General features: G+C 39.6%; 4 protein-coding genes across 9 annotated transcripts; 1 reads left to right on the top strand and 3 right to left on the bottom strand.

Moving 5' to 3' along the window:
- Positions 1-13573: 13573 nt before the first annotated feature.
- On the bottom strand, positions 13574-53169 carry rac3a (Rac family small GTPase 3a). Its single transcript, XM_060844946.1, has 6 exons — positions 52912-53169; positions 25398-25469; positions 25193-25310; positions 21135-21197; positions 20430-20589; positions 13574-15140 (listed from the first exon to the last, which is right to left on the bottom strand). Exons 1-6 carry the CDS (start codon positions 52944-52946, stop codon positions 15010-15012), a joined length of 579 nt encoding a protein of 192 aa, XP_060700929.1. The 5' UTR covers positions 52947-53169; the 3' UTR covers positions 13574-15009.
- A 25623-nt stretch (positions 53170-78792) lies between these two features.
- Positions 78793-153633, bottom strand: lrrc45 (leucine rich repeat containing 45). The gene is made up of 18 exons (XM_060844515.1): positions 153315-153633; positions 147080-147366; positions 143625-143686; positions 142589-142659; positions 137980-138158; positions 137197-137325; positions 134476-134588; positions 122885-122943; positions 121874-121951; positions 119989-120124; positions 118333-118410; positions 116246-116357; positions 109617-109687; positions 97691-97783; positions 94361-94453; positions 92240-92413; positions 80085-80232; positions 78793-79607 (listed from the first exon to the last, which is right to left on the bottom strand). Exons 2-18 carry the CDS (start codon positions 147309-147311, stop codon positions 79411-79413), a joined length of 2025 nt encoding a protein of 674 aa, XP_060700498.1. The 5' UTR covers positions 147312-147366; positions 153315-153633; the 3' UTR covers positions 78793-79410.
- A 164-nt stretch (positions 153634-153797) lies between these two features.
- LOC132828035 (uncharacterized) lies at positions 153798-158457 on the top strand. Its single transcript, XM_060844944.1, has 3 exons — positions 153798-154414; positions 155176-155338; positions 156198-158457. Exons 1-3 carry the CDS (start codon positions 154175-154177, stop codon positions 156917-156919), a joined length of 1125 nt encoding a protein of 374 aa, XP_060700927.1. The 5' UTR covers positions 153798-154174; the 3' UTR covers positions 156920-158457.
- Positions 158458-162738: 4281 nt separating this feature from the next.
- On the bottom strand, positions 162739-266485 carry abca5 (ATP-binding cassette, sub-family A (ABC1), member 5). 6 transcript variants are annotated; one of them, XM_060844939.1, is made up of 38 exons: positions 265731-266485; positions 254601-254796; positions 250257-250430; positions 246716-246831; positions 242840-243066; positions 240584-240725; positions 238534-238722; positions 236969-237116; positions 235667-235844; positions 230900-230958; positions 229907-230017; positions 222841-223016; positions 220187-220306; positions 216512-216650; positions 215984-216074; positions 213112-213251; positions 212792-212911; positions 209433-209643; positions 205130-205299; positions 204434-204561; positions 203262-203402; positions 193902-194015; positions 192524-192694; positions 189145-189258; positions 188782-188919; positions 186459-186545; positions 185537-185628; positions 184904-185024; positions 181136-181265; positions 180376-180467; positions 178155-178330; positions 177878-177953; positions 176224-176318; positions 175081-175200; positions 169321-169473; positions 167878-167957; positions 164948-165003; positions 162739-164523 (listed from the first exon to the last, which is right to left on the bottom strand). In XM_060844939.1, the coding sequence occupies exons 1-38, from the start codon at positions 265833-265835 to the stop codon at positions 164422-164424; spliced, it is 4998 nt and encodes a 1665-aa protein (XP_060700922.1). In that variant the 5' UTR covers positions 265836-266485; the 3' UTR covers positions 162739-164421. The 6 variants fall into 6 exon arrangements, 5 of the variants coding, with proteins under 5 accessions (XP_060700922.1, XP_060700923.1, XP_060700925.1 ...); XM_060844940.1 differs by having other exon boundaries at positions 203262-203396; XM_060844942.1 differs by having other exon boundaries at positions 254601-254749; positions 265731-265762.
- Between the last annotated feature and the right edge of the window lie 299 nt (positions 266486-266784).

Below are 266784 nucleotides of genomic sequence, written 5' to 3'. Positions count from 1 at the left end.
CCCATTGACTTGGGTGACCTACTCAAACAACAGGTTTCTTTTGGTTGTTCCATTGGCGGAGTAAAAACTATACTCAACCAGCCCATCCTTGCAAAAACTCAAAACAAACCATCTATTGTTGATGTTCTGAAATTGTTGAATTTGCTGAACAACAGTTCATCTCATCATATGATTCATCTGCGCTCACAAGAAGTTTATATATTTAATACATTAGCAGCTATTTGTTGCAAACCAAATGAGTATGTTTCAAGCTTTGTCATTTTCATTTACCAGTAAGTTTGGGCTCTGTATAGTTCCCTGTTGGCTGGATTATTTCTCCATGCCAGTACAGTCAACTTGCCAACCAGTCAGCACCCTTTCCTCCTGTAGTAAACGTCATTGCTTTTTTTTTTGTATTTCATTTGCTGTCATGTATAAGGTAAAATACTTAAAAGAGACCATCATAAATAGGAAATTTGAAAGCTCCTATCAAATTCCAGGTTTGGCATGGAGTAGTAGCTGTATGTGCTTTCTGGCCAAAACCAAGATGTTTTTTAAAGTTAAAATGTTCTACAAACCTACCAAATCAAATCTGAAAGTCACTGCTCTCTACATGGTATTTAAAGTTGCAGTAATGTTGTGTGCATGACATGATTTCTAAGGTTCCTAAATGTCAGGAGTAAGTAAATTCTGCACAGTTTTTTTTATATAAAAGGTTGAATTGCAGATGCTGAAATTACCTGACAATTTGAATAATCAACCTACCTGGCACACTGAATTTACAGCAAATTGAATAAAAGTCCATTTCATCTTTCATTAAAAATTAACACACATACTGTGGTTGCCAGAAATCTGAAGCAAATGGAATATGAGAGAAACTCAGCAGGTCTGACAGCATTTGTGCAGCAAGAAAATTGGAAGAGGTGAGGGCAGTAGTGCCAGAAATAGGCTGGACAAGGCTGAGGGTCATGTCAACCACTAATGGGGGAGAGGTGAGTGGCAAGGAAGATAATCTTTGATTTTTAGAAGGGTGGGTTATGTTGGAGGCAGTCACTGGAAGGTGGCATCATTGGAACAAATATGACTGACTGAGAAACTGGGAGAAAGTGAGGACTGCAGATGCTGGAGACCAGCGTTGAAAAATGATGCTGGAAAAACCGCAGGTCAGGCAGCATCCGAGGAGCAGGAGAATCGATGTTTTGGGCATATTCCCTCCTTCAGGAATGAAGCTGGTGTGCCAGGCGGGCTGAGATAAGAGGTAGGGGGAGGGGCACTGGGAATACGATAGGTGGAAGGAGGTGAGGGCGATAGTGTGGGGAGAGGTCAGTAAGAAGATTGCAGGTCAAGAGGGTGGTGCTGAATCCAGGGGTTGGGACTGAGAAAAGGTGGGGGGAGAGGAATGAGGAAGCTGGAGAAATCTACATTCATCCTGTGTGGTTGGAGGGTTCCTAGGCAGAAGATGAGGTGCTCTTCCTTCAGGTGTCGTGTGGAGAAACTGGGAGAATGGAACAGAATCCTTGCAGCAACTAGTGTGACATAGTGTAGTCAAGGTAACTGCAGGAGTCTCAATGGGTTTATATTGAATGTTGGTGGACAGTATAGAAGTGGACACCAGTCCAAGAAATGTCTGAGATGGACCAGTTAAAGTGGCAGAAGGATGGAAATTTGAAGTAAAAGTGATGAATTTTTCTAGTTCCAAGTGAGGATGGGAAGCTACATCAATGTTAATGCATTGGAAAAAGAACTGTGAGTGGGATATATGCAAATACCCATAGCTGCATATTTGACTTGGAGGAAGTGAGATGAGCTAAAAGAGAAATTGTTCAGTGAGGAAAGAGCTCAGAGCTCAGCCACTGATAGTGAATAGTGTTGGTTGAGACGATTCAGGCCTTTTTTTCTTTTGCCCCCATGAAGTGCAGAGCTTTCAGACCAGCCTGACTGGACATACAGAAGGATTATGCATCCATGGTGAAGGGGAGGAGACTAGGGCCAGAAGACTGAAAATTGTGGAACTGACATAATGCATCAGACACCTTTTGATTCTTCTGACAATGCGTTTCTTTGTTTCCATTTTGACAGGCAGTCAACCAGCATCCATTACAAGCCTGCCAACTGTCGCAATTACCTTTTAACTACAATTCTTCCTGAACTATGGCCTGTAAGGATTCTACTTCATTCTCCCAGTTTTTCTCTCTTTTACATCTTGTTCTGATATCTCCTTCCACTAGGATGCCTCTGGCATAACTTCCTTTTCCTCAGCCAAAAATTTACCCCCACCCCTTGCTGTGGTTGATATGGCCTTTTAACTGTATCCATCCTATTTCAAACACTTCTGCTTTCATCCATTCTCCTCCTTTCCAGAACAATAGTAGGGATTCCTCGTGTCCTCACTTTTCACCCCACTGGTCTCTGCATTCTCCGGATCATCGTCTGCCATTTCCACCACTTCCAGCAGAATACCACCACCAAACGTATATCTTCCCCATCTCTATTGTCAACATTAAATAGTTCTGAAAATGAGACATTATGGGACTCTGTTAACTCTCTCTGTGCAGATGTTGCCAGACTTGTTGAGTTTCTCTTTTGCTCATTCAGTTTGGTAAAGTTCAGTTGTGAAGACTGGAGATATATCATATACTTAAATCTCCACCAATAAATACTGGCATTTGTATATGCCAATGTGCTTTACAATAACAAAATTTGAAGTATTAATTGTGTAATGTAAGAAACCTGACAGCTAATTTATCAATAATAAGCTCTTGTAAACAATGATGTGGTGATAACTGGATAATGTTTTGTAGTGTTGATTCAAGGAATAAATATTGGCCAGACAGGACCTTTTGTTTAATGTTTCACCCAAAGAAACAGCAGCTGCGAATGCAACAGTTCTTCAGTGCATTGGAGTGTCAGTCTTGTTTACTGCAATAGGATTTGTAACTTTCTGATTCAGATGTTGATGTGATGTTATGAACTGAACTACATCTGACATAATTATGGTTTGTACTTGCTATCTACTGTGCATATTATCATTATGCCCTCTCTTTTCCAGTAGACGTGAAAGATTGACTGCTGCATTTTGATCAATTCCATTTGATTCAGTAGATTTGCTTGGGACGTCACCAGGTGGTAGTGTCTGACCTTAGGAGGAGAACTGCATAAGAAATTGGAAATGAATTGGCTTTACAAAACCATGATTAAAATATTTGGCACTCTAGGTAATCATCAAGGGAATAATCTGCATTGATTTGGAATACACTTAGCTTGTATCTTGCTGTATAGTTTAGTAAAAATAATGCTAAAATGTGTTGCTGGAAAAGCGCAGCAAGTCAGGCAGCATCCAAGAAGCAGGAGAATTGACGTTTCAGGCATGAGTCCTTCTTCAGGAATAATAAAAATAATGCTAGCCAGAGAATTTAAAAGAAATACAGACGTCCTGGGCTTACAAATGCTTGTACTCACAAACTGACCTCTATAAAGCCTATTATTTTAACAATCTGAGTTGCATACATGGTTTGTACTAACGAATGGGCGGGCCACCTTACTGAGTGCAATGCTCAAATCACTGCAAGTTTTCAGTGGTTCGTCAGCCTGTGGGAGAACAGTGCCACACCATTGCTATTTTAAGTTGGATCATGTAAATGTTGTGCGTGTTGTGTTTTGACTTAAATTTATCCTCAACCATAGCTTCAAAGCATAAATCTGACACAAGTGATGGTGATGCATCAAAGACAAAGAAAACTATCACAATGGAAGGAAAAGTGGAAATAATAAAGCAATCAGAGAAGTGAAATGCCAACAAACATTGGAGAAGTGTTCGGCTACAGTTGGTCAACGATCAGGACGATTATAAAGGACAAGGGGAGTGTAATGGAGCATGTAAAAGACTCTGTTCCAATGAAAGTGATAATTATCACTAAGCAATGCAGTGCTTTATTTATTGAAATGGAAAGGTTATTGGTAATTTGGTTTGAGGATCTAAATCATCACGGTAGTAAAAACAATGACTGCAGATGCTGGAAATCAGATTCTGGAGTAGAATAGTGCTGGAAAAGCACAGCAGTTCAGGCAGCATCCGAGGAGCAGGAAAATCGACGTTTTGGGCAAAAGCCCTTCAGCAGGAATACAGGCAGAGTGCCTGAAGGGTGGAGAGATAAATGAGGGGAGAAAGTAGCATAGAGTACAGTGAGTGGATAGGGGTGGGATGAAGGTGATAGGTCAGAGAGGAGAGTGGAGTGGCTAGGTGGAAAAGAAGATAAGCCTGTAGGACAGGTCATGGGGACGATGTTGAGCTGGAAGTTTGGAACTGGGGTGAGGTGGGGGAAGGGAAAATGAGGAAACTGGTGAAGTCCATATTGATACCCTGGGTTGAAGTGTTCCGAGGCGGCAGATGAGGCATTCTTCATCCAGGCATCTGGTGGTGAGGGAGCGGCGGTGAAGGAGGCCTAGGACCTCCATGTCCTCGGCTGAGTGGGAGGGGGAGTTGAAATGTTGGGCCACAGGGCGGTGTGGTTGATTGGTGCAGGTGTCCCAGAGATGTTCCCTAAAGTGCTCTGCTTGGAGGCATCTAGTCTCCCCAATGTAGAGGAGACTGCATCGGGAGCAACGGATACAATAAATGATATTGGTGAATATGCCGGTAAAACTTTGGATGTGGAAGGCTCCTTTAGGGTCTTGGATGGAGGTGAGGGAGGTGTGGGCGCAGATTTTGCAAATGTTGCAGTGGCAGGGGAAGGTGCCAGGAGGGTGGGTTGTTAGGGGGCGTGGACCTGATCAGGTAGTCACGGAGGAAATGGTCTTTGCAGAAGGCGGAAAGGGGTGGGGAGGGAAATACATCCCTAGGGGTGGGGTCCGATTGAAGGTGACTGAAATGTCGGCAGATGATTTGGTTTATGCGAAGTTTGGTAGGGTGGAAGGTGAGCACCAGGGGGGTTGTGTCCTTGTTATGGTTGGAGGGGTGGGGTCAGAGGGCGGAGGTATGGGATGTGGACGAGATGTGTTGGAGGGGCAGCTTTAACCACGTGGGAAGGGAACACACCTGGTGTGTTCTGTGGTGGAACTGGTCCCCTGGGAGCAGATACGGCAGAAGTGGAGGAATTGGGACTATGGGATACCATTTTTGAAGGCGGTAGAGTGGGAAGAGGTGTAATCCAGGTAGCTGTGGGAGTCGGTAGGTTCGTAAAAAATGTCAGTGTCAAGTTGGTCGTCAGTAATGGAGATGGAGAGGTCCAGGAAGGAGAGGGAGGTGTCAGAGATGGTCCGGGTAAATTTAAGGTCAGGGTATTGGTGAAGTTGATGATTTGCTCAACCTCTTCACAGGAGCACAAGGTGGTGCCAATGCAGTCATCAATGTAGCGGAGGAAGAGGTGGGGAGTGGTGCTGGTGTAACTACGGAAGATGGACTGTTCTACGTAGCCACCAAAGAGACAGGCATAGCTGGGGCCCATTCGGGTGCCCATGGCTACCCCTTTGGTCTGGTGAAAGTGGGAGGACTCGAAGGAGAAATTAAGGGTGAGGACCAGTTCGGTTAAACGAATGAGAGCGTCGGTGGAAGGGTACTGTTGGGAACATCAGGAGAGGAAGAAACGGAGAGATTGGAGGCCCTGGTCATGGCGGATGGAGGTGTAGAGGGAATGGAATGCGTGGTGAAGATGAGGCATTGGGGGCCAGGGAAACGGAAGACTTGGAGGAGGTGGAGGGCATGGGTGGTGTCTTGAATGTATGTGGGGAGTTCCTAGACTGGGGGGATAGGACAGTGTCGAGGTAGGTAGAGATGAGTTCAGTGGGCAGGAGCATGCTGAGACAATGGGTCAGCCAGGGTGATCAGGCTTGTGGATCCTGGGAAGGAAGTAGAACCGGGCAGTGCGGGGTTCCCGGACTGAGCTGTGGGTGGGAGATCGCCTGGTGATGGGGGTGGGGTCATGGTCAAGGGGGCAGTAGGAGGAGGTGTCCTCGAGTTGGCATCTGGCTTCAGCGGGGTAGAGGTCAGTGCGCCAGACTACTATGCACTCCCTCCTTTTATCTGCTGGCTTGATGTCAGCAGGGGTGAGGTCAGGATTGGAGCAGTGGGAGTGGAGGGCTGCGTGTTGTGAGGGTGAGAGGTTGGAGTGGGGGAGGGGGTAGACAGGTTGAGGCGGTTCGTGTCTCTGCGGCAGTTGGAAATGAAGAGGTCGAGGGCGGGTAATAGGCCAGCACGGGGTGTCCAGGTGGATGGAGTGTGGTAGAGGCAGGCAAAGGGGTCCTTTGAAAGTGGGCGGGAGTCCTGACTGTGAAAGTTAGCTTGAAGGCGGAGGTGGCGGCGGCAGATGAAGTGTTCGACGTCACAGTGTGTATTAAATTCATTGATGTGTGGGCGGAGGGGCTTAGTGCAAGAAAAGACTGAAAGTCTTTTTAGTGATTTAAAAGCTGCACATGCAGCAGCTGAAGGTGCTTGTAATGAATTTGTTGTGAACAGGGGTTGGTTCAAGTAAGTTCAAGGGGGGGGTAAATTTACACAATATTAAAGTGCAAAGTGAAGCAGTGATTGCCAATGTTAGTGCTGGAGTTTCCTGAAATATTGAATAAAATTATTGAGGAGGGAGTTTATGTGCCTGAGCAAACATTTAATGTAAACGAGACTGGCTTTGGAGAAAAATGCCTGGAAGGACATATATTTCAAAAGAGGAAAAAAACTGCTCCAGGGCATAAGGCATCCAAGGATAAGCTAACACTACAACTCGGTGGTAACACATTTGGGGATTGCAAGCTTGTGTATTCCTCCCTAAATCCTTTTTATCTGGAAGGCAAACACAAAGGCTTGGGTAACAAAAGCTCTCTTCAAGATTTGGTTCCTGATGCTGAATGTTATTGAAAGGAATCTGCTTAGCCAAGCAAAGTTCTCCTTCTGCTTGACAACGCCCCTAGACGTGCAAGCACTTTAGATGTCCTTCACCCCAATGTAAAGGTCATCTTCTTACCACCCAACACCACATCAGGGAATTATAGCCTCCTTTAGGGCTTACTGTTTACATAGGACCTCACAAGCAGTCAGGGCTACCCAAGATGATGTAATGACCTTAGAGGAGTTCTGGAGGAATTGCAACATCTACAATGGCACCAAAAACATTGCAGGTTCATGAGAGGAAGTAAAGAATACCAACATGGAAGAAGTCTGAAACAAATTGTACCCCCAATTCACAGATGTTTTTGAAGAGTTTGCAGCTGAGGACCTTGCTGAAGCCAGGCCAGCTGTGATTGATATTGATAGCAATTAACTGCAGTTAGACATCAATGAAGATGATGTCTTGGACTTGAATCTCATGCTGAAGAACTGATAAATGAGGACCTTAAGGAGCTTCAGATGATAACACTTGAGGAAGAAGATTGGGACGTAGAACCCAAGACGTTTTTGACGAAGGAGTTAGCTGAGGCCTTTAGTCTCATTGTAACAGAGATGGCAAAGTTAGACGAGCAAGATCCTAATGCAGAAAGGTTAGCCAAAGTTTACCAGATAGTTACTGATGGACTCAGCTGCTACGAGGCCATTTATAATGAGAAAAAGAAAAGCTCTGTTCAAGCCATCCTTGATGTTTAAGAAATTGACTTCAGACATACACCCTCCAAACTCTCCAGTCGCAGAAACAGACCCTGACTCTCCAGTAGCAGGTCCATTCTCTCCAGCACCAGGCCCATAATCCAATTAATTAAGTCATCTTAATTATTAATTAAGGCTCCTTCCAGTATGCAAGACATTGACTGGAACAAGAGTAAGTGTTAAATTGTTTAGATAGAAAAGATAATGATTAAAAAGTTAAGTAATGTTTCTTTAATGTTTTTTATACCTATACTGTACACACGCACACATTCTCTCCATTATAAATACTGTACTGTAGTTACTGTTATTACATTTAAGATGTTTTCAGTAAAATATATACTAAGACTGACATTTAACTAATTGACGCTAGAGGTGAACTGTGTGTAACTGTTCCGACTTAATATACAAATTTGACTTATTAACAGCCTTAAAAATGGAACTCATTCATTGGCCAGGGACTTCCTGTAATGGTAAATGAAGCAGCTGGACTTCAGATTTTGCTCATACATTTTCAAAATGTGTAATTCAATTTATTACTAAGTATAGACTTCCTAACAACTGGCTAAATATGTTTTAAGAGTTCAGTGCTGACATCTAGTCACAAGATCTATATCAAACTTACTGTCAGCGTAAATAAAGAAACCAAAACATCAACTAATATAAAGTGGCATATACTACAGAATTATTTCATTCCACCGGTAGATTATGTAGGTTGCTTTAATGCTATTTTTAAGTGCTTGTATCCAAGTCCAATTAATTTGTCAACTTCCTTTGAATGTTTTGTCTACCTTTTAACTACCTACCTCTCCCTGCCCATCCAGTCTAAAAACTGCCCTCCTTTCAATCAGTACAAGTTTGCCTGCTTTTATCTTTCAGTTTTTCAGCTACCTTTTACTAATCCATGTTACTCCTGTGTCCAGCTGTTTTATTGCCCATCACTAATTTTCTTGGTCCCTTTTAAGTTCTGAGTTCTTGCTATAGATTTCCTATACACTTGTTATATTTCCTGCATTTATTCTCTCATCTGCTTTCTTCAGTAGTCAACTATGCAATGCAAAATTGTAGCACGTTTCCTCTTTGACGTGTGCTTGAATTAGACATATTTAAATACTTACTACTGCTGATCAAGTATTTGCCACATTTTCCTTCCAGTCAATCTCAATAATGTTGTCATTTTGATGCAATTATAGCTTAGTTATTTATCCTCTTTTTGGCTTTTTTTAAAAAAGGTGCTTAATTTGACCTTGTATTATGCTTATCAACATCACTACTTTCTCAAATACATCTCCCAATCAATTTTTAGGTTACCTACTTGATTCAGTTTGTTAAATAGAACCAGGTTAAACAAACAGTACTACAATTTTTTTTTATCAATCATGAACACCGAGCAAAAGATGAGTCTCCAATTTCATCACAAATATCCCAATATACTGTTTGCTAATTTAAATCTTGCCTAATTTAAATAATGCCTGTTGTTGGTATGTGATGAAATTTGCAAACAAATTAAGCTTTAATTTCCTTTCCATTGGTCAGTAGATAATTATATGTTCCCAGTGAAGCAATTCCTATGCTGGATTGATTTGAAAAATAGCCAAAGTTTTCTATTACTTCGACCACTTTCTAATTTTGAAGTCTTACATCTAAAGGTATCTTAAACATTGATATTCCTCTTCATTTTTCTACCCTTTTTCCCCATTAACTCATCTTGGGTATAAAATGATCCATTCCAGTCTAGGTGTCATCAGAAATGTTCAACTTTCAATAAACTTTTCACGTTTTGTTTTTACTGTAGATGACAGGTGGCGCCTCTAAAACTGATCCACTTACTCTGAGCATAACATGAACTGTTGGGTGTGAGTGGTTGCCATTTTTAAGTGTGCGACCAAGGAACAATAATTCAATCAAATATGGCACAGTTTATTTCACGAATCAATTGTACAAAGATAACCTTTAATTACAATTAAACCATTTTAAAATAAGCCAATACATTATCTTCAGCATCCAGTGCAGTGTTCAAATTTTATTGAGTTATTTTGCCTATGGCACCATAGTAAGGATCCCACTATTGTTTTCAGAATCAACCTTCTGTAACAAATTATCTCCCTCTCCATCCATTGAATTGATATTGGGGATTTTTTGAATGATCTGATGCCACTTTGTGCAGTGTCTCACAATGTCCTAATAAAATGATACAGAACACAAGTGGTGGTGGGGATGTTGATCACCATGATTATTCTCACATGTTATGAAGTCTATATTCTCCTCTTAACCATTAACCTATTTGATGCAAGTGTGATCCTTGAATGCCTTGAGGCATGTATCCAGTGGTTGAAATCCTGCTGTTGGAACTTCTGATCCAGCTGTGATATAGATGTTAATTCTGTGCAAACACCTCAATCTCCCCAGTTACAAAATGTAAACATGTTCCAGACTGACAGACCAGCAGGCTATCTATTACACACATTATCAATCCATAATTTCACTCCAATCTTCTCAATTCCCAATTGACATTTGTTGGATTGAGAAGATGTATGCACTCCTGGGAACCTTGAACTAGGGGACATGCCTTTCAACTGAGTTACCAAGGTATTTCTTCTGAGGATAGTAAATGTCTGAAATTCTGTACCCTAGGGAATTGTGGAGGCTAGATCAACAAGTATTCTGAAGAGGAGGTAGATGAGTTTTGAAATAGGGAGTTCAAAGCTAGGAGAAGCTGAGCTCTGGAAGGGAAATCCAAGACTTTGACCTACCGCCAGTGGAAGACCAGCAATAAGATTTCAAGTCAGGACAATGTGTGGCTTGGTCAGGATCTCGCGGGTGGTGGTGTTCTCAGGTTTCTGCTACCCTTGTCCTTCCGTGGAAGCAGAAACCTGAGAACACCACCACCTGTGAGATCATTGTGAAGAAAGGTGCTGTCAAAGAACCCTCGCTCAGTTGTTGCAGTGCAGCCTGTGGAAGGTAGACACGGGCTGTCATTGTTTTGCTAGAGGAAGGAGAGTGAATGTTGAAGGGGTAGATCGGTTTCTAATTAATCAGGCTGCTTTGCCTTGGATGATGTCAAGCTGCGTGATTTTTGAACTGCACCTAATCAGACAAATGGAGGATATTCAAATCACAATCTTGCTCTATATCTTGTAAATGGTGAAATGGGGAAGCAGGATGTGAGTTAGTCAATAGAATTCCTACCCTCTACTTTGAATTCATTTTTGGGAAGTGGGTCAGCATTTATTACTGATCCCTAGATGTCCTTGAGAAGGCAGTGGTATTGCCTTTTTGAATCACTGCGGTCCATTTGGTGTTAGTAGATCCAGGGCTTTGACCCAGCAACACTAGGGATTGGCTCTATTTCCAAGTTAGAATACGGAGTACCTTTGAGTGGAGCTTGCAGGTGGTGGTATTCCCATTTATCTGCTTTTTGTCCTACTAGACAGTAATGGTCATGAGTTTGGAAGGCACGGTCTAAGAAGCCTTAGTGAATTTCTACAGTGCATCTTGTAAATGCTACACACCACTGCTATTGAGTGTTAATGGTGGATGTGGTCCCTAGCAAGCAGACTACCTTATCCTGAATGATGACCGGTGTCTTGAATGTTGTTGGAAATGCACTCATCAAGGCAGGTGAGAAGTATTCCATTCCTCCAGCCACTTTGCTTTCCTTTGACTCGAATTCTCCTTAGGCTCCTTGATGCCATTCTGGGTGAAATATTGTCTAGACTTTAAAGGGTAGACACACTTGCCTAACCCATTCAGCTTTTTTTGACCATGTTTGGACCAAGGCCATAAGATCAAGAACGAAGTGGCTCTGGCAGATCTCAAACTGAACATCTTTGAGCAAGTTATTCCTTTACAGGTGCCACTTGATAGCACTATTATTAGTCCTTCCATGACTGCTGATGTCTTGTGTAGTCTAATAGGATGATTATTGGCTAGGTTGGATTTTTCCTTCTTTTTGTCAATAAGACATATCTGGGCACATTTCTAAATTCCCAGGTAGATACCACTGTTGTAGCTGTGCTAGAACAGCTCAATTCAGGCTGCACCTAGTTGTGGAGTACATCTAGAGCAATATTACTGGCATACTGCAAAGGCTTTGGGTATCTTTAACCATTTTGTGATAATACATGGATTTAAATCAAACTGGCAGTGATGCTGGGCACTTCAGAATGAGGCAGAGAGAGATCACTTCTTAGCTTTTATTCTTCTCAAGAAGGATGCAAATACTTCAATCTGGCTTTTGACTGTGTTAGTCAAGGCTGGGGATATTTGTGGAACCTCCCGACTGTTAATTGTCCAACACTGTTCACGACTGAACACAATAGGATTGCAGAACTTAGACGGTGGGATCCATCTTCAACAGGTGAATTAGTGAGAATGAGGTCAACTATATCTTTCCCTCTTGTTGGTTCCCTCACTACCTGCTGCAAACTTGTAGCTGAGCTGGACAAGTCCTAAATGACTATCAGGTAGCATTGCTCACCAAGCCAAGGTTAGTGAAGAACATTAGAAACCCCTCATGCAGAGCACATTCTGCACCCTTTCCAGAATTCATGCACCCTCCAAGTAGTGCTCAACATGGAAGAGTAACAATTCATCAGGTGAAAAGAGCACAGTAAGCGGTAATCAGCACAGGTTTTCTCGGCTATGATCTGATTCTGTAAGATTTCACAAGGTCTAAGTTAATGCTGAGGACATTTTGCTGAAGGACATGATGGTCACTTGCCATAGTGTGTGTGGATGTTTCTTAAACTGCTGGGTATTTTCTTCCTAATACCTGTATTATCCTGTTTCATGAACAGACTTAAAATAAGACACGAGTCTAGTACCGCACTCTCGACTCTGATCTCCAGCATCAGCAGGCCTCACATTCTTCTCCTTAAAATAAAACATTTCTGGGGTGAAATATTGAGGCCAAAGACTAATACAACTAAAGCATTTTTGTTGCAAACAGCAAAGAGCAGCATAAACTTTATAGGCCAAGTAAATGAAAAAGCATGACTTTTGGCACTGAATAAATGAAGTGGTTTTACGTGTACATGTTCTACTCGTGCATTTAATTTCTATACACTCTTGTTCTTCCTATATATCTAAAGCTTACTTTCTTGTCCAAACTTTCCTCTTTACACAGGATATGGACATTACAGATAAAGCTAGCATTTGTTGCCCATTCCTTGAAATAACAAAGTGACTTGCTAGGTTAACCACATTTGGCCAGATCAAGTAAGGATGGTAAACCTTTTTCCCTAAAAGGTCAACAGATGGGTTTTTACTACAATCTGATACTTTGACGATTACCATTACTAAGACTAGCTTTCTGTTACTGATTTATTTAATTAATTTAATTTAAATTGTCCACTTCTTCTGCAATGAAGACAATTTCTCCTTTTTAAAAAGTCACTACAGAAAATACCAAACAAACTGATCCACTTCTAGTAAGAGTGTGATCCTTGGCCCTGCCTTCTTAAACTGCTCCAGTCTTTGCAATGACAGTGTACCTATGTGTTAGGCAACAATTTCACAATGAAGGAATAGTGGTATGCTGCTGCATAAGGTTAGTAAGTGATTTAGAAGGGAGGTATTCTGACAACATTACTACTAAAAAGCTGAGCAGCAGAGGTCAGGGAATTAAAGTGTTTCTCTTAGCTATAAACTTGGTGAGATACTACAATGCTTCTAGTAGCTATGATACATAGAACAACTATTGAAAATAGTATTAACATAAAATTGGACAAAAACAGCAGATATTTCTATTCAAGCTGCACTGCAGAATTTCCTCCTCCATTAATCATTTAGCAGCTTAATGACTGTGACAACACACCTGTAAAGATTACAGTCTGCAGCTCTTTATAAAGATTTATCAACCATGTCATGCACTTGATTATTTAATGCGCCAAATGATGTTACACAGAATGTTCTAGTGAGAATAACTGCATTGATTCCCTTTAGCATATTATGTCTAATGCAAGTGAGGGACTACTATACAGATTTTAAAAGAAGAAAACGATAACATTAAAGTAATGAGGATACTACAATATTTAATGAAATTCAATTCTTAAAACATAATTTGGTTCAGAAGTTGCACCTTGAGAATGTGCCAAGTTAGAAATCCTCAAAAACTTGTACGAATGCATTTTTAAGAAATCACAATCAATAGAACAAAAGTAACAATGAAATTACCAGAAGAGTCAGCTCTCTCCCAGGGTTAAGGCCAGGATGTCAATTAGAATAAAACATTGGGACTCAAATCATGCAGGCCAGTCCTATAAATGAAGGTGCCAAGTTGGCAAAACGTTTTTGTTAGTACCAGCTAGAACGTGCAAATCCTGCATTACTAGTTGGACACTGCATCTGGCAATTTCTACAATTTACTGTAATATTTAGAATGGAGAAACCCTGATCAATTATTTGTTGAAACACAAGTCTGCTAGTGCTGTAATAAAGTTAATGAACACAACAGTTAAACACTGACTTTACATAACCAGCAGAAAGCCTTTTTACACAAGTCTTTCACATACACAAGCCTCCCCCCCACTTTAAACTTGCACTTTTGCCCATGCTGCACTCAGTGATCCCATATTATCTAGCTGCTTATTGAAAGGTCAAAAAGTATTTCCACAATAATTAACACTGCAGTACCCCTCATTTTGATTTTCTGCATCAAGACATGGTTACAAAAAGGCCAAAATCCAAGTTCATGCAAAGAAAGGTCCATTTTAGACAAAAGTCTTTGGAATTTTCATATACCTAATTTTTAGTTGGAAAAAGAACATGCCAAATATATATGTTTATTCAAAATAATCCATTTAAGAAAAATTGCAAATTATTGCATGTTTTTTTGATTTCAATAATTGTCAACATAGACTGACTAGCACTAAAAACTACTGCTGGTTCAGAACAATAAATGAAACAAGTGAGCAAGTAGTGGATGCAAAAGAGTCCTGAAACAGGGCATGAACAGCAATTGTTCATTTCTTGGGTTTCACACTTTTCAGTTGTTGAAGTGATAAATAAAGAATAACAACATGGACAGCAAATTGCAGAATCAGAACACTTTCCAAACACTGTAGTGAATCAGTTATGTAACCAATTAAAATTAAAAGGAACAACTCCACAAAGATGAAAGGATCCATTAATACTGTTTCCACAATGGAAGTGTCATTGTGGACATCACTTGTCTTGAGCTGGATAGGAGCTACCAAAAGAGGGGATACTGCAGCTTAACAAAATATGATGGGGTCCACCCATGAAGACAGCCACATTGCCTCACATAAAATCCAACACACGCTAACAGAATAATTACTGACTTCAGGACTTAACTCTCAAGGCTAACTGCTCCAACTCAAGAGAGAGGCGACACATAGAAGAACACTCTCTTCTGCAGTCTCATACCACACAGGGTCATGATTTGGATAAAATACCAGCAGATTGTGTTATGAAGGTATGATTTCCTGCGTGGTGTCTTCCTAAAAAACAGTGCACTTCTTGCGACGTTTTTTCACAGGTGGTGGGCACAGCACAGCTCGAATCGCTTCATCAAAGACAGTTTTCAAACCTCGCTGAGTGAGAGCAGAGCACTCCAGGTACTTCACAGCGCCTGCACAGAAAAATACAGCTTTGAAAATACGAAGTCAGAGAAAATGTTCAAGATCACCATAGCATTGTTTTGTTGCTGAGCCTTCCTATTTTACCACTTCTTAGCTGTCAACTAAATATAGTCAAGAGTGTTCAAAATCTAAATCAACTGCTGTTGCTTTACTTGTAGTAACAATTTTATATATTTGCACATGTTTTGGAAGTTGTGTTTCCCATTCGTTTCTCCACGATTCTCTGTTGGGAGGCCACCAGAATTGAAACAAACATCACTGCCTCCATGTCAATGTAATTAAAAGCCTGCAGAAGGCAGCATCCCCTACATCCTGATTGAGGTCAACTAGTAGGTTTACTCTCACTAATACACCATGTGATCATGTAGACATGATTTTTAAAACAAAATTAGTTCAATCAATTCTATGTCAATTGTACGTGAAGCATGATTTGCAGCTCAAGTATCTGAGCTGAGAACCTGGCAGAGAGAAAAACAGTTTAGGAAGGATTGGGCACGGTGAGACTGGATGTTTGGAAGGTAGTGTTTTGGACAAGTTAAATATCGGAAATGGTAGTTAACATGGGTGGGGGGATGGGGGGAGGTATGGAGGGGATGTGGGTGGGGGGTGGTGGTGTCACCTTTTCACATAATCTATTCCATTATCCCAAACAATGTATGTGAAAAATGACATTTACTTTATTGCAGCAATCTCTCGAAAGTACTCAAAAACAAGTGGAATGTGAATTTTGTAGGCAGTTGGCATATGTGCTTACTCTGCATTTGTAAGATGTAACAAAACTAGCACCAAGAGGATACAGAAGCATACTTATTGGACAAGCCAATAAAATAACTTGCCATCACAGCCGAGAAAACTGTAAAACAAATATTAATAGGCTTGTGCTGAACTTGATAATTTACAGGCTAATGTTGAACCATTATTATTTTACTGAAACGCCTCACGTAGACGGATGTTAATAGTACTAAAGAGGTACTACAAATGGTCATAGCACTTTCAGCTTCATTTCTAACAGGGGAGGGGGTGCTTTAAAGAGGTTAATAGCCTACATAAACAAGGAAGCACAAAATAGTTCAAAATAGGCAGAGTTTCCCAGGGGATTGGAAATGGTGGATTCCTTCACTTTCTCACGAACTAACAATAAAAGTCAACAGTGCCCTCAGCACAGAATGGAGGATAAACTGTAATTCTCCCAGCTGCTAATACAAAGGCCCCTTTCAGTTTCTGCAGGGCCCTCCTCCAGCATCATGCAGAGCCTTTATTTTCACAACAGAAACCCAATACGAATAATTATAGGCATTCATAGATTACGCAAGTACAGTACTCTATATCTTCATTTCCCCACCCACATTACTCTTTGAGAATGAATACAAAATATTATTACACTTCATAGGGATTTAGAAATAACTGTATTAAAAAGTCTAAAGCTATGTATTAAATCAAATAAACATTCTTCCTGTAACACTGAGGTAAAACAATATATAACTTGTCCAAAGTTTTATTCTGTCCCACATACCAGTCATTGCTAACGTTCTTCTTTATGTAGCAGGTTTTACATGTCATAATTCAAGGAAGTGTTGATCATGAACCAGACAGACAGACTTCATCTGCAATGAAACCTGTGGGGAAGACAAACTACTGGGTGCTGGCATTATTCTCACCTAACTTGTGATAACTCTACAAACCACTGTCCTAATGAATAGCTTTGGCTAGAAAATTGAGAAACCCATCATTGGGGTGCATCTGTACACAAACAGAATGCACATATACAAGTTCTGTTCACTGATTTGTTAGCAATTTTTGTTTGGGAACACAAACCTGGTTATGAATTTTTATATTTATTAGTTGGCCATCATTAGCACAACCCCCCACCCCACCACTATCATCAAAACAAAAAAAGTATGTTTCCTCATAGGATCACTGCTTCAAATTTGTGTACAACTATTGCTCAGAGTCCATTATACCTGTTGATTACCATGTCAAGTCTGCAAAAAAAAGTCTGAAGTCCAGCAAAATAAATTACAAAGCATGATTTAGAAAGATCTTGTTGTTCCATATTAATGAATGAAATTTATTAGTTTATAGTACACACGTCTTATTCATTCAGGGATGTGGGCTTCACTGGTTGGGCCAGTATTTTTGCCCATGCCAAGTGCTCGAGAAGCTGGTAGTGAGCTGCTTTCTTGAACTGCTACAGTCTGTTTAGTTTAAGTGTAGGAAGTTTCAGCATTTTGACAGTGATGGATTGGCAATATAGGTGGCAAGTGGCTTGAAGGGAACTTGCAGGTGGTGATCCCATATATCTGCTGCTTTTGTTCTTCTCGATGGAAGGTGGCATCCAAGGAGGCTTGGTGAATTTCTGCAGTGCATCCTGTAGATAGTACACACTGCTGCTACAGTGTGTTGGTGGTGTAGGGAGAGAATGTTCATGAATGTAGCGTCAGTTAAGTGGGTTACTTTGTCCTTGATAGCATGGATTTTTTTTGAGTGTTGTTAGAACTTTGATCTAACCTGAAAATGGCTAGGTTTCAGAAAAGCATTCAAACTAATAAAAGAAGATGTGGGAAACAGACCAAAAAGTCCCAGATGGAATTCAGTGTCAGCAAGCAGGTGGGAATAAAATGATTACATTGTAAAGGCAGAAGGTTTGGTGTATGGAACAGTAGGAGGATGTGAGAATCCAATTGCTTGAAAGCAGCATTTTGCTTCAGAATGCTGTATATAATAAAATAATTCCAGGGATACCAGTACTTTTCTTAGCTTGTATGCTTCATAAACTGAAGATCTGACTTTTAAGATCTGACTTAGTACTGGGTGAAAAGGATTGGGAAAACACATTGAGGGGATGGAATTCAGGTCCAGGGTTGCTGGTCAAAATAAAAATTATAATAACATTAGAGATTAGATTGGTGGTGAATGAGAAATATAAGTATATAGTACAGGTACTAATTGTTTTGTTCATGTAAAGGGTAACTGGGATTTGAACTGGTTTGCACCAAATAGCCTATTTCTATGGTATAACTTCTGTTGAAGCCATTTACAGTAAAGCTTTACACATAGTTGTTTCACAGCAACCACACTGTAAGTAATCTAATCTAAAACTCTCACTGCAGCTGTACAGAGACTCACTTTCTGGTTTTGATTACAGCTCTTTTTTTTAGGAGGGAGCAATGAATATTGTATCTGATTCGTTAAGCTGGAGGATATTCATGCAACAAAAGAGCTGCAGACTTGCATCTAAGTACATTACACAAAAACAAAACTATGCACCACCCAAAAAAAAAGCAAGTTACATAACAGCTCAATGGAATGTCCCTCATTTACATTATGTACACAAGCACTTTTGTAGCAAAAGATTTTCTCATCAGCCACGTTTCAACAATAAAACAATTATTAACAAACAGCAACCTTTATTAAATTGTTCTCAAAAATTTATTTTGTTCACTTGGTAACTAAGTCCAGGTGAAAGAAAATAAGTTTTATTTGGAAATAAAACTGACTGTCATAATTGTGGAAATTTTGGTATTAAATTAATTCTTGGCACTGGATAAGCTGCCTTTACATATCCCTTGAATTTTAAATGCCAGGGACTAGATTGATTTCCTAATGAGTTAATATAGAACTTCATTCTAGATTTAATCACGGTACAAAATACCTCCTGGGGTTACTTGCACACTGGACTTCAGTGTCTGCCATTTAGGCTTCTTCTCCAACAACCCTCACCTTGATCAGCACCTTTTTAATACAAGCCATTATTTTTAAGTATTTTCTCTTAAAACTGAAGATGTGAAATGCTTAAATATTGAAGAAGCCTGCAGTAGTACGAGTTTAAAGACAAAAATAATACTGGGTATCCGAAATAAAAATAGAATGTGGTGAACCTACATGCCAGGCCAATGATCAGTTGAAAGAAAAAGTTGTATAATGTTAAGAAGTGACTCAGATGCAAACACTCAATATTTTAAGTACATTTAAGCCTATCTTTCTAACCAGCTTCCAAACTAAATGCTCACTAGATACATTATATTCTATAAAGTTAAAAATCACAACACCAGGTTATAGTCCAACAGGTTTAATTGGAAGCACACTAGCTTTCGGAGCGACGTTCCTTCATCAGGTGATTGTGGAGGGCTCGATCGTAACACAGAATTTATAGCAAAAATTTGACGTCAATTTTTCAATGTATAATTTCAGTTACATCACACTGCAAATTTTTGCTATAAATTCTGTGTTACGATCGAGCCCTCCCACAATCACCTGATGAAGGAGCGTCACTCCGAAAGCTAGTATGCTTCCAATTAAACCTGTTGGACTATAACCTGATGTTGTGTGATTTTTAACTTTGTACACCCCAGTCCAACACCGGCATCTCCAAATCATGACATATATTCTATAGTTAGTTCAGATTCTATTGAATCTCATTTCACATTAACATCCTCTAGCACCTAACATTTTGGCAATTAATTTTGATAACAGTTGATATTTCCACACATCCAACAAGAGTCTCGGAAAAGCTTTTTGACAGGTCATTGTTAGAAGAATACACTTAACATTTATTCACTAGCACAGGAAATTTTAGTATTAACTGAATTCTTGGTGCTGGATAAAAGTGTTGCAGCACAAGAAACTGTTGTTCTTGTTTTGCCCTCACCTGGAAACAAAATATAAACACAACTTCTATTTACAGTGAAAATCTAAAATTAGATTCAAGGATTAGGTTCCATGACGAAAATATTTATCAAACAAATTCAAATGAAAGTCCCCAGAAATCCTAAAAATTGCACCATTAACATAAAGGAAAGAAACAGGTTTAATTGATGGTGGAAGTACTAAAGGGCCAACACACTAAACTTTTAAAAAAGTGACTCAAGGATTAAATCAGGTATTTCATCCAGTGCAACCAGATTTTTAGCACTTCCCCAAGATTGTCCTAATATTAAGGCAAGGTCTCAGGTCGCTAAGGTTTCAGGATTATTTAGCATCAATTCTGTTATCCAATTCTGTAACTGCTACAATGTTGGATGCTCAGGGCATACCCAGAAAACTAGCCCTAATTTCCAATCGAGTGACAGACTAACTGTCAAATTAATGTTGCAGCAAGCCATATGCATCAATGCAAAATATCCAAGCAAAACAGAATGGCTCGCAGCACTCGGGAGCATGGCTTTTTGCATTATGTTTTGATACCAAACTTTCATTTTAACATGGGCGCTAGATTCTCTCCCATTGTGTATTCAAAATGGTGAATATTATAATTTCCCCTTGATCTTATCACCACTCACCTATCTCTCTGGCCATAGCCAGCCCCTGCGGATAGGTAATGGGAGCCAGCTTTTTATCTCTTAGCCTTTCAATGGTGTCCTTATCATCCCGCAAATCTAGCTTTGTTCCTACCAGGATTATTGGTGTGTTTGGACAATGATGCCGTACCTCTGGATACCACTGCATGGGGAAAAAAAAAGACAAGACATAGCATCAAATAAAACATCCTTCTGTATCAGACTTCTCATGAAACTCACTCAACTACAATTATATTTTAATGTAAAATCACCAGTATGATTTGGATTTGTCCATTTGTGACTACATGGAGAAATCTCAAATATATTTGGGTTCCAAATTTCAAATGTTCCAGACACTTCCCTTCCATCAATACTAAGAAAGTTGCACAGGAATGCACTTGGGAGAAGGTTACCTGCATACCATTTCAGCTGAGGAATGGTGGATAAGAACATAAAGATCACAGCAAAATTATGAACAGCTTCCATAAGCGTATATATTACACAAGTATCCTACGCCACTACAAAAGTGGGAGACAATAGAGATTAAACCATTTGTTTACTTCTCTGGAATTAGACCTCTGACCCCAGTGAACCTGGAATCTCAGACTATATACAATATGCCCAACAGATTGTTTAAAAATTCCTTACACATTTTGCAGGTGCCAGATTTATTTAGACCCTTCTCTGGTAAAATATAACAGGCATTACCTTTGCCCTGACGTTTTCAAAGGATGCTGGGCTCACAAGAGAAAAGCAGATCAAAAACACATCCTATCAAAAAGGAAGAAAATGAAAAAAAAACACTATTAAAGCTGATCCACATAAGTAAGGATTTACCAACATTACCTGTATTTTTAGGGAAAAATCATCAAAGTGATAGAGACAACAGAGAGAATAGAGAGACACGAAACATTTATGACACAAAAAGGAGAGATAATTCATAAGTTACTCAAACTTAGTGAGGTTAAATCCCCTAGTCTGAACTGTCTGTATCAGCACACATTAAAAGTTAGGGAAAAGGCACTATTGCATACATACCAAAGTTCATTTGAGAAAGGAATAGTGCTGGTGAGTAATGGGAGACAGCCAATGTGATTTCTCGAAATAGCAAGTTCAGGGAACCGTACACTAATTAGTTTAAAATCAATAACTGGAAAGATTATGGAATCCTAACTTAAGCATCTAGAAAATGAAAACATAATAGCACACAGTCTTCAAAATGGAAGGCCGTTTTTGACCAAGGTACTAAATTATTGGAAGCCACAGAAAGAATAGAAAAGGGTAATATAGCAGATGTAACATTTGAGAGAGAGAGAGAGAGAGAGAGAGAGAGAGAGAGAGAGAGAGAGATCCAAATGTAGTAATCTCATTAATAAAGGTCAGAGCACAAGAGTAAAAGTAGGAAGCTGATTACAAAACATCAAAACAGTAAAGGGTTAAAAGGTGTTTACTCAGATTATGCGAAGTGATACTGCATAAGGATTGATACTGGGACAACTGTTCTTCATTATTTACATGACTGATTTGAACTCAGGAAGCAAATTACAATTTCAAAAATTTCTAGATGACTCCAATTTGATGTAATTAATAAAAAGGAAGACCATGACCAAATATAGGAAAACATTACTTGCAGAATGGGCATGCAATTGGCTGAAGAATGCCAATAAATGACAAATGCCCTTTCGTAGAAAGAGTAAGGAGGTCACATATGCTTTAAAAAAAATAAATTTCCAATCGGGGATATGGATATATAAATTAGTAAAAGTAGCAATGTAGGTGGTGAAGAACAAAATAACAAGCCAAGGCAACTGAGCATTTGGGTATTTGTCAAGAGCAATAGAATTAAAATGAAACTAAACTAAACTTGTAACAGAACCATGATCAGATTATATTTGCATGTTTCCTTTTATTGAAACAACTAAAGCTCGGAGCCACAAGTATGTGTGTGATAATTACTAATACAGGAAATTCAGGATAATCTTCTTTACCCAGATAGTGGTTACATAGGAAACACTGTCAAAACGAGGACTTAAGGAAGCTCCATAAATGTGTTTGAAAGGAAAGCGAGAGGAAACGTGTAGACTTTTAAGCACTGTTGGAGGCTATTTGACCCATCATGTTTGTGCTGGTCAACCAAGATTAGACTACACTAATCCCATTTTCCAGCTTTTGATGCATTGCAGTGGAGACTATGCAAAGCAAGTGAACAGCTAAATAGTGCTCAAATGTTATGAAAATTTCTGACTCAACCACCCTTCCAGGCCATGAATTCGAAAATCCCACCACCCTCAGAGTTAAAATAGTTCTCACCGACGTTGACTCTTCTCTTATTCTTCTACCTGATCTTAAATCTATGCTCGATGGTTACTGCCATGTCTATTAAAGGAGAAATTGTCACCTTATCCACCCTATCAATGCTCCTCACAATCTTATAACCTCAATCAGGTCCCTACTTGACTTGCACTGCTCCAAGGACAACCCCAGACTGCGTGGGTTGGCACAGTGGTTAGCACTGCTGCCTCTCAATGCCAGAGACCCAGGTTCAATTTCGCCTCGGTTGACTGTCTGTGTGGAGTTTGCATGTTCTCCCCATTTCTGCGTGGGTTTCCTCCCGCAATCCAAAGATGCGCTGGTCAGGTGAATTGGCCATGCTAAATTGCCCAGTGTTAGGTGCATTAGTCAGGGGTAAATATGAGGGTAGAGAAATGAGTCTGGGAGGTGACTCTTCTGAGGGTTGGTGTGGACTTGTTGGGCCGAAGGGCCTGTTTCCAAACTGTAGGGAATCTAGTCTAATTCAAATCTTCCCTTGTACCGCAGATTCTCCAGCTGCACCTTGGGAAATCACCCAGAGACCTCAATCACATATTTTCTATAATGTGGTTATCACAGCTGCATGCAGTACTTCAGTTATGGCCTAACCAGCAGTTTATACAGATCCAGCATTACCTCCTTGCTCTTGTATTCTATGCCTCAGCAAGTATCCCATAATTCCTCATAACAATGTTTTCTACCCACCCTGCTATCTTTAGGGATCTATGCATGTGGTACACGGAGGTCCCTCTGATCTTCAGTACTTTCGAGGATTTTACTATTCATTGTGTAATCTCTTGCCTTGTTAGCCCTCTACAAGTGCATTGTCTCATTTTTTCCAGGTTGAATTCTATTTGCCACTGCTCTGCCCAGCCCATTAATATCCTATCAGAGTTTTCAGCTATTCTCTTCTCTACTTACCACCTTACCAAAGATCATATCATTCACAAACTTCCTGAACGTACAGAGTACATTTAAGACCAAGTTGTTAACACACTCTACAAATGACAAGGGCTCCCGCGCAGAGCCTGTGGAATCCCACTGGAAACACAGATTTCTAGTGCCTATCACCCTCTGCTTCCCAGTCAATTTTGGATCAAATGTGCCATTTTCCTTGGATCCCACAAGCTCTCTTTCTTGACCAGTCAGCAACAAGAGACCTTATCAAAAGCCTTGCTAAAATCCATGTAGACCATATCAAATGCATTATTTTCAACATTCCTGATTGCCACCTAAAAATATTTGATTAAAAAATAATGATAGCCTTTACAAAATCTATGTCAATCATTTCCTATCAAAGTGTAGATATATTTTGTCGCTCAGAATCTTACCTAATAACTTCCCCACCACCGAGGCGAGAATGACTGACAAAAAGACATGACCCACTCTCTAGTATCCCTACATATGGATGAGGAAGGACACCACTTCGACTGGAACAACACATCCATCCTAGAACAGGTCAATCAGAGACATGCACGAGATTTCCTAGAGGCATGGCATTCTAACCGGAACTCTATCAATAAACACATTTGACTTGGATCCCATTTACCACCCCTGAGAAAAAGAGCAGGTAATGACATCACCATAGGAAATGATGTCACCACAGGAAATGACAACACCAACCCAAGGAAACCCAAACATATAAAATAGAAAGTGGGCTACACCACCAATGCTTCATCTGGAGGCTCACTGAAGATGTTACCTAGTATGGTGAAGAAACGTCTGAAGACGAACCTTCCAGCTCAGCAAACAAACCTATATCCAGAACCTCAACCTTAGCGACAAATCTTCTCAAAACTCACTTTCATAAACATTCAAAGAAAAGCAATCATAATATACAAAATTATTTTTAAAAATTACAGATTTGATTACACTGCACCATGTAACTCAACAACAAGTCACGAAGGGACAGCTTATAGCTCCTAATGGCAAGACATGCATTAAAATCTGTTACCTTCATGACAAAAGTATTATCTTTCACTGATTAATACCAAACGCTGGTTAATTAACCTGGCTAAGTTCAGAAAATGCCAATGGCTTTGGGAAAAGATGTGCCGGACACTAAGAAGAAATGCCAAATGATCCAAGAGCTAATCCTTTAATGAGTCCAACTGCAAGCTGCAATACAGCTGATGCACACAATAAGTCAATGGAAGAGCAATCATGGACAGTATGAAAGCCAATATCAGGGTGCAGAGATCTGGAGGATATCCAGACTAATGATTCTGAGACTCTCTTCAATGTTTATTCTACATTGTTGTCAAATTGCAAAATTTGCAAAGACATCAGGCAAGGACAGGACAGTGTTTACCCCTTAAAACACAGATTGCTCAACGGTATCTTGGTTCACGAGAGTGACAATTACTTGGATGGGATATGGGAAGATTTGTGGCATCTAAACTCCAGCAAATCAAATCTCCAGAATAGGAAAGAAGGAAAATGCTAAGGTAACATACCGTCTGTGGATAAGAGAGAGGTCGGAGACGGTCATAATCTTCCTGACCTGCTGTATCCCAGAGTCCCAAGTTCACTGGTTTCCCATCCACCATAACATTAGCTGAATAGTTGTCAAATCTGCAAAATTAAAACATTAACATTCAATAAGCAAAAATATAAACAGTTTATGAACGCTTCATAATGCATGATACTGTCAATACTTACACTGTTGGAATGTACTCTCCAGGGAATGCATTGGTGGTGTAGCTGATCAGTAGGCATGTTTTACCTACAGCACTGTAAACACAAAGAAATTAATATTAATAACAAAAGTTTGTGTTAAGTCTTATACACCTCACCATAGAGAATCTTTGAATACAACTAAGTGCCTTCCAAATTTATTAATCCATTTAATTTATTGCAGGTTGCAGATTTTAACATTGAAATACAGAGCTCTGACCCACACACTTTACAGCTCTGAATTCAAAGTTGCAGCATTAAATTTCCTTTGGGAACCAATGGCAATACCATGAATAAAAATGTAGTGTAATTATAACTGTGTGGAACGTCAACATTTCGAACAAAAACTATAATAAACTGAACAACACAAATCTAATAAATACCAAAATACTGAATGAATTGTTAAGCAAATACAAGTCTGAAGTTTGGCTGCTTATCATCATTTTCTCTTTACCCTGAGAACCCCCACTTCCTCAACTCCACCCCACCTGTAGTCCAGACAATTGTTTTAATACACTGATACTCTGCTATTCAAATTCCTAACATACCGTCAATTCTGCCTGAATATTACAGGAGTATATCATTTTGAGAGCATTCTGACTTATTATTTACAACCTAAATACCAATATACAACAGTTTTTAAAGATGTCATGACTAAAGTCAGTTTTAGTTTCTATATGAAATACAGTACTTTCATACTGCAGCTATTTTTACAGTACACAAAACACCTATACCACCACAGCACCCAAAAGGTGATTGCTAGACTCAAAGCCAGAAATTCAACTGATTACAATAAATCCTTTGAATAAAGAATAGTTGCTTTTCTTTTTAAAACTCCCTGTCCTAGAGATATACAACTCATTTCAAATGTGGAGAAAGAGTCTGTGAAACATCTTGCATCATTATCCAGAGCCTTACTGTCATAATTTATACATTATATATGTACACTGGAGGTGGTTTCATGCAATATTGGATAGGGTTGAAATGGAGTCACTAGAAGAATGACACGCTTCAATTTCAGTTTTCATATCATGTTTAATCTGGTGCAAAACCATTTTGGTTTGATGCAATACCCAGTTCTTGTGACTGTCCAGCTGCTGTGAAAACAGGCTACAATCTTAAGTTGTGATCGGCATCTAACTCTTTCTCCGGCAATGAGACTGGCCGGAAAAACACTGTGAACCAAGACAGAAATTGCTGAAAAATCTCAGGTCTGGTGCATCTGTGGAGAGAAATGAGACGGGGTGGCATGGAGCTTCAGTGGTTAGCACTGCTACCTCGCAGTTCGATTCCAGAATTGGGCGATTGTGTGGAGTTTGTACATTCTCCCAGTGTTTGTGTGGGTTTCCTCCAGGTGCTCTGGTTTCCTCCCAAACGATTTGCAGGTTAGGTGAATTGGCCATGCTAAATTGTCCATAGTGTAAAAAGGAATGTAAATGGGTCCGAGTGCATTACTCTTCGGAGGGTCGGTGTGGACTCGTTGGGCCGAAGGGCCTGATTCCACGTTGTAGGGAATTTTATTCTGTAGAGTTAGTGTTTCAGGTCCAGTGACCCTTCTTCAAAACTGATGGTAGCTAGGAAAAGGATATCTTTTATACAGAAGATGGGGTGAGGAGAGAGGTTAGAGTAAATGATAGCTGAAAATGTGTTGCTGGAAAAGTGCAGCAGGTCAGGCAGCATACAAAGAACAGGAAATTCGATGTTTCAGGCATAAGCCCTTCATCAGGAATGCCCGAAACGTCGAATTTCTTGTTCCTTGGATGCTGCCTGACCTGCTGCACTTTTCCAGCAACACATTTTCAGCTCTGATCTCCAGCATCTGCAGACCTCACTTTCTCCTAGAGTAAATGATAGTTGGAAATAGAGCCCAAAGAGAGAGAAACAGTTGCACAGACAAAAGAATGGTTAAAGGTTGGTCTGAGGAATGAATAGCTGCTAATGAGGTATATTAGTAACTGAAAGTGTGCGGTAACAGCCCATATAATGCCAAGGCCTGGTGCATGGGGGTGGAGGAAATTATGGGAAAAGGTGCTCGAGCTTTAAAATCGTTGAACTAAATATGAAGTCTAGAAGGCTACAGGGATTTCAAGCAGGGGATTCTCCTGCTCCTTGGATGCTGCCTGACCTGCTGCGCTTTTTCAGCAACACATTATCAGCTCTGATCTCCAGCATCTGCAGTCCTCACTTTCTCCTACTAATGGAGAAGACCAATAAAGAGCACCTGGACATAATATTTAAACATTTTCGTGGGGGGGGGGGGGGTGTTGGGGAAAAAAATGTATGTTCCAGGCACCCTAAGTGACTTGGTTGGGTTAAGGAATCAACAAAATCAGGTTACACCCATTGGAAGAGAAAAGGTGAGGGTGACCAACGGAAGCCCGGCTCCCACATCTGTACCAGAACTTCGGTCTTTCTTTGGGTTAGTGAATTATTACCGAAAACTCACAGGTAACCCAGCCTCTATCTTGGCATCCTTACACCTGCTATTAAAAAGGGTCAGCCTTGGAAAAAGTCATGAAGCCAAGAAGCAGCCTTTAGGGAAGTGAAAAAGCAGCTATCCTGCAAGATGTTGGCCCACTACATTCTGAAGCCAGAAGGAGTGCTGACATGCGATGCCTTCCCATATGGTATCAGTGTAGTGTTGGCTCAGTTCATCGGTGGTCCAACAGAAAGGAATGCCCTATAGCATTTGCTTCCTAGACTTTGGCTGATACTGAACACAAATATGCCCAGGTACAGAAGAGTGGTTTGGTAGTCATATTTGACGTGGAGAAGTTCCACTAGTACTTTTACAGAGAAGAATTTGTCATAGTCACAGATCACACATTTCTGCTGGGACTACTGAGGAAGACAAGGCGGTGCCTTCCTTGGAAGAGTCCTTTTTGGTTTTATATTTTCTGGACACTCTTCCAGTCACCACAGACCATCTCTGACTGTGGACACAAAGATCTTGTCCAGCTAAACTGAAACAGCCGGTGGTAATGGGGGAAACAGAAGGGCCATTGCAACCAGGACTGAAACCTTCTTGGACCTGGCAAGAGCAGATCACTGTTGAGGATCAAGTGTGATTGACCAGAATAAATGTCACCACCAGATACTGGCCGCACTCCAGCAGGTTCCCAAGATAAAGATGCTGGCAAGAAGCTATGTCTGATGGCCAGGGTTGGATACAGAAATAGCTGTGCTGGTGCGATAGTATCTAGTGTGCCAACAAGGACAATAATTGCCATCAGCAGCATCCCCACGTTTGAGGGAATGACCAAGTAAACCCTGAACTTGGTTGCATGTTCCCCAAGATGGTTCCTTCATGAGCTCAATGTTCCTGGTTACTGTGGACACCCATTCAAAGTGATTGGATACACATAAAGTTCATTCAGCAAACTAGGACGATGATGGAGAAGCTGTGAATATTGTTCACAACACAGACTCCCAGAAGTATCTGTTATGGACAATGGGACATCATTTACCAACAGGGAATTTGAAGATTTCCTCAGATGCAATGGTATTCAGAAGATAAGTACAACTCCATACCACTTGTTGTCCAATGGTCTAGCAGAAAGAGCAGTCCAAAATGTTGAAGGCAGGCTTAAAGAAGTAGTCAAAATCATCAATTGAGACCAAAGTGTCCTTGTTCCTGTTTGATTACAGGACGCAACAACAGGAATAGCTCCAGTGGTGTTGTAAATCAGGACAAGACTCTGTACCACATTAAACCTAATACTTCCAGAATTGGAGGCTTGAGTGGTGAAACAGCAGCAGGAATGCCAATGACTGTCAAATGCCTCCTCGAATGAAAGAGACAATTTAATGCCGGGGGTGAAGTTTGGTTCCAGGACCATAGAAGTGGCCCTGTATGGGTATGAAGCGAGGTTGATATGAGGTCAGGTACCATGACTTACAAAGCTCAGATAAGTGATACGGTCCAGAAGAAACACATGGATCACATGAAAGCTGTTACTTCACAAACAGGGCAAGAGCAAAACCTCTATCCCCACGCCCCCACCCTCCGAACAACCCAAGGCCTAGCTGAAACCACAGGTGTTTCCCCTCTGCCTAGTATCAAGGAAATCTCAGAATCCAAAATGGATGCAGTCTTGATACTGTTGCTGCTGGAAGAGGAGGAGACTCTTCTGAGATGTTCCGGATACAAGAGACAGGCTGGTACACATCACCTGTATCTGAGTCTGAGTCAGAGAAACCAGAACTGATGGTGAAAGCGATGCAAGAGAAGCTGCAAGAGAAGCTACAAGCGAAGACCAGCACTACATTTGGATGTAGTGATTGGGACCAGATTGACCTGGTTAACTATGAGGCCCAGGTTAACAACCCCAATCAGGAAGGTCTTGGCTCAACAATATAACCAGGAGATCAGGATCTCCTCAGTTGAGGATGGACTCAGAGCTGGCTGACCATAGCCAGTGTACTATGCACTCGTAAATAAAGCATGAGTTGATGATGGGACCCAGTCTGTGTGCAGTTATTTGACACTCCAACATCCTTTTCTCGTAATGTTGCCCTAGATTCAGTTGAGTGAACCTTCTCACATTTACACGCCTTCTTAAATAAGGTGACCAAAACAGTGACAGTACTCCAGATGCGGTCTCACCAACATCCAGTACAAAACATCTCTAATTTTATATTTCATTCCCCTTGTAATAAAAAGCAATATTTCATTGATATTCCTAAATACTCGGTGTACCATATATAACTTCTTATGACTCATGCAGCAGGACACTCGGTACCTTCTGTACTGCAATCTCTCTCAATGTAAATAATATGCTGCTTTTCTATTCTTCCTGGCAAAGTGGACAAGTTCACATTTTTCCACATTATACTCCATCTGCCAAATATCTTTGGCCACTCAATTTATCTATATTCATTTGCAGGCACCTTAAATTTAGTCGCTGTACTTTTGGTCCCCTGAGGTAAATCATTAATATTAATTGTAAATAGTCAAGGCCCCTGTAGTGGTATCTGTGGAACTCCAATTGTCACATCTTGCCAACTTGAATAGGACACTTTTATTCCTACCATTTTTGTTAGCTCATCACTCCTTTATCTATTGTGATATTGTACCCTCTAGACCAGTGGTTCATACTGTGTAATAACCTTTAAACTTCCAGAGGGCATTTGAAAAAGACAGAACATCCAAAGGTTTTCCTTTATCCAATTTGACTGTTAGCTCCTTAAAAGAACTCCAATACGTTAGTCAAATATGAACTTCCTTTCACAAAACCAAACTAACTGCCAGATTGCAGAGATTTCCAAAGTGCCCTCACAGAACCGCCATAACAGATTGCAGCATTTCTCTAAGAAAAATGTTAAAGCTAAGCGACGTGTAGTTTCCTGCTTTGTGCCTTCTCCTTTTTTGATGAGAGGGGTAACAATCATTATTTCCCAATCTGATGGAAACTTGCCAGGAATTTTGGAAAATTAAAACAATGCAACTACTATCTCCCATTCTAAGACACTGGGATAAAGCCCATCAGTATTCAGATATGTGTCATCGTTTAGTTCAAATAATTTTCTCAGTATCCTTTCCCTGGTGATTGTAACGGTTTCAACTTTCTTCCCTCCTACCCCATTTTGTAATATTATTGTATGTATCTACAATCAGGCGAGTGTGTAACTTTGAGAGAGCAAGTTCGATACCATACCAAGTGACATCACTGCCATGTTGACACTGTTGTATGAAAAGGTGTTATAACCCATCTTAGATATGCACCGCTATGCTTTGGAATCATTCAAGAAAGTCATTAGTCAACCAACCTTTTAAGTGGTAGATCCCAGACCACACTTATGTTTGTGACACAGCTGTAATGTATTTCACAGGTTTGTGAATAAATCTCGTGATACACGTTTTTAGCAAGAACTGTGCATCTGTGTTCACGTTATAAGAGCTGACATAATAACTCAAGATCGTGTCATGCTGGCCACTGGAAACAACCATGGTACAGCATTGGAAGTATTTTCTAGAAGATAAGTGGATAAAGTTCTAAATTCTCTCTCGTTAACAAGAAAACCATCATTAATGTGAAAATCATTCTTAACAGCCACAACTCATCACCATGATAGCGATATCAGAGAACAGGACAGAAATCTACAAGCAAGCAACAATCAGTATAGAAGTGCTTCAATATATTCTTCAGCATAGCAACCTCCTCAGGAGGTGCCTACATTCTATTCAGTAGCAGTACAATCGATTTTAGCTTCCTCGCTTTGATGGAACAAATCCACTATTCAAGCACAATATTCAGTGGCAATCCAGATGTGTTGTGACCACAACGTCCAGGGGTTAAGAGTCCTGAAAAAGGCACTATATTTTCCAGGCTGCACACAATCATTGAGATTCTCCAGTCTGTGAGCAGATCTGTGAGGCAGGCTCAGTTTTCTCTCTATGGGTGCCAATGCTCAATGCACCTAGAGTCAGAGTTGAGCAACACAGAACAGACCCTTTCGTCCAACTCGTCCATGCCAACCAGATATCTTACATTTATTTAGTCCCATTTGCCAGCATTTGGCCCATATCCCCCTAAACCCTTCCCATTCATATATCTATCCAGATGCCTTTTAAAATGTTGTAATTGTACCCACCTCCAACACTTCGTGTGGCAGCTCATTCCAAATACACAGTATGTGAAAACATTATCCCTTAGATCCCTTTTAAAATCTCTCCCCTCTTATCTTAAAACTATGTCTCCTAGTTTAGGACTCTCCTAACCTGGGGAAACGACCTTAGTTTGTCACCCTATTCACGCACCACATGATTTTTATAAAATTCTACAAAAGGTCACCCGTCAGCCTATAAAGCTTAATGGGAAAATAGCCACAGCCTGTTCAGCCTCTCCCGATTGCTCAAACCGTCCAATCCTGGTAACATCTTTGTAAATTTTTTCTGAACCTTGTCAAGTTTCACAACATCTTTCCTATTGCAGGGGGATCAAAACTGAAGAGAGTATTCCAAAAGTGGCATTACTAATGTCTTGAAACATGACCTCCCAACAAATATACTCAATGCACTGATCAATAAAGGCAAGCCTTCTTCACTATCCTATCTATCTGTAACTCCACTTTTTTTAAACCACATTGGAATATATTTTTTCTGAGTTCTGAAATAGCTCCTTAAATGTTTGCCACTAGATCCCCACTGACCTACTTAACCTAATTTCCGGGTTCACTTTATCCCATTCTGTCTTCATGCCTCGAATGGCCCTGTTTAAGTTTAAAACATTACTCTTAGACGCACTCTTCTCTCCCTCAAGCACAAAGTGAAATTAAATCACTAAAATCACTACTATCCAGGAAACACCTCGGTTATGAGATCATCAATTAATCCTGTCTTATTAGACATTACCAGATCTAATAGTAGAGTGGTGCTGGAAAAGCACAGCAGTTCAGGCAGCATCCGAGGAGTAGGAAAATTGACGTTTCGGGCAAAAGCCCTTAATCAGGAATACAGGCAGAGTGTCTGAAGGGTGGAGAGATAAATGAGAGGAGGGTGGGGGTGGGGAGAAAGTAGCATAGAGTACAATAGGTGAGTGGAGGTGGGGATGAAGATGATAGGTCAGGGAGGAGGGTGGGGGGGGGGGGGGGAAGGTAGCAAAGAGTACAATGGATGGATGGGGGTGGGATGAAGGTGATAGGAGGGTGGAGTGGATAGGAGGAATATGAGATTGGCCGATAGGACAGGTCATGGGGATGGTGCTGAGCTGGAAGTTTGAAACTGGGGTGAGGTGGGGGAAGGGCAAATGAGGAAACTGGTGAAGTCCACATTGATGCCCTGGGGTTGAAGTGTTCTGAGGCAGAAGTTGAGGTGTTCTTCCTCCAGGCGTCGGGTGGTGAGGGAGCGGCGGTGAAGGAGGCCCAGGACCTCCATGTCCTCAGCAGAGTGGGAGGGGGAGTTGAAATGTTCGACCACAGGGTGGTGTGGTTGATTGGTGCGGGTGTCCTACAGATGTTCCCTAAAGCGCTCTGCTAGGAGGCATCCAGTCGCCCCAATGTAGAGGGGACCGCATCAGGAGCAACAGATACAATAAGTGATATTGGTGGATGTGGAGGTAAAACTTTGATGGATGTGGAAGGCTCCTTTAGGGCCTTGGATGGCGGCGAGGGAGGTGGTGTGGGCGCAGGTTTCGCAATTTCTGCGGTGACAGGGGAAGGTACCAGGAAGGGAGGGTGGGTTATTTTGTGGGGGGGGGGGGGGGGGCGGACCTGACCAGGTAGTCATGGAGGGAACAGTCTTTGCGGAAGGTGGAAAGGGGGGTGGGGGGGGGAAAAGAGGGAAATATATCCCTGGTGGTGGGATCTGTCTGGAGGTGGCCGAAATGTCAGTGGATGATTTAGTTTATGCGAAGGTTGGCAGGGTGGAAGGTGAGCACCAGGGGGGGGTTCTGTCCTTGTTACGGTTGGAGTGGTGGAGTCTGAGGGCAGAGATGCGGGGTACGGACGAGATGCGTTGGAGGGTCAGCTTTAACCACGTGGGAAGGGAAATTGCGGTCTTTAAAGAAGGAGGCCATCTGGTGTGTTCTGTGGTGGAACTGGTCCTCCTGGGATCAGATACGGCAAAGGTGGAGGAATTGGGAATATGGGATGGCATTTTTGAAGGCAGTAGGGTGGGAAGAGGTGTAATCCAGGGAGCTGTGGGAGTCGGTGGGTTTGTAAAAAATGTCGGTGTCAAGTCAGTCGCCATTAATGGAGATGGAGAGGTCCAGGAAGGGGAGGGAGATGTCAGAGATGGTCCAGGTAAATTTAAGGTCAGGGTGGAATCTGTTGGTGAAGTTGATGAATTGCTCAAATTCCTCGTGGGAGCACAAGGTGGCACCAATGCAGTCATCAATGTTGCGGAGGAAGAGGTGGGGAGTGATGCCGGTGTAATTACGCGAGATGGACTGTTCTACGTAGCCAACAAAGAGACAGGTATTGCTGGGGCCCATACGGGTGCCCATGGCTAACCCTTTGATCTGGAGAAAGTGGGAGGATTCGAAGGAGAAATTAAGTGTGAGGACAAGTTTGGCCAAACGAATGAATGAGTGTGCCGGTGGACGGGTACTGTTGGGGACGTCATGAGAGGAAGAAATGGAGGGCTTTTAGGCCCTGGTCATGGCGGAATGAGGTGTAGAGGGATTGGATATCCATGGTGAAGAAGAGGCGCTGAGGGCCGGGGAAAGGGACGTTTGAGGAGGTGGAGGGCATGGGTGGTGTCTTGAACGTATGTGGGGAGTTCCTGGATTAGGTGGGATAGGACAGTGTTGAGGTAGGTAGAGATGAGATCAGTGGGGCAGGAGCATGCTGAGACAATGGGTCGGCCAGGGTGGTCAGGCTTGTGGATCTTGGTAAGGAGGTACAACCGAGCAGTGCTGTATGGTCTGGAGATGATGGTTTGGTGAAGGGGGGTAATGGTCGAGGAGGCGGTCAGAGGAGGTGTCCTTGAGTTGGCATCTGGCCTCAACGGTGTAGAGGTCAGTGAGCCAGACTGCCACTGCCCTTTATCTGCTGGCTTGATGGTGAAGTCGGAATTGGAGTGTAGGGCTGCGCGTTGTGAGGGTGAGAGGTTGGAGTGGGGGGGGGGGGGGGGTGTAAAAAGGTTGAGGCGGTTAATGGCTCAGCGGCAGTTGGAAATGAAGAGGTCAAGGGCGGGTAATAGGCCAGCATGGTGTGTCCAGGTGGACGGAGTGTGTTGGAGGCAGACGAAGGGGTCCTCGGAAGGTGGGCGGAAGTCCTGATTGTGAAAGTAAGCTCGGAGGCAGAGGCAGCGGAAGTAGTTTCCGACTTCACGGCATGTATTAAATTCATTGATGCGTGGGCGGATGGGGATGAAGGGGAGTCCTTTGCTGAGGACTGATCATTTGTCCTCAGTGAGGGGGAGGCCTGGAGGGGTGGTGAACACTCGGCAGTGCTGGGATCTGGTGTGAGTATGGAGCTGGGAGTGGGGGAGGAGGTTGTAACTGGAGTTGGTGTGGTGGTGGGGGGAATGGGGTTAGAGTCACGAGCAGGGGTGGTGTTCCCCTCAGGATTCTGGGGGGGCGGGGATGGTGACAGTGGGATCTGTGGAGTGGGGGTCATGTCATTAGAGTGCAGGTGAGTGGCACTGGAGGTGGTGCAAGTGATGGCAAACATGGCAGTGGGGGGGGGGTGGAAGTCACTGAGTGTGTGACATCAGCGATGATGAGAGGGGCAGAAGTGGCTGTGGAAGCGGCTATGATGGGGGCAGAAGTGAAGTCATCAATCAACGTGGACATGGTGGCTGCACCAGCCACATGGATAATGGCGTCCGAGCAGGTCCAGAGGTGCATCTCGTCCACACCCCGCACCTCAGACCCCACCCCTCCAACCGTAACAAGGACAGAACCCCACCTGGTGCTCACCTTCCACCCTACCAACCTTCGCATAAACCAAATCCGCTGACATTTCTGCCATCTCCAGATGGATCCCACTACTAGGGATATATTTCCCTCTTCCCCCCCCACCCCACCCTTTCCACCTTCCGCAAAGACTGTTTCTCCATGACTACCTGGTCAGGTCCACGCCCCCCAACAACCCACCCTCCCTTCCTGGTACCTTCCTCTGTCACCGCAGGAATTGCGAAACCTTCACCCACACCACCTCCCTCGCCGCCAACCAAGGCCCTAAAGGAGCCTTCCACATCCAAAGTTTTACCTGCATATCCACCAATATCAATATCTGTTGCTCCTGATGCGGTCCCCTCTACATTGGGGCGACTGGATGCCTCCTAGCAGAGCGCTTTAGGGAACATCTGTAGGACACCCGCACCAAATCAACCACACCACCCTGTGGTCGAACATTTCAACTCCCCCTCCCACTCTGCTGAGGACATGGTGGTCCTGGGCCTCCTCCACCACCGCTCCCTCACCACCCAACGCCTGGAGGAAGAACGCCTCAACTTCTGCCTCAGAACACTTCAACCCCCGGGCATCAATGTGGACTTCACCAGTTTCCTCATTTGCCCTTCCCCCACCTCATCCCAGTTCCAAATTTCCAGCTCAGCACCATCCCCATGACCTGTCCTACCGGCCTATCTTCTTCTCCACCTATCCACTCCACCCTCCTCTCTGACCTATCACCTTTATCCCACTCCCATCCACCCCATGTACTCTTTGCTACCTTCCCCCAGACCTATCACCTTCATCCACACCCCCACTCACCTGTTGTACTCTTTGCTACTTTCTCCCTACCCTCACCCTCCCCTCATTTATCTCCACCCTTCAGGTACTCTGCCTGTATTCCTGATGAAGGGCTTTTGCCTGAAATGTCGATTTTCCTGCTCCTCGGATGCTGCCTGAATGGCTGTGCTTTTCCAGCACTACTCTACTCCAGAATCTGGTTTCCAGCATCTGCAGTCATTGTTTTTGTTTTTACAGTCTGCACCCTGGTTGGTTCTAGAAAGTTCGGCTCGAAGATGTCCCAAACACGCTCCATGAACTCATCATCCTGATTACCCCAGCCAATCTGATTCAATCAATCTATGCGTAGATTAAAAAAAAACCTGACTTTTTTTTAAAAAAGGCTCCATTATTTCTTTGTGTACCTCACCCTACAGTGTGATTATTGTTGTAGGATGTATAAAATTACTATAAAAGTGAATCCTTTCCTGTACTATTTATAATTTTTATCCAAACTTTCTATAGGTTTATCACCAGAATCAAGATCTCTCTTGACAGTATCAACATCATCCTTAATTAACATAGCAACCCCTCCATTCTTTCTTAGCTTTGTGCCCTACCCAAATTATATTCAAATAATAAACCAAGAATTAAAAGCTAGTCTCATTAATGGTGACTAAGAAACTTAGGTCAATTGTTGTAAAAGCCCATCTGATTCATTAATATCCTTTAAGAAAGGAAACCTGGGATACAAATAGCTGCAGACCAAAACAATATGGCTGACTTTAAACTGGTCTTTGAATTGAATAGCTTGCAGTCATTTAAACGGCAGATAGGAGATTGGATACTTGTTGTTTCCACTAAGTATGAAGGAATTAAAAAAGTGAATCCTTGAAGATTCAGGTCCCAATTGCAGCCATTTCAGAGACATGGCTGCAAGATATCAACCAGTTCATTCATGCTGTAAATCCATCCATTTTGTAACAAATGCCACAGACAGGTAGAAAGCATTTACAGTCAACATTTGTGAAGCTGGAAAAGCACAGCAGGTCAGACAGCATTCTAGGAGCAGGAAAAGTCAACATTTTGGGCTAAAACTCTTTGTCAAGACTGGGGAGGGGAAGGGGAGCCCAGAAGTAAATGGGGGTGTGGGGGGTGGTGACAGGATGGAGATAGGTTGATGCAGGTAGGGTGATTGGTCAGTGGGAATGGTAGAGCAGATAGACGGGTAGGAAGATGGGTAGTTCAGGTCAGGTCAGGGAGGCTAGGAGGATGGGGAGGGCTAGACATGGGATAAGGCTGGAGGGATTTAGAAGCTGGTGAAATTAATATGGAGGCCATTGGGCTGTAAACAATCCAGGTGAAATATCCAGGTGTTGTTCCTCCAGTTTACATGTGGCCTCACTCTGACAGTGGAAAAAGTGAGTATTGCAGATGCTGGAGTGTGAGAATCAAAAAGTATCGTGCTGAGAAAGCACAGCAGGTCAGGCATCATTCAAGGAGCAGGAAAGTCAACATTTCGGGAATAAGCCCTTTATCCTGAGAAGGGCTTAAGCCCGAAACGCAACTCTTCTGCTCCTCAGGTGTTGCCTGACCTGTTGTGCTTTTCCAGTGCCACACTTTTCAACTCTCACACTGACAGTGGGGGAGGCCAAGGATGGACATGTTGCCCAGGGTGTGGGAGAGGGAATTAAGATAGATGGCAACCAAAAAACTAGGTTGCTTGATGCGTGCAGAGTACAGATGCTTTGCAAACCAATCCCTGTCTGTATTTTTCTTTTGCTATTTTTGTAATATGTAGTCTTACCTGCTGGTGTACAGAGATTTGTACATTTTGTTCTTTGCTACCACACTAAGCACTTGACGTGGAGATGCATATGACCACATACACAACCTTGCGCACACATGTGCACACTATTTTGTATTGCCCAAGTAAAACCTTCAGTTAAGAAAAAGCTTTCATGCATGCTCTTACAGCAGTCCACATATAAAATATTTCAAAGAATCTCAAATTAGAACTGGGTTACATGAAGTTCCATTTGATCTTTGGAAATCTAGTGTTACAAATTTATTTCTTTTCCTCTCGCAAGTCATGGGCATTGTTGACTGGCCAGCATTTATTGACCATCCATGGCTGCCTTGAGAAGGTGGTGGTGAGCTGCTTTTTGAACAGCAGCAGTCCGTAAGCTGCAAAAAGACTCAGAACACTCCTAGGGAGGGAATGACAGGCTGCATTCCCATTATATGCTGCTCTTGTCCTTCTAGATATAAGGCTTGGAAGGTGTTGCATAAAAACCTTTGATGTATTTCAGCAGTGCATTTTACAGATAAACACACTGCTGCTAGTAGGTGTGAATGGGAGGGACTGGATACTTGGGAATGTGGTGTCAAACAGTGGTGGCTTTGTTCTTGATGGCGTCAAATTTAGAGTACTATTGGAGCTGTTTTCCAGTGGTTGGAGTCATACCGGACACACAAGAAGATGATTGTGGTTGTTGGAGTTCAGTCATCTCAGATCCAGGACATCGCTGCAGAAGTTGCTCAGGATAGTGTCCGAATCCCAACCACCTTCAGCAGGTTCATTAAAGACCTTCTCTCCATCATAAGGTCAGAAATGGGAACGTTCAGTGATAATTGCATAATGTTTAGCAGCAAGTGTGATATCTCAGGTATTGAAGAAGTCTATGTTCAAATGTAACAGGATTTGGACAATATCCAATATTGGGTTGACAAGTGCTAAGTGACATTCGCATCACACAAATGCTAGGTAATGACCATCTCATGACATTCAATGGTGTTATCACCACTGAATGTCTCACTATCAATATCTTCAGGGTTACCATTGACCAGAAACTCAAATGGACTCAGTGGCTACAAGCAAGTCAGAAGCTAGAAATACTGTGGCAAGTGCCTCACCGTTTTACTCGGCAAAAACTGTTTACGATCCACAAGGTACAAATCAGAAGTGTGATGTAATACTGTCCATTTGCCTGGATGAAAAGAAGCACTCATGAAGCTTGACACCATCCAGGTCAAAGCAACCCACTTGATTGGCATCATGTCAACAAGTATCCACTCCCTCCATGACCACTTCCACCTAGAAGGACAACGACAGCAGACTTATGGGAGTATCACCTGCAAGTTTCCCTCTAAGTTATACATCATCCTGTCTCAGAAAGAACAGCAAAATATTTCCACGTCACTGTGTTAACATCCTGAAATTCCCTCGGAGGGCATTGTGGATTTACTTTCAGCACATGGATGCACCAGTTCTAAATGCAACTCACCACCCTCTTCTCAATGACAACTCAGGATGGGCAATAAATTCTGGCCAGCCAGCAATGTCCATGTCCCACGTGTGAATAAAAGACTAAGTGGCCCAGACAAAACCAAGAAATCAGTTAGTGAACAAACTCCATCACCATATTGTTGGCAAACCCCTTTGACAAACATATGACACCCTGCAATGCTAAAGGACAAGTGTAGAAATCAGTATCAACTGCACTTCACTTTTCTTTCACTTTGAATCCCGAGAACCAATTCTTGAAAATAAAGGCTATTATAAATTGCCCCTCAAGCTGCATTGGCTAATCACACAGTGGTAATGATCCCAGATCTCAATCAACTGATGCATATTTAGCCCTTGAGTAGAAGGCACACAAGGAAAGAGACAATTCCAGTTCCAAACCACTGCTTTTGGGTCGGTTTTCCTGAAGCCATTTTTAATGATCTTTTATCTCGGTCTCAGTGGGCATACGTGCTGAAATGCCAACTGCATTTTAGATACAAGACTTCAAAATTTATTAAATCAGCTGCCAGCATAAAAACTGCAGTAGTGTCCTAATTCTGGGCCAGACGTCCCATGAACTCCATGCACATGTTCTAACATGTCTGAATAGATTGACTTTTGAATTCCAGATTAAGAATCTAGTATGAAAGACACAAAAAAGTGTGTGTAGAATGTGCTTGCATCATCTTGTTCTTATGCTTTCCTTCCCCATCCCTATGGAAGCAAATTGCTACTGGTCAGGGTTTTTTGTTCCTTTTTAAATAAGTGTCAGTGGATTATTCCTAAACGACAAATTTTGTGTAAATTATGTAATACTAGTGCAAGTTATTAAAATCAGGTGGGGGTGTGGTGGTCTAGAATGATGAGCAAAATCAATATTTTAGGAAGTAATAATACCAATTCCAATGTACAGGTGTATATTTCTTGTAAATTGAAAATATGACCAGAAAGGAAGAGGTGTTTACAAACCGGTTTAAAAAAAGTAATCATTTTAGCTCACACTATGGTTAAGCACATGAGCTGTTCAAGACAGGAAGGTCCTACACTTGACTGCTCATCTCTGTAGTTAGCTTCTATATATAAAATATGCATGCTGTTGCTAATCACTATCCAGAAAAATCTACATACATGGCCAATAGTAGGAAGACCAGATTGAACTTAACTTTGTCACCCAACAGCTGAATATCCTGCCATTAACAAAGCATTAACATTTACTTCAGTGACATCCATTATCAGAGCAGTTCTACTCCAGGATCAGACTGAGTCTGTACCTTTAAGTTAGAAGGATGCAAAATGTAAGGCTCAAGATTTTTTTTAAAAAAAATAATTGGGAACCAGTAATGATGTGGGAATGGAGAGAAAAACACTTCATTTACAGCTGTTTGCTGTATGTCTAAGAAACCTTTTTATCATTGTGACCTGTAAATTGACCATTAACAAAAAGCAGGAAAATCTCCAATTAGCATCAGGAGAAAAACAGCAAATTAAAATTACAGACATTATCTAAAATGGAACATAATATCTCATAGTATTCTTGATGATTGAAGCCTGGCAGTTGGGTAGCTATTTATACAGAATTTGCAGTGAATTTTCAATCTAAATCTCTCTAGACATTGAACCAGATTTTTTCAAACGAAAACATCCAGTCACTCTAATTTAGTTTAGACATGAAAACATTGTCATTGGTTATAGTAGCGAAGAGTGGAATACCATCCTGACTCTACAACCATGGCAGGTAGGCTAGATTACAAATGAACAAACTGTAGACATCCACTGAATCAAGTATTAAAATCAAAATATTCAAACAACAATTATTTGATTTATCGTGTACTGCAGTGAATACAGCTAATACATATCAACAGCAGGCAACCAGCCATTACTGAAATAATGCTTTGTACCTCCCAATCTGAGAAGACAGAGGAAAATAACAAATTACTCAAATCGTGCAATATACTGTACTTCATCCCCACTTCAAAGAAAGTGTATATTAAAATGTAAATTGATCCATATACCCTGTATATGATTTTCAGATACAATGAGTAAACCAACATCATCAATACTCAAAAAAGTTTAGGAGGTTGGGTTGCCAAATTGTTTCAACAAAAACTGCAACAGAAATATGATCAAAGTTACCAAAAATAAATCTACATATCAAAAATATTCCTCAATAGGAATGCAATACAGTACTTATCAAATTAAACATTTGGTAATGAAAATAATTTATTTCCTCTTTCTTCCTACATGCTGTCAATTCACCATCCTTTACTTTCTGACTCTCTCCCTCCATTTCCATTACCTTGAATCTGCTCTCTCAATATCCAATTATGTCAAATCTGATTATCAACTCCACTTAATGGGTGTGACTATGAAATTGATTGATTCACCTTAATTAAAGATCCTGAAACATCTCATACTATCAGCAGACATGGAATACCAGCAAATCTTCAGTTTTTTCGACTTTTGCTTTGGGATTAAAAAAGAATTTGGACATTAGGTGCTTTCTTCTGCTGTCCTTTTGCCAAAATTTCCCCTCTCAAGCAAAGCACACAGTTTTGAAGAAGAGTCTCTACACCAGAAATATTAATTCTGTTTCTCTCTTTGCAGATACTGTCAGATCTGCTCAGTTGTTCTAGCAATTTGTTTTTTCCCCCCAAGTATCTACAAGAATTCTGTTCACATGTATATGTTTCACTTCAGTGGCTTTTCACCTTCTGACCAGGAATGAACTCAAGTTTAATGCTTAGTATATCATGACTCACCTTTCATGTCTTGCTTTTGTCTTACTTTGCTGTTGGCCACAGGTTTAAACAAACTAAATCTTGTCCTAAAACCATTTGATACACAAAACTCAAGGTGAGCAATCTGTTTTAAACTGTGAGGTTACTCTGTTAAGAGATCAGAATATATTTTGGATTGTGTCAAACAGACACATAGAAATTGCAGCTTGGTTCCTTACCAAATAAAGATTTCTCCAAAGACTACTTCACAATTTGTACGTTTCTTTCCACAGCACCATTTATGATGGGTGAGATGACGCTATGACAGAGCATGTTTGACTCCATTATTACTCAGAAGTATTTTAAACTCTTCAGACAAACTGTGGATCATTATCTAATACTAATTTTTCTGGCAACCCAATGTCTTAAAATCTCAATAGCTTGGCATTTATCCACTTATTACAGCTATTAACTAAATCATGGTACTTTTGGTCTGCATTGGAATAAAAGAAACCTTTTTGTTTCATTTGATTTCTTATTGAGACTCATTTCACAACTTTTCACCAACTCTTCAACATCTTCATCTACCTTTGGATAACAAAAGTTATTGCTATTGCTTCGATATGCACGATCCTTCTGTGCTCTCGATGAAGTTCCTCTTAGAAATCTCTAAATCTTGGTGCAATAATGATTCTTAAACCCCAAATAAAATAAACACACAGTCTTAATCCACAAAGCTCATTTCTAAGTAGGAAATACTTCCCTAATCTTTAGGTCATTCATGACATAATTGGGCACTTTATTGAGCAGCACATACTTGAGAGTTATGTCACTAAAATGTCTAGCAGACACCAGAATATCATCTGTGTATGCAAAGCATCCACAGGTAACTCAGTGACTAGAAACTGATCAATCTTCAGGGGAAATACTGACACCACATTTGCATGGTCTGCAGAAGTGTAGTATTTAATGGCTAATTTTATCATTTGGTTCTCCTTGCTCAAAAGACCACATTTTGCTCTCATGACACTTTCTCAATATCAAACAATCTTAAATCTGTAAATAATCAAATATTCTTCAGCCAAATCCTTCCCACCAGTGAGTTTGTTTCTTCCTCCTATCAATGGCAAGTAATTGGATATACCATCATTTTTCACTCTAACATTAACTTCACCTGACACTGGAATACTATTTTGGGATAACTAACCAATTGCACATCAGTTTTACATAACAAAATGTGACTTGGGTAATTTAGGGATTCTTCTTCCAAGATAATTATCACTGTTATATGAAGAACTTAAAGTGAGTTGTGAATCAAGAGTTTTCATTTTTTACTATAGGCTTCAGCCCTTTTACTCATCTTCATGTGCTGTTTTTCTTACTCCCTGGTGAAGTCTTGCTCAATAGCAGTTTCTGTTTCTATATCTATCATACACATTATTTAAGAATTTTCAATCTCAACTAATTTTAATTCTACCATCATCTTAACCTGCATTATGGGTGCAACCTATAGCATTACTATTTCCTGTATGATCAATATTCTTATAGACAGATAGCATCTAAGCATCAAATTCACAGTCTGAATTAGAAATTATGTCCTGGATCTCACTGAAATCTAGTATCCCTCCCCACAGATTCATGACAATACTGAAACATGCTATCCCTTTTACATTCAGGAATAGCACAGAACAAAGGCAACATCAAGTTCTCCTGCAGTTTTCTGATTCACCTAATCTTAGAGGATTCTACATTCCCTTCCCTCAAAGACTTTATTTCTGGTTTCCAAAATCATTGCTTCAGGTCAAAAAGCGACTGTCAAATTTACAACAATCACTTTTATCTCATCCACTTGGGTTAATTCCAGACCCAGGTTACAGTTCTTAAAAAGGTAATTCAAACCATTGCTTTGCTCAACAGTTAAATCACAGATTATTAGAAAGTAATCTACACCCTAATGGTTTCCCTTCCTTGTTTCTGAAACAATACCTGGCAGTATATTGGCACTGAAATGGTGTACATGTGATAATACACATGCATACACCACCACTACAAAAGCTTGCTTGTGACTGACCACTATGGTTCTCATATTAGAATAAAGTGGTGACTGGAATGTTAAGTAGTGGTAATCATACTCATCTACTTCTGCCAATATAATCATTACCTTGCCTCCAGAGGCAGGGGCATAATCTCATGCTGTATCCAGGTCAAAGTATTGATGAGCGGATAGTCAGCCTAGCTGTAAACAAATTTTAGCAAGATGATCATGGAATTAGTGCATTGCAAAGGAGAAGTTTCTCAAAACCAAAGCCTACTATTTGTAGTTTCCGAGAGAAAAAGGGAGTAGCACTCTCAAATATACGCTTTCAACCACCATATCAAAGACCAGTGAAAATGCCCTCAAACAACAATGGGTACTGCACTTATTTAATCAGTATAATACAATTATCCTAGGTGCAAACAGATGGATTCATGGAACATAATCCCAAAACTCAAATTTTAAAAACTCTCAATTCTACTGGCTAAATATAGAACACATCCATTAGGCTAGATTGCTTGTGACCTTTGAAACACAAAGCAAACGAACATCTATTTTTATACAGAATTCTTCACTGAATATACCTTCTGACAGGTGTCACGTATTCATCAGAATGTTATAGTATTTTAAAAATATTAAAACAATTCATCTATCTTTATGAACTGCAACTACAAAAAGCAGCTCAAAACAGGTTAGTTTGATAGGGAGTGGCATTTACAACATTCAAATATTTAAGTTCATATCATGTGAAAATATGCACATCAGGTTTTGGAGCACAAAATCTGGAATGGGGAGAATAGGCAGAAATTACAGAAAGAAATGTTGTTGAAAGCAGAAAATAAATACTTGGGGGTAAACCTTTTTGTTTATCAAATATTCAGTACAAAACAATGCAATTCTCAAATTCCTATTAAAAGCCTCACTGACTCTGTTACTTTCATATTTTATAACCAAGACAACACTTCTTTGATTAATGACCTGAAATTAATTCTGCAGTGCTACACAATAAGGACTATAAATTATGCAGCACAACACAATATATGTTTAACATTAAAACATTTACTAAAGAGCTGTAGCATTTTAAGTAACCTGTCCGTTACATTGGAATTAAACCCCCCAACAAGTTCTCAAGGTGCAAACCAAGCAATTAATGTTGCTAAGTAACCAGACCCCTAATTCTTTGTCAGAAAGCTGCATCATCTGTCAGTCGAGATAGCACATTCCAAGCAGAGCTCACTATCTCACACTTCTCTCGAGACCCTCCTCATTGGTTAGTGATGATGTAATGATTAACAGGAAAGAAACATACGCACACACAGAAATCCAAAACGTAATTCACCAGCAAATGAGATCGGCTGAATGCAGCAGTTAGTAACAAAGCTTGTCTCGGATGCCCAATGTCATCTTTGTAGCTCACATACCATGACTCCACACCCTTCCCCATCCCTCCCCAAAATCACTTATTTAAAAGAAAAGCAAGAAAGCACACTAAATATTCTCCTTCTAATAAAGCAATAAATTAAAACATTTCCATTTTTGTCTTTTAAATTATCTCAAAAGATACTTGTAGCCTCCAGCACTTCAGGCAGTGACCCTTCCTCATTCAAACCTAGATACAGTGTCGGCAGGACGGTCAATGAGATTGGATATTAATACGGAGTTCATTTTTTTTCTACTGGCAACTGTGCTCAGGTCACTGGGAAGTGATTAGAGTGAAAATCTACTAAGGTTTTCCCCCTCCCTAACTGGGCGTGCTGAGGCCAGCAGAAAAATCTTTACTGCCATCCCAAGATCAATACCACAGTACAGACAATTATGTAATCTTTTCCTTCCAACTTGAATTAAATCTTAACATCGTTATTAACTAAAAGATTTCATTTAGAAACTTCTTAGCCATAATGAAGATCACAAAAACAATTAAATGATTTGCACTTCACATGTCAAGCTGACTTCCAATAAGACAGTCCCACTTTCCCATCACACACTTGTATAAAAACTGTAGGTTTCACAGATCACCAATGCCAGCCCCAGAGATTCGTCACAAAAACGCCAATGTAGTTCAGGTGGATGTCAAAATTCAGTATTAAAGAAGAGCAGGGTGCTTTCCGTTTATTCTAGCTGAAAATGTGTTGCTGGAAAAGCACAGCAGGTCAGGCAGCATCCAAGGAGCATCCTTCAAAGACCGCAATTTCCCCCCAGACATGATCAACGATGCCCTCCACCGCATCTCCTCCACTTCCCGCTCCTCCGCCCTTGAGCCCCGCCCCTCCAATCGCCACCAGGACAGAACCCCACTGGTCCTCACCTACCACCCCACCAACCTCCATATACATCGTATCATCCATCGTCATTTCCGCCACCTCCAAACGGACCCCACCACCAGGGATATATTTCCCTCCCCTATCAGGGTTTCGAAAAGACAACTCCCTCGGTGACTGCCTCATCAAGTCTACACCCACCACCGACCCAACCTCCACTCCCGGCACCTTCCCCTGCAACCGCAAGAAATGCAAAACTTGCGCCCACACCCTTGTTTCCCACCAAGGCTCCAAAGGATCCTTCCATATCCGTCACAAATTCACCTGCACCTCCACACACATCATTTACTGCATCCGCTGCACCCGATGTGGCCTCCTCTATATTGGGGAGACAGGCCGCCTACTTGTGGAATGTTTCAGGGAACACCTCTGGGACACCCGGACCAACCAACCCAACCACCCCGTGGCTCAACACTTCAACTCCCGCTCCCACTCCAACAAGGACATGCAGGTCCTTGGACTCCTCCACCGCCAGACCATAGCAACACGACGGCTGGAGGAAGAGCACTTCATCGTCCGCCTAGGAACCCTCCAACCACAAAGGATGAACTCAGATTTCTCCAGTTTCCCCATTTCCCCTCCCCCCACCCTGTCTTACTCAAATCCCTCGAACTCAGCACCACCTTCCTAACCTCTCCACCCCCACCCCCACTCCGGCCCATCACCCTCACCTTGACCTCCTCCCTACCTTTTGTCCTAGCCTGCTGGACACATTTTCCTCATTCCTGAAGGAGGGCTCGTGCCCGAAACATTGACTCTCCTGCTCCTTGGATGCTGCCTGACCTGCTGCGCTTTTCCAGCAACACATTTTCAGCTCTGATCTCCAGCATCTGCAGTCCTCACTTTCTCCTTTCTGTTTATTCTAGTCAACATTCATACTTCAAACAAAAGAAACTAAAAACACGGATTCACTATCCACTCAACTTGCTGAGCTTGGCTGGAGAACTGTTGAAGTATTCACCCAAATAAAGTAGCAGTCATAAAATAAATCACTTATTCTCGAAACACATCCAGCTGCCGATAGAAAAAAATTGAATCTATGCACCATCTTATGGTTAAACAATGAAAAAGTGATGCCACAAAAGGTGTACATGTAGAAATATTTCACAAGTTATGTCTAGAGCAGTTTCTCTAGTATACCTGCCTCAGACATGGCCATGTGAACACTAGCTAACACTAGCAGCCGTTCTGCTCTCCTGGCTTAAGCCAGGAAATATAGTAAAAGTGAAATACTCTTGAAATAGGAAAACAATGGTTTGAAGTTAAGCAAGAACATATGGTGTTAAGAAGGTAAGAACTTCAGTTAGAAAGTCATTCATTAAAGATGCTGCTGGAAGAATACAAAAATAAAATTCCACTTAGAAAAGAATCGGAAGGGAGAATACCTATACCATGCAATGATGACCAATCTCAGATGGTTCACTCAGCAGTGAATTGAATAAAATGAGGTAGCCATAAACCAATCTGATCAAAGTTCAATTTTTAACTAACTGGAATGACAAGTTGCAGAAGACAGCCCTTATCCAAGGCTCTGTAACCATTAACAAAAGTAAAGCTGCAATCATTAAGTATGGTTCTTTCCAGTGATTGCAGAAACAAATCTTTGAAGGATGTATTCTATCCCACCAGTTCAGGACATGTTAGATTTAGATTTAGTTGACACGTGTACTCCAGTATAGGAATACAGGAGCAGTGAAAAATGTGCAAAGTCGCCATTCTCTGGTGCCATCTTAGCATACAAAACATAGGATTAAAAGCTGAAGCAGAAATAAAAGAAACAACCAAAAGAAAAGGATACATCCAAATCATTCCCCGTTTCCTCCAGGTGCTCCGGTTTCCTGTCACAGTCCAAAGATGGGCATGCTAGGTGGATTGACCATGCTAAATTGACTGTAGTGATCAGAGGTGTCGAGGCTAGATGGATTAACAATGGGAAATGCAGAGTTACAGGGTAGGGGGATGCTCTTTGGAGTGTCAGAGTGGACTTGATGGGCCAATTGGCCAGCTTCCACACTGGAGGGATTCTATGTTTCTAGGGATGGGCAATAAATGCTGGATAACCAGCAACACCCATGTTCCATGGCATAACACAGAAAAAAGAAATCTGATGACATTTTTAAAAATATGATCATTAATGGCTTAAGTAGAATTACTAACAGCATACTAACTTGGTATGACTGATAAAACCATGACCGATGCAGTCAGTCCTCTGTTAGCATTACTCTTACCACCTTATGTTGGCATCAATAGGGCACTTGCATTGGTTTCCATGCAAGAAATGGAGGGATATGGACAAAGGACAGGCAGAATAGTTTAGTTTTGTGTGGCATCATGTTCGGACAACACTGAATTCATTGCCACAGAAGGCTGTGGAGGCCAGATCATTCAACACATTTAAGATGGAGATAGACAGCTTCTGGAGTATCAAGGTTTATGTGGAGAAGACGGGAGAATGGGGTTGAGAAACTTATCAGCCATGATCGAATGTGGAGCAGACTAGGTGGGCTGAATGACCTAATTTCTGCTCCTGTGTCTTATGGTCTAACATTGTCATTCTTGTACTGTACTGTTCGTTCTAATAGAGGACTCAGATGACATATGTTGCATAGTATATAAGTATAGAGATTTCAATTGATACACTATACAATATTCGCACATTTTCATTGACTTTTTTGTGGAATGAGAGTATTAGTTGCTGCCCATCCTAACTGCCCTTCAACTGAGTGACTCGTTAGGCCACTTCAAAAACCAGTTAACAGTGAACCACATAATTATAAATCGTGAGTCACAGGTCTGATCAGACGAGGATAGCATATTTTCTTCCCCAAGGAAAATCAGTAAAGCAGATGGGTATGGCATGCCAGTTTTTGAAAGTTTCATAGTCACCATTACTGACATTAGCTTTCAATTCTAGATTTTGGTTAGATACCTACAGAATAAGAGAAGGAGAAAGATTTGGAATGTAATACAAACCTCTTCCATCCTCCAAGAATTAGAATAATGCTTCCTGGTTTGCATGTAGTCTCACAAATCTTTCTATTTAAAGATGACTGGATATTAAAAATCAGATTATTCAATACCAGTCAGCATTTATGATAATATTAACTGGCATAAAAATAACTAATTAATTGATGAACACACTCCTGGTAATTTACTCATTCTTGCAAATTTTAAACAAAGGATTGAGGTAGCTCACTGAAATAGTGTTTGTTGGCAACCTCTTTATTGTTACCACAATGCACACTAAATTTCAAAAGGAGCAGAGATGCAGCAGCTATGCATATAACTGAGTAACTCACTCACCCAGTGGACTCTCAGGTTGAGATTTGCTAGCCTGTGTAGGGACCACAGTTGAAATCCTGTATGTGTGCCAATATACAGTGACACCTCACTGACTTTCTTAGTAAAATGTTGCTGATGACATAAAATTTATGGGTAATGGAACTGGAGTTACATCACAGGTTGCAGCCAACCTGTTGTAGGACCAATTAAAACAACTGCTGAAAACATCACATGACTGGATGATGCCAGGTATCACTTCATATTTACACAAGACAGTCATGGAAAAAATGTCAACTGTAAACTTTTAAAACTTAATTTGTATGGATATTTCTCAGCATTTTCATAAACTGATTTAAGTTTGCCACTTTCTCCTGGCTGACTGATCTGTACAATAAAAGCAAAGCATTATGGATGTTGGAGATGTGAAATTAAAACAAAAGTGCTAGAAAATCTCAACAGGTCTGGCAGCACCCGTGAAGAGAGAATCAAAGCTAATGTTTCAAGTCCAATATGACCATTCTTCATATTCTGATAAAGAGTCACATCAGATTCAAAACATTAGCTTTGTTTCTCTCTCCACAGATGCTACCAGCCCTGTGGAGTCTCTCTCTCACTTTATAATAGACCCATGATTGGTTGTGTAAAATGCTGCGTGAATACAAATATTAAATCAGTTGTGAAGCAATTATCCATATATAAATCATTGATCCCCAACTCAAAACTGATTTTAATACTGATATTTAGAACTAGGAATATTGGCTATTGTATAGTGTCCAAAACTCTAGGTATTATACAACATGAACTTGGTAGAGACATACCATCTTCTTCCCAACCACTGAAACCATCGCAGTGTTTTTTTTTCTTGTCCATTAAGAAACTTCCCTTCCAAAAATATGCAGTCAGCAGTAAGAAAGTTACTAATTTTCTTCAGCACAAAATATCACTCACAATTTAGATGTACACTTTTAAAGCAAAAATCCAACCCAACATCACACATTTAAAATTGTAATAGCTTTTGGATTACAAAAAGCCTTCACTACAGCACAGACCTCCAGCTGCAAAAGTTCAATGCCTGTAATTACATCCTTAATTTCAATGCCAAAATTCTGTATCAGCCGGCAAAGGCAGAACCACTGGAAAGCTTTGGGGAGAGGGGAATTAGGGAGACATGTCGTTCACAATCATCGGTTATTTCATCCTTCTCACTGACATTAATCTCTCATTCCCCAGTTCTTTTCATGGGGTTTTACTTCTGGTTTATTGGTAACACACTGTCTCCCTGTTGTGATGCTTCAAATGAATGTAGAGATCCCATGCCACTGTTCAGGAGCAAGCAGCTTCTCTGTTCAACTGGAAACATACATATAAAACTGACAACTTATCCCAGTGCTGATAACTTTTGCACAAAAAGACAGCTGACATATAGTAACTTAACTGTCCATTAAGTAATTTGAGGTGTACAAAGCTTATTCAAGAACAACATTCTTGTTCACTTCTCTACACATGAACTGTTCCACTTAATGGCTTGGTGAGTTGATGAGATCTGTATGGCAGTTATCCAACCCATGAAATGAATAGTTCAAGGAGGGGGAAATTAAATGAGACAATAAATCTGAAAACATGTACACACAATTTGAAATCTTTGAGCAGTAGTCTATTGAAAAGGGATCAAATGAGTGCTATAAGCAAATCTTCAGCTCAAATAAAAATCTGACAGTCACACATATAGTTTGTATACATACCAAGGTTTTATACAGTCGACTACCTCTCATAAAATATCTGGTGTGTTCGACATACCACCACCACTCCGACCATCAGTGTTACTAGACAGCAGCATGCATCAAGGCTCCGCATATGTACTGTACATATTCACAATGCCAATTTCTCAGATTGCACAACCAGATTCCACAGTCACATCTAGCAAAAAACCAAAATCAGCAGCTCGATTATAACCATCATCTAGTCCAGACAGGCTGGTTTTTACCAGAGTGCATACCCTGTGTTGAGCCACTGTCCCTCTCGCCAGCCATCTTGTAGCACAACTGTAGCTAGTTATTTACTCTATGAAGGGCTGTGCGAACCAAATCACAAATAGACACCAGCCATTGTGCTTCCATCACAGCCCGCAGAAACACATTCATTTACACACATTTCAGTTGTCGGGGCTGCGCTCATCTCTTCCACACACTTGGTACACGAAAACTTTGCGCTAATCTCTTTCACACTCTCCCTTTTCCCCAGGTCATTTAGATCTCAGAAATGACCGAGGGTCCCAGCCGCCTTTCACTCCAGCGGGGGTGGGAAAGGTGAATAAACAGCGAGCGGTTCAGGAGAAACGCTGGGGGTCTGTGAGGACAGGGAAGAAGCCAAGAATTGTCGCCTTTGAAAAGGAATGCTCCACACCAGGCTGGGGCTGGGGCTGGGGCAAGTGTCTCGATTGTTCCTCCACCAACACAATCTCGGAAACTCGGTGAGAGAATAACATCTATTTCACATATTTTTAAAAAAATATATATCGAAATAGGATGCAAAAAAAGTCGCCTAATGTAACGGATGACATAAAAACCCTAAATGCAATAAAAAAGAAATGCTCCGTTACAACGTGACTTAAATTTAAATAAAAGCAATGATTTTTCTTTATGCCTCGCAGACACAGCCCAGGGGCTTGCAGCAATGTTCATTTTCTTTTGTAATTCCCCCTCCTCTCTCTCTCAGGTGATGGAGATGAACGGACTTACCCGTCCCCAACAACCACACACTTGATGGCCTGCATCGGGAGAGATTCCTGCAAATATCCCTCAGCACAACAACTTCCACTTGTTTAAAAATACACGGAGGGGGGAGGGGGATGTGAGGGGAGGGAAGAGGAAGGGGTGGAGAGAAGGAAGGGAATGTGAGTGAAAGAGACAGAGAGAAAACACACACACAGCCGACTATTTCTCCCTCAGGCTCCGAGGCGGTGAATCTCCGCAAAGAGGAGCCGGTGCGGCTGCGCCCGAGCCCCAGCGCCGAGCGCCTTCGGTCATTTCCGTCAGCGACGGAAACAGTCGAAGGAAAGGAGGGGGCGTGGCCATCGCTTCAACCCGGGACGTCCTGGGCTCCTCCCACACTGCAGGCACGTGGGCTTCCCACTCACTTCACCCCGAGGTCGGCCAGTCAGTTGGTTTCCAATGTAGAATGGAATGTTCACACGGCTGAAGAACTCCCTTCTCAGCATCACCTGAGGCGTTAAATCACTGTCAGTCATTTACATTTTTACTTTTACACTTCCCCATTAATCCCCCCCCAAACAAACCTACACTGTATTTCGCTCTTGTTCATCTCCATCACCCTACATCCAGTCTGCTACACCATATCACCCACTTAGAGTCATAGAGATGTACAGCACGGAAACAGACCCTTTGGTACACTCGTCCATGTTGAACAGATATCCTAACCTGATCTATTCCCATATGCCAACACTTGGCCCATATCCCTCTAAAACCTTCTTATACCCATCCAGATGCCTTTTAAATGTTGTAATTGTACCAGCCTCCACCACTTCCTCTAGCTGCTCATTCCATACATGCATCACCCTCTGTGTGAAAACGTTGCGCCTTAGGTCCCTTTTAAATCTTTCCCCACTCAACCTAAACCTATGCCCTCTAGTCCTGGACTCCCCCACCTCAGGGAAAAGACGTTCTATTTATCCTATCCATGCCCCTGATTATTTTATAAACCTCTATAATGTCAGCCCACAGCCTCTGACATCCCAGGGAAAACAGCCCCAGTCTATTCAGCCTCTCCCTATAGCTCAAATCCTCCAACCATGACAACATCCATGTAAATCTGTTTTGAACTCTTTCAAGTTTCACAACATCCTTCTGAAAGGAAAGAGACCAGAATTGCATGCAACATTCCAAAAGTAGCCTAACCAATGTCCAGTACAGTAGCAACATGATGTCTCAACTCCTATACTCAGTGCCCTGACCAGTAAAGGAAAGCATACTAAACACCTTCTTCACTATCCAATCTACCTGTGACTCTACTTTCAAGGAATTATTACCTGCACTCTAAGATCTCTTTGTTCAGCAACACTCCCCAGTACACACAAATTCACCCCCGCATCCTAACCTATCCACATTCACACCACCAAATCACTCCCAACTTAATACCTCCAATCAATCCCACTATCTACTCACCATCATACTACATTCAACCCTCTCATTCACTCCCAACCCATCACATCTTCAGCCAGTGACAATAATCTACACAACCAATCCTCCACTTCATCTCCTTCCCAATAGGCACTGAACCCCATCAACCATTATCCATAGCCTAAACTCCCACCCAACTACATCCTCAAACCCCCAACACCTACATTCCCACTAACCCCATTCTTCACACCTCCAACCTGACCGAAACCTCGCCTCAATAACTCAAACTATTCTTTCATTAGCTAAATACAGGCCCATTCTCCCAACCTGTCAGGATCAGTTTGTAATAATTTACTTGCTTTCACAATAATAATATTTGTACAAATATTTATACAACCTGAAAACTTGTAGACATTCCCCCAACATATTGGTCATTGATAAATGTGGCAAAAGGTAAAAGGCCAACACTGATTACTGTGATACATTACTGAAAATTAGTCTACAAGCAGATCTATTGTGCAAGCCATTGCAAACACTGCCTATGGATGTTTAAGCAATTATTAATCTGTTTTATCAGGCGAATCTCACTCAGTTTTGGGCACTGCTATTTATGATATAATACAGATTCACCTGAATATCAGGGTTTAAAAGGCTAAATTATGTCGACAGGTGAATAAACTTATGGGAAATTTAAGAGGGAATTAACAGATGTGTAAAATTATAAAATGGTCAATACAAATAAGTTATTTCCTCTAGTGAGGAAAATCCTAATCTTAGTGGGACATTCAGGAATAAAATCAGAAGGCACATTTTCACATGTAGGGTTGTGGAAATCTGGATTAGCTGCCTCAAATGGAGCTAATGTTGGGTCAATCAAAATGTTCAAGGCAGATATCAATAGATTTTTATTGGATGACAGTGATGAGGAGGGTGGATCTGAGACACATTAATCGAGTTGAGGAACAGATTACCCAGATCTAATTTAATTGAAGAACACTCTGAAGAGGCTGAATAGCCTACTTATGTTCCTGTGTCCTCACAAATCATCATATCTAAATTATAAAACGTTCCTTGGGAAATAATATGGATATGCATGAATTGTGAATTTGGGGATGTCACACAGAGTCATAACATTGCAGCTGTTGGCTTTATGTCAGAGATACTCATTCCATGGAATGTTCCCAGGCATTTCAAATCTATTTTACACTTTATGCGCCTATAACACAAGGATTATCAAATCTATGCAGCCAAAGAGTTTGACATTTTGTGGCAAGCTCTCTCAACATTATGGAGATTTGAAATGAATCAAAATTGTGTGATGTCTCGCTACCAAAGCATGCTGCAATGAAGAATGCAAGAAAAGATAGTGAATTCTTCAGCTATTGTTTTGAATTACAATGCTCTGAGATGCTGCCTAACCTGCTGTGCTTTGACCAGCAACACATTTGCAGCTGTGATCTCCAGCATCTGCAGACCTCATTTTTTACTCTGTAGAATAAAGGAATAGGATAGTTGTCTGGTATTAGACGACTTGAGTTTTGCTGCAGGACAATGGTAAAACTGATCAGCCAACCTCGTTGTATATTGTGCTAAATCATGAATAACATTAAGGCTGTCACATTTGGTCCTGAAATGTGCACAGTCTATGTCAGATAACCCACAAAAAGTAAAGTGTCTTAAAGGTTTGGGCAACAGTGAACCAAACTGCCTCACCCTGCTACAATGCAGTAACAACTTGGATAATGATCACTACAAACAGAATGCTGCAGTAAGCCAAAAAGAACTTCTGTCTATCATACAAATGAATAATATATGAGTTTCAGTGCAGGTGTAGCTGTATGTCCAAAGGACTGATGGATCTTATCAAAGTGTGTATTCCTTCAGCAGTTCATAATAAGGAAAGTTTTGACAGCGAATACCTTGCAAAACCCAGAAGTGTCCAACATAGATGTGACTCCATGTCATCTGCTGTACAATTCTGACCATATGAGGAATTATGCTGACAACCAATTTAGAGTTTGGCAAACTTGTGCGTGTTCAAAACTACATAAACTAATATAAAGGGCTTTTTTTTCAGACAAAGAAAATAGACATACACACTGCCTATTTCAATGCAACAAAATAGGTGACAATTATTTTCTGGTTAATTTCTCAGGGCAATGTCTTGACCAGAGTCAACCTGCTGTTTAAAATTTAAATAAAGCTTGGCAGTTAACTGTAATTCATCCATTACTCGTGCATTATTCACAGCATCACCTCTAGCAATCAAAGTCCACTTGTCAATGATCAAGATTCCCCTATTACACAGTATAAGTGCTGTTTTCAAAAGTGTAAAGAATTTTTATCTTTCAGATAAAACAGGAATTCATTGTTTAATGTATTGGATTATATTCCTTTTCTTATACTTCAGTGGAAATATACTTAGTAATGAAAAGTTATACTTTTAAAAGATTATACCAAAGATTGAATATCCAATGGTGAACTTACATTTTCCTCAGTAATCCTACATTTTGTTGCCTGGCATCTGGGAGTCTAGACTTGAACGCTCACAAACTTGCTGATGCATTTGACAGCAATGACCTCTCAAACACACATACATGCCACATGGCACTAACACTGTCTATTTCCATCTCTCGTACATCACTCTAATTTGCTCCTGAATCAATTCAACTGTTTGTGAAACCCTCATCTATTCCTTTATTATCTCCAAGATAGTCCTGACTAAGCTCCTGTCATCCATAAAATTTAGCTTATACCAAAACTCTGTAACCTATTTCCTAACTATTCTTTTACTCATTCTTCCTCAATGCCCTGCATGAACTCCCAGGAAGCAATGCCTCAGTTTTAAAATTTTCATCCTGTTTTCAGTTCCCTCCATGACTTTACTCCCACTTTGTCCCTGTAATCTCCTGCAGCTCTCAACATTCAAGGACATCTGTACCTTTCCAATTCTGGTTCCTTGCATATTTCTAATTTTAACTGTTGCACCACTGAGAGGTCACACATTCAACTACCTAAACCTCTCCAATTTCCCATTTTAAGATTTTCAAAACATACTTTACTTGACCAAACACTTGATCATCATTTTCACTGTTAGATTGGCTGCCCATGTCTGTGCAGGGTCTAGATGTTTTGATGTGCCCTATGGCATCTGTCCCTGGTCCATAAAGATAGACTGTGGTGGTGGAGGAGGGAGGGTGTATATCTTGGGTGACAATGTCATTCCTGATGAAGGGCTTATGCCTGAAATGTGGACTCTGCTGCTTCTCAGATGCTGCCTAACTTGCTGTGCTTTTCCAGCACCACACTTTTTGACTGACACTTCAGCATTTGCAGTCCTCAATTTCTCCTTATATGGGAGTAGGTTAGAAATATAAGTAAATGTTATTAAATCTGATACCTTAGGCTGCCTGAACAACAACATTTTCTACATTTTGGCCAGCTGTGCGGTCAGGAGAGTTTATCTCAGGCAATGATGGTGTCATGAAGGTGCAACACATGAGGGTCAGTGTGCAGCACTGACCCTCATGTGTTGCACAATAGCATGGTGTACATAGTTGCAAGGCAGTGTTGTAAACATGACGTGTTTGACACCAATATTCTTCTCCTGTGAACACCCCATGACCAATTTTAGATGCAAACCCCTCTCAATGAGGGTTCATTTGCAGCCATCCTCCTGGACATTGTACTATGTCCACGTGCTTCATGATAGAACTAACAGCATGCAGTCCTCTGCCACTGGCTTTTAGCTTTAGTGTAAATGTGGCGCTGAGATGCCCACCATCACGGTCTCTCTCCAGGTTCCCATTCTGCCAATCACAAAAGCTTCATATTTCACCAACTCATCACCCAAGCCGAGTATTGGTTCAGCGTCTACAACCAACGCCATCATATCTATTACAGTTGTGACCCACTCCTTTGGGCACCGTGACTGGCCAGTTCCAGCCAATAGCTACACACATCCTGACTTTTGTCCCCAATCATGGCAGATCACTCCCCAATGGCCTAGCCCTTTTGGAGACTAAAGACTGACCATGACCCATTCCCTGAAGAACAAAGGCACAGAATCTTCTATAAAGCCATCCTCACTGGACACCTGTCTGTGGCTGATGCCAGAGATTGTATGGGAGGTTGCCTTAGGTTAACTGTTCTGATTACCCCAGAGAGGTGCCCCCAGGGAGTGGAGTATAGTCCACTCCCTAAAGAATGTCACACATGTCCCATTGCTTGCTACAGATGCAGAGTTTGCTGAGACATAGTACAGATGAAAGCTTGATGTTGTCCACTGATGTAAGAGAAGATGTAGATATCCTTGACAGAACCCTGCATAAAGGTGGCTATGCTGTGTAGGCTATTGAAATAACACCTCAGGGCCCGGTATCCCATCACCAAGTCACCCTTTATTTACATGTGATGAGTACTTGACAATGATCCATCTCTGTGAACAGGGCGTCTGATATTTCCGTTTTTGTTTGCTTTTTTTCCTTTTCCTTTTTTTCTTGTTTTGTCCCTCCACGCTACTGTCTAACTGCAGTAGTGCTTATTTTTCCCCAGCATCAATATCGTGTGTGTGCGCAAGTGTCAGATGCAGTGAAGAACAACAAGTGTGTAAATCTTTATTTATATTCCACCACCAGGAAGAATGGAAACTGCTGAATGGCCAGTGACAAGCAGTGCCCTTCTCGGCAAAGGGCAATGCTGCCTTATCAAAAAGTGAAAGGGAGGACAGAGATTAAATCAAATTTAGAGATGGAGGGGAAATAAAACACTCCACTCCTTGGGATGCCCACTTCTCCCTGAAAATCTCAAGAGTGTTGGTGGACATCACAAGCTCCTTCTCTAGGGACACCTGGGCTCTGACTAAGAGTTGCTTGATTAGACGCGATTAACAGCCTCAATCAGGGAACTGATATTATAAGATCCATCTGCCTGATCTCATTACAATCACTACAGTTATGCGACTGCACCAATTGTCAGTGCATCTCTCCATGTGACTACTGTGATTGCTGGTGTGCTCAGTTTCGTAAGTGTGAGATTTCAGGGTACAGTGTCACAGCATTACATAAATGTCAGGATGGGGTTGGCGATGACTCCCTCAAAGTCAAATGCCAATGCTCATGGCAAAAGAGTAGACATGTCTGGTGCTCATGGAATGTGCCATACTCTGCAGCGTTTGGCCATAGGAAATACAGGTCATTTCAATCAAGCAGTGAGCTTAATTTGCCAGGTACCTGCTGATTTCCATGCTGAGTTTTCCCGATGACTGACTAGTTTGTATGCAGAGTTTGGCAAGATTATAACCTATGACGTATTCTGCTAACAAGCTGTTTACAAGCAATTAAGAGCATCAATTGGAAACTCACCACTTGCTGGTGAGAATCTTGTCACACCGCTTTAAGAACGGGAAAGTTGCAGCCAGATGATCTCAACATCAAGGCTACCATCCTATCCGATTGCACCACAGATCTTGCCATAGCCCAGGTTCTCATAAGAGTTTGCCCAATGCGTGGAGTTCATCTTGACACGTTCAGTTATCCCAACAGAAACTTTATGAATTCAACTCAAATTGCTTGAACATCCAAGGCATTTAATTAACTATTAAATAATGAAAAAAGATTAACTGTTTGCCTTCTTCTCACCTACTTTGCAGCTCCTTTAGAGACCCATTGGGATTTATATCAATGCTGTTTATTTGAGCCTAATAAAAATCTGCAGCTGCTCAACATTATAAGCAAGTTAGTTCCACTCAATATGCACCACATACCGAATGATTTGACACTGGACTTAGCATAACGCTTGAGCCAACAGATTCAACTTGTGAGAATTTATGCCATTGTTTTCTGAAATCCTAGAAAAAAGCTACAACCTGAAATAGGCATACTTAAGCTCAATGATCAATTTTTGAATAAAAACTGGCACAAATGTGTTCAGCCACACAAGATTGCATTTGACATGAATAATTCAGATTAGATCATTAATTTTTTCAAAAAATGTGCAAGGCATTTTGCATTGATGTAAACGCAATTTTCAGGTTGAATGCTCATGTTGTGAATTGAAAAAAAATGACGCAAAGTACAAGAGTGCAGACTATTTGCTTTTTTATGCTGAATAATCACTGAGTGGGTTGTGGAGTCAACTTTGAGGAAGTAGATTTGTCTTAAGGCTATTATTGTGCAGCTGAAAACAGCAGTGATGAAGCAGGCTGTATGTTTGCCTTTATGTCTGCAGTCAGTATACTGTTGAGGTACATCAGTAGACAAAATAGTGTGATTTGATAAGGCATATGCGTACTGTGGCTCATCTGTACAACAACGTCTTCCCAATCTCTCTCTTAATATTAAAAAAATGTTTTTTGCTTGTGCTATAGCAGTGATCTTTAGAAAGACAGACAGTGCATACTGTACAACACTCAATATAGTGGTTGTTGTAATTAAAGGTTTAACTTGAAGAATTTGCATGTTGAAGTCTTCCACTATTATTTTTAAGAATTGGATGCCGGTTCTGCCCTAATCCCATTTTTCAACAAAAGACGATAATTTTCTCTCATGAGAAAATGAGAGCTCAGACATATTGTTCTAGATGAAACAAAAATAAAATTTTATTTTTTCAAAAAATTTACAAAATAGCTCAAACCATGTAGATACATTGCATAGACTCATAAATATTAAAATCATACAGAAGTCAATTTTATTTATATGTAAGAGATTTAAAAGTCATCACCACCATAAAAAGGGATCATTATATTGACAAGTGACTGCAACAATGAACTATGGAGGTCAAAATGACAGTTGTAGATCTTGTAACACTTTAGTGCTTGAATAAAAACCATCCCATTGAGAGCCATCAATACTAATTTTCCAACAGCAACCCCCCAGCACATTATATAGGTACAAAGTTTATTTTATTGTTGTAAACATTGCATTCTATTAATATTTTCTAATTAATTATCAGAAAAAATGATTAAGAGGAGAAAATCATTAGATCTTTATTATATGTGTTTTCTACCTTTGCCTTCAACAAAATGAAAATGCTATTCAGTCAAATTCTGGTTTAGAAAGCAGTTTTTAGCAGCTTCTGCTGATTCTGAATTAAGTATGAATCTCCCAGATGTTAATATAGTGAGTACTAGATTTGACAGAGTGACTGGGGACAAGGATAGAGCTTCTATTCCCTTGCCAGTGAATTTGCAGGCAGAAAGCCTGTAAAATACCTTAGTGGTCTTCCTACTTGCCTCCTGCCCAAACAGATTTCTGCATTATTTTATGGTGGGATGGCAAAGTCCAGGCTAGCCAGTCTGTCTTTCCCCAGTTGAGGTCCTTAAGTGGTCGCTTAACACTTCAAGGCCGTTTCCTGTCAATTTTCAGGCTGGTGGGAGATCAGGGTCAAGGTGGGAAACTCAGAAATCCCACACAGGTCTTGGGGAGGAAAGCAGGAGCTTGGATGCCCCCATAAACAGCCTCTTTTCAATATCTGTTTTGTCCCAACATGGTCTGCTTCTTGCAGAAGCTCCTTGCGGCTTCCCCATTCCTTATTTCAGAGGACAGCTCACTCCCTGTCCTGGGATCTCCGCACTTACCTGGTCCTGGACTTGGGAGACTAATGTAGTCCCAGTCCTGTCCACTGCGGCTCTGGCATGGCTGGGACAAGAGAGCTTCAGCCAATCAATGTTTCATGGGACATTAATACGACTACAGACGGCCAATATTGGTAGTGAGAAGTTCACCATCAACTCAAGTAGTGTGAAGGGAAACGCCGTCATCCTAAATGTTCTGGCTTAAATGTCCAAAGGTTTAGACAACCTGTCAAATGCAATACAGTATTTTCTTCTTGCAAAAGCCTTACACTTCTGTTCATTCACATTTGTTTTGAATTGTTAGTATGCTTTCAAACAGAAGTTACTATTTCCAAATAGCCTTGGACCTGTGGGAGATGTTTTTGATCATCAATAAACCACAAAAGGCACATTTTAAATAATGAATTACTTTACAGCCTGTTTTTAAACTTATGGGTAGGCTGCCTAAGAGAGATAGTAGCAATATCTCCACTGCTGAAGCTGATCGCAAACTCTTTTGTCATATCTCACTGCTAGCCATGACAAAGCTTCCGCAGAGCTGCTCAAGACAGCAGTGAAAGCAAGAAACAGAGCAAGATTAGAGAACAGAAAACAAAATATGCCCCTTACTGACATCAACTGTAATAAAAGGTTTTGGCAATGTTCCTGGATTTCCAATGTTTAATAGGTCAATAAATTCCGAGTAAAGGCATATTCTTAATCTTTATGCCCTATCAATCTCCTAGTGACTGCAGTGTGGGCAGACTGGAAAGTTATTTCTTTCTGGGCTTGTAGTGGTACATGCACTGATCAAATAGATATTTCTCCAAGAATGTACAAATTCTCTATCTGCGTGTCATCTCATTATCAGCAACACCCTCAATATCTCCGTTTCACTTCAGTGAACAGACTTTTTGATGAAAATATCTATAACATATGCAAAGAGCAAGAGAAAAGTATATAATTCACAAAATAAAAGTCAAAATTGCATTAATTTTTCAAAGTAAATCAGACATTACTATGTCTGTAATTGTATTGCTATGCTTTTTTTCTATTCTCTTGTGGGACATGGGTGTCACCCATTCCAAGCTGGCCATGAGAAGGGTGTGGGGGGCTGCTTTTTTAAACCATTCTCTCCACATACTACAGGTAAACCTACGATACTGTTATGGAGGGAATTCTCGGATTTTGACCAATGACAGTGAACAACTCAAGATAGCGAGTGGCTTGGAAAGGAATTTACAGGTGGTGGTGGCCCCATGTAACTGCTGCCCTTGTCCTTCTAGATGATGGTGGCCATGGGTTTGGAAGGTATTGTCTCAAGACCTTGGGTGAATTTATGCAGTGCTTCTTAGATCACACACTGCTGCTACGGAGCATCTGTGAGGGGTAAGAGAGTGAATGCTTGTGGTGCCAATCAAGTAGGCTGCTTTGTCTTTGATGGTGGTCAAGCTTCTTCAGTATTAGTGAAACTGCACCCAACCAGGTAAGTGGGGAGTGTTACATAACACTGCACACTTGTGCTTCTAACAGGTGGACAGGCTTTAGCGAATTAGGTGGTGAATGACTTGACGCAGTATTCCTAGAATGACCTGCTGTTGTAGCCACTGCAGCCTAGTTGTCAATGCTAATCCCCAGGATGTTTATAGAGGTAGATTTGATTTTGGTAATGCCATTGCGTCTCAAGGGTGGTGGTTGGATTCACTCTTTATTGAAGATGATCATTGCCTGGCATTTGTCTGGTGTGAATATTACTTCCCACTTGCCAGTCCAAGCCTGGATATCATCCACATCTTGGAGACTGCTTCAGTAATTAAGGAGTTTCAAATTATGTTGAATATTGTGAAATCATTGGTGAACATCCCCACTTCTGACCTTATGATGGAAAGAAGGTCATTGATGAAGCAGCTGAGGAACCCCTGCAGAAATATCCTGGAGCTGAAATGACTGACTTCTAATAACCACAACCATATTAAAATGTGCCAGGTATGACTCCAATCACCATTGTGTTTTCTCCTCAATTCTCATTGATCGCAGGGATGCTTGAAGCCACACTTGGTCAAACGTAGCCTTAATGTCAAGGGCTGTGACTCTCACCTCAATTTTGGAATTCAGCTCTTTTGTCCATGTTTGAACCAAAGCTGTAATGAGGTCAGGAGCTGTGTGGCTCTGACAGAACCCAACTGGGTATCACTGATTAGGTTGTCGCTTAGCAGATATTGCTCCTTCAGTGAGTTATTTAACTGTCCATCACCATTCACAACTGCATGTAGCAGCACTGCAGAGCTTGGATCTGATCTCTGTGTTGTGGGATCGCTTAGGTGTGGCTATCACTTGCTGCTTATGCTGTTTGACACACTAGTCCAGTTTGGTAACTTCACCAGGTTGACACTTCATTTTTAGGTCTGCCTGGTGTCGTTCCTGGCATGCCCTCCTGCACTCTCCATTGAACCAGTGTTGATCCCATGTCTTGATGGTAATGGTCGAGTCAGAGATATCCTAGATCATAAGGTTGCAGGTTGTACTCCAGCATAAATTGCTGGAGTACAATTTAGCTGCTATTGACAACCCACACCATTTCATGGATGCCCAGTCTTGAGTTGCTAGATCTGATTGAATTCTGTCACATACTACACAATATGAAGGAGGGTATTCTCAATGAGAAGGCAGGATTTCATTTCCACAAGGACTGAGCTGTGGTTACTCTTACCGATACGGTCATAGATTGATGCATCCACGGTAAGCAGATTCAGGTCAAGTATGTTTTTTTATCTCATGTTGATTCCTTCATTACTTGCTAGAGACCCAGTCCAGTTATATCCTTTAGCTGATCCTAATGATCAGCTCAATCACTAATTCTGCTGCCTAGCTACTCTTGGTGTTGGACATTAATGTCCATTAGTATAGTAAGTATATTTTGTGTCCTTGCCACAGTTAATGCTTCTTCCAAATGTTCAACAGGGAGGAGTACTGATTCATCAGCTGAGGGAGGATGGTAATGTGGTATTCATCAGGATGCTTCCTTGCCCAAGAAATGTCATCGGGTCCGGAGTTATTGAGGACTCCCAGGGCATCTCCCTCTTGACTGCATACTGCTGTGCTGCCACCTCTGCTGTGTCTGTCCTGCTAGTGGGACAGGACATATCCAGGGATGGTGAGATAGTGTCTGTATCATACTCAAACATTCATACATACCAGTCATATCAAGCTGTTGCTCGATCAGTCTGTGAGACAGCTCTAAGTTGTAGCACTAGACACCAGATGTTAGAAGGATGACTTGACAGGATTGACAGAGCTGTTTTTGCTGTTTCAGGGGCCAAGTGGTCCTTTCTCATTTCTTTAAGACTTTGTAGCAATCAATACAATTGAGTGGCTTGCTAGGCCATTTCCAGGGGTTGCTGAGAGCCAACTTCACTGTGGTTGTGGCAGATTTCCTTCCCTGGAAGACATTAGTGAACCAGATGCGTCTTTCCGACAATCGACAATGGTTTTGTGGTCTTCATTAGATTCTTTCAGATTTAAAAAAAAATTCCACCATCTGCCATTGTAGAGATTTGGACCTGTGTCCCTAGAACATTGGCTGAGTTTCTAGATTTAAGTCTAGCAAGAATACCACTAGGCCATTGCCTCCCTGAATTATTTATCTTCAATTGCATTGGTTGAAGATACTACTTTAAATGGTTACATAAAATTTTATTGCGAAAGGAAATTTGACAGGATTTAGGATATATTATGTACAGATTTCAATGTGCAACCTCAGCTGACTACACATGTAACACACTGCACTGCGAGTTCAAATGCTATGAAAACCAGGACTGAAGTTCAAATCAAGTTGCACCTTTGCCAAAGGCCACTGACATGGGGGTCAAAAGTGGGCCATAACTTTCCTCAGGATCACCATGCAGGTACCAGTGATTTGAGAGGTATTTTACTAAATTATTATGGTGTAGTAATAACAACAATTCAAACAGTAAACATTCACAACATTATCTGAGAAATGGTCCATGATTTGGTGGAAGCTTTGTTTATAATTTTGTGAATCTAAGACTCCAGATGAGAGGAGATGGAAGCTGACCACAGAATATTTTCCTACTGTGCATCCAGTAAAAGAATCTTGCCCTGCTTGATAATTTATCTGGTACAACACCCATATTGAATCTCTAAGCTGTTCGTGCTGTGTTGGCTAATTTTACAAGGATGGAGGAAAGGATGCTGCAACCCTAGTTTTACAAGTAGACAAATGTATCACTTAGTCAAATTATGTTCTAACCATGATGCAACTTCGTAAGATGAAAACCTTAAATAAAAAGCATTAAAATATAAATGAGGACAAGTACTGTAGCACAAAAAAAATTACCAAAGACAGCACTCTTATTGACTACACAAACCTCACATGAAAATTAGTTCTATTTTGATTCTTGAGATTTCAATTTAATGAGGTTCATAGAAACAGACTCATACACCACGGAAAGAGACCCTTCAGCCCAACTCGTCCACGCCGACCAGATATCCGAAACATTTGGTCCATATCCTCTTCCTATTCACGTACCCATCCAAATGTCTTTTAAATATTGTAATGGTGTCTGTCTCTACCACATTCTTTGGCAGTTCATTCCATACATACACCATCCTATGTATGAAAAAGTTCCCCATTAGGTCCCTTTTAAATCTTTCTCCACTCACCTTAAATCTATGCCCTCTAGTCTGGATCCTAACCCTGGGGGAAATGACCATGGCTATTCAACTTATCTACACCCCTCAATTTTATAAACCTCTATAAAAAAAGTCACCTTCAGCCTATGATGGTAGCGAGAAGAAAATCCCAGCCTATCCAGCCTTCATTTATAACTCAAACCTTCCAGTCCTGGAAACATCTTTATACAGGGGATCCTTGATTATCTGAATAATGAATTTCTGATTTTCGGATTATCCAAAGATGATTTCAAGGTCCCGCAAAAATGTTACACCAAAGAAGTAAGTGTATTTGACTTACCTGTACTGAAGAACATGTGAAAACATTGGTAACAGCAAGGAAACGCAAGCAGCTCAAACATCAGAGACTGGATTTTTTTTAGGTAAGGGTTGTTACACAGCCCCTAGCAAAAGTAAGTGTTTTACATTACTGTACAGGTATTCCTGTCACTTTATCAGGCTGTTCATTTAAAAACAAGGCCGAAAATGTAAACGAATGCACGAAGCGGTGTTTCCGTCCTTCTATCGTGAGACTGCATTCCCGGAAACTGACAAATGCTGTTGCAATCATAGAAGCTGTTTGGGACCTTGTTTAATGCTGTCTTCACCATTCCTTGCCAAATGGTAATTACTGCTGCATTTTAAAAAAGTTTTTTCATGTTATCATTGCTTTATTTTGTTCATCATGTGAAATCTGTGTCCTCTTGCGCTCAATTCATTAAAATCAAGACTTAAATAAATTCTCCGGTAGAGCAGTGTTAGATCAGCATGGCTTCCCTTGTTTACGGTAAAATCGATTATCTGAATAATCAATTATCCAAACAAAATAGTGCCTGCCCATAATAGAGGTTCCTCTGTAAAACCTTTTTTGCACTCTTTCCAGTTTAACAATAACCTTCCTATAGCAGGTCACCAGAATTGTATGCAATATTCTAAAAGTGGCTTTACCAATACCTTGTACAGTCATAACATGATGTCCCAACTCCTGTACTCAATACTCTGATTATGGCAAGCATTCCAAATGCCTCCTTCACTACCCTGTTTACCTGCTTTACCACTTTCAAAGAACTATGTACCTGCACCCTTAAGTCTCTCTGTTTGACAAAACTCACCAGGGCCCTACAATTAACTGTATAAGCCTTGCCCTGGTTTATCTTACCAAAATTACTGAGTTTGGGGAAATCTGGAGTTAAATAACGCTTCAGCAGTATGGAATTTCTTTCTATGTTTCTATATGATTTAGAGACTTTTGAGCTATATCTATCCCTTGTTTCTTCAGAACAGCTCCTATGAATAACTCAAATTGGTCTGGAACTTTTGTTTTTTTTTGTGTTATGTCATTTCTTTTCATTACCTGATCCCTGCTAACATTTATCTCCTTTAATCATAATTCTAGGTTAGGTTCTCAATTATATTAATAGTTCACAAGAAAAGTACTTTTCTTGTATTTGAATGTAGCTAGGACATTAAAATATAAACAGGAAATGATTACAGATACCAGATGGACCCAACACACCCCATTTCTACGGATTACCAAAGGTACACAAACAAGGGGCCTCCCTCAGACCCATAGACTCACTCCTGGCATTCAGACTAGCAAAGGAACTGCAACAAAAACTAAAATCTCCTGGTAGAAGTCTCAACTCACTCCATCCACTCTACACAGAAATTCCTTAACACCAAAGACAAAAAGATAGAGGACAACAAGATCGTGATTTCCTTTGACGTAACGGCCCTATTCACATCAATAAACATCATCCTTAGCCAAAGAAACACTTGCCTCACTGCTAGACAACACAGAGATTCAAACGCCTGACAGCAGGAACTCCATCAGCAAGAAAAGTATCCTCAAACTACTGGACCTGTGCCTCAATCCACTTAAGCTTCAACAAGATCCACAAACAAATCAACAGTACACCTATGAGATCGCCAGTATCATGACTTATAGCAGAAGCAGTTATGCAGAGGCTAGACCAAACTGCCCTTCCCATGATCCAGCTTAAGCTTTGAGTCTGCAATGTGAATGACAATTCTATCATCACGAAACGTGACAAGCTGGAAGAAACACACAAACCGATAAAACAACATCCTTACCGGTACAAAGTTGACCAAAGATGGAGAGAACAATAACTGACTCCCCTTCTTGGACGTCATGGTAGAATGAAAAGAAACGGAGAACTGCATACCAGAGTTTACAAGCAAGCCACACACACTGATCAGATACTCAAATACATAAGGAACCATCCCAACACCCACAAATGAAGCTGCATCAGGACACTATTTAAACGAGACACAATACACTGCTGCACCACAGAACTACAAGAAGCAGAAGAGAAACACCTACACAAGGTATTCAGGAACAACGGTTAACCAATAACCGCAGTCTACTGATTATTGCGCAATGGACCTAAGCAGGAAGATGCAACATGCCCTGATGCTCTAGTCACCCTACCATGCATCAAAGACATTTCAGAGATGACCACCAGACTACTCCAGCCCCAAGGCATCATGATAGCCCACAAACCTACTATCACACTAAAACAACTATGGATGAATTTAAGGGCCCTGTATCACAGCCAGCAGAATGAATATTATATACAAGGCTCTTGCAACACAGTGGTAGTGTCCCTGCTCTTGAACTGAGAGACCTTGGTTCAAGTGCCATAAGAGGTGTATAATAATATTTCTGAACAGGTTGATTAGGAAAAACAGATTAATCTATAAATAAAAACCCTTCAAGCAGACCTAGGGCTGGGAATGTAGATGCGTTCTTCCTGAACTGGGATTAGCCTATGTATTCCATGAGTAGTGGCTTTATTTAGGGTGGCATGGTGACTCAGTGGTCAGTACTGCTGCCTCACAGTGCCAGGGACCTGGGTTCAATTGCTACCTTGGGCAACTGTCTGTGTGGAGTTTGCACATTCTCCCCGTGTCTGTGTGGGTTTCCTCCCACAGTCCAAAAATGTGCAGGTTAGGTGAATTGACCATGCTAAATTGCCCATAGTGTTCGGTGCATTAGTCAGGGGGAGAATGGGTCTGGGTAGATTGCTCGTCGGAGGTTCAGTGTGGACTTGTTGGGCTGAAGGGCCTGTTTCTACACTGTAGGGAATCTAATCTAATCTAAAATAGGACTGCAACAAACATTACATTGGACAAACCATCAAGAAACTAGCCACTAGGATACACGAGCATCAAAAGGCATGACTGACTATCACTGGTATCCATACACACAGATGAACAGGGACACCACTTTGACTATGACAATGTATATGTCCTGGGACAGGCCAAACAGAGGCACACGTGGGAATTTCTAGGGGCCTGGCATTCAAACCAGAACTCCATTAACAATCATATAGATTTGGATCCTATTTACCAACCTCTCAGAAATAGAACTAGAAATGATACCACCCACCACAACAGACCAAGACACACAAATAGCAAGTGGGATAAAACACTAATGTTTCACCGGATGCTCACTAATGACGTTACTTAGCATGGTGACGAAACTTCTGAAAACAAACCCACCAGCTCAGCAAGCAAACCAACAACCTACAATAGTTACATTTGATGGTTATTGAACACCAATGATCTGGAGCTTGTTATTAATCTGCAACTATAACATCACCACTAGACTGCAAATGATAAACAATGAGCAACTCAGAGTAAAAAAGAATGATAAAAGTTGAAGGCAAATGGAAGGACAATAGAACAATTTGGTAGAAAATAGTGAGTGACATCACGTTTCTAACAAGAACCAAGCATAAGACAGAATGTAAGATATAATGTCATACGTAATTTTGTTTATACTTTTCAGGTCACATTGCTAGAACAGGCAAATGGTTCAGCAGAAGTAAATTATTAAAAACACAAGGCACATGGCTATGCTGCAAAAGTCAATGAAACCAAAATGCAGTTGAAGACCAAGAGCAGAGACCATACGACAATGAAACAAAATAATGCACTCCTCATCATCACTCCTCCAAAACAGTCAATGACTTCTGGAGTCCACATATGCACAGTTAAGCACATAAATCCAGAGATCACTGAAAAATGTTATGCTTCCCAAAGTGTGTACATTTCAGTTGGCTATATCTAGATTGACAGAAATTTCTACTTATACTCAACTGGTCTTCCTGGAAAACCCTCGCACAGGTTATTCTTTGTTGAATGAGGCATAACTGGGTTGCTTGTTTAAAGTCTATAATCAATGAAAAGCTTCACTGTCTCCAAAATGCTACAGACAATATTTGCTAAATTTCTCCATTATGATTTAAAAAAAGCTATTCCTAAAAATGTTTTCAAGAATTTGGTATTTCTGCCCCTGTCTTAATCTTATGCTGTCTGCTTAATAGCAGGACTTGGTAGATACCTGATGACCCACTCAACTTGATTTCTAATTCAGGCTATCATCAGGAGAGAGAAAACTCATGCCTCCAGATCTAGAATTTTGTGAGTGGCTTTCTTCAATGTCAGGAGCGAGTACCATTGCTTCACTGCTGACTGTAAAAGTTAGGCTGATATTATTTGCCTAATAATATGCTAAAGGTTGTAAAATCATGAAGATAGAATCACAACTCCAGCTCTCCTTCCTTTCACCCTCTTCTGCATTAAACATAAAGAAGCAGGCATCAGATCCACGACAGTACTTTAAGAAGGGATATTGTATCAGATCACTCTCTGTTTTATCCCATTTCCATTCTGCAGGTTTTATTCAATATATTTCTGGATTTATGCTAAAATCAACTGACAGTTAAAGATAATAACTATGCACCAGAATTCATCATTGCAGCAATTTTTAAAACAGTCCTCAACCACCTCTCACACTATAACTGAACTGCTATAAGCAAAACAAATGCTGAAACTTGATATACACTAAAATAAATTGAAACCTTCCTTCAATTTGGGAAGTGTTTATTCATGTTAAATATCTTAGTTGTTGCATACTGAATTCAAACTTAATGTTTTGAGTTGATGTCTTTTCAAAAAGAAAATGTAGTTCGATGAGGGCTTTTAAACTAGGAATCCATGAGAAAGTTTTGAATGATTCATCAAAAATAACTCCAGTATAAAGTGCATTTATTAGATGTCTAAAGTCTGTAAACTTACAAAATCCCAGGTTGCAAAACATATATTTCCCTTATGCAAGGTGTTATATCTCAATTAACACTAATATTGGTCCTAAGAAATGGTGTGTTAATAAACAGATGTTAAATAAAAATCACATTTCCCACAACAAACCATGTAATAACATGGGTTATTTAATGTAAAAATTTCAAGTCAAGAACATCTATTGGCTGCCAATGACTTAATTGGACTAAAAATGCTCTACAATATTATTTAGTCTTACTAACATACCTCTCCCTCATTGCTTCCCGTTATTGATTCCCTGTTTGATGCCCATCTCACTCCCTCCCCAACCCCCTCAGTCTGTTTCTCCCATTTGTCACCCTTTTGGTTACTCTATCTCTCAATCTTCTCACTGTGAGCAAGGAGCAGCAATAGGGAAGTAGTGAGGGCTTAGGAAGATGGATGTCAAATAGGAGATGTATGGCAAAAGGAAAAGAGGAACAAATGAAGTGGAGACAGAGTGAATGAACTAGGTACTGAGCAGGCAAGGGAAGCACTGAATGTGTTTTGGGAGACCTGTCATTGAGAAAGGTTGTTGGTGGGGGGGTTGCTCAGGCAAGTGGCAAGAAAAGCAGCAGTGTATTTCAAAACATAGGTTGAGCAGATGGAGTGAAAATGCAGATCAGATCAATGTAAGCGCATGCATAGTAACCACACCAAAAAATCTGCACTATTAGAAATTGCTTTCAACGGGGATAACTGTACAACTATTTCAATAGAAGCAAGATAAATTATAAAGTAGAACATTTGTTGCAAATTTACAAAAAGTGTCAACAATGTGTAATTTAAAAAAAAAAATCAGCACTTTAAAACAAGAATACTGACCGAGTAATGGTACAGAACTTTCTTCAAGTAAGGGCTGATGCAATCTGAGAAGGTAAAGATTAAACTTCTATCTATCTGGAAACAGGGTATATTTCAACCACAATGTGTAACGTGTCTTCAACTATTGTCAAAATGAATCTTAGAAACTCTTCAAGATAGAGCTATTTAATTATAAAGCATGAAATATACAACAATGGGCAACTCTGAATAATACTAAACAACTCGTAAGTATTAAAGCAGAAATAAAATCCACAACTATCACTGACAAAAGCTTGTAATCTCATCCTACATAGTGATGTAGAAAATTGCTAAAACAAAAATTATGTATAATTGCTGAGAGGATGATGATGCCATCTGCCATTAAAATTGTAGACTAAATGCTTGGATACAGAAAGGCCAAGGAACTGGTTAAACAAAACTGATATCAAATGAGACTGTCAAATGCTGGATTGATTTAATGCCAAAACATATTTCTGCAGTGCAGTGATTAGCTGCATGACAACTGCTTTGTGATCTAAATGAATTCAGACATTTTTAAAACATCCCATTTCTCAACTACATTTGGAATGTGTGTAGTAAGGAAATGGAACACGACTTTTTGATTTGCAAAGGGCTCAAGGTAAAGTCAGATAATACTTTCGCATAGTTATATTACATAACTTTAGCAAAAATCAGCTAAACCTATTGCATCATGGTTTGCATTTTTTGGAACAGCAGTAATAATCAAAAAGTATTCTGGCGCCATGCAAAATATAAAAGCAACTGCAATCCATTATATTTGAAATGGTTGGTGTTTATGCTGAGAAGCACATGCTCATTGTTAAGTGCAAAAATGCACTTTGGTAAGATATCATGCCCTAAACACAATTCTTTACGCAAGTATACAATTATGAGATTACTATCTTACATGCTTACCTGTATATTTTATCTCAGGGAAAGAGGTATGTACTTTCTTCATTGATAAGAAAGCAGAACTGGGTGACATATTAAAATAATATTATGTTTGGTTCATTCCACTTGGATACCTTGTGGACACATTGAATGAAACAAGTAAACTGAATAAAATTATGCAAGTTAAGAGGCCTATTTTGCCCAATGTGGATGAATGCATGCACTCAAAAGCATCACATATACATACCTACACACTTTTCAGCACAGATCATTTATGTCAGCTTAAAAAAAATCTGAATTTATGTTCAGCCCTTCCTAGCCTATATAGACTTGTTAAGCATATTTCTTATTTGTCTATCTGAATCAAAAAAAAAATTTAAAGTAGTCTTTCAGTTTAATTAGCTCAATTACACACTTTTTGCTCTTTGGTGTTAGAATATCTTAAAATTTGAACATTTCCTTTTTTCCCTTTTCCTAACCAAAAATCAACACTCCCACGATTTTACTGGAGCTGCTTGGTTGTCTGTGTTAAATTGGATAGCTTCTGTTCAACATCTCTTCCAGTCAGAACAAGAGATTGAAATGATGAGCATGGTAAATCACAAATACAATCTAATTCCAGCTATGTGCATTACAGTGACACTCCCATTTGCTGTGTTTGTGTAATTTTGTCAAAGAGACAACTCCATGGAGCTGATTGTGATATGCACCAAGTATTTAGGGCATCAAATCAACATGCTTTGTCTACTCATCAGAAACAAAATATTATAAATACTCAAATTTTAGTAAATACACAAAATGCATCATAGCTCGGAAGACAGGTTGTCATCCCTTCATAATTTAACATTCTCTTTATCTGGTCAATAAGGCATGGAAAGTTCCTAAGAAAGGTCCATCTGCTGCTGATGATTTGGAAACAATAACATTTTGAAGCATTAGCAAACACTATTAAAAAGTCCATAGAAAAGGAGTTTACACATTGATACATCAGGATATCATGTTCGTGTCACAATGTATACTTTAAGACTCCGATAGAGTACAGAAGGTAGGCTGATTTCTTTTCTTTCAAAATGTAGTCAACTTTATTTGAGGTGCCCCAATTAGCCCTGGCTAAAAGGGGAATGTGTGTCATAATGGAAATCAGCTACACCTCCTTTCCCTGTTTGAAGTACATGGCAACAAGATTAAATGGAGTGTGATCCCTTCTATAGGAAAATGACTCCTTGACAGACAGCATCCAAATTTTCAAACAAATGTATGTGGGTAAAGCACTGGAAGGCTCCAGCTACTTTTAACCCAGCAAAACTCAGAACCTTTTTCATAGAAGAAAAAGAGATGGAGGCAAACCGTGGCTGTTGAGATTGAGGAGGATTAAATATATTCCAGTTATATTTGCTGCATAATGAGTTTGCCAATTCTCATTTTTAAAGAAGCTCTCAAAGATAGATCTTAAATTACTTGTTCTTTGATCAGAAACAATTCACACTGATGTAAATATTGGTACAGATATTCCAAATAGGATTTTTAAACTGTTGCAATTGAATATACAGTTAATATTCTTCAATAGAAGGACATTGACGGTACCTTCACGGCACATTTACTGAACAATAACTTGTTAACCATTGTTCAGTTTGCCAGAGGAACCCAGTTCCAATCATTTTTACTGATATGTTCTAAACATGGATGAAAGTGCAGAGTTGACAGAGTCAGAACCTTTTTGTCATGTTAATTAGTCCCAGTGAAACTGAAGTCAGTGAACACCAAGAGCAATGTTTGAAGTAATATTTAGTACAAAGGAAGATAAATTTGGTCATTGGAGGTCAATTATTTCAGTCCCAGGACATTGCTGCAGGAGTCCCTCAGGGTGCTGTTCTCGAATTAACCACCTTTAGGAGTTCTATCAATAACTGTCCAATACTGTCTTAAAGTCAAAAGTGGAGACATTCGTTGATGATTGTGCAGTGGTTTAGTATTATTTGCAACTCTGCAGATACTGAAGCAGTTCATGCCCATATACTGCAAGACCTGAGTAACATTCAGGCTTGACTGATGAGTGGAAAGTAACAATCTCAAGACAAGTGCGAGACAGTGATCATTTCCAATAAATAATCTAACTTTAGGATTTCTTCAGAAACTAATAACTTTAAGAAAATAAATTCAATCTTCTAGCTGGTAGTTGAAAGGATGACTCAACAACAATTTATATTTTCAGACTTTTATAGTAACGACAGACTAAAAACTATTTTTGCAAGCAATCATGTGAAGAACTTCAGTTCATCCAAATTTATCCTATCCTCCCAAGTTCAGTTCACCAATCAGCAGCAGTTACTGACCTAGATTGCTAATCTTTTAACACCTTCAACTTTAAACTCTCATCCCTACTTTATCATCTTTTCATTGCCTCTTCCTCTAAGCCATACTCTGCCAGTAAAACAAAAGGGACCTGGAGATCCAGATCCTGTCAGCAATAATCCAAAGCGAGAGCACTTTGAGAGCTCTAACAATAGTTATCAAGCCATCATGTCAATACCAAAAGGAGAACAAAACTGATACCCCACAAGGCTCAGGATCTTGAAAGCAAACTTCTATCCAACAAAGGTATACCCTCTCACAAAACTGACCTTTAATTAAAAGAAGTAGGAAATGAAACATGCCAAATGAAAAGCTCTTATTAATACAGCTATCATCTACTCACCTGTCAAGAATGCTTGAATCAAGTGCAACAACAAAATCTAAGAAAATCTTTCACAATACATATCAAAATAAAGATGTACTTAGTACCAAATTATGAGCCAAAGATTAAAGCGTTTGGATGAAACACTAATGAAGCCTGACATACTAAATTGAGCAGGAGGAAAATGCCAGTAGTTAATATTAGGAGAAGACAACAACATGGCACTCAGAATAAAAAATTATAAGTATCAGCACCTAACACTAGAAATGGTGGAACTGACTGAAGGCATTACAGTCAAGTACTTTGACTTGTATAATTGGAGGCCAGAAGAAAATGGCTTAAAAAGAATCCAACCTTTTCAAACTTTGAGAATCAGGAAGTACAAGACTTTTCAACAAATCTTTGCAGCTCTTGCTAGTCAGGTTTACAATCATTTTCAATACAGAATTCACAATCTGATATAAAACTTACGATCTGATTATATCACCGGTGCTTTAGGGATATCTTGACTGAAACTCTGAAGACTGAGACAGTTGGTGATAGCTAGATCCACTATAGCAAACACCTAGAGAAACCTGGTGAGACACAATAGTCTGTACAGTTAAATTTCCTTGAGACAAAGTGGGGCAGTGCACTCACTTGGGACCATCCTGCCATGATCATTCTTCTCTTCCCTCAGGCAGTCATGGACTCTGCATCAACCGCTCCTATTTCCCCAGAATTTGATGTATGCAGGGAACAATAACACCATTACCTGGACTACATCTGGCTCCAGTCTCCATTCCCACTCTGTTTTCAGGCAGGAGATAGATGTCCCACCAGATTACCCAGGAGCTATTACACAATTATCAAGTAACAAACTTGAAGTGGGTAGAACTTGTCTATGACTGTTAACTTCAGGCAATTGCACACTCAAAACAGTGGGAACATTGTGCAGAATTTCAATATAACTATGGATTAAGAGTGTAATTGCACTATTTTCTCAAAGAAACTCAGGAGTAACTGATTCGTAGATACAGAAAAACTACTCCATGCTCGAAAAAAGTAACACAAGCAAGAGGGCATAGATTTAAAGTCATCTCCAAAAGAAGCAAGAGTGAAGTGAGAAAAAACCTTTTTCATTCAGTGAATACTTAGGATATGGAATGCCCGGAAATGTGGAGGAGGCAGATTCAATTGAGGCAGTCAATAGGGCATTGGATGATTGTTTGGATAAAAGTATTGTGTAAAGGTATAGGGAAAATGGAGGATATTAGCACCAGGTAATGATGCTCATTTAACAAGTCAATGCATGCACAATGGGCAAAATAACCCTGTTCTACCATCACATTTCTGTGGACACGACTTTTATGTGAAAATATCACTGCACAAATTTCCTCAATTGCATGAAACATCTGCTCAGACTTTGAGCACATTCACATTTGACTATCCTTTGCGAGGTGAATTTTTTATGCTAATGACGTGGTAGCATAAATTTCAGTATTTTAGATGCAGAATGGCCTAAAGTTAAATAATCTTGGCATAACTAAAATATTTGGATTTTTACAATTATTTTCTGTGCTATTTCTCTTACTGAGACTGGCACTTCAACAAAAGCAGTCAGTCAGTTCTAGTGTACCTGAAATGTTTCAAAATCCGCCACATTTTTCAATCATTCCACAGGATGATGCAACCAGAATGATCTTCCCAGTGGACATGTTCCTGTTCTGAATAATAATGGGAAAACTGTGACTTCAAGAGTGAGACAATATGCCAAAAGACAACAGAAAATCACTGGTTAAACCTACAGATGGTGGGGCTTTACTACTTGTTTTCTACAAGTTTCTAGATTTAGAAACGGGTATAGGAAGTCTGCAGGCAATCTTAGCATAAGATCTGTGCAGAAACAGGCATAAGTTTTCAATTAGGTTGGATGTTAGCTCAAGTGACCCACCCGCAGTTTGGAGTGGGAAGGAGTTTACTAGAGCACAAATTATCTCAGAGTGGGATTTTTCTACATGTACAATGTTAAAGATTTAAAAGGATATGATAGTGTAGAAAGTTGATGCTGAAATAGGAGATCAACCAGGATTCAGTTGATCAGGCTTTTAGTTGTTGAACAGTTTACTCCTCTTCTATAATTCCTATATGACATCACCAATTGATTCCCTCATGCAGAAGTCAGCCAGATTGACTAGACTGACTTCCTTTCTTGGAGGGTGCAGTCCAAAGGACCAGTGTAAGTGCACTACAGGGGTTCAGAAGAGTTTGGGGGGGGGGGGGGGGGGGGGGGGGGGGGCGGTATTGAAGGCCTTGTGTGGGAAATCTCAAGCTTTTTAGGGAAGGGTCTAGCAGAGGCAGATTGTTCAGGCAGGGATGATTGCTCTTACAGATGGGGAGAAAGACACAACTCCAATCTAAAAGTATTTGTTTGGGTTTAGCTGCTGAGTTACCTAGTCATTTGATGCCAAATTAAAGTAGTAAATGCAAATAAGGATCGTGCATTCAATAATATTTAAAGTGCCAAGCTATCTTCTTATAGTAGGCTCATCACTGGCCTAGATGCAGTTCTGTCAAGACTGGAAATGCAAGGGTTGGCAATTCAGATTTCGAACATTTTAGCTTCATGATCTCAAAGCTGGCCTTTTTTGAGACTGGAATCTAAAGTCTCACCACCATGTGAAAATCAATGAAAGTTATTAGGTACATTTCAAAAAGTTCAGATTTCTGTATCTGACTTTGGAACGCAAAAACAAATAATCCTCATTTTCTCAAATTGTATTTGGTTTAGCAAATGGAGGCAAAACTTAGCATCAGACCCAATTAAATGTGTAACTCACTTTAAAGGTTCAAAAGTACCCTAAAAAATTAACCAAATATAGTTTGCACATCACGTTAGTATTTGTTTCAGATTTCCAGCATCCATAGTGTTTTGCCTTTATTTTAGCCAGCCAGCTGTTTAAAATCCTTTTGAATTTAACTAATTTCAGACACACCACATATATAAAACCATACCAAAAATATTCACAATTATGATAATCACATTTTTAAAAATTACACTAAAACACAATTTTTCAGGCCTGTACCTTTTCTCAGACTTTATAACAGTGATTTCAAAACTTCAGTTCTGCTCATTCTGACCACTAATTTAGAAGGCCTTTTCTGGATCTGAACAGCACATCAGTATTTGCCAGTATCATTCCATTCCTGCAGCATGATATTACCTCGATCAAAGCTTAATTTTTTTTTTCCTTAAAACATATCATTTTCATTCCACCTCCAATTTTGCACCACTTTGTAATCTGAAATTTGGAAAAAAAAAGTCTGCCTCTTGTTGTTGACTTTTTTTTGCTGTAAAGTTTCATTTCTTTGAACACTGTGCACCAAGTGGAGAGCTATGTACATAGGAAAGGATCGCATTATGTAGGAAACTAGCTCGCTGCGCTTCATCTTCTTTCATTCGCACAATTTCATTCTCTTTCAATCGGACTTTTTCCAATAAAGAGCTAATTTCACTCTCTTTATCCAACATGGTATCACGGTGATTACTTGATTGTACTGAAATGAAAGAGGAGAATTTTATTTTCAATTCAGTTATGGGCTTGGAACTTATCAAACAAAATAGTATTCGGAGTGAACTAAAGTAAGCAATTATAGCTTACAGAAATTTCAGTCCCAAATTAGGCTTCTCTTTTTCGATACTGATAAGATTTTAATGATTTTTTTCATTTCTATTCTTGGTCCTACTTGGTAATAACAAAAGTATAATGTCACAGATGAACTGACTATCAGCAAGCTGCATCATTTCCGCTAACTGCAGTTTATTTTTGTTATCAGACATCAAGGATTTATTCATGTTAAAATTAACCCAATAAATTAAAATATTTGAAAAAAAACATATGCTCTACACAATCCTTTTGATTTGGGCAAGTAATCAATATACTCTTTTCGTATTTAAGAGTTTAAAATTAATAGCTGACAAGAAAATATTTTTGACAGGTTTCATAGTTAAGCAAGTACTTCCTGCTTGCATACCTTTCAGTTGTCTTTCTAAAGCTGAAATCTTCTCTTTGAGTCCTTCTTGTGCTATTCGTTCTGCTTGCAGATGACCAATTTGCTCCTGGAGTTCTACTCGTACACTATTCACCTCTGCAACTTTCTCTTGGTCCTTACCAGATAGTTCCTGAACATGGAATTTTCTGTGTTAGAATTTTATAACACTTGGACCGTATTTCAAACAAGTTTATTCTCAGTAATTTCACTAAAGTGAACATAAAATTTGCACAGCATATTCTCCAGACATCATTAGGGCCAGAAAATTCTATTAAGGCCATATTGATTTAGCATAAAAATGGTTAAATATTGGATAATAGACAGTGCAGATAACAAATTCCAGGTCAGATCACCAGGCATGCATAACTGCTTTCCTGCCAAAACTTCATAAAGATATGTAGTTAAGGCAGACATTTACAAAAAATATATTCTGTCATGAGATGTAGACACTGCTGGATTGGTCAGCATATTTTCCTACAGGGCACTTACGAGTCAACCACATTGCTATGCATCTGAAATCACAAGTGGGCCAGGTAAGCATGGCAGATTTCCTTCCCTAAAACAACATTGGTGAATCAACGGGGTTGCAACAATTGACAGTGGTTATGCGGCCACTGATAGACAAGCTTTTTATTCCAGATTTTATTGAATTATAATTTCACAATCTGGCATTGATGGGGTTAAACCCTACTGTCACAGAACATTAGCAAGGAGTCTGGATTACTAGGCCAATGACATTGACACTATGTTGCTGCCTCCGCTTGCAACCATTTCCATCCAATTCCTAAAGTCACAGAATTCCTATCGTATCTTATTTTATAAAGTCATAGACATATAGTATGGAAACAGTCCCTTCGGTCCATGACTGAATAGTTTCTTCTGTTAAAGAATTTTGCACTGCACACTTAAAATTTAAAAAGACGTGTGATTCACTACTTGTTTAAATAGGCTAGTCCCCATATCCATCACCCCTTAAGTGAGCCAAATTTTAAAACATGTCCCTTTTCCCAAAGCTTGAAATTGTCTACATCTCCCATAGTTTGGGTTTTGGGTTTATTTAAAGGTGTTCAAGGAGAAAGTGAGGACTGCAGATGCTGGAGATCAGAGCTGAAAATGTGTTGCTGGAACATCGAAGCAGGTCAGACAGCATCCAAGGAGCAGGAGAATCGATATTACGGGCATGAGCCCTTCTTTAGGACTGAGGAAAGTGTGCCAAGCAGGCTCAAATAAAAGGTAGGGAGGAGGGACTTGGGGAAGGGGCGTTGGAAATGCGATAGGTGGAAGGAGGTTAAGGTGAGGGTGATACGCTGGAGTGGTGGTGGGAGCGGAGAGGTCAGGAAGAAGATTGCAGGTTAGGAAGGTGGTGCTGAGTTCGAGGGTTGGGACTGAGACAAGGTGGGGGGAGGGAAATGAGGAAACTGAAGAAATCTGAATTCATCCCTTGTGGTTGGAGAGTTCCTAGGCGGAAGATGAGGCGCTCTTCCTCCAGCCGTCATGTTGCTATAGTCTGGCGATGGAGGAGTCCAAGGACCTGCATGTCCTTGGTGGAGTGGAAGGGGGAGTTGACGTGTTGAGTCACGGGGTGATTGGGTTGGTTGGTCCGGGTGTCCCAGAAGTGTTCTCTGAAAAGTTCTGCAATTAGGTGGCCTGTCTCCTCAATATAGAGGAGGCCACATCGGGTGCAGCGGATGCAGTAAATGATGTGTGTGGAGGTACAGGTGAATTTGTGGTGGATATGGAAGGATCCCTTGGGGCCTTGGAGGGAAGTAAGGGGGGAGATGTGGGCGCAAGTTTTGCATTTCTTGCGGTTGCAGGGGAAGGTACCGGGAGTGGAGGTTGGGTTGGTGGGGGGTGTGGACCTGTCAAGGGAGTCACAGAGGGAGTGGTCTTTTCGGAACACTGATAGGGGAGGGGAGGGAAATATATCCCTGGTGGTGGGGTCTGTTTGGGGATGGCGGAAATGACGACAGATGATACGATGTATACGGAGGTTGGTGGGGTGGTAGGTGAGGACAAGTGGGGTTCTGTCCTGGTGGCGAAGGGAGGGGCGGGGCTCATGGGCGGAGGAGCGGGAAGTGGAGGAGATGCGGTGGAGAGCATCATCGATCACGTCGATCCCAAAATCCACAAACCTGACTGCCCCGGCCGACCCACTGTCTCAGCCTGCTCCTGCCCCACCGAACTAATCTCTACATACCTCGACACGGCCCTGTTCCCCTTAGTCCAAGAACTCCCCACCTACGTTTGGGACATCACCCACGCCCTCCACCTCCAACATGATATTCGCTTCCCCAGTCCCCAACGCCTTATCTTCACCATGAACATCCATGAACATCCAGTCCCTGTACACCTCCATCCCCCATCTTCTTTACCAACACCTTCCACCCCATCCTCAAATTTACCTGGACCATCTCAGACTCCTGCCTCCCCTTCCTAGACCTCTCCATTTCTATCTCGGGCGAACGAATCAACACGGACATTAACTATAAACCAACTGACTCCCACAGCTACGTAGATTACACCTCCTCCCACCCCGCCCCCTGTAAAAACAACATCCCATATTCCCAATTCCTTCGTTTCCGCCGCATATGCTCCCAGGAGGACCAGTTCCAATACCGAACAACCCAGATGGCCTCCTTCTTCAAAGACCGCAATTTCCTCCCAGACATAATCGACGATGCTCTCACCACATCTCTTCCACTTCCCGCTCCTCCACCCTTGAGCCCCGCCCCTCCAATCGCCACCAGGACAGAACCCCACTGGTCCTCACCTACAACCCCACCAACCTCCACATACATCGTATCATCCATCATCATTTCCACCACTTCCAAACGGACCCCACCACCAGGGATATATTTCCCTTCCCTCCCCTATCAGCATTCCGAAAAGACCACTCCCTCCGTGACTCCCTCGTCAGGTCCACACGCCCCACCAACGCAACCTCCACTCCTGGCACCTTCCCCTGCAACCGCAAGAAATGCAAACTTGTGCCCACACCTCCCCCCTTACTTCCCTCCAAGGCCCCAAGGGATCCTTCCATATCCACCACAAATTCACCTGTAACTCCACACACATCATTTACTGCATCCGCTGCACCCGATGTGGCCTCCTCTATATTGAGGAGACATGCTGCCTACTTGCGGAACGTTTCAGAGAACATCTCTGGGACACCCGGACCAACCAACCTAACCACCCCGTGGCTCAACACTTCAACTGCCCCTCCCACTCCACCAAGGACATGCAGGTCCTTGGACTCCTCCATCGCCAGACCATAGCAACACGATGGCTGGAGGAATAGCGCCTCATCTTCCGCCTAGGAACCCTCCAACCACAAGGGATGAACTCAGATTTCTCCAGTTTCCTCATTTCCCCTCCCCCTACCTTGTCTCAGTCTCAACCCTCGAACTCCGCACCACCTTCCTAACCTGCAATCTTCTTCCTGACCTCTCCACACCCACCCCAACTCCGGCCTATCACCCTCACCTTGACCTCCTTCCACCTATCGCACTTCCAACTCCCCTCCCTCAAGTCCCTCCCCCCTATCTTTTATCTTAACCTGCTTGGCACACTTTCCTCATTCCTGAAGAAGGGCTCTTGCCCGAAACGTCGATTCTCCTGCTGCTTGGATGCTGCTTGACCTGCTGCGCTTTTCCAGCAACACATTTTCAGGTTTTATTTAAAGGTATACTGGAATTCAGCTTGTCAAATCCCTTGAGAATCTTAAATACCTAAATAAGATCACCTCTACATTATGCTAACTGTTCAATATGTTAGAACCATCACTGACTTTCCATTATTTTTATTTTATTCTTTCATCTATTTTGAATTATGAGCTGGAAATGACTGATGGATTTTGGGACAGCTTGAATTTCAAAACAGAACAATTTGTTTGAGAGTCTAGGCCTGGAGGCTAGTTGCAGGCTGAGCCTTGATTATAAGATTCTAACAGAAACAGCAATCCTTGGAAAGAGCTTGGTGTTTCAACAGATAGCAGAAGTTGGCTATTAACAAGGAATAGTACCTGGGAGTTTGCTCCAGCAAGTCTGAAGGGGACCCTATGTTCAAGCAGATGGCTGTTGTTGAATGGTGACTGAGGCCTCGGAGAGAGTCGGTTAGTCTATCAGGGCGGAACCAGAGTTAATGTTGTTTTCTTTGAACTACATTACCAGAGAGATAGTCCTGGAATGTTGCTGAGACAGCATGAAGATACGAAGGCTCTCTGCCCAACCTAACACATCTGCTTCTATAAACCCAAAGGGTAGAAAGCTGATTTGGAAGATTTGCTGCCTTTGCCTGGGTGAACTGAGGATGAGACACCCTGATCAATATTTCTGGAAAACAGTAAGGAGTCCACAGTTATGCCTGTGAAACAACACACATTGTGAAAGCCATTTTAAGTGATCTGGCCAGTCTTGTTATTTTCTTGTAGAAATCCCTTAAGTGTGTTTGTTGCCTGTCTGCCTTATGTGTGAATGGGGCTGAAAACAAATTTTTTGGGTTTAAAGCACAGACATTAATCCGCTTACTGTGCTGATTAGTTTTTTTCTCTGCTAATGTTAAAGGTTAATTTGTATTTAAGAAATTAAGTCTTTTGCTTCGGATACAAAACTAGTGTCTGAAAACGAATTATTCCCAAAGTCTGGGATTTAGTACCCAAAACTCCGGCTAGGAACCATAGAAATGACTATGTGAGGGTCTTTGATAGTTTAGTTTTACAGTGTTTTGCATAGAAGTAGAAAGGCAGCTTTGGTACAACTATCTGTCACTGTGCTGTAACAAATACAAGACTTTCCAATTTCAGTGTTTTCTTATCACAACACAGGTGTCAAAACCCATTCCTTATTGGAGTTATTCTGCTCTGTCTGTTCTTGAAGGATAACATGTGCTTTCTCAGTTTTTAATTGACGCATTACAGAGATAGTTTAAATGATTTTTTCCACTTTTTGTTTGCAGATTATTTCCTTTTTTTTAAATTTTGTATCTAGCTTCATGGCTAATTTGGTTCAATTTCTTGTATGCCTACCTTGGAGTCAAGAAGGTTGTAGCATTAATTGCCAACACCAATTAGCAAATGTTCGAGGATGACACCAAATACTGTACTGAAAGAATGCTGCATTGCTGGAGGGGCTTTCAGATCAGACACTAAACTTAAGCTGCATCTTCCTACTCTTTGAAGAACATGCAGCTTTCCCTACGTTCTCGACTGTAGTTAACCCAAACTAAAGCCACAAAAACCAAATTGTCTGACTAAGCATTCCTGCATTTATTTGCTGTTTGCTATGCATAAATTGGTTGCACCGGCTGTTCATTAAACAGGATATCTAAAACTTCAAAAACAAAAGTAGGCACTAGTTTATAAATCCCTTTGTAGTGATTTGTTCTATAATAACTTGCTACGTAAATGCAAATTCTTTACATGAAAACAATAATGGACCGAGAATTGTTCTCCAATATACTAATCATTTATTATTCTTCATGTGAATCAATCATTTATTCACAAATTTTGTTTCTCACTCAATCCACTCATACCTTGTAATCTACACATGGTGTTGCAATGAAACAGTCCACATTTTTATTATTCGTGGTCTCCACAGACAATTCTAGTATTACATACCTTCCAGTAATGGTAGAAAACAGATACTGCAGAATTTCAATGAGTATTCAATCCCTGCATACACTACAGTGAATATGAAAAGAAACTAGAGACAAAAATAGGATTTTTGACCAAAGGAAGCTCATCCCTCAATGCTAATAGTTCTCTCAAATGGTATGTCATGATATTTTGACTATCCGCAATATTTTTCTGATACCTAATTTGGTACATAATTTCAAGCTAAAGTACATTTTTGGCCAATACTGTTACATGCCTACTTTTCAGTAATTTTCATTTTACTGCTTCCTGGGCTTGTTTTGATGTGCCACCTTAAGAGGAAATCTAGTAAATTATACTAACTTGTATTGAAAAGGTAAAGTTAATTGTTTCTTCCTAAACTGCTTTTCTAAGCTTTCTTCGTAAATCAACAGGTAGTTGCAGAGTTACCACCTAAGTATTTAGTAGGACTAAAGCATCCTACAAATGGCTGATATAGTTAAAAATCTAACACTTGGAAAAAAAATTGAAACTTAAAACCAATTCAAGGTGGAGAATGGAAAAACATTGTGGCTGTGAAAGTTGCTTTTTTTTTGAGATATTTTAGGTGTTGGAGGTGATTTCCTTGAATTCCAAGAGAAATAATTACTGTTTTATAAACTATTACATTGTTTTGGAACTTTGGGGAAAAATATTCAAACCAACGATACTTTAAAAAAGGAGAAAGAGAACAAAGGCAGCGACCACATGGTCAGTGAGAGAAAGATAAGAAATCTACACTGCTGTCTGGCACAGCAATGAATCTGTACAGCTATTGCCTTTGCTGTTTGACTTCAAGTATTTCTGGACATGAGAGTACGTCTAAAAAAAATTAATTAACAGCAAAATTCACAGGTGACCTTGGAAAACTTGTTAATCACTGACCTTGTTAATTATTGACAAACATATAAATTTGGACCCATTTATCCCATTTACTCTTGGAAAAAGAATTGCAAGAGATATCACCTACCACAACAGACCAAGGCACATAAATAGCAAGCTGGACAGAACAACAGTGCTTCATTGGAGGCTCACTGATGATGTTACCTAACATGGTGATGAAATGTCTGAGAACAAATCTACCAGCTCAGCAAGCAAACTGACAATCTGATCCACAACCTGAGCTACAAATCTTCTGTAAGTTTGCATGCATTTATTTCAATGCAAGATGCCTAACAGAGAAGGCAGCTGAACTCACGGCATGGTTAGGAACGTGGATATCGTAGCTATTACAGAGAGGTGGCTCAGGGTGGACAGGACTTGCAGCTTAATGTTCCAGGATACAAATGCTTTAGGAAAGATAGAAGGGGATGCAAGAGAGGAAGGGAGAGTGATGCTTTTGTTAAAGGATAACATTACTGCTGTACTTAGGAGGGCATGCCTGGAAATATGTCCAGGGAAGTTATTTGGGTGGAACTAAGAAATAAGAAAGGGATGATTACCTTATCTGGATTGTGCTATTGACCACCTCTCCCCCGCAAATAGTCAGCAGGAAGTTGAGGAACAAACTTTTAAGGAGATCGCAGTTATCTGTGAGAGTAATAGGGTGGTAAAGATCAGGGATTTTAACTTTACAAACATATGGGACTGCCATAGTATTAAGGGTTTTTGATGGAGAGGAATTTTGTTAAGTTTGTACAAGAAAATTTTCTGATTCAGTATGTGGATGTATCAACTAGAGAAGATGTAAAACTTGACTGACTCTTGGGAAATAAGGCAGGGCAAATGACTGGAGGTGTCAGTGGGGGAGCACTTTGGGGCCAGCGACCATAATTCTGTTAGTTTTAAAAGAGTGATGGAAAAGAATTGACAGGATCTAAAAGTTAAATTTCTAAGTTGGAGGAAGACCAGCTTTGACGATACGAGGCAAGAACTTTCAGAAGTTGATTGGGTGTAGATGTTCGCAGGTTAAGGGACAGCTGGAAAATGGGAAGCTTTCAAAAATGAAATAATGAGTATCCAGAGACATTATATTCCACTTAGTGTGAAAGGCAAGGCTGGCAGGTGTACAAAGACAGTCGGAGTACACTTAAGAGAGAAATCAGGAGGGCAAAGAGGGGACATGAGATAGTTTTGGCAAATAGGGCCAAGGAGAACCCAAATGGTTTTTATAAATAAATGAAGGATAAAAGATTAACTAGGGCGATAATAGGACTCAAAGATCAGCAAGACAGCCTATGTGTGGAACCACAGGAAATGGAGGAAGATACTAAACACAAGTGTTTATTGTGGAGAAGGACATGGAAGATGTGAGGAAATAGATGGTGACATTTTGAAAAATATCCATGTTACAGAGGTAGTGGTGCTGGATGCCTTAAAACAAAAAGGTGGATAAATCCCCATGACCTGATCAGTGTGAGAAGCTAGGGAAGTGATTGCTGGACCCCTTGCTGAGATATTTGGGTTATCAATAGTCAAAGGTGAGGTGCCAGAAGACTGAAGGCTGGCGAATGTGGTGCCACTATTTAAGAAAGGCAGTAAGAAAAAGCCAGGGAACTATAGACCAGTGAGTTTGACATTGACGGTGAGCTAGTTGTTGGAGGGAATCCTGAAGGACAGGATTTACAAATATTTGGACAAGTGATTAGGGAAAGTCAACATGGCTTTGTGCGTGGGAAATCATATCTCATTAACTTGATTCAGTTTTTTGAAGAAGTAACAAAGAGAACTGATGAGAGCAGAGAACAAGGTAGCACTGATAAATTCAACTGTATTTATTTCAATGCAAGAGGCCTAACAGGGAAGGCAGATAGGGCATGGTTAGGAACACGGGACTGGGATATCATAGCAATTTTAGAAACGTGGCTCAGGGATGGACAGAATTGGCAGCTTAATGTTCCAGGATACAAATGCTACAGGAATAATAAAAAGGGAGGCAAGAGAGGAAGGCGAGTGGTGTTTTTGATAAGGGATAACATTACAGCTGTACTGAGGGAGATATTCCTGGAAATACATCCAGGGAAGTTACTTGGGTGGAACTGAGATAAAAAGAAAGGGATGATCACCTTATTAGAATTGTATTATAGATCCCCCTAATAGTCAGAGGGAAATTGAGAAACAAATTTATAAGGAGATCTCAGCTATCTGCAAGAATAATAGGGTGCTTATGGTAGGGGAATTTAACTTTGCAAACGTAGACTGGGACTGCCATAGTGTTAAGGGTTTAGATGGAGAGGACTTTATTAAGTGTGTAAAGAAAATTTTCTGATTCAATATATGGATGTACCTATTAGAGAAGGTGAAAAACTTGGACGTACTCTTGGGAAACAAGGCAGGGCAGGTGACTGACAAGTCAGTCTGGAAGCACTTTGGGGCCAGCGACCATAATACCATTAGTTTTAAAAGTGATGGAAAAAGATAGACCACATCGAAAAGTTGTAGTTCTAAATTGAAGGAAAGCTAATTTTGATGGTATTAGGCAAGAACTTTCAAAAGCTGACTGGGGGCAGATGTTTGTAGGTAAAGGGACAGCTGGAAAATCAGAAGCCTTCAGAAATGAGATATTGAGAGTCCAGAGAAAGTATGTTCCTGTTATGGTGAAAAGAAAGGCTGGTAGCTGTTGGGAATGCTGGCTGACAAAAGAAATTGATGGTTTGGTTAAGAAAAAGGAAGCATATGTCAGGTATACACAAGATAGATTGAATGAATCCTTAGAAGCCTATAAAGGCAGTAGGAGCATACTTAAGAGGGAAATCAGGAGGGCAAAATGGAGACTTGAGAGCTTTGGCAAATAGAGTTAAGGAGAATCCAAAGGGTTTTCCAAATACATTAAGGACAAAAGGGTAACTAGGGAGAGAATAGGGCCCCTCAAAGATCAGCAAGGCAGCCTTTGTGTAGTGCCAAAGGAGATGGGGGAAGATACTAAACAAGTATTTTGCATCAGTGTTTACTATGGAAAAGGACATGGTAGATATAGAATGGAGGTAAACAGAAGGTAACATCTTGAAAAATGTCTATGTTACAGAGGAGGAAGTGCTGGATGTCTTGAAACACATAAAAATGGATAAATCCCCAGGACCTGATCAAGTGTACCATAGAACTCTATGCGAAGCTAGGGAAGTGATTGCTGGGCCCTTTGCTGAGATATTTGTATCATCAATAGTTACAGCTGAGGTGCCGGAAGGCTGGACGTTGGCTAATGTGGTGCCACTGTTTAAGAAAGGTGGTAAGGACAAGACAGGGAATTATAGGCCAGTGAGACTGACCTCGGTGGTGAGCAAGTCGTTGGAGGGAATCCTGAGGGGCAGGATGTGCTTGTATCTGGAAAAGGCAAGGACTGATTATGGATAGTCAACATGGCTTTGTGCATGGGAAATCATGTCTCACAAACTTGATTGAGTTTTTTGAAGAAGTAACAAAGAGCATTGATGAGGGCAGAACGGTAGATGTGATCTATATGGACTTCAGTAAGGCATTCGACAAGGGTTCCCTATGGGAGACTGGTTAGCAAGGTTAGATCTCATGGAATACAGGGAGAATTAGCAATTTGGAAACAGAACTGGCACAAAGGTAGAAGACAGAGGGCGGTGAAGGGTTGTTTATCAGAGTGGAGGCCTGTGACCAGTGGAGTACTACAAGGATCGGTGCTGGGTTCTCTATTTTTCATCATTTATATAAATGATTTGGATGTGAGCATAAAAGGTATAGTTAGCAAGTTTGCAGATGACACCAAAATTGGAGGTGTAGGGGACAGCGAAGAAGGTTACCTCGGATTACAACAGGATCTTGATCAGGTGGGCCAATGGGCTGAGGAGTGGCAGATGGAGTTTAATTCAGACAAATGCGAGATGCTGCATTTTGGGAAAGCAAATCTTAGCAGGACTTATGCACTTAATGGTAAGGTCCGAGGGAGTGTTGCTGAACAAAGGGACTTTGGAGTGCAGGTTCATAGTTCGTTGAAAGTGGAGTCTCCTAGGACAGTGAAGATGTATGCTTTCATTAATTGGTCAGAGTATGGAGTATAGGAGTTGGGAGGTCATGTTGCAGCTGTACAGGACATTGGTTAGGCCTGTTTTGGAATATTGCATGCAATTCTGGTCTCCCTCCTATAGGAAGAATGTTGTGAAACTTGAAAGGGTTCAGAAAAGATTTACAAGGGTGTTGCCAGGGTTGGATGATTTGAGCTATAGGGAGAAGTTGAATAGGCTGGGGCGGTTTTCCCTGGAGCTTTATAGGCTGAGGGGTGACCTTACAGAGGTTTATAAAATCATGAGGGGCATGGATAGGGTAAATAGACAAAGTCTCTTCCTGTGGTGGGGGAGTCCAGAACTAGAGGGCATTGGTTTAGGGTGAGAGGGGAAGATATAAAAGAGATCTAAGGGGCAACGTTTTCACGCAGAATGGAATGAGTTGCAAGAGGAAGTAGTGGAGGCTGGTACAATTGCAACATTTAAGAGGCATTTGGATGGGTATATGAATAGGAAGGGTTTGGAGGGATATTGGCCAGGTGCTGGAAGGTGTGACTAGATAGGGTTGGGATATCTGCTCCTCATGAACGGGTTGGACCGAAGGGTCTGTTTCCGTGCTGTACATCTCTATGTACTATGAGATGGGACAAGGGACTGAGGAGTGGCAGATGGAGTTTCATTTAGATAAATGTGAGGTGATGCGTTTTGGAAATGCAAATTAGGGCAGGACTAACACACTTAATTGCGAGGTCATGGGGAGTGCTGCTGAACCAAGAGACCTTGGTGTGCAGGTTCATAGTTCCTTGAAAGTGGACTTTCAGGTAGATAGGACAGTGAAGAAGGCATTTAGTATGCTTTCCTTTATTGGTTGGAGTATTGAGTACAGGAGTTGGGAGGTCATGTTGAGGCTGTACAGGACACTGGTTCGGCCTCTTTTGGAATATTTTGTGTAATTCTGGTCTCTCTCCTATAGGAAGGATGTTGCAAAACTTAAATGGGTTCAGAAAAGATTTGCAAAGATGTTGCCAGGGTTGGATGGTTTGAGCTATAGGGTGAGACTGAATAGGCTGGGACTATTTTCCCTGGAGTGTTGGATGCTGAGGCATGACCTTACAGAGGATTATAAAATCATGAGAGGCATGGCTAGGGTAAACAGACAAGGTCTTTTCCCTGGGTTGGGAGAGTCCAGAACTAGAGGGCATAAGTTTACAGTGAGAGGGGAAAGATTTAAAAGGCATCTAAGAGGCAATTTTTTTCATGCAAAGGGTGATGCCTGTATGGAATAAGTTGCCAGAGGAAGTGGCAGAGGCTGGTACAATTACAACATTTAAAAGACACCTGGATGGGTACACGAAAGGAAGAGTTTAGAGGGATATAGGCCAAGTGCTGGCAAATGGGATGGGATTAATTTAGAATATCTGGTCAGCATGGACGAGTTGGAACGAAGGGTGTAAATCACTGTGTTATTAATTTTTTAAAAAATCTTCCATTTGTCTACATCACATAAATTGCTCTGGTATTAGTCACAAAAAGTAAAATCCAAAAATTACCATCAGATGCTAAGAGACAAACAAGTAAATAATTGCACAATTCTAATTCACCTGAGTGAGTTCTTCTATGCGGCGCTTTAAACCTTCAACTTCAAAAGTAAACTTGTTGTTCTTTGCTTGTAACTCATTGATGGTTTGTTTTTGCATCGTACATCGATTTTGGAATTCATCGCGTGACTGGCTAACAAGATGAAGTTTCTCCTCCAAGTGGACCAATCGCTCTTGCTAAAGTAGAGAAGAAAAGCAGGAATAATTGGAGAAATAATACTGAATCGTAGTGTTAAGCGCTTGAGTAACTTGCTCAAGAAAAGTGTGATCAGTCCAGAGTTTGTCAGGTTGACATGGTAATGCACTGCTCTTGAACTAATTTCAGTTTAATTCTAATGAAAAACAGTCAATCTTTGTACACTGGGCACCAAAGTGCTAGTCACTGTTTTGTTCAAGACAGTAATGTGGTATTGAAGGAAGAAAGTATTGTTCACATCCTGCCTAAACTTGCACACATGCTCAGAGATCTAAATCTGGGCAACTTTAATACTTATACAGTAGCAGTAGTTTAAAATCCGAAACACATGAAATCAAGTTTACATTGCAGTTGACTTTAACCTTCCACTCATCCAAAATCTAATCAATGAAAATCTTCAGTTTATATGTGCATGATGTAATGTATCAAAAAGTTCATGCAATCCATTTTTAAAAAGTGATCTGGAATAGCCAATTAAAAGGAAAATATTGGACTTTCATGACGACATCAAATGGGAAGATGGATATAAGAAATAACAAGAATGGTGAAAAACTGTAGAACAATAAAGAACAAGGTATGGAAAAAAGGATAGAAAGTTAGTTGATGCAATAGATGTTGCAAAATTTGAGATCATTAATTTTGAAAATAAGAAGCTAGAACTTTCTTGATCCTATTTGTTGTTGTTTTCATGCTGATTTTGCAGATGGAAGTTACTCAAATCTCCTTTGCTTATGCCCAGAAAATGGCTTTGGTGTGTTATAATGATTTCTATATTGACATCACAAAGGTCACTTGCTTTCTCTTCCTAGGAGTGGTGGCATGGGCTGTCTCACAATATCTAAGCAGGTGATAGATATGCCCTTTAACTTCTCATCTGAATCATCTAGTGTAGCATGCCCTCAAGAAGCAACGTAAATCTTGCACACAATTTTTGTCAGGCTGAAGTTGAAAGTATAAAACAAAATCTCTGTTTCCAAGCTGTATAAATCTATGACTCTATGAGGTGGGACAATGGGCTGAGGAGCTGGTGCTGCAGGAACTCAGTAAGTCTGGCAGCATCTGTACACAGAAACAGAGTTAATATTTCAAGTCAGTATTGCATACTCTATAGTAGGAAAATTGTAAAAATAATGATAAAAGGTGCAAATTTGGTTCATTTGATTGTGAACAATGATGGTTGGCTACAGTTACAAAAGGGCTGGATAAGTTGAGGATTTGAGAAATGAAATAACAAAGGTATGACTTGATTGTGAAAGGTTACGACCAAGTAAATGATGATTTTTCTCATTCGTTATTGGAACAGGGAGCAAATATTTATTGTAAAAACATGAATAATTAAATAAAAGTTGTGAAAGGTGACATGTAACTTGGAGTTCATGTTTTTGGAAAATAAATACTTCATTGAGAATTGTTAGATGCTATCACACGTTGTACGAGAGAAGCAAATAGGCACCCAAACAAAGATTAAGAACAAGCAGCTGATTAGGATGGGCTCTTACCACATTACTCTGCTCTGACTGCAGAAGCAGTTATATATAAAACAAAATCCTTCAATTCCAAAGCATGCTAATTCTGGTAATTTTGCCCATTTTAACATTGCAATGTTTGATTCATGTAAATGTATGAGTGTTAGGATTAAGGCTAGCCACCCAAAGAAAGTCTGCTTGAAAATTAAATTGAGGTAGATTCCATAATGATGTTTAAGGTGATTTGTGAAGCACTGAATGCAGTACATGGCTCACTAAACTAATATTCCCTTACTTTTGGGAGTCTATGCTAGTCTGTTGAGAAGCCCAAATTGAGAAATGGGAAGGGGAAAATAGGCAATAAGAATAGAAAAAACAGACAGAGCAAAATAGAAGAAAAAATATGAAATTTGAAGAAGTCTGTAAGTTATTGAATGCCCTATGTTTGTATTTTTTTGTTACCTCCTCCAATCGAATTTGGTTCTTCATTTTTATCAGCTCTTCCTCAGCTAGTGCTCGATGAGTTACAGCAGATGCCTTTAGATGACTCAGCTCCTGTCACAGAACACACTTTAGAATGTTAAGTATAATTTCATGATAGAATTTATAAAGTTACTAATTGTACTCATACAAATCTCTGTCTTGTACAACCCTCCTCACGATCCAACCCAAACTTTGGCTCTGCTATGTGGATTATACCTTTATCATCACAAAACAGAACAAATTAGAAGCAACCTACATCATCAACAACATCCTCACAGGCATAAATTTCACAAAAAAGGAGAGCAACAACAGACTCCCATTCCTAGATGTCACAGTGGAATGAACAGTTAATGGAGAACTGCAGACTAGCGTCTACAGGAAAGCAACACAGACCAGATACTTAACTACAGAAGCAATCATCCCAACACCCACAAATGGAGCTGCATCAATGTAATATTCAAGAGTTAACTTGCTCTGCTGACCTGCACGAAATTGGATGTCCCGAGGCTAGGGTGTGATGCCTGATTTACAGATAGATTGGAAGAAATTACGTTATCATCTCCTATTATTCAGAGCCATTTACATGGCCATTTCCTTGCCACTCAAAAGCCTATTTATATTTTCATCTCCTATTCAGAAATCAATAAGAACGTTACAGTTGGAATTTGACTATTCCCTGTAGTTTTAAAAAAAAATTCATACCAGATCTGACCATTAAGGAATGATTTGCTTTACATTGTTTCTGGAGACTGTTTGCTTTGTTCAGGGAGAGCTTCCCTGGACAGGCCTTGCAAGCATGATGAAGGATGTTCAGGGTTTCTCCAAAGCTTGTATTGTACTATGCTTAATAAAATTTTGCTTGCTCAAGGAAGTTGGTGTTGCATCAACTATCTAAGAATCTCAGGAAAAAAAACTTAACATTAGGACATTATTTGAATGGGCTACATCACATTGCAGGAACTATGGGCAGCAGAAGAAAAATACCTGTGCAGTGTATTCAAGAACAACAGGTATCCAATAAACACAGTCCACCAATTCTTAAACAACAAACCCAAGCAAGTAGACAGCATGCCCAGACGGTCTAGCCACACTCCATACAAAGACATCTCGGAGGTGACTACTCCAGCCCCTTGGCATCATGGTAGTCCACAAACCTACACTGAAACAGCTACTGATGAACCTGAAGAACCCTACACAAACAACAAGCAAAGCGAATGCCATTGACAAATTACCATACAAGGACTGTAACAAACACCACATCGGACAGACAGGCAGAAAACTAGCCACCAGGACACACAAACATCAACCAGCCACCAAAAGACATGACCCAATATCACTAGTATCCTTACATAAAGACAAAGAAGGGCACCACTACGACTGGGCCAGCATATTCATCCTAGGACAGGCTAAACAGAGACACGCATGGAGTTCCTAGAGACCTGGCATTCAACCATAACTCCATCAAGAAACACATTGATTTGGACCCCATTTACCAACCTCTGAGAAAGTACCAGAAATGATATCACCCACCTTAACAGACCAAGACACATAAATAAAATGGGGGACAGAACACCAGCGCTTCACTGGAGGCTCACTGATGATGTTCCCGAGCATGGTGACGAAACATCTGAAAACAAACCTGCCAGCTCAGTGAGCAAATTTACAACCTGAAAAGGTCTCTCTTCTCTAGCATAGTGCTTGTTCATCGCATATCAGAGGATTATTACTCTTAAAAACTGAGTTTGTAATTCATCAGAATGAAAATGAGAACTTTGTTGATCAATTAGTAAAATTAATAATGTGTAGTTATTTTGCAGACATTTCAAATATTGTTTGCGTGTATTAACAGGTGTTAATTAATTAGCTGAATGAGCTTGTAGATTTGGATCTAAAGTTGCTATCTTATGCATGAACATTGGTAATCAGATTCAGCCTACCTAGAAATCAGAGCCAGCAAGAGAAAATATCAGCCAGTGGCATATGACAAATGGTATAACATTAATACAGTGATAAATTTGACATCTGAGAATCATTAGCACAGTATTCATAGCAAGGAATTACGATTAATTGGAAAAGAAAATCTCTGAGCAGATTTTGTTTCGAGCTATTCAACTAAGTGGAAGAGCCTCTCCAAATTATAATGTGGTACTTACATTCTTAACCATTAGTCCAATGGTCTTCATTAACTATCATTCAACAGCACCTACAATCAGACCCCACCCCAACAGCATTCACAGAGACCATTCCCTCCTTGACTCCGCCAACAACCCACACCACCCACCAACCCACTCTCCACTCCCAGAACCTTCCCTTGCCATCACACTTACCCCCTCACTTTCATCCAAGGCCCCAAAGGATCCTTCCACATCTGGCAGAGATTTTCCTACACATCCGAACATTTCTTCTACCTTATCTATTGCTCTCAATGTGGTCTTCTCTACACTGGGGAGACAGTATGCCAATTCGCAGAACATTTCAGAGAATATTTCTGGGACATATGCACCTAACAATCCCACTGCCTTGTGGCTGACCACTTCAACTCCCCATCCCACTCTGCAAGGAACAAGCAAGACCTGGGCCACCTCCACCACCAAATCTTGGCCACCCAATGCCTGGACGAAGAACACCTCATCTTCCACCTTGGGACCCTCCAACTACATAGCATCAATGTCGATTTCACAAGTTTCCTTATCTTCCCTCCCCCCACATCATCCCAGATCCAACTCAGCACCACCCTCTTGAACTGTCCCACCTGTCCATCTTCCTTCCCACCCTATCACCATCACCTCCACCTACCTGCTGCCTTCCCAGCCTCCCTCCCACACCGCATGCACCCCCCCCACCCCAATATCTCTGATGAAGGGCTTATGCCAAAAACATAAATTCTCCTGCTCCTCAGATTCTGCCTGACCTGCTTGTTTTTCTAGTGCCACACTTTTCAACTTTGATCTCCAGCGTCCTGTCCCTCCACTCCTGACTTTCTCCTACCATTCAATGGCAGCTTTGTACTATCAACAGACCCTTTTGGAACTGGTTTGAGACTTTCAATCTCATTTCAATCATGATTCCTTATTTACTTTACAAATTATAATCTGTGCCTATATGTTCAATTTGGCAAATCAATACAAGATATTGCACCATTATGAATTATTGGGTAGAAATAAACGACAAGAAAGACTGATATGAATTTATATAGTAGCTTTCAGGACATTTCAATTAAATACATTTGAATGGTGCAATGTTTTAAAATAGAAGTTAGTATTTATTCTACTTGTTTCATATTTTACCATGTAATAGTTGCTCACTCACTGTTTCTAGTTGAATTCGAATGTTTTCAAGTTTCTGAATTCTGTCTTGTAAACACTGCTCATTCTCTTGTATCTGTAAATTCATGTGATCCACCTGAAAGAGAGGCAAGATATAAAATATATAGAATGTTGAATGTTCTCAAATTTCAAATATACTCATGTAGATTCTAACTGCCATATTTATCGTGAAGGAGCGACTGTATGTTACATTTTTGAATAAATTAATAACAAGTCTTGTCTCTGTAAAACACTGTAATCCAAAGCATTTTCATCCTTAGTGAGGTTGCAGAATGAAACATCAGGTTACAAGACTTAAGACTGCTTCAAAGCTTCAACTGGCTTTTGACAGCAGCAAAGTGCCTTCAAATGTGAACAAGGAGCAGTAGGCCTTTGACCTCCCAGAAGCCTGCTTTGCCAAACTATAAACTAGATTTCTGCCTATCGCAGATAACCATTTAACCCCTTGCTTTGCAAGAATCTATTCACCTCTGCTTTAAAGAAAACAAGCTTTTTCTTCTGTTGGTGAGTACAGCTTAATCATCTGAGGCCTTATTCTTGGTACAAGTGCAGCCAGTACAACCATCAGTCAACCACTCACCCCCACCTCCAGTTTTACTCAGAGGACACAAAGTCGGATTAAAGTCGGATCATATCTTGAAAAATTTTGGTAGCACCATTGCAACCACTTTAGTCTGGAATAATGGGACCAAACATTTAACAGATTTTTGAATTTTCAGGATTACAGAGTGATGCTGGAATGCCTGCTTACATATCTGAGAACTACAAAACACCACTGTTATGAATATTTACCCAAATCATAAAACAGTGGTAAAACATTATAACGCTGTTAGAAACTTTTCAAATTATTCTTCTACTCTTTCCTCCAGCTTTCTGCTTGTATTGTGCTAAAACAATGCCACCAATAGTTTGCTCAAAAATATTATGTACTTATGTACACGTGATTCACGTGTGGAATGAACTTTGAGGATGAGGTGGATATGGGTACAATTACAATGTTTAAAAGACGTTTATATAAATACATGAATAAGAGAAGTTTGGAGGGATATGGACCAGGAGCAAGCAAGTGAGACTAGCTTAGTTTGGCAGAAACTGGTTAGACCAACAGGTCTGTTTCCATGCTATATGACTCTATAACTGGTTCTGTAGATTTCTATAATCTATTTCCAATAGATTTCCATTTAAGAGACGGCACTACCATTTAGCTAAATAGAAGCTAAGAACAGATCTCAAAGCTGGGCATCTACACGCTGCTGCAATTCAGCATCAGAAGCAGAGTTGCATTCATCAACCTGTTTTTTATTTATTTAGGGGCCAAGGGCTTTGTCGGCTGGGCCAACATTTATTGCCCATCCATAGTTGTCCTTGAGATGGCAGTGGCGAGCTGCCTTCTTAAACTGCTGCAGTTCATTTTGTGCAGGTACACCCAGTGTCGAAGAGGGAGTTCCAAAATATCGATTCAGCAACAATTACAGAACAGCAATACATTTCAAAAAGTCAGAATGGTGATTGGGTTGGAGAGGAAATGCAGATCGTGGTGTTCCCATGTGTCTGCTGTCCTTCTAGATTGTAGTAGTAATGAGTTTGGAAGGTACTATTTAAACAGCCTTGATGAATTTCTGGTACGCTCTGTTCCTACTGTGTGTTACTGGAGGAGGGAGTGAATGTTTCGAGGATGTGATGCCAATCAAGCAGGCTGTTTTGTTCTGGGTGGGGTCAAGCTTCTTGAGAGTTGTTCATTCTGCAATCATCTGGACAAGTGAGGAGTATTCCACCACATTCCTTGATGTGGCACGTTGTAAATGGTGGACAGGCTTTGGGCAGTCAGGAGGTGAGTTACCCAGGTTTCTTCATCTTTGATCTTCTCAGTTCAGTTCCTGGTAAATGGCAACTCCAGGATACTGATAATGAAAGATTCAGTGATAGCAATGCCATTGAATGTCAAAGGTGATAATTAGATTCTTTCTTGTTGGAGATGGTCATTGCTTCGCACTTTGGCACAAATATTACTTGTCCCTTGTTAGCACAGGCCTAGACAATATCCAAGTCTTACTGCAACCTGTAACCTCTTAACCTGGGCATATTCCTCATTCTACAAATCACCATCAAACCAAGGGAGCAATCCTGCAGAATGCAGGAGGGCATGCCAACAGTAGCAAAAAGTCGTGCCAAAAAAGCTATAACCCAAAAGCAGAGTCAGCGTGCAATAAAAAAACTAAGCAATTTTGCACTATAAGGATCAGAGGAAAGCTGTTGTGACCTGGCAGAACTAATTATGAATCATGGAGGACAATTAACAGGAAGAGATAGTTCCACAAATATTTCCATTTTCAGTCAGGTGAGAACCCAGAACATTGGTGCAAAAGACCAGACTGGAGCATTTATAACCATCTTCAGCAGAAGTGCCGTTGGAAGTGCCCCCCTCACATCCTCCTAAGGTCCCCAGCATCCCAGTGCTGATAAATCTGACTCACTTTACATCATACAAAAAGGGCTAAAAGCACTACAAAAACAAAGGGCTCTGACAAATAGTGCCAAAAACATGCTCATGAATCTAATCAAGCTGTTGCAGTAAAGCTACTGCACTGGTGTCTTCCCATATGGAAAATTTTATGTCCTGTTCACAAAACAGAATAAATCCAACTTGGCCAGTGACACTCCATTGGTCTACTAATTATCATCAGTTAAGTGACAGAATATATCACCTACAGCGATATTAGGCAGCAATTAAACAACAAAAACCTGTTCATTTACTCGGTTTAATTCTAGCAGGTTCTAGCAGAACCACTTGGCTTCACACATCATTAGAAGCTTGCCCAGACAAGGGCCAAAAGAGATAAACTCAAGAAGGTATGAGAAAGTGACTGTCCTTGAAATCAAGACAGCATATGACTTGAGTGCCACATCAAGGAGTCCTAGCAAAATTGAAGGTTCTGTACTGGGAATCTATGTGAAACTTCTCCAATGCTTAGAGCCACAATAAGCACAACAGGAAGATGGTATGGTTGTGAAAGACCAATTATCTCAGTCTCGAGACAGTTTCATTAGAGTTTCTCAGGTTAGTGCCTTAGGTCCAAGCATTTTAAGTTGCTTCATCAATTATGTTCCCTTCAACATTCGGTCAGAAATGGGCATAATCGCTGATAATAGCCCTATGTTCAACACCATTTGTGATTCATCAAAAGTGAAACAGTCCACGTACATGCTGCCATTAAGTATTTGTGAAGGGACTGAACATTCAGTGTGAATGGAGTGCCAATCAGGTGGATTGCTTTTCCTCAGTGGTACTGAACTTCGTGAATACTGAAGTTGCATTCATCCAGGCAAGTTGAGAGCATTGCACATCTGACTTGTGCCTTGTACATGGTGGACTGGTTTTGGGGAGACAGGTGTTGAGTTGCTCATTCAGACTTCCCAGCCTCTGAACTGCTTGTGCAGCCATAGTATTCATTTTCTGATCAATGGTAATTGATAGTGGTGGTTTCAGCAATGGCGATGCAATGAATATCATGGGGGGGTAGCTAGATTCCCTTGTTTTGAGATGGTCATTGCTTAGCTTTGTGTGGCATTCGCACCACACAAATGCCAGGCAATGACCATCTCCAATAAGAAATAGACATCTATGAGGAGCATCCATGAGAAGCTGTGGACCATTAACAACAGCTGAGTCATCACAGAATAGAGTCATGGAATCCCTACAGCGTGGAAGCAGGCCATTCAGTCCATCGAGTCCACATCGATTCTCCAAAAAGCATTGCCCTCAGACTCACCCGTCCCCCTCTCCCCCCCCATCTCACACCCTATCCTTGCAGCACTGCATTTACCACAATTAACCCACCGAGGCTGCATAATCCTGGACACTATGGACAATTTAATATTGCCAATCCACCTGATCTGCACATCTTTGGACTGTGGGAAGAAACCAGAGCACCCCACGCAGTCAAAGAGAATACATGCAAACTCCACATAGACAGTTGACCGAGATTCAAGATGGCAGCGGCCCAGTAGATCTGAGTCTGCAGAGCCCAAGACTCAGGCAAAGTGGGGTGCCCACCTTCACCTCACCTGTTAAATCACTCAAAATAGCTTTTGCCCAGCACTCTTGGCCATTTTGCATCATACTTTAACAGTTTGTTTTTTTTTAAATGATTAAGGGCAAAAACTCTCGCAGTTCGCAACAGGCAGGGACCCCTCCCCCATCTTCTCCCGCAGCAGCAGGGATGTCCGTGACCGCCTCGGGTGACTTAGTTGCAGAGGCGAGCCTGATCTTGGAGATCGTCAAACTCCAGGAGAAGATCGATGCGTCCATCAAGGAGGCCCGGTTCAGGTGAGAGTCGATTTTGGTCATACTGCAGAAGCATGACCGAGAAACCGAAAAACTCGGACAGTGTGTCGGAGGGGCAGAGCAACGGGCCTCGGAGACTGCTGCTGAGTCATCCGTGGGTCAGGTCTGGGCTCTGAAGCGACGAGTCCGGACCCTGGAGGAGCGCATCGACGATCTCGAAAATAGAGATTGTCAGAAAAATATCCAGTTGCTGGATTTTCCTGAACAGGAGGAGGAGGAAGGCCAGCTCATGGATTTCTTGGAGCAATGGCCCCCACTACAATTGAAATCGGAGTCGGAGCTGGGCCGGGTGCGGGTGGAGTGGGCCCACCGGGTTGCTGTGTGTAGGCTTGGGTTGGACCAGCGTCCCCACCCAGTTCTAGTCCGACTTCAATGTTACAGGGAAAAAAACAAATGCTGCTAGAGGCTTCCAGAGTCTTAGGGAAGGATTCCCATGCTATGATGTACAAGGGCTCCAAAATAATGTTGTTTCAGGAATTTTCTCCGCTCGTGGTCCGCAAGAGGAGGGCATTTGACAAAGCGAAGAAGTATCTGAGAAACTTAAATATTCAATACTCTATGCAATATCTGGCAACGCTGTGCTTCAGTCATTTATATAACTTTGGATCACCGGAGAAAATAAAAGAATTCCCGGATGCTTTCAAACAGACTGCGGGACTTGAACTGTATGGATAACGACTTTATTTTGCCCCCGCTTTTGTTTATCCTTCTTTTTTTTTCCATCTCTTGCCCATCTTTCCTTTGGGGGGGGGGCTTGTTCTTTATTCTTTCTTTGATCTCCTATCTATAGCTCATGCGGCTTATTTGATTTTGCTTAGGAGGAGTTCTTAATTGTATTGATTTAACTGTTCTTTTATGTGTGAATTTTGTTTGGTCATTATTCAATGTCTTTTGGGTGAGGTTCTTCTTCCCGGGGCTCTCGGGCCTGCTTGGACGATCATGGCTAGCCATTCATTTAGGTGCTACACCTGGAATGTTAAGGGGAGTCATTCGCCAATCAAAAGGAAAAAGATATCAAGTCTTAAAAAATAAAGGGTTGATGTAGCTCTTTTACAGGAGACACATCTACTTGATAAGGAGCACTCGAAGCTGCAACACAGTGGGTTTGGCCAGGTGTTCTTTTCATCTTTCATCTCAAAACATAGGGGAGTAGCCATTCTTATTTGGAAGAATCTTCCCTTCCAAATGTTAAGCCAGATAAAAGATAAATCTGGACGGTATATATTGATCAAAGCCCTAATATACGGAGATGAATACGGGATTTTCAATTTTTATTGTTCCCCTGGCACACCTTTTTAAATGTGTAACGGAAGCGTTCTCTAAGTTGATGGCTTTCGGGGTCCCCCCCTTACAATTATAGGGGAAGATTTTAAATGTATTATTGACCCAGAGACGGGCAGGATACCTAGGAGCACTGCGGGCATATCTCGGAGATCTAGGCAACTGGTGGATCTGAACAAGGAGCTGGGGCTAGAAGATGTTGGAGGTGTCTCCATTCCCAGGATAGAGACTTTACTTTCTATTCTAACCCACACAAGTGCCATACCAGAATTGATATTTTTTTTGTCCTCTCAACCCTTTTGAATTTGATACTATCTTGTAAAATAGGTAATATAACTACTTCTGATCATGCCGCAGTATACATTAGACTAGTGATGATGGGATAGGTCCCTGACATTGGCGCATGGATCCTTTCTTATTTAAGGATAGCAAGTTTATAAAGTATTTTTCGCAGGAATTTAAAACCTTCTGGGATATCAACTCATGTACGGCCAGTAACCTTATGATGATGTGGGAGGCTTGGTCATCTCATATTCTGCGATCCGGAAAAGACAAAAGGGACAGCAACAGCGTCTGCTCGAGGCTTGCCTGAAAGCAGCTGAAACTGTGTATGCTGATGGGCCCCCCCATTACTAAGCTACACAGGATGACAGCCCTTAGGGCAGCCTTGAATACTGCACTTACCCAAACAGCACAGAGGGAAATACTATTTGCAAAGCAGAGATTATTTGAATATGGTGACAAGCCTGGCAGGTATCTAGCATACCTTGCCAGAAAGAAAACGGCTCTCCAAGCTATTATGTCCATTAGAGAGTGTGCTGGTACGCTGACTTGTGATTGCAAAAAGATCAATATCTTTAGAAAGCCTTTAGAAAGTTCTATTTTGAATTGTATAAGTCGCAGGACTGTGAGGATAGAACTAGGAAGATGGAATCTTTCTTTAAAAATTTGGCCCTTCTGGGCCTAACCTTGGAGCAAGTGTCGCTCTTGAATGCTCCCTTGACAACCCAGGAAGTACAGGACGCAGTAAGGCAGCTTCAGAGTGGCTGGGTCAGAAGGATTCCAGGCTGAGTTTTACAAAGAATTTATAGGAAACTGGCCGGGCCACTCATAAATATATACAACAGTCAGGGCTGCCTCCAGCCTTCGTTGAGAGAAGCAAATATTTCTCTCATTCTCAAGAAGGGGAACGCCCCAGGAGATTGCTCTTCATATAGACCCATATCCTTGTTAAATGTGGATTTTAAAATTCTCTCAAAAATGTTAGCATTAAGACTGGAGAGGGTTTTACCATTCATTATAAAAGAGGACCAGACAGGGTTTATAAAGGGTTGCAGGTCAATTAATAATATTAGAAGGGTCGTAAATATGATACAAGCCTGCCAGTAGGGAGCAATACTGTGGTTAGTTGTCTCTCTAGATGCAGAGAAGGCATTTGATTGGGTAGAATGGCCATATCTTTTTTATACGCTGGAATGGTTCAGTGTTGGAGAGATCTGTACTAAATGGGTTTCAGTATTATATAATGATCTGAAAGCAGCGGTGATCACTAACAGTCTAAGTTCGGATAGCTTTAGCGTTGGCAGAGGCTGTCGCCAGGGATGTCCTCTCTCACCATTATTATTCACGCTAGTGATTGAACCACTAGTGGAAGCTATATGAACTGACCCTAATATAACAGCTCCAAGGGTTGGATCGGGCAAGCACAAAATTACTCTGTGCGGATGGTGTCCTCCTTTTCTTAAGTGATCCTTTGACATCTGAGCCCCGCTTAATTCAAGAGGTCAATCTATTTGGTGTGTTTTCAGGTTATAAAATCAATTTTGTAAATTGGAGGCCATGCCGTTGGGAGGCATTGCCAGGATATCCAATTTTCTGGACAGATCTTGTTTTCCCTTTCAGTGGTCACTAGAAGGTACTTAAGTATTTTTATTACTCCAGTATTTGGTCAGCTGGAAAGATCTCCCAATATCCTGGCTAGGCAGAGTAGCTTTAGTTAAGATGAATATTCTACCTCGTCTTCTATATCCTAACAGAATGCTCCCCTTAATGTTGACGAGACAGGCGTTGCATAAGCTTTATGGGTGGCTCGGCTTTTTTATTTGGAATCATTGACGGTGCCTTATTTTTTAGATTAGATTAGATTCCCTATAGTGTAGAAATAGGCGCTTTGGCCCAACGAGTCCGCACTGATCCTCCGAAGAGTAACCCACCCAGACTTATTTCCCTCTGACTAATGCAGCTAGCACTCTGGGCAATTTAGCAAGGCCAATTCACCTGACCTGCACATCTTTGGACTGTGGGAGGAAACTGGAGCACCCAGAGGAAACCCATGCAGACACAGGGAGAATGTGCAAACTCCACACAGACAGTTGCCCGAGTCTGCAATCTAAGCTTGGACCCTGGTGCTGTGAGGCAGCAGTGCTAACCACTGAGCCACCATGCTGCCCAAATTAGAAAAGTTGCAGCTTCCACAAGTAAGGGGAAGACTGGACTTTCCAGATTTCAGGAGGTACCAATTGAGCTCCCTATTATCTTATGTAGCTGACTGGGTCTCTTGTGACCCACAATCAATCTGGTTAGATATTGGTGCCTCCCAAGCAAAATTTCCCACCATCATTGTATTTATGGACAAGATGAGAATTATTACGGACTATTGTAAAAACCCTATTGCATTAAATACAATCAAAGCCTTGAGGATAATGCGACAGAATGACAGGAAAAAATCTCCCCCATAGTGGGAACATCGGGATTCTGGCCAGGGCTGACCAATGCTACATTCAAAATTTGGGAGTCCAGAGGTATCTCCTGTTTGGGAGACCTGTTCGATGGGGAGGTCATGATGTCCTTTGAGCAGCTGCGCTAGAAGTTTGGACTGCCTAGCAAGGATCTCTTTTGATATTTTCAAATATGAGACTTTATACAAAAGAAGACCACACTGATAGTCAATCCTTATAAATTGGATAGGGAAAGGAGAGTGCTTTGCCCGATGGGGCCGCTCTCGGTCACTACTCTTTATCACTCATTATGCAATAAGGTATTGAAGAATATGGAACGGATATATAAAACCTGGAATTATGGTTGGAAATCTCTTTAGAAATGTGGGAGGATGTCTGGGAAAATGCCAGGAAGATCTCTATCTGTAACAGAACTCAGGCTACTCAATTAAAGATACTTCACAGGGCTCATATGGCACCTGAACAACTCGCAAAGTTCAAGGTAGGAGCATCCCCATTGTGTCCTAAATGCAAAATTGAAGTTGGCTCTTTCACGCATTGTCTATGGATATGTCATAAGATCCGTAGGTATTAGGACAGAGTAGCGAATGCCTTATTTTGGGTACGGAGATTGGATCAGTTCCAATGTCCCTACTTTTGGGCTCTCCAAATTTTCCCTCTCGGGTATACGGGAGGAAATTATTTACTATTCTTTTCTTTTGTGCGAGGAAAAATATTTTAGTGAATTGGTTATCCAAAGGTCCCCTAGGACTATTAAACTGGCACAGGATAGTCATGGAATATATCTCACTTGACATCCTTACGAATATGCGAATCAAAAAAACTGAATTATTTTATAAAATGTGGCAGCCCTTTTTGAACTACATCGACACATATTTCGGCTATATAGTCCAGGGCTTTTGCTTAGCCGTGGTAATGGTTCTGGCTGGTTCGGGGGCCCCCTGGGTGGAAGAATCCCGTATAAATACAGGTTTTATTATGACTTGATATAAATCTATTTTGAGCATATATCTAGTTATTTAATTGCTTTGTTGTTTACTGTTAGTAATATATGGTATCCTGTTTTATGTTTTAGTTGTTTGTAGAATAGATTAGTAGTTTTTTAAATTTAATTTATACTGGTGTTGTTATTATATTGTAAAGTGGAATACACTAGTTTGTATTATTTTTGTAATTTTGTAAAAAAGAAAATTTTAAAAGATTTTTTAATAAGAATATCTGTTAAAAAAAAAGACGATTGACCGAGACTGGAATCGAACCAGAGTCCCTGAAGCTGTGAGTCCACCGATCACTGAATCACAATGCTACTCTAATACTATAACACAATCTATAATCTCATGATACGGCACATCCCTCACTCAAACATTACCATCAAAGCAAGGGATCAGTACTGTTTCAATGTAGAGTCCAGGAGGGCATGTCAAGAGCAGTACCAGGCATACCTAACAATAAAGTGGCAACAGGATTACTTGTATACCAAACAAAAAAGCAACAAGAAATAGATAGAAATAAACTATGCCACAAACAACAGATCAGATCTAAATTCTCCATCCTGCCACATCCAATTGTGAAAGTTGGTGGACAATTAAATAATTCACCGAAGGAGGAGGCTGCACAAATATTCACATCCTTGCTGCAACAACAGTGTAAAAGATGAGGCTGAAGCATTCACAACAATTTTCAGCCAGATGTACCAAGGGGATTATCCACCTTGGCTTCCTCCAGGTGTCCCCCAACATCACAGATGCCAGTTTTCAGCCAATTCGTTCACTCCATGTGATATCAAGAAAGCTTTCGAGGCACTGGATAATGCAAAGGCTATGGGCCTTGACAACATTCCAGCAATTGTACCGAAGACTTGTGCCCGTAGTCAAGCTGTTCCAACACTGGCATCGATCCAACAATTTATAAAATTGCCTGGGTATGTCCTATATCAAAAGTACAGGACAGATTCAACCAAAGCTGTAATGAGGTCAGGAGCTGTGTGGGTCTGGCAGAACCCAAACTGGGTATCACTGAGTAGGTTGTTCCTAAGCAGATGCTGCTTGATAGCACTGTTAATGTCAGCTTCCATCACTTTACTGATGATTAACACCAATTAACACCCCACCAGTCTACTTTTTATCATCAGTAAAGTGATGGAAGGTGTCATTAACAGTGCTATCATGCAGCATCTGCTTAGCAACAACCTACTCAGCAATGCCCAGCTGGGTTCTGCCAGGGCCACACAGCTCCTGACCTAATCACAGCTTTTGATTTAAACACGGACAAAAGAGCTGAATTCATTGAGGTGAGAGTCACAGCCCTTGACAGCACGGCTGAATTCAACTGAGTGTAGTATCAAGGAGCCCCAGCAAAACTGGAATCAAAAGGCAATGCTCCATTAGTTGGACTCATATCTGGCATAGAGGAAGATGGTTGTGACTGTTGGAGGTCAGTCATCTCAGCTCCAGGTCATGTCTATAGGGGTTCTTCAGGGTACTGTCATCTTCAGATGCTTCATTAATAACTTTCCCTCCCATCATAAGGTGAGATGTAGGAATATTCGCCAATGATTGCACAATGTTCAGCACCATTTGTGATTCCTCAGATACTGAAGCAAACAATGTTCAAATGGAAGAAGACCTGGATAATATCCTGACTTCAGCTGGCAAGTGGGAAGCAATAATCACACCATACAAATGCCAGGCAACAATCATCTCCAATAAAACTCTCAACACTCAACATTTAATCGTGTTACAATAAAGATGGTCAGCCTTTCCTGAAGAAGGGCTCATGCCCGAAACATCGATTCTCCTGCTCCTTGGATGCTGCCTGACCTGCTGCGCTTTTCCAGCAACACATTTTCAGCTTACAATAAAGATCAGCCAAGATCCTTAGACAGCATCTTCCAAACCCAAGACCCCTCCCTATTGAAGGGCAAGGGAAGCAAATACCTGTGAACCCTACGAACTGCAAGATCCCCTCCAAGCCACTAACCATCCTGACTTGGAAATATATCATCGTTCGATCATTTCGCTGGGTCAAAATGCTGGACTTCCCTCCCCGAGGATATTGTTGGTCAACCTGCAGCACACGGATTACAGTGATTCAAGAAGGCAGCTCACCCCCATCTTCATAAGGGCAGTTAGGGATGGTCAACAAATACTGGCCAGCCAGCAATGCCCATGTCCCATGAGGGAATAGAAATGCTAAATGCCATTAAATGTTTCCAGCATTGTATTTAGAATTTTCTCCTGACCTCCATCTTATTTTTGATATAGTCTAATATTATCTTGTACACAGCAGAAGCCCCATAATCTACTTTCTCAAATCTAGCATTTAATTTTCTTGTTAATTGCTAATGTTGCAGCAGTATTTGACAGTGTATAACATCACTGTATAATACAGAAACTGATGTATTTGAACTTTTTAATCAGGCTGTAGAAAGAAAATGTTGGCTGCATCTGCTGTATGAGAAAAATCGTGCTGGAAATGTTGGGGTTTAATACAATTCATCAAGGTCTCCTAAGCACCATTAAACAGAAAAACAGAATTCAGGTTACCTCCTTCTTTCTTAATGCTTCTGAATCATCCAGTATTTGCTTAAATCTCTTCTTCTCAACTTCAAGACGCTCTGACAGTTCAAGGAAAGGAAAAGGTAATAATTAACTTGAAATACATGATAAAGATTTCAGTCTGTACAAATAAGCATATTTTAACAAAATTTAAGTCTGTGCATTGAAAATGTCTAATTTTGCTAGTCATTGCATTTCATGTCATTTTGTCTTCAATAAGGATTTCACATAGATTTCAATGGATTGGAGGTTAAACTGCTCATAAGAAACCTATTTGCCATTCTTTCACTAAACTATGTTTAATATATTTCAACTCGTTCTTCATCTTTAGCCAGCTTTGCTGCATTGCCATTTCTGGTTGAGAGATTTCATTTACCCTCACCATAAAAACTACAAATGAACAAACAATTGCACCCACAAGCGAATTGTCAGAACAGCTAATGACCAACTACATTATTGATAAATGCTGTATTGAATCTGTTAAATTTTAAGAATGTGAATATTTAAAGATTTTAATGAACATGTTTGAAAAGGTAGTCACAACATAAAATTGTAAATTGAGAAAAATCACTGGGAATTAGCTAGAAAAGCACTAAAAGCATCTGGCAACATGGCAGATTATGGTGATTATTCTTCCATTCAAAACGCACTTTGAGGTGCATTATACAAAACCTGAATGGCATACTAATATGAGTCGTGAAGAAAGGTTACTTCTGAAATGACCTCCTGATGCTGCCTTGCTTGCTGTGTTCTCCCAGCTCCCTGCTTGTGTACATTAATACTGATAAATTGTTCTTTACTGAATGCACTCTGAAGTTAGAATATACTAACTAGTCAGCTAATAGTCTCAGAATCATCCAGCACAGAAATAGACCTTTCAGTCCAACTAGTCGATGCCATCCAGTTTCCGAAACTAAACTAGTCCCACTTGCCTGCATTTGGCTCATGTCTTTCTAAACCTTTTCTACAGGTTGTTCTGTTTTAACGTGAGTTTCATTAATGCGAATTTGCTATGATACAATTGATGAATTGGGGATTCTATTTCAAAAGCATAAATATTTAAAGTATGTTTTGTTCATAACACAATTCTAGCCCATTTGTTTAAATAGTGCTGCTAATTTTACACAACTTTCTTATAACACAAGGTTGCACGAAAACTGAACTATCATGTTGTACTAGAACCAATTATATTTATGTACCTATCCAAATGTCTTTTAAATGTTCGAACTGTACCTGCATTGAGCACTTCCTCTGGCAGTTCATTCCACATGCGGACCCAACCATCAACTCCATTTCCAGCAACATCCTGGTCAATCTTTTCTGAAGCCTCTCCCATTTATTTTGTATCCCTCCTAGAGGCTGGCGATCAGAACTATACACTGTACTCCAAAAGTAGCCTCACCAACATTCTGTACAACCTCAATCTGACATCACAACTTCAATACTCAACGGTCTGAACAATGATAGCAAATAGGACAATAATGATTCCTGTAAATTCTTCAAGAACGTACCCAGATGAAAACGTTCTTAATAATCATTCCTTATTGGTTTTGTCAAAGGCTTCAATATCTCATCATTATTTCTCCTTAAAAAAATTCAAGTCCTTTTGTATTTTCAGTGTTGAGAACATTTTGGATCATTCATTGGTTTCAGAGGGTAAAAACAATGACTGCAGATGCTGGAAACCAGATTCTAGATCAGTGGTGCTGGAAGAGCACAGCAGTTCAGGCAGCATCCAACAAGCAGCGAAATCGACGTTTCGGACAAAAGCCCTTCATCAGGAATAAATGATAAAGTCACTGAGCAGCCATTTGTTTCACCTCTGAACTCCCAACTCTATAATATTTTCAAATTTTGAAGAAGATTTCTGCGAACTTAGAATTTATGCAAGAGAGGTTTTGAATTCAGATGATTCAAATTCTCCTGTAATCATCAGCATATTTAGTCTAGTCTTTTACTGTGGCTAACTGGCACATTCTAAGATGGTGATGGAATAAGGCTTCTCTGCTGAGTTCTTCTGCTCCATCTGTTTATTTTATTTTATTTTTGTATTTTTTTTCTCTTTCTTTATTTTTACTTCCCACCCTTGAGCCTCAAGTTAAGTCATCATGGACTCCCAGCCTTGAGATGACAGCAGAGCAGACTCCCAGCCTCAGCAAAAACTTCCAGCCTCGAGATGAAGCCTGGCATTGTCTGGAGGCTAAGTGCTAGTGCAGTCTGGTTGGAAGGACTGTTATTCTGAACTTTCTTTATTTTTCTAATTTATTCCTATGATTTTGTACTTTTATATCCAAGATGGCACGAAGGTTTGTAATGCTGTACTTTTTTTATTTTTCTAAATTGGTTTCCTAAGAATTTGTACTTAAGGATCTGTACCTAGGTAAAATGGTGCCATAAGTGGTGACCGTTAGACTTTTCACTGTACTCGTGCGAGTGCATGTGATAATAAAGCTAATTCTAATAGAATTATACTGCAATAATTTGTCTACCTTGCTTTTTATCCTACTGGTTACTTTCTTTTCTCTGGTCTAAATGTTTCATTTACCAATAGCCTTTCCAAATGGCAATAATTCCAAAACGACCAAATTTGTAATACCTACGAACCTGAGAGTTGGATAGGAATCATCCGCATGCTGCCACCATCTTAGAAACAAGTTTGGTTTCAACTCATTGACCTCATGCTCCCCAGACTCTTAGAACTCATTCTGACTCCAATCTGAATCACAACTTGATATTGTTACATCCATAGGGAAAAGTGAGGACAGCAGATGCTGGAGATCAAAGTCAAAAAGTGTGTTGCTGGAAAAGCACAGCAGGTCAGGCAGCATCTGAGGCAGCAAATCGAAATTTCCAGCATACATTCCTGATGAAGGGCTTATGCTCAAAACGTTGATTCTCCTGATCCTTGGATGCTGTCTGACCTGCTGTGCATTTCCAGTGCCACACTTTTTGACTTGTTACATCCATAGTCTGAACTGAATTCTGATGTACACACTTTACTCATTTCTCACAACTTCATATTAGCATGAGACTCTCACCTCCAAACTACCAATCCCTGACCCATCCAATTCCTAATCTGGAATCAGTATAATTGTAAATCTTGGAATTGGTCAGTGGCATCTATTTGGATGCTTCTTTCCAGACCCTCAATCCTGCAAGTGAATTTGTGGAGATACACATTGATAACCATGTTCCACTGAAGCCCACTGGATCACAAATAATTCACATGTCTTGGCACTCCAATCCTTTACATTTAGGCAGTTCTACTTAAAATTATTTTTTATTCACTGCTTCATCTGGTTTGAGTAGCTACTGATTAACATGCTGTTCTTCTAGGGAAAGAGTTTTGGGGAGTTTTGAAAGGGACCATCCTCATTACTGTGAAAACTGTTATACAGTCACTTCAATCTTATCAAGCTCATTAATTCAGAGGTACCTTCCACATTGTTTAACTGAGGTTTTCTTCTGGTGCTTCAGGCAGCTACTTAATCATAAGTTTTTTTCCAAACATACTCAACACTGTTAATCAATTCTGAAGCATCATATTTAATGAAGGAAATAAAGTCAATCTACTGTTTTATTTGCAATAACCTTTAACATAATTTTGTATCCCTTTTCATCAACTAAAATTATGACCATTTTTAATGAAGTAAAACTAAATTTCACTGTGCTAGGTATAACCTGTGGTACAGTGTTCATTAACAATCCAGCTGGGTTCATTTAAAATTATTACTCTAAGACACAGTTGCTTCATCATAAGGAGCCAAGTATGAATTCAAACTAGACTGCCCATATTTGTTCACTGATGGTTTTAAAAGGGTGTTATATTAAATAAATATTGCAGAGTCTCAACAGTTCTGTAACAGTTCAAAAGCCACTATTTACTATTTGGTAATTTCAAAGTAAAGAATGCTCTGTATCTAATCATGCCATATCTTTGAATGGGGGACTTGGTGGAGATTAATGGTAAAGGCTTCTTTCCCTAGAAGAACAGCATGTTAATCAGTAAGTACTCATAAGCTGAAACAATCCCAGAGTAAGAATCTACTAAGATGATAACTATCAGTCAAATGACTGTTAGGAAGTAATACATGGCATAATAAATGTTAGAGAATGGGAAAGGAATTTTAAAATCATCTCCTGATATGCTGATCCAAATAGCTTTACGCCATTGTTTCCTGCATTTTTAATCCAGGAAATTCAATAGCATGGATACCATCATTAAGACTGCTATATATCCATTGTTAGGTTGTTAAGCAATTGGACAAGTAGACCTTAGAAGTAGAAATTAGTAAACTTGAATAACTGTTGTTGTCATTTATATCATATTCTTTCAGTTTTAATCTAATCTACTCTTCTTGTTACTGGACTACTCAGGTATGAAAATTAGATTTTCTTTCATTGTTATTTTATGGCTACACTACATAAATACTTTTTTAAAAATCAGAACATATAAAATTACTGCAGAATCTGAATGAAGAAAATATAGTTGTCTGAAATATAGTGCATCATTTATACATATTTTTGTTTTGCACATTGAATAATATTTTCCAATAATTCACAGACTCTTAGAGCAAGGTAGAAGGATTGAATTGTGTCCATAATATGCTTGCTTCACTTGTGAACATGGGCAGTCTTATCTACATTGAAAAATGATTTTATGTAACGACTCTCAGTTTAAATTCTGAAAGTATACCAATCTATCAAAGCTGAGATGGTTTTATTCGTTGACCTAATATTTACAAGCTACTTGATGTCAGCCATTTCGCTGGACTTTTGTGTCACATCTTTCTTGTGAAAAATACGCAGGAGTAGAATATGTATATATATCTGATGAGTTGTTGGGCAACAGTTTGGGAAATGATTTGGATAAAAGTTCCTACAGGATTGACACATTTAGACTCAAATTAGAATAAAAATTGAGCATTGCATACTGCTGGTTTTCATTCTTCCACAAATTAGTTTTTAAAATGGGGACAAATTTAAAAAAGGATCATTAAATGCAAGATATTAAAGTGCATCCCAAGAATAGCAATTATTTCATGCGCAGATGCTGAACAGACTGATATTCATGTGTCGAATCAGGCAACAAAAGACTTCCAGAGATTTACAATGGTTTTATTGTAAACCTATAGTTTAACACAAACACCAGTTTTCACCTCCCTCTTTTTTTCCCCTTTCCAACCAAAGGCAATGCCGAATTTTTTTTTAAACATAAATAATCCACCACTAAATCACTCACTCTTTCAAAGAATCCAATTCTGGTTATTTTAATAAACCCGTTTAGATATATATTGACACGCCTCTGGTATAGGTGGGACTTCTGGCTCAGAGCTAGGGGCATAGCCATTGCATCACAAGAACTTCATTAAAACCAAGTTTTTTTTTGTCACACACCTTCAAATTACCTGTTTGATGAATTAAACTTACAAACACTGCCCATCTGGGCACTGCAACAAGAATAGGGACAGAGAAAGAGAGAGGGCTGAATGGAACTGGAAGGTGGAAATAATGCCAACCAGCCCCACAGTGTTCACTTTTCACTAAAAGCATAAAGGCTATTGGTGAACAACATATGCTCCTGAAGGACACCCGTACAAGAATACAGTCACAAAAGAGGAAGGCAGTTAAGAAGAACTAAGTTCTTCCGTTAAAAGTTAAACTGCCACCCAATCAGCCACACAACATAACTAATGGGATAGAATTCAAGTCCCACCTGCTCCAGAGATGTGTAATAAAAACTCTGAACAGGTCAGTCAGAAAATGAACAAGTGAATTGGAATTATTTCCCCTTCCAGTTCCATTTTGATTGAGCCATTCCCTCCTGGCTCTGAGAGAGTGTCACTACCACTGCATGAGGAGATATTTCTCATCAAACTGCTCACAGTTATTATTATATACCTCTGGAAAAAGAGGGATTTGAACACAGACCACATGGCTTAGAGGTAGGGACACTGTCACTCTACCACAATAAAATATTAGCATCACTTGTTCTCTAACGCTGAAGTGGTTAACCCTCTTGTGATGTAATAGTAGGGTCCCTACCTCTGATCCAGGAGGCCTGTGTTCAAGTCCCATCTGATCCACTTGTGTATAATAATACTTATGAACAGGTTGATTAGAAAACAATGACTCTGAAAGGAACTTGCATTTCTAACACTGACAGAGGATGTGACAATTACTAACATCAGAGAAGGTCTTAGAATGTTTCATATTAAGTTTAAAGCAAATTTAGATCACAGAAAATATTGAATTATATCAGATCAGTAATTGGTAAGTTTAGAGAACAAATAGCTGTCTGTATTATTTTAAATTCAGTTATGAAAGTTTCCTTTTACAAATAAAAAAAAGAGGAAAACATTGCTGGAAGCTTTAAGCTAGGTGCTGAGATAGATCTGTGCTTCATTGGATTCACTGAATTATTGATAGGCCCCAAAGGAATTTTCAATATGTGCCTATTTTTATCTTGTACCATGAAGATGTTTTCTTATACATTTGCCTTACAAACTTGAAACACAATATAAATTGTATACGATCATGGGTAACCATTATCTCTTTTATAATGACAATCAGAACTTCTCCAATTATTTAATCTGACAAAATTCAAGTTAGATTACCCTCAGTCTGGACTATTCTTTGCTTCATCTCAGCAGTCACATTGGCCAATTCTTGTTTCAGGTGGCAAATCTGATCATGCTGGACTTTACACCTTCGCTCTAGTTCATCGATCTGTTTGACAAAGATACAAAATAAGCATCTACTCTAAATTCAGGGAATTGGTGGAATGACATTGTAGGTGAAGACTATGCACCATCATTGCTCTGCTACATTGTGTAGAAGAAGGTTATAGTCCAACAGATTTATTTGGAAGCATTAGCTAGTACTTCCAAATAAACATGTTGCACCATAACCTGGTGTTGTGTGATTTTTTTTAACTTTGTTCACCCTAGTCCAACACCAGCATCTCCATATCTTGTTTAGAAGAATTAGTTTTGATAAGTATAAATTAGATGACTGAAGCAAAATAATAATTTAGTTTTACATACAGACAATTGGTGTATTTTTCTTCGTCAAAGATCTTTGTATACAATGCAATTGCTTTTGGAAAGTTTTATATCCTTAGTATGAAGTCACAACAAACATTATTTAGGAAATGCCAATCTCAAAAGATTAAAAGAGATTCCAAATCAATGAAGTTAAGGTAAAGCATTGACTTTTTGTTTATGGCATTTCAGATTAGAGGGTGAGAATGAAGGAAAAAAGTGAAAGAGATCCCGTGGATTACAGAAATGTAATTTATGGGGATAATTAGCATGTCCCAAAAGTTTCAAAATTAGCTTGTTAGATTAAATTCAATTAAAAAAGCATGAAATCAAGACAGAAAGCAAAAGTGTCCAGCAACTCATGGACACACACCAAAGAAACAAAATTCAGATAACACATATCGTTGTCTTTCCCTATCAACCATATACAGACATTTACCAAGTAGTTTAAAACACCTGGAGTTGTTTTTAAAACAGAGGAGACTGGAGGGGGCAGATAATGATTGAGAATTATAAAATTATGAGGGGCATAGATAGGGTAGACAAGAAGGAACTTTTCTGTATGGTGGAGAGATCAATGACCGAGGCACAGATTTAAGGTAAGATGTTTGGAGGGGTTGAAAGGAACTTTTATTTCATCCCGGAGGTGGGAATTTGGAATTCACTGTCTGTAATTGTGGTAGTGGCAAAAACCCTCATGTCATTTTAAAACTTAGAAATGAATATGCAATGCCAAGGCATACAAGGCTATGGGATAAGGGCTGGAAAATCGTTAGGTGCTTGTTTTTGACTGGCACAGAATCACAGGGCATAAGGGTCTTTTTCTGTGTTGGGGTCTTCTGTGACTCTGTAACTTGAAAACTTAATAGAAAACAAATAGATATACAAAAAGTATAATTACTTCCACATTGGCCATTTGTTCCAAATTAATATTTTGGTGTACTCACCAAGCAAACAAACAATCCTAAATCATATTTTTCCAGTTCTGATCCCATGTTGTTTCATCACCTATTCCATTACCCACTGAATCTAAATTGGAAAAAGTAACTACAGCTTGCAGTATCAATAACTAGCTCAAAATGTATTTGATTCCTTAGATACTCTGGGACACTTTCCAAAATCCACACTTTCCCTTTTGCAGTTAAAAATCACACTACACCAGGTTTTAGTCCACCAGGCTTAATTGGGAAGCACTAACTTTCAGAATACTCCACCCTTCATCAGGTGGTTGTCCAAATCATGATTCCCTTTTGAACATTGCAGGACAAGTTTGAGGGCCTGGAAAAGGTTTTATCTGAGTAAACATACATGTAATTTACGTAATAAAGTGCAAGCTTCAAAAATTCTAGATCCAATATAATTTAATGCAACCAAATATTTCAGGTGGAGGTACTTTAAAAATTTATTTGTTGATGACAACGTGGCCATTGCCAGCATTTACCGCTTGTGGTGGTAGTGGTGAGAAAAATGTTTATGGTTTTATATATTCCGCAGGTTTTGCACAGTAACAGTTGCTAATATGTCTCAAATTACGAAAACAGCATTTTGATTTGCCTACAAGAACATCCTAGCCAAACAGATCTATTTCATAACACAGCCAATATGCAAACTTAATTAATTTCTAATACCTGTAGATAATCTGATGGAGAAACGATATTTACCTTGTTTGTGAGTTCCATGTTTTTTCCATTTGCAGCATTTAACTCCCTAGTCAACTTTACCTCTCGACTACATGCATCCTGATGGGGAAAACAAATATCTTTATAGTACAAGTTTTGGTTAGGATGAAAGGTCAAGAATTAATTATGCCACTTTCTGATACATTTTTTGAGAGATTAGTAGTGGTTCCTTTAAAAAACACAGATTAGGCTTTTTAATGTTCAGTACACACTCAATACACACCGTGTACATCAAAGATGCCTCGGACCTGTTCAGTAAATTTAATGTACTCTGTAGCATGAAACAGACAAGTGTTCCAGCTGCATATTTTCAGTACAGTCGGTTCTGCTATAACACGATTGTTCCGTTCTTGTGCAATCTCGTGCTATACAAAAATCGCGCAATAGCAGCACCATTTAAACTAATGGGACTGGAATTGCATTATTACCAATACACATTTTAAAAGTCTGCACTTTAGAAACAGCGTCCCCAATTTTTCAAAAGTATGACAGTGAATTTGTGTTAATGAAACACACGTTATAGCACTTGAAAATGTCATCTGTAGCAGCAGCTGCAGGAACCACTGCCTACATCACAATCTTTGGGATGTTTTTGCCTGCTAGAAACCTTCAAATTTGCTCCCTCCAAATGATTTGAATTTACAGTTGTGCCAATTAATAGTGATCCAATGCATAAAAATGTTCAATTAAAAACACAAAATGAATCTAATGTACTGTTCAGGTGGAAAAGTTATAGTAAGCGATGCAGTGTCCATAATCTGATTTGAAATGCAAGCATTTAATTGATACACATACCATGTGCCAATATCACAATTTTTCCACTGCATTCTGTCTAAAGTTTTAGAACAATAAAACACCTATGCTCTCAAACATTAAAGTTTCAGGTCACTGTGATCAGGCTTATTTTGTGTTAGAAGTAGAGCATAAGAGGAGGCAATTCAGGCTATCATGCCAGTTTGTTCCTATGAAAGTGCTATCCAATTAATTCAACTTGTCTGTTCTTTCAGTATTTCCCTTAGAATGTTTCCTTTTCAATTACATGTCTTTTTTCCAACTGTTTCAATGCATTCGGGCACACCTCTGTCGCCATTACATCCCAAAGAGGGCTTTAAATTTACACCTTCTAGCCCAGAGGTAGGGACACTACCAGTGCAGAGCAAAACTCTGCGTCAGTGTTTAAGTAAAAAGGTGGAATGCCGCATTAAACATTTCACTGAAAGACAAATGTGGAATTGGAACTCATCCATTTTAAGAATTACTAGATAATAATGGCTGAAGTGGCCAATTGATCGATTTGAATATTCACACTTCAAAACCTGCAAGTTATTTCATACAAAAAATTGTATCGTATTGTTTAAAGTTTTACAGGACAATTAAACTAATTTCAATTTTTTTTCTAATAAATCAATTCAGAGGTGTTATTACAAGCCTCTAGAGCAGGTGGGACCTGAGCCCAGGTCTCCTGGCTCAGAGGTAGGGAGACCATCATTGCACCACAAGACTCCTGCCAATGAAACCAATTGCTCATCTTATTCCATGCATATCACCTGCTGGCCAATTACCTGAAGATAACCACATCCCCAAAGGCTCCAATCTTACAATTTCTCTCTGAATGTTTTCTATAGGCACCATTATTACCTCTTGCTCACTCTTAAGCTCCTTTGAATGTTTCTCTTTTAATGCAATTTTTTCTAATTTTGTCTTCTCTAGAAGCTCTTTCAGGTTATTTGACTTTTGTTCGGATAATGTTAAAGCAGCATCCGTCATTTGCACTCTAAAACAGAATAAAATGGAAAATCTGGTTAAGACAGTAATAAAACAAAACACGACAAATTGATTTATACTGGTTAAGCAACTAGAGATACAAAGCAAATTTTAAAAATTTGCACTGTTACACTTAAACATTACACACTTTAAAACTGTAACAGATATGTATACAATGAATGAAATCTAATTAACAATAGAAAGTCTTCTAGCTGCAGTAACAACATCTCAATTTCACTGCACTTATATTAGAACAAACCAAACTTTCCAGAAGAATCCTAGGATATGTAGGAAGAACATATTTAGGGTGCTATGCTTTGTCATATGTATATGAAAAAAATGAGTATAGAATACAGCAACAAAATTGATCACACGCTCAAAAGAATAAACTGTGAAGAAAGATTTAAACATTTTAACAATTGTAAAGCTGAAGTAAATGGGATAGACGAAGAAAAGGGGCTTTCAAGTGTAAAATCATATAAAATACTCCAGGATTACAACTTCATATAAACAGTATAGCTTTTGAATAGAAGGCACAAATGGAAATTAGTGAAAAAAGTCCTTTATGCTCAAATAATAAGTGAGACTGAAGCATAACAATTAAGTAATGCAAAATAAATTGTGCATGATAAAAATAATAAATGTAAAGAATGACATTTGATGGTCAGAATCAACTTTACTCATTCCAAATATTTTCTCAAAAGTCCAATCCACTACAGAAGCAAAGGCACAAGCTAGTTATATTTGGAGAGAAAAAGCAAAATCTTGCATTCAAGTAGATGGCTTACAAAGCCATGAAATCACACTGGCAAAATTATACATCTTGGTTCATTTACTGGAGAAAATAATTAGTCTAACCAAATTTCTGACAAATAACTAGGGAGTTATTTTTAATTTCTCAGCATGAATCACTCCAGAAGACAAACAACCTATGAGAGGAAGGATGTTGTTAACCAGAAGGGGTACAAATAATCATTAATGTCGCTGGGACTGGAAGGTTTGAGATATAAGGAGAGACTGGATAGGCTTGGGCTTTTTTTCCCTGCAGCGGCAGAGGAATAGGGGTGACCTTAAAGAGGTTTATAAAATCATGAAGGGTAAACACAGGGTGATTAGCCAATGTCATTTTCCAAGAGTAGAAGAGTCAAAACTAGGGGGTATAGGTTTAAGATGAGAGGGTAAAGATTTAAAAAGGATGGAGGGGCAACTTTTTTCACACAGAGGATGGTCTGTTATTGAATGAACTGTCAGGGTAAGTGGTAGAGGCAGTTATAATTACAACATTTAAGAGACATTTGGACAGGTACATGAACAGGAATGTTTCCATACTGTGTGATTATGACACTACTATTCTATAAATCAGGAATAGTAGAAGTTTTGTACTTCAAGTTATACAAAGCATGTTAAACATTAATCTTAAACAGGAGAACCATTGCAGTGATTCAAACAAATGGCCTGTTGTCAAAATAGACTGCAAAAGGAACAAAAAATTTAACTGAAAAACGGCAGTCTTTCCAAGGTCACACTGAGTCAAAATAGAGATATTCTGCAGTCACCTAATCTATACTTAGTCTTTCCAGTGTAGAAGTGAACAGAATATGAACAATGAATATAAGATAACTGCAAATGATTCTGTCCAATATCAACTGGATTGACACAAACTTATGCTGCATGCTTCAAGCAAATTTGGAAAACATGTCTGCAAGTGGACTGCAGTATATTCAAACACTAGAGCACTTATCGACAAAAGAAATCTTACTTTGCTCGCAAAGAATTGATGATAGAACTCTTCTCAGCTAGTGCTTCCTGTAGCTGTCCAACTTGCATTGCAGCAGTCCTAAAGTGAAAAGGTTATTAAAATTACATTAAAAATCATCAACCAAATATCAGCAGCAGATAGCAATTTCTCTTTAGAGGTAGCCAAATTATTGTAAATTTGTTGAAAGACAGGAATTAAAATTTTACTAAAATTGGACACAGAATGGCTGTTATTGACTTAGTTTAAAAGGCAAGACTATTTTACTCCTGCACTGTAAGTCAATTTCCTCCACAGAAAAACACAAACAATAAAATAAACTTTTCTTTAATTGTCATATGTGGGTATTGGCAATGCATTACGTTAGTCTACCTTTAGTTTTATTACATGATGAAAATCTTTTATTTAAAAACACACAGTGAGTGGTTAAGATCTGCAAGGCACTGCCTGAGACTATGACTGAGACTGATCCAACTTCAAAAGAGAGTATGATAAGCACCTGAAGAGAAAAAAAATTGCAGGGTTATGGAACAGATAGGGAAGTGGGACTATATGATCCGAGGATGGAAAGATCTGGCGCTAAATGGCCAGTGCTGTAACTATTCCATGAATGACTCTCCTTCTTAAACTCTCCCCTGTCCTGAGGAGTTGCGATCCTCAGGATTAAACAACCAACAGTCATTTGTCTCCAATGAGTGTGCAACTCGATTGTCCAGTAAGACTATGTTGATTTTACCTTTACTGTTGTTCTGAATACAGATTAACAGTCAACTGAAAAAGAACTGCAACCTGCCCCATCTCCCTCCCACCACCACCCCAAGCAAGTTCCTTAAAAAATCAGATATTTTTGACCATTTAAGAAAGTACAAAGCCATTTTATTTTCAGTTTTTCATTTTTCCCTCTTGTGCACAGAATGCTGACTAAGATCTATACAAGAATAGGAGAGTGAAGTTAAAGCCTAATTTGAATAAATCCTATGAAATAACATCACACATAGAAAAGAGTTCACTGACCTACAGCTTCGTGTCAATTCCTCCTTTTGTTGATCAATTACGCCCATCATATTCAGGAACTACAAACGAATTAGAGGTAGAATTGAGCAGCAATTACAATGCTAAAGAAGTAATTACTCAGAAAATGCTCAAGTTCATGAAAAACTGAAATGTTATAAAATGTTTAAGTTTACAAATATAAATACTTCAATGAATAAGTATTGATTGCAGCTTTAAAAATATTTTCACCTATGCAGTAATAGAAAATACAGGGCCTATTAGTAAATTTCAAAAAGAAATTTGAAAACAATAGGATATGAAATAATGTGAGCTTGTATTTCCATCAAATATTGATATTAGTCCATAAATATTATCAGAGCTCAAAAGGTTAAACTCTAAAATAAGGCATGGGCTTTTTTCTTGCTTTCCACTAGCTACGTAGGAATAGAAAAAAAGCAGCCTGCAAATATGGAATAGAGGCACATACAAAAAGTCTAAATCTTTACATGAGGAACTACAGAAGCCCTATGAAACAACAGGCCTTTACTTTCAGAAACCATTTAACAACCTTCCAAAGGAAAGGTCTGAAAGTGAAGACATTCACAGTGGAAAGATTGATGACCTTTGTAAAAGGACAGACACTTGAGAGCAGTTTATGCTGTAATAGGAGCAACAATTGAAAGGGGCAGTGAAGGGATAGATTTTGAATTCAGAAGCCCAAAGTAAAGTGCTCCAGTTCCAAAATGTAGCAAAGATGGTGGCAGGAAATGGTTGCAGAATCTGAGAGGGCACATTCAAATTGACAAAAGATAGAAAAATTATACTTTGTTGCATATTAATGCTTATTTAAGAGTGTAGTAGTATCCCCATTAATAAATGGGTGACAAGTACTCTATGAAAATGATTCAAATAACTGCAGACAAATCTCATAGGTTGTGGAAGACAAGATTTTCAATCATCAACAACTTGTATTCATACAGCCTTTGTTCACAGTGTTGTCAAACAATATTGAACATCAAGCCACATAAGATATTAGGTTAGAAAAACTTGCATCTTTGGCAAAGTTTAAAGGGGTTCTTTTTCGGAATGGCAGCCGGTGACAAGCGGTGTCCCGCAGGGTTCAATGTTAGGGCTGCAACTGTTCACATTATATACTAATGATCTGGATGAAGGGACTGGGGGCATTCTAGCGAAATTTGCCGATGATACGAAGTTAGTTGGACAGGCAGGTAGTACTGAGGAAGTGGGGAGGCTGCAGAAGGATCTAGACAGTTTGGGAGAGTGGTCCAGGAAATGGTTGATGGAATTCAACGTGAGCAAATGCGAGGTCTTGCACTTTGGAAAAAAGAATAAAAGCATAGACTACTTTCTAAACGGTGAGAAAATTCGTTCGGCCAAAGTACAAAGGGATCTGGGAGTGCAAGTCGAGGATTCTCTAAAGGTAAACATGCAGATTGAGTCCGTGATTAAGAAAGCGAATGCAATGTTGTCATTTATCTCAAGAGGGTTGGAATATAAAAGCACCGTTGTGCTACTGAGACTTTATAAAGCTTTGGTTATGCTCCATTTGGAGTACTGTGTCCAGTTTTGATCCCCACACCTCAGGAAGGACATACTGGCACTGGAACGTGTCCAGCGGAGATTCACACGGATGATCCCTGGAATGGTTGGTTTAACATACGAGGAACGGCTGAGGACCCTGGGATTGTATTCATTGGAGTTTAGAAGATTGAGGGGGGACTTAATAGAAACGTACAAGATAATACATGGCTTGGAAAGGGTGGACGCTAGGAAATTGTTTCTGTTAGGCGAGGAGACTAGGACCCATGGACACAGCCTAAAAATTAGAGGGGGTCAATTCAGAACAGAAATGCGGAGACATTTCTTCAGCCAAAGACTGGTGGGCCTGTGAAATTCATTGCCGCAAAGTGCAGTGGAGGCCGGGACGCTAAGTGTCTTCAAGGCAGAGATTGATAGATTCTTGATGTCATGAGGAATTAAGGGCTACGGGGAGAATGTTGGTAAGTGGAGTTGAAATGCCCATCAGCCATGATTGAATGGCGGAGTGGACTCGATGAGCCGAATGGCCTTACTTCCACTCCTATGTCTAATGGTCTTTCAAGACCAGAAGTCAAGAGAGAAAATTCCATTGGTCGTGGCCTAGCCAGCTGATGGCACAGTTGCTTGGCTCAAGATATGATGAAGAAGGCCAATCAATCTACTTTGTGATTTCTATTACCATTACATAATCTGCACATTATCAGCACTTGCAAAATAAAATTGTAAAGTGCAACTTATGAAATTGAGCCACCAATAAATTCAAACCATGCAATCCATTAATTAATTTCATTTATAGGTCATATCAAAGGCTGTTCCTGATTTTCAATGGAAACAAGAATTAAAATTATCCAAAGACAGCAATTTCAAGTTCTTGCAGAGTACAATTAATAAATTAAATTGTAGTTTCTAAACTATCCAAAAATTCTACAAACAAACCCATTTCTTTTCCTTGAACAGTTATTATTCAGCGCCAGATGTACTCTTAATGATCCCATCAGGAAAACCCAGAGCTCATTTTTCATGATCAATTTAATTTCTCAATAATTGACCATGTATAGAACGTTGACTCTGATATTTGAAAATCCAGATCCTAGAAACTGAATATTGCACAAATTAACATCCAAAAAACACAGTTTGTTTAAGGTGTAAACCAGATATGCTCAAAAGCTAAAAGAGAAAATGTTGGAAAATCTCAGCAGGTCTGGCAGCATCTGTAAGGAGAGAAAAGAGTCGAACTGACACTTTGTCAAAGTTAAAAAAAGGGGAGAAATAGGGAGGTATTTATACTCGGCTGAGAGAAGGTGAGTCATGGCTCCAGAAGCAAAAGTAGCAATAAGTAGGTGATAGTGACAGTGCATAGAGAGATAGGGAGATTAGGAGCTGTGAATGACCAAGGCTGCTATTTGACAAAATATGTGGGAGATTGAGGTGGGGGGGGGGGGGGGAGCAGCGAAGCAGATGCAAAATGGAACAGGGAAAAACCCCATTGTCAAGGATTGGACACAGGTAGTAATTATGTATCAACTAATAGTCATTGAAATCAAATGTCCAGGGTTGTGTAAACTAGGTGGATTAGACACGGTAAATACGGGGTATGGGGATGGGAAGGTTCTGGGCGGGATGCTCTTCGGGGAGTCAATGCAGAAACATTACAAAAAGTTTGTTCCACAGTCCCAAAAGAAGGAAAAATATTGTTCAATCTTCATTCTACCAACTACTTAAATAGTACATATTCAACAAAATGCAGGGTACATATATAACAAAAAAAAATCTTGCCACCCCAGTAAGGTTCAGAGGTAATCGCTCTGATATGCTAATAACAGGGGTTTGAATTTAAAAAAGGGAACTTGATACTTGGTTAGAATTATAATCATTACTCACACACAACCACAAATAATTAGTATGTACTTGACAGGAGATAATTATAGTCAAATATGCACTGGTATTGTGCAGATTGGAGTGATAGGATGTAATTTCAATCAGAGCACAATTTATAGTCCAATCAATAAGTTTTACAATTCTTTCAAATTGCACAATAGAGTTTTTAATAGGGTTTTAATTCCAAATGCCCTTTATACAAGTAACTTGAAAGAAGATTTTAATTTACAACAATTCAGGTTTGTTCATATTAACTGGATGCAGATTTTAAAATGTAAATGTTCAGACCAGGAGAAGGTTCAAATTAAAACACAAGAGATGCTTTTCCTATGATATACAAAATCATGGACAAGAGGGGTATCTGTACCTGTGATTTCAAACTGCTTTTTCTCCAAAACCTGCAGATTCCTCCTTTATGATTTGATATTAAATACCCCTTCAAAAATTATTATATATAGGTTCACCAACAATTCAGGCAATACATTTTAAATCATAACACTAAACATTTTGGATTTTTCTGATCATTTAAAATTGGTATGTTTTGGTTAGCAGTCTGCATGGGTTTCTGCCAGGTGCTCTGGTTTCCTCCCACAATCCAAAGATGTGCAGGTTAGATGGATTGGCCATGCTAAATTCCCCATCAGGTTTAGGGTTGTGTAAACTAGGTGGATTAGACATGGTAAATGCAGGGTACAGGGATGGGAATGTTCTGGGTGGGATGCTCTTAAGGGGGGTCAGTGCAGACTTAATGGGCTAAATGCCCCCTATATGCACCATAGTAATTACTTTAGATTACTTACAGTATGGAAACAGGCCCTTCGGCCCAACAAGTCCACACCGACCCGCCAAAGCGCAACGCACCCAGACGCATTCCCCTATATTTACCCCTTCACCTAACACTAGGGGCAATTTAGTGTGGCCAATTCACCTAACCTGCACATTTTTGGATTGTGGGAGGAAACCGGAGCACCCGGAGGAAACCCACGCAGACACGGGGAGAATGTGCAAACTCCACACAGAGTCGCCTGAGGCGGGAATTGAATCCTGGTCTCTGGCACTGTGATGCAGCAATACTAACCACAGTGCCACAATGCCGCCCATAAATAGTAGCTCACTCATGATGCTGGTAGATTCTATGAATCTATCTGCCAGTAGAAATAAACAGTTTCTTCACATCCATCAAAATCAGTTAGAAGTTTGAACATTTATTCGATAGACATATCTTCTGTTTGTTCCTCTCTCCTCCACAGTAGGGAATTTCCATTTGTAAGTCATAAAGAGTTCATCATTTAAACATAATAGATTATTCATATCACTTACAGTCATTATTATTCTCAAATTACAATTCCTTTTGCGTATTCCCAGAAGCAAATTCTTGTCTATTTGGAGATTAAATGGCTAACATCTAGTAATATAATTTGTCAAGTTTTGAACAGAATGCCCTAGATGTAATTTATTCATTGGAAGTAACAAACTCTCTAATGTCTTCCTAGTGTCCAAATAATTGAAGAATAATCAGTCAGTCAGTCAGTTTGTGTCAATTAGGCCAAATTCTATGACTAAAATTTGATAAAAGAAAAAAATTATAGTATCAAAGTTGAATCACCAAAAAATACGAATAGTTTACATCATTAAAGCTTATAAAATGTCAGTTCAAAAAGTATAAAGTATATTATCAACTAACCAGTTAACACCGAACTCATTCTATTGTCTGCAGCATAAAATTTGAGAATTTGAGTAAAAGGTAAAGGTAAAATTCCACTAGGCCATAGGGCTGCTCTCTCATTGGACAGAACTGGTGGTGGTTCAACTTTAAGGTCACCACATCTCAGACAAGAGGTTGAAAATGTGAGTTCATCATGTTGACTTCACCCAATGCAGAAATTGAACTTACATGGTTGGCGTCACGCTGCATTACAAACTAACCATCCAGCCAATTAAGCTTACCAACCCTTGAATTTGAACACATCCCAAAGAAATCTGTATATTCATCTTGATTAGGAACACAATAGGGTAGGACTAGCATTGTAGTATAAAGAAGAACAGGATGAAATGCTAATCTGTCTAATATTTAATTCAATTTCATGGCCTGAACATGCAGCTGCCAATGATACTAATTTCCTCTCTAATCCCAAAATAACTAAGATAATACATCCGACTCCATGAGATCAATGTTAATTAGGGTTTGGTTTCACAGATATTCAACATTGCTCCACCAAACCAATTTCTTGAATGCCAATGACCAGTCTCTGTAAACAAGTACTTAAACAATTTCAACTTTCCATCTGGAATATTATTGACCTTATCGGGTTGTTGCTGGATAAGTACAGCTGATATTCTTTTGATGCACCTTTCAGAACCACCTATTAGTGTAGTTTGATAGTTTAACAACTGTTCATAGACTAAAGAAAACAGCAAAAACTCTGAAATAATACTATGATGGAAAAGGACAAACCTATACAGGAATTGAAAGCAATTAGCCATGACTGGGAAAATAAGGAGTTGAGGCTACATAAACAGTTACATAAACAAAACTGTTTTGATACCTGCTTGATAACTGGATACCTCATGCCACAAACATAAATTCAGTCCAACACAGGCACCTCCACAAATTACTTCTGATAAGGAAGCAAGCTGCAGTCTCAAGGACTCCAAAAGAGTAATCAACATTTGGATGAAAGGAATCTAAAGAATCATAAATACTCTCGAATCATAGACCTGAAGGATGAAGAATCAAATACCAGAACAATTCAACAGCGGGACTTTGAAGAACAATACTGCTCAAGGATTGAAACCTGAACACTTCCAGAGGCAGACACTGTTAGTTGGAATCATAGCTAAATTCCACCATTGGTAATAGTCAAGTTGAGTTATGAGGCTTAACCTGCTTCTTTGAGGGATCTTATTTTGGTTGCTACATGAAATAAAGTTTAAATCATTTTCTCAGTACTTGATTTCTGTGTGATTTCTTAATAAGTAGCTGAATTCAAAGTAACTTTTGGTGATTTACTCACAATAATACTTTGAACCAGGCAGCTTAACCAAATAAGTGACAGACACCTGAAATAGTCAAAACATTTTTTCAACTATGTTAAGACTTGGGATGTTCCATCAGTCACAGTATTATAAATGTAATCTAGAATGAAAAGGGCAAAGTGAATAAACATATTTTTAATGGAATGAACTAAGAAATGAGACTGAATGAGTAGTTATTTGATAGTATAGCCTGATAAGCCAAATTGTCTTTGTCATTATCGTGAAATGTTATGGTTAGTAAAAACCTAGTATCATAAATAGGAATAAGGATTAGACTGTAATAGCTTTTTGAGCCATTTGTTGAGATCACATCCAAAAAGCTTACAAATGATCAACCCCAAAATCCATTTGCTTAGCCAATCCCATAATGTTTATTTTGAAAAATCTAACCAACTGCCTTCTGTGATAAAGAATTCCGAAGATTCGCAAATCCCAAAGTGAAGAAATTCCTTATCTTGTTCTTAATTTATCGGCGCTTAATCCTGAGACTATGCAGTGGGTTGTAGATTTTTCAGGCAGCAAAAATAGCCTTGCAGCAATTAGCCTTTCTGTTTTCTAAAACATTTACACCCTGAATTTTTCTTCTAAATTTTCTAACATCAGCGAGTATAGACTCAGTATAGTCAGCCTCTCATTGTAAGACAACACTGGTACATGAGCCCTGAGCACTGGAATGATGGTGGTGTTAAGCTCTCTTTCCCAGACCCATCAGGGCACTCCAAATCCTCCTTGCACCTAAGAAAGGTGAGGGGTGGGCAGACGTGGGGGATAGGTACCAAGCCAAAAATAAACCCACAATGGTCTATTAAAACATGAGCAGTGATCAGATAGATTATCCAACTGAGGTAGTTAGAGCTAAATGACATTGGCAAGGATGAGTGTAAGATGGTATTTTTGTCCCTCAACAGCAGCTGAGCCACTCTTTTCAGCTGTAGGCTGTTCTGGTCTGCTGAACTGTCAAATCACTGAAGGCAGGAGCTACTCCACTGTAGTCACAGGTTTGACAGTGGCACTTGTACATCTCAGGGTGCAGCTGCTGCTCTTATGTTTACTGGATTAGATGTGCTGGAAGAGCACAGCAGTTCAGGCAGCTTCCAAGGAGCAATAAAATCGACGTTTCGGGCAAAAGCCTTTCATCAGGAAATGTTTACTGTCTATTCTTTCCTTTTGCCTTATCCCCAACCATATTTATTTTAAATATATGCATTAACAATACAGGTGTTGTTACATGCAATACATTCATCTGCATCTCAGCTAAAAATCTATTTCTACCTCTTACCCTTCAGTTTCCAGCATAAAAAGAGCTTTTTGTTTTGAGAAACAAAATTAATGAAATATTCTTAATTAACTGGAGAATTTACCTGAGGGAATGATGTCCCAATTAATTGAACTTCTTTAAAAGCCCCACAGCCTCAAATCTTGACTGCAACATGCTTAGATTTCCTTAATTTTGCTCTCATTATCTGACAGCTCAATTTATAACCAAAAATATCCATATTAACATAGATATGAGTATGAAAATCATTTACCATTTGGTGTTGTAATGAAGTCTAATAATTGTGATTTAAGCAGAAGAGTGAAGCAAATTGCATTTTGAACTTTTTTTCTGTATTTTGACATGTTTGTAAAACACAAGGGAAATTTATTTGTGATAAATTAATAAAAGCAAATTAAAAGATTTATTTTAAAGAAATTCACACACAGTCTCTCTTTCTGGCAACTGTGCTACCATATCTATTTCAAAGAAGGAAACCTTTAAAATACCAACTCAAATACATAATGTCAAGTTATTTACTACATGACTGCCCCACCTAAAGTAAAAAAGCACTATCAGAATGAAAACACAACTTTAAAGCTTAAAAAAGTACTGTAAGAAAATCTCAAGAGCCCTCCAAAAAGTTTATTTCTTGGATTTATCCCTCCCATCACCCCAGAAATATTGATAGAAAATCATCAAATAATTAAAAGAAAAGCAATAAATGCACACTGTTGTAAATATCTATGTTGATATCTAATTAAAAATCCAGAGATTGCCTGCCAAGGTTAAATTATTCCAAATTTGGCAAGATGAATGTTGGGAGGGACAGTTGGCAAGACCATCAGAGAATCAAAGAACTGTTTCCATGCCATGGAACAAGTGAATTCTGCTTAAAATTGGAGAAGGAAAATCATTATATGCAAATGTGAATCCAGAATAAAGCAGTATGTGCAGCTTGTGCTGGAAGTAGCTATGTGGTTCATTTGATTACTTCCATCCTTCCCACTTAATTTTATGTCGACAATCAACAAAGAATAACCTTAGAGTAGGGGTACAGTGCCACAGCATTTCTTTTTATCATTATATCTTGGTTTCACAAATATTCTTAAAATCCGTTTGCATTTAATAATGGACCTATTCTTCACTGTACTTTGAAGTGAGATGTATTGAAATAATTTCAGATACTCCAATATTAATGCTTTTAGTTACCATGGAAACACTGCAATTTTGATGGGTTATAAATCAGCACAATTACTAACATATTAATGGCTATATTTGTGTCGGGTCTTAAGATATCACAGCACCAAATTCAGTCTGCCCAATCATGTGCAATTTTACATTATTTATACATTTTTATTCAGAGTAAACAGACAATAGCTTACAGAAGCATGGCACAGAATTTATTTTATATGAGCAACTTAGTCATGGAATTTTCTTCACTTAAAAATAAACTTAAAAATAGGTCTTTAAATCTATTTTATAATGGTGTTTAAAGAATCAGAGTAATACAACATGGAAATAGACTTTTCGTTCAATTTGTCAGCACTGACCAGACATTCCAATCTGACATAGTCCCATTTGCCAGCATTTGGCCCATATCCCACTAAATCTTTACTATTCATATACCTATTACAATATTTAGATGTTGTAATTGCACCAGCCTCCACCATTTCCTCTGGCAGCTCGTTTCATACACACATCACCTTCTGCATGAAAAAGTTACCCCTCAGGTCCTCTTTAAACATTTCCCCTCTCACCTTATGCCTGCTAGTTTTGGACTCCCCCACCCTAGGGAAAAGACTTTGGCTATTCACCCGATCCATGCCCCTTATGATTTTATAAATTCCTATAAGGCCACCTCTCAGCTTCCGATGCTCGAGAGGAAAAAAAACAGTCTATTCAAAGTTTCCCTAGAACTCAAACCCGCCAGTCCCGGCAACATTCTGGTAAATCCTTTCTGTACCCTCTTAAGTTTAACAATATCCTTCCTATAGAAGGCTGACCAGAATTGTATGCAGTATTCCAAAGTGGCATCATCAATGTCCTGTACAACCACAATGACATCCCAATTCCTGTACTCAATGTTCTGATCAATGAGGGCAAGCGTGCTAAACACCTTTTTCACCATCCTGTCTACCTGCGACTCCACTTTCAACAAACAATGCACCTGCACCCCTAGGTGGCTTTGTTTGGCTACCATGTCCCAGGCCCCATTTGTTTCTCTTTTATTTTGTCTCCTCGGAAGAGAGCGGCATAGTGGCTCAGTGGTTAGCACTGCACCAGGGACCTGGGTTCAATTCCAAACTCGGGCGAGATTCTGTGTGGAGTATACACATTCTCCCAGCATCTGTGTGGGTTTCTTCCAGGTGCTCCGGTTTCCTCCCACAATCCAAAGACATGCAGGTTAGGTGAACTGGCCATGGACCTTTGGTTAGGTGCATTAGTCAGGGGTAAATATAGGATAATAAGGTAGGGTAACAAGTCAGCGTGTGCTATTCTTTGGAAGGTCGGTGTGGACTTATTGGGCAGAAGGGCCTGTTTCTACATTGTAGGGATTCTATGATACTAGTAACTGTACAAGTCCTGCCCTGATTTGCCTTACCAAAATGCAGCACTTCACATAAGCTATGTCTTACAGCTGTGAATTTGTGAAGAGCCATTATTTGTTAAGTCATATAAAAATCTTTTCGATAACTGTATCTTTTTAATATTTTTTTTCAAAAGCTCAGTGATATGGAATATAAAATACATCACCAGATGATACTCTTGGAATGTTAAACTAATTTGGGAGACAGAGGATTCTTCTCAGAATCATAGAATTTCTACAATGTAGAAGCATTTGACCCATCTCCAGTCCACACTGGTCCTCCAAAGCGTATCCCACCCAGATTCACCCTGTAACCTGACATTTCCCATGGCTAAACCACCCAGAGTGCACATTCCTGGAAACTATGGCATTTAGTGGAGCACCCAGAGGACACCCATGCAGATATGGGGAGAATGTGCAAACTCCACACAGACAGTTGCCCGAGGATGGAATCGTCCCCAGGTCCCTGGCACTGTGAGTCGGCAGTGTTAACCACTGAGCCATCCCCTTTATATATTTCTGCAAACATATTCTTATTGCAAAGCAGATGGGAGGTTAATAGATGAGCATCAAAAGTAAATTTTCTTTTAAGCAGTCTCAATGTGTGGTTCTGGTTTTGGGAAACATTATTGACTTAACCAGATCTATTCAAATTTGAAGCATAAGCTTTGATTTCTTATATCGCAAAATAATTTTGAAAGAACAATATTTGGCTTTCCTGCAGTCATATTCAGATTCTGTTGTCATTCTGCAAAACATCATGCAAACATATGCCATGATACGGACACTGAATTGCAGGTGAATCACTTTGTTAAAAAACATATAATTGTAATGTTCTTAAAAACTTTGTTAATTTCTTACAGTGCAAATCACAATTTATTTTTGCTATTTCAAAGTTAGAACACCAGAGATCAAGTCAAAATTATTAAGGAAATTTCTGCAACAAGGGCTAGTCAACCTTCAAGAAACATCCAACTATTAGATATTGTTCTTTAATGGTACATTCCAGTTACATGGTGCAAATACATATTAAGATGCTGAAATGTAATATCTGCATAATGAAATACTTCCATTGACTGAAATGCCACAAAGCATTTTAAAAATTTGTATGTGTTTAAAGGCCACAACCGTCGCTTGCTCTGCTGAACGATTACCAATTTTTTGGATTTCCCATGTTTACTCAATTTACAGTCATCTAAAAGGGATAAAATTTTCTGCCAATGTGACATACAATAATATCTTGTATATACATTTTATATTTAGCTGTCACAAGTTGCTCCACAAATAAGTTACCTGCTTCTTTTTTTCCACTTTCAAACACTGGATCTCATTGCTGAGGACTTTTGAACGTGATCTGCTCTCTCTCAAGGTGGTCTGACAGTCTGAGTTATGACTTACTGCTTGTTCTGTTGGTATACAAACATGCCACTAAGGTACATTCATACAAAGCACAAACTGCAGTTCCATGATTTAGGAGAATAGTGTTCTAGCTCGATATACACAAATAAAGATCAAGAAGCTCAACATAACAGTAGAATACAATCATTTGTTGAACGCAGCACAAAATTTTCAATGAGTTATAAAGCGGACTGGAATGGATCTTCTATCGGTTACATAACCCGCATGAAATCTTTTCTGTGCTCATGCTCAGTCATGTCCATGAACAAGTGTGCACTTACAGAAGTACTAACTCCCTGTCGATATATACAGTGGAACACCAAATAGGATAGGAATTTAATGGGCAGCCAATCAGTTATTACCACTTTACCTGTCAACCTCAGAATAAGGACAGGCAGGGGGTCATCAAGTTCCAATAACTGGGGTCAATGACTCTAGGGGGCATGCAAAACCGATCTTGGTATAGGGCAGGTCAAGAAGCACCTCTGAGTTGCATGATTTCTGTCCCCACTTTGGATTACCCTGGAAGGGTAGGTATCTTAAACATATGAACGACACACAGAGCCAGCTGTTTCAGGATAATTGCAATGCAGTAGCAAAACAAATGGTGTTCATCATCAGCAGGAGGATGCTGGGAAGGCAAAAAATACATCTCGTTGTCAAACAAATGAGTAATTTAGGATTATCCAATTAAGGATCGTCAGTTGGGTTCGCAAAATGTACAAGTAGCAAATATATTACTATATTGGGATCTATTCTTTGCAGACAGAAGAACATGTATCGGTGCCAATTCACCAAACTGTGACAGTGATTTGCTGTTGGGCAGTTTCTCATTGCATTTGTTTAAGGTCTAATCAAAGCCTGGAAGTTAACGGTCAACCATCATTGACTGATGGATTCTCCATGACAATATGTCCACCCATCAGAACTTTTCCTTTCACAGTAAAAATGCTGACTTCTCCATTTATAGCTAATCTTGCAAATTGTCTTGATGAGTCCAAGAGTAAAAAAAACTCCAATAAAATGTGATTTGAGCAGTGCTCAAGTTCTGTATTGCCAAACTGCTGTTATCAGTTTTCTCAACCTAGTTTGGATTCCCCAAAATAGAAAAAGGACACTTGATCAACTGCTACAAAAAGCAGGGGGATGGAAGAAAAAAAATTGAACAGCCGGAATAAATGGTCTCGCGGTTGAGGTTAAAGCAAAGCACAAGTGCAGTGTGTTCTGATGAAAGGTCATTAACCTGAAATGTCAACTGTGTATCTCTATGGACACCTGCCTGACTTGCTAAGTATTTACAGCACTTTATTTTTTAATTGTAGATTTCCAGCATCCACAGTATTTTGTTTTTATGTTGATTTATCATGAGTGATACTTTCCTTTCTACTCCTTGCCAGCTAATTCAAGTGGATTTTAAAAAAATTCACAGGAGCTGTTTGAAAAAGAGCAGAGAGTTTTCTTCCTGATCTGGTCAATATAACTTTTTCTTACCTTTCAAACCAGATTAATTTGTTAGTTAGCTCAGTGCTGTTGATATCATTGATTGCTGCACTTAAGTTTTAAACAGAATTCTTGAATTTGGTTATGTATTGCTCCCCATATCCTTTCACACAACTTCTTCTGCCTTTATTCAGAAAGGATTGACTGGAATGGTTTCAGGAATGAGTTATGTGGATATTTTGGAGAAATATTTATATTTATTCACCTGAGAGGAGAGAAGGTTGAAAGATTATTTGATAGATGTGTTCAAATTATGAAATATCTGGACCTGTTAGACAGAGAGAAACTGTAACAAAAAAAATTGCTGAAGAAACTCAGCATCTGTGCAGAGAAAAGTTAATGTTTTGCATTCTATGACTCTTTATTAGAGATAAATTACCCACCTTTTGCTGGTATTACCAGAGAACAGAAAAAAAAAGAAGATAATTGGCAAATGAACAAAAAGTGACACAATGAAAATCATATTTTTAATCTCAAACTACATATAATTAAAATGTGTTGCCCGAAAGATTGATGGAAGCAGATTTAATTGTGGCCTTCAAAGAGAATTAAGTAAGTACTTGAAAGAAAAAAAGTGCAGAACTACTGCTAAAGAGTCGTGGAGTGACATTAGGTAGAATTCTCAGACTTGCATTAACACAATGGACATAGCAACTTTATTCTATGAACTTTATGATTCTCTTCTTTAAAAATAAAGGAAAATACAGTTTCTGAAGCGCAGAACACTTCAGTTGAAATACAAGCTTGATAAAATTTTAAGGAACAAATTGAAAAAGACAAAAGTCAAATTAGTGAGTGAGGGAGAACTTAATCAAATATCTAAAACCGAAATTTAACCATTTGATTAAATGAGAGCAATGGTTACACGGTTATTCTCTACAGATACTATTAATCAACCTATTCAAAATGTTTTGACACACCTCTGGAGCCGGTGGAACTTGAACATTACCAAAGTGCCACAAGAAACCCATAGCATCTCTATATGCTTGGCAGCCAGGATATGAGAGGGCACAAACTAATAGTTCACCTGAATAGACAATCATCATTTTATTTCAGTAAAGGATATGTCACTGCTCTGGACTCACTTGCTTTGAAATAAAATCTAATTTTACTTACCTATAGCTTTCAGCAAATCACTGGGAATGTTATTTCCAGCCAGTTCTAGACGCACTAAAGTTTTGTTTTGTTGTAATGCACAGAGTAATGCTCGACCGCCTAAGAGGCCAACATTATTCCAGCGAAGATCTGTGAAATGAAAAGAAAATGCAGTGAGAGAATGGCATCACAGGGAAGCATATTTTGAGAAGATTTGTAGCTCAGGTTGAAGTTCAGGATGTAACTTTCCTCACTGAGTTGGAAGGTTCATTTTCAGATGTTTCATCACCATACATAATATCATCAGTGAGACTCCGGATGAAGCTTCATCGGAGGCTCATTGATGATGTTACCTCGTATGGTGACAAAATGTCTGAAAATGAACCTTCCAGCTCAACGAGCAAACCTACATCCATCACAGGAAATGTTATCTGCAGTTTTTCAAGTTGTCAAATTAATTTATTAATGCCCTTGTCCCTATACTAATGAATTATTCAGGTTTAATTTTAGAAGCTGTATGACACTCTGACTCTATCATTACATAAAATGTTTCCCAACATTACATTTTGTTTTGAAAATGTGGTTTATGACTTACAAAGGTAATTAGAAAATAAAAGTCACTGCAATCTTTTTAAAGCATGAAAAGGTGAGACTTGATAACTGAATTAAACAGCTATATAAAACTTAAGGACTTACAACTCACAATTGCAACATAACTAAAGTGTTGACAAAAACGTTACTTTTGATGAGAAGCATTTCTACTGTTTTTTTGACTAGACTAATTCTGCAAAGTATCTCACATACCTAGTTCTTGCAGTGCATCGTTGTGTTTTAAGGCAAATGCCAGCTCCCCTACACCCTGGTGGTTAATCTGGTTATTGCGTAGGTCGAGAGATTTAAGACATTTGTTGGCTCTTAATCCCTCGCAGAATACACAAAATCCTTCTTCCCACATTCCAAGAGCATTCCATTCCAATATCAAACTGGAAGAAAATGGCCACACTACATTAAGAAAGTCTTAAATTGTGGGGACTGGACTTTACAATGCTTTACATCTATCACAAAGAAAACATACCTAATTATTTAGCCTTCACTAATTAAAAAGGGGATACCTTAAAGAAAGCAATCATAGTTTAGCAGATAATGCATTTAAATTCATCTATCCATTCAAGACCACAAATTTGAATATATCAGACAAAACTTTGTTCTCCAATTGCTCCTTCCAAGAAAAGCTGCAATATTGGCGGCAATGCACCTTTGGAGCTGCCTATCTTCAGATAAGACTTTAAACTAAGCCTCTATCTGCCTGCTTAAGAAGATGGAAAAGATCCCATGGTCCATTTTTTTGAAGATGACCAGGGAAATTTTCTCTGGCTCCTGTTGACATTAATCACTCAATTAACACCACAAACAAATACAGATTATCAGGTCATTGTCACATTGTGCTTTGTGGGAATTTGCTGAGCACAAATTTACTGCTGCATTTCCCACATTATAATATTGACCACAAATTAACAAGGCTTCTTAAATGAAAACAAAATGCTGGAGAAATTCAGCAGGTATGGAACATCTATGCAGACAGAAGAAGAATTAATGTTTTTATTCTGAAGACTCTCCGTAGACTTATCTGGCTATAAAGTGCTTCAAAGTTATCTGGCTAATGTGAAAAGCATTACATTATTGCAAAGTTTGACTTGCATTCTTTAGATTTTGAGGTTAATTATTAGATTATAGCTGTTATTGAGCAAAGTTAATTTTAAAAAATTGTTGGAATGAAGTCACCCTATCAGTTGATTTCTTAAGCATGATATTTTGGATAAATTATTTTCAAACATAACATACTTAACACATAGTACTAAAGATATTTTATATTTAAAATATTCCTCTGTCTCAATTGCTCCAATGATGCCAACTTCAACAAAATGATCTCTGAAATGTCCACCTTCATCCTCAACCGAGGATTCCCCACCATTGTTGTTGATATGGCCCTCAGGCGTGTCCGATACTCTCCTGCACTTTGGCCCTCACCCCTTGTCTTCTCTCCCAAAACAGCAATAGATGCCCTTCGTACTCACCTACTATCCTACCAATACCCGTATCGAGAGGATCATTAGCTGCCATTTCCACCAACTCCAAGGGGATGCCACCATCAGACACATATCTCTATATTGGGTTTGCTGCAATGCTCCAGCAAAGCTCAGTGCAAGCTGGAAGAACAGCTCATTTTCCACTTGGAAAGCTTGCAGCCTTCTGGACTCAATGCTGAGTTCATAATGTTAGGGCCTGAGCATCTTCTCTCATATCCTTACACAACCCCCACACACTAGGCCTTGTTACCACAAACAACCAGTCATGAATGGTCCCAGACTGATCATTTTGCATTCCTTTCTCTGTCCAACCTCCCTCTTTAGTCTCCATCTCAACCTATCGTTTACTTCTACCCCCTGCTCACACCCTATCTTTACCATATATGCCAATCTTTTCCCAGCTTCAATCAGTTCTGAAGAAGGGTCATTGGATACAAAACATTGACTCGGGTTTCTCTTCACATATGCAACCAGACCTGGTGAGTTTTTCCAGTTATTTCTGTATTTGTTTCTGATTTCAAAAATAATTATATCTAATATTGCTACAAGGATTTAAGTTTTCAAGGAATAAGGAAAAAGAAATTCATTTAAATTTTTTTTGGAAATATCTGGAGTGGTTTCTTTTATAGGAGATATTGAAAGTTCATTGTGGACATGGGGATTTTATTTTGAAAGGTTTACTAGAAATCACAATAACTAGTGATAACTGCTTGTTTTGTGATAGACCCTACTGAAGTTGCTTTGAACTGTGACTGGCTTGCAGAAGTTCTGGTTTTGTCTGGCTCAGTTGGAGGGAAACCTGAATAAGACCAAGCAGATCTGGAAGAAAGCTCATAATGAATAAGCTGCCCAGCTGAGCTCACCTTTTTCCTAAAAAATACTCTCAATATCAATTCAGGGTGAAATCTATTTCTTCTTTTGAACGAGTGATTAAAAGAACTTCTCTAGATTGTATCCCTCAACAAGATGCGTCTACAAGACTTCACAAAGTGCATGATACTGAATTTACTGCATATGCTAGAACAATACATTCCAGAACATCTTATTTTATCAATTTGCTTTCAAGAATACCCCAGAGACTGAAGTACTCTTGCAGAATACCTATCTCTGCAGAGAAACCAGTTTTCTCCTCCTTTTTATTCTAAGAGAGAATGTGTGCATTTGCATGTTTTTGGGGATATTTTAAGGGTAAGCATTTAGAATTCTATATTACTGACTATCAATAAGGAACAAAAATTAGTACAATAATGCATCTTTATTGATCTGAGTTGTATTGTTACTAAGTAAACACTATTGGATTTACAATGAGCCGTGTGATAGATACTTTTTTTTAATATAAACTGACATAAGTAAGGTACTTAATTGGTCATTTTAGTAACTGGAAAACAAAATTATCTTATGTTGTAACCCAGAATAGTGGGACTGGAGTTAGTGAACTCTTTCAGCCGGAGTCAAAACATATTTGACAAGCAACATAGCTTACATACATATTCATTGTCCACAACTGATAATATCACTTGATTCACCTGTGCCCTATATTTTCTGAACATACAGCAATATACTAACAGTTAGTGCACAAAAAACTTCTAAACCAAGAGCAGAAGTTGCATTGACAACTTACTGTTACAATATAATTAATGTGTGTTTATCAAATAACAGACAGTATTTCAGTAATAGAAATGAAGGTCAGCATGTACTTGTAGTAGAGGATGTGCAGTAGAAGCCATAGGATACAATTTAAACCAAAACTAACCTAGTAAGTAAATAATTAAAATAATTAAGGAAGGTGTTGGCCTAGTGATATTACTACTAGAATATTAATCCAGAGGTAATGTTCTGAGACCTGGATTCGAATCCTGCCTTGTAGACAATAGAATTGGAATTCAGTAAAACTCTGGAATTAAGAGTCTAATGATGACCATGATATGTTAATTATGGGAAAAACCCATTTGGTTCACTAATGCCCTTCAGGGGAAGTAAATTGCCATCCTTATCTGGTCTGGTCAACATATGACTCCAGACCCACAGTAATGTGGTTGAATCTTAAATGCCCTCTGGATAATTAGGGATGGGAATAAATGCTGGCCTTGTCAGCAATGCCCACATCCCTCAAATGAACAGAAAAAAAAAATCACAATTTGGAGATGCCTGTGTTGGACTGGGGTATACAAAGTTAAAAATCACACAACACCAGGTTATAGTCCAACAGGTTTAACTGGAAGCACACTAGCTTTCGGAGCGATGCTCCTTCATCAGGTGTAGTGGAGAGTTCAATCCTAACACACAGAATTTATAGCAAAAATGTACAGTGTGATGTAACTGAAATTATACATTGAAAAAGTGATTGTCTGTTAAGACTTTCATCCGTTAGAATACAGTGATAGTTTCACTTCTTTCATATGTAAATCACAAAACCTTTTTTTCAAAAAGTTGCATTCTCGGGTTAGCTGTTAACAATGGTGATTATTCCTGATGAAGGGCTTTTGCCTGAAATGTCGATTTCGCTGCTCGTTGGATGCTGCCTGAACTGTTGTGCTCTTCCAGCACCACTGATCCAGAATCTGGTTTCCAGCATCTGCAGTCATTGTTTTTACCTAATATGTTGAAGGTGTTGGCCCCCTGTGTTCTCTGTTTATGCCATGATGTTTAGATTGATTCTAATCTAAAAAGTGAGATAATGGAGTTTTACATAAATTCATGCAGTTTTTGAGCTCAGAGTTCTACATGAATGCATGCAGTTTTTGAGCAAAGTATAATGTAACTCTGCAAGTATAAATTCATCCCACAAAATATATGTGTGCCTTTGTCTGTGTGTGTGTGTGTGTGTGTGTGTGTGTGTGTGTGTGTCTGTCTGTCTGTCTGGGTTGGGGGTTGTGAGTGTGAGAAAGTGTATGTGTGTGTGTAGTGAGTGCAGAGTGTCTTAAGTCTATGAGGAGGTGCATGTGTGAGTGTGGGAGTGTGTGTGTCTGTGAAATCAGGTGGAAACATGGTTTTTAGAAACAAGTACTTATCTATGCTTCTAGTAATATAACAATACACATTTTATTCTCTAACACAATGAAGTCACTATGTATGTTGGTGAGGATTAGATTTTACTCAATGAAAGGAGAAGGCTGATTCATATACTTGTCATCTTGCATGTAAGGAACTAAAATTACAGCATCACTGGATCTAATAACTTTTATCATACTTGTATTGGGGGAGGAAAAGGGCTCCATCAAAATTGGTTTCAGTTTGCCAAAATCTGATTTGCACTCTCTTTCACACAAGCACATCAAATTTGAAAGCCATCTACTTAGCTACTTATCTGAAGGAGCTATTCTTACTTTTTGAGAGATTTATTGTGCCTCAATAATTTCCCCAGTGCTTCAGCTCCAGCCGCGCGTAGATTATTACCCTTGGACATAAAAGTACACAGTTAAATTCTCAACTGAATATTTAACAAGATTACAATGACATAGGTCAAAATATAATTGCCATAGTACACAGACATAGTGTTAAATAACTTAAAGTTAAGAGTGCATGATTTTAAAGCACTAGTGGTTTCTCAAAACTTCAACCATGGAATATCCAATTTCTGTCGCTTAGAATAATATGTCAAAACTTGTTTCCAGAACTGTGTTGTTCAACTTACTTTAAAGTTACCTTCATTGATCAGAGTAAAGCACGAGCTATAGTACTTTGCAAATTAAAAAAAAGAGGTGACAGGCTAAGAATGTTGTATGAAATTAGCTTGAGATCAATAAGCAAATGCTTTTGATTGCTTCACTTACTCAAATTTCCAAACAGTTAAATATAATACATTATATATAAACATTTGTACATTTTGATTCAGTAGAAATTGTTTTTCATTGTAATGATTAAAATTTAAGTTTAACAAATATGGCACAGCAAATGCTACTGATGTATAACATGGAAAATTGCATGATGAAAAAGTAATGAGAAAAATTGAAAAGAGGTACCATGTCACAAAAAAGAAATCTACGATAGACTTGAATAGATTTATCCTATAAAATGAGACAAATATGCAAGTAGGCAAAAAGTCGAGTGAAATTGAAGTTTTCCCCAAAGACTCACTGAACAGAACAGCTATGTTAATCCTCCCCATTTAGTTCCATTTAGTGATACATCTCAAACTTATATCTTGTTAAATGCTATTTTTGTGAACATGATATAAATAGCATATAAAAAGGATAAGTTGATAGGATATTGAAATAAGTTTGCTGATGATCTCCACAGGACAGTATCAATTTTGGGATTTTTTGAAAAATACTCTAAATCCTCTACCCCTAAAATGTGCTGTTACTTTTCACTTTCTACTATCTCTTCTCATCTCCAGAATTCACATCAATAATACTTCACCTTCATGTCTAAAGTTTGGACTGTGGGGTTTGCACAGAGTCCGTACAACAGCAGTTTGGCGCCTACAAGAAAACAAAAAGCATTTAACATTTTGCACAAAGGATACTCAGTACTGTTATTAAAGTCTACAAAAGGGCAAATATGCAACAAATCTTTTAGATTATTAAAGGTATTCTTTATTCTTGCCAATTTAATACATAATAAATTTATATATTTATATAATTGTGATTAAGCAAAATAATAAATTCCTTTTGACTCCTTGCCCTTTATAAGCCATGCACCTTCTCAAACCAAATGGGCAGGCAGGCAAGTTACTGAAAGCCCAAAGCTACTGGCTGTGTATGGCATGGATACCTTAGGCCCTATAATATTTTTGTTTTCCATTCAGTATGAAGTAACTATTTTCATTGGGCACTGCTCCATAGCATTACATGGAGAATGTTTAATCCAAAACAGAAAAATAATAAATTTTAATACACTAAACCACCCAGCAGAAAATCCAAAAAATGTATCAAATCAGGATTGCCAAATGGAGAAAAGCTAAATTTCACACAGCGCATCAATCAAGCAAAATTGGTTCCAGCACTTTACAAATGCTGCAGATATGGGATTGTTGTGGGCTAAGTTTTAAAATTATTTTTCAAATGTTGTTATGTTAATAACCAACATTCTACTGACACATGTGAAAGTTAATGATTTGAAGCGTTTTTAAATACACTCAATTTTATGAAATGACAATGTACATAATCCATGATCCAACACAACAAGATATTTGGGAATTAGTCTCAAAGAGGGCAAGGGTTGTGGTCCTACCCATAATCTCCAAAAATGAATATAACTAGTATGGTAGCAGGCCTGTTTCCTAAGCCTGTTGAACAATGTGGCTCTCTCATTAGTAAAGCTGGATTATATGATCAGGAATGGACCATTCAGCTCAACATGCCTGTTCTCTCAATCAATTAAATCAGAAGAGGTCTGTATCTAAACTCACTTAAAGTGGACTTCAAAAACTATTTATGATTGAGTTTTGAGAAGATTTGTAGCTCAGGTTGAGGTTCTGGATGTAGGTTTGCTCACTGAGCTGGTAGCTTAATTTCCAGACGTTTCATCACCCCACCAGTGGTCTCCAGGTGAAGCACTGTTGATAATTCCTGCTTTCTATTTATATGTTTGGGTTTCTTTGGGGTGGTGATGTCTTATCCGGTGGTGACATCATTTCCTGCTCTTTTTCTCAGGAGGTGGTAGATGGGGTCTAACTCGATGTGTTTGTTGATAGAGTTCCAGTTGGAATGCCATGCTTCTAAGAATTCTCATGTTTGGTTTGTCCAAGAATGGATGTGTTATCCCAGTCAAAGTGGTGTCCTTCCTTATCTGTATGTAAGGATATTAGTGAGAGAGGGTTATGTTGTTTTGTGGCTAGTTGATGTTCATGTATCCTGTTGGCTAGTTTTCTGCCTCTTTGTCCAATGTACCTTGCACGGTATTTTGTAAATGACATTAGTTTTACTTGTTGTCTGTATAGGGTCTTTCAAGTTCATTAGCTGCTGTTTTAGTGTGTTTGTGGGCTACCATGATGTCAAGGGGTCTAAGTGGTCTGGCAGTCATTTCCGAGATGTCTTTGATGTAGGAGAGAGCGGCTAGGGATTCTGGATGCGTTTTGACTGCTTGTTCGGGTATGTTGCTGAGAAATCGGTGGACTGTGTTCACTGGGTACCCGTTCCTCTGTGCTGCAGTGTGTGGTGGCTTGTTGGAGTAATGTTCTGATACAACTTTACTTGTGGATCACCCCAACATCCTAAAACAGCAGCCAATGAACTTGAAAAGACCCTGTACAGACAACAAGCAAAACTAATGTTATTTACAAAATACCATGCAAGGACTGTAACAAACACTACATTGGACAAACAGGCAAACAACTAACCACAAAACAACATGACCCTCTCTCATTAGTATCCTTACATACAGATGAGGAAGGACACCACTTCGACTAGGGCAAAACATCCATTCTAGGATAAGCCAAACAGAGACACGCATGAAAATTCCTAGAAGCATGGCATTCCAATTGTAACTCTATCAACAAACACATCAAGTTAGACCCCATCTACCACCCCCTGAGAAAAAGCAAATGACATCGCCAACCCAAAGAAACCCAAACATATAAATAGAAAGCAGGAATTATCAAAGGTGCTTGGCCCGGAGGCCCACTGAAGACATTATCTAGTAGGGTGACGAAACGTCTGGAAATGAACCTTCCAACTCAGCAAGTAAACCTACATCCAGAACTACCTTGATACTAGTCTCCCAACTTTTGGCATATTTATTTGTCCAATCATCAATTCTCTTGTCATTTTGAAGCATGGTGATAAGGAATGGCTAATAACAAGAATTACCTGTATTTAGTTGGTAGCATTCTCACCTCAGAAATAGATAGTTGTGGATTCAAATGCTACTCCAGGATCTGAGCTCAAGTTCAGCTGACAGTTCAGTGAAATACAGGGAGTGCTCTAAAATTAATCACGTAATTCTTAAATTCAGATATTAAACAAAGGTTAAAGATCACACAACACCAGGTTATAATCCAACAGGTTTAATTGGAAGCACATTAGCTTTCGGAGCGATGCTCCTTCATCAGGTGATAGTGGAGGGCTCGATCGATAGTATCACTGTATTCTAACAGATGAAAGGCTTAACAGACAATCAATTTTTCAATGTATAATTTCAGTTACATCACATGGCAAATTTTTGCTATAAATTCTGTGTTACGATCGAGCCCTCCACTATCACCTGATGAAGGAGTGTCGCTCCGAAAGCTAGTGTGCTTCCAATTAAACGTGTTGGACTATAACCTGGTGTTGAGTGATTTTTAACTTTGTACACCCCAGTCCAACACTGGCATCTCCAAATCATAAATAAAGGTTGGTTGAGATGGCTGATAATTTTCATAATTCCACATCTAAATGAAACTGTGAAGGATTGCAAACTCTTTTTGGCAAGATTGTCCCAGTGTCCTGGCCAGTATTTTTCTTTCATTGAATATCATGAAAAACAAAAGAGTCTTACATTTCATTATTATTTGGAGAATTTTGTTGCATATGTCTACTTTGCAGGACCTCTATTAAACAGAATTGTGCAAACTACTGGAATCTCACTCTCAAATCAGAACTGTTTTATAAATGCAAGTCTTCCTTTTATACCTCTTAAAAGCTGCTACTGTTAATTAATAAAAGAGAAATAATAACCACTTGTGGCTAAATTAGATGAAAAATCACGTAAGACCACACGACTAACTGAAATATTCTGTATTAATAAATAATATTTTGACCTTAGTCTGAGGAAGAGCAGACTGTATTCAATAGTGTGAATTTTTTGTATGAATTTCCAGATTAGAACATTTCCTTAATTTTGTCACAAGTGCTTATCTCCTTGATGCAATTATCAACAGATGATTACTATACCTTCTTCACTTAGCATGCAGTCACAGAGGAGTATCTCTGTGAATACTATGTCATTCGCTAAAACTTTTCCCAGGACAGCACACGTGTCAACAGATAGAGACTGTGTGGAGACATCCAGCCTTTTCCTTAAGTTCCCATCACAATCATCATGTAATTGATTCAGAATGCATTCCAGTGGCTCAATACCAGCTTCTTTACAAAGGCAAAGGTAAGTTCTCTTGAAATCATCCATAATTGAAATATCTGTCACATTTGAACTTGCTCCAGTCTTTCAACATAACATTAGTCTATGAAAAACAGCAAAACAGCAAACATTATCAGCAGGGTATTTTGACATCACTATATTGCCCGCTACTGCAAACCCTATACCATCCCTTGAGAAAGGATAGCAATTAATTAACTTCACACATTAGAAACAAGAAGCAAAAATGCATTTGTCTCAGCAACAGTCAGATGCACAATGCATTTTTAAAAACAATAGAATACAAAGATCCAATGCAAGACTGCACTAATTACCTAACTTTAGATGCACATTTAAAGTTTAGCCAGGGTGTGGAATCTGTCCCACATTGTAGATGTGCACAATCTGTAGAGTTTAAGAGGAGGTGGTAATAAAGTGGCAATGTCACTGGCCCAAATGAATGTCTGGAGACACAATATTCAAATTTCATCACAGAGCTTGGAAGTTTGCAAACTTCATTACAGGGATTAATTCCAATGATGATTATTACATTGCTAAATAAAGACAATCACAAAGGATTGTCTATATGAATAAAACATTACTAACACTTTTCCCAGGACAGCATACATCAATGGGGATAGACTATGTGGAGTCATTCAGCCTTTTCCTCAAATTCTCATTACAACCATCATGCAATTGATCTAGAATATATTCCTAAAATTAAATTCAACGTTTTTTTGATGAAGGCAAAAGTCAGTCTCTGGAAATCACTCAGTTCATAAATGGGACATTTTAACTTGCTCCAGTTAATGTAACTTTTTTTCTGTAAAAAAGGATGATAAACAAGATCGTCCTGTGAGAAGAAATTGCAGAGACTGGCCTTGTACTCTTTACAGGAGAATGAGTGGTGAGCACAACATTCTTAAAGGATTAGACAGGCAGATGCAGAAAGGATGCTTCTCCTGGCTCGATATCTACAACCAAGGGACAGATTCTCAGAACAAGGGCAAGATATTTCAAAGAGGAAGAGGAATTTCTTCACTCAGACGGGTAGTGAATCTTTAGAATTCTTTATCACGGGGAACTGTTGAAGTTCAGTTATAGGCCCACGGAATAAAGGGAGAACTAGCCATTTGGATACAGAACTGGCTCAAAGGTAGAAGGCAGAGGGTGGTGGTGGAGGGTTGTTTTTCAGACTGGAGACCTGTGACCAGTGGAGTGCCACAAGGAACGGTGCTGGGTCCTCTACTTTTTGACATTTACATAAATTATTTGGATGCGAGCATAAGAGGTACAGTTAGTAAGTTTGCAGATGACACCAAAATTGAAGGTGTAGTGGACAGCGAAGAAGGTTACCTCAGATTACAACAGGATCTTGATAAGATGTGGCAATGGGCTGAGAAATGGCAGATGGAGTTTAATTCAGATAAATGCGAGGTGCTGCATTTTGGAAAAGCAAATCTTAGCAGGACTTATACACTTAATGGGAAGGTCCTAGGGAGTGTTGCTGAACAGAGACCTTGGAGTGCAGGTTCATAGCTCCTTGAAAGTGAAGTCGCAGGTAGATAGGATAGTGAAGAAGGCATTTGGTATGCTTTCTTTTATTAGTCAGAGTATTGAGTACAGGAGTTGGGAGGTCATGTTGCAACTGTACAGGACATTTGTAAGGCCACTGTTGGAATATCGTGCAATTTTGGTCTCCTTCCTATCAGAAGGAGGTTGTGAAACTTGAAAGGGTTCAGAAAAGATTTACAAGGATGTTGCCAGGGTTAGAGGATTTGAGCTACGGGGAGAGGCAGAACAGGCTGGGGCTGTTTTCTCTGGAGCATCGGAGACTGAGTGGTGAGCTTATAGAAGTTTACAAAATGATGAGGGGAATGGATAGGATAAATAGACAAAGTCTTTTCTCTGGGGTTGGGGAGTCCAGAACTAGAGGGCATAGGTTTAGCATGAGAGGGGAAAGATATAAAAGAGATCTAAGGTGCAACTTTTTCACGCAGAGAATGGTACATGTATGGAATGAGCTGCCAGAGGAAGTGGTGGAGGCTGGTACAATTGCAACATTTAAAAGACATTTGGATGGATATATGAATAGGAAGGGTTTGGAAGGATATGGGCTGGGTGCTGGCAGGTGGGACTAGATTGGGTTGGGATATCTGGTTGGCATGGACGGGTTGGACCGTAGGGTCTGTTTCCGTGCTGTACATCTCTATGACTCTATGAGATGTACAGCATGGAAACAGACCCTTTTGTCCAATTCATCCATGCCAACCAGATATCCTAAATTAATCCAGTCCTGGATGTAGGTTTGCTCACTGAGCTGGAATGTTCATTTTCAGATATTACCGTCGCCATACTAGGTAACATCTTCAGTGAGCCTCCATACGAAGCAATGCTGGTGTTTCCTGCTTTCTATTTATGTGTTTGGATTTCTTTGGGTTGGTAATGTATTTTCCTGTGGTGATGTCCTTTCCTATGCTATTTCTCAGGAGGTGGTAAATGGGATCCAAGTCAATGTGGTTGTTGATAGAGTTCCTATTGGAATGCCATGCTTCTAGGAATTCGCGTGCGTGTGTCTGTTTGGCTTACCCTAGGATGGATGTGTTGCCCCAGTCGAAGTGGTGTCCTTCCTTATCTATATGTAAGGATACTTATGAGAAAGGGTCATGTTGTTTTGTGGCTAGCTGATGTTCATTTATCCTAGTGGCTAGTTGTCTGCCTGTTTGTCCAATGTAGTGTTTGTTACAGTTCTTGCATGGTATTTTGTAAATGACATTAATTTTGCTTGTTGTCTGTGTAGAGTCTTTCAAGTTCATTAGCTGCTGTTTTACTGTATTGGAGTATTTGTGGGCTATCATGATACCAAGAGATCAGAGTAGTCTGGCAGTCATTTCTGAGATGTCTTTGATGTAGGGGAGAACGGTTACAGAAGGCTAGGATTTCTGGACATGTTTTGTCAGCTTTATCAAGTTTGTTGCTGAGAAATCGGCAGACTGCATTCATTTTCCTCTGCTCTGCATAGTTCCTCTGTGTGGTGTCTCATTGAAATAATGTTCTGATGCAGCATCGTTTGTGGATATTAAGATAATTGTTTCTGCAGTACAATATTTGGTCCGTATGTGTTGTTTTCCTGTAGACGCTGGTTTGAAGTTCCCTTTTCGCTCTACTGTGACATCTAGGAATGTCAGTTTGTTGTTATTTTCCTCCTGTAACAAACATTACATTGGACAAACAGGCAGAAAACTAGCCACCAGGATACGTGAACATCAACTAGCCACAAAACGATATGACCCTCTCTCACTAATATTCTTACATACAGATAAGGAAGGACATCACTTTGACTGGGACAACACATTCATCCCAGGACAAGCCAAACAGAGACACGCAATTCCTATGGATCCCATTTACCATACCCTGAGAAAAAGAACAGGTAATAACGTCACCACAGGAAATTACATCAACAACCCAAGGAAACCCAAACATTTAAATAGAAAGCCGTGCTTCATCTGGAGGTTCACTGAAAATGTTACCTAGTATGGTGACGAAGCATCTGAAAACATCCAGCTCAGCGAGCAAACCTGCATCCTGAACCTCAACTTGAGCTACTAATCTTCTCAAAACCCGCTAATCCAGTCCTATTTACCAGCATTTGGCCCATATCCTAAGCACTTCCTATTAATATACCCATCCAGATGCCTTTTAATGGCTGTAATCTTACCAGCCTCCACCACTTTCTCTGGCAGATCATTCCATAAATGCACCACCCTCTGCATGAAAAGATTGTGCCTTAAGTCCCTCTTAAATTATTCCCTTCTCACCTTAAACCTCTGCCCTCTAATGTAGATTCCCCTATCCTGGGGAAACAACCTTGATTATTCAGTTTATCTATGATTTTATAAACTTCTCTAAGGTCACCCCTCAGCCTCTGATGGTCCAAGGAAAATAGCCCCATTGAGCATGTTCAATATAGAAATTGATAAGATTTCTAGATACTAATGATTTTGGAGGATATGCTGAGGTGGATGATCTGCCAACACTTAAGGGTGGTAATACTACAGTTAAAATATGCTATCAGATACATGTGTTGTAGATCAAATTCAGCAGGTTAATATGTAGATTCTGTTGTATAAGAAATAAAAAACGAAAATATACTACACACTCTAATCTACTGGGCAATCCAACACATTACTCTAAAAATTGGTAGGGTACAAATTTATTTGAACAATATTTTACACTGAATTGGTCATTAGATCATTAATTGCATATAATTCAATCCACCTTTTAGGTGACTAGTTAGAATGGGATTAGTAAGAAAGTTTAAATTATTTTGCACCATTATCAGGAATATAAATGGGGCGGCACGGTGGCTCAGTGACTAGCATTGGTGACTCACAGTGCCACGGACACAGGTTCAATTCCCCCCTCAGGAGGCTGACTGTGTGGAGTTTGCACATTGTCCTCATGTCGGCGTAGGTACTCCAATTTCCTCCCACAGTGCATGTTAGGTGGATTGGTCATGCTAAATTGCACATAGTGTCCAGGGTTAGCCAACGTAAATTCACGATTACAGTGAGTGGGTTTGTGTGGGATGCTCTTTGGAAGGTTTGAGCAGACTCAATGGGATGAATTGCCTGCTTCTGCATTGTTGTTGTTGTGTTGCCATATCTTACTGGACCATTGAGAGAAGCAACTGGTGGCAATTTAACTTGAGGGCCACCAGACCTCAGGTGAGGGAAGAGGGTGAGAAGGAGAGTCCTTCATAGTAATAATCAAACCGGTGATCGGAATTGAACTCACACTGTTGGCAATACACGGCTTGGCAAATCAACAATCCAACTAACTGAGTTAAACCAATTCCCTCTGCACTGTAGGGATGCTATATCAAAAAAAAATGTTTGTTACCTATTCCAATGCCAGCTAAGTTCACACACTGGTGTCGCAAAACTCTATTTGTTAACCTTCATACATCTAATTGATTATTATAAAGGTGGAAATCAAAGGGTGGCATGGTGACACAGTGGTTAGCACTGATACTTCACAGTGCCAGGGACCCGGGTTTGATTCCTGCTTCGGGCGACTGTGTGGAGTTTGTACATTCTCCCTTTGTCTGCGTGGGTTTCCTCCAAAAATATGCAGGTCAAGTGAATTGGCAATGTTAAATTGCCCATAGCGTTAGGTGCATTAGTCAGGGATAAATATAGGGTAAGGGAATGGGTCTGGGTGGGTTACTCTCTGAGGGGTTGGTGAAGATTTATTGGGCCAAAGAGCCTGTTTCCATACTGTAGGGAATCTAAATCATTCCACACTTACAAAACAAATGAAATATCTGATTGGATTCTGGGGTTACCTTCTGTGTATTTCTCATACGGTGCTAGATAGACTCATCTTACGAAGTAAACGTCACAGGACAGAACGGGTTAAAATTTTAAGAGTAGAACAGCGGCCTTACCAGCGCCAAAAAAATGAAAGAATTTTTAAATCAAGTAACATCTAGCGGGAAAAAATGAGAAAATGTGTACGAGGGAGAAAATAAAACGAAAGAAAGCAAAATACCGTGAGTATCGGAAATCTGAAATGAGATCACAGTTTTAAGAAGTTAGACATAGTAGAGAGAGAAACTTTTACGTCGACGAACTTCCACAAAGCAAGGGAGACCTTCGAAACGCTCTCGGGTATTTGACAGAAAGGCGAAAGTGAGGACTGCAGATGCTGGAGATCAGATGGTGCTGGAAAAGCACAGCAGGTCAGGCAGCACCCGAGGAGCAGGAAAATTGACATTTCGGGCAAAAGTTCTTCATTAGGAATGGAGCCCTGATGAAGGACTTTTCCAGCACCACTCTAATCTTGACTTTATTTGACAGAAAGTCGATATGTCAAGAGCAGCAGAATCGCACTCAACAAATGAAGGAACCACACAACCTGACAGAGTGAAGCACTCACTGGCCAAACTGCCCGGAAGTACAATAACGCCACAACCAAACTCTCCAGTGACGTGAAGAGGTAAACCCGGCAGAAACCCGTCGCACTGGACTCATTTCTTTATTTTTCGTTTACCTTTAAACAATGGGTTCTGAACAACCGGAAGGCAAAAGGCAAAAAGTGAAGTTTGGAGGAAGCGGTTCTCGGACGGTCAGACTCAAGATTGCATAGCGCCGGGTGAAGAGGTCACTCTCAATTCCGGCCATCGGTCTCTCCCGTTACCTGACAACAACACCGCGAGCTGTTGTTTCACTGGCTGGGGGTGGTGCTATCTAAACCAACCAGCTGCCTCTGGCTGACACGGGTAAACTGACTGTTTGTGATCAGGATAAAGTCCATGTGTTTATGCTAACTTTCACCGCGGCCACTCAACACTCTTCAGCCGCCGCCAACCTGTATCCATGCAGCAGCGCATTGTGGGAGACATGGAACCAACCAATCCAGACCGTGGGGGGTCCGCTGAGAATTATGGGGGCTGTAGTGTTCTTCGCCTTTGTCGCGGCGGCACAGTCTGTGACGAGACTACATTGACCGGCAGGCACCGCGCCACCGACCTGGGTCATCTCGAGGTTATAACGGAAAAAACAGACAGCAGACCTGGTGTCAGGTTGCTCTGTGGCTCACTTGCTTCCTCACGAAACGTCTAAAGAAAGACTATAACGCTGCGAAATCGAAAGAGAGAAAAACATTAATTTATTTTGACGCGTATATAATCATGAAACCGCATAAGCTTTTCAAACGTGCCGACTGTGAGAAAACGACTCGATGATCATCATGATGCAAAATACGTTTGTACATGGCCCGTCGCCATGCAGTGATTTTTATTCGTTGTCCATTTTTCTCCTCCCCCTCTTTAAAACAATTTTAAAATCCTCTTTCCCCACCTTAAAGTGGAAAAAGTTTCTTCTTTTAATTGGAGGGAGAACATTCACAAAATGGTAGACAGGAGGATTCGGAAAGCTCGCTTCAGCAGCCGGGACCTGTGCGCCCTGGTGGATGCGGTGATGGAAAGACGGGACGATCTCTTTGGCCGGGGAGGTGACCCTCCGGACGCGCAGAGGAGGAGGAGGGATGCTTGGCAATACGTGACGGAGAGGGTCAATGCAGTTTCCGGAACCCACAGGACCTGGGAGGAAGTTCGCAAGAAGGTCCACGATCTGAAGAAAAGCACAAAGGTGAGATGTGAAAAACCACAGCCTCGCCGGAGGCCAGACAGTAAATGCTGACATGGGACGATTGTGGCAATTAGGAATGCAAAATCATGAGGGGCATGAATAGGGTAAATAGACACAGTCTTTTTCCTGGGGTGGCGGAGTCGAGAACCACAGGACATAAGTTTACGGTGAGAGGGGACCTCATGGGCAACCTTTTCACACAGAGGGTGGTAAGTGTATGGAATGACCTGCCGGAGGAAGTGGTGGAGGCTGGTACAATTACAACATTTAAAAGGCATATGGATGGATATATGAATAGAAAGGGTTTAGAGGAAATACACCAATTGCTGGCAAATGGGACTAGATAATTTTAGAACCAGTTGGACTGAAGCACCTGTTTAGTGCTGTACATTTCAGTGACTCTATAAAAGTTGCACTGTTTAGAGAAATATCAGCCACAAATAAGAGATGTGCATGCCAGTTGAATCAACCAGCTTATGTTGCTGTCTGACACTGTAGTTTCTTAGCTGAAAATGTGTTGCTAGAAAAGCGCAGCAGGTCAGGCAGCATCCAAGGAGCAGGAGAATCGACATTTCGGGCATGAGCCTGGAGAAGGGCTCATGCCCGAAACGTCGATTTTCCTACTCCTTGGATGCTGCCTGACCTGCGCTTTTCCAGCAACACATTTTCAGCTCTGATCTCCAACATCTGCAGTCCTCACTTTCCACTGTAGTTTCTTAGTCCAGTTTCTTTTTTTTTAGATGTAATGTTCTTTTTTAAAGGAAAAACTTGCTTATAATCGAAGATCATGGCAAGCAGCGGGTGGTGAGCCCTCCGATGTCAAGACGCTGACGGAATTTGAAAATGATATGATTGTTGTACTTGGGAAGGAAAGTCTTGAAGGTCTTCAGCCTGTGGATATTGGTACCATTACAAGATGTGCTCGTAAGTATTATATAATAGTCATAGAAATGTACAGCATGAAAACAGACCCTTTGGTCCAATTCGTCCATTCTGACGAGATATCCTAACCTAACCTAGTCTCATTTGCCAGCACCTGACTCATATCCCACTAAGCCGTTTTTATTCGTATACCCATCCAGATGACTTTTGAATACTCTCAATGTACCAGCCTCCACCACTTCCTGTGGCAGCTCATTCCATACACACACCACCCTCTGTGTGGAAAAAGTTGCCCCTGAGGTCCCTTTTGAATCTTTGCCCTCTCACTCTAAACCTATACCCTCTAGTTCTGGATTCCCCCACCCCAGGGAAAAGATCTTGTCTGTTTATCCTATCCATGCCCTTCATGATTTTATAAACCTATATGAGGTCCCCCCTCAGTCTCTGATGCTCCAGAGAAAATAGCTCCAGCCTATTAAGTCTCTCCCTGTAGCTCAAATCCTCCAACCCTGGCAACATCCTTGTAAATCTTTTCTGAACCCTTTCAGGTTTCACAACATCCTACTGATAGAAAGGAGACCAGAATTGCACACAATGTTCCAAAAGTGGCCTAACCAGTATCCTGTACTGTCGCAGTATGACCTCCCAACTTCCTACAAAGGAAAGCGTACCAAATGCCTTATTCACTATCCTATCTACCTGTGACTCTACCTTCAATGAACTATGAACCTGCACTCCAAGGTCCCTTTGTTCAGCAACACTCACCAGTTCAGATCTTCTGTGATTTGTACCAAATGTTAAATGAGTAGGTCCAAAATATCAGCAGATTATTTTGTATAAGTATCAGTGCAGCTTGTTGATACATTTTGGGTTTACTTGATCTGTTTTTCTGTCCTCAAAGCACAAAACGAACACTGTGGACAGCAAGTAATATCACAAGAGCAACATACATTTGCATGCCGCTTGTCACCAATACCGCTTGAAACAGATAATAGCATAGAAACATCTCTGGTTCGAGGTATAAAGGATGAAAATCAGGAAACGCCAAGTGAGTCCCTCAGCACTAGTGATGAATGGGAAGAAGTGGTGGTGGGTGATGAAGGAACAACTGTTGCAGCCTGGAGACCCATCATGATAAGCGCCCCTACTCAGTTAGATGCAGTTACAGACCTTAATGGGCCTGCTTTCAAACGGAGGCTGTTAGAGCATGGAGCCCGTGTTGAACAGTCACTAGCTTTTATGCACACCACTTTGGAAGATGGTATGGTTAGGTTGGATCAGCGGCTATCCTCAATGCAATCTGCCATTGAGCAGATGGCAACACCAGTGACTGCTGCAGTAGAAAACTCACTTATGCAAGCTGTAGGCAATGCAGGAGCATCTCTTGTGAATGTTCACAGTATTGCTATGGAAGCTTTGGGGTCAAAACTTAAGGAAGCAGTTGTGGCTGGCTTTGATTCACTTGGACAGCAGTTACATGGAACTATGAGAGAAGGAATTAAAAATCTAATTGAAATGCAGTGTTCTACATTTTTGCAGCTGATTGCATATTGTGATGAGATGCCCTCCAGTAGTAGCACAAGTGAAGTTAAGGTAGATGACAGTCCTGTTACCACCAGTTGACAGTTATCACTGCCAGTTCTGTGCCAGCATACATCTTTGCACAAGTACCATGTAACAAGTAAGTTGACAAAATTGAAATAAAGCCTGATGAAGGGCTTTTGCCCGAAATGTTGATTTTCCTGCTCCTCAGATGCTGCCTGACCTGCTGTACTTTTCCAGCACCACTCTAATCTTGACTTTGATCTCCAGCATCTGCAGTCCTCATTTTCACAAAATTGAAATAAAGGCTTCTTATCATTGTATTCCTTTGATATATAAAAGGTCTGCTGTACTTTGAAAATAGCTGCAGGAATCAGTTTTCTCAGTTGTCATGTTCTATTTTGGAGTTACCTTTGAATGGTGCTTCAAATCTAATCAAGGACACACACAATTGGAATAGATGGTAGGGCATTAAACCTTTTTGAGTCAGTTTCACTATTCATTATGAACCTGACTGATCTGATTGAGGCCTGAATTTTACGTTGTAGTTCCCTGCTCCCCCGTCAAACACTAACATGATCCTTAACTCCCTTGTTAATCAAGTCTGTCCAACTCAGCTTTGTGTTCAATGATCCATCTTGCACTGCTCACTGCAGAAGATAATTTCAAACATTAATGACCCTCAGAGAAGCAATTCCTCCCCCTCTGTGTTTTAAATGGGAGACCTCGTATTTTAAAATTGTGGCCTCTATATTTCTTCATCCCAAAAAGGGGGAAATTCCTCTCAGCATCTATCCTGTCAAACTCAGAATCTTATTGAAATATAAATGATTATCTCTCACGCTTCTGAACTCAAGTGGATATAGCCTCAGCCTTCCCTTCATCCCACGAATTAGCCTTGTTAATCACCTCTGAAATGTTTTCAAACTATGTCCATCCTGAAGGAGCCGAAACTGTACAAAGTTCTCTAGTCTGGTCTCACCAGTGCCCTGTACGGATGTAGTAAGACTTTTATGCTCCCTCCCTCTCGCAATAATGGCTAACATTCCATTTGCCTTCCTAATTACTTAATGTATTTGCATGTTGACCTTTTGTGATTTATGTACAAGGATACTCTGAATTAACGCTCATATTCATTTAAAAGATGGCTCAATAATTGGTGTTATAGTTGTGTGATGTAAAATCTCTGTGTGGTTGTACTTAAAAATATTCATGCATTTTAGGCTGTGGATAGATTCACATATTTGTGAATAGTATCCACATATTTGTGTATTTACTATTAAACTCTGATGTGGCAATCTGCAAAACTTGTGCCATTTGCTAATTTTAGGCTGGCATGAACACTGTCCTGTTTTGGGTAAACTCAATTGTTATCACCAAGCATATCCTTAAAAATGCATCAAGAGAAACTGTAACTCAAACCTCCAGTCATGAAATCCTGTTAAAACTTGAAAAATAGCATATGCAAGAGTTACTGCTTTAGAAGAATTTAATGAGTGTTTTAAAAACAGTAAAAAGGCTACTTTCCAAATGTTGCAGGGGCAGATCCATTTTAATGTCTTGTAACCAGCCTCAAGAACATACTTGATTTTTAAGATTGTGTAGTATTAAACTAAAAATGTTTGTGAATTTAATTTTATAAATAAATATTATAGCTAATTTCACTTGTAAAATACTTGTCCTGTGTTTGATATTTTACCATTTGAGGAGACTGAAACTATGAACGATCAGAAAAGTGTTCTAATGTGTTTTTCTCATTTAGGATAAATTGTTAATTTAAATTGTTGAACAAATTCTGCAAAAAAAGTCTTAAATGCTAACGATCATGGGATGAGACAAAGATCCATTTATAGGAATTGGACTAAACCTTTTTGAAGAGAAAAGGTTTTTTTTTAACTGTAACAAATGTTCAAAAATAGTTCCATTTATGCATTTTCTTCAAGGAGTCTGTGATTTTAATATTTTCTATAAATTTGAACAGAATGCAGTCAACAATGAAATTAGATTCAGAATAACAAACATTGTGTTGTACACAGAAAACACAACCATACCATAAACCTTAGAGCATGAATGTATTATTCTTGTATGTACGTTATGAAATATTACAATGGCTTCATTTTGCATGAAAAGCAGCATAAGCATTCTGAAGTAGTACAAGGACCAAAACTATGAAAGCTTGAAAACAGAATTTGTGGACTTGGATGTTAGATTAAAAAGTAGGGCCTCTCTAGGATTACTTAGGTGCACATCAGGCAACTTTTAATCACATTACTTCCTCTTCCACATTTTCATTAATATTGTGTTTCTGGCTCATTATTCCCTTGATTTCAAACACTTTTCGATTACATTATATCTATCTTCAGTGGAAAATAGAAAGATAGATTGATGGACACTTCTTGCATTTCCTTGTACATTTGTCTTTGCCTCGTATGTATGTTTACTTTTGCAAATTTTGGCCTTGTATAAAAGCCCTTGCAATCTACATATGCTAGTGTACTCATTTTATTTTGTTCCTCTGTCATTTTGTTGGTTATCCTTTGGGAGGATTTTTTTAAAAAAATCCTCCCGATGTTCAGACTTCCTGCACTTTTCTATAGTTTCTATAGACTACATGGGACGAGAGATGACCTGGTTAGAAATTAGTAATAAAGGGTTTTAATAGTATGTACCCCAGTAAGTTAACCAAAATGTGATTAAGATATAGACTTGTAAGTGATTTCAAATTTATTAGAAGTGAATTTTCCCAACTCTTGAACGATGTGGGCAACAGTGAGTCAGTTTGGAAAATAGGTGAGATCAGAAAAATGAGATTAGCAACACTGAGAAAAAGCATTCCTATTTTCTTGAACAGTGAGGTGAGAATCTTGCTAGTGAGCTGCAAGGAATCTATTTGCATTCATTTAGATCTCATGATTACCAGTTAATAATATTATAACTATTATTATATATGCTTGTAAATGAAATTTGCTGTTCTATGCAGTGGAGAGAAACTAGATGGTGACAACTTTATCTGGTAGCTGCAGCTTGCCATTTCCATCTCTAGGCCTCCATGTTGGACAGCAGTCCCCAATACCTAAGAGCACACTCCATGTACAAAGACTGCCTACCCCTCCCAAGAGGTTGACATCAACCGTACATCTGATTCACTTGGAGTTTAATTATCAACTTCAATATTGCATGTAGTACATCAACATGTATTGTAAAGCTAGTGCTGGGCCACTTGCTGCAAAGAGACAAGCATCTGTCTCATGGAGGGAGCATTTTAGTGCTCTTAATATTTCAGTACACATTTCCTTTGCACCTACTTGGACACTCACCATCTCTGCTATGTCTTGTTCTGTCTTTTGGTACATTGCTGCCTCATTCAGAAATTACAGGCTCACAATCTTTCTGTTGTCTCTCACCTTTTTAGTGCAGATGCAAAGCAAGGTAGGCTTGTCAAAGTTGTCAGCAGTGATCAGTCAAAGGGGTGGGCATGTTGCTGATGATACCATGCTATGTCAGTATCACACCTATAGCATATGTCAGCAGCTTATGCAGCAAACAAATTGCACAGGCTTCAACCATATGGCCACATCACTAAGTATTAAGGCGATTCAAGCCTGTGGAGACTGTCTTCAGTCAGGAGGCACAGCAAGTGAAGGACATTTTTCGAATTCAATCCAGGAGGCTTGGACACGGTCAGCTGAACATTTGAGGTCTCCATCAGAGGTTACTAGAGAATTGACTACAGACAGTCCTGCAGGTTCAGTGCAACCAATCCTAAAATTAGCATTAATTCGTTTGGAGAGTTAGTCAGGGTCTGGTCACATCAATCACATCACGGGCTGTTTTCCCATTCAGCTAGAGGGATGGGGTGCAGTCAGTCCAGGGAGTGTTTTAACTGAAAGTCAAGAGTGGTTTTTCAGGGCAAGCTTTGGTTCAGTTGTGGGAATCAAATAAAGCATCTTGGGATTCAAAGGGGATAGTAATTGTGAAATGGGGTAATTCAACATATAAGACTGTGAGGCAAGAGAGCTGGGAAGGGCAAGATGTACTGCAGGAAATGATTGGCAGCTGCCACCACTCTGGCTTTGGTAGTGGAGGACTTTGCATTGCTATCTTCATTATGACTAGGTCCAGGTTCAGGGAGTAAACTGAGGAAATGAGTAGCAATGTTTAAGGAGTGTGCAGCAGAAAAAAATAATTTGGGGAATAGTGATGACCAGTTTGATACGCAGATTGAGTGGGATGTTGGGAAAGTCAAAGTCAATGGTGTTAACATGGTTCATATGTGAGGCAGAAAGGAACATAACTGGGTACCAAATCCCATTTATCTAGCAGAGCTAGGGCAAATGTCACAACTGTGCAGGGCAAACTCCACCTAGACAGTGCTCATCTGGATGTGCAACAGCCTCTTAAAGATGACACTGGGACGCTGGTTCATGCAAAATCTAGGTAGTGGCAAATTCTTCCAGCTAAGGCCAATGGAAAAATCTGTTTAACATGAGACTTCATAAAATTGACAGAACCAAAAGAAAAATAAGACCCTGAAGGGGTTTCCTTTATTGCAAAAAATCTAAGTAACATATAATTGTTCAAGATGGCAGATGTACAGGGATCCTGAGCCCAGAGTTTGTCAACTCCCACCACTTTTGTTTTTATCTCTCTTTTAAAGTTTTACTTTTCTCTCTACTTACCTTATGGAGGGAGTTCTGGTAGTGGCTAGGGCCCAGAGCAGGGACTTTAGCAATTGGCCACGAGGTGGTTGGTGTGTCTGGGCAGAACTCTGGCGATCAACAGTATTGTGGAAGAAGCTGGTTGTCTGGAGCAGCACCGGAACGGGACTCTGGCAGGGTGGGTGGTGAGTCCAGATGGCGGTCAGCGGTGAGATGGCAGTGTGGACGCACAGGGATAGAGACCTCCAGCCCAGCATGGGGGACAGAGAATGGCAGTCAATAGCAAAACAACAGTGCGGTAGCACTGAGATTGAGCCTAGTATGGAGAAAGAGAACAAACCTGCACATGGAAAGCCCAGTGCACCGACCTGCAGGTCCATGGCTAAAGGAGCACTGTAATTTGGAACTTTTAACTTCATTTCTGATTTACTATATTTTAACAAGAACTGCAATGTTGAACTTTTTGACTTATTTCTTTATTTTCCTACTTTTACCTAAGATTTTGTGTCTTGGTATCTTTGTATCCAAGATGGCACCGTGAATGGTGACACTGTAAACTTTTCACTGTACTCCTGTATTACTGTTCTTGAATTCATGTGACACTAAAACCTAATTCTAATTATATAGACAAAATAAAGATAATTACAGGTTTATATTAACAGGATTTGGATTTAAGTACAATTGTTGCCAGCTATGATCTTATTACCTATGAGGGTGTGAAAACTTAATAGTTCGCTTTATTTGAAGCAAACCAATCACTTTGAATCTGAGGTCAAAAGGGTTATTGTCATAAATTCAATTGAGTTCTTTAAAATCACATCGGTATCCCCTTCAAACCCCTAAGTGCTACACTTTTGTGAAGTCCATCTTTTTCAGGAAATCAGTCCCTCCCAAATGCAAATATCTTAAATAACTTTGAAATTCTTTATATCAAATGTATCAGGACCATTTGATAATGAATATACCTTTGGGATGGCACACAATGCAAAGCCCCCAGCTAAATAGATGGAAAAATATTTATGTGTTTTTTTATCAAAATAAATTCAACTGACCTTTGAAACATTTGTCTAAAATACTCAATAAAGGAGATCTAATTTTCAGAATTGGTCTGCTCCAATTATTTTAGTTCATACTTAATTAACTGAATTACACTAGCAGAATTGACAAGAAATGACAGTTCTGGCATTGAATATTCTGAAACAGTAACTTTAATCATGTTGCTCATAACCAATCCTTCCTTGCTTTTTCATATTTTGCATATTTTTAATTGACATCTAAAAAGGCAAGAAAGCAATAGTTGCACATTGAATTATAAAATTAAAAACAAAGTTACACAATACACTGCTCGTTTACACTAAGTAACACTCAAACATTAGCATTCCAAACTAAAAGGCATAAAACACCCAAAACAAACAAAAGGTGTACAAGTTGCACAGTGCAAAGTGATTATAAAATCTTATTTAGTGGTAATATACCAGTTGGTCTTTATTAATGAAATACAACAAAGTACCACTCAGATGTGATTGCTGATGCTAAGAAAAGTTACTTCCTGATAATTTCTGTTCTAGTGAGATCCCCACTTTGAAAATGTTGCCGATAATTTATGTTGTGCTACAGCTTTTGGAAAGCAATTTGCTTGAAGCTGACAAAAATGTAGCTAGTTTGCAAGACTGGCAAATGACTAATTTAGTGTCTTGCTGTCTGTATCGTGGTAGCTACTTCTGGTTCTTTCAAAAAAGAATGATGGGACAGAGTGATTGGTCTGATGTTTTTTCTTTAAAAACAGTCCACAGTCAATGACATGTTATAGCACATACTATATTTAACATTCTTCCAGCAAGCGTGCAGTATAATGTAGAGCAGGTTCTGATGAATGGCTTAATATGATTAAGAAGCCATAAAGGCAATAAATACCACAGAATGCTCATTTTTCTTGTACCTTTGGGATGAATTACATATAATATTCTGGTTATAAGATTTAAAAAATGAAACATTATATTTCAAATAATTTGTAAATGTTGAAGGCTGAGATGAAATCCATTGTGGATTCATTTTAAAAGGAGATCTAAAGGATGGTAGTAATTGTTACAAATATGACTGTTAAGTCCTGGATTTATGATTAATATAGGTCAACATCCATTCCTTTTTAAACCATGAAAATATTGTGTTCAAGCCAAGAATTTTAAAGATGCAAAAGTATTACAAAAGTAATATCACAATGTAATAAATAAATAATTTTTTAACCAACTCCACCACTTTGGAAACAAATCTACTTGTTATCCAGTAAAATGTTACGGCCTTAAAATGTTCACTTTTTTCTTGATGTCTATATGTTAGAAATGCATGAACTGAAGCTTCAGCAAATCAGAAAGACAAATGCCTTTACATTGTCAGATCTGGTTTTAAAACATGGTTTTAGTTGTCAGTGTCAATAGTGAAAAGGTGAGAATGCCATGTACGATACATACACCCTGTTGAAAGTCACTGGTACAGTTAATGTATAAATAGAAGGAATTTGTACATTAAAGGCATTGTTATACCAAATTAAGGAGATGGTTACATGAATATGTATTAATACATGTGTATTAATATCCTAACTCCAATTTAAATGAAAGTAAACAGAAACAACATTTTCAGTAACTTCCAGCATTGTTGTCAGGTAAAAACAGTTGTAAATGCAGGTACATAACTCTCCTTTGCACTTCCTTTTCATCTTGTTTATGCCACTGAGAGTCTTGATAAATAACAGTTCAGGCACAGCTAATTAGGCTGTTCTCACTATATTCCTCAATTGGTGCAGTATCCAATCAAAATGTTATAGGCAGTGCTTCAGCAATCAATCAAGAAATTTGATTTAATAAAGATCAACTGAATAATATATTGAGGTTTTCCTGTTATAAGGCAGTAGAACAACTGTGAACATCTTTAACATTCATTTTGTTGAAGCTGCTGCCATCGAAAGCTTGTATCCAAGGTTTTATAATCCTCTTCATTATTTTCTTGTTCTTTAGCAAACTGCATGAAAACCTGAATCACATTAAAGGAGAGTCATTGTTACACATGATATATAAAAGGATTGTGCATCAAGTAGACCTTCAAAACAAACCAAGTTTTGAATGAAATGTAATCTGTACTCTTCCACAGAAAATTGTCTTTACAAATCTTACATCTGATCAGATTGATCCAATGAAAAAATTATTTGAGTACCAATTTGAAAGTGACCACTAGCAACAACACATTGTCAGCCTTGTTGATTCTGAAAACCTCAAGAAAGAAAGTGTCAGGAGTTGTAGGCAAAATGCATAAGTAACAATATAGATTTTCAGAATCCCATTTTAACCTTTAGTTATAAATGAAACATTGACAGTTATTCTGGTGTTTATGAAAGATAGAATTGAAAAGGAACTGCATCTCATAAATCTCATGCATATATATAAAAAAATTACTATACCTGTTCCAGTGTGGACTGCGAGAAACTATATTCTTCTATATCAAAACTGTGTTTGGCTGTAAACAATGAATATTAGTTAGTGCTGGGAATGCAAATTCAGAATTATGGACAGCTAAACCTATTAAGTACTGAAAACAAATACCTTGCATAGCTTCAAATAGTTGCACTGGATCATAATTAAACCCTATCATTCAATTATTTTTGCTCCATTCGATTGTTTCAGATGAATAAGGATACAACAGGAAGCACCCTTTCATGAGCTGCCTCCTTGAACTGTTGTAGTCTATGTGGTGAAAGTGTTCTTCTGTCTCTTCTGTAGTGATCTGATATAGCTGAGTGGCTTGCTGGGCCACTTCAGAGAACAAATAAGAGATAGCCAAATTGCTGTTGATTTGGAGTCACATGTAGGCCCGACTAAGAGAACCCAGATTTCACCTATGTAGGTGCTTAGTGAACCAGAGGAATATTTACAACAACTTAGTAGTTTCATGATTATTATTAATCAAACCAATTAATTTGGATTAAAGTGCTAATTGAATTTCCCAAATGGCATGGTGGGATTTGAACTCAGCTTTCAAAAAATTTACTTGGCTGTCTATTATTAGCTCAGAAAAATTACCACTACAGGACTGTTCCTATTCTAATTATTTGAAATCTTACCAACAGAATTGTAAATACAAGAAATAAGATACATTACAAATATCACAAGATTGGTGTTACAGTGACACAAAGCTGAAAACTAGAAGTTAAAAACTAAATAAAATTAATCTCATCAGAAACCATTTAAAATAGTGATTGGTAAATAATGTCAATACTTGGAACATTTGGAATTTATGATGTTTTTTATACTGGTCATAAATTGCAGCCACAGAACAATTCTCTAACAGTTGGACTAATCAGGCCATTTACATGAATTCATTTTATATTAAAGAATTGTATAAAATCACAACATTCAGAAAATACTGCACCTTAAGTTGGTGCCAAAAGCATTATAGCATATGACACATTATTACATAACAGGACCATCCAAATAAAGATATCTAAAAATGCTCTTAAAACTAACCAAGAAAGAAATTTATATTGATATTAAATAGAAATTTTTAAAAACTGTAAAAGCACCTCTCAGAAAAAAAATGTGAGTTAAATCAAAATGAATGAAATAGCCAACTATAGAGCAAGTTGAATAATCAGTTGTAGGTGAACAGGAACGTTGAAAATACAGCTCTCTGAATCTTCCAATGCTATTTGCGCTTGATAGTAATGGGACATGGTCAATAAAATCCCCAATAATACATTCATTAATCTGTTACGTGGTTGAATAAAACAAATCAGCTGGAAACTGCAAATATGCTAAAGGAAGCAGAAAACCCAAGGAAATTATCTTGTTTTGTTATCCACTACGCCATACCCTAATATCCAGAAGCCAAAGAATTAAGAATTCTGATGAATTAGTATCAGTAGAGAAATTTCAGATCAAAGTATACAACAGACCCAAATATTTCTTTCTCTAACCATTCTGAAGCAAAACATTATCTGTCGAATAATTCCCTAAAGTTATCTGCCTGCAATGTCATATATCATGTACTGAGGTGAGTTAAGGGAAATAAATGCACCTTTGGACTTGAATTGTTGAGAAAAAGAGAGCGATCTCCCTGCATTTCCCCAGTCACTCCACAGGAATGTTCTAATGGGTTGTCGAACTTAAAATTCATGCCCAGCATTCCTCAACTGCATTGAATCCTGGGTCGAAGAGTATGGCGCCAGAAAGGCACAGCAGTCAGGCAGCATCCGTGGAGCAGGAGAATCAACGTTTCAGACATAAGTCCTGTTCTACTAAGCCAAATGTTGAAACCCATGTCACCTCCTCCCTGCACAATTAACTTTTTACCTATTCCCAATATTCTCCCACTGTCATTTTAATGTTTTTCCTCTTTCTCCTCCCATCATGTGGTCCAACTCTTCCTCTGCATGTTTCACCTTCAGACTTCAGTAATGTCTACACTTAACATACTTCTGAGTCTGGAAATGCTTTCTGAACCTCCAGAGGTTCAGAAAAATAGTCTATAAATTCAAGGAATAGAGTTATACAGCACAGAAACAGAATCTTCAGATCAACCAGTCCATGCTGAACTTAATCCTAAAATAAACTAGTCCCACCTGCCTGCTCCTGGCCTATATCACTCCAGGCCTTTCATATTCAAGTACTTATCCAACTGTCTTTTAAATGTTGTAGTTGTACCTACATCCATCACTTCCTCAGAAATTCATTCCATACACGAACCACCCTCTGTGTAAAAAACTTACTCCCTCATGTCTTTTTAAAATCTCTCTCCTCTCACCTTAAAAATGTGTCCCTTAGTCTTGAAATCCCCCAACCTAGTGAAAAGACTACTACCATTACCTCTATCTATACCCCTCATTATTTCATAAACTTCTACAAGGTTGCCTCTCAACCTCCTACGCTCCAGTGAAAAAAGTCCTTAGCTTTTCTTTCTAAACACCTTCATACCCGGCAACATCCTGCTAAATTTCTTCTGAACCTTTTTCAGCTGATAATATCTTCCTATAACTGGGCTAGACTCAATATTCAAGAAGAGGCCTCATCAATGTCCTGAACAACTGCAACATGACTTACAAACTCCTTTACTCAAAAAACTGAGCAATGAAGGTAAGCATGCTAAATGACTTTTTAACCACTCTGTCTATATGTGACACAAACTTCAAAGAATTATGTACCTGAAACCCCAGGTCTCTCTGTTCTACGACACTACCTGAGGCCTTCTCCCATTAATTGCTTCTTTCTCTTCCCAGCCCTCAGGTCCATCTTTTCTAACTTCCTTAAAAAGTACTCTTGACAATCCTTAATATTGTTTTGAACCAGATACAGTACAAGTAAACAAGGCACTCTCGGTATTTGAAATGTACCTTACCTTCTTCAAGCTTGGAAAATGCCTTTGACAAAGACTCAACATCATTCTTGGGAATTTTGTATGTCAACATTGCAACAAAACTAAAAAGTAAAAAGGTATGCAAAGGAAAAGCAGATGAATTAAAAACAGTTGTAAATTCAATGACAGCTAACAATTGAACATTTTATGGATAAACATCCAGTGTGAAGTTTAGAAAATTTGTCTTAAATGTAGTTTCTATGTAGACAGTTTTATATCATAGAATTTTGCAAAGACATATGCATTTTTACATAATTATTTACCACTCCTCCTGTTTTTTCCTCCCATATGACAACTTAGCTCAAAGTTTTCTAAATAAGGAGAGAGAACTTTATTGAAAGGACAGACTTTTCCATGGCTGTCAATAGCCATCAGCATAACACTATAATCAATTCAGTATTGGCAAAACATATTACATTGAAAGTTTTATCAAATTAAGAATCAAACCATCACCTGTTCAGTTATTCTGATTTGCTTAGATATCTGAGAGTTATGAAAAGCTGCGAATGATGGAGGAGACATGAATACAAATCTAACCAATTTTCTTTAAGTCAATAACACAAGTCACTGCCACTAAACAAACCAAACAATCCCTCAGACACATGCATCTACATGGAGAAAGAAGTACATGGTTGCTAATATCTTAAGTTTTGTGAGTGGTAAGTAAACGTGTCTAAAAATAAATCCCTGGAACCTGCATCACCATCATTAAAGGTAAGTCAGAGATTACTATGTTACGCATGCCTTTGGTAAATTGACTTCATCATCTTCTGTGAAGGCAAACCTCTATAACATTTAACCCACAGCTGACGGGAGAAACATAAATAAAAGGGTCATAAACAATATGACAGGTGAATTAATTAATATTTCTATATTTTTCAACCTAACGTTTCAAGCTGATATGATAATTTTGATGAGTTTGTCTATAGTAATTGACAGAAATAATAAATAGCATCTGTACAGATAACTTGGGGTTTACATATTTTTGATCCCTATCATAGAATCCCTACAGTGTAGAAAGGGGCTATTGAGTCTGCACAGATCCTCCAAATAGCATCCCACCCAGATCTCGCTGCCAACCCAACCCTAGTAGTCCCTCACTTAGAACAGCTAACCCAACTAGCCTGCACATCCATGGATGTTACGGTGCAATTTAGCATGGCCAATCCACCTGATCTGCACATCTTTGGACTGTAAGAGTAAACTGAAGCTCTCAGTGGAAATCCATGCATATGCAGGAAGAATGGACAAACTCCACAATCACTCAAGGCTGGAATCAAAGCCAGGTCCCTGGCACTGTGAGGCAGCAGGGCTAACCACTGAGCCAATGTGCCATGGAATGTGTGCCAAACTTAAAACTAATGGACGATGTTGGGGAAAATGAGTAACACATTTGTAAATTAACTGTTACATACTGACCCTTACCTTTCCTGGCGAGAAGCTTGTGGAAATATTTGCATTATTTTATCATGAATGATAGATATTTGTTGTGCTTCTGTCATCTCACCCTTCAGTTTAATCTCCAGCGTATATCCTCCACCATACTTGCTCTTTAGGTGCTGTATGGAGCCAATACACCTGCTCATGGCAAAGATAACCTCCATTTTAGTCTATTGAAAAGGTACATGCAATTAGCGCTAAATTAGCTTTTTATATTGCGAGGCCACATAATCCCCATTCTGATGAATTTCAACTGTATGATAAGTAAAAACAGGTAAATTTAGTCTCAGCACACTTAAAAGTCTTTACAAAACAGGAAATAACACAAAGTATGCCAGGACGTGAGATGTGCAATGACTTTCTCTCATTCCATTTCTCTATGGGTCACAACAAATATAGGTCACAACAAATATAATTGTTTTACCCAGTTCCTGAACTCTAGAAACTAGACTTAGAATAAAAAGACCAAGCAACTAGATTTCTTTAATAAACAATTAGTAATTTGTTATAAAACAAAAACTTATTTCATGAAGATGCAGATCTGATTAACATACAGTTTGTAATATGACAATAAAAATTACCCAAAATGTGCACCAAACGTTCACCCACTAGGTAGAGGGAAGCAAAAATGGATTGCTCTGTAGAAATTAGCTCAGTTGCTGGACAACTAATTTGAAATTTGGAGTGATGCCAACAGCATGGGTTCAATTGTACCAGCTGAGATTGACATGAAGATCCCACCTTCTCAAACTCTCTCCTCACTCTACATGGTGACCTTCAAGTTAAACCACCAGTTGTTTCTCTATAATATGGCAGCAGCCCTGTGGTCCACTAGGACTATGGCAATTAACCTACACACCACAAAATATATACACTCATTTTTTCCTTTTGGTACAAACATTAAAAATTAGTTATCTGCACAGTTCCTAGTATAATCTTATTGATTGCTCCTGTCTTTGCAATTTAGTGATTAACTGAGTAAATTCAAGTATATAAACTGATTTATTCTTCCTTTACATCAGATTTATACTAAAATGGAATTTAAGAAAGCGTATGCTAACTACAAATGTTGCACCAGTTTATGGTGAGATTTTAGAATCTGAAAACAACTAATAGGATGTCAATTTTCCTCTTGGATTGAAGCTTGTTCTATTTGCCGCTAAAGAGATTGTGGCTGATTTTGGTCCTAACACCAGTTCAGATCAAACCTTATCCCACATCTTTTAATAAATGTATTTAACAAAAATACATAAAAACCTCTGATTAGAAATTAACAATTGACACAGAATTGATTGCCATGTAAGGAAGAGAGTTGCAAACTTCTATCATCCAGTGTACAAAAGTATTTTCTAACTTCACTCCTGAAATACAAGGTCTACTTTTTAGGTTGAACCCCAGATCCTAGATTACCCAATCTCAAGAAATAGTTTTGACCCAACAATTTAAAATGAATTCCCATAATATCTTGAAGACTTTGATCAAACAATCTCTCAGATTTCCAAATTTCAGGAATTGTAACCTTAGTTTGTGTTATTTTTCCTCATTATTTTATTTAGAGTCAAGCTATCATTCCAGTAAATCTACACTGCACCCTCTCCAAGACCACTGTACCTCAAGAAGTGTGGCATCCAGAAAAAAGTAGGGCTACAGGTGTGGTCTAACCAGGGCTTTCCATAGTTACAGCATAGAGTGTAACCCCTGTGTTCTATTCTTCTCTCATTCCATTAATATTCTGATATTGGTTTGACACTCACATTTGGCATTTTAATGATCTTTGTACATGAACCCAACTCTCTTCTGACTTCTATTACTTCTCACTTTCACCATTTTAAAAAAAAATCCCAATCAATCCTTTTTAGAGCTAAAGTGGAGGGTCTTAGGCTTACAAATATTGAAATCCATTCATCACAGTTTTGAACATTTTCTCTACTCACAAAATTGAAATAAGCTATGCATTGACTTACATTACTTATAGTATTGCCCAGCATTATCTAACTGATATATTTGGATATGTGGTTTCCTACAACATCCTCTCAATTGTTAATACTACTCTGTCTCCTGCTACTCACAACAATCTCTTAACTTTGTAATTACTTTCCACTCAATTCCACAGGTTTCAACTTTTGGCTAAGAGTTGTTATGAAGGATTTTATCAAATGCCTTTTGGAAATGCAAAACATAACATCTAGACTTAGACATTCTCTTGTTACTACTTCAAGTATCTTCTAAAAAAAAATCGGTCAGGATCACTTGGCATGACCTGAACATTGTAAATCTATGCTCCCTCTCTCTGATCAGTTGAAAACATGTCATGGCATTCAGTCAATTCATCCTTAATTATGGACACTGGTAGTGTCCTCAAAACTGATTGGTTTTTACTTTCCTCACTTCATTTTCAAATGATTCTACATGTAAGAAGCCATCTTTGCATTTTTCTCATAGCATTAGAACATAGAACATAGAACAATACAGCACAGAACAGGCCCTTCGGCCCACAATGTTGTGCCGAACATTTGTCCTAGCTTAATAACCTATCCATGTACCTATCCAATTGCTGCTTAAAGGTCACCAATGATTCTGACTCTGCCACTCCCACAGGCAGCACATTCCATGCCCCTACCACTGAGTAAAGAACCTACCCCTGACATCCCCCCTATACCTTCCACCCTTCACCTTGTAACACTCTGTTGTACCCGGGGAAAAAGTCTCTGACTATCTACTCTATCTATTCCCCTGATCATCTTTTAAACCTCTATCAAGTCACCCCTCATCCTTCGCCGTTCCAATGAGAAAAGGCCTAGCACTCTCAACCTATCCTCGTATAACCTATTCTCCATTCCAGGCAACATCCTGGTAAATCTCCTCTGCACCCTCTCCAAAGCTTCTACATCTTTCCTAAAATGAGGCGACCAGAACTGCACACAGTACTCCAAATGTGGCCTCACCAAGGTCCTGTACAGCTGCAACATCACCTCACGACTCTTGAATTCAATCCCTCTGCTAATGAACGCTAATACACCATAGGCCTTCTTACAAGCTCTATCCACCTGAGTGGCAACTTTTAAAGAGCTATGAACATAGACCCCAAGATCCCTCTAATCCTCCACCTTACTAAAAACCCTACCGTTAACCTTGTATTCCGCATTTTTATTTGTTCTTCCAAAATGGACAACCTCACACTTGGCAGGGTTGAACTCCATCTGCCACTCCTCAGCGCAGTTCTGCATCATATCTAAATCCCTTTGCAGCTGTCAACAGCCCTCCTCACTATCCACAACTCCACCAATCTTCGTAATGTCTGCAAATTTACTGACCCACCCTTTGACTCCCTCTTCCAAGTCATTAATAAAAATTACAAACAGCAGAGGACCCAGAACTGATCACTGCGGGACTCCACTTGTAACTGGGCTCCAGGCTGAATATTTCCCATCTACCACCACTCTCTGACTTCGACTGGTTAGCCAGTTCTCTATCCAACTGGCCAAATTTCCCACTATCCCATGCCTCCTGACTTTCTGCATAAGCCTACCATGGGAAACCTTATCAAATGCCTTACTAAAATCCATGTACACTACATCCACTGCTCTACCCTCATCCACATGCTTGGTCACCTCCTCAAAGAATTCAATAAGACTTGAAAGGCAAGACCTACCCCTCACAAATCCGTGCTGGCTGTCCCTAATCAAGCAGTGTCTTTCCAGATACTCATAAATCCTATCCCTCAGTACCCTTTCCATTACTTTGCCCACCACCGAAGTAAGACTAACTGGCCTGTAATTCCCAGGGTTATTCCTATTCCCCTTTTTGAACAGAGGCACAACATTTGCCACTCTTCAGTTCCCTAGTACCATCCCCGTTGACAGTGAAGATGAAAAGATCATTGCCAGCGGCTCTGCAATTTCCTCTCTTGCTTCCCACATAATCCTAGGATATATCTTGTCAGGCCCGGGGGACTTGTCTACCCTCAAGTTTTTCAAAATGCCTAACACATCTTCCTTCCTAACAAGTATCTCCTCTAGCTTACCAGTCCATTTCATACTCTCCTCTTCAACAATACGGTCCCTCTCATTCGTAAATATTGAAGAAAAGTACTCATTCAAGACCTCTCCTATCTCTTCCGACTCAATACACAGTCTCCCACTACTGTCCTTGATCTGACCTACCCTCGTTCTCGTCATTCTCAGGTTTCTCACATACGCATAAAAGGCCTTGGGGTTATCCTTGATCCTACCCGCCAAAGATTTTTCATGCCCTCTCTTAGCTCTCCTAATCCCTTTCTTCAGCTCCCTCCTAGCTATCCTGTATCCCTCTAACACTCTGTCTGAAGCTTGTTTCCTCAACCTTATGTAAGCCTCCTTCTTCCTCTTTACTAGACATTCAACCTCCCTCGTCAACCAAGGTTCCCTCACACGACCATCTCTTTCCTGCCTGACAGGTCCATACATATCAAGGAGACGTTGTATCTTAACCTTGAAAAAGTTCCACATTTCAATGACATCCTTCCCTGACAGCCTATGCTCCCGACTTATGCTCCTCAGATCCTGTCTTGCAGCATCGTATTTACCCTTCCCCCAATTGTAAAACCTACTCTGTTGCACGCACCTTTCTCTCTCCATAACCAAGGTGAAAGTCACAGAATTGTGGTCACCATCACCAAAATGCTCACCCACTAACAAGCCCATCACTTGTCCCGGTTCGTTACAAGTACCAAATCCAATGTGGCCTCCCCTCTGGTCGGACAATCTACATACTGAGTTAGAAAATCTCCCTGGACACACTGCACAAACACCACCCCGTCCAATCTACTTGATCTAATAAGCTTCCAATCAATATTTGGGAAGTTGAAATCGCCCATGACTACTACCCTGTGGCTTCTGCACCTTTCCAAAATCTGTTTCCCAATCTGTTTCTCCACATCACCGCTGCTAATGGGGGACCTATAGTAAACACCCAACAAGATGACTACTCCTTTCCTATTTCTGACTTCAACCCATACTACCTCCAAAGGCAGATTCCCCTCGAACTGCCTTTCTGCAGCCATTATGCCATTTCTAATTAGCAACGCCACACCCCCTCCTTTTTTACCATCCTCCCTAATCTTACTGAAACATCTGTGACCATTCCTGTCACTCTTCTACCCACGTTTCCGTGATGGCCACAACATTGTAGTCCCAAGTACCGATCCACGCCTTAAGTTTACCCATCTTATTTTTGATACACCTCGCGTTGAAGCATAAACACTTGAACCCATCTCTGTGTCCGCAAGTATTCCATGTCAGTGCTATCTTCTCTACAGCCTCCCTACATTCTTGGACATCCTGAAAAACAGCTAACACCCCTGCCAAATTAGTTTAAACCCTCCCAAAGAGTGCTAGCAAACCTACCTCCCAGGATATTGGTGCCCTTCTGGTTCAGGTGCAACCCGTCCTGCTTGTACAGGTCCCACCTTCCCCAGAATGCAGTCCAATTGTCCACATACCTGAAGCCCTCCCTCCTACACCATCCTTGCAGCCACATGTTCAACTGCACTCTCTCCCTATTCCTTGCCTCACTGTCACGTGGAACATTGTATTATAGAACAATTGATCAGTAAACATACTGTACTTTTCAAAGCAGATTGGCACCCATGCCAAGATTACTGAGAAAGCAGCACAGTTGATGTTCTTATAGTGGTTGCAAAAAAAAATTCTTAATGATTACTCTCCACTAATTTAGATGTGCAAGACTATTTCATAGTGGAAGTACCTTAACTGTCCTGACACCATGATAGCAACACGATCACAAAGTGCTTCAGCTTCCTCCATATAATGTGTTGTCAGGATGGCACCACGTTGTCTATCCTTGAATGCAGCCCGAATTGCTCTCCTGAAAGCAAGTTAAATTAATTTGTTTTTTGCCATATTTCAAATTAAGGCCACCTATCTACAGCATTCACCAAAGCCTTTTGCATACGCTTACAATATTGTGTCAGCCTGAGATTTAGGAAGGAGGATTTTTGGTTTCAGCATGAGAACCTTTTCCTTTAAGAAACCAACACACCAGCAAGACAAGACACTGTTGTTGTACAATTACATTTTATTCAAACAGCAGGTGTGACTTTTCTGTAAAGTAATTACACCAGCTTTAACCCGAACCTGTGACACCATCCATTTAACGTGCAGTTCTTTTTAGCAGAGAGATGAAGTTCAAACTACAGTCCTACATAATATCCAAACTTTGCTAATCATTCTCTGAGTTGGATACAGCACTTTCTCAGGGCAGGAAAAGTCCTGAACAAATGCTTTGTTAATAAAATGCTATGCTGCTTATATTTCACTTTTTGACTTCTGGTAAACTGAGAATAACTAAACCTTTTGACATAATCTAATTCAAGCGTTCATAGTGACTTTGTAATCTAAAATCTATTATCACAATACTTAGCTTTCATTTAAGCTTTTGTCATTTTTTGGTATTTAATAAATATGAAACTTGAATATATCTACAACCTTGATGATCTCTCAAAAACTACCACATTGCTACCAATATGGATATATATTCATAGATGTGATTTTCCACCTGCTCTATTTTCTCTCCAATTGACATTACTTTTACCTTTATCAAAGATTTAGCCATACTCGCAGAGTTTCACAGAAAGATTTCAATATGAATGTCAAATTATGTCTTGCCTATGGTTTTGTACTCCTGCGTGGCCTAAATCCTGTCCATTTGGTTGGTATGGTCACATAACAAGCTTGGCTAATCAGGAGTTACCAATCCTGAATTTGAATTTATTGTAGCAATCCTTCTGTTGGATTTCCTAATCTTCTTTTGAGAAAAACAGGCAATTTTTTGACACAACTGGAGTTTCAGGTTTTGATTCATTGTGATTCCACTGTGTTTGCCACTTACCACATAAACTGTTTGGATTTAGGATCCATGCCCGTTGATGGCTCATCCAGTAATACAATCTGAGGATTCCCCAACATGCATAGTGCAAAGCAAAGCTTCCAAGGAAAACAGTAGAGTTAACTTGTTGCAAACACTGCTTACCGAATAATTTAGTCACAGCTGATAAAACAAACTAAGTTCATGTCGTCAGGATCTCAAACAGATACAGTAACTATCTAAACAGCCTAATATTTCACATACTTATCTGAAGAATATACTGAAAGAAAGAAAATAAAGCATTCTGATGATATCATCCAGCAAAATTATAAGAGACCTATTTAGGCTAAATAGGGGCATTCAATTATAGCAGTAAGGAAGTCAAAACATTTATTTAGTAGAAGATTTAGTGAGATGAGGGAACTCATTTTGCAACTAGTATAAGGTAGTGGCAGGAACTCTCACAATATTTTCAAGAAGGTATCCAAGTACTTTGTAGGGACAGGACTGCGGAGTTACAGATCTAGAGCAGGAAGTTTGGAGTTAGGCAAGCAGCTCTTTATCAATTGGTACGTAATGTTTCTATGACTTCTATACTAAAGATACGGAGAATTGCAAATCCTACAGTCTTGCTCAAAATGAGTGTATGGGTTGATATTTTAATCAAATTGTTTAGAAATGTTAAGACATACCTCTCGCGCAAATAGCATTGTAATCTGTGGCTGCTGGCTCAGAGGCAGGGATACTACAATTGCACCACAAGAGCCATTCAAGGGGTGTAAGGATAAATATTTTAGAACAACATGTTCAGGTTTGTAATGACACCTCTGCAGCAAGCAGGACTTGAACCCAAGCTTAGGGTTGTAAAGAGAGATATTTTCTAATCAACCTAATTCAGAGATTTTTAACACACCTTTTAAGCAGGTGGGACTTGAACCTGCAACTTTTCGTTTAGAGGGAGGTATAGTACCACTACACCACAAGAGCCCAGGGGTATCAAAATAAACTCAGCAGTTAAAGCTCAATCAGTTTAATTGTGGAAAACTATTAGAAAGAATAAATCCAGGACATTTGGACAAATATAGATTTTTAAAGAGCAGTTTGTAGTTAAGAGATTGATTGAGCTTTATCATTGGGGTAATGTTGTTGGTGTGTGCATGTGAACTTCTAAAAATGTGTTTAGCGATAACATGTAAAAGGCTAGTCAAAGTTAAATCCCATGAAATGAAGGAACTAGTGGCTGTATAAATATGAAGTTTGCTGAATAGTGGTGAATGTCTTGCTTTCATTCATTGGTTAACATTCAAACCTCAAAGTAGAATAGTATCATTTTCTAGTACTGATGTTTGTCACCTTAGTGTTAATTAAGAGAAGGTCAGATAACCAGCATTCATTGTAACACCAGTGGTAGACTACGGAGTGATGCAGTTATGCGGTCGTCAGCTACAGTTCTATTCTGAAAGTGCTCTGTATTTTCTTTGGTTTTAATTGACAATGATAAATAACATAGATGATTACTTATTATAGGTATGATGCTTTTGAAAAATAAAGCAGATAACCAGATGAATGGATGAGCTGACAGAGATATATGCCTCAATATCAGCACACAACATTATACATATGCATAAAACATGGTTCATGAACCCAGTTAAGACACAATAACTTGAGTGGTACATACTTTCCTCTTTATCCCACTGGAGACTTTCTTTGTTGATTTCTGGAGATATTCCTTCAGTTCAAGAGCTTTTACAATGCTGCCAAAAAATACAGATCAGTCTATTTCTAACTTCAAATATTGTGAATAGTAACCTTAAAGTGAAACAAATTTTATGCAAAATTCAATTTATTTCACAATTTTTCATGTAAGACACAAAATCTGATACAGTGATCAGAATGTTATTAATTTGTTTGAAGACTTCATTTACATTTTTGTATTAGAACTGTTATTTTCTTACCGTTTAATAGCATTTGCTGCATCTTCTCTACTGAGTCCCTTGATGGCAGCATATATCTCCAGATGTTCCTGCACAGTAAGCTTAGGCCAGAGTGGGTTCACCTGTGCACAATAACCTATACTTTCTACAGAGCTTTCTCTTTGCAAATATTCAGTTGAGTAATCCCCCATCAATACCTATAAAACAACAATTTTAAAAATAAGGGACGACTTAAGCATATTTCAAAGAGGTCACATGAGCTCAAGTAATGAAACATCAACAGAATGCATGAATCTGTTAATTGAACAGTTCATACCCAAAAGTTCTGCACTGAGATCAAACTGGCCTAAAACTATATTTGTGGGATTAATCACTACATTCTTCTGTATCACTTGAGGCTGCATTTATTGGCAATGCCACTGCTAGGGGGAGCTTGCAATTTACACACCTCACTGAATGTGACAAAAATAACTGTCTGTTGCACCAAAATTTGTTCCAAGCAAAAAACAAGTAAACCAGACTCCAATACTTTCTTAACATTAAATTTTAAACTAGCAATAAGATCCTGAAAACAGCAACAATTATCATCAGTCTGCAAATCAGCACAACTGCTGCATAATATTGTAACTCAAAAGCTATTTAAACATAGCATTTTCCTAGATCTTACAATTAATTTAAATTAATGTTATGTTGACATGATACTACAGATTCAACTGTACGAATGTAGATGGATGACAGTGTCATTTGTGTTTTGGAAAAATCCACTGTTCACTTTTTTTACTTAGAAAGGATATCAATATAAGTTTAAATTGATGCATTGAATTCACAGCTTAAACAGTAATTCACTCTACAAAAAAACTAAAGGACCAAAGAATTTACACTAGTTGTGGAGGCAGAACAACCCCAAATGAGTTGGAGGCCACAAGGATCGGTGCTGGGTCCACTGCTTTTGTCATTTATATAAATGGTTTGGATGTGAACATAGGAGGTATGGTTAGTAAGCTTGCAGATGACACCAAAATTGGAGGTATAGTGGTAGGCTACGTCAGAGAACAATGGGATCTCGATCAGATGGGGCAATGAGCTGAGTAGTGGCAGATTGAATTTAATTTAGATGAACGTGAGGTGCTGCATTTTGGAAAGACAAATCTGGGCAGGACTTATACACCTAATGGTAAGGTCCTAGGGAGTGTTGCTGAACAAAGAGACCTTGGAGTGCTGGTTCGTAGTTCCTTGAAAATGGAGTCGTAGGTAGATAGGATAATGAAGGAGGCGTTTGGTGTGCTTGCCTTTATTGGTCAGTGCATTGAGTACTGGAATTGGGAGCTCATGCTGAGGCTGTACAGGACATCGGTTAGATTACTTTTGGAATATTGCATGCAATTCTGGTCTCCTTGCTATAGGAAGGATGTCATGAAACTTGAAAGAGTTCAGAAAAGAATTTTAAGGCTGTTGTCAGGGTTGGAGAGGCCAAATAGGCTGGGGCTATTTTCCCTGGAGCATTGGAGGCTAAGGGGTGACTTTATAGAGTTCTATAAAATCATGAAGGACATGAGAAGTAGTGGTGGACACTGGTACAATTTCAACATTTAAAAGGCATCTGGATAGGTATATTAATAGGAAGGGTTTAGAGGGATATCGGCCTAATGCTGGTCAGTGGGACTGAATTTATTTAGAATACTTGGCCAGCAGGGTCAAGTTGGACTGAAGGGTCTGTTTCCGTGCTGTACATCTCTATGACTCTAATTCCTCCTTCTTCTACAGCTCAAAGTTTGAGTTTGTGCAGCAACTGGAGACATGCTTGTCAGATAGAGCAAGCTGAAGTGTTCCTCGAAAGACACACCTGAAGAGGTGACCACCAAACTTTAACTATAATTAAACTAGATGTAGATAACTATGTGAAAACAACTCACTTAGAAAGAACTAACTATTAAAAGTTTCCACAGACTTGTAAGCATATTTCTTTGCTCATCACCTCAAACAGATAGTTTAGATACAAGAAATTTTAAAACATCTTCTGGATAATAAGCTAGTGGGTGGTATTGTCATTCAGGATCAATTCCATTCCAGTTTGTCGTTCTATGGTAAGCATTTATTTTCTTAGCTGGTTGTTGGATTATGGTGCAAAATTGAGATCTATTATTTCTCTAACGTTTAAGCCAACAAATCACAGAAAAAAAATTAGAATTTCTCCAGTAGATGCAATTCACTTAATTTCTCTATCATTTAGTTATAAGCATACCTGGCCAGCTGATGGTTCCAAGTCGCCTGTGAGCACAGAAATAGTAGTGCTTTTTCCAGCACCATTTGGGCCCAATAATCCCAGAACTTCACCTGAAAAAAAATGTACAAATCTAGAAGCTGAAGCCTTTTGTGCAATGTAAACTTCTACTGCAGTGATTTTCATTTCATTTTCAATACAGTTTGTGTAATGCAATGTATTGAGAAGGATGATCAAAGAAATCCTTTTGAATGTTCCACCTGCAGTTTGCACATTTTTAAGACTATCAGCGGGTGTTTTAGGTGTTCCTAGTGGACTGTTAAAATGCAAAGATGCCAGAAAGCTGACTATGCTCTTCATGATTATATTTGGGAAAACCCATTGCTACTTTCAGGAAATGGAACACTTCAGTACTGACATCCAAGATGTGGTTACAGGCTGCAAACGGTGTTGTAACGGAGGTACATAAATGAATGATTGAATTTATTGATATAAAGAATGAAAATTATTGAAGAATTGCCTGATTAATGATTTATCTTACACACATGCTTTACCCAGATCAACTTTTCCTGGTTTTCATTCTTTCTACTGTACATTATGGTTGCCTAACCATTCAGCAACGTGTTTGTGGATCTCCATTGGAACACAACATTGTTATACACTGCAAACTAAAACTTGGTGTTCAACACACTTCATCCAGGCTGGTTTTTATCGGTTGTTTTTGTTTTCTCTTGTCTAGACCTGATTGTTTGATCCACCATCCCCAGTGATGTATACTTACCTTTTCTTACACAAAAGGAGACATTTTTAGTTGCCACTACATTTTTATTTTTTTGCTTTGAAAAACACTTGCAGACCTGCGGTTTCCCAGTGTAAACTTTACGCAAGTTACTGACCACAATCACCGGTTTCTACAAAATTAAAAACAAGAAAATTAGTTTATATTTCTGTGCATCTAAATGTGCTGTTTACTCAATACTAAAAAGAGACATGAAATCAAAGCATTTTGTCTTGCACCCACAAAGAAAAAATAAATATAAATTATTTTCTTTGCTAATGTTAGTTTCTTGCATCTCAGTATGGACGAGTGCAAGACAAATAGCTTCAAGTTCATGTCTCTGTTTAGTAATGTTTAAGTTCTGTACTACCAAGCAATTAGGAATTGTTTATTTTTGTAAATAATGTATCCTCTGCATCAAAAATTCGGTCCCATAAACTTTAGAATCCATGACATATTTATAAGAATATAACATGACTAAGCTTTACATTAAAATTCTCATGATCATGACCATATTTTCTCCGAATTCTTTCTCACTTCAAATGAACCATCTTTACATAGTAAAATATCCCGAGCTGCTTCACACAAGCATACAAAAGCCACAAAATTGACAATGATCTGCAAAAGGATGCAACAGGACGAGTGGCCAAAAGTTCAGTCCAAAAGGTATGTTTAAAGCAGGAGAGAAACAAAGAGGTTTCAAGAGAAAATTCCAGAGTTTAGGGCATAAGCAACTAAAGGGATGCGTGCTAAACGTCTGGCAAAGGAAGTCAACTATGCACAAGAGGTCAAAATTGGAGGAATGTAAAGTCTTAGGAGGACTATAGAGGAAATTATAGAGATGGGCAGTAGTGAAACCATGAAAGGATTTGAATGCATAAATGAAATTTCAAATTTGAGGCAATGATGATCCAGAAGCTCATGTACTTATCAATGAACATTGGTGAGTAAGATTTGGTGCGTTTTAAGTGGCGGACAGTAGACATTTAGAATAAGCTTATTTTTAAAAAAGGTGGAAAACAGCACTTTGGCCAGGGATACATTGCAATAGTTGGGTGTGGAGTTAGCAAACACATGCTTAATGAATTTAACAGCAGATGAGCTGAAGTAAGGGGTAGGTAATAGGCAATGTTACAGAGTTTGAAGTAAGCATTCTTGGTGACACAGGGAATATAGAGCTAGAAGCTTATATCAGGATCACATAGGATTCCAAAGTTTATGAAGTATCTAGTTCAGCCTGAGATATTGACTGGAGAGGTATGGAATCTCTATTCAGCATAAGAGGCATTTGTTCTCTCAATGTTAAACTGAAGGAGAGTTCTGGGTTTTGTCAAGCAGCTCAGCAACATGGACAGTTCAGGGGTTGAGATAGCTGGTAGTGTGGTGAAGTTGGGTGTCATCAGCGTATGTATGGGACTAAGTGTGTTTTTTAGATAATATAATCCAGAGGCAGCATGTAATAGAAATAGGAGGCGGCCAAGGATAAATTCTTGTGGGGTCAGAGAGACTGTAGCACAGGAGTAGCAAGTGAGGTAACTATAAGACATTCTCCAACTGCAATTGGATCAATTAGAATGAAACCCATCCAGCTGAACAACAGAGAAGTGGCACTAGTGTTGAGTGGAGACATGAACTATGTCAAAGGCTTTGCTTGGACAAAGGAGGATAAAGGGGGGGTCACAATTATTCAGGATACTATTTGTAACTCTGACGCAATGACAAAGGCAGAAACCAAATAGACTGCAGTTACATTGCTCCTCTTCTAGCAATGTGATATGTAAGTAAACTCTTCCCCTCAAATCTAATCCTAGCTTCTCTAGCTTATTTTAAATATCTTTTTTCAATATTTACTTTGCTGAGATATTTCCAACTTTAAGTCAGCAGTTTGGTAAGGAATGTTGTTATAAATGAGGAGTGAGGTTAAATGGCAACTCTTCAAATTAAATCCAGACTTAAATCCAGGTATGATTGGTTAATGAAGAGACAGTAACAAAGACAAGGAGGTTTAGTAGAAGATGGAACTGATGTCAGGAGGGAAATGTGTCATTTAAGAATTATGCCATTTCAGCAAAGAGTAGAGTGGGAGGCATAAAGAGAAAACCTGATTTTAATTCATTTGTAATTTAAAAGCTTATGAATGTATGTCAGTTCAACTGATTAAGAAAGTGATCCTTCTATGCCTATAACAAATGGTTATAATAAAGATTTTTAAAAGTGATTTTCAGTTATTTAAAACCATAAGATATGGGAACAGAATTAGGCCATTTCGCCCATTGAGTCTGCTCCACCATGCAATTAGGGCTGATATGTTTCTCAACTCCTTTCTCCTGCATTCTCCCCATAAGCCTTGATTCCCCCTGCTAATAAAGAACCTATTTAAAATTAAGACAAATGAACTCAATGATTTGTCCTCCACAGCCTTCTAAGGCAATGATTTCCACAGATTCATCACCCTCTGAGTGAAGAAACATTTCCGCGGGCATGCCGGGTCATTCTTTTCCTCTGAGGTTATGCCTATGAGTCCTATTCTCTTCTACAAATTAAAATATTTTCTCCACATTCAGGCCTCTCGGTATACTCTAAGTTGCAGTGAAATTTTCCCTCATCCTTCTAAACTCCATCAAGTATCAGACCCAGAGCCATTCATCCCTGTGGTCATTTCTGTAAATCTCGATGAACCCTCTCCAACACCAGCACATCCTTCCTTACATACAGGCCCCAAAACTACACAAAATATTCAAAGTGCAGTTTGACCAGAGCCTTGTATAGACTCAGTCTGTTCTTATACTCTACCCTCGAAATAAATGCTAACATTGCATTTGCCTTCCAAATTGCCAACTGAATCTACATGTTAATCTTAAAAGAATTCTGAAATAGGACTCATAAGTGCTTCAGATTTCTGAAGCTTTTCCCTATTTTTCTCTACCAAAGTGCATAGCCTCACATTTTCCCACATTATATTCCGTCTGCCACTTCCTTGCCCACTCTCTTAGCCTGTCCAAGTCCTTCTGTAGCCTCCTCCTTCCTCAACACTTCCTGTTCCTCCACCTATCCTTGTGTCATCTGCAAACTTAGCAATAATGCCCTCAATTCCTTTGTCCAGATCATTAATGTAGAATGTGAATAGTTGTTGTCCCAGCACAGACCACTGCTGAACTTCACTAGTCACAGGCGGTCATCCTGAAAATGTCACCTTTATTTTATATCTCTGCCTTCTGCCAATCAGCCAATCCTCTATCCTTGCTAGTATCTTATCCCGAATACCATGAGCTCTTATCTTAGTAAGCAGCCTCCCATACAGAAACTTGTCAAAGGCCTTGTGGAAATCCAAATACATCTCTTCCACTGACTCTTTTGTCTAACTTGCTCGTTACTTCCACAAAGAATTTTAACAGATTTGCCAGGCATGACCTTCTTTGTCAAAGCTATTGACAGGTCTATTTAACCATACACTTCCAAGTATTCTATAATTTCATTGTTAATAATGGACTTAAAATCTCACAAATGATTGAGGTCAGGGTAACCAGCCTAGAATTTCTCATCTTCTGGCCCCCTCTCTTTTTAAAATCCAATTACTCACTCTTGATAGACTATATACTGATTAAAAATGCTTATTTTCTTGATAAACATTCTAATGAGATTTTGAGTACAATTTTCAACTGGATCACCAGAAATCCTTGGCCAAGTTGTGAAATGAAATGTAACAACTCACACAATTTGTCATTCCATCACCATAATCCAGTAAACTGATTGACAGGTTCAACTTCTTACCTCCTCGCAGCTCTGACATGTCAATGCTTCCCGAACCCTTGCCCTTTCTTCTTTGACATCATCATCCTCATTATCAGGTTCTTCTGTATTTATTTTGAATTTGCTCTTTGAGGGAAAGATTCTGGATCAAATGAGGAAAAAAATGTTGATTTTTATCTAGAACTGGTAATGCTTAACTTGACTTGTAAAAGTGATGACATTCCAAGTTGATGTCATGTAGTTTGGCAGCAGACCAGTTGCTTTTTACCCCCCAGAAATCAACAGATACACATAATTTGCAAAATGCCATTAGAAATTTAAAAGTCTGTTCTTCTAGGCTGTATCTTCAGATCCTCATCCATTTATTTTCTTATTATTGCCAAAGTAGGAATCATCATTCAGTCAAGTTCTGCATTCTATCCTCTCTGCTTCTGCTAATCTCTGGTTCCTCACGACAAAAGCAGAAAATCATACCAACTCCTGTTAAACTACAGTCATTCATCCAGTATCAACAAAGCCCATGATCACTCACCCACATCCAAAACTGCTAAACACCAGGCTAAACATCTCAAACTGTTAGGTCCTTATATTTAAGAAGAATGCAGCCATTTTTTAAAAATGATCATTAAAATTAAATCTAATGAACTGACCAACCTGCAACATTTATCCGCTTGAATTGCTTTTCCTCCATGAATCTTTTCTAGTTGGCGTAGTACAAACAGCAAAATTATGCATTGAATGTAGGGCTAAAATACAAAACAAATCTGTTTTATTTTTAATATTTCTTAAATCATGAGTCAAACCATTGGTTTCCTATTTTTGAATTATTTTACTGATATTATAAAACTCTTTAAAACGTAAGCTTGCAGACAAATAACTATAATCGTAAGTATAGATTTACATTGATAAAGGTTTATGCAAGAGTAAGTTGTATCTATCAGGTTGGTTCAAGGTGAAATTCAATATTTATCTTTGCGAAGATGTGCCATTAGCTTATCGTACAACCACATAACATTGTCCAAAGATCTCATTAATAATTTCAATTTCCACACACAGTCTCCTCATAGATTTAGTAATTATCCAGTGGGCGATACATTTATTCCATTCATATTGTGCATCTACCTTTCCCTATGCTCTTCTGGGTGTTCCAATCAAAAATAGGCAATAAAAATAACTTCTTTATATAGCTTCACATTCACAAGTCAAAACATTTGAAAACCAGAACTCCCAATAACTTTTCTGATACTCGTAATATTTTTGCAGTTTATCTAATTTCCAAGAGGCATTCTGACCTATCACCTTGTCCCTCACCTTCATCCACCTACCGCTTTCTCAGCTACCTTCCCCCCAACCCCACCCCCTCCCCATTTATCTCTCAGCCACCGGCCCACAAGCCTCATTCCTGATAAAGGGCTTTTGCCCAAAACGTCGATTCTCCTCCTTCTCGGATGCTGCCTGGCCTGCTGTGCTTTCCCAGTAACACACTCTCGACTCTGAGCTCTGGCATCTGCAGTCCTCATTTTCTCCACATTTACATCAGACCTGTTTCAGTTCAGCAATTAAAATCTAAACTTACTGAGATTATAGTTATAAGGATGTTCTGTTTCCATTCCAGATATGTCCCCACTGTTAGACTGGGTTCATCCTTGTGATCCAGAAAAACCTGTATAATCAATTTACAATGAATTTTAAGGTTGGCATGCTTTTTAAAAAATATAGAGTATGCAACCAAAGGATTTCTCCAATTTATCGGCATCTTAAAAACCATACATTCAAACAAATGGATATTAAATAGAGCTGTCAGTTATTTGCATGCATAGATAGACAGAAAAGCAGACAAAAAGACCATTTTATAATCAGTCATTTTGGGCCTCAATGATGTCTTCCCAAATTATACTAGCGTTAATTTTCACAGCATGCATTTTTGTTTTGTATTCTGTAGACAACATGTGAACCTTGATATAAATAAATATTTTGTCACGCAACAATAATTCCATTAAAAATTTTCTACTAATATTGAAAACAGTAAGATTGGGCCAAATTTTACCAAAAATCCGTGAAGGCTGAATTTCAGGGGGTTGAGGGTTTCTGTCCATAAGCTCTGAACATAAGTTTTCTCACACAATTTTACACTGACCATCTCGTAATGTGTGGCGTTGCTCTTTAGCTATTTTGCACTTGTCAGTGGCACAGCCACATTTGAACCCAAGCTGTGCATCAGGTTGATCGCAGTCAGCCAGGAATTGCCCTTTTCAGTTTCAGTATGGGAAGAACTGCCCTGAAAATGGCGGACTGATGCAGGTTGGCACCCCAATTTTCTGACAGGGACTTGGAGATCTTGTGGATGGGGTGATGCAGAGTAGGGCTGGCCTATTTCCTCAGGACTGCCAAGGAGATCTCAGCACTAGACCCTTCCAGCCTGGTCTGATGTTGCCACCTGGTTTGTAAATTTATAATAAAAAGTTAGTCTAAGTAATATTAACCAAAAAAATGCTATTGGGAAACCAACCTAGTTCATTAATGTTCCTTTGTGAAGGAAATCTGCTGTTATTAATTAGTCAGGCTTATATGTGTCTCCAGACACACAGCAATGCATTAACTCTCAACTACCCTCTGAAATGGTCTGACAAGCCACTGGGTTTAGACCAGGTTAGATTCCCTACAGTGTGGAATCAGGCCTTTCGGCCCAACAAATCCACACCAACCCTCCGAAAAGCAACCCACCCAGACCCATCCCCCCCTGACTATGGGCAATTTAGCATGGCCAATTCACCTAACCTGCACATCTTTGGACTGGGGGAGGAAACTGGAAGCATTGTATTGCAACTACAGAAAAATCAAAAAGGACTTGATGGCTTGATTATCTTGGTCACTGCTTCTGAAGGTTGGCCAGCATCTTATGTTTTGGCATCAAAAATAGAAATTGCTAGAAAACTTCAGCAGGCCTGGCAACATCTGTGGAGAGAAAGCAAAGTTAATGTTCTGAAGAAGGGTCACTGGACCTGAAATGTCAATTCTGCTTCCTCTCCCCAGATGCTGTCAGACCTACCAAGCTTTTGCAGCTATTTCTGATTTTGTTTCTGATTTCCAACATTCACAGTTCTTTGTTTTTCTTATATTTTGGCTATTATTTTGCAATTAAATTGTAAATTCTTTAAAGCTTCTGTAATAAATATCATTCAGTGAGAAATGCTGTTTATATTTAAAATAAAACAATGGGTTTGGGTGTTGGGGTAAGACTGTAAGCATCTACTCAGGGAATTTGAATGTTAAAGATACAGAGTAATATGCAAGAGACTTGGGTACAGGTATAGTGAGGTAGGATTGATTAAGATCAAGCAGAGATTAGACTGAGTCACATTAGAGGAATGATTTTAAGAAATGCGATGATGCAGGCCAAGAATCTGAATGTAAACAAAGTCCAAAATGGTCAAAGTGAGGAATAGGTGCTATCTAGGAGTATCAAAGACATGAGCATATGAAATTAAGGAGCAGGAATGGATCAACTTATCCATTCCTGCTCCACATTTCATTATGGCTACAGTATAATAATGGCACACCTAGCCAACCACTAAGAAAAGCAATGGTTGTTCAAAGCGATCAAAAATAATTACAAGAGTGATTTGGTTTGTTTGTCTGTGATGTTATATTATGTGTAGCCTTCCTTTTTAACTTACTTGTCTAATCATGAAACCAGTTTTAATTAGTTCAGATTTAGTCAATGCGTTATTAAGTCAATACCATAGGTTATTTAGAAGAGTGATTTTTGTAAATCACAACTTTTCCCCTATAACTGCACATTGCTTTCGTGGTGAGAGTAAAGATAGATGAAAAATTAAATAATTACATATTATTCATTCAGTGAGATCAACAGTTATATAAAAAAGAAATAATCCTACCTTGGCTGTGTAATACAAGCATCCTGTAATCACATATGGTGGAATAAAAAGTGACAAAGCGCCATGCAGCATATTGGCAGCTGTTTCCTTTAGTATTAACCGGACCAAAAATATGAGACTGATTGAAATTATATTGATCTACAAAAAAAAAATGCAAATTCATACAGTTACCTTGGGTGAAAATAACTGGCATATAGATCTTTGATACTTAAACATGCTTGAATGTTCAGTGAGCCAAAGGTCAATATAAATAATTTTTTGACCCAAATTAAGAGTTACAAGAATCATTTTGTTAAAGTATATTAACAATGTAAATATCATGCTCATCATTGTTTATGTTTCAGTTCACTTGCTTTAACTTACAATAACTGAAGAGATCAGAAAAAAGTCCCGAGAAGTCTGCATTCGATCAAATCTGAAGGAATAGGCATAGGAGAACAGTGTCATTGCTGGGGCCCAGCCAATAAGACACAGCATCTGCAGAAAAAGAGAGAAAGTGAAGAAGGAACAATATATAAACTCTAATGTCACCTACTGAGTATTATTAACCTACATAGCTGTCCATCTCTTTAAAGCCATTTCTTTCTGAATATATTTAATTTATTCCAGACTGAAGCACCTGAAGATGTTTGAGCCTATGAATTCCTGCAGCAATATCCTGGGGCTGTTGTTTGGCTTCCAAAACGATAACTGTATTCCTTTTTGCTAGGTATGACTTGAGCTGAATTTGATTTTATTTGGGCTCCTTGATCACACTTGGTGAAATCCTGCCAAGATGATGAAAGCTATCATTATCACCTCACCTCTGGAACTGAACTCTTTTGTATATTTGGCTGAAGACTGTAGTGAAGTTGGGGTTAAATGGGCCTGGGCAGAACCTATCCGTCCATGAGTTAGTGGTATATTGCTAAATAAGAGTCACTTAACTGCACTATTAGTGAGATCTTTCATTACTTTGCTGAGGAAGTGCAAAGTCTTTTGAGGAAGTGACGAAAATGATTGATGAGGGTGGGGCAGTTGTCTACATGGACTTTACGAAAGCATTTGACAAAGTCGCTTACGGTTGGCAATTAAGTCACATGGGATCTATAGTGAGTTAAGTTGGACACAAAATTAGCTTGTCATAGAAGACAAAGTGTTAAAGAATAAAGTGGTAAAGGACGAATATGGCACGCTTGCTTTCATCGTTCAGGGTTTAAAGTATAAAAGTTGGCAAGTCATGTTGCAGCTGTATAAAATTTTAGTTACGTCACATTTGGAAGGATGTGTAGGCTTTGGAGGAGTTGCAAAAGAGGTTTACTCGGATGTTGCCTGGATTGGATTGTATTAGCTAAGGAGAAGTTAGACAACCTTAGATTGTTTTCACGAGAATGTTGGAGGCTGAGGGATGAGCTGAAAGATGTCTACAAAATTCTGCAAGATATGGATAGGGTGATTAGTTGGAGTCGTTCTCCCAAGTGGAAATGACAAATACTTAGGAGCATCAATTTAAGGATAAGAGGGGGAAATGTTTAAAGGAAATGTGAGAAGGTGTTAGGTATCTGGAATGTGCTGTCAGGGGAGGTGGTAGAAACAGATACACTGGCAACCTGTAAGAGGCATTTAAACAAACACGTGAACAGGCAGGGAATAGAGGGATCCTGACCACAAGATTAGAATGAGCTGAAAATGTGTTGCTGGAAAAGCGCAGCAGGTCAGGCAGCATCCAAGGAGCAGGAGAGTCGACGTTTCGGGCATGAGCCCTTCTTAAGAAGAAGGGCTCATGCCCGAAACGTCGATTCTCCTGCTCCTTGGATGCTGCCTGACCTGCTGCGCTTTTCCAGCAACACATTTTCAGCTCTGATCTCCAGCATCTGCAGTCCTCACTTTCTCCACAAGATTAGAATGGCATCATGGTCGGCACAGACACAGTGGACTGAAGTGCTGTACCTTTCTATGTTCTTTGAACTATCTACAATAGATATTCTGAAAGAAATGACTGACCAGAGATAAAGTTTCAAAATCTAAGTATGTAATTCCTATGTGCCACCATTACAGAGTTCCAGGATAACCTAACAATGCTACAACTTTTTAAAATTATTCATACAATGCAAAGAATACCATTTCTTGAGGAAACTAGAGGGGAGGGTGGTCCTTCTCAAGTGCCTTGTTAACTTGTAAAGAAAGTAATAAGTGTTAACCACAAATGGACCAACTCAAAACTCATCCTCCTCTGGAATTAGGCAGAAAAAGACAGCCTGCCCAGATAAGTTAAATGGAAAAGCTGTGACACAATAAGTCAGCCAGGATCCTCATGCCACCTTCATAATGTTGGAGACCAAGAGAAGTGACATAACTTTTTCTTCCAATAAGGACCAGCTGGTGTGTGTATTGCTTATGCACACACAAGAATATTGTGGGCCTACATTCCAATTACAGGCATGCCCATCCAATGTCCTACCCCTTCTCTTCTGTTTGATGTTTCCTTACCTTGCTAGAGTCCATATTCATGTGTCTGATGGCAGCCTTGCCTTTGCCACCCCACAAAGTGACACTGTCTCTAGTCACCACTACCTCTACTGACATTGACTCAAACCACTGAATAATGCTGAAGCATGTTTTTAAATCCCGAGAGTCAAACACCCTTGGACCTCTCATTCCAAGATGCCCAGACATTTCACCACTTGTTTCAGCTTCCCCGACGTACCCGGAATTAAAAGCAGCCAGGACAGGAGGACTGGACGTGTTAGGCCAAAGGAGGTGAAGAAACTAGGTTTTCTCTCTCTTGAGGTATATTAGTGAATTAATTAGTTTATTAACAATTTGACAGATTTTGTTGTAATTTTTGATTAATTTCAATTACTCAACAATTCAACTTTGTTGTACAAAAATGACAGAATTATTAACAGCTTTAATATTTTAATTTAATACTTTTACTTTAGAAACTATGATTTCAAACTGTACCATCTGTTGTACATTTAATGGATACTTCATGACAATCTCAAAACATTTCACGTTACTTTTCATCCCATTAGCATCAGTCTGCATGCTGCCCCACTGTGATCAGGTAACTTGTATTAAACTATTCTATTCACTGTCAATGTAAATGTTATGGAATCCTAAATTATAAATGATTTTCTGCCTCACCTACATCTCCTCACTGAAAATTCTCAATTCACTATTTAGTAGATATTGGAGTCTAATCTAGTCAGTTGAAATTGCTCACTTCAAATTAGTTCCTGGTACAATTTAGGGTGGCACAGTGGCTCACTGGTTAGCCCTGTTGTCTCACAGTGCCACGGACCCGGGTATGATTCCAATCTTGGGCAATTGTCTGTGCGGAGTTTACACATTCTCATGTCTGCGTGGGTTTCGTTTGGGTGCTCTGGTTTCCTCCCACAATCCAAAGATGTGCAGGTTAGGTGGATTGGCCATGCTAAATTGCCTATAGTCTCCAGGAAAGTGCAGGCTAGGTGGATTAGCCATGGGAAATGCAAGGTTACAGCAACAGGGAGAAGAACGCTGTTCAGAGGGTCAGTGTTGACTCGGTGGGCAGAATGGCCTGCTTCCACACTGTAGGGATTCAATTCTATGAAACATAATCATACTGCAAGCCTATACCATTTAAACATTTTGGGCAGAAGTAGCTTATTTACAATATATCAGTGTACAAAGAAAACAATTTGCATTACTTTGTAACATATTCAGTAAATTGTGTTAATATTATTTTCAAAAGCTAAATAATGTTAATGTTTTTACGTACCATTGAAATTACAGCACCAGTATGAAGCAAAGATGTGGAATTAAATGCAATCACACAGCCAAGCATGACTACAACTATGCCAAAATAAACTGGGATATCCACCAAAGCATAACCACACCAGTATGCAGAAGGAAAGAGGCCAGAAAGCCGAAGTTGAGAGCGAGATTTAATCTGTAAACAGATAAATTATAGAACTTTACAATTTTATTTATCCACATAAATTAAAGTTGCCAATAAACAAGCCTACACTGAAAAATGATCATTAAAATTATTCAGCTGCGACCAGTGATTTGAATCTCTTTTTTTCTACCCCAACACTTACTGCACAAGTCAAAACACTGCAGATGATGGAAATCTAACATAAAAACAGAAAAGTACTGGAATTCATCAGCTGCTCTGGTAGTATATGTGAAGAGAAAGGGAGAGAACATTTCAGATCATAAACTTTCAACAAATTTGGAAAACCTAGACATTTAGTAGCTTTTATGGAGGTGAAATGGAGGAGTAAGAACAAAATTGGAAGACTTGGACAGAAGACATAAGATTCCAAAAGTTGATGGATTAGAGCCAAAAAGAGTTATAATGGGGCAAGTAAAGAAGCAGAAGGTGAGTTCAAAGAGATATGAAATGTAGAACAATGAAAAATCTCTTTTCCAAAAGCAAAAAGCAGAAACAAAAAACATGATTAAGGCTAAGGCATGCCAAGAAAAGGAAACAAAATGTGGGTATAAAGTTTAGGGTGTGAAATTGCTGAACTTAATGTTGTGTCCAGAAGGCTGGAAATTGCTTAAATGAAAGATGAGGTACAGTTTCTTGGTCCTGCAAATATGCCTTGGCTTTTCCAATGTTTCTAAAAGTCAGCGGTTGGTTGACTGATACATGAGTAATATTTTTTGAGAGGTTGAAACCCACCTTCTCACATTGTCTCGTTACCTGTTTATGGCTGTATAACAGCTGATCAAGTTTGCCAAGCCAGAGATTGTTATTGCCAACTCCAGCCCAAAACTAGTCCAAAAGGAGACAAATTATTGTGATTGACCTTTTATTCAAAATTATGTAAAATCTGGTCTTTTATTGTCTCTGTATAAACATAGTACACTGTACTGAGCTGGCTTGAAATTACAAGACGGAATATTTTTGCTAGTTTCAGAGCAAACGTTCAGGTAGAGCATGAGAAGGGAGAGTCCCTTTTGTCAGTTTTCACTCATGGATTTTACAACTTAATTTTCCACTTTTGGCCACATGTCAGGCTTTCCTCAATGCATTTTTTATTTGGACATCTGCCTCAGCTGTATAGACGGCTTCCTCCAATGTCTGTCTGCCTATCCTCATGAGGACAAACTAAAATATTTTGTCATTAATGAAATCAGATCTTTACCTCACGATCTCGTGAATTATCCATGGTGTAGCATCCTGGCAAGGCAGCTGATAACAACCCCAAAACTGCCAAAGCCATATAAACCTTTTCCTTAAAGTCAGCATCTGTGATTGTCTGAAACAGATGTGAGAAAACATTCATTTTCATTTTTAATTGTGTGTGTGCAGCACTTTAATATTTCTATCTAAAAATGTACAAATAAGTGATTGCTTAAAGAGATACTACTGAAAGAAACCTGAAGCTGTAATATTAACCCAGAATTAAGAATCAAAGAACTTCTTGGGGGAGGTGTGAACATTCGATATTAGATGATTGAAGTAGCACATTAAGCACTAGGCCTCTGTCAGAGACAACAAGCAAAGGGAATCTGAAAAGTGTAGGAAGAAAATGCACAAGAGTGAAAAAAGATGAAAAGGACAAAACGAAAAGGAGGGAGAATGTGAGTTTGACAGGTAGAGGGAGAAAGAGAGAGAGAGAGAACGAAAGAATAAGTTACATTTTTGACCTACAAATAACATGACAGAAAATCAACTGGTAACATTTTTATAGTGTTGATTGGCTGTAAACTTAAAGTGTAAGACATGATACATTTGATTGGATCTGTGGTTACACTGTGCTCACAACAATGAATGAGTTCATACATCTTGTACAAATGTACATATATTGACTGTTTCACATATGGCACAGGGAAATTATTACGATAAATTCAAACAGTAGTTTCTAAATTATCCAAAGCAATTCAGTACATTTTCAAATCCACTGCACTGATAAAAAAAAGTAATTTACATTTTAAGTGAACAGACATTTTTAGTGAAGAACAGACAGCCTACAGAAGCAGAAAGACTAGCAACTAGTCTTAGTCAGACAGTCTTATGCAGTTGAGGCTTCAGAAGAACATTCTTAAAAAAAGTCATTCAGTTTAAGTTAAAACAGAATAAATATCCTGAAGTGGGCGATGGTGATCTTCTTTAATTCTGAGATGTCCTAAATTAATCTAGTCCCATTTGCCAGCATTTGGCCCATATCCCTCTAAACCCTTCCTATTCATATACCCATCCAGATGCCTTTTAATTGCTGTAATTGTACCAGCCTCCACCAATTCCTCTGGCAGCTCATTCCATACACTTACCGCCCTCTGCGTGAAAAATTTGCCCATTAGGTCCCTTTGAAATTTTTCCCTCTCACCCTAAACCTATGCCTCTAGTTCTGGATTGTCCCACCCAGGGAAAAGACCTTGTCTATTTATCTATCCATACCCCTCATAATTTTATAAACCTCCAAGGTCACCTCTCAGCCTCCGACACTTAAGGGAAAATAGTCCCAGCCTGTTCAGCCTCTCCCTATAGCTCAAATCGTCCAAACCTGGCAAAATCCTTGTAAATCTTTTCTGAACCCTTTCAAGTTTCACAACCTCCTTCCGATAGCACAGAAACCAAATTCGTAAGCAGTATCTCAAAAGTTGTCGAACCAATCTCTGTACAGCCGCAATATGACCTCCCAACTCGTATATTTAATGCACTGACGAATGAAGGTAAGCATACCAAACGCCTTCTTTGTTTTCCTATCTATGAGACTCCACTTTCAAGGAACATAGAACAATACAGCACACGACAGGCCCTTCGGCCCACGATGTTGTGCCGAACATTTGTCCTAGCTTAAGCACCTATCCATGTACCTATCCAATTGCCGCATAAAGGTCACCAATGATTCTGACTCTGCCACTCCCACAGGCAGCGCATTCCATGCCCCCACCACTCTCTGGGTAAATAACCTACCCCTGACATCCCCCCTATACCTTCCACCCTTCACCTTAAATTTATGTCCCCTTGTAACACTCTGTTGTACCCGGGGAAAAAGTCTCTGACTGTTTACTCTATCTATTCCCCTGATCATCTTATAAAGCTCTATCAAGTCACCCCTCGTCCTTCGCCGTTCCAATGAGAAAAGACCTAGCACTCTCAACATATCCTCGTACAACCTATTCTCCATTCCAGGCAACAACCTGGTAAACCTCCTCTGCACCCTCTCCAAAGCTTCCACATCTTTCCTAAAGTGAGGCGACCAGAACTACACACAGTACTCCAAATGTGGCCTCACCAAGGTCCTGTACAGCTGCAACATCACCTCACGACTCTTGAATTCAATCCCTCTGCTAATGAACGCTAATACACCATAGGCCTTCTTACAAGCTCTATCCACCTGAGTGGCAACTTTCAAAGAGCTAGGAACATAGACCCCAAGACCCCTCTGCTCCTCCACCTTACTAAGAATCCTACCGTTAATCCTGTATTCCACATTCTTATTTGTCCTTCCGAAATGGACAACCTCACACTTGACAGGGTTGACCTCCATCTGCCACTCCTCAGCCCAGCTCTGCATCATATCTAAGTCCCTTTGCAGCCGACAACAGCCCTCCTCACTATCCACAACTCCACCAATCTTCGTATCGTCTGCAAATTTACTGACTCACCCTTCGACTCCCTCTTCCAAGTCATTAATAAAAATTACAAACAGCAGAGGACCCAGAACTCCATTTGTAACTGGGCTCCAGGTTAAATATTTACCATCTACCACCACTCTCCGACTTCGACCGGTTAGCCAGTTCTCTATCCAACTGGCCAAACTTCCCACTATCCCATGCCTCCTGACTTCCCGCATAAGCCTACCATGGGAAACCTCATCAAATGCCTTACTAAAATCCATGTACACTACATCCACTGCTCTACCCTCATCCACATGCTTGGTCACCTCCTCAAAGAATTCAATAAGACTTGTAAGGCAAGACCTACCCCTCACGAATCCATGCTGGCTGTCCCTAATCAAGCAGTGTTTTTCCAGATACTCAAATCCTATCCCTCAGTACCCTTTCCATTGCTTTGCCCACCACCGAAGTAAGACTAACTGGCCTGTAATTCCTGGGGTTATCCCTATTCACTTTTTGAATGGGGCACAACATTCACCACTCTCCAGTCCCCTGGTACCACCCCTGTTGACAGTGAAGACGAAAAGATCATTGCCAACGGCTCTGCAATTTCCTCTCTTGCTTCCCACATAATCCTAGGATATATCCCATCAGGCCCGAGGGACTTGTCTACCCTCAAGTTTTTCAAAATGCCTAACACATCTTCCTTCCTAACAAGTATCTCCTCTAGCTTACCAGTCCATTTCATACTCTCCTTTTCAACAATACGGTCCCTCTCATTTGTAAATACTGAAGAAAAGTACTCATTCAAGACCTCTCCTATCTCTTCCAACTCAATACATAGTCTCCCACTACTGTCCTTGATCGGACCTACCATCGTTCTCGTCATTCTCACGTTTCTTACATACGCATAAAAGGCTTGGGGTTATCCTTGATCCTACCCGCCAAAGATTTTTCATGCCCTCTCTTAGCTCTCCTAATCCCTTTCTTCAGCTCCCTCCTAGCTATCCTGTATCCCTCTAACGCTCTGTCTGAACCTTGTTTCCTCAACCTTATGTAAGCCTCCTTCTTCCTCTTTACTAGACATTCAACCTCCCTCATCAACCAAGGTTCCCTCACATGACCATCTCTTTCCTGCCTGACAGGTACATACATATCAAAGACACGTCGTACCTGTTCCTTGAAAAAGTTCCGCATTTCAACGACATCCTTCCCTGACAGCCTATGCTCCCAACTCATGCTCCTCAGACCCTGTCTTGCAGCATCGTATTTACCCTTCTCCCAATTGTAAAACCTACCCTGTTGCACGCAACTATCTCTCTCCATAACCAAGGTGAAAGTCACAGAATTGTGGTCACCATCACCAAATTCCTTACCCACTAACCAGCTCATCACTTGTCCCGGTTCGTTACCAAGTACCATATCCAATACCATATTGTCCCCTCTGGTCGGACAATCTACATACTGAGTTAGAAAAACTTCCTGGACACGCTGCACAAACACCGCCCCATCCAATCTACTTGATCTAAAGAGCTTCCAATCAATATTTGGGAAGTTGAAATCGCCCATGACTACTACCCTGTGGCTTCTGCATCTTTCCAAAATCTGATTTCCCAATCTGTTTCTCCACATCTCTGCTGCTATTGGGGGGCCTATAGTAAACACCCAACAAGGTGACTGCTCCTTTCCTATTTCTGACTTCAGCCCATACTACCTCCAAAGGCAGATCCCCCTCAAACTACCTTTCTGCAGCCATTATGCCATTTCCAATTAGCAACGCCACACCCCCTCCTTTTTTTAACCACCCTCCCTAATCTTAGTGAAACATCTGTAACTAGGAACCTCCAACAACCATTCCTGTCCCTCTTCTAACCACGTTTCCGTGATAGCCACAACATTGTAGTCCCAAGTACCGATCTACACCTTAAGTTCATCCATCTTATTTCTGATACTCCTTGCGTTGAAGTATACACACTTGAACCCCTCTCTGTGTCCGCAAGTATTCCCTGTCAGTGCTACCTTCTCCACAGCCTCCCTACATTATTGGACATCCTGAAAAACAGCTAACCTACTTGCTGGACTACAAGTCCGGATCCCATCCCCCTGCCAAATTAGTTTAAATCCCCCCCGAAGAGTGCTAGCAAACCTACTTCCCAGGATATTGGTGCCCTTCTGGTTCAGGTGCAACCCGTCCTGCTTGTACAGGTCCCACCTTCCCCAGAATGCAGTCCAATTGTCCAAATACCTGAAGCCCTCCCTTCTACACCATCCTTGCAGCCACGTGTTCAACTGCACTCTCTCCTTATTCCTTGCCTCACTGTCACGTGGCACCAGCAACAACCCAGAGATGACGACTCTGTCTGTCCTAGCTTTTAGCTTCCAGCCTAACTCCCTGAGCTCCTGAATGACCTCCCCATCCCCATGTGCACCATGACTTCTGGCTGCACACCCTCCCCCTTAAGGATTCTGAAGACACGGTCCGAGATGTCTCGGACCCTGGCACCCAGGAAGCAACAAACCAACTGAGAGTCTCGCCCATGTCCACAGAACCGCCTGTCTGTCACTTTAACTATAGGGTCTCCTATAACTAGTGCTCTCCTTCTCTCCCCCTTTCCCTTCTGTGCCACAGAGGCGGAACTCGTGCCAGAGACCCGGTCACTGCGGCTTACCCCTGCTAGGCCGTCCCCCCCAACAGTATCCAAAGCGGTATACTTATTGTTGAGGGAACGACCACAGGGGTTCCCTGCACTGCCTGCTTCCTCCCCTTCCCATCTCTAACTGTTACCCAGCTACCTCTGTTCTGTGGTGTAACTATGTCCCTGTAGCTTCTATCTATCACCCTCTCAGCCTCTCGAATAATTCTCAGTTCATCCAACTCCAGCTCCAGTTCCCTAACGCGGTCTGTGAGGAGCTGGAGCTGGCTGCACTTCTTGCAGATGAAGTCAGCAGGAGCATCGGTGGTCACCTGTACCTCAAACATCTTGTAGGAGGAACATTCCACTGCAGGAGGAACTACGAACCTGCACTCCTAAAGGTCTTTCTGTTCAGCAACTCTCCCCAGCAACTTTCCATTAAGTGGCTAAGTCCTGCTCTGATTTGCCTTTTCAAAATTCAGCACCTCACCTTTATCTAAATTAATCTCCATCTGCCATTCCTTGGTCCATTGCTCATCTGATCAAGATTCCGTTGTACTCCGAGGTAATCTTCTTCACTGTCCACTGCAGCTCCAATTTTGGTGTCATTTGCAAACTTAGTAACTGTACCTCCTGTGTTCACATCCAAATCATTTATATAAATGATGAAAAGTAGTGGACTCAGCACCGATCCTTGTGGGATACTGCTGGTCACAATCCGCATTCTAAAAATCAACCCTTCACCACCACCATCGGTCTTTTACCTTCAAGTCAGTTCTGTATCCAAACTGGCTAGTCCTCCAGGTATTCCATGTTTTCTAACCTTGCGAACTACTCCACCATGAGGAACCTTGTCAAATGCTTTACTGTTGTCCATACAGATCACATCTACTGCTCTGCCCTCATCTATCTTCTTCGTCACTTCTTCAAAAACTCAATTAAGTTAGTGAGACACAATTTCCCAAGCACAAAGACATGTTGACTATCCCTAATCAGTCCTTGCCTTCCCAAATACATGTAAATCCTGTCCCTCAGGATTCCCTCCAACAATTTGCCCACCACCGATATCAGGCTCACCAATCTATATTTCCCTGGCTTTTCCTTACCACCTTTCTTAAATAGTGGCACTATGTTAGCCAAAATCCAGTCTTCCGGCACTATCAATGATCTAAATATCTCAGCAAGGGGCCCAGCAATCACTTTCCTAGCTTCCCACAGAGCTCTCGGGTACACCTGATTAGGTCCCAGAGATTTATCCACCTGTATGCATTTTAAGAATCCAGCACCACCTCCTCTGTAATATGGACATTCTTCAAGATGTCGCTATTCTTTTTCCCCATTTTCTCTAGCTTCCATTCCGTCTCCACAGTAAACACTGATGCAAAATACTCATTTAGTATCTGCCCCACACAAACGGCCTTGCTGATCTTTAAAAGGCCCCATTCTCTCCTTTGTTACTGTTTTGTCTTTAATGTATTTGCAGAATCTCTTTGGATTTACCTTAACTCTATTTGCCAAAGGTATCTCATGTCCCCTTTTTGTCTTCCTGATTTCCCTCTTAAGTAAATTCCTACTGCCTTTGACTTTAAGGATTCACTCGATCTCAACTGTCTATACTTGACATATGCCTCCTTCTTTCTCTTGACCAAATTCTCAATTCCTCTAGTAATCCAACATTCCCAGTCTTGCCCTTCACCCTAACAAGAATATACTGTCTCTAGATTCTAGTTATCTCATTTCTGAAGGTTTCGCATTTTTAAGATGTCCCTTTACCTGCAAACATCCGCTCCCAATCAACTTTTGAAAGTTCTTGTCTAATACCGTCAAAATTGCCTTCCTCCAATTTAGAACTTTAACTTTTAGATCTGGTCTATCCTTTTCCATCACTATTTTAAAACTAATAGAATTATGGTCACTGGCCCGAAAGTGCTCCCCCACTGACACCTCAGTCACCTGGACTGCCTTATTTTCCAAGAGTAGGTCAAGTTTTGAACTTTCTTTTGTAGGTACATCCACATACTGAATCAGAAAAATGTTCTTGTACACATGGAGATCTCCTTACAAATTCTTTTCTCCATTTCCCACAGACTACTGAGGGCTCTATAGTACAATCCCAATAAGGTGGTCATCCTTTTCTTATTTCTCAGTTCTACCCAGATAACGACCCTGGACGTACTCCCAGGAATATCTTCCCTAAGCACAGCCATAATGTTATCCCTAATGAAAAATATACTGCCTCTTTTTTCTTGTCCCCCTTTCTATCCCTCCCATAGCATCCATATCCTGGAACATTAAGCTGCTAGTCCCGGCCATCCCAGAGCGACAACTCTATAATTGCTATGAAATCCTTGTCCCATGTTCCTAACCATGCCAAGTTCATCTGTCTTACCTGCTCGGCCTCTTGCATTGAAATAAATGCACTTTAATTTAGCCGTCTTACCTCGTTCTCCACTTTGATCATGCCTGCCTGTCCTGACAGTTTGATTTGCTCCTTTTCCCAACTGTACCAGTCTAAGACTGATCTCTTTCTTCACTATCTGGGTTCCACCCACAAACCACCCCCTCCCCCACAAACTAGTTTAAATCCTCTCAAGTAGCTCTAACAAATCTCCCAGCCAGTATATTAGTTCCCTTTTAACTCAGGTACAATCCGTCCTTCTTACAAAAGGTTCCTTCTACCATAGAAGAGATTCCAATGATCCAAAAACGTGAACCTTTCTCCCCTGCACCAGCTCCTCAGCCACACATTCATCTGCTCTATCCTCCTGTTCCTACCCTCACTAGCTCGTGGCGTCAGGAGTAATCCAGATATTACTACCCACATGGACCTCTTAGTTAAATTCCTACCTAATTTCCTATGGTTCTCTCCTCAAAATCTCATCCTTTTCTCTTCTTATGTTGTCAGTTCCAAAGTGTACAATAACCACCTATTGGTCCCTCTCCTCTTTGAGAAACTTCTACCGTCTCTCCAAGATGTCCTTGATCCTGGCAGCAGGGAGACAACACACCATTCTGTCAGCTGCAGAAATGTCTGTCTGTGCCTCCAACTAGAGTGTCCCCTATCACAATCAATCACTTGGAACCTGATCTGCCCCTCATTACATTAGAGCCTGTCTCGGTATCAGAAATCTGGCTGTCAGTGCTACATTCCCCTGAGAGTCCATCACCCCCTACATTTTCCAAAACAGCATACCCACTTGAGATGGGGATAGCCACAGGAGACCCCTGCATGACCTGCCTCCCTCTTCTACCTTTTCTTGATGTAACCCATCTACCTGACTGTATCTTCGGTTTACTTCCCTTCTTGCAACTGCCATCCATCACCCCCCTTAGCTCCTGTAAGTTCCTCATTGCCTCTAACTGCTGCTCCAACCAATCTATGCAATCCAAAAGGATTCGCAACCAAATACCTCCTGCAGACATAATAATCAGTGACATTAAAATTATTCCTACTCTCCCACATCCAATGGAAGAGCACATCTCTCTACTAAAGGCCCTCTTTGCCCCTTAGCAATCTACAGATCCAGTCTCAGCACAATCTTACTGCTCTAAAAACACTGCTCCAGGCTAATTTAGGATGTACGTTTTATATTTTTATAGGTTAATCGAGACAGTCAACATAACATATAATCAAAAAGGAACCCACTGTACTCACTATTGTAGGTTTAGAAAAGGAAAAATAAAGTTAAATTTAAAAAAAACACTCAGCTGCTTCCCTGCTATGAGCCTTTCAAAAGGTCAGAAGTCACAGGACACTCAGGTTATAGTTCACCTGATGAAGGAGCAGTACTCCAAAAACTTGTGATTTCAAATAAACCTGTTGGATTAAAACCTTGCATTGTGTGACTTCGGACCTTGTCCACCCAGCCCAACACTGGCACCTCTATATCATTTTTTTCAAAAGCACACTAGAAGACTTGTGCTGTGAGACATGGAGAAGGAAGACTGCTAGATACGACGAGAGGAATTTGGAGTTGATTGTACGATGTTACAAATCTGCTGAGAGTTGATTTAATATAAAAATAGGTTGCGCGATATCGAATTTTTGTTACTTAGTTAATGAAAAAGTACCTTTTGTGTGGTTTGGTACAATGGTTGCCTATAAAGCAATGTTTGGTCTATGTTAATTTTAGTTCTGTTACAGTAAAAGTCTTAAAATATTAAATCTTGTGATACTTTCAGTCTCTGAGAAATTCATTTCTCTTTAACTATTGGTCTCTTTGGAAATTGTAAAAACAGATGGAAGGTAAAAATCAATACTTCTACAATCAGCATCACTTTAGATCTGTACAGCACTTAACTTACTAAGTGGAATGGTTTGCTCCACGTGTGAATTCCACCGGAACCATTTACGCTAATGAGGAGGGCATTACTGATCATGTTGATTAACACCGGCAGTGAGTGAATCACTGTGCTGTTGAACACTGCTGTGAACATGTACTGTTTCTGAATAAGAACACAGGAAACAGAGGGAGAGATGGTAATGAAAATATGATCCAAGAAATGTAAATTCTTAACTTTACATTAATATAGCAGGATAAGTTCTTCAAGAAAAACATTTGTAATGCATTATGGCATGTTACAAAGGAATGAATTGTCATAACTGAACTCCCTTCTTTCCCATTCGTAAGAATGAAACAACTTGTGTATCAGTTTGCTTGGAAGATGGAAGTAATTTCTTGTGAGCCTTGGTGGTTTATACAATATCAATTTACTCCACTGTACAGTAACTGAATTTGTAATGAAATATGGTATCATGGAGGAGCATTCCAGTCATAAAATAAATTTATGGGATTCATCTTAAGATGATAAGTACTTAAATATACTGAAGATTCATCTTTAATATATTATGGAAACAAAAACAAGGTGAGATATGTATATTCTGGTAGCTTTGGCGGTTATGTCATTCAAAAGAGCATATGTGCTAACATATTTACTGCATTCAAGGACAGAACAATTATTGAATTTCTCTTAGATATTCATATCCAGGGAATCTTATTTGTAATTATTACATACTTGCTAATTCAACTTAACTTTATTATTTTCTGAATATATTAAGTTTGGTTCAGTTTAAAATTTAGTTCCAAAAAAAAAATTATGGTTCGGAGCAAATGCCTGTTCTTAACATTTTTTAAATCTTTTATGCAACATCTTCAGCTAACTTGCCTCAATCAGGCAAACTTCATTAATAATATTGCTATGTGGTAGGTCATGGAATTGAGCGACTTTTACTTTTGAAATTAAAAGTAAATTTTTTCTTCTTATTTTATCAGGTTTGCTTCATTTCAAACAAACTTTGTGGACAATTAATCATGGGGTAATTAAAGGCCTTTTCTGGCTGAACAACAACAGTAATAAAAATGGGACAGCACATAAAACAAAATGAACAAAGATATCTTTGAACAAGTTTTCTTTCAAATACATGTAAATCATGATACAACTGAACTCTTCTCACAGGTTCTGTTCAAATCTATTACCTCTTCTGAAAGTGACACATTTAGTGCTGCATTGTGTGGAGCAACATCCGTGAATTCACTATCATTGAACATCTCCACTTTCACGCTCTGTGCTTCAAAAGCGTGGACAAGTTTATCAATATTACTGCCTAATATGAAATTAAAAATAAAACAAAGCATACAAATGATCATTTATCATAAATTATGTTCAGATACATATACACACTTGTAAGTCACACTTCATTTTGAAATCTTAAATTTTCAAATGCTTGTTTCTCAGTGCTGCCTATTGATCATATGCTACTTTGGGACTCATTGTTAAAATATAATATCAGGACCATTTTTGTCAGAATATTTTTCTCGAGTTTAGGATGGTCATCCTGAAACATCAGTTTTTTTTCTTACAGACCTTTGCTTGCACTGGTGCAACAACTATTAATGTACGTAATTTCAATGCATGAGGTGCTAGAATTGTGTTTCTCATAGAGGAAAGTTATACTTCTACAGAAAAGGAACAAATTGGATTGATGCTCTGCTGAAGTAAAGGTTATTTAATAAAACATGCAGGCTAATCAATGAGCAAAAGATCTATAAACAGTGGCATATAATGGTATGTTACAATGAATAGTTCAGACTTCTCTGTTTGAGAATCAATTCAATTAATTATTTGGTTCTCAGAAGCTTTCCACAATGAATGTTATTCCACTTAGGTCTTACCTGTAGAATTTTTCAGAAGAAGACTAGTGGTATATTTTTGGGGGTTTTGTCCTTGATGGAGTAGAATTAACTCAGGGGATAGTTCCACTGAAACATCCTTTCGACTAAGAGTACCATTTAATAAAGCCATCATAACCACAATGGATATCAAAAGGCCGATTATGTAAATGCTGTTAAGTATTGAAAAATGTTATTCAAAACTTATTTTAAGAGAAAATTTCACTCAACAGTAAGCTTGAGAAATAACATTATGTGTTATTAAATTAAACCTTAGAATACTTCTGATAATAAAGTTATGTACATAAGACAGAATTATGCAGCAGTATTGAAGGTCTTGTAAATTGGCTAGATAATCGAAAAAATGAACCACTCTGCCTCTTTTTGGGAAGTCCCAATGAACCACAAGCACACTGGGTGCAGAATTCTGCCCTACCAATGGCCACTGGCTAATCAGAAGTCAGTAGTTCTTCTGTTCAGCAGCATCCTCGTGGAAGTACCAGGTTCAAAGTTCCAGGATGTGGGAGCAACCCAGACTTAAGTAATATGGATATGAGGAGTACTGTAGGTTAAGGATCATGAAGAGCGCTTGGGGATTGGGTTGGCAGCAATGACACTCAGCCCAACCTTCTTCTCACAATATTCAATCTTTCGGTCAGGCATTGAGCACTTTTGATTGAGTGACAACTATACACCCTCCACCTGCCCAGGAAGAGACAAGCTGGCCGCAAGGTTTTCAGAGTTGAAGAGTGTGGTGCTGGAAAAGCACAGCTGGTCAGGCAGCATCTGAGAAGCAGGAGAATCGATGTTTCGGGCATAAGCCCTTCATCAAGCCCACCCAAACTGGTCAATGCCAGCAAAGAGACAATGATGCCATTGTGATCATTAATTGGCCATTTAAGGCCCTGAACCTGGGTGGGAACGTCCGACATTGGGTCTTGCCACCCAGCAGGTAAATGCTGGTGGTAATGGGAGGGCAGACACGTTCAGGTCTTGGCTTTGGGCACATGACCTTTTTACACCTAAGCTCACCACCAGTGAGAGCAGAAGATGCCACCCACAGTTTTCACTTCATGTCAACTCCAAGTCAAAAGGGGAAAGAATAAGTGAGCTCTTAGAAAGCTAACAGTGAGAAATGAATTTTGTTTACAGGACCATAGCTGCTGATATTAGTAGTTTCAGTGAATGTGAAAGGATCAATTGAGGTAGAAGGAGGTAAAACATATTTGGTGGTATGTGGAAATAACTCTACCAAAGGATAGAACAGGGATATGTAAAAGCATGATTCAAAGAGATTATATTAAATAGGAGTGATGCATTTGAAAATATCACAACTTATAGCAATTTTTGGGAAACAATCTCTGTCTCACTAACTGTATGATTAATAACCATACTAGAATCTAAATTTGCAATTTAAGTTTTGTGCACTGAACACAAAATAATGTGCAGAAACAGATAAAGTGGGGGTAAAGCTTACAGAATCAACTACAGCTTTGAGGACAGATAATATACCAAATTAAATCACCAAATCAGGCAATATGAGTTGAGCTCAGAAGAAAGATGGGGCAGATACACTGCGAGGGCTGTTCTGAAGACCTCAAATCATGGAAGCAACATAGAATAGCAAATATGTAGACAAATTTCTGAGTGCAAAAAACATGATGACAATAACAGTTATGGGGCTACAATTACTCGAATATCAACTGCGACATGAACAGCACGAAAGGCATAGTAAGCACAAACATATTGAACTGTATACAAGAAAACTTTCCTTTAGTCAGCACATAACAAGCATAAAGCCATTTAAAATGCTGTGACCAATTTTGGGCCCCACACCTCAGGAAGGACATACTGGCACTGGCATGTGTCCAGCGGAGATTCACACGGATGATCCCTGGAATGGTAGGCCTAACATACGATGAACGGCTGAGGATCCTGGGATTGTAATCATTAGAGTTTAGAAGGTTGAGGGGAGATCTAATAGAAACTTACAAGAAAACGCATGGCTTAGAAAGGGTGGACGCTGGAATTTGTTTCCATTAGTCGAGTCGACTAGGATCCATGGGCACAGCCTTAGAATTAGAGGGGGTCAATTTAGAATTGAAATGAGGAAACATTTCTTCAGCCAAAGAGTGGTGGGCCTGTGGAATTCATTGCCACGGAGCGCAATGTTTTCAAAGCAGAGATTGATAAATTCTTGATCTCGCAAGGAATTAAGGGCTACAGGGACAGTGCGGGTAAGTGGATTTGAAATACCCATCAGCCATGATTGGCGGAGTGGACTCGATGGATCGAATGGCCTTACTTCCACTCCTATGTCTGACGGTCTTATGGTCTTCTAATAACAGGGAGGTGGAGGGAAATCTAGATTTTGTCTTTGGAAACGAAGCTGGGCAAGTAGCTGAAGATGGGTGGGTAACCATTTTGGAGATATTGACGCTAATACAGTGAGATTTGTCATCATTATGGAAAAGGAAGCATGCTTGCCTTCATTGGTCAGAGCATTGAATATAAGAGTTAGGATGTCGTGTTGTGGCCGTACAAGACATTGGTGAGACCTCTTTTAGAACACAGCATACAATTCTGGTCATCTTGCTATTGGAAGGCTGTTGTTAAACTAAACAGGGTACAGAAAAATTTTACAGGGATGTTGCTGAGATTGGAGGGTTTAAGTTATAAGAAGACGCTGGATAGACTGAGACATTTTTCCCTGGAGCTTAGGAGACTGAGGGGTGACTTTATTGAGGTTTATAAAATCATGAGGGACATAGATAAGGTGAATAGCTAATGTCTTTTTCCAAGGATAGGGGAGTCCAAAAACTAGAGGACATAAGTTTAAAGTCATAGAGGAAAGATTTAAAAGGGACTTGAGGGGCAACATTTTCACATAGAGAGTGGTGCATGTAGGGAATGAACTGCCGGAGGAAGTGGCAGAGGCAAATACAATTACACGATTGAAAAGACGTTTGGACATATACATGAATAGGAAGGGGTTAAAGGGATAGGAGTTAAATGCAGGAAAATGGGACTAGTCCAATTTAGGAAACTTGGTCGATATGGACGAGTTAGACTAAAGGATTTGTTTCAATGCTGTACAGCTCTATGACTCTATAACTAACAAAGGCGATTGATGAAGTCATGCAGTGTTGTCTACACAGAATTTAGTAAGGCGTTTGATAAGATCCTACATGGCAGACTGGTCAGATAAATATTGGACAGTATAGCCTCTTTCTGTGCCCCAACATTTCAATAATTTGATGGAAGTCTAAAGAAACGAACTGAAGGAACAAGAGGAGTGAGGAATGTTACAAAAATTGTTAAATCTTCTAAAACATTCCCTGATTTTGGTCCATGTAAAAACCTACTGACACTATATCATTTTCTTGTTTATTTAGAGCTAAGTACTAAGTCTCTGCATTAACTCAGTTGGCTGGACAGCATGTTTATGATGCAGAGTGATGCCATCAGCATGGGTTCAATCCCCACACCGATTGAAGTTACCATGAAGGACTGTCCTCTCTCCTTGCTTGAGGCTCGGGTTAAACCATCACCAATCATCTCGACTGTATTCACAGTCTCATGGTCTGATAGGATTGTAGTGATTTTACCTTTACTTGCTAGTAAATTAGAAAGCTGCCCATTCATTTCTTGTATGTTTTATGTTCATCACTAGGCTAAATGATTCTAAAATGGGTGATAGATTTTTAAACTAGTAATAGATTGAGGGATTAAAGGGAGCAGACAGCAAAGTGAAGTTGAGACCAAGATTAGAGCAGCTATAGTGGTACTGAATGGTCGAGCATGTTTGAGGGGCTGAATTCCCAATCCTGTTTCTAATGTTTATGTTTTTATTAAAATGTTAAAGCTCAATGTATTATCATTTAACGTCTAATTATTCACTAAATTATGTTTAGCAGAATGAACTCCTTTGATTACTTGCAATACAGCTCATTTATTTGTTCCCATCTTAATATGGAGAACTTTGCACATTTGATCAAATTGGCCTTCAGAATTTAAAAACTCAGATCATGTTTCCTTGTGTCTAAACCCACAAGCACGCCTTCCTTAAAATTTTTCAATGCATGTCAGTTTGGAAATTAGTCATCATTTTAGCTGCTCTTCTTTGAAAGATTTTCAATGGCAGAATTCAATAACATACATGGACCACAAAAGTACGTATGAACAGATGAAAATATAAATACTCTATTTGAAATGATGGTAGCATGCTAAAAGGATACACTAGGTATTGATGAGAAACAAAAACACCAATATCTTTTCTGTGCTCCAATTTTCCTATTATACCTACATATAAAGGAGTGCACTGCGTTCTCGACTGAAATTCATCAAACGCAACCATGCTATGGTGCGAAATTGGTGTTGCCACAGAGCAATGCCAGTCAACATTGCCGAGTTAGTTTCTGGGAAAGTCAGTAGCTGGTGATCAATGCAGTCAATGCAAATGTCTTCTTCATTTGCTATTACATCCGGTGCTGGATCCTTGGTAAAAACGCTATAATCTGAAAGAAAACAGAGAAATTCAAATAATTAGGATCAAGACATTGATAAAAAAAAAGGTACTCTTGCATTTACTGGTTGCTTAGTTTTAGCTGAAGTGAAGTAAATGGAATCATAGAGTCATGCAGCATGGAAACAGACCCTTTGGTCCAACTCGTCCATGCCGACCACGGTTCCTAAACGGAACTAGTCCCATTTGCCGCTGTTTGGCTCACATTCCTATAAATCTTTCTTATCTGTGTATTTGTCCAAATGTCTTTTAAATCTTGTAATTGTACTCATCTTTACCATTTCTCTGGCACTTGTTCCATAAAAGCAGCACCCTCTATGTGAAAAATTTGCCTCTTAGATCTCTTTTAAATCTTCCCCCTCTCACCTTAGACCTATGCTTTCTAGTTTTGGAATGCCCTCCCTGGGAAAATGACCTTGGCTATTCAAGTTATCTATGTCCCTCATGATTTTATATACCTCTATAAGGTCACCCCTCAGCCTGCTATTCTCCAGGGAAAATGGGCCAGCCTATCCAGCCTCTCCTTATAGCTCAAACCTTCCAGTCACAGCAACATCCTTGTAAATCGTTTTTGCACCCTTTCCAGCGTAATAACATCCTTCCTTCAGCAGGGCGACCAGAAATGTACACAGTATTCCAAAAGCGGCCTTACTAATATCTTGTACAACTGTAACATGATGCCGCAATTCCTGTACTCAATGTTCTGATCAATGAAGGCAAGCATGCCAACATCCATTTCATCACCCTGTCTATCTGTGACACCACTTTCAAGAAACTATGTACCCGTATCCCTACATCTCTCAGTTTGACAACACTTCCCAGAGCCCTACTATTAACTGTGCAAATCCTGCCTGGTTTGTCTTACCAAAATGCCAAACCTTGCACTTATCTAAATAAAACTCCATCTGCCATTCCTCAGCCCACTAGCCCAATTGATCAAGATCCGGCAGTGCGCTTAGATAGCCTTAAGAGTTCGCTGTCCACTATACCACCAATTTTGGTGTCATATGCAAACTTGCTAACCATGCCCCTTAAATTCTCATTCAAATCATTTACACCAATGACAAATAACAGTGGACCCAGCACTGAACCTTGCAGTACACCGCTGGTCACAAGCCTCCAGTCTGAACAACAATCCTCTAACACTCCCCTTTGGTTTCCTCCCAATAAGCAAATTTTATAACCAACTTTCCCTGGATCCCATGTGATCCAACCTTACTAACTAGTCTACCAACCAAAATCTTGTCAAAGGCCTCGGTGAAGTCCATGTACCGCTTTGTTTTTATCTATCTTGTTGGTTATCTCTTCAAAAAAACTCAATTAAGTTTCTATAACACAATTTCCCATGCACAAAGCTATGCTGATTGTCCCTATTTAATCCTTGCCTTTCTAAATGCACATAAAGCCCGTCCAAAAACTTAGCCACCATCGAGGTCAGGTTCACCAGTCTGTAATTCTTTGGATTTTCCTTGCAGCCTTTCTTAAATAGTGACACAACATTAGCCATCCTCCAGTCTTCAGCCACATTTGTGGCTATTGATGATACAAACATATCTGATAGGGTCCCCACAATTTCTTCCCAAACTTCCTACAATGTCCTGGGATACGTTTGACCAGGTCCCAGAGACTTATCTAACTTTATGTATTTTAAGATCTCCAGCACCTCCTTTTTTGCAATGTGAACTCTTTTCAAGACATCATTATTTATTTCCGAGTGCCCTAGCTTTCATGTCTTTCTCCACAGTAAATACTGATGTAAAATATTAGTTTTGGCTTGTTTCTACGTAGGGATTCTGCTCTTTTTCTTGACCACAGCCTCAATATCTCTAGCTATGCCATCCTCGCCCTTTACAATCGCAGGAACATGCTGTTGTTGAATTCTTATGATCTTGCTTTTAAAAACCTGCCACTTGCCAGATGACCCTTTACCTTCAAACAGCCTTCCCCAGTCAACGTTTGAAAGTTCCCGTCTAATACCATAAAAATTGGTCTTGTCCCAATCTAGAAAATTAATTTGAGGATGGGACCTATCCTTTTCCATAACTATTTTAAAACTAATAGAATTATGGTCGCTGGTCGCAAACTAACATCTCAGTCACTTGCCCTGCCTTACTTCCCAAGAGGAGGTCAAATTTTGTCCTTTTTCTAGTACAGCCATCTACATATTGATTGACAAAGTTTTCTTAATAGATTTAACAAACCCCTCCCCATCCAAGCTCTTAACACTACACAGTCCCAGTCTAGAAAGTTTAAATCCCCTACTGTTTGAATACTATTATTTTTATGGCTATCTGTGATCTCCCTACATATCTGCTCCTCAACTGTCTTCTGACTACCTAGGGCAGGGGAGGGGGGGGGGGGGGGGGGGGGGAGCATACAATACAATCCCATCAAAATCATCATTCCCTAATTATTGTCAGTTATACCCACAATAATTTCACTGGATGATCCCCCAGGATCTATGATGTTTTCCATAATCAAAAACTCCACTTCTTGCTTCTCCTTCTAACCGTTCTATAGCACCTATACCCAAACATTGAGCTGTCAATCCTGTCCATTCCTCAGTTCTTACAGAAATATGGCTATGATACCTCAGTCCCATGTTCTTATCCATCTGCCTTAACTGTCAGGTGTCTTACACTGAAATAAATGCATTTTAATTAATCAATCAGTCTTTCATCATTCTCTGTTTTATCTATTTAACTTGCTCTTGCCTGCCTTATCCATTTAACTTGCTCTCTTATAGCATCTGGATCTTCTCTCTTGTCTACTACTGTTTACGTTCCCACACCCCTGCCAAACTAGTTTAAAGCCTTCCGAATAGCTTTAGCAAATGTCTCCTCCACAATATTGGCCTCCCTCCATTCAACTACAATCTGTCCTCTGGTACAGCCACTTCTGCCCCAGAAGACATCCCAATGATCCAAAAATCTGAATCCCTGTCCCCTGCACCAGCTCTTCAGCCATGCACTCACCTGTTCTATTCTGCTATTCCTATTCTGACTTGCATGAGGCACCACCTCCGGCTGCTCATGCTCCCCTTTGAGAATTTGCTGCAATGTGAGAATTCAAAAGTGCACATCGACAGATAAAACTATTGTTGTACAGCACCCTGTTAATTTATTGCAAGGTATACTGGCCTGCTTGATCTATTTCTGATTCTTCCTCCAATTTTAAGAAAACCTCATCCAAGGATGTCATGGAAACACCATAGCTGTCAATTCCAAGATTGGGACGGCTGTCCAAATCTTCAAATAGACCTGAAGACGGAGAATATAAGCAATGAACTGTTCTATTGTAATCATAACATTATCATCGGCAGGCATGTTTAGAAGGAGATATACCTATTTACAACCTATAATACTTTTTATTTCCCCCAAAACAACAACAGTTACACAATCTTTGTGCTATTACTGATGAAAGTAATTGTTAAATACACCAGAATTAGGAAAATGAATACCTGCAAATTTGTTAACATCCTGAAGAGGTAAAGTATATGCCAGATCCAGCTCATGCAATTGTGAAAATTCAGCATTTGGTATATGATATTTGACCAATGATGTCACTTTATCAGGGTAGCAAGACTCATTCACAGACATTCTGTTCAAAATCAAAAATCAAATATTATAGATACTATAACCAGACATTGAATAAAGATGGCACTGCATGAAATTGGCAGAATTTCTTAGAACATCATGATTGATTATGTAATCTGCAAATTACACTGCTCTATTTCTCAAACTTTGTATTGCACATTTATACGCAAATTTTCTATATAAGTAAATTGCATATGCTGAAGTAAGCAAAATTCCAAATCCAGACCCTGGAAGCTGTGCCACTGATGAAATGTATCCAAAATGTTTACATGCTGTTGTTGAATAAAAGATTTTACGATATAATTTCTTTGGATGAAAATCTAATTTTCATAACTGAATTTAACAAATGATACCTCAGTTGGAGTACAATGAAGAATAGTGAGCCCCACACTGAAGGAAGAAATTAAAAAGACCCTAGACAGAGTACACAAAGTTTATTCAGGTATTACAGGTGATGAGGGACTTCAGTTGTGAAGGGAAGTTGACATTGGATAGAGGGGTTAGGAGGATTTCAAGACAATGAGTGGTTTCAATAAAGTGGAGAGAAAAATATTTTCCTCTGGCAGGTTGATGACTAACTAGGAGTCACAAGTTTAAATTTATTGGTAAACGATTTAAAACACATTTAAAGCGTATTTTTTCCTCCTCAGAGTTGTTAGAATATTGAATACAAAAAATGTGGTAGAAGCTAATTCTAGAAATAATTTTAAAAGGGACTTGAACAGGGATTTGAGAATGAGGGATTTGAGAATGAGGGCTGTGAGCATGGATTTCTCAGAGGAATTAAAGATCTGATAAACCAGCTGCACATGATCAGAGATTGGGTAGCAGTTGAAGTGTCTCCATCCACAGCATTTCACCTGCAAATCCAAGCTGAACCTTTTTCCATGGGTTGAAATGATGTAGTGGACAGAATACTACAACAACCTTTGTCTCTTCTTTGGGTGAAATGTTGGAACTTAGCTGTCCAGGTACCTGAAGAATATTTTAAACAGCACTAGAGCCCCGTTCTCCTGTAGAGATGACATAAATTAGATTTGTTTCCTTTTCTCTAAAATTTAGAAGATTAAAGGGTGATCTAATCAAAGCATTCAAGATATTAACAAGATAAAGATAAATTATTCCTACTCATTTGGGATTCTAGAACTAGGAGGCATAATCTGAGAATTAGGGCCAGTCTATTCAGGACAGAAGTTAGGAAGTAAGTACTTCTATACACAAAGGGTGCTAGATGTTTTGGACTCGCTTCCAACAATGCCAGTAGATGCTGGATCAGTTGTTAATTTTAAATCTGAAATTGACAGATTTTTGTTAAGAAAATAATTGAGAAATATGGGCCAATAGCAGATATATGGATTTAGGCCACAGATCTGCTATTATCTTATTTAATGGTGGAAATGCTTGAGGGGCTGAACAGCCTACTCCTGGAGTTTACATGCAGTTTTTTTTTGGATAACTTGCACTCAGCAAATTAAACCCATTCCTGTTGATAAAAAATACAGTCAATTAGAGTCTTCAGCTCTACATGAGGGGATTCAATAGTTAGCACTGCTGCCTACCAGTGCCAGTGCCTGGGTTCAATTCCATCCTTGGGAGACTGTGTAGAGGTTGCACATCCTCCCCGCGTCTGCATGGGGTTCTTCGAGGTATTCCGTTTCCTCCCACAGTCCAAAGAGGTACAGTTTAGGTGGATTGGCCAAGCTAACTTGCCCATAGTGTCCAGGGATGTCAAACCAACTGGCTTAGCCATGGAAATGCAGGGTTACAGGGATAGGGTAAAGGAGTGTGTTTGGATACAATGCTCTTCGGAGGGCTAGTGTGAACTGGATAGGCCAGAGGGCATGTATCCACACTGCAGAGATTCTATGAGTACAACAGTTAAATCCCTGCACAATGTGGAGATTGATAGCTTTTTCTTTGCAGACTTTAGGCACATTTGATGAAGTCAATCCATGTCATAAACGGCATCTTTCATTCATCAAATACAGTTTCCTGTACCTCCCGAACTGATGTTACAGGGATTTCTCAAGTGGATGAATGGAACGAACAAAATCAATAGCAATTGGGGATTGTGGTCACCTTTATTTCCCTGGGGACATAGCCTCAAATTTTGGGAGCTTTTCCAAATTTTGGACGACAGCCTCAGCTGAAAATCTGAATCCCAGGCCCATACATCCTGGAGATGATAAATTCAAATTAGCTCATTTTTAAATCACAGTTCAGAATGGTTGCACTGAAATTGCTCCAGGCTGCCTCTAGACTTGGCATCACTGAAGTGACTAATAAGAGAATGAGGTTCCACTTAAGAATGTCAACACCAACAAAAGGTTCTTTAGGTTTAAAAGATCAACTGAGAGTTCAACTGTTTTCTGAAATTTTTTTTGCATCTGTCCCTCCTTTCTATTTAACCATTTTATTCAAAATAATATGCTCTGGTTTTGTTAAGTATTTTTAACAAGTTATATGTTACAACTCTGAACAGAGCTTTCTTAGCATTAGGCAACACAGAATATTTCTAAAAGGAATGATTTGTAGTCTCATCCCTGTTTTTTGTAACCCAATATTATTACACACACTCACCAAACTTCTCTGGATGTTTTTCTATTGGCATCTGTATCACATATATACAAAAATGTGTCAACTTTTGACAATGTCCAAAGTAGGCATTATACCCAACATAATGCCTTTCAGAAGTTTTTTTTTATTGAACCCTCAAAATGTACATGTAATACTTACCTGAGGTTATAGCCCACACCAAATTTTGATTTCAGGAACAGCGAGGAGCCAACACATTTGAGCTGCCCTTGTGAGATGACAGCTTTACGATCTACACCAAGACAGATAAACATACACAGACTACATCAATACTATCAAACATTTTATGTCAATTATAATGCCATAAATATCATGACCTGCTGTTGTAAAATCCTTAGGTTTACATAAAATTCAGTGAGCGCTGCCAGTGTCAATAACAAGTTTAATATTTAAACAAATATTAATGGTGCTCTGTATTGCTGTGTTTTATAAACAAATACATTACTTTGACAAAAAAGGAAGCAAAGTTTACAATTGCATTCCATTGCTAAACTATTTTTCTACAGTTTGTGTATTTTCTTTCTTTAAAACTGAAAGGAGATTTGAAACTAATTAGGTTTCTTCTAATAGCAGCACAAAGAGATTTAAAGAACGATTTAAATTTTAAGGGAACTTGGGCTTTGTAAACATGGAAAGTTAGAGCATTAAAATGCGATAACCAGCACTAACCTGCCAGAATATCAGCTTCATCTATGAAGTGAGTAGTCAACAGTATGACCCTTCCTATTTTGCGCTTTTTCAGCAATGCCCACACCTGCTGTCGTGAACAAGGATCCATCCCAGCAGTTGGTTCATCAAGTAGTAAAACCTTTAAAGACGTGAGAGCAATATTACAGATTAACTAAATTATAGAAAACAAATAAATCCTTTTTTACAGAGGAAAAGCTACAAGTTTATAAACACTTTTCTTACATTTAAATTGTTGATGCAAGCATCCTCCAGATATAATGGGATACACTTATTATTCTGAACTCATCTGTTAAGCAACTAGAAAAAACAAGTCACTTTGTAACAGTGACATCTTCAAACTAAAATAATTCAAACAGAGAAATACTTAAAATACAAAGACCATTAATGCTAATATATCAGTGCCGAACAAAACATGAAGAAAGTTAACCGAAAGAATCAAAGGAATATAGAAATACTATCCTATCTCTACATACAATACTTTAAGCTAAAACTGTACAGTGCAAATGCATTGCATTAACTGGCAATAATTGCCGCTATATATAATAAAGCAAAATGAACTGCTGCTTAGATAATTGGAGACAAAAGAAATGCTCACATTTTCAATAATTTGTAATATCTTTAAGTAGTGTTTATTTGGACAGGTAGATACAAAGATTGGCACTTTGCTCTTTTACTGTGGAATATCATGAGGCATATCAAAAAGATGAAAACCTTTCTGAGCTATCAGACCTTATTGTGATCATTATTTATGTGGAGTCTTAACAGATTTCGCTTAAGGTCTGAGTTGATGCACTTTTCTCATAATACGAAAACAGAAATTAATATATAAGTCCGTTGGAAGTAAGTTTACTGACTATTCATAAAATTCTACAATAAACAGGTGAAAATAAAATAACAAAAAAGTACTTAGGCTTCTAAGCATTTTATGCACAGAGATATATGGAAAACTTTACAAGATTCAGCATTTCACTTTTCAATGATATATGGGTTCAAATTTCACTTTAATAATGTGTTATTCTAGAGTCTCCACTTTCATAATTAAATGTGGAAATCCAGAGATCCATAGATACACCATTGTTTCATTTCTGATAGACTCGGTACTGATGGTGTGAATTTTGGGTATTTACTCAAGGTCAGCACTAATCATGGCTGTCAAAGTTAAGACAGACTGTGTTTATGAAATAGTGTATTTTAATCAATGTGTTCCAACACAGGGTAAACCTCTCTTCTAATTTAAACCAGACACACAGAAAAGCTCACCTCACCCCATAATCTGTTAAAGTACGAGTGATAAAGAACTACCTAAATTCCACTAATTAAAGAAAACATTAACAATTTATTTCAACTTTAATTCCAAGAAAAGAGAACATTAAACAACAACTATCTATACTTTAAGCCTCATTTGTCTGATCGATTTATCTACCTCCCATCCTACAACAATATACTGATCCAATAGAACCATCAATTAAGATTTAGTTTCAAATCAAGTTTCAAAACCAGCCAGCTGTCAATCTTCCCTTTGTATCTTTCTGTCTTCTTTTCTTCGGTCTTCTGCTGCACAGGTCTTTCATAGATAAAGGTACCTTTCAGAGATCAGATCTGCTGGCAGTCTGTATTGGTGCTCCTCGTCTCTCTGGCCAACTGTTCAAAATGCCTGACTTTTATTCCCCAGACATCTCATTGGTTTGATGTTGTCAAAACAATAAAATTCAAATTCGATTGGTTTTTATTATCTTGAGGCATACTTTAAACTGATTGGCTAAATTCAAATTGTTGTGTAACCTGAGCTCCATCTCAAATGTTACATATTTAAGTTGTCTAGCACATTCTGTGCCCTGCAGTCACTTACATCACAGGCTTCCCAACTTTCACTCTCTCTTAAAGGTACATTACAAGCCTACAACTTCATAACAAATGTTATAAATGATCAACAGCTAACAGCCTTGTTAGTCTTGAAAAGTTATTTTTAACAATAGTGGAAAATTCCCTAGGAAAATTGTTCCAGCTTTTTGAAAATAAAATGTTAAATTTTACTTTTACCGGTTGTCTCTTTTAACACTTTGCCTTAATCCCAACTGTATTTCTCAACCTATTCTCCTATATCTACATCATGTAAATCTGATTTATATTTCTTGCCTCATACTGCCTGGTCCCTTTTCAAGGACATAAGAATAGAAAAGACCATGGATTTGTGGTAATTTTCATTTGGAACTGATAAAAATATTCTTGGTAATAGTCAGCAATGTGTTCTGCAAAAGCTGATACTTTTGTATTTAGAGCAAAATTGGGGTCCATTATAAATTTGAGTGCCAAGAATGGCAAATGGTAAGATGGAGTGAGAATTGAGCAACAGGACACCATAGGACCAGGATAGGAAGTTAACAATAACAATTTGGTAAGATAAATCTCGCTAGACTTTATGGTAATAAACCCTCCAAAAGCCTCACCAGAAGTAATACTTACTGAAAAAGCATATGATTCAGTCTAATTGACAATTTACCTAGTCTTGTGTCATCATCAAATTTAGGTACCACAAATTTAGTCCCTATATCTAAGTCAATGATATAGATTGTAAATAGTTGAGGTCCCAGGTCTGATCCTTGTGGAAGTCCACTAGCTGGAGCTTACCAAACCAAGAAAAATATTTATTGTTACTGTCTGCTTATTGTTAGCTAACCAATATTAATATATTACCCTATGTCATTTTTTCTTATCTTTAAGAACCCCAACAGCTCAAAAAGAAGCTCAATGGTCTATCGAGTCTGCATCAATCTTCTGAAGAGCATCCCACTCAGACACAGTCCCCTATCCTTTCTCTGTCACCCCCCATTTTTAGCATAGCTAATCCACCTAGCCTGAAGTCCCTAGACACTATAGACAATTTAGAATGGCCAGTCCACCTAACCCACACATCTTTAGACTGTGGGAGGAAAGCAGAACACCAGAAGGAAACCTATGCAAACACAGGGAGAATGTGTAAACACCACATAGGCAGTTGCCCGCGGGTGAAATCGAACCTGGATCCTTGGCCCTATAAGACAGCTTTGCTAACCACTGAGCTACTGTACCACCTATTATATAGGTGGTGCAAATGCCTCTTGGAAATCCAAGTTCACCTTATCTATAGCTTTCACTTTATTTCTTGCATACCTAATCAAAAAATATTAATAAATTAGTTACAAACATGATTTCCCTTTCACTAAACCACATTAACTCTGTTTGATCCCATTATGATTTTTTTTAAGGACACTGCTATGACCTCCATAATAATGGAGTTCAGAATCACCATTTTACAGATGTTAGGCTAAGTGATTAGAGTTTCCTGCTTTCTGTCTCCTTCTCATTTTTAATAAAATGTGTATTTTTTCTATTTCCAACCTACTAGGACCATTCCAGAATCTAAAAAAAATTGGAAAATTATAATTTTGCCTCTACTCTTTGCAATCACATCTTTAAAAAGAAGCCTACGATGCAGGTCTTATGGTCTTAGTAGATAAAGTGGGAGTAAAATTTTGGAAATGTAAAAATAATTTTTGAAGTAGTTTCAAAAATACCTTTCATTATACTAATTGGTGTATTACTAGGTGAGAGTTCATATCACTGATTAAAATAAAAAGCGTAACCATACCTATAGATCCACCACTGATGTCTCACCTTAGGATCTCCCAAAATTGCCATCCCCATTGAAAGTTTCCTTTTTTGTCCACCACTGAGTTTTTCTGCACGGACATCCATAATTGTTTCCATATCCAGTTCTTTTATGACATTCAGCACCTGAAATAAGCAACAATGAAAAGATAAATTAAAACTGATTATTTTCAAAATCATTTTGAATGAGTGCTAAATTCAAAAGTACTAACTGAAAATCACTCCAACACTGACCAGCACAAAGATCAGTCATTTTGCAAATTACTGTATACATGTTTTTTTTTAACAACAAGACAACCTTAAAAGCACAAAACTCTCTACCTATATCTTGGGTCTGTTGCCCCATAATTGAATCTGTTCTACTTTCTGTGCTAGTCAATTTCTTCTGAATTTCCTATTTGATTTCTTGGTGCACTGTGAAACATTCTACTTGATGATGGTTGACATAAAACTTCACAGTGCCAGATCCCAGAATCGCTATGCTCCTGGGCTATTTTCTGAAAGGTGCAATGGAACCCTAGCCTTTTGTTCATTTTAAATTTAAAAACCTGTTAGAAGGCAACTCCATCTTGGCATGCTCTCTCTGTCACTTATCTGGAAATGCATCCTGCTATCAATCTAGAGGACCTCCAGCTGGCTTTGAGAGCTCAACCACCTTCCTTAATTCAATGGCATATCAACTTTCTGATTGCAAATTGGCCAATTAATGGAAAATCAGTGATTTATTAATTTTTCCCATTCAATTCAGGTTTCTGATCCCCATTTCAACTCAATCACAGACTGCTGAAGCTCATGGTAAAAGTCCTGTCCTCTGTGTCTACTCTATGAAACTCTTCCATTAATTTGAAAAATCTCAATCTGTTCATCCTTCAATTTGGTCCTCCAAGAGAAAAGCCACCCAATCTGTTCATCTTTTCCCGATAGTTTAGAACTGTGAGGTTATACCTACCTTCCTTCTTTAGGAAGAAATCTTTTATGCACCTTCTCCAGTGCTTTTCTAACTTGTTATGGTATGGCTACCAGACTGTAAACAGAGTTTCAATGAGGTCCCACTAAGTTTAGCAGACTGTTTTTAATTTTCACTTTGTGATGTGAGATGTGTGTTTCAATTCTGAGTTAGAGACATTTGGGACCGTTTATTTGTATGCAGAGGATTTAATGATTAATTTGTAAGACTTTATGAGTCATACTTTGTTTTAAAGTGCTTGAGAGAAATAGTTTTTAGGGGCTAATGGGAATTTGTTTACATTGGAAGAGGTTTTACCAGTGAACAAATTAAACAATGTAGTAAATTAGGCTTCAGTTAGAAGCATATAGAATTGTTTGGATTAGGGAAAACACCCATTACTTAAAAAGACCTTTTAGTTTCAGTTCAAATTTGCAGAAGCCATGGTTCAAGCTGTGGAAATCAGTTTCTCTTGAAGAAGCAAGACAGGTTACCACATTGAAAATAAGGAGTTTAGTTTGAAAGTTCCAATCCAGAATTTGTTGACGTAACATGCTGAAAGGGTTGTGCAAAACTGAAATAGTCTTAAGCTCAGTTGGCTGAAGACTTAAGGAAGACACTATCAGATTTTTGGCATCCAGAGTTGAAGCATTAAAGTTAAGCCCTATGTTTTTGATAAAGAAGGGAACTCTCTCCGATGCTTGAGTATCGTAAAGGGGTGTTGTTGGGATTAATGGGATTGTATTTTATCAAATTGTTAATTTGTTCCAGGTGTAAGTAGTTTGATTTATTCTCATTTATCTTGTTTTTCTGATAAACTTTTGTTTCATTATTAATAACAAATCTGCAACATTATGTGCTTGTGTTTGAGTAAAGGGCAACTTGTTGAAACCAAAAAGATAACAAAATATGTTCTATCAAATTTCAGCCTGGGATCTGACTTGTCCAGTAATAAAATTAGCTTGGATCATAGTAAGTTGTAACTTTCTAGAAATAAACCCTAGTGCTTAGTTTCCTTCTGTTATGGTCTCTGCAACTTTTAGTGATTTGTACATTTGTACCCCCAAATCCTGTTGCACCTTCAACCTATTTTGGTTTTTGTTTTTCAAATAATAAGATACCTTGTTATTTTTCTTACTGAAAAATAATACGTTATACTTAACTGTAACATTAAAATAAAGGCTGATCTACATTTTTCCTGCCTTTACTGATCAGTATAAATGGGAAGCTATCTGGAAATTGTAACATTTTTTAATGACACGAGATCTTTGATGTGATTGTAAAGATTATACTTTGGTTCTGATATTTTTAGGCTTTGATCCTCAAAGAAGTAAAGTCGACTTTACATGAGGTATGCAAAAAAAAATCTGTCTTGTTTCAAAGCCAAAACCATTTAAGGTTGACATTTGCAACGGATTGACTTTTACATGAATATGTAGGATTTATGTGCACTTCTGATACAGAATTTTGGAGAGTATTGTAAGGAAAGGTAAATTCATACATGCTAGATTTGTGATTCTGACAAATACCTGGCCATTTTTATTGTAATCAGATACAAACAAATATTAATTTATTTGCTAGATTAATTTCTTATAATTATATCCTCACAAATAAAACCCAACAATTTAAAAATGCAAACCAAAAAGGAACAAGCAGCAAACCTGAATTAGGAAGTGGTATTGAAAAGAGTTTTGTAAGCTCTTCGCAGACTTACCTCTTTATCAATTTCCTGTGCTGTAATTCCTTTTATCATAGCAAGAATTTTTAAATGTTCCTTTACTGTAAGACTGTAAAATAGGACATCAAACTGTGGACAAACCCCCATCATCTTTCTGATCTGAATTATTTCATCCAATTCAGAAACTCTGTATCCATAAACTGTTGCACAACCTATGAGGTATGAAGAAAAACTCACATTAAATCTTACTAATCATGGTCCTGAAACAAGCAGCTTTCTAACCCGCGTGCAGATGAATAGTGACTTACACAAATTTTCACCTAAAGAGTATTAGCATATTTCATATTGTTCAGAGAAAATCTTATTCACACAGAACAGAGTAGTGTAGGTACTATACTCACTGATTGGACTGGTCTGACCACAAAAGCACAATGAGGAGAGTTACACGACAACAACACTACTCCAATATGGCCAACACATCAAATAAAAAAAACATGAAAAATTATAAGACTATACAATGATGGATTAAAATTTGCTAGTAATTCAGTCTGTTTGGAAGAATGCTGTTCACTTGTAAAAATGTCTTGTTCTGGTTCCTACTTTTAAGTCAGTAAGTTGTGTTAGAATTTTGAGAAACCATCTGTAGAGACAGGTTTTTTCAGACTTTGGGATTTTGCTGGAAATTTAAATATACTTAATTAAATTTTGAATGAAATATTTATCATTCTTTGGAAACAAAGATTTATCTTTTTATGTTAAGGTTGAATTTCCACTTTGTAATCTTTTTGATGGTTGCTAATAATAAGGGAAATAGCACTGGTACTTTCAGTAGACTACTAATCCAGAGAGCCAGGCTAAATGTTCTGAGGACATGGGTTCAAATCCCACCACAGGTAAAATTTAAATTCAATTAATAAATCTAGAATTAAAAGCTAGTCTAATAGAAACCAGGAAACAGCTGGTGTAAAAGTCCATCTATTTCATTAATGTCCTTTGGGAAGAGTAATCTGTCATCCTGACATGTGACTCCATTGCAATATGGTTGACACTTAGTAGCCCTCTGAAAAAGCCTAGGAACCCACTTAGTTCAAAGGCAATTAAGGATGGCCAACAGATGTTGCTGCAGACAGCAATGCCATCATCCCAGAAAAAGGAAAAAACTTTGCGAATAGAATAGGATGTAAAAAATTGGTTCCACTTTGACAGTCTAATGAAAACATACTTAGAGTACAGGTTTCTATTCTAAGGAAGTATATATTTTTTCCAAAACGAGTCAGCAAAAAGAAAAGTTATTTTATCATAGGTTATTTTATAATATTATTTTATAATATAATAATATGCATAACAGAATGTGTGATCTGCCTTGTGTATTAAAATGATATGTGGCAGTCAAAAAGTACTGCAACACTGTGTGGGGCTGTTAACATAACATTACATAACAATGTTACATGAAAGAGTCAATGCAGATTATCAGGAAATGACAAGGGGTTATGGCTTTAGCAGTTGAACAATTGTTTCTGCATGCTAAAGACATATTGAGAATAAGCTCTTGCTCACCAACAGTTTTCCGCTTCCTTAAATAACCACAACAAAATGTCTTTGCTGAAGTCCCACTTTAAGCACTGGTATCTAACCAACTGACTACCATCTTAATATTTCAAAGTTAAACTTCAAGATCTATCCACTTAGAGGGCCCCAGGGACAGAAGGTCCAGAACTGTCTCAATGTCTCAAGATTCAAACAGACAATTATGAAATTTGCCTATTTATTTAGGTATATAGTGTCATCCATTGTTTAAGAAGCTCCTAGCCATACCTCTTGTAAGAAACATGAGACATAGGAGCAAACATTAGGCCATTCAGCCATGAAGACTGTGGTGCCATTCAATCATGGCTTAAAAGTTTCTCAACTCCATTCTCCCCTTGACAATCAAGAACCTTTCTATCTCCATCTTAAATATACTCAATGACCTGGTCTCCACAGCCTTCTGTGGCAGTGAATTCCATAGGTTCACCACTCTCTGGCTGAAGAAGTTTCTTCTTATCCCCATTCTAAAAGGGTCTTCCCTTCATTCCAAGGCTGTGCCCACAGGTCTTAGTCGCTCTACCAATGCAAACATCTTTCCAACATCCACTCTGTCCAGGCCATTCAGTATTCTCTAAGTTTACATTAGATTCCCCCCATCCTTCTAAATTCCATTTAGTATAGACCCTGTGTCCTCAAATGTTCCTTATATCTTCCTGCATTCCTTCATTCCTGCAACCATTCTCATGGACGTCCTCTGACATGCTCCAAGACCAATACATCCTTTCTGAGATACACGCCCAAAACTGCACACAATATTCCAAATGTGGTCTGACTAGAGACTTATAGACCCTCAGAAGTACATCCCTGTTTTCATATTCAAGTCCTCTAAAACTAAATGCAAACGTTGCATTTCCTTTCCTAACTACTGACTCAACCTGTAAGTTTACCTTGGGAGAATCCTGGACTAGAACTCCCAAGTCTCTTTGCACTTCAGACTTCTTAATTTTCTTCCAATTTAGAAAACAGTCCATGCTTCTATTCTTCTTAACAAAGTGCATGACCTCACACTTTCCCATGTTGTACTCCATCTGTCATTTCTTTGCCTAGCCTGTTCTAATCCTTCTGCAGCCTCCCTACCTCAATACTACCAGTCCCTCTACATACCTTTGTATTGTCGGCAAAACTTAGCCAAAATGCCCTCAGTTCCTTCACCTAGACCATTAATATACTAAGTGAAAACACTGACCCTTGCAGAACACCTGAGAAGAACCCTTTTATCCCCATTCTGTGCTTTCTGCCAGACAACCAAGCTTCTATCCATGCTAACACCTTGCCTTGAACACTATGGGCCCTTATCTTACATTGGTTCAATGAAAACAATGAGGTAACGCAGAAATAATTGGAGAAAAACAAAACCTCTTAGAAATTTACCTTAATACAAAGTCATCACTGTCCAAGCATGATGTCTACAGAAGTAGCTACAGGACTATGCAAATCAAGGTCAGAGAGGGGCCTGACAAGGCAAAATTTGCTAGGGAAGGGTCTGTTTCTGTGCTGTCCATCTCTATGACTCTAATTAGCTTTCATCCATCAATGAGAAAGAAGAGTCAATAAGTTGTCACAGATCACATCAACAAATGCTTTCCTGATAACCAGTCATGCTGTTAGAAACAACAAATGCTATCAAATTCCTGCCTGCCAGGAAATGTCCAAGAGTTGATACTATCCCTGCTGAGGTCTACAAGGTTGGAGGTCAGAACTTGGGCAAGAAACTCATAACTTTTCCAGTCCAGTTTACAACAAGGAGCCATCCAGAAAGAGTTCAAAGATGTCTCCACAGTACACTTGTACAACTGGAAAGGAACTTGCCAATCTTGTAATAATCACAGAATTATCTCCATCCTCTCCATTACCAGCAAAACCTTCATCAAAATTCTGCTGAACTGCTTAATGCAATATCCCAACCAAGGTCTTGTACCAGAGAATGAGTATTGTTTCAGCAAAGTTTTAAGAGCACCTGATATGCTGTTAGACAGCTTCAGGAGAAATGCTAGGAACAGAATTTGTTGACCTGACCAAGACCTTTGATGCGGTCACCTGTGAGGGCCTATGAAAGGTACTATGGAAATTTGGCTGCACTGTGAAAGTCTTTGCAATGATTTAAGTTTCATGAAGTCATGCTTGCTCATGTCGTGGGTGGGAATGGGTCAGGAGACCCATTCCCAGTAATGCAGTTAGACAGAGCTGCATGCTAGTGTCAGCCATTTTCAGCATGCTTTACTCAGCTATGGTCTACAACGCCTTCCATGTTGGTGATTCTGAACTCAGAATCAGATGTTGCATGGTTGGAAAGCTGGATTAGTGATGCTGGCAGAGCACAGCAGTTCAGGCAACATCCAAGGAGCAGCGAAATCGATGCTTTGGGCAAAAGCCCTTCATCAGGAGTAAGGGCAGAGAGCCTGAAGCATGGAGAGATAAGCCAGAGGAGAGTCGGGGGGGGGGAAGAGGGAGAAAGTAGCATAGAGTACAATAGGTGAGTGGGGGAGGGGATAAAGGTGATGGGTCTATGAATCTATGAATTTAATACGGGCCGTGACATCTTCCATTGCTTCCACCTCCAAGCTTACTTTTACAATCAGGATTCCCGCCCACCTTCCAAGGACCCCTTCGCCCACCTCCAACACACTGCATCCACCTGGACACCCCACACTGGCCTATTAGCTGCCCTCGACCTTTTCATTTCCAACTGCTGCTGGGACATTAACCGCCTCAATCTGTCTACGCCCCTCCCCCACTCCAACCTCTCACCCTCACAATGCGCAACCCTCCAATCCCTCTGCTCCAATCCCAACCTCACCATTAAGCCAGCGGATAAAGGGGACACAGTGTTAGTCTGGCGCACTACACCGCTGAAGCCAAACGCCAACTCGAGGACACCTCTTCCTACTGCCCCCTTAACCATGACCCCACCCGCCATCACCAAACCATCATCTCCCAGACCATACAGAACCTCATCACCTCAGGAGATCTCCCACTCACAGCTTCCAACCTCATAGTCCGGGAACCCCGCACTGTCCGGTTGTAACTCCTTCCCAAGATCCACAAGCCTGACCATCCTGGCCGACCCATTGTCTCAGCATGCTCCTGCCCCACTAAACTCATCTCTACCTACCTCGACACTGTCCTATCCCCCCTAGTCCAGGAACTCCCCACATACGTTCGAGACACCACCCACACCGTCCACCTCCTCCAAGACTTCCGTTTCCCCGGCCCCCAACGCCTCATCTTCACCATGGATATCCAATCCCTCTACACATCCATCCGCCATGACCAGGGCCTCCAAGCCCTCTGTTTTTTTCCTCTCCAGACGTCTCCAACAGTACCCTTCCACCGACACACTCATTCGTTTGGCTGAACTGGTCTTCACCCTTAACAATTTCTCCTTCGAATCCTCCCACTTCCTCCAGACCAAAGGGGTAGCCATGGGCACACGTATGGACCCCAGCTATGCCTGTCTCTTTGTCGGCCACATAGAACAGTTGATACTCCGTAATTACACTGGCACCACTCCCCACCTCTTCCTCCGCTACATTGATGACTGCATTGGCACCACCTTGTGCTCCTGCGAGGAGGTTGAGCAATTCATCAACTTCACCAACACATTCCACCCTGACCTCAAATTTACCTGGACCATCTCTGACACCTCCCTCCCCTTCCTGGACCTCTCCATCTCCATTAATGACGACCGACTTGACACTGACATTTTTTTAACAAACCCACCGACTCCCACAGCTACCTGGATTACACCTCTTCCCATCCTACCTCTTGCAAAAATGCCATCCCGTATTCCCAATTCCTCCGCCTCTGCCATATCTGCTCCCAGGAGGACCAGTTCCACCACAGAACACACCAGATGGCCTCCTTCTTTAGAGACCGCAATTTCCCTTCCCACGTGGTTAAAGATACTTCCAACGCATCTCGTCCACATCCCGTACCTCCGCCCTCAGACCCCATCACTCCAACCGTAACAAGGACAGAACGCCCTTGGTGCTCACCTTCCACCCTACCGACCTTCGCATAAATCAAATCATCCGCCAACATTTCCACCACCTCCAAAAAGACACCACCACCAGGGATATATTTCCCTCCCCACCCCTTTCCGCCTTCCGCAAAGACCGTTCCCTCCGTGACTACCTGGTCAGGTCCACGCCCCCCCTACGACCCACCCTCCCATCCTGGCACCTTCCCCTGCCACTGCAGGAACTATAAAACCTGCGCCCACACCTCCTCCCTCCCCCTATCCAAGGCCCTAAAGGAGCCTTCCACATCCATCAAGGTTTTACCTGCACATCCACTCATATCATTTATTGTATCTGTTGCTCCCGATGCGGTCTCCTCTACATTGGGGAGACTGGGAGCATCCAAGCAGAGCGCTTTAGGGAACATCTCCGGGACACCCACACCAATCAACCACACCGCCCCGTGGCCCAACATTTCAACTCTCCCTTCCATTCTGCTGAGGACATGAAGGTCCTGGGCCTCCTTCACCGCCGCTCCCTCACCACCAGACGCCTGGAGGAAGAACTCCTCATCTTCTGCCTCGGAACACTTCAACCCCAGGGCATCAATGTGGACTTCAACAGTTTCCTCATTTTCCCTTCCCCCACCTCACCATAGTTCCAATCTTCCAGCTCAGCACTGTCCCTATGACTTGTCCGGACGTATCCTACCTGCCTATCTCCTTTTTCATCTATCCACTCCACCCTCTCCTCCCTAACCTATCACCTTCATCCCATCCCCCACTCACCTATTGTACTCTATGCTACTTTCTCCCCAACCCCACCCTCCTCTAGCTTATCTCTCCACGCTTCAGGCTCTCTGCCCTTATTCCTGATGAAGTGCTTTTGCCCAAAATGTCGATTTCGTTGCTCCTTGGATGCTGCCTGAACTGCTGTGCTCTGCCAGCATCACTAATCCAGAATCTGGTTTCCAGCATCTGCAGTTATTGTTTTTACCTGGTTGGGAAGCTGATCAATCTGAAATGATTCCAGACACAAAACAATGTTTCTGGGGATGTGCAACATAATTTGCTCTTTGCAAATGATTGTGCACTAATGCTGGTTCTGAATGGACTTGTTCTCCAATGCATTCTGCAACTTTGTCCTTATAATCATGATGAAGAAAGAAGCAGGAATGTATCAACCAGCTCCAGGAAATTCCCATCTCAGCCCAGTTTTTAGTTCACAACCAGAACGTGCTTTGTACAAACACGTTAGAGTTTGGGCACAGAGATTATGCACATTCCTGGCTTGGTGGGGAGGGATGTTAGTTAAGTTAAAAATAACATTTTTTGTGTAGCAAAGAGAGGATGACCATATTTATAACGAATATAAGTCATACTATGCATTCTCACCGGGGAGACAGACCATTCAAGTTACACTGTATCTTCAACCACATCAGCATTCTTAGGACAGTTATTCAGCATTTGTTAATTTTAATATGTATGCAGATTCACTATGGTGTAAAACTATTTCTGATCTTGCTCTTTGTATTGCATTAATACTTTCCATCTTACCATCTGACAGAGGACACAGTCCAGAAAGAATGCTAATTAATGTTGTTTTCCCAGTTCCGCTGTGACCCAGTAGTGCTGTGATCTGATCTTGATAAATATCAAATGACAAACCTGAAATAAAGTATATTACACACATAAAGACATTCTAAATTTTTTTGGTCCTTCAGAAGAAAGTAACATTTATTTTCTCAGTCCTAATGTATCAGTCACCAACTATGAGACCAAAGAAGGTCGTATCCATTCTGAACTAGGGCAGCCTCATACAATGCTGAAAGTCAAATGTCCGGTGAATCTGTAAGTGTTCTTTTGCAGAAACTATTTAAATGTTCCATTCTGTGCTCTTTTCTCATGTTTATTCAATTTTATTTGCAAAGTTATTATTGAATCTGCAACCTTCAGCCTTTCAGGCAGTGGATTCCAAATCATAACAATGTGTAAAAAAAAAGGATTTTTCTTCATCTCCCCTCTGATCTTCATTTGTCCTAATTTGCTGAGAGGGTCCTTATGGTCTCCCATCACAGACCACTAACAATAAATCTTATAGTATGGCCTGAAAGCAGATTCCCCATTTTTGCCACAATAGTATATTCAAGGAGCCAACAGGATAGAATAGGGAGAAAATATAAAAATACTGAATAGAGGAGGCTTCAGTTTCAAAAATAAAATTCTAATTATGTTCTTCAGTTAAACTGGAACAAAGGAGTTTTGAATTACAATGAGTAGCTTGTGTCATGTCAAAGGAAGCAGTTGCTCAGAAATTCAACTCAAGGTAAAATATCTCAATGGCATGGTACGTTACATGCTAAAATGACACTTACTAATGTCAAATAGTATTAAAATTAATCACTTAAAGAAAAGTAATACTTTACTAGCACATAGATGCATAGCAGACAAGGCATAGCAGTTTCTCATTTTTGAACTGAACAAAATTATCTGCTATTGCACTGGAACAAAAATTAATAATGAAGCAATCACTCTACCAGAGACACAAACCTTTCAGTGCTTCCACTTTTTTCTCTTTTCCTTTATATAACTTGTGAACACCTTTTAACCTGAAAAAGAACCACAGTCATTGAGGATTGCACTCATTATTGAATAATGTTTTCTTAATAAATAGATAAATGTACCAAAAAATGTAATCTCATACTACAAAAACGTATTTTCTTAGCCAGTAGTCCCTCCCATTCTGATTAAAAGCCAAACTGGATAGAAAGAAATTGGAATGACTGACTCACATATTTGCTGTAGACAAATTTTAACAATATTATTCAGCATTTCTAGCAGTGGAATTCTTTTGTAGTTAGTATATATGGACAAGTGAAGTACAACAAAAGCAGTGCTTTCATTTGCAAACAAAGATGATTTCTGGAATTTCAAAACCAATTCTGTAGATGAGAAGAAGTACCTAATTTATATGTTGGAATGTAGTCAATTAATTAAATTTACATAGAATGTGAATGAGCAGCACAGAAGTAGGCTGTTCAGCTCAACATGTGCTTGCCAGTGTTTATATTCAATGGCAGCTTCTTCTCACATTTCATTCAACTCCATCAGCAAATCTTTAACTCTTCTCTCATAACTAACTCCCCTAAGTGCATTCATATTGTTTGTCTCAACCACTCCTTCTAACCACACTCTGGATAAACAGGCTCTCCTGAACCTGCAGAAGATTTAAGATAGTTATCAATTTCGCTTGCCTCGGTTCAAGATGGTCTTAACTCACTCTTAGTTAGCCTGGGTGTAGAATCTTTGTCCTACTTGCTGATCAACTTGTAAATGGGGTAAATATTAATAGATAAATAAAGTAAAAGATAAAGTGTAAACATCACATCATTAATGACAATAAACACTGAATATCCATTTGCCTTTAAAATTAACATATCTTCATTCATTTGTGGGCGGCACGGTGGCACACTGCTGCCTCACAGCGCCTGAGACCCGGGTTCAGTTCCCGACTCAGGCGACTGACTGTGTGGAGTTTGCACGCTCTCCCCGTGTCTGCGTGGGTTTCCTCCGGGTGCTCCGGTTTCCTCCCACAGTCCAAAGATGTGCAGGTCAGGTGAATTGGCCAAGCTAAATTGCCCGTAGTGTTAGGTAAGGGGTAAATGTAGGGGTATGGGTGGGTTGCGCTTCGGCGGGTTGGTGTGGACTTGTTGGGCCGAAGGGCCTGTTTCCACACTGTAAGTAATCTAATCTAATCTAATTCAGAGGCATTTGAAGTGAGATAACTAATGAATCTTGCACCTTAATTCAATTCAGTCTATTTGACAACTACATATGAAAAATCATGCAATAATTTTCTAACATTTATATATTGCCATCACATTATGAAAGTTATTTGTTTAATTCAAAAGTTCTTATAATAAATAACCTAAGAAATCTGTTCTCCAAAAGGCACTTTCATCGTTAGTGGCCTGATCATCTATTATTTGAGAATTTCAGAAACTAGTTGTGTATTACTTTGCTTGTAAGTTTATTCTTTTAATCTGCACATAATGATAGTTATCACCTTTTGGAACAGACAGGAAATTGAACTGGATTTCTTGTTTATCTCTTATTAAGGGGCAATTGCATAGAACACCATTTTGTTCACAGTATGCATACTAATTTACAGAGTTCATGGCAAATTATTTTGCACATTATTGAATAAGGACATTTCTATAATTCAATTTTTGGCACCCAAGCTTACCCATACATTATTCTATTAGGTATATAAATAAGACCATAAAACATAGAAGTGGAAGTAAGGCCATTTGGCCCATCGAGTCCACTCCGCCATTCAATCATGGCTGATGGGCATTTCAACTCCATTTATCAGCATTCTCCCCATAGCCCTTAATTCCTTGTGACATCAATTTATCAATCTCTGCCTTGAAGACATTTAGCATCCCGGCCTCCAGTGCACTCTGGGGCAATGAATTCCACAGGCCCACCACTCTCTGGCTGAAGAAATGTCTCCGCATTTTGTTCTGAATTGACCCCGTCTAATTCAAAGGCTGTGTCCACAGGTCCTAGTCTCCTCGTCTAACAGAAACAATTTCCTAGCGTCCACCATTTCCAAGCCATGTATTAGCGTGTAAACGTGAGACTCTTGTAAATCCTTTGACAATGTGAGACTCAGTGAAGACCTATCCACTTTCAACCTCTCATCCTCAGTAACACACGCAAATGCGAGGCAATGATCATCTCCAGTGAGAGACAATCTAACCACAGTCCCTTGACTTTTAAAAACATTACTATCACTGAATCCCCACTATCAACATTCTTGGGGTTACTATTGTCCAGAGACCCAACTGGACCACCAATTAAACAAAATGGCTACAAGAGTTGCTCAGAAGCTAGGGATACTGTAGGTAAAAACAATGACTGCAGATGCTGGAAAACAGATTCTGGATCAGTGGTGCTGGAAGAGCATAGCAGTTCAGGCAGCATCCAAAGAGCAGCGAAATCAATGTTTCGGGCAAAAGCCCTTCATCAGGAATAAAGGCAGTGAGCCTGAAGCATGGAGAGATAAGCTTGGGGAGGGTGGGGTGAAGAGAGAGTAGCATAGAGTACAATGGGTGAGTGGAGGAGGAGATAAAGGTGATAGGTCAGGGAGGAGAGAGTGGAGTGGATAGGTGGAAAAGGAGCTACGCAGGTTGGACAAGTCATGGGGACAGTGCTGAGCTGGAGGTTTGAAACTAGGATGAGGTGGGGGAAGGGAAAACGAGGAAGCTGTTGAAGTCCACATTGATGCCCTGGGGTTGAAGTGTTCTGAGGCAGAAGATGAGGCGTTCTTCCTCCAGGCGTCTGGTGGTGAGGGAGCGGCGGTGAACGAGGCCCAGGATCTCCATGTCCTCGGCAGAGTGGGAGGGGGAGTTGAAATGTTGGGCCACGGGGCGGTGTGGTTGATTGGTGCGGGTGTCTCGGAGATGTTCCCTAAAGCGCTCTGCTAGGAGGCGCCCAGTCTCCCCTATGTAGAGCAGACTGCATCGGGAGCAACTGATACAATAAATGATATGAGTGGATGTGCAGGTAAAACTTTGATGGATGTGGAAGGCTCCTTTAGGGCCTTGGATAGAGGTGAGGGAGGAGGTATGGGCACAGGTTTTACAGTTCCTGCGGTGGCAGGGGAAAGTGCCAGGATGGGAGGGTGGGTCATGGGGCGGCGTGGATTTGATCAGGTAGTCACGGACGCAACGGTCTTTGAGGAAGGCGGAAAGGGGTGGGGAGGGAAATATATCCCTGGTGGTGGGGTCTTTTTGGAGGTGGCGGAAATGTCAGAGGATGATTTGGTTTATGCGAAGGTTTGTAGGGTGGAGGGTGAACACCAGAGGCGTTCTGTCCTTGTTACGGTTGGAGGGGTGGGGTCTGAGGGCGGAGGTGCGGGATGTGGACGAGATGCATTGGAGGGCATCTTTAACCACGTGGGAAAGGAAAGTCTCTAAAGAAGGAGGCCATCTGGTGTGCTCTATGGTGGAACTGGTCCTCCTGGGAGCAGATACGGCGGAGGCAGGGGAATTGGGAATACAGGATGGCATTTTTGCAAGAGATAGGGTGGGAAGAGGTGTAATCCAGGTAGCTGTGGGAGTCGGTGGGTTTGTAAAAAATGTCAGTGTCAAGTCAGTCGTCATTAACGGAGATGGAGAGGTCCAGGAAGGGGAGGGAGGTGTCAGAGATGGTCCAGGTAAATTTAAGGTAAACTCCCCTTCCCCCACCTCATCCTAGTTTCAAACTTCCAGCTCAGCACTGTCCCCATGAACTTGTCCGGACTTGTCCGACCTGCCTAGCTCCTTTTCCACCTATGCACTCCACCCTCTCCTCCCTGACCTATCACCTTCATCTCCTACCCCATTCACCCATTGTACTCTATGCTACTCTCTCCCCACCCCCACCCCCACCAAGCTTATCTGTCCACGCTTCAGGCTCACTGCCTTTATTCCTGATGATGGGATTTTGCACGAAACGTCGATTTCGCTGCTTGTTGGATGCTGCCTGAATTGCTGTGCTCTTCCAGCACCACTGATCCAGAAGCTAGGGATACTTTGGCGAGTAGTTCACCCCCTGACTCCCCAAAGCCTGTCCATCATCTACAAGGGGCATGTGTCAGGAGTGTGACAGAATATTCCCTATTTGACTGGATGAATGCAACCCCAACAGCGCTCAAGAAGTTTAACACCATCTAGGTCAAAGCAGCCTGCTTGATATGTTTGCACGCCTGTATGTGTATATGTGCACGCATATGTGTGCATGTTTGGATACAAGTACACTTGTGTGTGTGTGTGTGTGTGTGGTGATGAGCAGAGGTTTAGTGATGCTACTGGGTAGAAAGAGTGAAGTGCTCTCCAGCTGTCATTTAAATGTGACACACTGAAGTTGGAGCTAGGAAAGTTGGTACTTAGAGTGCGCTTGGCCATGAAGTTTGGCGTTTTGCCCACACATGAATACGCAATGGGCTGAGAAGAATGTAATTGCATGAGAAACCCTGACCCTTCTGAGCAGAAGAATCTTTTGCCTTAAGAGTCGCTTTGACAATTAATCTTTTAAAAAACAAATCCACCCACTCTTTCCTGTGTAATAATGTAATTCACAAGCCAAAAAACATTACTTCATAACACAGTTTAACATCTACTTAGACATCAATAAAACCACAAAGTGGAGTACTTAGCATAGATCTGCCACAGTTACATTAGAATCCAGGAAGTCCATCAGTTAAAATGGCAAGGTCTTCAATACCATGTCAAACTTCAAACGGAGTTCATTTTTAGATGCTGTTCATACCTGATTGCTTCTTTTCCTTTAAGTTCTGCAGGCACTGCTTCCACCACCTCATTAAACACAGGTCCAAGGCCAAACTCATTTTCACTAATTGAATCAATGTTAACATAATGTTTTTGTTTATGGAACCAGTACGAGGGTTTAAGGAAGTAGAAAAAAGGTTGACGTTGCCCAAATTCACCTAAATATACAAAGGAAGGTAACTAATAATAAAACTTGCTGAATGAGAAATAACAAATACTAAAATATTATGAAATTTCTTCATTATTGAAACAAAGATCAAACAACTACATATTTATTAAAAGCACTAATCACACAGAGCATAGCAGCAATGATAGAATTATCTTGGACTAATAGGGAGAAAGTGCAGTTTTTGAAACATTCTATTTCTAATGCAATAGAGGACTTTAAAGAAGATTTTGAAATCAAACAACTTAATTGTACGCAGCCTATCCATACCTGAACACACAATGACACTGAGTTTATTTCAGTAAATAGAACTTGCAAAGGGACACCAAAAGGTCAAGCAGACAAGTAAAATGTTAATTTACTTTGTTATCCTTAGTTAGGAACGTAAATTTTCTCTTGCATTCAGCATGTGACTCAAATCAAAATGCTCTGTACAATGCTGTACGTCTCCATGACTTTGCAATGCGGTTTTTAGAAAGACTGTATAAGGCGCAATAAGATATGAAGTGTAATACTTGTGCCGTATTCCATATGTGCCCCTAGATATTATCCTCTGTACATAACAGTAGGTATGTAAGTGCTTTAAGTGCATTTCATCTTCAAATAGGGTTGTATTGTTCAAGTAATATTTAATTTATAGTATTGCTCCTGTTTAAATGAATAACGATCATCTAAAGCACATAGAAAATAAATGCCAGTTTAGCTTTCAAAACAAGTATGAATCAAAAGTAATACAGCACGCAACAAGTGATTTTAAAAATTCAGACCAACATAATCTAAAGTATTCAAGTTGACTAAAGTTCTAGCCCAGCACACAGGGAAAATCTATTTCTCTAATCAATGAAGAGCTGACTGATTCAATACTGAATACACATAATAATTCCTTTTCAACACTCTCACTTTTAAACAATGACCAATCAAATATTCTTTTGCAGGATGAAGTACATTTGCGAAACTGGCAAGGATCATGACTCACGCACGAATTTACGAACCACAGTTGTTATTTCATTTCAGTTGTCAAACTGCAGCTAGTAATTGCTCCTGGCAAATTAAATACATAGTTTCTCATGTGTATCTGAAAGATGAAATCACTGGTTTACTTGCATATTTACATACCTGGGAGAACTTGGTCAAGGTATACAGCAATAAGCAGATATAGGAAACTGTCGAGGACTAACATGAAAAGAGGTATGTATAAAGGGAATGGGCTTGCTGACAGATTTGAGGGCTGAGCACCATCACCAATAGCTTCAAGAAGCACAACCTAACAAAAACAAAGAGTTGTAATTGAAATACAATTCAGCAAGAAGTAAGGTCAAGTGTGTTGTATACAATGTGAATCATAGTCAACAGAAAAATAACCAAATTTACATCAGTTTGTAAACAGATTTCGGAGCGGTAGGAAAGAGAAAAAGAGAGAAAATTTCCAATGACAGCAACCAACAGTGCAGTAATCAAATTTATATTATTATAGCTACCAGTCTGTCCAGAAGATGTGTTGTACACAATGGACACAGTGGCAATTTTGGCCAAAAACAACCACTCAAATTCCAAATGTCAGAAATAACTTAGATAAGATTAATAGTTCCAGCAGATAGTAAACTTCAAAATCACACAGCATTGCAATTCAAGGTCAACAAAAACTAATAAAATCAGTTCAACGCCATAATGAAATTATGGGGAAATCATGGATGGGTAATTATAATGTACACAGATTAAATTATCATTCATATTATTTTCATTTGCAACTCATTTTCATGGGTCTGAGGAATATATTTTACTAGAGTAACTGGCACATTTGTTTCATGAAAAATTATTCCAATATAATGTATCAATTTGGTGGAAACAATTCCCAAAGGACAAAAATGCGAAGCTCAGTTTTGCCATGCAAGATATAGGAAGAAGTAATCAATTGTTTTTGACATGGATAAAACCAGTTTTGGCCATAAACAGTTAAAGCCAAGTAGCAGGGGAGAATCTGCTAAAATTAAACATGAAGGAGAAAACTCCACCCTCTTTGTGACCCTAGTTCACCAAAAGCTTCTCTGTAGCCTGTGTGGTAAAGGCAAGACTAGGAAAAGACTGCATTCCAGACCAAGCAGTCAAATAAACTATGCAAAAGATCAAATTCTACTTAATATGGAAATTCAGTTAAGCAAAAATATCATGGCCACCCATGGTGTATTAACTAATAAAGTGCCTTCTGCATTACTGATGTTGACATTCTACAATATAGATAATATCATATGATAGTTTTGAAATTGGTGTACGTAAATCACCTAATGCTAGTCAACAGTTTGTTAGCTTCAAAGTTAATTTTGCCCAAAACTCAGCCCAACATTTTTTGAAAAGTAGAAAAATAATTGAAATTAAAAGAACCAATTGTATTCCCATTTTACACAATCAGACTAAGGACTTTAACACAATATCATTCAGTACAACAATAAACATTAAAAGAAGCAGGCTCCTTTCACAGTGAATGTGAGATACACCAATGCCCATAGCATTGTGAGGCAAAAACCACGTTAAGCCTGACTTCATTTAAATTTTCAAATCCAACTCCTGTTAAAGATAGCAAGAATGATGCAATGGCTAGTGAGTAAGGTGTGGGAAATTCTGGTGAATAAATGGAGTGATTAACCATATCTACCCAACAAAATCAGTTTCCTGCATCTGAATACCTGTGCAATTCCAATGGCTAAGGCACTAGGGGAAAATACACATAGTCCCCACACAGCAGACACTGGAAAGTCTCTGACCAGGATTGTAGGAAGGCTAAACAATCCAAAGCCCATGAGCATTAAGGATCCAACCAAACCAGCAATCTTCTGATTCTTAAAAAGCGGAGTCAACAAAAATGAAAAGGGAATCTGTAAAAGAAAAGATTTGCATTTTAAAGTTATGGTCCATTTTGACTTGGGTTTCTCTTACTGTGATCTAACTTTTTCAATCCATTACACGTATATACAAAGAAATCAGAGCACAAAAACATGCTAATTGACCAATCAAGTCCATCCCTTCCAAAATGTTTGCAAGTTAAATTTGTAAAAATGTACGTAGTTCTTAGTCCAGAATGGTTACATCCATGCATAGTAAAACAAGCTCAGAAATACAGACATATATATATATATTTATACATACTTATTTTTAAAAAAAATCAGTAAGTGACACTGATCAGAATACAGCCTATATTATTCTCACTTTGTTTTTAGGAAAGGAACAAAATCAAGCCAAAGAGTGTAAACCTGTCAGCTTCGCATCACCAGTAAAAAACAAAGTGGAGTATTTACTCAAACAAGTAATAATGGAATATTTAGCAACTAAAACACATAAAAGGAGTTAGTCAATGGGAGTTTCAAAAGGGGAAATCACGCTTGACGAATATGAATCAACTCTCTGAAGAATGATACACACTTGAGTGCTTTTGAAAAAGACAAATTTTGTCAAAGTTTTTCATCTTGCATTCATCACAAGAATACCATTATAAAGTGAAAACAACATTTATACAATATGAAAGGAGAGTGATGATTAGCTGGCATGTAGACCTTGATAAATGGATATGTCGCCATGCAGGATACATGAGTTAGTTGATGACTGACAGTTAACTGCCAAGTCTTGTTTAAATTTTAAGCCAGGCAGGTTGACTCTAATTGGTCAAGTCCAGAGAATGACAATCATTTCTTTCATTGATTTGAAACACTTGCAATGTGTGTCCACGTTTTTCTGTCTACAAAGAACAGGGTCCCACGTATTCAAATTTAGCTGCCAGTACACACAAGTGCAGTGCAGTGTAAGTCTGACTGACAATCTTAAATTGGTTGTCAACATGATTCTTTGCACACTCAAGATTATTTAGCAAATGTTACTCAAATGCCAGAGTCACAAGTTGAACAGTGTACTTTAAATTGTGTAAACACAGACTGGTTGGAAAGCTGGTCACTACCTTTTTTTATTACAAACAGCCAAATAGATACATTCTGTCAGTCCCTTTGGGGTATGTGATCTACACATCAAGCATCACTCTACCACTGAGATTCATGTACCACATTATTCATTCATTTGATAGGCAAAACACCTTTCTGGCTTGGCAATAGCATCCCATTAGTGGCAAACCCCTCTCATTGTTCCAGCTTAGTCTCAGTGCAAAAGACCTAGCTTCACCTGAGCTAGTTTGGACCTGTATTCACTAGCATTTAGAAGGCTGAGAGGGGATCTGATTGAAACTTAGGCAGATAAGGTGCAGGGAGAATGTTTTCCCTGGTTTTGAGTCTAGAACCAGAGGTCTCAGTCGCAGAATACAGGGCTCCATTTAGGAGTGAGATGAGGAAGAATGTTTACAATCAAAGGGTAATGAACCCATGGAAGGCTGCGGAGGCCAGGTTACTGAATATATTCAAGAAAGAAAAATATATATTTTCGATGTTAAAGGCATCAACTGGAGTGGAAAGAAAGTGGGCAAATGGCATTGAGATAGATGAGCAGCCATGAACACACAGAATGGCAGAACAGGTTCAAAGGGTCAAAAGGGACATAGTTTCTATGTTTCAACGTTTCATTAATCTGACATAGTGAATGATAAACAAATCATGTCAATTAAAAGTACTCCATCCAAAACATATTGCATAACTTGTCACATTGAAATTAAGGGCATGCACTGAACTAAACACATTGATTTTAATCTTGAATTTATGTTTACATTTCAGCACTGATTACAATTGGAGTATGACTTACTATGGAAATCCCAAACAAGAATAGCAATGGAAAGACAATCAATATGCTGCTTCTTGGAAACAGAGATGTCTGAGTGGCAATGACGGCCATCAGCAAGGACAGAATGAAAATTAAAACCATGTAGAGCAAACCCCACGAAAGCCTGAAAATGAAAGGATTAGTCCATGATTAACAATGCTTAAGCAGGAAAATAAGGAATACCTGTTACAAACTAGCATTCCATCTTTTGCATGCTATGTTCTCAAGGGAATATTATTTATTGATACTTATAAAAGTTACTCTTTCAAGCTATACAACTTATCAATCTATAGCACAGAGCTTTTGCTCTTATGCAGCCACAGAAACTCATGTTTATCAGTTTTTGTTGTGCACACAAGATAAGCTGTTCAACAAGAAAAATATTGGCTAAAACTGTTTGAGCCACAGTCATCATCTGGTCACCGAGATTTTTCCCAACATTACAAGATGCAATTTCTTTCTTTACCCGAGAAACCTTTCCTGAATTATATATGGTGTGTGAAACCATCAACTCAGAGGCTTGCTTTTCTCAAAACACTTAAAACTTCCAGATGATATTAAATTTTCTCAGTGAATTTTATTTTAACCGTTGGAAAAACAAGTTCAATCTTGCTTCTGAAAATCAGATGTCATGTTGGATTACAATGATTTCAGTTATCAGGGCTGAGCTGATGGATCTAAAGGTTAGCAGGCACAGAATGCTGAACTGTCTCCTTCTTTGATTCTATCATTTCAATGAAACAAAAATACTGACAAGTGAAGAAATCTACATGTCTTTTACAAAGCATAAAAAGAGTAAAGAAGTTTAAGTTCATATAAAATAATTTGCAGGTCTGTAATCAATCTGAGTTATTTTTTGTAATCTAGACACTTTATCACAATTTTCAAAACTTTTAACCATCTATTTGAAGAAAACTCTTAAGGATTGCCAGTTATTTATGTACTAATATTACAGCAATTTCAGGCATGGGCATATTTAGGCCTAAACATGAAAGTTTTGCAAAAAAAAAGTGATGGCACTGTCTGCCTCACAATAGGATTACACTGAATCTCATTAAGTTGTTGCATTTGTATGATAGTCATGAACTAAAATTACAACACATAGAAAATTAAGTCTTATCCATTTTGGTCTAAGTCATGCTATGTGTTAATTATTATCAAAGTATCTGTCTGACATAGAAAGTTAATCCCCATAGAATCCCTACACTGCAGATGTAGGCCATTCAGCCCAACAAGTCCACACTAACCCTTTGATGTCCCACCCTGACCCCTACACTGTCCCTATAACCTGCAATTCCCATGGCTAATCCACCTAGCCTGTACATCCCGAAACACTATGGGTAATTTAGCATGGCCAATCTATCTAACCTGCACAGATATAGGGAGAACATGCAAACTCCACACAGACAGTCATCCAAGGGTGGAATCAAACCTGGGCCCCTGCCAGTGTGAGACAGCAGTGCTAATCATTGAGTCACTGTGCTACCCCACAAAAGAATACAACATATTGTGTAGTCATATAGATTTTAATTCTTGGAGGTGTTAAAAATGTAAAATCTAAAACAATTTTTTAACTTTTGAGGTGTGTAACATTGTGAGGAGCATGGAAAGCAGCTGCTCCCTTCAGCTGAAGGGTCAACATGATGAGACATAAGGTTTAGAGAAGATTTGGAAATAAGGTCACCGAGGGTGGTGGGAGTCTGGGAGACTGGTTGAGATGGGTAACTTCACAACCTTTAAAAGTACTTGGATGAGCACCTGAAATGTCACAACATTCAAGGCTCTGGGACAAATGCTGGAGAGTGGGACTGGTGGAAATTTAGTGTAGACTTGATGCATAAAGGACCTCTTCTATACTGTAGGTTATGATTTCCCTTCTCTTCACTTATCTCTCTGTAGCTTAGCTGGGATTGAATTCATCCTCTCTAATTTTCACTTGCTCCTTGTCACTGTGCTGTTAAATTTATAATCCTTCAATATAACTAGTTAAGGAGACTGCACAGCTGTTTATTCAGGTTCCAAAGACTTGGTCTCCATTGCTGTGACATCAACAACCTCACTTTTAGCAACTTGCCTTGCCTAAAAAATTTACATCGAACATGCCAGCATGTATAGCTACCTTTTTTGACCATTTCGTTTCCTGTCATTTGTGGTTCCTCTTAAAAGAAAACCAGTACCAAAGTTTGCATAACACTTATTTTAACTAATGCACAAAGTAATGAACTCGTTTTGGCTCACCAGAAAGCAGAGTCATAAAGTCCCATCACCTTCATCACATCTTTCACTTCCTTTTTTTCTGTTACAAGGTTGATTAGCAGAAAATTGACAAAAGGCACGAAAGCAATAACAAAATAGAGAGAAGTGACAAAATGTGAAAAGATATCTGCACCAACATGACTTGGTAAGCCCATCATTCGTATGTGTAGAGGCATAATATCCTTCCAGACAGAATAATTGGTTTGTGTCTGTAAACAGAAATGGAAACTGTTAAGTATAGTAAGATAGAAACTTGGTAAATTTAATAAAAATCTAGTACAAATCCATTTTGATAATTTCAATTTTAACTTAGAAAATTACAATTTTACAAATGTGTTACTGTATTTTTTTCCAATGCTTGGAAAAATAATAGACTCAGACTGTGAACAAAATTTGATCTATCTTTTAGCCCAGCTGCATAGTACAATTAACAATGATGACCAATAGACTACACAGGGGAGAAAGTGAGGACTGCGGATGCTGGAGATCAGAGGTGAAAAATGTGTTGCTGGAAAAGCGCAGCAGGTCAGGCAGCATCCAAGGAGCCGGAGAATCGACGTTTTGGGCATAAGCCCTTCTTCAGGAATGAGGAAGGTGTGCCAAGCAGGCTAAGATAAAAGGTAGGGAGGAGGGAGTTGGGGGTGGGGCATTGGGAATGCGAGAGGTGGAAGGAGGTTAAGATGAGGGTGATAGGCCGGAGAGGGGGTGGGGGCAGAGAGGTCGGGAAGAAGATTGCAGGTCAAGAAGGCGGTGCTGAGTCCGAGGATTGGGACTGAGAAAAGGTGGGGGGAGGGGAAATGAGGAAGCTGGAGAAATCTGCATTCATCCCTGCCCCTACCCCAAGTCCCTCCTCCCTACCTTTTATCTTAGCCTGCTTGGCACACCTTCCTCACTCCTGAAGAAGGGCTTATGCCCGAAACGTCGATTCTTCTGCTCCTTGGATGCTGCCTGACCTGCTGCGCTTTTCCAGCAACACATTTTTCAGCAATAGACTACAGAATTATGTACAAAATGTAATTTTGTAATGCTTCACCTGTCTTACTAAACACAATTTGGTGAAGAGCAAATTAATATGAATGCCCTCATTAGCTCAACATTGTGCAATATTTTCATGACTAATTGAAAACAAAACGTTTTAAAATTGGGGGTATCATTTATTTAAAAAAACAAAAGAATAGCTGACGCTGGAAATCAGAAACAAAACGAAAATTGCTAGAAAACTCAACAGGTCAGTGTTAATGTTTCAGGTTCAGTGACCGTTCTTCAGAACACTGTATACTGAACCAAGATTTATTACAAGAAAAGGATAGCATTAGAACTTATTTTAATAATAAGAGTTTTACTCTGACAATCCTTTTGAAATCAAGTCATGAATTATCATTAGAGCAATATAGAGGCAAGTAAAGAGAACTATTTGAAAAGACTTGTCACCTTTTCAGACAAAAACTGTTAATCTAACTCAAAACATGAGCTTTCTATGATTAAAAAGGTAAAGTCGCCACAATCCTACAAGACCATATGGCTTCTCTCTCACAGGAGAGAGATAACTGGTGCAGCTTTAACTGCAGGATAACCATGCCTGAGATGAGGAGAGAGGTTGAGGAGAAGAGTCCTTCATGGTAATCTTAGCCAGTGCAGGAATTTAACCCACTCTGTTGGCATCACCCTGTATTGCAAACCAGCCATCCAGCCAACAAAGCTTTTCTATCATTAAGAAGCTAATTGTACAAACAAGAATAATAACCACCTATATTGAATGACAGCCATTTTCTGGCCATGGAAATAATATCTATGATTAAATGTGATAGCTTTGTCAATTCAATTCAACATCTCAGACAACCTAGTATATTAGCATGACAAATTTACACCTTGTGAAACACTTGTTGCCAATTGGTTCCATTACAAAATACATTTGTGACTGTGACAATGGTAAGGTATTCCTCCTCAACCTTCTAAACCTGTCTGCATTGTTTTTCATGAATGATCACACCATCTTCCTCACTGTTAACCAGTTGGGACAGATTATATTCAACTATTCAAATTCTACCTGTCCAGGCTAAAGAATCATTTGAAATGGCTAACCCCCATCCAAATTCCAATACCTCTGATGCCTGTTAAGGATTTGCCCTTTGTCTCCTCTGATTTCTCACTTATGTGCCAGATATATCAACTGAAAGCATTGTGAATGTCTAATTTATGCTGGTGGTATCCAGCACTGCATCATTTGACCCTTCTGACTTCTTAATTTCTGCTATATTTGTCCATTATCAAGTTCTGAATCAACAGAAATGTCTTCCAATTAAATATTGTATTTGGACCCTGCCACAAACATCATGGGCTTTTGCCCGAAACGTCAATTTTCCTACTCCTTGGAGGCTGCCTGAATTGCTGTGCTTTTCCAGCACCACTCTAATCCAGAATCTGGTTTCCAGCATCTGCAGTCATTGTTTTTGCCACAAATATCACTCCCCAGTCGCTGACTCCATTTTTCCCTGATAGCTGTGTTATGTTCAACCAGATTGTCTGCTGCTTTGTCATCTTTGACCACAACGTTCTTCTACCATCTTAACTACAAAATCATTAAGATAGCCTATTTCGTTCCATAACATGATCCAACTCAGCCTTGACTTAGCTCATCTGCTGTTGAAATTCTTTTCGTTACATCATTTCCTGTAAACCTGACTGTTCTAACACACTCCTGATTAGCCTCCCTTTCTTATTGTCCATAAACTTGAGACAACACAAAACCCTTACTATTCACATTCTACATGAAGTTACCGAACACCGCAATCCTCTCTGACTTACATTGGCTCCAGGTCAAGCAACAAATCAATTTCAAAAATTCTCATTCTTGTTTCCAAGCTCTTCTTCACCTTGGTTTTCTAACTCTGTAACTCCCAGTAGTTTTACTGAGACATCTGAGGTCTCTAAAAAATATCCGAGAAATTTGAGGCCTATTCTTAATTCAGCAATTCCAATCTAGTAAGTGCAAAGAATTCAGTTGTTGTATCATTACGAACCACACTTTGAGCCTCCATAATGTTAAGCTCTGGAATTCACTCTTGAAACTTTTCTGCTTTCGTATCTCTTTTCCCTTGTATAATCTTCCCAAAACTGACATTTTTGACCAAGCTTTTGGTCATCTGGCTTAATATTAAGTATCGATTATGTGATACTGATAAAATTTGTTTGAAATGCTCCTGCGAAAAAACTTAGGTCCTTTTCACTGTGTTAAATGTATGAAATTCTTAGATTATTTCCAGAAATACAAACAAGTTTAAAAATATCCTGAATTCTGTTTTATACCTTACATAAATACATCAGGGTACTTTGATTTGCCTGGACAACACACAAAACAATACTTTTCACTATATCTCAGTACATGTGACAATAATACATCAAATCAAATCAAAATTAGGTGATCAACTCAGTTCTGATGAAGAGTCACAGGACTTGAATATTAACTCTGCTTTCTTCCCATAGATGCTACCAGACCTTCTGAATTTTTCCTGCAATTTCTGCTTTTGTTGAAAAGGTAATTTCTATTACACTGATTTAGTTTTAAAATTTACTTACTTACGTTAAAATAAACTTTAGTTTATGAACAAATCTTGTGCAAAGTCTGTTATATTAAGATTCCATCTTTATGGTCAAGTAATATTTAATCAGTGGATTAGGTTTCAGACTATTAGCCAATTATAAGTTTTCTTTGGTTCATGATACATTATGTATAACAGCACTCATTACATCCAAGTATAATATAAGGATGTTAGTTTCCAAGGTTTTCTGCAACCTATCAGACACTAGACCTTTCACCTTATGCAAGCTTTTGGGTCAACTTATTTACTTTAGACTAACCTTAATGATGGCAACATCGATATGTTTTTGTATTGTTGCAAATCCTGATAACAGGTACAATGCACCAGGACAGTCCTTCAGTTGACTTAAGGAGGCAGAATCCAAACGGCAACTTGCTGGGATAAATTTATTAGAAGACAATCTTTTTAATATGAAGTAACAATATTTTCATGTAATCAAAATTACTCAGCATTTAATTTTTCTATCATTATTTTCTAAACTAAAAAAATTTTTCTACATGTATGTATATTACCACATGCAGCAAAGGCAGTTTTATTGAGTTTATATTTGGTGCCCAATTCTAAAGACTTAAGTTTAAACCATTAAAAGGAAAACATAACTGAAGATTTACACTTGACAAAGTAATTACATTTTACATGAAAATGAGTATCTTATGGACACTTAGAAATCTAAATGTAGTTAACAGATAAAAATGTTAGACAACCAGATATTTTTAACCAACAAACTGAAGCATAAACTTGTAGTCTTTCATTAAGTTACATGGGAGGCGATGATCTAGTGGTACTACCTCGACTATTAATCAAGAAACTCAGCTAAACAATGCTATGATAAAGAGGGGTTCCATTTCGTGAGGCATGAGCATCAGTATTGGGACAGGAAAGAACTGTATGATTGGGATGGGTGTCACCCGAACCAATTTGAATCTAGGATCCTAGTGGAAAGGTTAAATAGAGTGGACACAAGAACTTTAAACAAGTTAAAATGGGGGAGAACTCAGGAGAGCTTATTAAAGTTTCCAGAACAAAATACTAGGGCAGAGAGTATGTAAAAGATCAGCAATCTAACTTCAGGCATAGCCGAGATGGTGTTTTGGAGCAGCGTATGTACAACCCATTAGGGAACAGGTTATTCTGGATTTGGTGATGTATAATGTTGCAGAGTTGACAAGGGAGCTTAAGGTGAAGGACCCCATTACAGGACAGTGTCCCTAATATGATAGGATTCACCCTACAATTTGAGACAGAGAAGCTGGATTCAGGTATTATAACTGAGTAAAGGTAACTACGAAGACATGAGGGAGGAACTGACCAGAGTTGACTGGAAGACAGCCTAGCAGAGAAAATGGTGAAGCAGCAATGGGAGGAGTTTTTGGGTAATATAGGCGACAGAGCAAAGAAATCCCATGGAAGAAAAAACATACCAAGGGAAAGATGAGGCAACATTGCTTTTATGTTGCTCTGACTTTCTTTGTCAGCTAAAGAAAATGCTTACTATGTAGTAAAGATTAGTGGGAGGGTCTATTTCAGGATACCAGCTGCTGAACAGTGCAATTCCACAGAGGTCAGTTTTGGGACAACAACTATTCATGTTATTTGAAATCTGAAGCAAAAAAGGGACTTAGGACTCCGAGTTCAGGATTCTCTTAAGGTTAACATACAGGTTCAGCTTTCAGTTATGAAGGCGAATGCAATGTTAGAATTCCTACCAAGGGGACTAGAACACAAGAACAAGGATGTGCTGCTCAAGCTGACTCTGATCAGATCGCATTAGAAATAGTGTAAGCAGTTTTAGGCCTCGTATCTAACAAAGAATGTGTTGGTGTTGGAGGTGTCCAGAGGAGGTTTACAAGAATGATCCCAGGAAAGAAGGGCTTGTCATATGAGGAGCGGTTTAGGACTGTAGGTCTGTACTCGATGGAGTTGAGGAAGTTGACAGGGGATGTCATTGAAACTTACAGAATACTGAGATGCCTGGATAGAGTACACATGGAAACTTTTTCTATAGTAAGAGAGACTAGGACCAACAGCCTCAGAATGAAGAGAAAGTTTAGAACTGAGATGTGGATGAATCTGCATAACTCATTGCTGTTCAGGCCAAATCGTTGAATGTCTTCAGTCAGAGATAGGTTCTTGATTAGTAAGGGGATCAAGGGCTACAGGGGAAAGGCAGAAGAATGAGGTTGAGAAACAAATCAGCCATGAGTGAATGATGGAGCAGACTCAATGAACCGAATGGCCTAATTCTGATCCTGTTTCTATGATCTTATGGTCTCATGGACACAAAATCCACATAGATTTCACAGATAGAAAGAGGATACAAGACAGATTTCTGTGGAAACTCATCCATGCTCATGACTTGGCATGTAATGATGCAGCTGCAAATCTAGTTACTTATAGGTTTTATTCTGAATGTAGACACGTGGGTACCATAATCATCATCCACCTGCAGAAATCATTTGACGATCATCAAAATTATCTCCCTTCCCATTGTGCTTCAACAGCTGAGTTAGATCCAAGATATGCCACCAAAGCCAGGGCAAGAAACAACTGTCCCTTTCAGAAAACGTGGTAAAAGTAGCAACTACAATGTATATTTACACCCTGCGACCAGTCAAATCATGACAACGGTCATACTGTTGTCATATCCATATTTGTCATTTTTAACATATACCTTTACTGAAATAAATTAATTTTAATGTGAATATAACGGTTGTAACTTGTGAAGCCGAACTGAGAAAACAAGACAAATAATACAATGCTAATGACAAGAATTAAGTTAAAGCCAAAAACAAGCCCACATGACATACAAGGTAATGAGTTACATCATAAACCCAGATGAATAAAATGGACATAACTCCATTAAGTTTGCTTTTTCTATCATTTGGAGAATTGGACGACAGTTGCAACCAGTGTTTATCTAACAGATCTCAAGTTGTAAAGAAAATGAACTATATTTCAATGCCATAATACCATTCAGAGCAGCACATCTAAATTGGGTCCCAACCACAGTTCCTGAATTCAGGGTTAGTCTCATCAGTTAAGGTTCTTTAGCAGTTAACAGCAGATATGCACATAATTCACAGCAGACTGAACACACCTCCATCAGGTACACAACCAGTGACATGCCACTCTCAACACCTTGGGCAGCACGGTGGCACAGTGGTTAGCACTGCTGCATCACAGCGCCAGAGACCCGGGTTCAATTCAGGCGACTGACTGTGTGGAGTTTGCACCTTCTCCCTGTGTCTGTGTGGGTTTCCTCCAGGTGCTCCGGTTTCCTCCCACAGTCCAAAGATGTGCGGGTCAGGTGAATTGGCCATGCTAAATTGCCCGTAGTGTTAGGTAAGGGGTAAATGTAGGGTTATGGGTGGGTTGTGCTTCGGCGGGTGGGTGTGGACTTGTTGGGCCAAAGGGCCTGTTTCCACACTGTAAGTAATCTAATCTAACACAGTCAAGTAACCTTCAATGGTAATTCTTGATTTCATTATATTTTGCCAGTATCCTTTTTTACAGCTGAGGGCAACTTAATTCAACATTTTCCCTGGAAAATGTTAACATCATGCAAGATTCTTTGCAGGATGCAACCGCAAAGCAAGAAAATGGATCCTTCACAATATTTCTTTTATTTTGACAGCAACTTGTATTCATATGGTTTTGTGGCTTTCGCACAGCTTTTGGACAAAAGCTGAATTAAAGATGTGATGTGGGATGGTTAAAATCTTTGTCAAAGAGATGAATTTCTAGAAGATCCTACAGGAAAAAAAGAGAGGTAAGGAGGCAGAAAAAAAAATGCATGTCACCTTTCTCATCGATGAAGTCAATCCTTTCATTGGTACGTGGAACTTTATTATAGGGATACCGAAGTTGGTAAGAGAAAGAATTGATGAACGAAACTCCCAACAATGGTCTAGAGGTATGTGAACAGCAAGCTTGTTCCATTGCTTGTTCATCTTTGAATCCATAAGGTGCCATTTCTAAAATGAGAAAAATTTATCAACTGTTATGTCATTAATATTACTACAGTAAAAACTCAGCTCTGTAACACTTCTTAACATGGCTTCCTCATTCAAGAATGCTTTGATGATGAAACAGTTGTGACATTCTTTCTAATCATCTCATCTTAGGACAAATCTGCAGGACTTCAATGGAGTAATGTAACAAGCCCAATCAACTTCAGCCGCTTCAATGATTTTCCCTCCATCATGAAAGTAGAAGAGGAGCCTTTCACTGATGACTATTCAATGTTCAGCAACATTTACGACACCACAGATATTGAAACAGACTATGTTCATATGCAACAAGACCTAGACAGCATCCAGGCTTGGGCTTGGACTAACATTCATAACACACAGATGCAAGGCAATGACCATCTCCAATAAGAGAGAATCTAACCATCACCTCTTGACATTGAATTGCACTGCCATTATTAAATCACCCACTCGCAATATCCTAAGGGCCATCACTGACAGAAACTGAACTGAACTAGCCATATAAATAACATTGTTAGAAAATCAGGTCAGTGGAAACTCAACTCTATCAGCCAAAGCCTACTCACCATCCACAAGGCACAACTCAGGAGTGTGATAGAATTCTTTCCACATGCATGGATGACTGCAGATCCAACAACACTCAAGAAACTCAACATTTTCCAAGACAAAGCATCCTACATGACTGGAACACCATTCATACTTTCAACACCCACTCTCTCTGCCAACGACATGCAGTGACAGTAGTGTGTTCCATCTACAAGATGTATAGATGCAGATACCCATCAAAGTGCTTTCAAGGGAAGGTGATGGCTTAGGTGATGGATTTTGTCACTAGACTGGTAATCTAGAGGCTCAGGTAATGTTCTGGGGATTTGGGTTCAAATCCCTCCATGACAGTTGGTGGAATTTTAATTCAATAAAAGTTTAGAATTAAGAGTGAAATAATGACCATGAATCCATTTCCAATTGTTGCAAATCCCAATCTGATTCACTAATGCCCTTCAGAGAAGGAAACAGCCGTCCTTACCGGTCTCAGGAGTTACCACATCACTCCAGGCCAACAATAATGTGATTGACTCTTAATTGTTTTCTAGAAAATTAGGGATGAGTAATAAATGCTGACATAGTCAGCAATGCCCACATCCCGTGAATGAATAAAACAAAGACAACCTCTTCTAAACCTGTCACCTCCAGCTCAAAGGACAAGGGCAACAGACATATTAGTACGTCATCTACTGCAAGTTGTCCTCCAAGCCACCTTGTCCACTTGGAACTATATCACAGTTCCTTCAATGTTGCTAGGTCAAAATCCTGAAATTCCTTTCTTAAAAGCACTATGGTATAACTACTCTTCCCATGGTTCAACAGGGCAGCCCACCACCACCTTCTCAAGTGTAATTAGGGATAGGTAATAAATGCTGTAAGCCCCATGATTGAATAAAACCAACCAACTTGATAATAATTGTATATTTTAAATACAATCTAGGCCTACCCACCTAAAAGAAGGTAAAATAATGGTCTAGTGAACCATTTTGGGAACTAAGTTGTAAAATAAAATTTGATACATAAGAAAGCTAATTTTGTCACTTTTTAGTCATTACAATAATTTAATAGCATTACTTGCTTTGATAATGCAGTTAACCGCAAAAACAAAGTAATCGATTTTGCATTAATATCCCATAGAGAGGCCAGCAAAAATACTAGCCATAATTTTCCCATTTTCAGTCAGTCTGAGAATGGGTGTGTTGTGTGATGACTAAGAGGCTACGCAACTGCTGAGACAAATCACCCAATCACACACCAATCAGCACTTAAGAACTGACAGGGAAGCGTAGGTGAGTTTCAAGGCTAATGCAGACCTTGATACTAGCATCCTAGGTGACTAATCAGACATCAGTCTAAACTCTGCCATCCCAGGTTTACTCCTTAGGAATGCTTTAATCCTGGATCAGGCAGTGGCATTGACGTTACAATCTGGCTGGGGACCAGTAACTTTTTGCTTTAAAATAAATCAAGTGCGAGATCCAGGAGACTTAATAAGAGAATAAAGCCGCAAGATTTCATAATTTGAAATAAATATTAATAAACATTATTATATAATGCCAGACAGTGTTTCTAACACTCAAAATGAACCTATGCCGAATATGGATCACAGACCCTGACTGAAAGCACCACAGAGTGCATCAAATAGCAAATGTAATCAAGATGGATCCTACATATTTCTCAACAACTCCCCCCTTAAAGTAATGACACTATAGGTCATTAAATCTCATTAAACTTCACAAGGGATCACAATTCTCCACTTTTGACAATCTAGCCTTCAGCCTCGTTCTCAAGAATCACTCCACAATGGACTGCCTCAATGATTGCTCCAGTTATGGTCAATCAACTTCCTTACCCAGGTCTGTGTTCCCTGTTGCCCTCACAGGCAGAACTCCAACTTTTCGCAGACATCAAGCTTAGCCAAGACAGTACTACTCCTGGATATTTGAGCTCTGATCATTTGCATCCAGAAAATATTGCTTATGGACTTTTCAATTCCCACACTCACTGTACTGAGCTATTAGTTGCACATGGCTTCTTCTGAGTCCTCGCACCTCTCAGCATTTTCCTGAACACTCACTATATAAAACCTGAATATCTGAACAGTACAGGTATCAGCAATACTCCCTAACATGAAGTTTCTGTCTTCTTCTCCAATAGCTGACAGTATCATACATTACCTGTCTTCTTTGAACTCCTCTTCAGTGACTTGTGTGATCTGTCCTGTGTAACCTATCAAAAGCCTTGCAACAGATCCTTCCCTTATTCCAAGGCAGAATGCAATGTTGCCAACTGGCATCTTTTGTAAAAGTCTGTCTGTAAATATTACCAAACATAGGTTGCTGACTTGCTCAATACAAAAAATGAATACAGGCATAAGATTTTATCACAGATGATCCAGTAGCAAATGGTAAATAATTTGTATAGCCCTGTTGCAGGGTGGGGGGTCACAGGGAGACAGGGTCGGACGCAAGGAGTGGGGGAGGTGGCTTTCAGTGGCTATCACCTTGCCCCCAGCACACCAAGAATGTCTGAGTACTCCCAAATTGGGGTAATGGAGCCCACCTTTCCCCACCAACCCGGCAGACAAATTGCCCTCATTTCACAGCTGAGAAATAGAAACATCTTTTTTGACCCACTGGGAAAACATATAATTGGGGATATGGTGAGTTGAGACTATTAAGTGATCATTAATGAATGACTTAAGGGCAATGACTGGTGATACGTCAAGAAAGTCCCCTATGGAATCTTTCATCAAGACTTTAATTCATTAAGTGGAAAGGAGGGGGGAGTTTCTCACAAGGGCCAAACAACTTAAGTATTTCCCTCTTTTTGCCATTTTTTATGCCACCCCATAGGAGGGGAAAATTCAGCTGCAGATTTATTCAATTGCTTCAGTAATATATAACATACAAATTGAGAGGAGGAAAAGGCCACTCAGTCCCTCAAGCTTGCTCTGCCATTTGATAGGATAAACAGGTAAAATTTCAATATTCCAATAATCCAGTGGCTGAAAGGCAGCCTTTGAAACCATTTTTTTGGATAAGTGGCAAGAAAATATATTTTATTTAAAAGTTCTATTATGTAGTCATATTGTGTAAATAATTTTTAAGTACTATAAAATATTTGAAGTATAGAATATCCCACAAAAATAAAAACTTATATGTGAAAGACAAAAATTAGGTTTAATGAGGTTTTAATTTCCACTACCAACCATTAGAAATAACTTGTCCACGACAAGTACAATAGTCATAAATTATGAGCAATCCTTATTTCAATGCACTCTATGAAATTTATTTGTAAAGGTGAATAAAGGGTGTCTACAAATCAATCTAAAATCAGTAATATGATGGGTCATGTCACAAGACAAAACTGGAAACACAGCGGTGGCCCTGTAGTAGACTCCAAGAAGACTATGCCTATGAAAAGACCAACAATAAAACTTGCTCATATTAAATCTTTGTAAAATTGTAACTGAAGGCTGTCAGTCTACATTACGCTCCGTTAAATATGGGTTTAGTCACAGCAGAATATGATTATCTGACAAATTTCACTACCACATGTTTAATATTTAGCACAATGTGCTTTTATCTGACTACATTTGATACTCACCAAGCAGTGCCCCTACTTCCGCCATGATTTCCTTGGTGTGATTGTTCACTGGTGTATAACCAAGTCTGTAGTCAAGTTGTACAAAATTATCCAGCTCCTCGGGCTCACTGGTGAGTGTCTTCAAGTACAGTTGTGGAGGGACAAGCACACTTAAGCAAACCAAAGCAAAAACTAAAAAGAGCGGTAAAAGCAATTCCTGCAAAAGAATTTTGAAAATTACTACTTCCATTTTTCCTGCAAACTTTAAAAACTAAACATATTGTAAACAGGATATGTTCAAGTAACAATCCAATAGTTAGGACAATAGGGTTCAATATTAACTCTTTAAAATTGGACTTGCATATGTCTAGATTTTAGAATTTTGACTCCTAAACCTCATTTTCACACAACTAGTCAGTCAATTACTCATCCACACAGAACATATAATTGAGAGGGTGCAGTCTGTTAGTTGGCATCAAAAGTATACTTGCTGGTAACAATATAATTCATGACAGGGATCATGGGTGAATCTCACTGGAGTTAAGATACGTAAAGAATGCTGTGTAGAGAAGGTCATGATATTCCACATGGAGCCCACTCCTGCTTTTGAAAGGCCAACAAAGGAAATATTTCCTCTTACCTTTTAGGATTTCTATGTTCACCTACCAGCTTTTGACCTGCCTTTACCTGGCAGCTAGACATGAAGCCTTACCTGCTCAACCTTTGGTTAAAATCCGATTAGTGGGCCTAGTTTGCACCAGTACATCAGGATGCCATTTTGCTAAGAGTGAGGGGAATATACCTGTAGATTCCATTTTACAGCTGGTTTTGGCTGAGTTTAAAAGTTTAAAATATATCTAAAGAAATAAAGCCTTTAACTCTAAATGCCAGCAATTTTCCAAACAGACTGTTGCCCATAACAAAAAATATTAGTTTCAAATATGATTAGTTCCACTTCAGAACTGTGATATAGCAGGATTATGTGGCCCGCTCAAGAGATCTGTTTCCCTCATACTGTCAGTGAGTAGCAGATAATGTCACTACAGAGAATTAAATAATCTTTTTACTAATGTTTAAAAGCCTTCTACAGGAAGCCACTCTGCTATTTACAAAGTGTGCCAACCTACTGCAATTGAACATACTCTGGACCATCTTTCAGTTTTAGTCATATCCTGCATTGTTTTTGCATATTCCTGAAATGTAAGCATGTGCAGTAATAGTTTTAAACCTTTTAGTTTATGTGAACTATCTTGGTATTGTACCTAAATATGCACCTTTATTCTTAACAGTGGAAACAGAAAAAATAAAACAGTTAGCTTAAACTAAAATACATATCTACCAAGTAACCACAAAAAAGAGCAATGATTGGCCCAAATAATTATGCTGCAACAAGGTCACAAGTTGAAGTCACGAATCTGAAAAGGGGACTTTTGCAACAGACAGAACACTCACAAATGATACACGCATTATCGAGCACTTTAGCACAATTGTTTTGTTAAAAAATCTAAATGCATTGAAAACATGCAGTTTTGGCTTGCTTCTTATTCTAGGCATTTGTTTTGATCAAGGTAAAATTTAACCAAATTGGGATTTGCAAATGTAATAACTTGAGCTTGGAAAGAATAAAGCTGCATATTTAAGCTAAGTGCACATGGTCAGATATCCAGCTATAAAGAACACCTCCGCTCTCTATTTCCTCCAATTTCATGCAGCATAGCAAAATACCAAGACATATTTTTAAAAGAATTTTCTGTCAAATTCTGTTTGATGACATTTCAATGTAATGACTTGGGATCAATTATTACTTTAAACATAAACACAACGTGAAAACATAAGCTCTAATTCAAATCTTCAGGATAGGTTTCGAGATGCCAAATAAGGTGGTGAGCATGAATTTTAGGGCAATGAGCTCTGAGGCAGCAATGGCTGTCATGGAGCTCAGAAGAGGTTGTAACAGCTAAATTAGTCATCCTCCCACACTCGTAGTCCTTACTGAGTGGTTGTGACAATTTTCAAGCCTCAAAATGGGTTCCCAGAGAGCAACAGGTTGGGAAACACTGTCCCTGTCAAAGGGGGAAATGTGAAGGATCAACTTTTTTTCTTTTATTCAGAAGTGCTCTTGCATACAACTGAATATTTTTTCTCCAAACTCCAACAGTAAATTACCAATACTTCCAACTGAATAGTTCAGATGCAAAGTCCAATAAGGGCAATGCAAACCAAAGGTAAAGGAGAGGTAGGAAGAGGGGAAGAGGGCTGACAAAACTCCACAAAGGCTAGTCACCCTTTATTTATATGTCAGAAGTCCTTTAACACTGACCCAGCTCCCTCACAGCCATCTCTCAGAGTGTGAGGATGTCTGACATTCCTGTTGATATTTGCCAGCCAGGTATCTATGATTGGACCAGATTAACAGCCCCAATCAGGGAACTCATACTCTATGAGGTCCACCTGGCTGACCTCATTACAATCACTACATCTCACTCTCTATTGAGTCCGAGGACATAGGCTGGTTAGTTTTTTTTAACTGCAGCTTCTCCTGGGGCATTTTGGCACTGGGTCAGGTTCCTCCAACTCTGCCTTGAATATGGGTGGTGTGTAACGCACAGAAGCTTAATTCTTATGCCAGGAGCATCTTGGAGGAAATTCATTGACTTCTTCAAGCAGCAAAAGCGTCAAGGCAGTGACATCTACAACGCTTGACAGAGACGGAGAACCCACAGGTTCCAACAGCCTTTCCAACTTTTCTGAGGAGCTGGACATGTTTTTCTCAAATTCTGTTTGCAAGTTTGTCACTTTCATATGGTCCATGTGCTTGTTCAGGACCATTGTACCTACCTAATGTTACACATCTCTTGACCTGACCTTGGGACGAACAGGCTTCTTACCCATGCAGGGTCATTCCCATGGATGCTACACCAAACTTCATACCCTGAAGTAAACTGTCTCTCTCACTTAGCGAAGACTTGTGTCTAGCATTGGTGTTCCTGATGCCATTTCACCCTCCCCCCGCCAAGTTCTGGGAAGATCAGATATAACCTGGTGCAGAGATTTCTCCCTTTAGCAACTCTCTCTGTAGTTGTATGAGAGGTGCTCCTATTATCAAATTGGAACTGGGACAGTTTGGTATCTAGCGAAGTTGGAGGCTGTTTCTTTAAGCCTGCCTTCAAAATTTGGTCTGTTCTTTTTGCCAGACTATTCAACAATGGATGGTATAGAACTGTTCTTATTTGTCAAATGCCATTTGTATTTAGGAAATACTCAAATTCCCTGCTGGTAAACGATGGCCCATTATCTGTGAAAAATACATCTGCAAGTCTGTATATTGCAAAAGATGCATGCAGTATTTTGGTCAACATCCCCGTGTTTGATGAATGAACTCTATGCACACCCAGCCACTTTCAGTCAGCATCCACAATAACTCAGAACATTGAGCCCATAAAAAGAACTGCATAGTCAACGTGCAACACAGCTGAGGAGTTACTGCAGCTATTCCTACAAATGTGTGGGGAGCTGCTGGTGGTAATTTTTGTCTGTTTTGGTACATGGGTACTGCCCTACCAATGCAGCTATGTATGTATCCAATCCTGGCCACTAGATGTAATCTCTTGTCAACATCTTCATTTGGAAACCTCTGGATGACTCTTTTGGAGTTCAGCAGTCTCTAGTAATGACCTTTGCTCAGGACAATCACTCTTTCTCCCCATAATAATATGTGAGTAAAAAATGAGGTCTGCAGATGCTGGAGATCACAGCTGCAAATGTGTTGCTGGTCAAAGCACAGCAGGTTAGGCAGCATCTCAGGAATAGAGAATTCGACGTTTCGAGCATAAGCCCTTACCATCCTCTACTGTGATCCGGTCTCTCGGATAGAAAAAGATTTTAATTCTGGTTGGGACAGCCCTTTGGTTACCCCCATCACCACCAGCTGTTTCAGTTTAGCCAGGACTGGATCTTTCTATGCCCCCAAAATTTGATATTGTCAGATGTGACTGGAAGCGTGTCCAGAAAATTTTAAACTATTACAGACTTTTCCAGTATTAGTACTGCCAGTGGTGTATCTGCCAGCGGAGGCAGCTCAATGCATCCACATTTGCAACTTGGCTTCTTGGACGGTTTTGCAACTTGTAATTAAATGCCCTCAGTATTAGAGCCCACCGCTGAACCTGGCATGAAGCTATGGGCAGTACTGCCTTATCCTCTTTAAGTAGATCTAGCAAATCTACATTTGTAAAGGTATTGGTGGAATTCATAACTCCAAATATGACTGCCAAAATTTCCTTCTTTATCTGGGTGTATTTCTGCTCTGCATTAGCAGAAGTCCTGGATGCATTTGCTGTAGGGTGTTCCTCTCCATCTGGCCACCCATCAGCTAATGCTACTCCAATGCAATATGGGGAGGCATCACACGTCAATACCAGATCCCACTTGGGATCAGTGCGCCAACACCCTTGAAGGATGACAGCTATTTCTTCACTTCACTCAGATAAAAAACCATTTCTGAGGCTGATCCTTTTGTAAGAGTTGATGTAAAATTGCCAGAATGGAGATGAGGTCATGTACAAACTTTCTGGAATAATTCCCAGTCCAAGGAAAGACCTAAGCTTCAGTAGATGTGAGAGCTAGGGCACTGCTCTGAGATAGGGTCACTGGACCCAAAATGTGAACTCTGATTTCTCTCCACAGATGCTGCCAGACATGCTGAGCTTTTCCAGCAATTTCTGTTCTTGTTTGTGACCGTTTAACCAGACATTTATTATGATTGGTTTCTGACAATGCTAATGTAGGTGGACTTTCAGGGTGTGCACTCTCCTGGAATCCAGCCTATGAGTTCTCTTGCTCAACTTAGATCTAGTGGGACTCTTTTGCTGTCTCAAGTCCAGATACTGGCAGCAAGTACAATGGCTTGCTGGCCAGATCCTGAAGAAAATTTTAACAAATTAGCTGAGGCTTGGCTTTGTTTTGGGATTTTGTTGTGGACTGACCTAGAGCCCCTCTGTTCAGGATATGTCCTGAATGAGGTTATGCAATTGTCTGCACTCAAGTGGTATTCCCTGAGCTCAGTCATATTGGTGAGGGTGTCCATATCCATCAGAATACACTCCACTTGCTGCATTTTCCAATGATAAGGCCTGTTTGAAGTCTAGTTGGGCTTCAACTAATAGGCACTTTTACATGATTACATCATTAATCCCACATACCAAATAGTCTCACTGCATCTCATGGGTCACATGCTTCTGCCATTCATCTTCACCTGGTCAAAATTCCTGATATGGAGACCTCTAGTTCTCAGATTGCTGAGTAAAACCAAAATAGTCTAGAATTAGAGAAGGTTTGGGGTCACAACATTCCTTGACTAAATCTGTCAATTCTTGAAAGGTTTCATTATGTGGTGCCTCAGGGAAATTTAGGCTCCTAATAACCAGGTCCACAAACTGTCAGGAGAATTACTTGTTGCTTTTCATCTGCCCCAATGTCATTTGCCTGGAAAGAATAATGCATTCTTTTCACATACTGGGCCTGAGTCAAGCTTCCCAAATAATGGCATGACACAAGCAATGCTTACTCCAACTCAAAGATAACTGTCGCTCGCGGATTTCTTCAAAATGTGCCTTATTCTCGTCACCACTGAAATAACTCCACAGAGGTTGGTATCCTATCACCAAATCAACCTTAATTTACATATACAAATTCCTTGACAGTGATCCAGTTCCATCTGAGCCAGCTCTTAGAGTGTGAGGATGTCTAACAATTCTGTTTTCATCTGTCAGCCAGGGCTCCCTGATTATACTAGGTTAACAGTCCCAATCAGGGAATTTATATTCTATGAGTTCTACCTGATTGACCTTGTTACAATCACTACAGGGGCTAAATCAAAATGGAGTTGGAAGGGAGTATCCATTTTCTTATATAAATGCACATCACTGCTGTTGTATGTAAGCAACATCTGAACGTACCCTCAAGTATCTCCCAAAGCAGTTAAAAGCAATTGACTTTTTGGAAGTCTTTATTACAAAGTAAGCAATTGAGGCAGCCAATTTCTTTTATTTCCTCTCAGGATGATAATGACATGAGAGGATACTATTTGCTGCCCATCTCCAATTTCTCTTCCCAAATCTGACCCACTACATTGGCAAACATCAAATTATTTTTATCTTTAGTTTGAATAAAACCAACACCTGATATCAGAAAATTGGCCAATAAATGTAACTGTTGAATGTCATTATTTAAAAGAGCGCTGTGGTTTGCCAGTCCAATTCAGGAGGCATTATGACTCAACCACTTAACAACAGCATACATGCACTAATGCCCTTAAATGTGGAAAAATTGTTCAAAGTGCTGCACACAAGTGTAATCAGAAATACACAGATGTCAAGCCAAAGTTGGGGACATTAGAAAGGGTAACTAACAGAATAGTAAAAGACACTATTTTAAAGAGGCTTGTAATGGCAGAGTGAAGAGTTTTAAGAAGGAGATTCAAAAGGATATGGTCCAGATGACTGAAATACTGTAAAAACAATCAATGCTGGGAATAAGTTGTAACCATCTAATAAGTTCTGAAGGGATGCCTGAGACCTAACAGAACAAATGAACAGGTGATGGATATACTAATTAAGGGTTAATTGGGTAAGAATTGGTTGTATGAATATGGGGAGTTCTAATTGGTGGGTTGTGGGTTTCATGAAGTGTTAACTGAAATAAAACTCTAATTCAAAGTGTGGACTTCAATTCTGTTAGACTAAAATTATCTTCTTATGTATAACATGAGTGGTAGGCCCTTGTGATGCATTGGTAGTCATCAGCTTCCCTGAAGAAGGGCTTTTGCCCGAAACGCCGATTCTCTTGAAAGAGAGCACTTTTCCAGCAACACATTTTTCAGCTCTGATCTCCAGCATCTGCAGTCCTCACTTTGTCCTAGTCATCAGCTTTCCTCTTTGGGTTCAAGTCCCATCTGCTTCAGAGCTGTGTACTAACATCTCTAAACAGGTTTATGAGAAAATATTGTGAGCAAGAATATGAAGCAAGCAGAGTTTCAGAAAGTTATAAAGCTGCAGGAGGTTACAGAGGTAGGAAATTGACACCATTAAGGGATTTGAACACAGATTGTTATTTGAAGTTCAAAACCCTGAAAATAAGAAACTAACATAGGCAACCAAGTATAAGGACTAGCAATGAACTGGATGGTTCAGAAGAGAATACGGTAAGCTAAGCTTTATCAAGAATGGGCAAGAAAGCATTGGAATAGTTGAATCTGGAGGCGAGGGATTCAGTGGTTGGACTGAACCAGCTACATGGGTATCTGCTGTGTCATAGAGGCTGTATTTGAAACGCAATGAACTATATTTCAATAGGTGCTTCACATCAGCCGAGCAGAGACAAGGAAAATGGCTTAAGCAAGAACTCTAAAACAATCTCTCTCTGTGTCTTTCCCAACTTCGAAGTCAGTACCCAATGAAAAATCAACTTGGGATAATCATCATTCACTGACAACTCAAGATTTACAAACCTTGCCATTGCTGCAGAATGCAAGTTAACAATTAAATAATTGGCCTCAGGTTTAAAATCTAACACTTGAAAGACTTTAAACTGCAAATGCCTTTATCTTCCAGTCTTCACCAGACACTCTCCCCGCTTCTTTTTAATCTTATTGTGTGTGTTTGTATGTGTCTGACGTCGCAGTTTTATTATTTCCTCGGGGTAGTGGGTAATAAAATTCTTCTTTTTGTCACTGCAATAAACCTTGTAATTTGAAATGTAATTAACAACTTCAAAATTAATAAAACAATCAAATTGTGATGGTTGCATGCTATAAAAGAAATAAAAATATTTGTTGTGACTAACAAGAGGGGGTTAAAAAGAGGGAAGCTGATGACTCTCTTTCACCCACTTGTAACATGACAATATGAACTTCTTCACTGGTCTGCATAAACTTTATACTTTTATTCATGAGTAGTGCTGTTGTTACAAATATTACTCATTTAAATGCAGCCTTATATTTCAGTTTAGTTATGTTGTGCCTGTGAGTTGAAAATGCTGGAGTTTGTTACTTAGAAATTATTTGTACTTCTAGCACTGTTTCATTTTAGAAACTGTTTACATTTCTACCAGAGAGTTAGAATGGTTAACAGTGCAATCAAACAATTATGTTAACAAATTCTATGCTCAAAAAAGTGCAAATATCTAGACTTAATGGCAGATTTATTATTGTTTACATTTACTCTGAAAAGCAGTTAAAAAAAGGTCTGAAGTACTGTGCAATATTACAGCATAACAGCTCTTGTAAAACACCTTTATAAAGCAAGCACCAAGCTGGAATCAGTGCTTAATTCTAAATGCTGTTCTTTAGGAAGGATATCAAGACAAGAGCATAGAGTTGATTTATTAGAATAATACCTGGGACAAAAGACTTCAGTTATGTGAAGAGACTGAAGTAAATTACTTTACTTTCCTGTCCTTACTGCACAGAAGCTTGAGAAGGAGTTTTGATGAAGATGGTCGACATCATGAAAGGGTTTGATGAAGCAAATAGGGAGAGGCTACTTCCTGTGGAAGAGGTTAAGTAACTAAGAAATACAGATTTAAGGTAAATGGCAAAAGAACCAGAGGAAAGATGAACAAAAAAAATTCACAGCGAGAAATGGTTATCTAAGAATCACTGTCTAAAGGAGTAGTGGAAGTAGATTCAATTGCAGCTTTCTCTACATATGGCTTGCTGAGTTTTTGCCTGATTGTACTTCTGTGAGGTGCCTTTGATCTTTTTGCTATTTTAAAGTGTTATATAACTGAATGAGCCAGCAGTGGCATAACAACAGAGTTAAGAGTCTAAGAGTCAACCACACTCTGCTGACAATCAAAAATGAAGGTTTATGAAAGACTGATAGGAAGCCCTGAATTTAAAATAGGTGAACAATGACACCAGAATGTTATATGAAATGTCAGGAACAATGTATAGTTTGAAGCCACAAAAGCACCTTATCATGCCATAGAACATACAACATTACAACACAGTACAGGCCCTTCGGCCCTCAGTGTTGCGCTGACCTATGGAACCAATCTGAAGCCCATCTAACCTACACTGTTCCATTTTCATCCATACATTTATCCAATGGCCATTTAAATGCCCTTGAAGTTGGCCCATCTACTACTGTGAGAAAGTGAGGACTGCAGATGCTGGAGATCAGAGCTGAAAAATGTGTTGCTGGAAAAGCACAGCAGGTCAGGCAGCATCCAAGAAGCAGGAGAATCGAAATTTCAGGCATAAGCCCTTCTTCAGGAAGAAGGGCTTATGCCTGAAATGTCGATTCTCCTACTCCTTGGATGCTACCTGACCTGCTGCGCTTTTCCATCTACTACTGTTGCAGGCAGGGCATTCCTGTCAATTAAGTCATCTCTCAACCTTCTTCTCTCTAATGAAGACAGCCTCAAGTAACTCAGCCTTACCTCATAAGACCTTCCCTCCATGCCAGGCAACATTCTCGTAAATCTCCTCTGCATGCTTTCTAACGCTTCTACATCTTTCCTATAATGCGGTGACCAAAACTGTACACAATACTCCAAGTGTGGCCGCACCAGAGTTTTGTACGTTTAGGAATACCATCATTGTATTATACACTTTGAATCCAAAATATGAAGCACTATATTTATACAGCAGTCTAAAGCTGTAGTTTCACTTCTGAGATTGTAGTATTCTCCTTGGTCAGATTACGAGCAAGAATCCCTGTCCAGGCAGCAACTTCAGCGTCAAATTAGTCAATCTATTAAGACACACTAATGAGCAGTAGCAAGAACTTGAGAGACTTTGAGAGCACAGTGGAAGAAGAGAAGTGGGCATAAGCAGCAATTCATAAGTAGAATTGCATGAAACAAAATAATATCACAGATGTACAAGAATCACAGAGCCATGAAGCATGGAAACAGACCCTTCAGTCCAATGCTGACAAGGTCTCCTAAACTGAGCTAGTTCCACTTGCCTGCATTTCGCTCATATCCCTCTACACCCTTCCTATTTAGGAACCTATCCAAATGTCTCTTAAATGCTGTAATCGTACACACCTCCACCACTTCCCCTGGCAGCTAATTCCATACATGCACTCTCTGTGGAAAAAAGTTGCCCCTCTGATCCCTTTTAAATCTTTCCCCTATCACACTAAAATTATGCCCTCTAGTTTTGAACTCTCCCATCCTTGGTAAAAGAAATAGACTATTCACCTTACCTATGCCCCTCATGATTTTATAAACATCTATAAGGACACCAGTCTCTGATGTTCCAGGGAAAGACGTCCCAGCCTATTCAGCCTCTCCTTATATTTCAAACCCTCCAGTCCCAGCAACATCCTTGTAATTTTTTTTCTCTACCCATTCTAGTTTAACAACATCCTTTCTGTAGCAGAGCAATCAGAATTGAATGCACTATTCCAACAGTGGATTCACCAATGGCTTGTACAGCTGCAACATGACGTCCCAACTCCTATACTCAATTCTCAGAACAATGAAGGCAAGCATGCCAATTGTTTCCTTCACTACCCTGCCCACGTGCCACACTAGTTTTGTCAGATCACAACTCACTAGTTTATTGAAACTCAATCACTCCAAGCTATAACTTAAGTTAGTAATTTGATTGTTCTTTCATTATTATTACAACTTCATCTTTTGAACTGTTCACAGGAAAGCAGACATATTCGCAGATAACCACATTCTTCTGAATGTTTAATTGTTTTTGCACCCCTCCCAATCTTTTCTGACTGGTGCTGTTTTTAACTGTGCTTCCGTAATAATTTATTCTAATAGCTGATATGCAAACATGCGGTTACTGAAATAATTGTAAACAGCGGGGCTTACCTGATTCCGTATTTTGATTCTTTTGAGACATTACTGGAGAACCAGTTGCATGTCTACAGATTGCAGAAACACGCCCGTCCCATAACCACAAGTCTATTCTACAGAACTACAAAAATACCAAAGCGGTCTAGTTTTTACAAAATGTTACATCTTTCACACAGTCTCAGGTATAATGCACCCTCCAGGGCTAGGATTTTATATACAGTCTGTTTCACGCATCTTTAACACGATCTGATATCTCCCAGAAAAAATGGAAACTAAAGCAGTATTAACGCATCCAAGTTCGAGTGGATGTAAAGTAACGACACTTACCTGTAAAGTCTGATCTTTGTTCCGCTTTTTTATGAGAAAATTTCTGTATAAAAGTGCTTTGGTTTGCTGCCAAATCGCAGCGTCTTTTCTGTTCAAACCTCCCATTATTTCAACGATTCAAAAACGGTAAAAAAAACTTTCCTAAACAATTTTCTATTCTATGTAAATAACACAGGGACACTTTCCATTAAATTTTGGAAATAAAGTCCCCGAAGTCAACAGTACAGCTACTCTAAAAGAGGTGCGGCAGACTAAAGATTCAAGACAGATCAGTTGTTTTCGCCTAAAGATCGTCGCACATCAACAATGTGGAAATTTCAACGAGGGTTTTTCTAAGGTCGCTTTCTTACGCCTTATTAAAGAAAACAAAATCTTCACAGAGCAAAAGATTCCACGGCAAATTGAGTGTAAACAACCACATTAATGAGGATTACATCTTTAAAAAAAAATGAGCCTGTGCAGGATGAGCCTCATGAGCGCGGAAGCTACCCAGAAAGGAAATTGTTCAATAAACTAAATAAACAACTAAGGAGCCAAGGCCGGCGAGTTGTGGGTGGTGTCCAGGGACAGTGTTTGAGATTAGAATCTTCTCCAGCTTTCCTCTAGCGGGGAGGGGGGATGAAGTAGGCGTCCCTCACTCAAACAGACCGGGGGTAAGCGGCTGCGATCCGGACTCACACTCTGACAGCCCGGGGGGGTGTGAGGGTCCCTCTGTCACTGACAGCCCGGGGGTGGGGAGTGTGAGGATCCCTCTGTTACTAACAGCCCGGGGGGGGGGGCGGTGAGGATCCCCTTGTCACTGACAGCCCGGGGGTGGGGGGAGTGAGGGGGTGAGGATCCCTCTGTCACTGACAGCCCGGGGGGGGGGGGGGTGAGGGTCCCTCTGTCACTGACAGCCCGGGGGGGGGGGGGGGGGTGAGGGTCCCTCTGTCACTGACAGCCCGGGGGTGGGGGTGGGTGAGGGTCCCTCTGTCACTGACAGCCCGGGGGTGGGGGTGGGTGAGGGTCCCTCTGTCACTGACAGCCCGGGGGTGGGGGGTGTGAGGGTCCCTCT

This window comes from Hemiscyllium ocellatum, chromosome 25 (genome assembly GCF_020745735.1).
Source record: "Hemiscyllium ocellatum isolate sHemOce1 chromosome 25, sHemOce1.pat.X.cur, whole genome shotgun sequence".
Taxonomy (NCBI): domain Eukaryota; kingdom Metazoa; phylum Chordata; class Chondrichthyes; order Orectolobiformes; family Hemiscylliidae; genus Hemiscyllium; species Hemiscyllium ocellatum.
This window is presented reverse-complemented; position numbering and strand designations above follow the sequence as displayed.

Excerpts from the sequence above, each read along its gene's own strand:
- rac3a (XM_060844946.1), bottom strand. The coding sequence starts at position 52,946 with ATGCAGGCCATCAAGTGTGTGGTTGTTGGGGACGG. Across the intron at positions 25,470-52,911 it reads TGTGTGGTTGTTGGGGACGG|TGCTGTAGGTAAAACATGCC; the intron begins GTAAGTCCGTTC and ends TTGTGTTTACAG. Across the intron at positions 20,590-21,134 it reads TTGAAAACGTCAGGGCAAAG|TGGTATCCAGAGGTACGGCA; the intron begins GTAATGCCTGTT and ends TTCCCCATGCAG.
- lrrc45 (XM_060844515.1), bottom strand. The coding sequence starts at position 147,311 with ATGGATGATTTCAAGAGAACTTACCTTTGCCTTTGTAAAGAAGCTGGT. Across the intron at positions 138,159-142,588 it reads CACAATAAATCTCTCAAAAA|TTTGATATTGGAATGGAATG; the intron begins GTAAGAATAGCT and ends ATTTTCTTCCAG. Across the intron at positions 94,454-97,690 it reads TTCGAATTCAACTAGAAACA|GAGCTGAGTCATCTAAAGGC; the intron begins GTGAGTGAGCAA and ends GTTCTGTGACAG.
- LOC132828035 (XM_060844944.1), top strand. The coding sequence starts at position 154,175 with ATGGTAGACAGGAGGATTCGGAAAGCTCGCTTCAGCAGCCGGGACCTG. Across the intron at positions 154,415-155,175 it reads ATCTGAAGAAAAGCACAAAG|GAAAAACTTGCTTATAATCG; the intron begins GTGAGATGTGAA and ends TCTTTTTTAAAG. Across the intron at positions 155,339-156,197 it reads TACCATTACAAGATGTGCTC|CACAAAACGAACACTGTGGA; the intron begins GTAAGTATTATA and ends CTGTCCTCAAAG.
- abca5 (XM_060844939.1), bottom strand. The coding sequence starts at position 265,835 with ATGGGAGGTTTGAACAGAAAAGACGCTGCGATTTGGCAGCAAACCAAA. Across the intron at positions 205,300-209,432 it reads CGCAGTGCACTCCTTTATAT|CATTTACATAATCGGCCTTT; the intron begins GTAGGTATAATA and ends AATACTTAACAG. Across the intron at positions 203,403-204,433 it reads ATGTGTCACTTTCAGAAGAG|AAACAGTACATGTTCACAGC; the intron begins GTAATAGATTTG and ends GTTCTTATTCAG.